At 43.2% G+C, this 236822-nt stretch overlaps 1 protein-coding gene across 1 annotated transcript; it reads left to right on the forward strand.

Moving 5' to 3' along the window:
• Positions 1-98749: 98749 nt before the first annotated feature.
• Positions 98750-215678, forward strand: COL13A1 (collagen type XIII alpha 1 chain). The gene is made up of 43 exons (XM_059729893.1): positions 98750-98766; positions 103001-103027; positions 107832-107867; positions 111157-111183; positions 117047-117097; positions 122524-122559; positions 124817-124843; positions 127190-127216; positions 129677-129703; positions 129809-129835; positions 131008-131034; positions 133587-133643; positions 141822-141938; positions 142430-142471; positions 144595-144621; positions 145427-145462; positions 148143-148205; positions 149014-149040; positions 159729-159773; positions 161591-161623; positions 164698-164724; positions 165594-165656; positions 169159-169212; positions 171744-171830; positions 172577-172621; positions 175544-175588; positions 176254-176322; positions 176930-176953; positions 178046-178099; positions 178679-178723; positions 183935-184087; positions 184716-184814; positions 185520-185573; positions 185829-185870; positions 186924-186950; positions 194180-194260; positions 196698-196733; positions 199572-199625; positions 199902-199955; positions 200663-200698; positions 204985-205071; positions 211908-211946; positions 215370-215678. Exons 3-43 carry the CDS (start codon positions 107847-107849, stop codon positions 215370-215372), a joined length of 1995 nt encoding a protein of 664 aa, XP_059585876.1. The 5' UTR covers positions 98750-98766; positions 103001-103027; positions 107832-107846; the 3' UTR covers positions 215373-215678.
• The last annotated feature ends 21144 nt before the right edge of the window (positions 215679-236822 follow it).

The following is a 236822-nucleotide window of genomic DNA, read 5'->3' on the forward strand; positions in this document are numbered from 1 at the left end:
CGTGGGCTAAACAAGGGTACAGGCATCCTCCTGTACCCTATTGAGAACTGAGTAGAAAGGGAAGAAAGAATCATTTAGCCAGTGAAGAGGGGTAATTAGCTGTGTCAGTCTGAAGTCAGGCAGAAGGCAGGGTTGAGCTGTACCGTATATACCCATAAATATGTGAATTAAATACCAATGGGTAAGCAAGCAAAAGGACCAATGATTCTGTAGTAGGGGAATCACTAGTCTGTAGGAGAAGAGTCCTGGATTCTGGTCTCTGTTGCCAAAATTATTTATGTTTTTTAAACCAGTCTGTCTAGTGTTAATAGCAACACACATTCTAGCTTCATGTATTTGGATTCAGGTAGCACTACATGAATAGGTCCTACTTCCCCAAGTGTTGGATAAGTGATTCACTTAAAACAAGTGTCACATGTACAACTTTCAAGCAGTGCAAATACAGAATTTTGCACTTTTAAAATTTCTGCAATCACAAAATAGAAACTTACTTTGGAATTGAAACAGGACAATGGGAAGCTTGGAGGAAAGAACTGATGAGCAACTGGGAAAATTAAATTATTGTAGCAGAAATTATGACAACAACCATAATTGAGCTCATTCACGAAATCCACAAGGAACTAAATGTTTTTCTTACCATATAGATACACAATCAGAAATAAGTGTAGTTAGGTTTTTCATTTGGAATGTAAATTCATCTGCATTCAGAATCTAGTTTTGAAATAATGTGTGATGGATTTTCAGAGGCTGTGTCTATAATGAACAAAATGTTGGGAGAGACATAGGTGATTATGCAACATAGGCTGTTCTCAGCAATTTAGTGGCCCTGAAGAAAAAAAACCTTAGTTAAGGAATTAGAAGACTCTCCATGAGATTCAGGCCTGTGGAATTTCACCCATATGATCTGACAGAGATGCATACTGCTATTCCTGTACATCTTGAAAGGAACCTGCTATCAGATCCTTTGCTATTTACTCTTCATATGGCCCCACTGATGGGCATGATATTTCAGTCTCCTCTAACCCATGTGCTCCAAATAGTTAAAGACACTTGTGCCTACATATAATCACAACTCCCCTTCTGTTTAGGACACATTAGGAAGAGGAATTCCTTTCTCTACAGACATGCCTGGACAAGGAGTCCCTCTGAGAAAGATAAACCACAGTGTCACAATTGGTGCTGATGGATTATGGTAAAAGACAGTTTTGCACCAATCAATCACAAACCCTAACAATGATGATAAACCATACTTAAGATTCTGCCAGGACTTGCCAGCTGCTCATTGCTGAGTCATTATGAAGTGGTCAAAAAGCCTGGGCTTTAGGATAGCTGTGGTCTCAGCATTTTACATGTTGAGTTTCAGAGCTTGCTCATTTTCTCAGGATCACAAACCATGGATCAGTTATTTTAACTACTTGTCTATAAAGGTTCCCCAGGGAGTTGATCATCTAATTGGAAACATAAATAGTTAATGCACAATCAGCAGTCATTCCATGAGGCAAACATTTATTGTTTTCCCCTCATTTTCACCATTGTCCTGAAGGGGACTAATTGCTATCTTATTGTGGATATCTGAATAACTCCAGCCAGTGGATAATGAGAACAAGAGCTGTCCCAGCTTATCTACACTAAATTTGGTACAAACTCCTGTTTCCAAGTATACTGATTATCAAATATAGGAATCTTAAATCCAACAAGCCTCAGTTTTTCTCCAGAAGGCTCTGATGTGTTGCTTGTGTTGCTGTTTGAATGCTGCAATATTTGCTTTTCCTGGAATCCTCCCAGATTTCAGCTCTACATTTTTCTGTAGCACCAATATTTTTCCATTCACCTTAGCCTGGACATTTTCTCTATGTTTTAATGGGCAAGCACCAGTATATTAGCTCTCCAAGATTGGGATTAAATTTGGCAAATCTATGGAATACACCATTGCATTTCTGGTGATGTGCAGTTTATTCTTCAACCATACAAACTTCCACTAGAAAACTGAACTGCAAAAACATGCTTGTCTTATAACCCATCTATGCCAACTGAAACTGCGAGTGCTTCAGTACTGTTAGTCAGGCCAAACATGTCTCAGATCAGGCAACCAAGAATTCAGGCACCCAACATTCAAAGCCACTTGGGAAACATTTTTTAAATTCTATTTCCAGTGGGGTTTCAAAGAACATGGTTCTTTTTCTGCATTTCCTTTTTATGAAATTGTAGCATTATTGATAACATTAGCAAGTATGGATTTGGCTCTGGGACTGTATTTGTTGCTCGTGGCCAATACCTGATTGAATGCATCTGATTTCAGAACCTAAGCAATCTGAGGTATGGCTAGTCTTTGGTGAGTGATCATCTAGGAATCTTGTCTGGTGTAGATAGCTCTTTTCAGTGAGGGCAAGGTTGCCAAGCAGTTTGGGTATGTTACTTTGATTCTAGAACATATCAAAGACTGTCACCAGTCAATCCAGCTATAAATGTGTACAGGGTAGGGAGTCAAAGGCAACTCAGATACTAAAGCAGTCATGTTACTATCTTCTGTGCTGTTGGCTAAACTGATGTGCTTTAATCATACTAGACCATTTGGCTTGAGTGACTTTTGACATTGACTGATTGGTGTTTGCTTGTTGGCAGCTGTGGCTGTCAAGCCTGTTAAGTGGATCACTCACATTGTTCTCCTATTGGTTTGTAAAACTCAGGAGCTATTGTTTTTCATTTAATTTCCCATAGCACCATATGTACAAAAAAATGATATGTCAAATCAGGAGGACATGATTCAACAGGGAGAGTTTAAAGGTGTTTACATTTTTTTAACATCCTTTTTCTTAGATGCTTGTGTTTTATAATCAGAATCAGGCCTCTTAGTATGAAACAGAGACCCACTTCCTTATTGCAGCTTTCCTTGCATTGTGCAAGTGTTTCTTATACATGCTTGTGAAGATTTTTATTCTCTCACTTACGAATATGAAACAGCTGACAGTGGTTTATATAGAGGAAAAAGAATGATTATTTTGGAAAGCCATGTGTATAAAAAAAATAATTGCCAGGATTTTGCAAACAGACGTGATAAAAAAGGTAGACTAAATTAGCACAGTTACACTGAGTTCTGATGGAAAAGTACACCAGCCTAGGATCTGGCTGTCTCCTCCATCATGAAATTTGTGGTTGAGTTTCCTTTTCCTTATGATCAGATAAATCTGGAGTTAACTACACTGACATCAATTTAATGTGAGACATAAGAGCCTGATCAAAGACCTACTGAAAGCAATGGGAAAGATTCTTGCTGACTTACACAATCATTTGATTGGGTCTCATGTGAGAGGTGAATTAGTCCCTTTATCTTTAAAGTATTAGCCCCAGCTCTTCTTCTGCCCTTTAAAGGAATGATCATGCGGTACAGAAACCTGAAGTTGTTAAGGATGACTGACAGTTAGGGCAGGAATCTGGCACTAGACTAGGGATGCCAGCATGGCAGTGTTATAAAACAATGGGAGAAATTCTTCAGGAAGTAGTTTAAGAGGATCAGTAATTCTAATTGCCCAAAACCAGAATAACCCCCCAAGTTGCAGAATGAGATATTGCACCTGTCTTGCAGTTCTGTTAAAAGGACACTTCATTCATATGGCAGCTAAAAGAAATGTCAAGTTGGAAGAGGTGTCACAGATGGCTGTGGTTTTTTTTGATAGAGCTGGCTTTAATAAGACAGGTTAACCTTTGTGACAGGAAGATTTACATTAGACATTTCAAAAGCAATGATAGAGGAAAGCATGTTACAATAAGAACTGTGTATAACATGAGCTGTATAAGCAGCAGCAGCTGTTGCCTCATCCATGTCTTGCAGCTGTAGCTGAAATGACTTTACTAAAAGCCCTAGTGCAAGGAGCAAAATACTTCTTTCAGGAGGGCTATGCTATTCTTCAGTTAGATCCTTCCACTAATCTGCCTTGACAAACAGGAGACATGTAGTAACTGAAGACAAGGATAGGAGCCTTGGAATTAAGGTGGATCTGTTTGAAATTCCATAATGAGAGGTACCCCCTCCCATGGAAAGGACAGCACAGCACAGGCTGGTAATCTGGGTTAAGAACAGACAGTCAAAAAGCCCAAAGGCTGAATCAATTAAATCTCCACAGGTTAATTTAAACTTCATAGATTGAACCAATAAGCAAGTGAACAGACGTTCCCTTTTTATTCTGGAAATGCAGACACATGCCTGCAGTGGCCCAGGCCAAAAGTTGGAAGGGGTGGTAAAGGGGGCTAGAGCATGCCTCCATGCTTGGTTGGAGCAGAAAAGCTTGGGCCAAGTCTTAGTCCACCCACTCTGTGGGGAGTGGAGAGGTGCAAAGCATCCTGGGATGCTGGAGGGGATCTGGGACACAATTCCAACAAACTGATCTAACCTAAATCAGTTAAGTCTGATACTACAGCCATCCCGTTTTATCTTAAACCAGTTTTGAGTTTTGGCCATTTTGAAGGCAGTTTATGTGCACTAAACTTCTGTTGTGTTACAAATTTGAACTGGTTTCTGATCACTTATACCGATTTATGTGTAATTTCTGTCCCTAGCCTTGGAGTCACTCACTGAGTGAGAGGAGAGTCTGAATGAGATAGGGAAGGAAACAAAAATGGGAAAGAGGCACCCACCTGGTATTTCATAGAAACTAAACTTGAAGAAGTATTGGAAGTTGGCTGCAGCCAAGGCTAGGATTTTCACTAGAGTGTGCCAATACTTCTGCTGGGACTTAAAGCTGGAGGTCCCTGGCTACAGGGTCTTGGCCCTCCACTCAGGGTCAGACCAATCACCATATCTGGGGGGGGCAGGAAGGAATTTTATCCTAGGTTCAGACTGGTATGGACTGTGGGGTTTTTGACTATTTTTGTAACAGGGGGTATGTGGCCCTTTACCTGGGATCTTTTGAGGGTATATTAACAACCTTTTAAAGAAGCAGGACATTGGGTACTGTAGTTGCCCTGCTTTACCTGTGGCAAGTTAGAGTGCTATGTCTTGTGTTGTGTCAGAATTGATGGTAGTTTTCTGAAGAGTTTAGATTATATATTTGTATAGGATGGTTTGGCTAGAGGTGATTCTGTCTCAGGTAGGGGGTTGGACCAGATCAGTGGTTCTCAACCTTTTTTGTAACATGACCCATTTGTAAACATTAATGGCCAGTCCCAGTCCACTGCCCCTTGCTTTGGACCTGTTGCCCCCTGTCTCCAGGCCCCAGCCCCCCAGTGTGTGGGGCAGGTAATAGGTGTATGGGTCAGGAGGGGTGCATGTAGGGCATAGGGGGCCCCAAGCAGCCCCTTGCAAGCTGGAACTTTGCCAGCCTGCAAGAGAAAAGATGCAGTTTCCTATGCTTTTCTTCTTTAAAGGAGAATCCATTTTTAAAGTTTGTTAGTGACCTTTTCACATGACCGACTTTTGGGTTGCAACCCACAGGTTAAGAAACACTGGGCTGGACCTTTGAAGATCCTTTCCAGCCTTACTTCTCTATGATTCTGTGTAGCACCATAGGGAAAAAGAAAACGAGGAGGATAAGAAAAAGCATAATTGAAAAGAATATTTATCTTTATTTATCTTTATATTTATCTTAAAGAATAAAATAATATCCTTTTAAATAGTTTCTGAGCCCTCTACTAGCGCTCTAGTGGTGTGCATTTACTGCGTAGTAACTGAAATTATTGTGCAGTATGGTTGTGCATCCACACGTGCGTGCCTGTACTGCACAGTAAATATGGTGACTTACTCCAATTGAGCATAAATTGGATACCTGCATTATGCAGGTATCCAGTTTACGCCCGATTAACTACTGCACAGTAATGCACATGTAGATGCCTTACTGAGCAGTAACACTGTGTGCGGACTGATTTGGGACCCAAGTCAACCCACACACAGTAGGGCTGTGCGAAACAGCACAGAGTCGTTTCAACTTCCATTTCGCCATTTTGATGGGACAGTGTTTAATTTCATCATTTCATTTCATTTCGAAGCACTATTCTGTTTTGTTTTGTTGAAACTGTTTCGCTGTTTCAACAAGTTTTGCTCGTAGGCTATAATGGGGAATCATGAAAATGCCTATAACTTTGTCGTTTCTTTGCTGAATCAGATGAAAAATGTGGGAATGGTAGCTCCTTCTGAGGGCATGAAGCCTGCCAAGGTTCAAGGAGATCGGTGCAGTGGTTTTTGTGAAACTGGACCTCAAACAGTTGAAAGCAAAACTATGAATTGCCAGCAACAGCAGCCTGTTGTCATCCCAAGCACAGATCTGGGGACCCACATGCCTGGGAGGGCTGTGGGGCTGTGCGTTGGGTGGGCTACAGCAAATTTTGGGATGGCAGCAGCCCCCCTTCCATTGCTGTAGCCTGCCCCAAGTGCTGGGGAGAGCCCGGTGCCACCCCTGCTGCAGCCCCAGGAGTGGTGGATGCCGTCTGCCTGCAGCCACTGGGCTGTGCCACACCAGGGGTTTCGGGGCATGATGCAGCCCAACAGCTGCAGGCAGGTGGTGTCTGCCATTCCTTGGGCTGCAGCAGGGGAGGCACGGGCTCTTCCCGGCACTTGGTGGCAGTGCTGAGAGGGCAGGTTGAGCTCTGTGGAGCTGGTAGAACTGCTTGGAGTGCAGCCCTGGCTCTCCCCGCCTCCTGTCACCAGGCTTCACTCTGAGTGGCTCTGCCAGCCCCATGGAGCTGAGCCTGGTGGTGGGAGGTAGGGGAGAGCCACTGGCCAGTGCTGCGCTTGGAGCCAGGGCTGCACTCTGAGCAGCTCTGCCACTGGCTCTCCTCCAACTCCTGTCACCAGGCTCAGCTCCATGGTGCTGCGGAGCCTCCAGCCACTGGGCTGTGCTCACCAGGGCTGCGCTCAGAGCCAGGGATGTGCTCTAAGTGCCTCTGCCAGCCCAATGGTGGGAGGTGGTGGGAGAGCCAGTGGTGGAGCTGCTTGGAGCACAGTCCTGGTGAGCACAGCCTGGTGATGGGAGGCTCCACAGCGCCATGGAGCTGAGCTTGGTGGCAGGAGGCAGCAGACAGCCACTGGCTAAGGCTGTGCTCAGAGCCAGGGCTGCACTTGGAGTGGCTCCTTCACTGGCTCCCCACTGCCTCCCGCCACCAGGTTCAGCTCCGTAGGGCTGCAGAGCTTCCTACCACTGGGCTGTTCTCACCAGGGCTGCACTCGGAGCCAGGGCTGTGCTCAGAGTGACTCTGTCACTGGCTCTCCCGCTGCTTCCTGCTGCTGGGCTGAGCTCCGTGGGCCTGGCAGATCTGCTCCTAGTGCAGCCCTGGCTCTCCCCCACCTCCGTCGGGCTGCTTTGAAACTCGAAACATTTTGAAACACCCGTCAAAATTTTGCACAGCCCTACCTAACACACAGTGTTAATGCACTTTAACTCCTGCACATGGTGATGCTGGCCTAGTCCCGCTTACTGTGCAGTAATTTACCACACAGTAAATTTAAGCCAGAAAAAATGCATGTGTAGACACGCCCACCGTGTTGTGTTTCAGGATCCACCAGTCAGAGCAGCATTGTTTATGTAGCATGGCTGCTTGTTTGTGTTGTAGACGCTTTATATTGTTATTGTTGTAAAAAAGCAAAATACATGTATTATCGTCTGAAGGCAAGACTCAGTAACTCTGCTTTCTTTTAAGATTCCAGGATTTGATTCTCTACTACCCAGCATTGTGTGTGGTCATTTGCTCAGTCATCAGTGAAGGCAGAGTGCTCTGATATAAATGTGACCAGATCAGAATGCTCACATTTTGAACCATGTCCAATTCTACTTATTTGGCAACTAAGTGTGACACTATTCCCTCCTGCTAGAGTCCCCAAAAATCCATTAATGCATCTACTTTTGTAATAGCTACCATCTTGCCCTTAAGACTGAGTCATAAAAAAGCAGCAAGAAGGAGGATGATCCACCTGCCTTTTGAATTAACTGGTTTTCAGGGTGGAATAGAATAATACTTGAGAGCCTAAGTCCATTGACAGGCCTAAGATGGGGAATAAACTCTAGCCCTTTATGTCTACTTCAAACCAATGCAAATGACCAGACAAGGTGGTGAATCAAGCCCTTGCTGTCAAAAGCAGCTCTAGGTTATGGCATTCCTTGACAGTGAACTCTAGATTAATGTGATATTTCCTTTCTCAAGGGAACCACAGGCCTGATTATTCTCTACTCATAAACACCGACTTATTCAAATAGTTCTGCTTCAGACCAGAACACACCAAATAAATAACATAGTTATTTCTTCTAAAGGAGAAGAATGTACCTTTTGCCTCTTGGTTCCCTGATCGTGATAGAGTAGGGACACTGCACAATTTCTGAGTCTGTCATTTTAAACTTGGTGGGAAATAATGAAGGCGACTTCAAGGTCCCAACCCTATGTCCTGGGGGAAACCAGAAACTGTCCTGATACTGGATCCTTTCTGACCCCTTCCTCATCCTCTAGTTCTTCCAATTAAATCTGCCCCTTTGTAAGAGGGCAATTTAGAGAAATATGCCAAATGGATCCCATGTGTAATTTCAACATCATCTGAATTACATGAGAGATGAATTTGGCCTGATAATTAGGGATGGTGATGAGACATGAATCATTCAGTCTTTGCAAAGCTTGTCCCTGAGGATAGGTAAATCATCTACCATGTTTGCAGAGGTATGCACTTCAACCAGCAAGTTCAGCTCCTGATAAAATAAAGCATTGCTCTACAGAAAGGAAGGCTTATTTTCAGTACTGCTTTGTAGTTCAGTGAAAAATTTGGGTAAACAAATGCTTGGGGCTTCTTTGACTGAAAAATACTTAAACTGAGGACTCTGTGTCTGCTTGGGATAAGGAATACCACAATATGGAATCAGTCTGAATCCTTACTGCTGGGTCTAACATTTGGCAATATTTATCTCATTCAGGGTTTATTAAAAGGACTGGCATGCGGGCAACACCCAGGTTATTATGGCAATTAGGAATGAATGGATGTATGAATTCTAGATTTCCTTTAAGGTGGTTAATTTGTGAATTCGGTACAAACACCAGATGATCTTTTCCTCACTACTCTTCATCTCCTGTTATGCACCCACAAACTAATGACAAGCTAGGTAATTAACACAATGGATGCACTCCTGCTCCCATTAAAATCAAAGTCAATGGCAAACCTTCTACTTTCCATGGGTGCAAGATTGGATCAGCTGGATTTCTGACAGGACAGAGACAGGCTTCCTGGGGCTGCCCCAAAAAAACAAAAAATACTGTGCTATGTAGTAGGTGATCCCTGGGGAATGAAGTTTCCCCTTCTTCCGTCTAAAAAGTCACCATCATGTATTTTCTTCAAGCTGAAGAAGACGTCTAGGACATGCCTATAGTGCTATTGTATATCACTAGGTAGCATCATACTGAGCTGCTCCTTAGGTCCTACCTCCAGAACCAGAAGTACTGGAGCTGCCTTAGTGCAGTGCTTCATGTATACAAGAATAAGCTCCTTGGTGTAGTGTCAGTGTAATATAGACGTATGTACTATGTACTTGAAGGGGATCCAAACAATACCTGAACTCTGTTAAAGCGATTTCCAAAGGTCACAATGACATAGCATTAGCTTTAGACCATCCAAGGTGTTAATGATAAAAGAGGAGTCACCATATCTCCATCAGGCACCAATATCTGTGCCCAAAACCTTGCCCTCCTATTATCTTTCCTTGCTCTCATGCTCTATCGCCTTGCTCCAGTGCTCCTAGGCATGACTTAATGCAGTTTCTCCTTCCTTGGGCTGTTCCCTCACATTTAAACCCTCCTCTGATCTTCCCTGGTGCTGAAAATTGAGATCACTTGTGGCAGTGATAGTGGGAGAAGAGGGAGCCCAGCGCAGTAAACCAACTTCCACCCAGATGCAATAAAGCTGATTTAACAACTGTAAAATCATGTCACTACTGAAAATGTAAATAAGGTGATGTGTGGTAAAACACCAGGTGGCTCTTTCCAGCTGTGTGACTGCCCCAGGGGCATGGTATTCAGAAGCCCCATGGAGACAGAGGAGAACAAGCATTTGTACTTCCCTTGTAACACCCAGGACGATCTTTGAAGATAGCTTGAATTGCTTTTAAGGCTTCTTCCAGCCTGGGTGGAAATAGCAAAGCTGCAAAATGACATTAGCAGTGTTTCTTGTTTCCAGGTTTTCTTTGTGAGGGAAGTCAGGAATGACTCTACTTAACCTTCTCAGCTTTATGGCTGTCTTTCACATTATCTTAGAGCACAGCTGGATTTTGTGCCAACATCTTGCACTTTGCCGTCAGAAATATCACTTTGATAAAGGACTAAGTGCTTGAGCTAACGGACTTTTTTAACTAAAAGGTGTTTTCAATTTCCTGGCCCAGCCTTATCCATTCCCACTTCACTGCAATTCTTGTAGGCAATGTCTTCAAAGGGAAACCTTGACTTACTGTCTTATCTTCGCCAAATGTAGTGAACACTTAGTTTCAGTTTCCCAGTTCACTTTGCTCTAGTTCATCTGCTTGGCTGCTGTACAAAGCTATCGTCCATTTTCCTTGGCTGTCCTTGCAAGTCCCACCGGTACACTCATACCCAGTATATGCAGGTGCACATGGAGATTTGAGAGGGCAGAATTATGTTGCTTGTGTGAGTGATGATCCATGGCAAAGAAGGAGTTAAGAGGAGGGATTGGGGCTGTCCTGGTGTTGGGTAAGAGTTAAAGGACAAAGGCTGACTTATGTGTGGGTGAGAGAAACTGATGAGCATCTGGAACATGTTTGTGGATAGGCAATAATGGTATCATGTTATTACAAATGGAAACAAATATCCATGCATTGAACACACGTGTCAGTTCTTAGACATAAGAACATTCATAAATGTGCACAATAGTTCTGTATCTTTTCAGCAAGATTCTCTGGTTGCATCTCCCTTCCATAGGGCAGAGCAAAGGGGAAGTAGGGGTCTAGTCAGGGCTCTTTCATTCCTCTGCCATCTAGCTCAGGGGCTACCAGATATAATAGGTTAGTACAATAATTGTGGAGAGACCTTATTTTAAATGATTTTCTGGAGTATACTGTGCTGTGGTCACAGCCCCTTTCCACTCTTCCTTTCACCCTACCCCCAACTCAAGGGCAGGAGCTGGCCTTATCACAAAACTCTATGTCCATGGAAAGCAGGGTTGAAAACTGCCCACTGCTTCCATATATGAAGAGCATAACTGCATTCCAAGTGTTAGAGGCTAGATGCTAAGGTCCAGTACAACTGCATTATGCTGTTTCAGAAACACAGAGAACTAAAGATGCTTCCACTGGCAGCTGTGGATTCTCCTAATATGAATCATTGTACATAGAACTGCAAGTGTTTTCAAAGCAGCGGTCCAAGGGAGGATATTCCTACTCCACTATGAACATTTCCCATCATCAACAAATGTACTGGCAGGTTTCCATACACTATGTAAATGTGTGTATCTTTTCCTGCAGGGATCTGCTGTTGTTCTTCATATTATCAATGAAGATATGTTCTTTTTAGTAGCTGATTCTTATTAGAAGTCTTACCACCCAGGCTGTGCAGGAAGTTATATTCTGTCCAGATGAAGCTGGAATAGATGGCCATCTCTGGAGACTCCCACTGCACTGGGCACCATCCACGTGAAATCAAATCCAGACATCAGAACAGGCACTACTACATGTGAAAACCTGAACTGTCCTCCATGCAGAGCTGTGAAGTGCTTATGTTGCAATCATCTCCCCAAGAAGGCCAGAAATATAGTATGTTTAGCATCATTCTCTTCTACTTGTCTACTTTAAAACAAAGGACAAGAAATTAAGTGAAAATTTGGATGAAGAATCAGGAAAGGAGGCTTAACTTTGAATATATGGGGTTCTGCCTGTGTCTCGGTTTTAATGTGAAGTAGGCCTAGCTCTTTCGGATTTGCTTTACTAGCGACAAGGGAGGGAGACTGACTGTAGTGACTTCAATTTCAGCTTTAGTGACTCAAGGCACCACACTATGAAACTCAGGGGCTGGCTCATGGTCTCCAAATTCTCTAAATTAAATTCAGCTGAAATGACAAAATTTGCCAGATTTGAGGCTGAAACAAGGTAAAACCACCAAGTTGAACAGTTTTCTCTTAAAACTGTTACTCAGCCTGGGTTCACTCAGTACTTGACCAAGGCTTGGGGCAACCTGAAATGAGTTTCGTTTGTGAGAAGAAAACAAAGAATTTGCTGGGTCTGGGTCAGATCTCAGGGTTCAAGAGAGCAGCTCTAACTTCAGTGAAAAAGAAAAAGAAATTTGTTTGGCTGTTTTAGGGCTATGAATATGCAGAGTCAAACCAGATGTCACCAGCTCCAGATCTTGTTTGGTGTCCTTGCCATTTGTCAAATCTAGGAGTTTATAATATGCACTTCTTTAAAAACCCTGGATGATTGAAAACAGCCATGATATTACAGTTCATAAAGTCTTACTGGGCATGATCAGCGCATTTTTTCCATGTATTTTCATAACCCATTTCCCTGTAGATTGCATGTGCCTTGATTCTGTAATTCCACAATGGGCTGGAGTGACTCCTAAGGGAAGCACTGTTCTTGTTCTGTTCCACAGGCTATTTGATGCTTACTATAAACAATTGCCAAATTAGGTAGTTAATACCCAATATTCCTGACTTGATCAGCGTGGTATGCATAGTTGTGTGTCTGGGGAGAAAGGGAGTGGGAGATGAGGGAGGTGAGCTCAGGGTTACTGTATAGAAAGTACATATCACAAGCCTGTAAATTTGAATGTAGAGGATACATCATGTTCCATTGTTTTAAAAGAAATGCAGTCAAGCACTGGTCACAGTCCTGCTAGTCCTAACTACATCTTGTCCAGTGGAGTACAGATGTTTTCCAAGGTCATTTTATAGACAGGGCTTGACTGTAGGGTTTTGGTGTTCTGTCATGCTTCCCCCAGGTCCAGGTGTGATCAGTAGTAGTGTTTTAGTCCAGGTCAGATATTACATTTTTACCAGTATACATGGTCAGAAACTGGTCTATACCTGTAACAGAACAGAAGTTTGGCAAACATAGACGGGTTAAAAAATGGCAGAACCTAGTCTAAGATTTGCCCCCAACACCAAAGTACGAATGGGTGTTGTGTTCACTACTGATCTAAACTATGCCACTTACAGAACACTGCAACCATGTATACATGAGACATTGACTGTCCAGTTGTTACTGTGTAGCAAAACCCCCCGTTTTTCTTTCTTTAATTTATTTTAAAATGCATTCCCTCCTCTTCCCCAACCATTTCAGACTTTTTCTCTCCCTCTCTATTCCGTATAGATAAGTATAAGTAAACTAAGATGTAGGATAAGTTTTAATATTTTATCTTAGGTAGTAAGTTTTATTTTTCTCTCCCCTCTTTGCAAATAAGTGCCCTGCTATTTTGATATAGATATCCACTGTTTTTTAAGTGATAATTATTATGTTTGTGTTGATTTTTTACTGCTTTTATATTATGTGATTACTGTTTTAGGCCTATATATGTAAGTTAGCATAAGTCATGACAAGTTTCCATCTTGTAATGTCAAGCCTCCATCTTATCCCCATGCCTGGTTGTGTAACCTATGACTCATAGGACCCCTCCTATGTAACTTGGCTCCTGAATGAATGGGGATGAATGAGGGTGCTTGAGAGACAATGGCAGTAGGCCTAAAAAATAGCTCCCTCTGAATGACCGAACCATCAACACCAATACCTGGACCAATGACCCAGCCCTTGGAACCACCCTTAGCATTCAAGAAACAAAAGATTAGGCAACCCACCATTGTGCCAAGGCTGCACATGCTCAGTAAGAATACCTGGAGCCCTCTGGAACAGAACTGACCTTGCCTGGACAGGCCCTCACCACAGGAGATCAGAGGTAGTCTGCCCCATAAAAAGGGGTAGTGAAGACTGACTCCTTGGGACACCTTCTCCATCTGGACCAGCACCATGCCACACCACCTATCCACCCAGAGGCCCTGCTGGTGAGCCCCCTCTGGACAACACCTACTGGACGAGGACCCCTTTCCAGCCTGGATAGGTAGCTATCACCCCCCACCCTCTCTTCAACCAAGGACTTGGACTCTGTTTCTCTTCCCTACCTGGACTCCAACCCTTCCACTGAGTCTCTTTCTCTTGCTGCCATTGTGAGTGCTTGTGTGTGTGTGTGTGTGTGTGTGCGCGCGCGCGTGCACAAACCAATAACTTCATGGGGCTGTGTAGCATGTTGTCTGTTTAATAAACCTGTTATTTGGACCCCTGAGTTGGGTTTTGCTTTACTATGGTTCAGCCCTGCTCCAATCTCTGCTCCTCACCCCTCTAACTTCTGTCTCATTTCTCCCTCTCCTGTTTTTGGCTCACTGCCACCTCCAACACCTGTCCTGAGTTCCTCTCTGCCTCCAAATCCCCTGTTCCTTTTCCACTGTCTTATCCCCACTGCCTTTTCCCCTGAGTAACCAGGTTTCTGCCTCAGTTTCTTTCCTGGCTGTCTCCTCCTTGCCACCACTTATCTGCTCCCCCCCCAAAATCTCAGCTGTCTGCCTCAGTTTCCAGCCCCAAGCTCCCAGGTTTCTGTCTCTCTCTCTTTCCGGGCTGTCTCCTCCTTGCCACCAGGCTTTTTTTTTCCCCCCTTGCACCAGTGACCTTGAATAGCCCTGGGGCCACTTGATCTTAAGTAAACCCAAGCCTCAGTTCCTCAGCTATCTTCTCTCTAGTCCACCACTTCTAATCCTGGTTCTGGAAACTTTCACTCCCTACACTTTAACTCTCTCTTTCTCACCTGAACCTTCCCCCAGGTACCCCAAGCACACACATACACACTGTACCATCCAAGTTAGGGACTTGCCTGTGTGTATGTATAGGTGGGGTGTATGTGTGTGAACTGGTGAGTGTGTGTGTGTGTATATATATATATATATATATATATATATATATATGTCATTGTGTGAATGATATATGAATTAGTGATCTCTGTATGTGTACTGAGTGTGCGGGTATGGACAATTGATTTTTGTCTAACTTTTGGGCTGTATAGTGCATGTGCTTGAGTTGGTGATGCATGTGCCTAGGCTGGTTTGGATGTGTATGTGCCTGAGTTGGTAGTGTGTGTGTGTGTGTATGCACCTAATTGATTTGTGTGTTTGTATATGTGCAATTGTGTCACACTCTCCTGTCTAACAGCGCAATATTGAGATCCTGAGAGTTGGCCTGAACCCACAAGGCAACAACTGCATAGTCATTTAGTACTTGCATACCTAAATACTAAATGATTGCACAGTAACTAGCATTACCACGTAGTAGACAACTTCATGGTCCGATAACTTGGGAACTGGCTCCATGGTCAGACCCAGAGAGTGTTGGTTGATGGAATCATGTCAACATGGCACATGGTTACCAGTGGCATCCTCCAGGGCTCCGTACTCGGACTAGTACTTTTTAACATATTTATAAATGATCTCAACTTGGGTATCAGAAGTGGACTGGCTAAATTCGCTGATGACACCAAACTATGGGGAAGTGTGGTCACACTAGAGGATAGGTTGGTGATTCAGGCCAGCCTAGGCAGGCTTGCAAGGTGGCTGGGCTAAAACCTGATGGCATTAAGACTGAGAAATGCAAGGTGGTCCAAGTCGGGGAAAAAAAATCCACATCACACCTGTAGTCTCAGCAGTGCTACACTTGGTAGCACCATGACTGAAAGGGACTTGGGAGTCATGATTGACCGCAAGATAAACATGAGCCACCAGTGCAATGCCGCAGCCAGCAAAGCAAACAAAACCCTAGCTTGCATCTATCGATCCATTTCAAGCAAGACCCAGGAAGTCATCCTTCCAATGTACTTGGCCTTGGTGAGGCTGCAGTTATAGTACTGCATCCAGTTCTGGGATCCACACTTTAGGAAGAATGTGGAGAAGCTTGAGACAGTCCAGAAGAGAGCCATGCACATAATTAGAGGACAAGAGAAGAAGTCTTATGAGGAAAGGCTGAGAGACATGGGACTCTTCAGCTTGGAAAAGTGAAGGCTCAGGGGAGACTTAATGGAGTCTTATAAATATATTAGGGGCGTGCACCAGGAACTGGGAGAACGCCTGTTCACCAGGGCGCCCCAAGGGAAAACGAGATCTAACAGTCACAAATTCCGGGAAGACCATTTTAGACTGGACATAAGGAAAAAGTTCTTTACTGGCTGAGTTCCCAAAGTCTGGAACAGACTCCCCCTAGAAGTGGTGCAAGCACCTACTCTGGACACCTTTAAGGCATGTTTGGAGGCTCATCTTTCTGGGATCATTTGACTCCAGCAGAATTCCTGTCCCCTGGGCAAGGTGCTGGACCCAATGATTCTGCGAGGTCCCTTCCAGCCCTATGGAAATCTATGAAATCTCCGCATGGCTTCCTGGTGATCCTGACTGCACTGTAGCTTGTTACTACTGTGCAGTAGCGTTGCATCATAGCTCATGCCCTGCAACACTAGTGCATAGTACTAACGAGTTACTGTGCAGTAGTAATAAGCTACTGGGCAGTAAGCATCTCATGTAAACGCAGGCTGTGTAACTTAGATTGATCCTGCTTTGGGCCTTTTGAATATCTGTACCTAGCCTTGTGAGGAACCTTCCATAAGCAAAATAAAGTCTGAATTTCATCTCACCACTGGTAAAACCATTGCTATCTTTACCTTAATGTGGGTGAGGAAGTGGAGAGAATTGATAGAGGTTGTGTTTTTTACAGCATTTATAAGAATGTCACACTCTTTCTCATGACTGGGAAGGGATGAAACAGCAGCAGCAGCTTCAGGCCTTTCCTTTATGATCTGGTTAATTTGCCCACAGCAGTTTCTGGCCTCTTCATAATGCTTTTGTCTCTTGTGAACAGCAGAGGTGATTTACCAACAGACCCTGTTCTGCATCTCCACGTTTCCACCACTCAGATTTGCTTTTTCTTAGTCTTTTTCCCCTCCTGTGCTCCTTTGCTCTGTCTCAGAAAACATCTGTTTCCAGATGTTGTTCTGTGGTTTAATACATGCAACAAAAGGATTGAGTTAATATATTTACAATAGCTCGAGATGTGGGCTGCTAGTTAATGTCAACAATGGATCACCCAAGCAAACCAAGACCCCTCATTTCCTGAGAGGAAAAAAAATAGAAAAGAAAAAGAAGTGGGGTGGATTTTTTCCACTTAAATGGCTTAAGAGGGGCAACAAGTCTTTAGACAATGTGCAAGGTTTACAGCAGCTGCATTGTGTGAAGTTATTGAGATAGTTGGCTTGAAATTCCAGATATTGGCAGAAAGGACCTGTTTTATAAGAAAAGCACCACTTAGGGCAATGGAAAATTGACAGGGCTTGATCCTGTCACCCAGCTTTTGCAGAGCAATGGAAATTTGCCATGGATTTGTTATATCAGCTTAATTCAAACAACTGCTCTTTATGATTAAGGCTGCCTTCCATTCCTAGCTCTGCCACAGATTTCTTATGTAGCTGCTGGATCCTGATCCCAAGATATTTTCAGGATTTGCAGTGTCAATTTGAAGTTGAAGAGAATTGCAGGGACCTGGATCTTCTCTTATAGCTAAGTTCCTAATGGATAATTTCTATGGTTCACTTTCATAACATGTAGAATAGAGAACATGGTATTTACCTGCTGGCATGAGAGAAATGTTATTTGGCTTTGTAAAGATCTACTGTTCTTTAGCCAGTCTTCTTTTGCCTCCTATCCCTGTTCTTAACCAATCACATTCTGCCACATATTCACTTTGGAGAGTATCTAAACCCTCAGCAGAAGTCAGTGGATACCTGCTCAGTGTCATCAGCTATCTGTGCTGCTCTGCTAAGTACCTCTGCTTGTCATCTCCAGTTCCATTCTCCTGACTCCAGTGTGCACCCTTTGCTTTGTTTCCCACATCCTGCTGTTTGTTGCTAGGCATGGCCTGTCTCCCCAACCATTTGGGGCCCTATCTGATAGGCTTAACTGTTTACAGTTTGTAGAATGTTTTCCATGCCCCCAATAAAATGCATCAGAGAAGGGCAAAATACAAGTACCAGTTATAAATTAATGCAAATATTTGTTGTTTGGTCTATATATATCCATTTATGTTTGTTAAGTGAAAGCATCAGGCAAATACAAGAAATAAAATTGTTTTCTTAGCCACAAAGATATATTCAAATCTCCTTTCTGTTTAGGGAAATATGCATTTTCATATATTTGCTACAGGCTTCATTGCATTTTTATACTGTAGTCTATAACCATCCCCAATAGAGCATTTAAAAACCACAGAAGTCTGTAACTACTTTCCTTTTATGAACTTGCATAAACCTTCCAAAGACAAGAGAGTACTATAAAGTGAAAATTGGAATACTGAGGAATGTCCAGCCAGGGAAAATCACCCAAGTGCCCTGTGTCAATGCAACCACACCATTTGGTAGAAATTGAGAACTTGGTTAAATTTTCCCATCCTTGATAGTCCCGTTAAATTTTCCCATGAGCTTTGGGCTCATCTTAATCATATAGACTCCAACTTGAAGGGCTACAAAGTATGAGAAAAGAGTTCTCTGCCCAAATCAAAGAAACATCAGGTAATTCCATTTGTTGGGGATAGTCTCTAGAGACACCATATTAACATAGAAGTAGCACTAGCTCCACCTACACAGTTGTATATGGGCTGTAGCTAAATTATTTAGTTTATATTGGCACAGGATTATAAAGCTCCTTAATGCCTCCTGCATAGAAACAAAACATCCCCCAGCCCAACAAAAAACATCGTTGCACACCTGCAGTCAAGGCTAAACTCTACTGACTTGCATTTCTGCAGTCCACAGCAGCTATGATATAGTCAGTAAATGAATTGATCAGCAGAGGAGGAGGGTGGCTTGGAAGCAGGAAAAGGCATTTATAAAGTCACTCAACCGATGCCTGTGTCTGGACTATAGGAAGTATATCACAAATCAGAACTAAAGAGTACAGAACACTCTCTGCTAGCTCTGGGTTTTGAACTATATACACAAGGCATATTTCTTTTGTAGTTTTTAAGAGTGGCTATGGTTAAGTTTAGAATTTGGGCTGGTACAAATGGAAGAGACTGATGTTGAACAAGTTTTCTACTCACAGCTCTGCCACTTCACCTCCATTATGACTCTCAAGACCCTTTGCTATTCCATGGTCTGGGCCCTCTGTAAGCCTGACAATACTCCTCAGGTCTAATTCCTTCATCCCTAGTATTTCACACCTTGGTCTCCATATTGCCCTGCCCCTGAACTTAAGTCCTGCATTTCTACATTGCTTATTCTCTTCCTTGGCTTCTCCTTAAGCATGTTTTTAAATTCACCTCATGCCTGTCTTACAACCTCTCTCTGTTATTCTGGTCTTTCAGACATCACCAAACCTCTGCTTCAACCCCAAACATTCATGAAGTTTCAATTCCGCACCACTAGACATAATTCACATCCAACCTATTCTATGACACCACATACTACAAACCGTAGAGACCAACTTAAAAGAGAGCCAGGTGTGGCATTCTGGTTGGTGGTCTTGTAAGAGGAAGGAGACCTGCCACTCAGGATTGCACATCAGCTTTTAGGATCTGTTAGCTCTGTCTGATCCTGTAGAACAGGGATGTTGAATATATGGCCTGTGGGCCAGATCTTCCCTGCAGAACTGTTCCATTATGCCTGCCAGTAGTCTAGCAGGCTACCAGAAATTAGGGCTGTAGCCAGCAGTGCTGCAGAATTCAGGATCCCTGGGGGGTGAGCCAGGTCTATGCAGATACAGCTCTTGCTTGCTCCACTGTGGTCTGATCCCTGACTTGTGCTGCTGCCCAATCTCTGACCCTCACTGCTAGACCTGGACCCACTATAGGTGCTGCTGGCTCCACAGGTCTGCCCCAGGAGGAGCCCCTGCTGTTCAGCCGGAGGCCTGAGGAAAGTCTAACATCACCACTATAGAGATATAAATTAGCTAAATCACCCTAATTCTGACCCAGAATGAAGCAAACTTAAAGTTGGAATCAATTTACTATTGTATTGCTACAGCATTGTGCATATGTAACAATTGTATTCTAATAGCTAGTAGGGGTATGCAAAATGGGCCCTATTCAATTTGGGTTGAGATTCAGCCCGAATCAGGGACAGTGATTCAATTTGTTGATTCAGATCACTGTCCCTGATTCAATTCGGCCAAATCCAAATCTGAAGATTCAATGCTGATTCAGAGAATCAGCAATCGGACATAGACGCAGCTTTAAATGTTTTTTCTACATACCTTGATACCAGGCACAACTTGTGAATGCTGCAATGGTGGGGCAGATAGAGCATCACACAGGAGTGCAGGGGGCCCCCCCGCATGCTTGGAACTGAACTCGGAAGTGGACTGGAAGTACTTCTGGTCCTCTTCCAGGTCCTCTGGAGAGCATGCTGCCCCCCCTGGGCGCACCCCTGGCTTGGTGATCGGCTACAGGAGGACCCTGGGTGCCCCCCCAGACCCAGGAGGCACTAGTCACTGAGCCAGGGGCCTGCAGGGAGCTCCCCCAGTGCGCTCCCAGCAGACCCAAAAGTGGACCGGACGTACTTCTGGTCCACTTCTGGGTCTGCTGCTGAGCGTGCTGAGGAGTCCCCCACTCTCCTGTGGGATGCTCCATCCTCCCTAGCATTGCAGCATACATGAGCCATCTGCTACCTTGAGGTATGTAGAAAAAATATTTAAAGCTGTGTCTGTCTGAATTGCCGAGTCTTTCCGAATCTCTCCGAATTGATTCGGAGGTTTCCAATTCAATTCAGAGAGATTAAAGGGTCTCCTGATGTGATTCGAATTTGAAGATTCGGCCGCCGGATCAGGCCGAATCTCCTCCAAATCGAATTAGGGACCAAAACTTCGCACAGCCCTAATAGCTAGTATCAGTATCCTTTGATATTGAAACAATTGTAACATCAGTCTATACCCAAAGATGTTGCTATCCTGGAAACCGTTGCTTATATAAACAGGAAAATAGGGCCTGAGCTACAAAGGTCAGATATGGATCCAAACTCTCCCCAGGTTCCTTGGTTGTTAGGTTTAGGGGCCTGATTTTGGCTTATCTCTGTTAGACAAACACAACTGTATTAACAGCTCTTAACAGATTTGTCTACAGCCTCGGTTTTGAGATGTAGAATATTCAAAACTTCCTCTGCTTCATGTATATCAAACATATAAGTGAATACAAAGCTACATAGCAATTGATGAGAGACAGAGGAAAAGAAACTATTTTGTAGCTTCAATTTGTTTTTTATTTTGAAACAGATTTAACAACTGGGGGTTTTGCTTAGATAAAAAACCCCTGCACTTTAAGCCTGTAGTGGCTGGCATTGTCAAAGATGATTGCCTTTTACACACCTGCAAAAAATCCAGGAAGCAAGCCTGCCTCTTCCCCAGGCCACTCTTCCTTGGTGCCGCACATCTGCTTCTCCAGCTCCAGCTTCCCTTTCTCAGGATGTCTCTTGTGTCCATCACTAGTAGCTGTGAATGAAAGGTGATAAAGGGAAATGGAAGCTCCTTCTCTGTTTGGCTGCTGAATCCAACGCTCACTCCAAATGATTCAGGTTTTATATGTGGAAATGTACACAGGAGATTTTACAGTGGCAAAGAATGATTCTTTCCATCGCACCTAACGAAAGAATAAGTTGTTGAAACAAACTACCTATAGAGAAGGTACTTGGAAAGTGCAATAGTCGATGGCTACAGCCTTGAGGAAGAAAACTTTAAATAGATTTCTGTGGCCAGCTATGATGGATACAACCAATGTTCCCTCTAAGGAGTAGCAATCCGTGAGCACACCGCCTCAGTCCGTGAGCGCGCTGCCTTGGTCTGTGAGCACGCCGCTTCAGTCCGGCTGGGGCCAGGGGCTGGAGCCAAGAGGCTGGGGGGCCAGGGGCTGCAGCTGAGAGGCTGGAGCCGGGGGGCCAGAGCCAGGAGCCAGGGGCTGGAGCTGGGGGCTGGCACGGGCTCCGCCAACTCTGGGGAAGTGCTCCGCTCCCCTGCATCAGGGCCAGGGAGTGGAGCACTTCCCCGGAGCTGGTGGAGCCAGCGCCAGCCCCCCCAGCCTCCATCCCTGCCTTGCCTCACCTTGGGAAGCAGCCACTGCCTGCCCCTAGTGAAGCTCCACTGGCTGTGGGACACTGCAGGACATGCCCCTCGAGGTGATGCGGGGGAGCAGATCAGTGTCCCGGAGTCGGCAGAGCCTCACTGGGGCAGGCAGTGGCTCTTTCCCAAGGTGAGGCAAGGCAGGGATGGAGGCTGGGGTGGGCAGCTGGCACAGGCTCCGCTGGCTCCGGGGAAGTGCTCCAATCCCCAGCCCTGATGTGGGGGAGCACAGCACTTCCCCAGAGCGGGTGGAGCCCACACCAGGCTCCCGTCCCAGCCTCTCCTGGTGCACGGCCTTGAAAAGGCTGTGCGCGGCCACACTATTAGTTGTGTGTGGCCACACACACGCGCACCTTAGAGGGAACCTTGGATACAACCACCAGAAAAAAACAGGCCAATCATTCCTGCAACCCATTTCAACTATCTCCTGATAAAGCCTCTTTAGCAATGCAGGTTTAAATGGAGTTGAAAATCTGAAATAAGATCTGGTAGGAAAGAACTGTTTTGTCACTCTAGATGGGGCAATATTGCTGTATAAGTTCCTAATCTAGGTACGTTTCAAATCATAAGATACTGATTTGCTTCAAGAGAATGGACTATAGCAATTTCACAAAGCCTCTGCTCAGGCCTAGCAGTCCATTGGGCTGGCATGGTTGAGGCATACTGGTTTCCATAGCTGACAGTACATGAGGGACTGATGTGACTAGCTTTGACTCTCCAGTCCAAATAACCATTTACCATTTACAGATGGTCTGACTGGGGGTAGACTTTGGCACAAACCTGGAGCAAGGCTTGGATTCATTCCTCTGAAGACAGCACTGTTGCCACACCTTACCTGCCTACATAAGGGTGGCTATTATGTTCACACAATGGTTATAACAGTATAGGATAATGCAGGCTCTGGTGACAAGCACTTTATACTACCCCTTGGGTTTCCTTATGGCTCAGGCCTACAACTCATATCAGTGTTACTGAATGTTGCTGGATCTGTGGTGAACTCCAGTAAAGGTACTCTCTGCATTCTAACCTGCAGTGAATGTTGTGCTTCGGTTTAATGTGAGTGGCTGGTACAGCAAGTCTTAACCTCCTTAAAAAAGGTTGAACATCACTGTGACAGCAAATGCCTTGGCCAGACTCCTTTGCCCTTACAAAGAAATATGTTGTACAACATTGTGTAAGCAAGAAAGAACCAGAGCAGAGGGGAAAAAATTAAAAGCTTCATGAAATTCAGTGGTAGGCTGCAGAAATGAATACACATTTTCTGTGTACCAAACCCACAAATTATACAGCACTAGTTCATTTAGATGAGAAACTGTTGAAAGATTACAGCCATCAGAGGAACGTGTTTTCTATGCACTCCAAAGAAACAACATTAATTTGAGCTGTCAGATGACAAGAAACCTGTTAAAAGAAATAAAGAAAAGATTTCCTGCCTAGCAGACACTAAAATCTCATTTCAGGGAGCTGGCCATTTGAAGAATAAATGCTGTGTGCTACTGGACCCTCAAAGGATTTGTTTGACTGAGGAGGAACAGCTCTCTCTTACTTTAACCTGGTCCCAGAAGGCATATTCCTTCAAACTATCCAAAACAGAGGGCAGGCTGGAGATGAATATGCGTTTTTTCTGCTAGTAATTTTCAGCACAGACTGCACGCAAAACATTCATTTAAAACGTGTAAATGACAAGGAACTAATCACATGGGAACTTGATTTAAGAGACCAATTCCAGCCTGTATTTTAACAAGCAGATGTTATTGTAGTCTCCTGCAGCTTTTCTGCAGAATTAGTGTGTGTGAGAGACAGATGGACCAAAGGGATGGGCACAGGGACAGAAATGAGTGTGGCACATTACCTGGTGAGTTCAAACAACGTATTTTTTCTCAAAGTGCAAAAGAGGTCTTTAGAAGCCAGGAGCTCCTTGTTTTGTAATCCTAAAAGGCAGAAAGAAGTAAATATTTTTCATCCCAAGGCATAGCATAGGTTCTTTTTAGCACATATGTGGGATTACAATCAGGTCTTAATGTACTACATGGCAAGACAGGTCTACCTTCTGTGGCAAGATCCTTGGTTCTGGGGTGTCCCTGGCTGTAGAACTGTGTTCAAGGCTAGCTTTTCCGTTTATCTAGAAGTTATGTTTCAAGTCCTTGCAGTTATAACAATAACTTTGAAAATATAAACCTCTGTAAACAGATGTAGGGCTGTGTGCTGAAACTGGCAGCCAAACTAAAACAATGGGCCTGACTGGAGTGAACTGTATACTGCAGTTGCTGTGGGATGCTCTGAAATTCCACTGCTGCCTGCAGGTCATTTCTTATGTTCTCCTGTAATGTTAACCAAGTTGTGCCCACCCTGAGAGCTCTAGCATGGCTTGAGGATGCTCCCAGCTGTGCAGAATGCCTGTTCATTTAGCTCCACAGAACTCATCAGAGTCCTTGTGGGAGACAGATGCAGCAAGTACAGTTAAAGGAACCAAAGAGTGCAGATGGTTTCTGTACAAGTTTCAGCCTTTCCCATGTTCTTCTACAGAATAGAGAAAAGGCTTTTTCTGATAGGCATGACATAAATGTAACTGACTTTGGGTAAGCCCATAATCCAGTCAAAGGTGTGACTGCAGCATGGATAGATATAGCTAACATAGCTTTAGATTAGCCAGCTTTGTTGCTGATAATAGTTTGCTCATAATAGCCAAGGCTTCAGTATGGGCTGCAAAATCCAGTGAAGAACCTGGGAAAATGCTCTGATGCCTAGCCTAAGATGAGCTTTCTGCTGCCAGGGCTACACTAATACCAGTGCTAGCACTACCAGCCTTAAAACAGTCTTCATACACTTTTGGCTGCAGTGTAGAAATACCCATAGTTCTAAAGGCACTATCTCACCAAAAATGCAGGTCTGTGCCACTCTGTGGGTGGAGCAGGTATCTGGCAATCTGCTCTGCCAAGTAACCATATAAGTTTACAATTGGCACTGATAATGGGGAGTCCTAGTGATCTTTTAATCTCTCTCACTCTGGTCCTCTGTCTAGAACAGGGGTTTTCAACTTTTTTTGGTCGGGGTACCCCTGGCGGCCAGTCAAGAAGCGTGGAGTCTCCTGGTGGCTGGTCAATGAGCTGGGGGTTCCCCCGGTGGCCGGTTGACAAGTGGGGGATGGGGATACCCTGTATGGTATGCAGCAGCAGAACCAGGAGTGCCACCGGCTTCTCCCCACAGCTGCTGCGTACCCCCTGGGGCCTTCCAAACTACCCCCAGGGGTACGTGTACCCCTGGTTGAAAACCTCTGGCCTAGAACACTGTATCTAGCACTTGTAATCTTACAAAGTTGGGTTAAATTACTTCAGAAGCTATCTTGAGAAACTACTGAACTAAGCATCAAGTTCTTCCTAGTTCCTGAGAACCAGTACACTTTCTCTTGTGTTCTATAGACATGGGGCATTTGTACACATCATGTTTTTTGCCTTTTCTTGTGCTACAACTGTGTTACTGTTTGCATGAGCAGGATTTCCAGATGCTTAAAAGTCTTTCTGGTACATTAAACTAAAACTCCTCAGACATCGTGTAGTTTGGCTCACTGGGAATTAAAGCATTGTGGCCATGGATTCATTGCGTGCAAACACAAAGGTACTGAAAGATGTGTAATTAGCTTCTTTTTCCACCAGATGGTGCTGCGACTTTTTTGTAGTTCACCTCTTTGTCCACCTGAGGAGAGAGGGACTGGTGTATTACTTACTGGTTTACTGGTGAACATGCACCCCCTGCTGTAATTCAGTAGGGAAGACTGCACTGGGGTAAATTGGTATTTGGCTCCCCCTGCTGGAATTGACAGGGAATTGCACACCGGGCTTAATTTGTTTGAAAGCCCAGTGTGTGCAAACACTGACATAATGCTCCAAAATACAAAAGTTTAAATTTTACAAACCTATTTAACTAGGATGAAACACTGTGACATGTACAGGTGCCCATGATGACCAGATGGTTTTCATTTCTGCTATCCAAGTCCACTGCATGGCTATCAACCCTTCTCTTTAGTAATTACTCTTGATCTTCTGAAAGGATAAGAAGTATGTGGGGAAGGGAAACTGAGAAGCTGGAATCATGTCTCATAAAATGTTTAGCGTAAGTCATAACTATAGCATCTTTCCCTTTAAGGACCGTGCAAACACTGGACAAGGTGGGCCAGAGCTAGAGAGGCCCTTTTCTGTTTCCTGGAGAATTTGTTCTAAGGGAGAGCTGATGGTGTCTCCACTACAGGGCCCGTCTGTGGATTCTAATTACCAAAGAAATCCTTCTTAGCTCCTGTGGGGGTTTCATCATAGCTCCCAGCACCAGGAGCCACTGCATGAAGGTGCAGAGTCACTGGACACATAATTTTCCACACCACTGCCATATATGCTAGAGCTGCACTGGCCCTCTACACCAATCTCAGTCTCCAACACAAAACCCCCTGCCTTAGCTAAATTGGTAACACCAAAGACCTCTGCTACAGTTTACACAAGCAAAACCTGATGCAGACCATGGGAGTTAGTTTAAACCAAGGAGATGCACTGAAATCAATTCTCCCATGAGTGAAATCTCTACAGCAGAACATAGCACCTCTGTATTCAGGCATGCAACCTGACACAACAATTTAGACTGTGAAGTGAGGAATACTTTATACAGCTGCAACTGCAAAGGGTGGTTAGGCAGACAGGATGTAATTACCTGAGCTGCAATTTGTCCAGGATTCTGTAGTTTTACTTTAACAGAAAGTGACACCAGATATGTAATATCCACAAGCGCTAAGAGGTTCATCATTTTCTTCTGATCAGATAGTTCCTTTAGTAGCACACTGCCCCCTATCCCTGTGCGTGGTTGTTCGCTTGGCACTGGCTGAGAGAGAAAAGCAATATATGTTGAATCATCAGTATCCCTTCCTGCAGCAGAACCTGAGGCTGGGGGTGGAAGGTCCCAGGGAGGCAACTGACTTGGACTAACCATGATCCAGCATAGGAGAACAAGGTGCTATGAAGGAAGGCTGAAGCAAAAGCATTTAAGAGTCAGTCTAAGCCCCAGACAGCAATCACTCTCCCTTCTAACACATTGCCAGCCCGTCCATGTTGAGTCATAATATAACTCAGCCAACTTTGATTGAAGGTATTTGGAGTGTATATTCACTTAATATTCTGGCAACAGTTGAAAGGACAGAGACTGCTAGGTTCACCTGCTGGCAGAATTTTAAATCCCATGCACACTGTGTAGACCCTGGGCTCCTGGTTATAAGTTTTCTTTATAACCCTCCTGTCCTCATGTCACTTGCCTCCTTTTGCTGAAATACCTATACCAAAAAAAGTCCACATGTCCTGCTTGCTGGGCCAGATTCATCTTTGCACTAAGAAAGGAGCCAGTGGAAGAGTCATTGCAGAACCATCTTAAAGTAGGGCCAAATACTGGTTCCAGGTACTCTAGTAGTCCTAGGAAGTCAAAACAGAAGAGCTGCCCATATATGAATCCTGGAGCCCAGGAATGGTGGCTGTGCCTTAAGGAAATGATCCTTCGGGCACAGAGGGAGACGATCCCGATGCGAGGAAAAAGAGGGAAAGGGGCCAGGAGGCTTCCTTGGCTGACCAGAGAAATCCAGGGCAGCCTGCGGACTAAAAGGGGAGCATATAAAAAGTGGAAACGGGGAGAGATTACCAAAGAGAAGTATACCTCCTCTGCTCGCACATGTAGGGAGGCAGTCAGACGGGCCAAAGCTACCATGGAGCTGAGGATGGCATCCCAAGTAAAGGATAACAAAAAATTGTTTTTTAGGTATATAGGGAGTAAAAGGAAGGCCCAGGGTGGAATAGGACCCCTACTAAATGGGCATAAGCAATTGGTGACGGACAGGGGGGATAAGGCTGAACTCCTCAATGAGTTCTTTGCCTCAGTGTTCCTAAGCGAGGGGCACGACAAGTCTCTCACTGGGGTTGTAGAGAGGCAGCAGCAAGGCGCCAGACTACCAAGCGTAGACCCTGAGATGGTGCAGAGTCACTTGGAGGAACTGGATGCCTTTAAGTCGGCAGGCCCGGATAAGCTCTATCGGAGGGTACTGAAGGCACTGGCTGACGTCATTGCAGAGCCACTGGCGGGAATATTTGAACACTCATGGCCCGCGGGCCAGGTCCCAGAGGACTGGAAAAGGGCCAATGTGGTCCCCATTTTCAAGAAGGGGAGGAAGGAGGACCCGGGCAACTATAGGCCAGTCAGTCTCACCTCCATCCTAGGCAAAGTCTTCGAAAAAATTATCAAGGCTCACATTTGCGAGAGCCCAGCAGGACAAATTATGCTGAGGGGAAACCAGCACGGGTTCGTAGCAGGTAGATCATGCCAGACTAATCTAGTCTCTTTTTATGACCAGGTTACGAAACGCCTGGACGCAGGAGTAGGGGTGGATGTCGTATACTTAGACTTCAGGAAGGCCTTCGATACAGTATCCCACCCCATACTGGTGAACAAGTTAAGAGGCTGTGACTTAGATGACTACACAGTCCAGTGGGTGGTGAATTGGCTAGAGGGTCGCACCCAGAGAGTCGTAGTGGATGGGTTGGTATCAACCTGGAAGGGTGTGGGCAGTGGGGTCCTGCAGGGCTCGGTCCTAGGACTGATACTCTTCAATGTCTTCATCAACGACTTGGACAAGGGAGTGAAGTGTACTCTGTCCTTGTTTGCGGATGACACAAAACTGTGGGGAGAAGAGGACACGCCAGGGGGCAGGGAACAACTACAAGCACAGCTGGACAGGTTGGACATATGGGCGGAAAACAACAGAATGCAATTCAACAAGGAGAAATGCAAAGTGTTGCACCTAGGGAGGAAAAATGTCCAGCATACCTACTGCCTAGGAAATGACCTGCTTGGTGGAACGGAAGCGGAAAGGGATCTTGGAGTCCTGGTGGACTCCAAGATGAACATGAGTCGGTAGTGTGACAAAGCCATCAGAAAAGCTAATGGCACTTGATCGTGCATCAGCAGATGCATGACGAACAGAACCAAGAAGGTGTTACTTCCCCTCTATCGGGCGCTGGTCAGACCGCAGTTGGACTACTGCATACAGTTTTAGGTGCCACACTTCAAGAGGGATATGGATAACCTGGAGAGGGTCCAGAGAAGGGCCACTCGTACGGTTAAGGGCTTGCAGGCCAAGCCCTACGAGGAGAGACTGGGGCACCTGGACCTCTTCAGCCTCTGCAAGAGAAGGTTGAGAGGCGACCTTGTGGCTGCCTATAAGTTCATCACGGGGGCACAGAAGGGAATTGGTGAGGTTTTATTCACCAAGGCGCCCCCGGGGGTTACAAGAAATAATGGCCGCAAGCTAGCAGAGGGCAGATTTAGACTAGACATTAGGAAGAACTTCTTCACAGTTCGAGTGGCCAAGGTCTGGAATGGGCTCCCAAGGGAGGTGGTGCTCTCCCCTACCCTGGGGGTCTTCAAGAGGAGGTTAGATAGGCATCTAGCTAGGGTCATCTGAACCCAGCACTCTTTCCTGCCTATGCAGGGAGTCAGACTTGATGATCTATTGAGGTCCCTTCCGACCCTAGCATCTATGAATCCATGAATCTATGATGGCCCATTTGTGGCAGTCTCATAAAGTCACCCACAAATGCAATTAAAAAAATCCCAATGTGGCATGAGACAGGGAAGAAGCGTGAGTCCTGCCTCTGCTTTAGAATCTCTTTCCTGCTGCTATAAATAACCACAGTGAGTGTCACTTCAAAGGAACGGGGTAGCTGATGAGAGGTGCTTTGGGGACTGACTGGGATGGGAGTGTCCCAGGGTCTGATCCCACCCAGACACTTAGTATAAATAAATAAATCATTCCAGAGAATACGAGGGAGAGAGAGACGTGGAGGGAGTAAGAGGGTGGAGGGGGAGAGGGAGAGCAGAGGAGGGTACTTTGGGAAGCAGTGCAGCCTGCTCATCTGATCCCTGTAGTTCAGAGTGTGTCATGTTACAGAGAAGCCAGGATCAGCCACAGTGCAACTCCACAGAAGTTGAGAATCACCTCTCTCTAATGGGGACTTTCATGTGCAATCTCTACACCGCTCTGCTAAGGAACTGAAGCTGATAAACCTAGAGGGAGAGGAAAAAGGACTACAGGCAGCTGAAAAGACTGAAAGACAAAAACTGAGCAGACTATTTTTCCCCAAAGCTTTTCTGGAGCTGGATTCTTTTTTAAAATAACTTTTTCCCCCATTTATTCATACAATTTTCTTCTTGTTGCTGTAATAACTATTGGCATTTTGTGGCATTGGGATTCCCTGGAACGCTGCTCTGCCATGCATTTTGGATTGTGTTTCTCGGAGTAGGATTGAGACTTTATTTATTCTATTTATTTATTTATTGTTTCTCAGGACAGGGCGGGAATGTTGGAGGAAAAGGGCTGGAAAGGTGCTAGCCAGAGTGCCTTTGACAGGGGATGTGTTGCTCTCCACAGGACAGGGGATGGGGAAAGATGCTGTAGACTTCCTCTACTGCTGGGCTTTGGGCTTCCTGGGGTGTCTTTGCTTTCTCTGGTGCTGAGCCTCCTGCTATACTTTAGGACATCAGACCTGCAATCCAGGGTTTCTCATTTGGAAGCAGACAGATCCTCTCAGCTCCCTGCCTGGCTCTCTGCAGACCAAATGGAGACAGCTATTTTGGGAAGAGTTGACCAACTGCTTGAGGAGGTCTGTGTTCTTTCATTTTCATAGATATAGATATTTTATAATTTTTATTTAACCTACAAATCATTTTAAGTAACTGATCCATCTTGGTCCTCCTGAATTCATTAAACTGTGACTCTCCCTATTAATCCCCTTCTGTTTAACTGGCTCAGGGTTTGTTCCTGTCTGACATGATCTATGATTTATCTCAGCTTTGACAGTTGTAAAATCAGAGGGTTTTGTGTCTGTTTCCTAAGAGAAGGGTCCTTTGTAGCATCAATTTATCCTTAATTTGATAATTAGTGGCTTTGTACCGACTGGTTGGAAGGGCTGCACCCTGTGTAGTTTTGACTTTAAATTTAACCCACACATTAAAATGGTTAAGAACAAATAGCTAAGTGGATGGTGAGCTGAACTCAATATGCCTGTGAAAGGCATGCTGCTAAATAGGATTTGTGCTTGTGACAGGTAAATGGCAAAGAGGGACAGGCAGAGACAGGTAAGTGCTATGACACATTGATTTCTAGGTCCCTGTTTGAAGGCAGTTTGGAAGAAGTACCCCTTTTTTCAATCCAAACTACTTTCACAGAAGTGGTTTGGGAAAAGAAAAGGCCAGCTATCTGGGTCCTTTTTAGTAGCCACAGCGCATTATTGTAAAGAAGATCACACTGCCGAGATCTTAGCTGAGACAGCTGACATCAGGCCTGATCCAAAGCCAGCTGAAGCCATCAGGAATCTGGCCACTGAGTTCAACAGGTTTTGGAGCAGGCCCTTGACTACTATATTGAGAGTTGCTATTAAAAATATTGTATACCAGTGGTGCTGAACCTCTGGCCCAGGGAACCATGTCATCTGGCCCATGGGACACCATGGGCCAGGTCTGGAAATTTGGCAGCAGGGGAGCTGTAGCAATGTTAATTGCACCCAGAGCTATGGAATTAATGCTGCCACCACTCTCCCGCTGCCACTTTTTCAGACGTGTGGGGAACTCCATGGTCCAAATGAGTTGGCCCTGCATGCTGGATCATGCCTGCAGTGCACAGGTGCACTATGGCTGGATTCAGCATGCGGGGTCATATTGGCACATTGGATCACACCCACAGACTAACCCCATGTGGGATCTGGCTCTTAGACCAACCCCTGTGTGCAGGATCTGGTCTATGAACCAGCACCATGCCACTCTTCTGGCCTGTGGGACCAGAGTTGAGCACCATTGCTACAGAATCATTTATAGACAGGTAACCCACACTCTGAGTCTTAAACCTTAGAGAGAAACTCCTCCAAACCTGATCAGTCTCCTACTTCATTATTCTAACATGCCCATGCCAGGCCTCTAAATGCCCTAGTTTATTTTAGTTGTTGCTGGTAGTCATTCACTCTTTAGAACTGTATATGAATTCTGGGTGTTGACAAGTGCTATAGGTTAGATTGATGTTTGTTTGTCTGATGCGCAGTCCAGTCCAAACTGTGCTGTGCACTAGCTCACATGAGAGGAAAAACATTCTTTGATACCCAGGAAGATGCTTTGTGCTGGGAGTCAGTGCTGGGTCTTTTTTTTTAGCTTCCTCTGTGCAAAATGACTCCAGCTTTTGTTCAAGTCATATATATTGTAGATTCATAGTAATATGAAGTATATAAAGGTCCCTGGGGCCAGGTCCTTAGCATATAACAATGAATCTAGGTTCTGCACCACAGGTTTCTTTGTTTCATTCACAGGTTGTATCTGAGGAAGCCAGACAAAAAAATGAAATTATAAATAGAGTGTTTAATTGGATATTGAACAGGTCATTATCCTAGAACACAAACAAATGAGTAAGGGCAGCCTTATCACTGACTATACCCTAGTTTCAATATAATTGGAGATAAGTGACCTTTGGGTCAATTTAAAGTAAGAGTTGATTCTCAGTAAAATATCTGTAAAATATGTGCACGGAATTTTCTGTATTTTAGTGTATGACATACATGAAAAGCTCTTTGACTGCCTGGCTGAATGAATTTGGTGATAGGTAACACTGACACAACACTGCCCGGACTGCTGAACTCCTAGCTGACACTGAGAAGGGATTGTCCTTCATGCCCTCTGGGTTGGGGTCCTAGCAATGCATTTCTGTGAAACAGAGCACATTGGTGAAGCCTCACTAATCTATGCAGCCAGGTAGAAACTCATATGATGCTAGAATCCTAACCTGATACTAGAAGAAAGCTCCACTGCGAAAAGTGCCTGTTGCTGGAGTCCTTACTGGTACTGACAGAGCACTGTTTTGAAGAAGCTCACTAAGTAAGAACAAATGGGGACACTGCAATAAGGAAGCTGGCACCTTGATAGAACCACAAAATTAGGGTTGAAGAAAGCTTCAGAATAACAATAAAACTCCATGAAAGATGTTAGAGAATCCAGCTGCTGAGTGATAATGGGTCTGATTTGCTCATTATCTCATACCACCTTGTTCACCACTCTACTGACAGGAGTTTCCAAGAAAAGGTGACAAAATAATGTGACTGTGAGAGTGAGGGATAAGAGAAGAGATTTCCATGATGGGCAAGCCGGGAAGGATGGTCATCCCCTTTTCTTTCAGCCTGTTAGTGTCTCTTGCCACCACATCCTCATGGTTGAGCTATGCTCTCTCTGTGTATTTTGACCTTAATGAGTTTTACAGCTGCCAGTTTCAAGCTACTGAGCACAAAATAAAATAAAAAAGAGAAATCCCAGACCTTAAAAACTATAGAATCAGTTCTAACTGGGAGGGAGCAGGAGGGGCATGAGTGCCTGGTGCATCCTGAATCTGGGGAGGCACCCGCAGAAGCCGCCAACCCTGTCAAGGGGGGGCACCAGCCCTACCAACAGCATCAGTGTCAGCCATCGGGAGGGGGGGGCACATGCACTCCCATGCACCCCCTACCAGTCGCCTGGGGGGTGGAGGGACTGGAAGGGAAAGGAAGTGTGAAAGTCAGCGTCTTCTTTTAAAATGCACTGAGTCTGAGGTATATGCTTGCATTTGAGGACTGGAAATTTTATGATTGTGTCTGTATGTATTTGACTTAAGAGGAGTACATTTGTGACTGATATTGCTGTTTGTGTGTTTACATACAGTGACTGTATGTATCAGAAATGCTATTTGGTGCGACTATGCAGAAGCATAATTGGCCAGTATTGTGTCCTGGGTGGTGGCAGTTCACATTATAGGAGCAGCAGCTGGAGGTTTGCTGCTGCTGGGCAAGATGTCACCTCCCTTTTTGTCACTGACATGAATGTTGAATGGCCAAGAAAGCATTGGTTTTGGATGGCAAAAAAAGGAGGTGACCCCTTCCCAGCAGCAGCAGTTTTGCTTAGCGCCACCGCCTGTCTGTTCTCCCTGCTGCAGGGAAGATGCAAGGTGCATGGGGCAAAAGAGTAATGGGGTGAGGCTTACCCCTAGCTTCATTCCAGCACCCTCTCCCTCTCCCCTTAGGCAGTGTTTGGGGCTCACGCCCCTCTCACCCATTCACTGTTACACTAGTGAGCTTGTGTCATGAGATTATTGTTATTTTGTTTTGTGTGGTACTTGTTTGCAAGTGTGTCACAGATTTGTGCTATGAAGGAGTGTGAGGGATAAGTGGATGGCTGAACATATGTTGCGGGTAATTTTTAGGGTCTAAGATGCCTGTGCTGAGTCACTACCCCATAAATGTTGGGGATGGGGAGAAGTACATTGGGAGGATTTAGGCCCCTGCTACATGTTACATATATTACAAAATTAACTGGTTAATCACACAATAAATTTAGACCAGCCACAAGTGCAAAGTAATTAATTATCACTCCATAAAAATGACCATCCAACTATAAAAAGAGCCAACCAGGTATAAAGTTAGTGCTTGAAAATATGTAATAACTCTATTACTGTCTTCTATCCAGCTTTAATGTGAATGTGTAGCAGGGCCCTACATGTCTACTTTTCTGCTTCTTCTGTGCACTGATGGCAAAAAGGGGATAAATTGCTTCCCAATAATACCCCATATGAGGGAATGTCTATGCTTGCTCAGATCAGCCAGAATGAATATGCTGCACTCCCGTCACAAGATGTAACAGATGTGCCAGGACAGGGAGGAGAAAAGGGAAGTTTAGAAGGGTGGTTGCAACAAGATAAAATCCAGATATTTTTGCCTGAGAAATGACACCTAGGTGCAGCCACCACACACAGTCTAACTTTCACAGGGAGTTGGGCTGTGTTCCAGCAGCCCTGAGAATATGAGGGGAGACAGGATGGTTTAAAGCCATTTGCCTGCCTCATCCTTCTCCCCAGTCTTGTGGCAAGTCCAGCAACTGAGCAATGGTGAATAGAACCTAAGTACAAGAGGTCTAAGCTGGCAACCTCAGCCACAGCTGTGGGAAGTCTGAAGGCTCAGCTGCTGCTGTGACTTATGTGAAGGGCCCATTTGGCCTCCACTAAGAGTGAGGAAAAACCCATCCAGAACAACAAGGCACTGTTCAGTTTTCTCATCACAAGAGTTATGCCAAGGTGCCCTATGGGTCTAAGAACCCAGTTATGGCTTGTTCCAGTATTGCCATGTCTCTCTCATGTTTATTGCATTAATTATTTGTTGTATGCATTATTGTCATTCATTAATTATTTTTTTTTTATAAAACCCCAGGTCCTGGAGTCATGGGATTACTTGAGAATGTTAGAACTTATTTAAAAAAAAATGAAGTTCTTGCATGCCCTCTGTTTGTGGAGAGAGCTTGAAAGCATTAAGAACTACAAAGATATCAAAATGTGGGATGTTCAACAGTGTCATTATTTTTAAGCCAATCTCATGATCATGGAGGACTTAGCTTTGGCGGTATGAAATTGCTACTTTAATTTTAACAGAATTAATAGCCTGGAGGGGAGTTTAGTGAATACTGACTTCATCCGTTACTGTCACAGCTTCTTCCTAGCAGCAAGGAGTACTAACTACTGGATTGGGTTTTTGTTTCTGCCAGACAGAAATAGACTTTTAGTATTTCCCTGAAAATGCCTGTGCTGACTAAGCCTGATATGGGTAGTTCTGAGAGAATTTTTGGCTGCAGGCTAGAATTCCTGTGTATTTATGGGGCATCACAAAAATCAAATAAAGTGTTTAAATAAACTGTACTGTTGGCATATAAAGCAGAGACAGAGCTTTCCAGAGGGGAAAATGAAGGTTTTTTCCCATGCTGGTTAACATTTGGTCTTATTTCTTCTTGCCAGATGCATAGTGGGGTGTAAAGTGGGGCATTTTCAGTGCTGCTTTCTCTGAATAAAAGCAGAATTTGTGATTTCCAAAGTTTGAAATTTTTCTTTTACCTAATTTTAAAAAATAATTATTATTCTAGGATCTTGTAAGGCAGCAGAAAGTAGATTTTACTGTCACTCTGCTGGTGTAAGTTGTTATGAATACAACCAAGAAGTATATCAAGTATCACAAAATCCTTTTGTCATCTCTCTAGAGGATGAATCAATCCTCTCTAGAGGAGGGATCAATACTCTTAGCTGTACAATGGGTACAGACTTCTGATTTTCTCTGGTCCCTTGTTGGTGCTCAGCAGGAAAAACCCCTGTATGTGTGTGTGTATGTAAATATAGCAGGGGCATCTGCAGGCTTCTTCTCCATCCCTATTGGAAGATTCCCTTCTCCCTTCATTTGAGATACTCAGAGTGCTGCGCTGAATGATTCTTTGTTTTCTGAGCATCAGCTAGTGCGAAACTGAGGTAGCTTTGAAGTACTGAGATTCATTTCCTCTTGTTCCTCATCTCAGTATTTCCAAACCAAAGCATTAAAAAAACACAAAACTGGATTTAATATAAAGAGAGTGAAAAGAGATAGTAAGGCTTTGGCTTTCTCCATTTGCCTTCTGGTTTCTGAACCTTGCAAATCATATTTTTAAGCCTTTCTCTGAAACCAGGAAAATTTGGGGTGGGGGTTGGGTTATTCTTTTAGAAACCTGGGGTGGTTTCTAACCTGGAGAGGTAAATGAAAGTGAAGATTTCCATATTATCACATGACTCCAAGACTTGGAGCTTCAAGAAAAACACACCAAACAACGTAAGACTTGAAAAATTAATAGCTCGTTAATAACTTGCAAGAGTTAATAGCACTAGCAGCCCCTGCAGTCTTCCTATTGGTTTTAATGGATTATCTATTTAAAATGTATTTCCTTAAGCAGTTGGAGATGGTGATGGGAAATCATTTTACCTCCCCTGGTGAAACAAAACAACCACACAGCTGCTAAAGAACTCTAATCTACCCCCTCCTGATTAGTGCCCCTTATTTCACCTAATCCCAGGGCCCCAGCCAAAGTAGACAATCCCTTGAAATGGAAGAAAGAATCACTTGAAATGTGAACTGAAGTTAGAGACAGGGTGGCATCTGCAAAGTCTCCAGGACAATCCCTGCCAATTTCATATATTTGAGAGAGGCTTTGTTCTCTTTGCCCACTCTCAGATGCATCACTTTCCCTTCCGCTCTCAGAAACCACTGCCCAGGATAATGTGTGATCACATAAACACAAGGGCAGCAGTTGCCAGATAACCACATACAAACAGCATTCAGAGTAGAATTTACATCACATGGTTGCAAACCCAGTAGTGTGTGTTAACCAGAGCAGAAAAGCTGAAACTTCAACCACTCAGGAGGTATCTTTAGACAAATTAATTCCATAAATGGGGAAAGTGCAGCCATTATGCTAATGTCAGTCATGACATCAGAACAAACAGACAAGGTCAGGACACCCAGCAGAAAATATTATAGATCCCCAGCTCTGCATAATTATTTTCACCATGTCTACTCTGAGCATGCCTGCTCAGGTAGTAAACTGGAAGGCTGTTTTCAGTCTGTGTAGAGGTACTTTCATGTGTATAAATAGCAAACTCTAGTCCCTCTTGACATTTTTTTTCCTAGTGGATCTGCAGTCATCTCAGGCTGGAACCTAAAGCTGTTTGAAATAAAAATTGATTAGGGCCATGTATAGACATTACAATTTTATCGGCATAAGTGATTGGAAACCGGTCTATACCAGGAATAGAAGTTCTGCCCACATAGACTGGCTTAAGAACGGTGGAATCTATGATTTCCCTTCTCTGCCCGCCAAAGGGCAAATGTATGTTCAGTTCTCTACCAATCTCTACACCACTTACAGAAAACCATGTAACTTAGTACAATTCCGCCTTGGACTTTTTGAAGGTTTGTACCTAGGTTTTTAACTATATATATATATATAGGGTCATAGTTTCATAGTAGCTGGACAGATCATCTAGCCTGACCCCCTGCCACAGGCAGGAATGAATGCTGGGTTCACAAGACCCCAGACAGGTGATCGTCCAACCTCCTCTTGAATTTGCCCAAGGTAGGGGCGAGGACCACTTCCCTGGGAAGTTGGTTCCAGATTTTGGCCACCCTGACTGTAAAATATTGCCTTCTGATCTCTAACCTAAACCTATTCTCCATCAGCTTATTACCATTTTTCCTTGTCACCCCAGGTGGTGCTGGGGAGAAAAGGGCTCTGCCTATTTGCTGTTGATCTCCCCTGATGAGTTTGTAGGCAGCCACCAGGTCCCCCCTCAGCCTCCTCTTGCTGAGGCTGAACAGGTTCAGGTCCCTCAGCCTCTCCTCGTAGGGTCTGTCCTGCTGCCCTCTCACCAAGTGGGTGGCCCTCCTCTGAACCCTCTCCAGGCTGGCTACATCCCTTTTGAAGTGCGGTACCCAGAACTGGACGCAGTACTCCAACTGCGGCCTGACCAAAGTCACATAGAGGGGGAGGATCACCTCTCTGGACCGGCTTGAGATGCACCTTTGGATGCATGACAAGGTATGGCTGGCCTTGCTGGCTGCAGTCTGGCATTGGTAGCTCATGTTCATCTTGGAGCCAGTAATGACTCCAAGATCCCTTTCTGCCTCTGTGCTTTCAAGAGGGGAACTCCCCAGCCTGTATGTATGCTGTGGATTCCTTCTCCCAAGGTGCAACACCCTGCATTTGTCTACGCTGAACCCTATCCTATTCTCGTCTGCCCACTTTTGTAGTCTGTCTAAATCTATTTGCAGCCTCTCTCTCCCTTCAAGCGTGTCCACCTCACCCCACATCTTAGTGTCATCAGCAAACTTGGACAGTGTGCTTTCCACCCCCTCGTCCAAGTCGCTGATGAAGATGTTAAACAGTGAGGGCCTGAGGACCAAGCCCTGGGGTACCCCACTGCTCACATCTCACCAGGTTGAGTACAACCCATCCACCACTACTCTCTGGATGCGCCCCATCAGCCAATTTTTTACCCATCCAACTGTGTAGGCATCAGTGCCCCAGTCGCTTAATTTATTGATTAGGATGGGGTGAGAGACAGTGTCAAAGGCCTTCTTAAAGTCTAGAAAGACTATGTCCACAGCCACACCATCGTCCAAGGATTTAATGACTTGGTCATAAAAGGCAATCAGGTTGGTCAGGCAGGACCTGCCTTTGATGAACCCATGCTGGTTGCCCCTGAGCATGATCTCCCCTGCAGGCCCCCCACAGATGTGCTCCTTGATGGTTCTCTCCAAGATCTTCCCAAGCACCAAAGCGAGGCTTACAGGCCTATAGTTACTTGGGTCCTCCTTCCTCCCTTTCTTAAAAATTGGGACCACATTAGCTAGTTTCCAATCCCCTGGAACCTGGCCAGATGACCACAAAATATATATATATAAACAAGTGAAAAAATCATCATTTCTATTTCACATTCTTCGCTAAGCTTTTCAGGCTTCTGAAAATATTTTTTTTAAAAGGAGAAAAAATCAGTGTTCTCTTGCCAAACACCCATAACTTTTTAACCAAAATTGGGAATTTTCTGACAGAGACATCTGTTTTCGGAAAAGGCCATGTTTGTAAACAACAACAACAACGATCATCATCATCATCATCATCATCATAATAGTGTTTTTTGACCAGTGGAAGAATTTGGAGGAAACCCAACACAGGGAACATTGCTGAGATTTCTTCTCCTAGGAGACCTACAATCCCTCCAACAAGACTCCCCCATCCATATAATTTCTTAGCTTCAAAACCACTTTTATTAGTGGCTAAAGCTCCAGGTTAGTTTACAGCATTATCACAGTGATTGTATTAGCCATTTAATAGGCCGATACATTTCTGCCTTTCATACTCAGTAGCTAAAGGTCTGAGGAGAACTGTACCTCCATTTTCAGGGTGTAGTGGTTCATCATTTCCTCTAACAAATCCCATTAGCTATGTTACTCTGTGTAGTGTTCCGTAGTAGCAAAGTAAGTAGGTAATTAAACAAATGCTTATGTCTACAAACTGTGCATCACCACCCATTCATTTCAACACTCTGGATGTTCTCTGCTTTTTGAACAACAGGTCTCTTTTGCATTTTTAATATTTCTGTTCTATAAACAGTACATCAAAGAGATAAATTCCAGGGAGGGCATTAAATCTTTAGTTGTTAGGGAATGACTTGTCACAAAACACTCCTGGCCATGCAAATTATATACTGTGACATCATCTCTTAACTCATAAATATAAGTGACATACTAGGACCAGTTTCCAAATGTGAGAATGCTACTGAAATGTTGAAATCCTGTGTTTAAATGGTTATGTTTGCATTAGAGTAGGTAGAAGGGGAACTTGTATGTCTAGACCCAAATAAAAGTCATAGGTATCATATTTGTGCCCATGTTTGACATTAAATTCAAAGTATTAGAAAACAAACTATAGCATTGTAAAGTTTAATTACCGATCGGCTTTAGCCACTTTGTTTGGATTAGGATCCAGATGTGAACATTTCATAACCACAGAGACACACAGTTCTAAGTGTAGTCCAGAAGGGTGTACATATGTGTAGTGCTGCATATGGGAACTAGAAATATCCATTGAAGGGAAAATGTCATGATTTCCCAACTTGAGGGAAAACAAAACAAACCAAAAATTCAAAACTTCCTCGGAAATAATGACAACAAATTCTTTTTAGTCAATCAAAAGCTTTCATTTTGAAGAATTGAAACATTCTATCTTGATAAAGTAAAAGCATTCATTATTTTTATTCCTAGGTGAAATTTCATCGAAGTGAACACATTATTGTGGAAAATATGATTTAAATAAAATTGTATTTTCTACTGAAAATTATCCTTTGAAAAATTTTCAACGAGCTCTACAGAATTATATATGAACTCTATTTTTGGACAGTTACAAACATAGAAGTGAAAAGGCTGAAATAACATATTCTAGTTTTCTAAGCCAAGGTTTCAAAAGTAGGAGCCTGTAGTTAGGCTTCTGAGTTCATATTTAGGCTCTTCATTTATTTTCGTAAGTACTGATCACCCACTAATGACCACTGACTCCACAAAAACTTCACCTAGAGCTTTTGGATGTGCTGCCCTTTTGGAAATCAGATCACTTATTTTGGAGTCTAAATACTGGCTGACAAGTCTAAACATAGACATTTATTTTAGCCCATTATTAACCATGAATAACATGAGACTAGGATGTGACACAGTTAGCTGTCCTTCTTTGGTAGGGAGTGTCTCCCCCAAACTCCATAGATACAGTTCATTATTTGACATTTAGTCTTCTCTAAAACTAGCATATCAGCATCTCAAATAATTAACAGGATGCAGCCAACAAAATGGTAAAGGGACATCTATTCAGTAATGGAAAACCAACTTAGATTCATTTTTCCCCTAAATCATGATAGACGTGTTGATGACATGTCAGAGACTAGATTCTAGTCCACCTATTAGTGGACTTTGGCATCTAAGTATGGCCCTATTCCACATTGCCTGAGTACCTGAAAAACTGTTAATCCAAAAGTTGAGTGGGTCCTACTCCTCTTCACTGCTTTCTATACTCATTCTGAAGGGTAAAATGGCAGTTTATAAAAGTAGATGGCATTAATGAATTTTCAGGGAGCCAAGCAAGGTGAAATAGAATTGGACTTGGTGCCTAAGTCCACTTACACACCTAATAGGTAGAATACAGTTTGCCCACATTTTTCTACAACTAGAGGAATTCAGAACAATTTTTAAAAATGTGTTTCAGTCCAAAAATGATATTTCATTGAAATAAAAACATAGATGCGGGAGTTGCATCAATTTCAATGAAGTTTTCAATGGAGAGGTTTTCTTAGGTTCAGAGTTGACCCTATGGTCAATTCCAGGGAGAAAAAAGACGTTAACAGAACCAGAAAACTGATCTGTTTGATCTGAAATGGAAATTTCAACAGAATTCCACCTTGCAGAAACTTTCAAACTTTTTTTATGTTCCACACTGCAACAACAACAAAAATTTCAAAACTTCTAAAAGGGTTCTGTTTTTTGGGGGTTTCTTTAAAGGAGATACCACCGACTTTAGGATCTTTTACTTGGACAGATATTATAATTAGCCTCAGGATCTAGCTCACTCAGAGGGTAGGACCTTTTTCATCTCTATATTTTTCATCTACCACAACAGGCTTTCTGATTTTTTTTCTTTGAGTATTGCAATCCTCTCGTGGCAGCATAGTCACCTCTTTAAATAAGCATGGCAAGCTCTTGTCTGTTTAGTTCCAGCCATAAGGATAACACTTAGAGAGAATTTCATAATAACCTTTGCCTGCTTACAATCAAGCAGATGATGGGTTTGAAGTTGAAGTCTGTGAACCAATTGCCTGGTTTTAGTCCAGAACTAAGCATCTCTTTCTCCCTGTACCTCAGGTGATTGGCTTCTTTCCACTCCTCTTTTCTGAAATGCTTGATGTTTGGTTTTCATCCTTATTAATGATGCTTTCCCCCCACTTCTTTTCTTTACAGAAGTTAAAGTTCAGCTTGCCAAGACATCGAGAAGTTCGAGAAACCCACCAGAGATGTAACTGCCCAGCAGGTAGGGATCTCAGGACACTGGTGAACTTTTCTTTATCACCTTTTGTTTCAAGGAGTTTTAATGTACTGCAGCATATAATTATAATGAAACATATACTTTATGCAACATGCCTGAGGCATATGGAATGAATAAGTACTCAGATACAAATGCATTTAGATACCTATCTATTATAAAATAAGAACTCTAATTATGACAAACTCATGGAGGTACATACCCCTTGTCCACACACTGACTGTGACAATCAAATGTTTCATAGTTTCATAGTAGTTAGGGGTCAGAAAGGACCTGAATAGATCATCTAGTCTAACCCCCTACCACTGGTTGGAGCACATGGTGGGATCACACGACCCCAGACAGGTGTTCATCCAACCTCTTTTTGAATTTACCCAAGGTAGGAGCGAGGACCACTTCCCTAGGAAGTTGGTTCCAGATCCTAGCTACCCTGACAGTGAAATAGTGCCTCCTAATCTCTAACCTGAACCTATTCTCCAGCAGCTTCTGGCCATTGCTCCTTGTCACCCCAGGTGCTGCTGGGGGGAATAGTACTCTTCCTATTTGCTGCTCATCTCCCCTAACAAGTTTGTAGGCAGCTACCAAATCTCCCCTCAGCCTCTTCTTGCTGAGGATGAACAGGTTCAGGTCCCTTAGCCTCTCCTCATAGGGCCTGCCCTGTTGCCCTCCAACCAAGCGGTTGGAGGGCAATGTATTCTACTGCTGTCTAGTTACATGCCTCTATGAGCATTAAGACCTATGGAGTTATAAAACTACCTGAGGCATCTTGTAAAACTGCAGCTTTTGACACACAGAAACATAATGAGACTACATAATCATACTGCATTTCCAAAAATGCCAATATAGAGATGCTTCCTTTGATCTAGTTACAGTACAGTAGGTGGCAAATTGTTATGGCAAACCCATTTATTAATGGTATTTTATTCCATCACCATGACCCATCCAACCTTCCTTATCATTTTATAATACAATAGACTATGTACAGAGGAAATAGAAAAAGGGACAACAACCAAACACCAGATTCAAGGATATTCAAACCTTGGGAAAAATTGAATGTGACTAACTTTGTGACTCAGACTTGTTGCTAAGAGAAATGGATGAGGAGAGCTGCAAAGAGTGACAATTCTATTTCCAGTAGATTCTGTGTTGCCAGTGGCTCTTGTTGACACACTCAGAGTTAAAGTGATTGCTGGATTTGGGGTCAGAAGGAACTTTCCCCAAGTCAGATTGGCAAGAACCACTAGGCATTTTTACCTTCTATGTAATTTGGGATGTGATCCACTTCCTAGGACCATCTGAGCATGTTTTACCTCGTTATTGTTTACTTCAGGGCTGCAATGTGTGAGAAAGGATGGAGTGATTTTTTTTTTTTACTCTTGCAGACAAATATTTGTTCTGAGATTGCCTGTGATTTCAGGGAATTGGATTCAGTGACCCAGAAGGTCCTTTCTAGTCCAATGTTCTTATGTTCTGCATTTTTCTGGTTTTCAAAACAAGGTGTTTAATCATTTCTGATGCTGTGGGTAAGGAAGTATAGTTAAGTGTGGGTGTCAATAACACTTATAGAATGACAAGGAGTCCATTTTCTCTGCACTACATATATGTAGCTCCTGTTAACTCTAATGACATCATACCAATGGATGGAGAAGAAAACAGATCTCTTCCAAGTAAAATGCCTTTGTAAGCTAATTGTGTTTGCAAACAAGAAAGACAGTTGCACTGAACTCTGACAGAAACGAACTAAAGTAAAGAATGCAAACACTCCCAAACTTTGGGAAAATTTTGACTGGAATAGTGCAAACCTACTCTTTTGCAATAGATTCCATTTATGTGTTAAAGAAATGAAACATCAATTCAAAAGGACTTGTCATTATCTATGTTTAGCTGTTGCGTGTTGTGGGGATGGGTGAATAAGAGTTCAAATAAAATATAACATCTGCTAACTGGAATCTCTTTCCAAAACTTATAGTTGAAAGTCCAGTTTCAAAAAAGTTGAGCAAACCCTTTTTTCCCTCTTATAAGGCTGCAACTTTGTGCACTTCGTCACTTCCAGGCTCCTCCTAGAATTTGACATGTTAATGACAAAGCATCACAAGAAAGAAATGTTCTTATGATGTTTCTGATCCAGCCCAAAGTGGTAATTCTTGAAATTTGAATACAAATCAGGAAAAGTGTGTGTGTGTGTGTGTGTGTATTCATTGATTTTAAGGCCAGAGAGAGAGAGAGAGTGTGTGTGTGTGTGTTCATTGATTTTAAGGCCAGAGAGAGAGAGAGAGAGAGAGAGAGAGAGAGAGAGAGAGAGAGAGTGTGTGTGTGTGTGTGTGTGTTCATTGATTTTAAGGCCAGAATGAGCCATTATGACCCTCTGGTCTGACCTCCTGCATGACAGAAATCATAGAACATCGCCCAAGAATTTCTGGTTAAGGCAGCTGAGACCTTATGAAGTGGTGGTGATACGGAACATAGCAGATATTTCACAGCACTTGGGTGCCCCTTCATGCCTTGCAGTTCTCAGTGTTTCTGGAAAGACACCCATGATTCAAAGCAGAGATGAATGTGTCTCAAGATTTTACTTGAAGGTGGGAGGTCAATATGTTGTCATTGTATATTTGCTGGTAGAAAACATTCCATGGGCACAGCTGCTTTTTGCATAATTTCCTCATCCTAACAATCTCCTGATAAAATTTAGCCATGTTCCAAAACTGGTGTCATAGCAGGTGGAGTCATGTTTGATTCCACACAATACATTTGGGCTGTGTTTCAGAGTGGTCCATAACCAAGCAGAGATGCTGGAAACCATTTCACCCTTGTCATTTTTTTTTATGCTTGAGATGTCTGAGGGCTAGACAGAATCTAGAGGCCTAGACAGTGTGACTCTTATGGGAAGCCCGAGGCTTTCACAAGCAATGAACACAGTCACAGTACTCACCCCTTACTTCCCAGCCAGTCTACTCCAATGTTGTTTAATAATCAGACATAAAGTTTCTCACCAAAAATAAATGTTTATCACAAGTGACATTTGAGTGTATGGTTAGGTCCAGATCCAGCTTGTTACATGGTACAGAAGGGAAAAGGAAGACAAACTCATATGTTGAACTTCTCAGTGAGGATGTAAAGGTCTGGGACTGTCAACAGAGGGTCATCTTTAAAAGTAGGAGGAATCCACAGCTCCAGGGCATAACGGGCTTGTTTTTGAAGGAGTTGGAAGGCTGGGAGTAAGCAAGCAGTGAGGATGTATAAATGTGGAACTGTATCTCAGTTATCTGAGTACTTGTGGTAAGAATTAGAAGAATAACATGGTCAGGAAAACAGCAAGGCTTTATTTATAGAAAATGATAAGGAAAGATATGTTTCCTTAAGCTGGGAAGCTGGTACTTCAAATAATTCATACTCGGCTTGGGTGTGACTACTTGTAAGCAGAGTGTTACTTCTGGGTCATTGTGTTTTTAAAGATATAAGCTGCAACAAAATACTAAGGCAAGCTTTTCTGTACAGGAAGGACGTGCCTCCACTAAGATTAACAGAACCAATTTGGGTTATTAACGGCTACATTCCCTCAGTTTGACAACCATTCTGTGAGCCCCTTTGTTTTCCTGTAGCCTGCCAGATTGGTACCAGATTGCCTGTACAGGCTTATTATACATTACGAGATGGATTGGAGTACCGAGAAAAATGCATGGTATTTATTAGGCTCTCCCCAGCCCAAACTAAGAACCAGAGAAATAAGGATTTCATGAGGTCTGTCAAGCCTTCACAGCTTTGTGTGGATTTGCATGGGTTTACCCACCCAGCTGAGGTTTTTAAATATTTCTGGTAATTTAAATCCACATTTTTTTTCAATGGGAATTCGTTTTTTTAAATGGGTAAATGTGGGGAGCAGAATACTGCATGAGATTTTACAGACCCCTGTGTATTGCTCTAACCAGAAGAGTAACAATAACCACACAGGTGTGGGGCAAGGTCTCCTCCCCTCAGCTCCTTTGGTAGTATTCCTGCTACCTATCTGTCTGTCTGCAGTTGAGGAATCAGTTGCCTCTTGTATAAAAAAGAGCAGGAGAGTTTATTAAATGTAATCTGTTGTTGAACGCCCCGTATCCAGTACTGAGAGCTGCTATCTCTGACACACCAATCATGTCAGTAAATTCCTTCATTTTGGAGTAACTTTATGGCAGGATCTTTATCTTACTCTGTGCTTAGAAAGTCCCAAGTATGTTGCAGGCTCTACTATAATTCACATTTCAATATCATCATCATTGCTCCTCTTCTTGAAGATGGGCATAACATTGGCCCTGTTCCAGTCTTCAGGGACCTCCCGCAAGTGCCACATGTTTTGGAGGAGTTTTGCCAAAGGTCCCACAATGACCTTGGCCAGCTCCTTCAGCACTCTTGGGTGAAGTTCATCCAGTCCTGCTGACTTATAAATGTCTAACTTTTCTAACTGATCACGCACTAGCTCAGTGTCAATAGTAGGAAGGTGGTCAATCCCACCATGCCTACTCTGAACCTTATCTCACATGATATTCCCCTTGGTCCAGTGAAATGCCAAAGCAAAATAGTCATTCAGGAGTTCAGCTTTTTCCTGAGTGTCGGTAACCAGCTGTCCTGAGGTGTTAAGCAGTGAAAGCACTATGACTTCAATCCCAAGTCTTAGTGCTTTCATTTTCAGAGATCCCAATGCCTGAGACATAGCCAAGAACATTCTCAAAAGATGGTTTGCGTAAGTGTATTGCCTGTATTTTTTAAATACCATATCTATTTTTCTTATTTAAAATGTTATGCCTTCCTCATCTGCTGCTATTTTCACAATCCCTTTGCAGTGGTTTTTCACTCTGCTGGCTCTCTGTTTAAGTTTTCAACATAATTTTTAATAGGATATTTTCTTTCTGCCCCCGCTCTGCTTATTTTTCTCCAAGATTCCTCCTCAGGCAGAAAAAGTGCTGGTAATAGTTTAGTTTGTCAAACTTTTGAACTCAGGAGTGGATCCAAAATAAGGCAAAATGAGTTTTCCGTCCCCCTAAGCAGCAGGCTATCATTATTTCTATTGAAGTAGCATTTTGAGAAACAACTGAAGATCAGAGAAAGCTATGATGCTAGGCACTGTACCCATTTGTACTGAAAAGACAGTCTTTGATCCAGAGACATAATCTAGACTTGAGGGCAGCAGGTAAACATAAGATACAAGTGAGAAGGGTGGGTCTGGGGACACTGGTAGGTGTGATAGGATTCTAATTCAAAGTATGAGCAACAAATCACAGATAATAAGCAGGTGGCTTAGTTGTCTGTTAGTGGGAAGCTGCTTTTATAAGTAGGCAGGTAACCATAGTGACTTGAATTTAGGAAGAACTCTAATAATGGAGAGCACTCTCATTTCTCCTGACTCGAGGGGGCTGTTGCATAATCTGCGTCCAAACTGTAGCAATCTGATGCCACCCTGCTGCCTGTTACATGAATCAGGTGTTGGCATGGCCTGTGATAAAAATGATTTCACCATCTGGTGAGTTGAAAGGCTCGTGTGAGGAATATCTCTGGGCCCCTTTTAGAGGTGTCTTGGGAACGTTCTAATGTAATTTCTTCCTAATTTCTCATATAAGTCATTTTCCAGCAATAGCCTCCTTATGATGAGTATAAGAAAAATAGATAATATGCCTCCTCTGATCAGATTTTATACTACAAAAACATTGGCAGGGGCTGTCAGAGCTCAGAATGTTCTTAATACTCCCCATTTCATATTGTAAAGACAAGGCTTTGGGCTCTGTCTCTCTCTCCAAACGCACAGCACACAGGTCCAGTGGGGGAAAAAAGGTTTTAGGTGAGGGGCTTCAGCTTCCAGGAGGGAACTGAGAGCCCAGGAGCAGCTTCAGGAGAAAAATATGGCAAGTGGTCTAGCTTTTCATTCACCTTCTTCTACCTATACAGAACTCTCCCACATCTCTTGGCATAGCTGCAACTGAGATCCTCCAACCTAAGAAGGGTAGGAAGGAATCTTGGACTTAGCTAGAACATAGGCTCTAGTCCAAAATATGTCACCCAGGCCTAACACAGGCCAACTGACAGAGTGCAACAGGATTTCCTATTTCCTCATCTCCTTATTCCTGCTCTCTTTCTTTGCCTGACAAATACCTGCAACAAGGAGACAATATCAGACTACTTATTTTTAACTTATGGAACTTTGCTCATACAACATGATTGCCCAGGGAAGCACAAGGGAGCAAGACTGCTCCATGATCAGCTCTGTTAGCTCTCTACTTCTCAGATCAGGGGCTGGAAACTCAGTACCCTCCTCCCATAAGCAGGTAGGCAAATTGATAGTAGAGCCTTGGCTCTACCCCAGAAGTTGCTGGCTTGCAGTACAGAACTAGAATGAGGGGGAAAACCAGCTGCAGCCAGTCATGCGGTAAGCATCAAAGGAAGGTCAGTAGCTTTCTGGAACTTTCCAGTTGCTCTGGAACAGCACTTTACATCCATGTCTACACTGTCTCTAGACAGTGCTCCTCAATAAACCATGCCATACTTACTTGGGACATGCTACGTCCCCAGACTAATGCAACAGGTGACTTTGGTGCTGGGAACATGCAAATAACCTCTCCTGAGAGACCGAGTTCATTGGTGCATACCCAGCATCACACCTTAAATCAGTTCTGGGATGAAGTATATGCAGTGTGGTCATGGCTTGCCACACTGCCTTAATCCCTGGTGTAGTGAAGCATCCATTTCCTTGCAAGGCCAGCAAGTAGTTGAAAGTGAGAAAGAAAGGCTAGGGCTCCATATAACACCTGCTCTTCTCCACCTGTTCTTTGGCAAGTTGTTCCTGTTGTTTCTGGTGGGACAGAGCAACTCAGCTTTTCCAAGCAGGGAGCAGCAATTCTGACAAAGGGACAAGGCTCTCCACTCCTTCCCTTCATATTCACTGGGTGTCTGAGCAAAAACTACTGTTTTCCTCTCTGTTTTTAAGTCAAAGTCCTGTTAATGGAACTCTGGCCCCTCATTTATTCTGTATATTACCTCTACCAGGTGCTGCACCAGCTGGGGCGATGGACTACTGTGACAGAAGGCTTAAAACAAGGCTTAGATACTGTGCCTAGATACTGCAGCCTGGGCCTACATAAAGACTTTAGCACTTGGAATATCGAAGCAGGAACAGCAGAAGAGTAAAGTCTTTTTCTGGCCTTGCCCTTTGTAATGTTTATAACACAGAGACCTAACCTACAGCCAAAATAAGATCCATTTTTTTTAAGTCAGGGCATTTCTTCACAGTGTGCCATATACATCCCATGACACTTTTGGGGAATGCAGGGATATAAGAAGAGTTGCTTCTTACTCCTTCTCCACACCCTGTTCCCACAGCATAATGCTATGCCATATGGAGACCCTCTGTTAGCCTGCATTGCATAATTAAGGTCTGATGCAAACTACCCTGCCTGTCCCGCTAGGCATGCTGGGAGACAAGCCAGTGCAAGGAGTTTCTAAAGCTTTGCTCCTTAGATTTATGTTGGAATCAGTCTCCAGTGCTCCCCTCACCTGCCAGGACCCTTTGAAATATTCTAGGGCTTTTTAAAAAAAATTGTTGTTGCTTTTAACTTTGTCCTTTTTTTGTCTTGTTGTGGGGAGCTCAGTAGGATCTGGCAGTGGCTCAGCATGGTAAATACTAGTGCTCCTGAGCTGCCTGGAAGATTAAAGGCCTAGATACCAGCTCAGCTCTTGGCTTTCACTTGCACTCATGGGGATGTAGAGAAGGATTCAGATTCTTGGAGGTGGGGGAGATGAAAAGGAGTGGTCTGACTATTTAAATGCAGGGGCCCTGTTGAGAGGAAGTGTGATTTGTCAGTTTGTCTGGCTCAGGGCCATTTGAGAAGTGCTAGGCAGGGTATGTAACCAGACACCCATCCCCTGCAGTCTCTGTAACCATCCTATTTCATGTAAAGCTTTGATTCATGTAGGCAGCACAAGAGTAGAGCCCCTGTACCAATGATGGGGGCTGGGTGGGTTTATGGGACTGCAGGCCTTGCTCATATATGTGAGTAATATATATTGGTATAGATAAGCATTCAGCTGGATTTCGGATACCCAACATTCCACCCCTGTCTGAGATCAAAGAGGAAGCGGTTTGGCCTGAACATTTACAGGGGACAGAGCTTGCAGCCTTGCTGCCCCCATTCTGTGCCGTGCGCTGCTTTAGGATGCTATGATTTAGTTTCCATGCAGGTGTGAGGAATATTTAAGAATGTTTTCTACACTTTTCAGTAACAAAATTCTAATTTTTTAGTTCATTCATAGCATGTGACAAAGTAGGCTGTAACCCAGGGGCAGGCAACGTTTTTTGGCCGGAGTGCCGAAAAAAACCACAATGTCTACTTTGTAAGGTGCTGGAGTGCTGGCATGGCACAAAAACAAAACTGGGGCAGAGAGGGTACATGGCAGGATGCACTGCATATTTAATACTATTAATAATCATTAATGTTGCTTTTTATTTTTTAATTTTTTTTATAGTAAATAGCTGGTGTCAGGGGGGGAGCAGGGGCTGCCACAGGGCTCCGCTACTCGGGCCACAGCGGGGGGGGGCCCAACAGCACCGGAGGTGGGGCCCAGCTGGCCTGCGCAGCTCCGCGGGGTTGGGGCGCAGCCACCCTGTCCACAAAGGGATACTGCCTGGCTGGGGCAGGACGCTGGCCTCAGGGGGCTCCTGCTTGGTGTCTGTGTGTGCTGGGTACAGTGGGAGTGGGAGCTGCAGCCACAGGCTGTTCCCCGGGCTCTGGGAACAGCTGCCAGAGCCAGTGCTCAGGGCCAAGCCAGCTGGGAGCCTGCAGCACAGTGGGTCTGTGCAGTGCCTGCCCCAGCCCTGGCCCCTTGGCGGGAGCTGCAGGTGGGCAAGGCCGGGAGCCAGGCAGGCTGAGGCACCCACGGTAGCTGTTCCCAGGCTCCAGGGGGCTCCTGTGGCCAGGCCCCTGCACTGGGGTCAGCTCTGCCCTGCTTGTGCTGTGCCCAGCATGAAGGGAGGCCAATCCCAGAGAGGGAAGCCCCCCAAGCCCGGCATCCTGCCCCAGCCAGGCAGCATCCCCACGTGCGCAGGGTGTCTGCAGCCCATCCCTGAGGAGCTGCGTGGGCTGCCCAGGCCCCGCCATGGGTGCTGCTGGGCACCCCTGCCTGCCCACCCACCACAGCTTGAGCCTGCAGAGCCCCAGGGCAGCCCCCACTTCCCACCCAGCCCCTACCTTCCTAAGAGCCTGACTGGGGTAGCTTGCCCACGGCGCCTCCCCCCACACAATCCAGACCCTGTCCCGACCGTCTGGCCTCAGCACTTGGCACCTCAGTGCTGCCCTGGGTGGGACAGGGCATCTGCCTGCCTGGGCAGCTCCCTCCAGGGGCCAACCGGGCTGGAGGGTGCAGCCTAGGAGGAAGGGGCGGGGGCAGTAGAGCACAGACACCTCCCTGCCTGCGGGCTTCTGGCTCCGCCTCGGTGCCTGCCTTGGCGCTAGGACTTGTGGCTGCACAGGAGAGCCCAGAGCAGCAACTTTAAAAAAACAAACCAATTTCTTTGCGTGCCTCCCAGCATGCCAGGAAAAATGTCTCCACGTGCCACTAATGGCACACATGGCAGGGGTTGCCGACCCCTGCTCTAACCTGTACAAGATTATAACTTTCTGAATGAGTTAATCTTTTAGGTACCACAGTGCCCTGCCTTCTGCCAAAATTTTACTTAATGGTGTAATTATACTTTGCCACCTTGCATCAAGTTATGTTACTATTTCTTGGTTTTAATGTTGCAGTTTAGGAGGCCATTAGGCTAGTAAGGGTGTTTATATTCAAATGGCATATTACAAACATTAATTCATCAACAATACAACCCCTCCAGGTTATAGGTAAGTAGAGCAGAACAGGAAACTGCTTTTGAATCTTTTAAGTATTTTTAATACTTCTATTTTTTTTCGTAACAAATTGGGATGAACGCTAACTATCTCAAGGATTCCCAAACAGAATGTTAGTTTTTAAACAAAAAATCGACTTATTTTGAAAAATGTCAAACCATGACTTTTAATAATTTGAAAATGTGTTTCAATTTATTTTCAAAATAGTAAATTTATTAAAATCAACATTTTTTCCACAAAAAGGTTTCAGTTTCACTGAATCATCATTTTCAAGGGAAAAGAATTCCATTAAAAAATTCCTGACCAGCTCTATGGTCAAGTCCTGTTATCCCTCTCTCACAGATGGGAAACCTGAATTTCCAAGTGAAAAACAGAGAAGCAGTGATCAGAAACCACAGAGTGGGCTTTAGAGCTCAGGATGCTAGCCCTGACGGTCTCTACTGCTAATGGCATTCCTTGAATAAGGTCCCCTTACAAATTACATTGCAGCATCAGAAAATATGATTAGCTAGAATCTTATTTTTTTTGTACAGCATATCTGGGAAGAAAGCTACAACTTAGTACTTGTTTAAATATTTTTCTCCTTTTTCCTTAAAATAACTCTCCTTGCAGAATAGATTATTCACTGAAATTTAAATAGTTTCCCTTATCAACATTTTTTGCTCTCTGCAGTGTGTGCATGCTCCAGTTTACAGAACTGCTCTTGTGTACCAGACTGTTGGAGATATTCTGTTTTGGGGTTTGTTTAGTTTAGGCATGCTGGCAAATCATTTGTTTTAAAAGTATAAACCACACAAGTTCCATGGATTCTGCAAACAGTTTTGAATAGATGTGAGCAGACAATTTGAGAAGAACAATATATTTAGGAATTTAACCCTTTTTTCTGTTAGTGACTTCACAGGGCAGCTCAGGCAGACCTTTGACTTTTTTAACTTTGAATTGACAGGGCGAAATTGGCAGTCTTAGAGAGGTGAACAATATGCACAATTGTTTGATGAATGACTGCACAAATGCCAACCTATGGGTTGGTGAACTGTGGGCATGTCTACACATTAATGCTCCTTTAATTATGGTTCATTAAGTTTAGTACCTGTAATTACAGGTACTACCTTAATGCGGCGTAAAAGGTGCTATTGTGCATTAGCACTGCTGCATGCTTTTTTGGTGACACTAACGTGCAGGAGACTAATTCTACTGAGCAATAGCACAGTAGCACAGGTTCTGCCCACTATGCTAATGCACAGTAGAATTAGTCTACTGCTCTTGAAGTGTCTCATGTAGACGCACCCTGTTCTTTGAGACGATTCCTGTAGGGATTCAACTGTCACAGTTCTATATCCAAATGAGTAGATTGGTGAGCCAAATCTCACTTTATGAATTTTGTTTTTGCTTGAATGACCAAAACTTTGTAACCAACCTCTTTTCACCACAAATTCTACTGAAGTCAGTACAACTCTTTCTCTTGACCTTAGTGAGCTTTTGGATCAGGCCAATAATGAATTTCGTTTCACCAACAAATAAATGACCTCCCATAGCTGAATAAGCTTCAATATAAAATTTGTTTTCCACTCAACCTTTTAAACTTTGCCCATCTGATGAGTATTTGTGACAAGTGACTGGCCAGGCTTCAGATCAGCTAAATGAAATTCTACTTTAAATTGGCCAAAATGTTGGGAAAAGAAATTTCCCCAACTAGTTACACAGGTTAGTTATAAAGAAAAGAAGGAAAGTCAAATTCTGGATCTCCTCAGAATAAAATGAAATTGCATATTATAAGTAGAGATGGGGATAGTACTAAATGCCGGCTCCAAACCTCCCAGACATGAAAGTTATTTGTGTCTCAGGCACTTGCATCACTCTAGTATATGAGATCTAGGTTATGCATGGAATTGCAAAAGCACAAGTTATCCCAGCTTTATTTTTACTGAGTTCAGTGGGAGCTTTAACATTAAATTTAATTAAAGCAAAGTTAAGCCAATACTGAGCAGTTTTGAAGATCTCACACAATATCCTTTCAAATGTCCCTTCCCTTCATTCATCTCTTTAATAATTTCTGCTGACCTCCTCCGGATCTTTTCTACTTGAAACAGGCACATCCCTTAAGAACTTTGGTTATGGCAGTACTGTAGCCTAAGTGGAGTTCTTCTTCCACCACAGGCTCCCTAGATGTTTCTGGGCCTATTCCTCAGGCTTTCAGTGCTTCACTTCCCATTTGTATTAGTGGGATACAAACACTCCCTTACATCATGGGGTGTTTAAAGAATGTATACGTTAAGTGTGAAGGTACCTTATAACCTGAAGGAACTGGGGGCCAAGTAAATAGACAGACTTTCTGAAAAAGGAAGTAGGTAGAGCTGTGGGAGACAGCACTCAAGCAATGTCTTGTCTTTTTGCAGTTATGTCAGTGAAGAGAAGCTAAGTGACTTGCTCAAAATCATAAAGTCTGTGGCATAGAAGGGAATGAAACTTAGGGCTAGCACCCTCATCACAGGAACATCAGGACAACACATTCAGAGCTCAGCTCCAGAGCTTGGACATATTTCTAAATAGAGTCTTCAGCCCTTAACAGTTGAGTGGATCTCACTTGGATGAACATTTGAAGATTATTTTTCCCTTTTTTAAAGATGACTTCTGTCCTTTCTTCATCTGAACTCTTTTAATTTCCTTTAATTTAAATATTTGGGCCAATTTTAAGATTCAATAAGGAGGAATCAAGATGGAGATTGTGGCTTATTTTAAGTAAAATCATTCCAATGGGTCTGCCTAGCAAAAGATGGATGAAATCTAGATTACCGTGTAGCATGGTTATCACACACTAGGCTGGCCAGGTGTCTCTGTGTACATCAGTTTTGTGCCATGTGTGGAATTCTCCATGATCTGTAGCAACTACAACAGATCTCTGTGTCTGGACTTCTTTAGCAGGTGCAAATCAGGGCAAAATTACACTTTATACTTAGACCATGCCAAGGGCATATAAAACACAAGTGTCTGCATGTTAAAGTTTATTAACTTGTGATAAGTGCTTTCTGAGTGTCTCAAAGTTATGCCACTTTAGGCAAGGATTAACTCTGGGCCATACTACCTTGCTCATGTTAGGATAACTTCAGTCTACTCAATGGAGATAGGAACAAGCAATTTGCAGTCCTTCAGCACCTCAGGATGCATCACTCCCAATCTCTTAGAGCAGGAATAGCGCCCAGGTGTCCTGGCTCCTAGCTATGTCCCTGCTTGCCAACCCTGTAGTGGCAAGTCAGAGCTTCGCAGGCAAGAAATGTTATTAACTCTTAATGTGTGACAGCTCTTTGCACATTCTAACTTCAACACCACTTAACATTCCCCAGATTTAGTATGGGCTAAGTACAATGGGTAACTTCAACCTCAGTATGGGTCCACTGAAGTCAGCAGACCTAAGCAACAAATTACAAGAGCTAATGATCTGACTCATTTCCATCAAGCTGGAATCCAAATGTCAGGTCAAAGTACACAACGACACCAAAGAGATGCTTGCATACCCAAAAGGTCTAATGGAATGTCTGAGATGTACAGTGATGGCTACAGCAGAAGTATTTGATGAGTTTGTGCGCAGATTTTTTGTAAAAGTTTTTATAATATATAAGGCAAATCAAAGTCTTAACAAAACAAAGTAAAAACATCTCAGCTGTACAGTGCTGGAGAAAACCCCAAAAGAGTATTACATGGTTACTGAACACAACCTGGTTTGTTTTACTGATAGCACTCTTTTGGACAGAGGATTTTGCCAGGCCTGGGAAGAAGCAAACATTTTCATACACACATGCACAAGTTCACAGACTCATAGAAAATTAGGATTGGAAGGGACCTCAGGAGGTCATCTAGTCCAGCCCCCTGCTCAAAGCAGGACCTATGAAAAACAAGGCTGGTCCATCTGATTCCTTGTCCTGGCCCTGTTTCCCGCCCCATCTTCTGCTTGTGCTGAAGTGGGCAAGATTCTTCCCAAGGACTGATAATAGGGTTTTTTTAAATGAAGTTAGATTCAATTTCAACTGCTTTCATTTGGCTCTACCCTACCCTACTGTTTAACCTAGCCCTTTGGGACCAAGGAACCTGATGACCTGCTGGGGCTGGTATCTAAAGGGTGTCTTTAATACACTGATCAACAGGAAGAACAGTGACGTTGCCCTCTTCCTCCAGGATCACTTTTCAGCCCAGCTGCCAGGTGATATCCTTAACTGAGGTCTGTACGTTTGTTGGTGGGGGACAGAGATAGAGAAAATGCTGCACCACATGCTGGGTAGGATAGCTTAGAAGGCAGAGCTAGTACAGGGCGAAACATCATCTGGTAAACACATAAGCCTCCCTCCCAACCTCCTCCTCTCCTCCCCCTGCTTAGGAACATTCAATCCTCTCTTTGATGGATGTCCAAGAAAATTCTTCTTCCACATCCTAAACTTGTTAGCACCAGTTAATCATCTTAACCTTCTTCCCCTCCAAATACACACTCCAATGAGTTTCCCATCACTGACAGTCATTAAAGACACAACAACACTTGTCAGGTTTGGTTTTGAATTAAAGCTTAAAACAATTAATTATTAAGCTCTTAGGTTAACCCTCAGGTAGACAGAATAGGATCCATTTATACATTTGGAATCCACTTTCCAAATGTCAGAGTGGAAAGGAACTGGCTGGAATCAGAGCTACTACTAAATAGCTGAAATTGTACATTTGTTTGTTTATCTTGTTAAATATCCAAATTGTCCTGGGCTATGGATTTCTGACAGGAGCAAACATTCTGGTTTGAGATTTACCTGTGCTTATGCCTCTGGGGAGAAAATTGAACCAACACAGGTTGAAGCAGTATCAGACAGGCAGAGGAGTTTCTCAGACTGCGCACTAACTTGTAACATGGATGAAAAGAACCAGAACTGGATTTGTCTGTCTGTTTAAAGCTGACCTGACCCTCGGCATTGGCCCTGTATCTATTCCAGATAAATAACTGCTCTGTATACAAGTTTCCTAGCTCTGCAGCTTCTCAGCTTATGGTGGGCTGGGGAACTTTAAAATGCCAAAGTATTAACTAGTGGATCAAGAACCATTTAATAATATAAGATTGTTCTAGTTAAGGACTCAATTTCTATTAGGATTTCTCCTTATCAGTTTTTAGGTAGGTTGCTGGTGCTCAACTCAACTCTGTACTGCTTACCCCTATGTCCTAGACTACCTCCTTTTGTTTCGTTTATCTGGGTTAATTACCTATTACTCTAAGGCCTTGAATGTCCTTGATCTCTGTTTGGAGCTCCCACAGCTGCCCAGATGAGCTGAAAGCATGAATCCAGGCCAGTATGTGACTTTGGTCTTTAAGATTCTGATGTTCAGGAAACATTGTGGTTCCAAAACCAGATGATGGCCCCGTAGAGACTAAACATTCTCTAGACATTGTGCTCCCTCCCAGTGCAATTTCTTCTTTATAAAATCCACTTTATTACATATCATATTTACTTGAATACAAGACAAGATTTCCACCCCCCCACAGTTGGCATGGGGGGAAAAAAAGCCCTGTGTATTATAATATCACTAAATACATTGTCTCATTAAACTTCTGCCAAAAGCAGCATGGGCTCAGCAATGGAAACTACATATTAAGTTGATTGAATGCAGCTAACATGGAGCATGACTATAAAACACGTGGCCCATATTGGGCAAACATGAACCTGCCACAAGAAGAGATTAGTGTAGCCCATCTGAATAAGACATATGGTAGTGCCCATTAAGCAGTCCCCCTCACTGCTGACCAGAGGCAGAGGGAGAAAAAAATTTAAGGGACTGAGAGTGCAGGCATGTGCCTCCCCCAGCAGGTAAGTCTGTGGGGGAAGGGGTGGGGGGAGGGGAAAGGGCCTTGGGGAGGGGCAGATCAAGGCCAAAGCAGGGAGGAAGGGAGAGAGGCACAGACAGGAGCAGGAGTTGGGGTGATGGCCAGGCCGGGTGGTGGGACAAGAGGAGGCCCTGGGGGCATGTGTGTGGGGCGGAGGTGGCTGCTGCTGTGCACTGTGCTTTGAGCCCCACTGCCCCAAGAGCTGCGCAAGGTCATGTGTGTCCCGCTGCTGGGTGGGCAGGGGGTGTGGCGCATCTCAGTGGCAGCTGCCTCCATCCCACATACAGATTGGGGGGACATGTGCCCCCCAGACCTCTGCTTGTCCCACCACCCAGCCCAGCTGGGGCCCCACTCGCCCCTGCTCCTGTTTGTGCCCTGCTCCCTTCCTCACCACTGGAGCCTTGATCTACACCCCCCAGCAGTGAGGGAGGGAGTGAGGGTGGGGCTGGGGCTGGAGCAGGCCATGCAAATCCAGGGTCAAGTGTGGGACAGAGCCCAGCCCAGCATCAATCAGGAAAAGCCTGGTGCTGCCCTGGCCCCAGCCCACAGCTACAACCCACCTCCCCCCATGCACAGATCTGGGGCACATGCCCACATGCCCTCCCAGGCCATGCGTACCAGCAGGAGCCATGTCCCCTGGATGAGACACTTGCAGCTTTGTCCCGTGCCCTGCCCCAGCTGTGCAGTGCCTGCCCAGCCCCAGCCCGACCTCCTCCCTCACCGCTACATGCGTACCCCTCCTCACCCTTGCTGCAGCCGCCTGGAGCCCATGACTGGGCTGCCTTGTGGCTCTCCCCATTGCCCTGTGTTTGGAGGGGCTAATCCCTGGCCTTCCGCTGTCTATGCTGCTGAGTCTTTTTTAAGTCATGGTGAGCCATGACTCTGCATACAGTTCACCCAGAATCCCTCTGTTACCCACTCTCTCAGCCTGGTGTATATTAGCGTGGCCTTTCCTTCCATGAAGTGAAGCCAGACCGGGGTGCCTCATTTACATATATATTCTTAGAGCATCCCAGGACTCCTAACAAGAACTCCCATTTCCAGCCACAAGTGGGCTAATTAGAACATAGATCCTTTGTGGGAGGTATCTGGAGTATTCATACATACTGAATAGTGCTGAGCTGGGGTGAGTGTGGCTTGAAATGCTATTGACTGGTGGGGCCCAGCCCAGTGAAACTATATGGTAAATCATGAGCTTTTGGCTTTGTATTAATATGCATAGTTTGTACAACATATAAGTAACTGCCAAAGTGCTACTCAAAACTGCTTATGGAGTACCAATGGTAAAACTTGCTGCTTCAAAAAAAGGTAACATGCATCAATTTTGAATAAACTAAGTGCATGGGTATTATATAAAAACAGTGATAGTCATTTTAATTTCAAGGCTATTGTTTTCAAATTTTCTCCTCACTTCTATGTACTTAGGGAAAGCAGCATCTGATAGTAAGGAGAGGAGGAACAGGCTGCCAAGGGAGAAAGCTGGGGGGAGGGGAGAAGCAGAGAGCAAAGGGCTGCCTGAGCCCCCAGATTTTCCCTGCTGTAGCAGTGCAAGGGGGGACAAATTCAAGGCAAAACTTCCAGTAAGTAGATTCTATACCTGGAAAAACATAACAAATTTAGGCAGGCAAGGTTCTTTGAGTAGATGTTATATTTTTTATTAGACCAACTGAGTAGTTGGAAAAAAAGTTCTTAGCAAGCCTTCAGGCGCAGTCACCCTTCTTCAGGCATAGGGAGTCTCTGCTGGTCTGAGGCTTCAAGGAATGAGAGAAGCTAAAAGTGTGGCAGGATGTCAGTGAGAATGTAAATAGGTAGAAATGTTTAAAAAAAATGGTAAAGCAGGGAAGGTAGGAGGAAGAAATCGGGGGGGGGGGGGGAGGCCAAAGGGAAACACTACAGAGGTAATAATACAAGGTAAAAAAGAGACTCTGAATGAAAAAGGAAATAGTTGGAAATCAGGAAGACAAAGGGCAGAAAAGTAGCGGAGGGGAGAGGAAAAAAGGTGAGGGAAAAGAAGAATGTAAGAGGTCAGGTCAGGCAGGAACCTGGTGAATCAGATGCCAGGCAGGTTGTAATGTCATAAATCCAATGTCTATATTGAGTCCATGATTTTTTGTATCCAGTAGATTTATGAAGTGAAGTTCATAGGCTCATCTGCAAAAGGTGTTTTGTATGTTCCCTTTCAGGATTAGACCTGAGAGATCGGAGAGGGAGTGATTGTCTTGTGAGAAGTGTGCCTCAGGCAATTGGGTATTCTTGGCTTTGATAGATTTTTGGTGTGAGTTCATTCTGGTGCGCAGTTGTTGTTTGGTTTCTCCTATATATTTTCCATCAGGGCATTTGGGGCACTGGATGAGACATATAACATTTCTGGAAGTACATGGTGATGGCTCTGTTGTGGGGTGTAATTATTGTGGGGGTGGTGGAGATGTGTTGACAGGTTTTGCATTTCTTGTCCTGGCATGGTCTGGATTCATTGGATGTGGTCTGGGCCATAGGGAGTTTGACTGCACTCAAAAACTTGCTAAGAACTTTTTTCCAACTACTCAGTTGGTCTAATAAAAGATATCACATCTACTCACAAAACCTTGCCTGCCTATGTCCTTAGACTAACACAGCTACAACCAGAAATCCACCATAAAAAAAAAAAAAAAAGATAAATTTTCCATATATAGAATCTAATTACTAGGAGGTTGTCTTATAATCAGGGTCATCTTTCATTTGAGTAAATACAATATTATGTCAGGCTTTTGTATCATAAAAACCCATATAAATCCATGAAAGCCTATTACATTTTCCAGTGCTTGTGGTCCTTACTATTTGAGGCCAGTTTTAACAATTGGTGTAATTGCAAAAGCAGTAACAGTCATTTTATATTGTTGCAAAAATCTATAGAAACTTCTACTCATAAACAGTAGCTTTGATTAATGCAGAGTTTGAACAACCCAATATAGGCACATATTTTGGCAATTACCAATGAATGCAAGTGTGACTATCTTGTCTTGATTAGAGAGCTCTGCAATATAGCTACTAGTGTGTTTTATTTTCCTACATGCTTCTTTCGATTTTACTTTAAAGCACCTTGGGAATAGTTATTGTATTGGAGTAGGAGCCAACCTCTTTGGCAGGCATACCACAACTTAAGTTCGATACCCTCCCTCAGAGCTACTCTGTTCCCTGCTCTCTGCCATATGCTCCCTGCCCAATCTACTGCTCTGCTACAAGTTCTCTGCCCTGTGCTCCCTGTGTCCTCTCTGATCTGCCACATGCCAAACACGGAGGCTGCCCATGCCACTTGTGGCACACCTGTAATGTGTTTGACTACCCCTGTATTATAGCATATTAAATCTTTCATACTTCAGTCTACTCAGTTGGGACAAAAGGACATTCACAGTAGGATTTTCCAACGTGCAGGTAACAGTAGCTTTTATATAGATCACCAGCTTATCCGTACTAAACTAAACATCAGGATTCACACTCCTAGACAGAAGGTTGCTCCAAAACCTTACCAATGTGTCAATGTTTCGAAATGTCACATGGAAGAGGAGAGAACCCAATTAGCAATTTCCACTCATGGTGCACTATCAAACTGTGCCAATGCAAGAACAAGTCAAGTTGTTGACGAAAAGTGGTGTTCCTTTCAAACTGCAGCGCAATCAACCACCAAAGACGTTCTCAGTGTCCCAACTCAATGAAATGTGGACTGGATTGCTGCAAATAACAACAATATTCAAGGACTCCTTGTGGCTCACTAAGCCATGCACCAAGTTAAACTGAAAAACCCCCCTTTCGTGGCTGTAGATGCCTTCAAGAAATCAAAATCTGAAGTGCAGAAAAAGCTGTGGGAGATGGAAGACACTTGGTGGAAAAACAAAGTACCAGAACTACAAGCTGTTGCTGATACTAATAACACCTGAGGCTTTTTTCAGGAGTTAAAGTCCATGTATGGACCACAAAGAGCCAATGCCTTTCCAATTTTGTCCACTGATGGCACCATCCTGCTGACTGAGCACAGTATGATATTAGAAAGATGGAAAGAACATTTTCTGACCCTCCTCAATAGTAAGTCAAGTGCAAATGATCAAAGAGTAGACTCAATCGAGCAAATACCAGTTCGATATGAACCCAAAGATCCACCAACTCTGGAAGAGACTAAGAAAGCACTTATGGAAATGGCAAATGGAAAGGCAGCTGGAGCTGACAAAATTCCAGCTGAAGTGCTTATATACAGTGGTCCTACACTTCACAAAGCTTTGCTAAACCTATTTTACTTTCTGCTGGGAAAACAAGGCTTTACCCCAGGATTTCAAAGATGACAAAATTGTAACAATCTACAAGCGCAAAGGAGACAGACATGACTGTGGCAATTATCCTGGCATTTTGCTCCTCTCCACAGCTGGTAAGACCCTTGGTTAGTGTTGCTGAAAAGGCTCCAGGTTATTGCAGATGATGTACTCCCTGAATCCCAGCGTGATTTTCATTCATCATGCAGCACTGATGACATGATATTTACCCTACATCAATTTCAAGTGTCTCTGTATGTTGCATTTGTCAACTTTAGTAAGGCATTGGGACTCTGTTGGACAATCTGCTCTCTGGTGCCTTCTTGCAAAGTTCAGCCCAGAGAAACTAATTAACCTCATATGCTGATTCCATGACAACATGCAGGCCCATGTATCAGTGGGTGCCAACTCATCTGATGTTTTTCCTGTAGCTCATGGGGTTAAACATGGTTGTGAGCTTGCCCCTACATTATTTACTCTGTTTTTTGACTGGCATGCTAGAAGTCACTGCACATACTACCACTACTGATGTCACCCTAACAGCATGATTTGATGGCAGACTTCTAAAGCAATGTCAATTCAAGGCCAAAAGCAAATCCCAAAGAAGTGAAGTGAAGGATCTACTGCATGATGATGACTCAGCATTTGTTGCCCTTTCTGAGAATGACCTGCAACATTTACTGAATTCTTTTGCTCATGCTGCATCCTTTTTTTGGCCACTGTATTAATGTAAACAAAACTGAAGCCCTGTACCAACCATCTCCTAGCAGAAACCTATTATCTCCATCACCACCAGAAATAAAATTGAATGGCAGCCAATTAAACAACATCAAGTCCTTTTGCTACCTAGGTAGCACAGTTACAAATGACACCAGCATTGACAAAGAACTTTCAGCATGCTTAAAGTCAACTGCCTCAGTTTTCAGTCACCTACAAAAAAGACTATGGACAAGATTGGGGGAGGGTGGTCATTAAAGTGTCTACAAAATGCCAAGTTTACAGAGCTGTTGTGTTCCCTTGTCTCCTATACTCATTAGAGACCTGTCCCCTTTATCATCCCTGTAACAGGGGGCCTCCTTGGGCCCATCTACCAATGGCCCCACCAACCTGTTTCTGGGCCAACCGCCTGCCTTCTCACCTGCCATGTCTTGTTAATTAATTAATGATCTTAATTAGGCAGGAGGCTGCCCATTTCTTGCCCTGATGCCCTACACCACAGCCCATGCCTTGCAGATGGCATCCATAGTTCTTACAGTCATCGACCCCATGCTAGGCCTCAGACTTCTCCAATCAGGACCCCTCTAAGATCCCTCCATTCCGGCAGCCTATCCCACCTTCATCTGGGCTACGTATCTCCCTGAAACTATTTTCCCCTCTTGGGTGTGGTCCCCCCAGGACCTTTGGCCATTCAGGCCCTGGCCTCACCTCCAAGGCCAGTTGGAAACCCCAGGTCCTCCTAGCTCTGGGTGCCCCTCATGGTGGGCCCCTGGCCCTTTTGACCAGTCTAGTCCTGGCCCCAGCATTGACCAGTCGAGGGTACTCTCTCTATCAGGTCTCTGAGTCTCTAGCCCCACTCCATCTCCTAGGGTCTGCCCTCTGGGCCCTACTAGTGGGTGACCCACCCGGTTGTGGGAGCTGAGGTTAAGGCACTCAGACCCACTTTTCACGGGGGTTGTAACTGGCCTGGCATTTCCTGGGGGCTCCCACGCCACTGAGAGCCCCACCAGGCCACCCACTCGTGGCAGGGTACAGTTTTAAGCCATGCCCAAGACCAGGAGCCTCCTAGCCATCCCTTACAGCTCCTCCCTTACCTCCAGGGTGTTCTATGAAGCCTTGCAGCCATGCAATGTTGCTGCCTGGCCTGCCAGCAGCAAAATGCCCTACTTGTATAGGCAGCCCTGAATCTAAAATGGCTGCCACAATCAGGCACCTGCTGGCTGCTTGGCTTAGGTCTTAAAGTGGCAGGCACAAACAGTGCCCTGCCAAAGTCCCCATATCAAAAAATGTAACTGTCTGCAACAATGCCACCTACACAACATAATGGGAATCAAAATCTGATAAAATCATCACCAGCAAAGTACTATGACTGGCAGCCATGCTAGCATGGAGGCAAATGACCTGGGTCAGCCACATCATATATATGGACAAAAATCGACTGCCTAAGGAAGTTCTGTACACTGAATTTGAAAAAGGTAGTAGAAAGGTTGGCTATCCCAAACTCTGCTACAAGGTCTGCTTTAAGCAGCACATACAGTCTGCTAGGCTGGACTTAATGTCCTGTAAGGATATGGCCCATGATAAGTGAGCTTGGCACTCTACTATGAAAGAAGCAGAATGAGCAACAAAACATCATTGCGCCACCTTGGCTGACAGTAGGAGGAAACAGGGCATTTGTAGACGACACTTTAAAGTGGGGTTAAAGTGGGTTAAATGCCTTTTGCAACCACTTTAAGGGCATGGCTATTTGCACATTTGGCTGTGTATTGCACATTAATTCCAGCCACTGTAGCATATTCAGCAGCATAACGCGCCTTAAATGACTTTGCAACACAGTAAATGACTTTGGGGCGCTGCAAACTAAAACACTTCTGAGGAGTTTTATTTTCTTACCCTACAGCCATGGAGGGAAGCACTGGGCTCCATGCAGCTCAGGCTCCACAGGAGGGGAAAAAAAAGAAACATTGAGCCTGATCTTTTTTTTTTTTCCCCTGGAGCCTGCCTGCCTGCCTGAGCTGCGTGAGGACCTGATGTTTCCCACTGCGGCTGTGGTGCCCTCCCAAGACTACCCCCCTGAGCCAAATGCCCCCCCGAGGTTCCCTCTGCGGTGCCCCTGAGCCGGGTGCCTGTGGGCGGGTGCTGCCTGGGGAGGGCCACCGCTGTTGCAGAGGGAAGCACCAGCTCCTCCCCCAACCAGCAGCTCCGGGACCACTCTGCCCATCAGCAGCTTGCTCTCTCCTCCCTGCTGCTGGAGTGGCAGGTAAGGATCAGGTGGACACGGGTGTATATGACACAGGGGTTTACTTCGCCCTAAACTGAAGGAGTGTTTTTAAAAAAACACTGCTTAAATTTAGAGAGAATTAAACCCCCATATCGTGTATAAATGCCCATAGACACCAACTTGCCCTGGCACATTTCCTGAACCCTACGCGGAGAAACTGATTTAAAGTATCAGTAGTAGTCATATTCAAGTATGAGTGACAGTCATACATACAACACCCCCTTTCTTGACCACTTCCTGCTACCTGGCATCTCTGTAAAAAGGTGAAGACAAAAAAGAAGCTGGTACATCATATCTAGAGTATTGGTGTATTTTCCCATATCCTGGAGACCAGGGATGAAATGGACTAACAAAGTGAGCAACTGTCTCAATAGTATGGTTGTATCTGGTGAGCCAGATTTTCCAAGGAATCTCATTATATCCATATATATTTTTATTTATTCACACACATTGAAGATGTATTCAAAGCTGGCCTAAGCTGATATGAAATACCAGTGGTATAAAAGCAATACATTTAAAAGAAACATTTTAATTCAACTTATATCTGCTTAAGCATTTATTGAAAATAATAGTGTTATCTGACATGCTTTCTTTGGAGTCCCCTTCCAAATGATTGCTTGACACTCATCAAAGAAATATTGTGCTACTGAAAGTACATTATTTTTCCCAAGATATATAACAGATCCATGACTGCCTGTGAACATTAAAGACCGCACAACACATATCAGAAGAGTGAGCCATGGTAAATTGGTGAAGTGATACTATCTTATTAAATTCTGCCTCCTTCGCTTATCCTTGTTGTTTCAATTAATTTTCATTTCCCTTCCTGAAGACAGCATAGTTTAATGTTGCAGATGTGGTGCATCATATTTCATGCAGAGCTGGTGGCATTTCAGAGGTGAGGGAAGTAACTTCCCTGCCATGTTGGGATCTTTAAAGTACTTGTGGGTCTTTTGAAGATAACGATGCCGTAGAACTTGGCCGTATTGTGCTGTAAAGCTCTCTCACATATGTCATCTAACTCGCACATACATTATGGGCAGATGCAAGCTCCTGTCTGCATCCCTTCTTCTCCCTGAATTTAGTAAGGCCTTTGGTTCTCTGCAATATCCCACAGTAATTCCTGCAGTAGTCCAATCTGGTTTTAATTATTCTTCTAATAGGTCACAAAGCCTGTGGGTTGACCTCTTCTTTGCATGATATCATTGGTGAGCAGCCTCATCATCAGTCAGCTCACTTGGGATGATGTAATTAAATCAGCGTATTCCCATGGGGAGTATAGGGGGAAGGGAATGGAAGATGATTAACACCACATTTTACACACATATGGGATGGGACACATATTGGCAGAAGGGTGATATCAATAAATCGCTTGCCTCTTCTCCTTTCTTTAGGATGTCTGTTTTTTTTCTTTTCAAAGAGAAAATGAAGATTATATCAGCCTAACTGGAATCTGGAGTGATGGGGCATTGTAAGGGACTTGTTTATTATGATTTGATATTGCTTCAGACAGTGTGTGTATTCCAGAAGAGACCACCCAGTAATCTCCTTGAAAGGCGACACACACTTCCCCTTCCCTGAAGCATGACAGCTGTGTTGGTAAGAAGGAAGCAGGTAGGGAAATGCAGGGGCCAGGTTCAGGAATCAATCTGTGTTTGAAAGGTTAGGTAACACATGGGGTGCCTGCTGTAGTTGTTCACTTAGGGATCTAACACTGGGCAGACTGGGTTGTCTTCCATATGCTCCCTGTTTTCCCTCTTTTATTGAACTCAATTGCTGCCTTCCAAGGAAGCTGATATTTTGTCAGGAGCAGTAGCAGCTGCCGGGAGTTGTAGGCCAGTCATGTTTCTAATCAGGCTGAAGCTCACGATAGGGTTTTTTTTTCAGTATTAACCCTTTACTGAGAGATTTTAACAAGAAAGAGAATGCCATTCCCTCCCTTAAGTATAGGCATAGCATAATTATTAACTTACCTGATCTTTCAAATCTCTCTAAGGTCAGAAGAACCTAAGCGTACCACACAAAGCACAAAAAGAGCAAAGATTAAGTAGACCAAAAGAAAAAAGTGATGCATAGGTGAAATGAATAAACAAAGCTGGAACTGCTACTTTAGGGCAGGAAGTACCCTAATACTTTTACTCGCCTTAGTTAGTATCTTACCTGCAAATGAAAGAGACTTTTTGTGAAGTAAGGAGCTACTAAAGATTAAGGAACACTCCAAGTATAAGAGTTAAAGCAAGATATCTCATTGCCTCAGAGGTAAATGGATTTGGGATCTTTGTGATGAATTCTACTCTTAAGTTACCCTGTGTAAACTCACTGATACCAAGAAGGAAAGGAGCAGAATCCTCCTGTAGGATTAATTCATCATGTTGTGGGTGGTTGTGACAAGGACAGACTCTGTGCCCCTCAATCATGTAGCCTTTTGCAATCCCCATTCTGTCAGGTGTCAGTGCTGGGTAACACTGGAAACATTCAATTTTTTTTTATCCTCAAGCTCTCTTATGGTAGATTTTCAGAGAACATCCCAATGTAGGAGACCTGCTGATTCCAGCAGATTCAGCCTATCTAATTGTTCCCTGATGACACACTATTCATTTAGTTTCTTGGTCTCAGAGTTTTAAACTATTCTTGGTCCTGCCCCTTTAGATTTAGGAGTAACAATCTAGGGAACATAAACAATCAGTATGCTTTGGCTGAGTATCTGATGGTTAAAACAGGACTATTGTAAAAACAAATTTGTATGGGCAAGAGACAAGGTGAAATCAAGAGGGAATTTTAAAATACAGCAAATGAGAAAAAAGGTAAAAATAGAAGGAAAGAGAGAAAGAAAGAAAATATGTGCTTGGAAATGTATTTGAAACTACATTCAGTAACCTGCTGCCTAATGTAAGGAGACTAATATTTCTCAGTTTAGTACTGGTTAATATGTAGTTTCCTGTTCATTTTAACCTGTGTGTGTTGACTTCTTTTTTAGGCAAAATCTATCCTGTTGTGTCAAACATTTTGAAGAAAAAAGTGGAGGAGTTAAGGGTAGTGTCCGTGACTTCCAAGCCTCGTATTTTCAGAGCAAATTCTGGATTGCTTCTCTCTTTCCTTTGTCCATGCACTGAACTTACTGTTGATCTGCAGGGGTGTCTCTGGCTATCTTGAAGAGCAGCAATCTTTTTCAAATAAAAGTGTAGACCAGTTTTCAGGTCTTTTAAGAAGAGAAGCCATTAATGTGAGATTTTTTGCCATTAAGTGTTACAGTTACTAGGTAATGTCACTTCTTTCTTGATATGTTGTGGGCGTGTCTACATGTGCATTAACACGCTTCAGTAAATGTGCATTAAGTCTAGTACCTTCATTGTGAGGTACTAAGAAAATGTGCATTAGCCTATCTTAATATGCCTTAACTAAAGAGCACAATTTTAAAGTGATGCTTAATGCACTTTAGCCTATTTTAATGAATATTAACTAAATAGCATATTAACTAAATAGAGGATATTAAAATAGGCTGATGTGTGTATGTGTTGATGTGCCTGTGTGTATTTAACAGTGATCTCATTCCCCACAGGAGTTTCCTCAAGTATTTTCTGCAGTTACACTATCTCAGACCTTTTTATCCAATTTTCTCCTTCTTGCCTTTTTCCTAAGGCTGATCAGGAAATGAATTTTATTTCCTATGCAAAAAGTCAATGAAGTTTTTTCTTCACAATTGCCTACCAACATTTTGAAGTTCCACCAAAACAAAACAAAGCAAGCAAACAAAAAAAATAAACAAATCTTCCATTCTGGTCTGTTAAAATAAGACCAACTGTTAGATTTTTTTTTTTAATTAAAAACATTTATATATCAGACAAAAGAGGATATTTGAAAGTATTTCTGTCTCTCTTGAAAAGCATTTTATATAAAAAAACCTTTGTCAAATTTCTCCTCCCCGTCCTTAGTTTTTTACCCTTTTTTTCATTCCTAGCCCCCATGTGCCTGCTTCTCCCACAACTGGTTCTCAGTTTTGATAGAGAGAGGTAGTTAGCCATGTCAGCCTCAAGTCAGGAAGAAGACAGTGTAGATATGTACCTTGGGTACCACAGCATCATCTGCAAACAGTTCCTCTCCAGAGTAGCTTCCCTGAAGGAAATGAGAGCGTGCAGGACTGTTGCTGCCTCTCGTAGGCAATGATAAAAACACCACTGATGCATGTGGGTGTTGTGTTAGTGATGTGAGAATGTGAGGTGAGAGGACTGGGAATAACATAGGGAGTGGATGGGAAATGAGAGGAGAGCCATTGTTGGAGACAAAAAAAGAAACATCTCTTTTACATCTTTGCTGATCTGCTTTCCTCTTAGATTGACAAAGGATTTCTTGGGTCCTTAAGAAACCACTGTTTGTTTCCCTAACTGAGAAAAACTCTTTGGCATAACACAAAGCCAGAATTGTCCATCTTCTTGGCTATTCAGAATATAAGTAACATCATGGAACCCTTAATGAAGCTTTCCCTTGATGGATTTGCTTAAAGTTGTTACAGTATGAATAATGTAAGGAGGAAAATTAATGTTTCCCAGGCCAGATTAGACATAGAACTGGCTTTTATGTATGTTTATTTTTTCACCTTTTAAAAACCTTTGGCTTGCTTTGCAAAATGCAATACTACATGGGTCTGATAAAGGAGCTGCAATTTCAAGGAGGATATTTACCTCCTCAGTTTGTTATAGGTAAAACAAACTCGAATCCTCCTTTTCCAATTAGTCACTTCCAGAGCTTGTTGTTGTCTGTGTAGGCAAGCCCAGCTCAGCTGCTACTGGATAATTAACTTGGTGGGAACCCAGAAAAAAGTCCAGCATCAGATAAATAAGAGCATTACAGTCACATTATTAGTTAATTGATTTAAAACCTAATTGATAATTCATTAATATAGTTTGAATGTCAGGGTTTAGGTTCTCATGACTTGCTTTGGCTGTCTATTGCTGTACCTGTGCAAACCATATTAATGAATTATCAATTATCAATTTTCTGGGTTCCCACCAAGTTAGGCCTCCCCTCAACTAGCCTCCCATGACTTTGATGGTAACAAATTAGATAGGAGGGATTCAGTGGTTGTAAATACAGCGATCCCACTTGGGGTTACTCATGGATCTGAGAGCAGTTGATGAAGGGGGCTGCACTTCCCCTACACCCCCAGCCACATGCCAGCCATTGGTGTTGAGGTGATGAATTATGTTGCTGGAGTCCAGTCTGATCCAGGTTCTCTCAGGGGCAATCCTGACAGCACTACCTGGACTTCTCCAGTTTGGCTAAATAGCCTCTGGTCTACTAGGGGTTAGCTTTTGTGTTAAGCCCTGATGGAAGGACTCTGGTTGTCCAGATTCTAATGCTTTCTTCCCATAAAATAAGACAAAAAAAAAAAAAAGAAAAAAAGGAAAGAAACAAAGAGGAGCCTACTCCCAGAAGAGTTGCTCCTATTCAGGTTAATGTCCTTGTTAGCCAGTATGCCACTCTACCAGCTCCTTAAGAACTTTGGGTTAGTTGCTGGGTTGAGGCTTGGTTCCCTTGCCTCAGATTACCCAAAGCCTACGCAGCTCTGCATGAATTGAGCACTTGTGGCTCCGACACCTCTCTGCCTGAGTGTCTCAAGCCTGCCTCTGCCTCTGCCTCGGGTGCAGTTCGCCCAGAGGCAAGCTCTCCTTCCCACTCCCTGGCACTCCAAGTGTCTGTTAAATCTCCTGCAGTGGTGCCAGGGCTGATGTTATGAGCCCAGTGCTGCCCAGCTTGATTGATAGCTGGCCGTTAAACTGCAATGGTGGTTCCGCACGTTGTCACAGCCCTGCTTCTTCCTGTTCTGGGGGTAAGTTTTTCATTGTTTTGCGAGCTTGTTCAGCCCATTCAGGGTTCTGGAGAGCTCATGGGGTTTCTCAGGCCCCTTTCATTACAGTGACTTTAATCTTGCTCTTGGAACTTGTAATATAGACTCCCTCAATGCGTCATGCAAGAGCCTGAAGAATGAATCTATGGTTACGCTGACTTACGGTTATGCTGACTTACGCCGTCTAACAGAGCCCTCCTCAGCCAATCTGTTCCATTCTTTAGGTAATGGATGACAGGCAGCCAGGATAGGTTACTAGTGTTCAGGTTAGACTGAAGTCCAGCTTCATATAGCTAGCCTTATTACTTGTAAGAGTAGTTAGTTATCTTGGGTAGACAGACAGTTAGTTAAAAGAAAGACCCTCCCATAAGGGGGGATATGAGATCATCTTCAGGAGACAATAAAGATAGTCAGTGATGAGTCTATTAATGGACAAGGAGTGCATAACTGCCTTTTGTTAGCTTTGAAAAAGAATTATGCATGCTTTTGAGAAAGAAAAAGGAGATAGTAAGTAGACAGAGAGATAAGAAAGTAATAAGCATTAGAAAAAGAATGTGGCTAAAATAATTTGTCCATGAAAATAAGTATTAAAAGACGTTTGCATTGGTAATGAAAAACATGACAGACAGGACAGCAGAAATGAATTGCTGTAATCTGGCAAATGCACAAAATAGCATTAGAGAGTTGTAAATTTAGAAGTCAGAGTTACAGCAGTTTTATTTACAGCAAATGCCATGTTATCCATCACTTTACCAACCAGAAAGCTCCACGAACCAGCATCTGTCAAAACAAATCTTCCTTCTCAGGGACGTGGCAAAAGCGAAACGGGGAGTCCCACTTCTGGTTTCACCACTGTGAGCTGAGTCCCACTTACCGTGATTCTTCCTTGTGGACTGCGGCCTGCGGCAAAGCAGCCTGCACGAGGCCCCCCTCCTTCTCCCCTGGCACACTGACGTGGACGCATAGTGCACCAGATGTGGCATATTTGATTAACTGGCATTTTTGATTAACTAGCATCCCCCATTCCCAGAGGATGCCAGATAACAGAGCTTTTGCTGTACCTATTTGCTAGGCCTGTGTGAATAGGGATGTATTTGATTTGGATTCATTTGATTCAGAGGCCAGTGATTCAATTCAGATCGGTGTTCTGAATTGATTCGGCTGAATCGGCTTCAGAAGATTTGGCTCCAATTCGGAGAGATTCGGAGATTCAGCCATAGAGTATAATGGGGAATCACTGAAATACCTATAACTTTGTCATTTTTTGGCTGATTCAGATGAAACATGCCAGGATGATAGCCCCTTCTGAGGGCATGAAGCCTGCCAAGGTGCAAGGAGATAGGTGCAGCGGTTTCTGGGAAACTGTACCTCAAAATATTGAAAGCAAAACTCATGTCGTCTATGTGTACGTTAAGCCACAGAGGGGTGAAAACTGGAGGTCTGCTAGCTCCTGCTGAGGTCAGGAAGCCTGCCAAGTTTCAAGGAGATAGGTGCAGGGGGTTCTGGGAAACTGCACCTCAAGCTGCTAACAACAAAACTTGTGACATGGGGGATTGTGTGACTGTGTCTGTGTCTGTGCACAGGGCTGCAGGGCTGCTAGGACCTGATGTCTGAGGCCACAAAGCCTACCAGCTTTCAAGGAGATAGGTGTAGGGGGTTCTGGGACCCTAGGCTGCTGACAGGCAAAACTCGTGACATGGGTGGGTTACACAGTGTATGTGTTAAGGTGCACCCTCACTGTGTGACTCTGTGTGCGTGTGCGTGCGTGCGTGCGTGTGTGTTAAGGTGTGTCCTCACTGGTGCTGGGGACTCTACACGACCCAGTAGCATGCCCCAATGAGGTCTCCTCCTCCCCTACAGCCTCAGTCCGGTCCACCATGTTAAATAACAACAAGTAAGCATTGTAGCACCAACAACATCGCAGGCAGCCAAACTGTCACAGACTAGAGTCGTTTTTTCCTCTCCTGCAGGAGCTTCTCCAGCAACACCCAGAGAACTCTCCCTGCCAGCTCCACCCCTGGGGTTTAGATGTGCCCAGGGCCCTGCGTGCTTCCGGTCAGCTGACCAGGGACAGGTGTCAGGGCTGTTGGTCTAAGGACATGACACTGGCGGACAAGGTCCTTTGGGTCAATCTGGTGTCTTTTAGTAGACCAACTGAATAGTTAGAGAAAGCTGGGACAGTAAGCAGTTGTGTTTTGATTTTATGGAGAGGGTTTTTCCTTGATTGTATCATGGGGTTAAGTGGCTTACAGTTACTGAAATGAGAATTTTTATAAAAGAATTGAATGGAACAAATTGAGATGTTGTGTTGGATATATAAATGATGTGTTACTTGTGGTGTGTGTGATGGGTTATGTTGTGTTTTTATGCTTAGATGTTTATTATTAACCCCCCACCCCCCGAATAGTTAGATAAATATGTCTTAACAAGCTTTTAGGTTAAAAAACCTTCGTCAGGCTGAGGAAGCACCTGCACTTGGTGTATCTGTGTATTGTTCCTGGATGGGAAGAATAGTAAAGAAGCCAGAGGCTGGCCTGGCATGCCAGATATCTGACACCCCAGGTACCTCTGCACTTTTACCTATGCTGCTACATCTCCCTTCCCCCCCACCCCAGCCTGTCCCTCACCTCCTGATGCCTCCATTTCCATTTTCACTGACTGGCTTTCTTGCCTGCATTGCATGCCAGTCTCTGGTTTCTTTTCAACCCGAAAACTGGCATCCCAGACAGCTAAGCTAAGCTCGCCTAGAGCTGCACAACTCCACTGCAACCAGCAAGCCTCAGGTCTGTCAACGATATGACAGGTCTGGGCTTTCCCCAGACATGACTCTGTGCATGCATGTACTAGCTGGAGGTTATGGTGCCTCGTACCCGCCTTTCACCAGGGGAATCCTCGGTCCTGGCATTTATGGGGCTGCTGGGCCCCCAGCAGTCCCACCAGGCCTCCCCGATGCTGGCAGAGTGCAGTTTTAGTGGTCATGTCCAGGACCTGGGGCCTCCTGCATCCCCATAGCCCCAGTCCATACCTCCAAGTTCATCCTGGCACAGAAGCTCAGCAGGGACATATTCTTTCCCTGCTGGTTAGTGATGCAGTGAGTGCCCCCTCCAGCTCTGAGAGCAAGGCAGTAACTGGTGTAAAAAAATAAAATGGAAATAGGTGCAGACTGAGTGAGGAGGGTGGCACTCAGTCCATCTGCAGGTGGAGCTTGGGGAACCCCAGCAGTGGGAGGTTCCCCTTCAAGAACACCAATTGCTCCACCAAACCAGGATCCAAGCAGGTGCAGTGGGGTGTTACAACACCCCCAGCAATGCTGAACACTTTCTTGCTCAGAAAACTGGTTTGTGGGCAGGACAGGTGTTCTCAGGAAACTGTGGCCAGTTCCTGCCACATCTGGCTGCAGCTTGCCCAGTAGGTCAATAGGTCACAGTCCAGTGGCTCCACATCCTCAACAAGATACCTAGTCCCCGAAGCCTTGGCACTACCTGCCCAAGGCTGGGGTCTGGTGTGCTATGCCCTTGGCCCACATGGGCCTACATTGGCGGCGGCTGGTGTGGAGGAAACTGGCTGGTGCTGGTGCTGGGAGTTCTGGCAAGGGAAAGTGGATCTCCCTCTTCCACATCCCCTCGCCTCTGCCCTTCACCTGACTCTGTTAATCAGCACCTGTGTCCAGTGATCAAGGGTTTTGGAGCTGCCAGTTCACATGTTCCCCTTCACCCTCGGGTCACACATGCCCATCAGCATGCACCCATCACTAGACTACAAGGGATCCAGACATCTCCTATTGCCCTCCTTCAGCCATCTCAACAGTGCCTGCATGTCTGGTGACAGCGGCCTGTCCCCACCACGAACATTGATCCCATGGAACTTCTCCATTTGGTTCTCAAGTTCCTTCACTATGGAGATCACCTGGCTAAGGAGGGCATCAGCAGTGCTGAGGGTCTTGGTGGCCTCAAGGAAGGGCTTGAGGACCACCAAAATCTGGGAGAAGGTATCCCACTCAACTCTGTTAAGGGGAACCACTGATCCCAATCTCCCCAAGCAAGGCCATGTCATGGATGGCCTTCTGTTGCTCCACCAGCCTTTCCAGCATCAGATATGTGGAGTTCCACCAAGTTTCCACATCCCGCATGATTTTGTGCTTCAGGATGCTCGGCTCTGCCTGTTTCTCCTGCAGCATCTTGCCTTCCTTGATGCTCTGTTGGAAGTAGCCCTCCACATTCCTGAATTTGGAAATGAGCTGGGTGGTAGTGATGGCGCTATCACCAGCAGCCCTGTCCCCCTCCAAGGCATCCCTGACTATGAGGTGCAGCCTGGGTGGTGTGTGTGGGCACTTGGTAAGATGGGGCCATGAGCACCATTAGCCACCTGAACCCTGGCCGCTCAACTAAGGAGAAGGGCTGGCCATCCAGAGCAAGCATCTCCCCAGTGCTCTGGGTGATCTCACTCACCCTTGCAAAATGCCCCCCTCTGTCTGCAGCTTTCCCCCACCAGTCTGCTTCAGGGGACAGGGGCTTTGAAGCAAGCTGAGGACTTCCCTTTGGGCATGCTCGCACTGGTGCCAGCCTGAGGAGAAAGAAGGGGGTGCTGCCTCCTGAGATGCAGCAACATCGCCGTGGTGGTGAAGTGTCTCACCTTCTTGCCCCAGCTGATCTGCCTTTGGTAGTGCTGGCAGATAGCAAACTTGGGATCATCTGCCACCTCAAAATGATCCCACACTACACTACTCCCCCACTTCTGGGTTGAGGGTGGAGATCCTGCCTTATCGCCTTCCTCAGCAGGCAGAGGCACAACAGCAGGAAAAGCTGACTCAAGTGAGCCACTTGCCTCCACAACCTCCTCTGAGTTGCCTTCCTGACAAGGAAACCTGGGTCTAAGAGAACTTTGAGTGATGTGGAACACAAAGTCAGATTCCTCCTTGGGCCCCAGAATTTATTTTGCTAGGGAGCTCAGGTCCCCTGGTTCCAGATCCAGCTCCTCCTCTGGCAGTGGAAGGCTCACGTTGAAAAATGAAATTTGGGTGGAGGAGACTGTTATTCTGTTGCTGGTGCCTATTTCTGGAGTTAGAGGAGGTGGTGCAGATGCAGGTACAGGTACTGCTCTCACCCCCTTGCTTCCACTGGCAGCAGAAGACTCATGGCTGCCAGGAAAAAGAGGATGTCTATGTTGGGGGAGGGGAAGGGAACTTGCAGCTCTAGCTCTCCCCCTACTCCCTCTGTCTACCCCTGTCCCTCCCCTGCCAGAAGACCTGGCACCAGTCATTTCCAGCACACTTCATATTAATCTTTCCTGTGCTGGAAAATGTGTCTCTGCGTGTAACTAATGATAGAATATATGTCTTATTCTTTTCTGATGTATGACTGACTGTCTGACTTCTTCTGTGTTGTGTTTTGTTAACTGTTCTGTGTTGTTGTGTAGTGTACCAAAAATATCTATTCTCTTCTTCTTCTTCTATGACTCGCTGACTTGTTGTGTTGTGTTAATCTATATCTAAGTTCTGTGTTGCCCGTAGTGTGATTGTAGGTATGATTAATAATACTTATATAAATTTGACCTCTTCTTCTGTCACTATGACTTGTTATGTTACTCTGAATCTGTGATTTCTTCTTCTTCTGTGTTGTTTGGTTTACTGTTCTGTGTTGTTGTATACTGTACCTAAACTATCTATTCTCTTCTTCTTTGACTCTCTGATTTGTGTTACTCTGTATCTGATTCCTGTGTTGTCTGTAATGTACATAATATATCATTTGATCTCTTCTTCTGTGACTCTCTGACTTCTGTTATGTTAATTTGAATCTGTGACTTCTTCTGTGTTGTGTTTACTGTTCTGTGTATTGTATAACTAAAATAATCTCTTCTTTTTCTTCTTCTATGACTGAATGTCTGACTTCTCTGTTGTTTTTAGTCAGTATGTAACTAATAACTATAACTAATAATATTAATAACTATATATAATATCTTCTTCTTCTATGAATGTCTGACTTCTTCTGTGTTGTAATAATATCTGACTTCTTCTTCTTCTGTGATGTATGTGTGTGAGTGCGTGTAAAGTGCACTTCCCTGAACAGTGATGGATCACACTGCCAGGGAAAACACAGCTTTCTTTTTAAAAAGTTTTGGGGAAAAAACCCAAGAAGAAATATAAATTAACAGAAATTGATAAGTAGAGGGATTCTAGTTGGTAACCTAAGCTATATCTAATCCTTTCCAAGACCAAAAAGTAGCAGGAGACTGACTAGGAAGCCAAGCCAGTCCAGGACCTTTCAGATGTTGTTGCTCAGGCAGAGACAGCTCCCAAAAGGCACAGAAAGCCTGCAAACAGAGGCTTATATGCTGTTTCTATGTCCCTCCCCCAGAGTACTGTGATTGGAAGGAGACTCAGGGAGAGATCACAGTCACTGGCAAGCTAGATATATCAATCCTTCCCCGCATGCTCTCCCTCCCTATTCTCAGTTTCTGTTCCCCTGAAAGACTATCTCCAAATCTCTGAATTTTTATTGAATCAATTTGGAGGCTCTGAATTGATTCAGAAATTTTAAAGGTTATCTCGATTCAATTCGGATTTGGAGATTCAGCCTCCGAATTGGGCAGAATCTTCTCCGAATCAAATTGCGAACTGAAGCTTTGCACAGCACTACTATTTGCTAACTGGGGTAAACTCCAAACATCTACCAAACATGGACAACTGCTCTATATGAGAAAGATCTCAATCTTAAGCAGATAAATGCTAGGGGTGTGCGAAACGGACCCTATTTGATTCGAATTCGGATTTGGCCCAAATCAGGGACAATGATCCAATTAGTTGATTCAGATCACTGTCCCTAATTCAATTTGACTGAATCTGAATCTGAAGATTTGACGCTGATTCAGAGAGTCAGCGAATCGCACACAGACACAGCTTTAAAAGTTTTTTCTACATACCTCGAAGTACAAGCATGGCTCGTAAATGCTGTGATTCTGGGGCAGATGAAGCATCCCACAGGAGTGTGGGGGGGCCCTCCAAGTGCTTGGTAGTGAACCTGGAAGTGGAACAGAAGTACATCTGGACCATTTCCAGGTATGCCAGGGAGTGTGCTGGGGGGCACCCCCATGCCTCCCTGGCTCAGTGATTGGCCACAGGAGGACCCCAGAACCACCCCCCAACCCATGAGGCACCAGTCACCAAGGCAGGGGGCATTGGGGTCCTCCAGCACACTCCCTGGTGGACCTGGAAGTGGACCAGAAGTGCTTATGGTCCACTTCCCGGTCTGCTGCCAAACATGCTATATATATTTAGTTATATAATGTCTTCATCAGCGACTTGGATGAGGGAGTGAAATGTATTCTGTCCAAGTTTGCAGATGACACAAAGCTATGGGGAAAAGTGGACATGCTGGAGGGCAGGGAACAGCTGCAAGCAGACCTGGACAGGTTAGACAAGTGGGCAGAAATCAACAGAATGCAGTTCAACAAGGAGAAATGCAAGGTGCCGCACCTAGGGAGGAAAAATGTCCAGCACACCTACAGCCTAGGGAATGACCTGCTGGGTGGCACGGAAGTGGAAAGGGATCTTGGAGTCCTAGTGGACTCCAAGATGAACATGAGTCGGCAGTGTGACGAAGCCATCAGAAAAGCCAATGGCACTTTATCGTGCATCAGCAGATGCATGACGAATAGGTCCAAGGAGGTGATACTTCCCCTCTATCGGGCCCTGGTCAGACTGCAGTTGGAGTACTGTGTGCAATTCTGGGCGCCGCAATTCAAGAGGGATGCGGATAACCTGGAGAGGGTCCAGAGAAGGGCCACTCGTATGATTAAGGGCCTGCAGACCAAGCCCTACGAGGAGAGACTAGAGAAACTGGACCTTTTCAGCCTCCGCAAGAGAAGGTTGAGAGGCGACCTTGTGGCTGCCTATAAGTTCATCACGGGGGCACAGAAGGGAATTGGTGAGGTTTTATTCACCAAGGTGCCCCCGGGGGTTACAAGAAATAATGGCCACAAGCTAGCAGAGAGCAGATTTAGACTAGACATTAGGAAGAACTTCTTCACAGTTAGAGTGGCCAAGGTCTGGAACGGGCTCCCAAGGGAGGTGGTGCTCTCCCCTACCCTGGGGGTCTTCAAGAGGAGGTTAGATAAGCATCTAGCTGGGGTTATCTAGACCCAGCACTCTTTCCTGCATATGCAGGGGGTCAGACTTGATGATCTATTGAGGTCCCTTCCGACCCTAACATCTATGAATCTATGAATCTATGCTGGGGAGCCCCCTGTGCTTCTGTGGGACACCCCATGCACCCCAACATTGCAGCACTCATGAGCCCCTGCTACCCAGAGATATGTAGAAAAAACATTTAAAGCTGTCTCTATGTCCGAATCTCCATATCTGTCTGAATCTCTCCGAATCAATTTAGAGGTTTCTGATTCAATCTGGAGAGATTAAAGGGTGCTCTGATTTGATTCAGATTCAGAGATTCAGCCACCAAATCGGGCCAAATCTTTGCCAAATTTAATCAGGGATTTGCACAGCCCTAATAAATACAGTCTTTTTCCTTAGTTTTCTTGGCCAACACATGCCTTTGTGCATTTGCCAACTCTCTTCAGTAGCTTGTTATGAACCTTGTAACTGTTTGGCAAATATGAGTTGAGTAATTTGAGGCTGGTGGGGAGAAAAATCCAGTTACTCAGATGGAGAGCTTCATAAGTCTTTTATGTAATTAGCTATGTGCAGCTCCTGAATTGTCAATGATCATCAACAAAATTCTTGGTGCAGAATACGTTATTGAAACTACAGTGAAACTTAATAGATACTATCTAACTGCACTTCTAGATCTGCTCCTAAGTCTTGTACCTTGTTTGAACAGTGAGTCAGTTGTCATGTCAGGGTCCAACCCTCATAAGTGCAGAACACCCTCAAAAGGAATTTAGTAGCTTCAGGGGGACTTGAGGCTGCTTAGTATGTCATACGCAGGAGTAGCGACTTTAGAATGTTTTTTAAAGGTTCCTTGCTCCCTTTGAAATTTGATTTGGATTCATACCTCTGATCAACTCCTTTGAAGTTCTCAGTCTTGCCGAGTACAACTTTTATGTGACTGATTCCACATATTAGCATTTCCAGTTCTTTTGCTGTGTATCTTCTTACCATCCCTTCATAAATTTCCAGCAAGGAGAGCCTAGTACTCATCTCTTCCCTGCCTCCTGCACTTGCTCCCGGTAAGAACTTGGAAGAGCTGTTATCTCATAAGTATAATTTTATTCTTGTATGAAAACAAACCATTTATTTCTTCACATTCAGCTTTTTCATGGTAAATTCTCCACTGGGTTAGGAGGCCTGACCCTGGCACCAGCACTATTAGCCCTGGTCTGCCCCAAGCTTAAAGCTCTGCCCTTTTCAGCCACTAGAGTCTAGTTTTAGTTTTCTGTTCCAGAAGCCAAGAAACTAAAGACAGATTAATAAAGTAAGGACAGGGAAGGGTTTAGGCAGAGATGGTAGCAAAGCAGAGGAGTGCTTTCTGTGCCTGAAAACAGTCGAGGTAGATGTAAGCCAAGTGTGTATAGGCTGAGTACAAGACAGTGACTAGACTTAGCACCGTCAAACATGCACAGTGGAAATGTTTGTGCCTTCTTCAAACATATGGAATTGTTCTGGTGGGAAAGCCAGTGGTGTGTCTATCACAAGCACCCTTACTGCCTGAGTCAGAGAGGATCTGAGTTGGCACAGTCTCTGGCTAACAGCACTGCAGTTTTCCCATATAAAAAGAACCCAAACAGTTTAGAATTAAATTTCTTTCATTCAATAATATAAAAAAGATCACCTATCTTAGAGAGTAAACTGTTGCATACATGAGATTTATGTAGGGAAGAAGCTGCACTTTGCACGATTAAAAATAATGAATACCCCATAGGAACGAGCATAAGTCCTGTGACTCAGTTGAATTCAGTCCCTTGTTATCACAGGCAAACATGTCATTACAATCCCTTTCATAAATGGATTAAACTTTATTTTAGAACTAGTTAGGTTCCAATGCCCACCATGCTTCTATTAGAAAGCTGTTCCAGAACCTCATATCTCTGACAGTTTGGAAATTATAAGGTTTCTTACAAAAAATTATTTATGGCCAGCTTGTAGCTATTTTTTCAAGTTTCTCCTTTAATGATATCCTTCCCACTCAACCACATGCACACACTTTCCTACAGTAGCTGGAGCCTTGGGGTTTCTGGTTTGGGCAAAAAGTATCTTGCCTCAGCTGATTAAATGAAACTTGCATTCAGATTCTTGACACACAAAACAGAGCAAATGGAAAGGCAGGTTAGATGCAGAGTCATTTGAATAGCAATCAAATGTTTTCAACAAAGATTATAACTATGTATAGGGTAGGTATAATTTGAGGCTGAAATTATGTGGTGGCATCCCTTTCAAATGTATTATAATCTAAGTAAAATTTGTCAACTGGTTGAGTTTGCTATGGTGTGAAATCTACTCCCTAAGCCAGGAGTGGGCATTTATTTTGGCTGGATGAAGTTTTGGTGAGCTATCAAGGGTTGCAAAGCTATACCCCCTGTCAAACTGCTAAACCCCACCTTTTGACAGGTTGCCCACCCCCCAGATGCCATCCTAGAACCATAAGCCCCATCCCCTAACTACTGACCTTTGCCACCAGAAGTCCCTCCCCTTGCCCTGGAAGTGCTCTTTTTCGGAAGAGGGTTTGCAAGATAACATGTCATGTTTTCCAAGATGACCTGTCACATGGTCCATGACATAAGGCAGCCCACCCAGCTGACACCAAACCTTGCCCTGCTCATTGCCATGTTGGTCGCAGAATCCTCTGCCCCCATCACATGGTCCATGATATCAGAAGGTCCAACCGTTGACTAAAAAACACTACCCCATTCACAGGGCCTGCTGTCGTGATCTATGGCCTGCCCCTGGGGCCACAGAAGTTCTGCCCTCTAGGCCATGAGACACAGGCATGATTTGTCAGGTAGCAAGGGGTTGTGAGCCCTCTAACATCCTTCCCCATCGCCCACAACAAATCATTGGGGGTTTCATGGGTTTCAGACCTCCCTGAGAACAGCACCAAACCAATCAAGTCAAGGGCCACACACATAAAATCTTTCAGAATAAATCATTTTAACAAAGTATAAATAAAAAAACAAACCATATACTAAAAATCAAATATAATATAACATTTTAATTTTATTTAAAAAAATATTTGTGTCCTGATTTATGTGTTTAGTGTATAGAGAGTTGATTGCATATAATGGCTCAAAATAAAGTCCTACTCTTGCATATTGCGTGTGTCGGGGGGGTGGTAAGAAGGTGAATGTGATGAGTATGGATGTGTGTGTGTGGTAGGGTGTGGGTGTAGTGGGGTGGGGAAGTTCCCCCCCACCCTTGGGTCCCCCATGCTGCACCCTTGGATGAGCCACTGGGCTCTGATTGTCTCACAACCCAGCCCAGCTGGGACCCCATTCACGGTGAATGGGGCCTTGGCTGGGCCGGGCTGTGGAACAAATGGAACGCGGTGGCTCGTCCAGAGCCGGCATGGGACTGGGGTGCCAAAGTGGGGGTGGGGATGTGGCCCCTCCAATCTTTACATGGGGCAAGGGTGGGCTGCAGCTGCAATCTGGGCTCAGTCTCTGCTCCCTGCCTCTGCATCTCACTGCCACTGCTGCTTTGAAAGCAGTGCGGTGCCATGTGCCTCACTGCCCGGCCCACCCAGGCAGGACGCACATGGCACTGCACCACACTGCATTCAAAGCAGCAGCAGCAGCGAGACTCACAGACAGAGAGCAGAGGCTGAGCCCAGCTTGCAGCTGCAGTCCACTCTTGCCCCATGCAAAGATTGGGGGGGGCCACATGCCTCCCCCTTGGCTCCCCAACTCCGCACTGGCTCTGGACAAGCCACCAGGTTCAGATTGTCCCACAACCCGGCCTGGCTGGGGCCCCATTCACCATGAATGAGGCCCCGGCCAAACCAGCTTATGGGACAATCCCCACAGTGCAAGAGGGAGCAGGGCAGGGGTGAATGATTTTCCCTGCCCCTACCCCACTCTCTCTTTGCCCCCCCCTCCCGCCCCCCCAATCCCAGTGATAAAAAAAGATTGAAAGAAACTTACCTGCCTGTGGCTGGGCCAGCTGTAATCCTGGTTGTGAGTGTGCAGGGTATCTGATAGGGCTGTGCAAAGCTTTGGTCCTTGATTCAGTTCAGCAGAGATTTGGCCCAATTTGGTGGCCAAATCTCTGAATTCAAATTGAATCAGAGGACCCTTTAATCTCTCCGAATCGAATCAGAACCCTCCGAATCAATTCGGAGAGATTCAGAAAGATTCGGCAATTCAGACATAGACACATCTTCAAATGTTTTTTCTGCATACCTTTAGGTAGCAGGCAGCTCATGAATGCCACAATGCTGGGGTGCATGGAGTGTCCCACAGGAGCACAGAGGGCTCCCCAGCATGCTTGGCAGCAGACCCAGAAGTGGACCAGAACCACTTCCGGTCCACTTCTGGGTCTGCTAGGGAGCACGCTGGGGGGCCCCCCCCGAACTCCCCCTGACTTGGTGACTGGTGCTTCCTGGGTCTGGGGGGGGAACCTGGAGTCCCCCCATGGCTGATCATTAATAAGGGGGTGCAGGGGGGCCCCCCGTGTGCTCCCCAGTGGATCCAGAAATGGACCAGAAGTGCTTCTGGTCCACTTCTGGGTCTGCTGCTGAGCACGTGGAGGGCCCCCCTGCACTCCTGTGGGACACTCCATATACCCCAGCATCACAGCATTCATGAGCTGTGCTGGTACCTCGAGGTATGTAGAGAAAACATTTAAAGCTGTGTCTGTGTCCAAATCACTGATTCTCCAAATCAGCATCAAATCTTCAGATTTGGATTTGGCTGAATTAAATGAGGCACAGTGATCCAAATCAACAAATCGAATCACTGTCCCTGATTCAGGCTGAATCCAAATCCGATTTGAATGCAGCCCGTTTTGCACACCCCTAGTATCTGAGTGTGCCTGCCCCTCCCCTCCCTGCTGCAGCAGTCTGCAGCCAGACTGCCCTATAGCCCTACCTGCTTCCCTGTGTGGTGGAGGGACTGAACCTGGTTATGCCCCTCCACTTCTGCCACCAGTGCATGTGTGGGGTATGTGGGGGGTATGTGGGTGTGGGTGTGTGTAGGGGTGGGGTAGGGGAGGACTACCTGAGTGTCAGGTTCTGAAACCTGGATGGCAGTCAGTGGGGGGAAGGAGGGACAGAGGGCACATGCAGCAGAGCTCACCCAGGTGTTGCAGGTTCTCTCTGGTGCTCCACATGGGGCCAAGTCCCACCCAATCCCACCTGGGACATCCCATGCCATGCTTCCACCATCCCTGCACTTCCACCACTCCTGGCCCCATGCTCTGCTGGCCCTGGCCCCAGTCCTGCACTCCCACCAGCCCCAGCATCAGCCCCACACTCCTGCCAGTTTCATCCCCAGCTGCCAGCCCCGGCCCCCAGCCACCTCTTCCGCTCCCTACCTGCTGCCTGGAGCACTGCAGCAGGGACAGGAGGAGGAGCCACTAGAGGTGGGGGGACCAAACTGTTCTTTGTGTGGCTGCAGTAATGACAGCCTCTCCTGTAAGCTGTGTGCACTGGCCAGGGTTGGGGCCAGGGCCCTTTGGTGAGCAAGGGTGGGAGAACAGCATGTGATACCCCAGATGGGAGCGGGTGAGGCTTGGCCCCACGTAGAGTGCAGCAGGTTGGGCCAGATACAATTAATTGGTGGGCACCTGCCCACGGGCTGGATCCAATCAGGGCTGTATTTTGCCTACCCCTACCCTAACCAGTAGCATAAGCTCTTTGCAGCAGGGACCATCTTTGTTTTGTGTTTGTACAGCTGGGGCCCTGGTCAATGACTGGATTTCTGAGTGCTATGACAATACATCATTGTTGCTGTTATCATCAAAGTACATCACAATATCACATGCTGGTGTGACTGTATGAGTTGGCAATCTTTCATCATAAGTTCAGGCTCAGCCAGATGTTTAGAATCTGAGATGCAGTTGCAATATGGAGGTTGTCTTGGCAGACTGGAAGCTGATAGAGATGTTGGAGTTATTGAGGCAGTTGATCAGGGACTTCTGTAGTGCCCTCAGGGCACCCATGACACTTGGTACTACTTTAGGATTACTTCCTCATGTTCTTCCTAATTCCTTACTTAGGGGTTCATATCTGGAGATATTTTCTTCTTCCTTCTCAGCCAGATGTTCATTCCATGGACAAATAATGTCCATAATAGTGTTTTTTGTGGGCATGTGGTTTTCTGGCTTCTCTTGGTCTATCCAGTCAAAAAGTGAAGTCCCAGAGGATCATTACTCAGTCATTTTCTGTTATTAGGTCAGGTCTGTGTTCTCACTTCTCACCTCTAGAGAGATGTGTTGGCTCACAGGTTCCAAAGGACGGCACTGGCTACCTGGTTATGACTTTTCTGCTATGAACTTCATACCAGCATCAAGCTTCTGACAAGCTGCATTATAATTTCAGCACATATATTTAATTTATCTCTAGTTTCACCAGTTTTTAAAATATGGCATTCTCACCAGTTTGTGTGAAGGTCTTAGTCTTGTGCAGCTTTAATGAGAATTTCAGTTGACAGTTGTCTTTAGCCACTTGGACGAAGCTTCTGGCATTTTTACATATGCTCCCGGGGTCAGGGACGAGGATACTTAATTACAGCAGCTCCAAGAGCCATTCTAATGAAAGTGCCTGAGAGTCTCATGTATCAGCATCCCTGTGCTTCAAAAAGGCAGCAGGGCCACTTTATCTAAAGCTCGTTGAACGAGCTTTAATTAAAGGACCTCTGCCACCATTTGGAAGCACTGGGATGCTGATACATGTGGAGTCTGGCTGGAGCACAGTAATTACCACGCCCCAGCAGACTTAATTAATTGGGTCTCAATTAATTAAGTCTGCTCAACAAATTACAGTGTTTTGGAGCAGCCTCCCCACCCATGTACAAACACCCTTCATGAGCATTCTTAAGAATTTTAACCTGTTTTCCATGCAGAAATTTTTCTTTTTAGCTTCAGTAATAGTCTTTATATTCTGCTTCAGTGTCTTTCCTGCCTTCTTCCACACTTCTCTCATTCCCCATTCATTTTAAAGCCAGTGTACTACTTTCTTTTATATATTTGGAAAATAGACAATACTTCCAAACACACAAGTTCTTTAGGATTTTCAACCCCCTTCCTTTGTGGCTGGGCACAAATAATCTCCTTTTGGGTGTGAAGCTTCATATATGGTAAGTTGTTTTATGGTCACCCTTTTTAACTGTCTTAGTTCTCCCAGAGTCCAATTTACTAGACCAGCAATGTAAGATATGACTGGGATGACAGCAGTGCTGATGTTCTGAAAAAAGAGGTTGTTTCTACTGAGCATGGAGTTCAGGAGCCTAGGGAACCTCTTCTTGTGGTACTTCAGTTTTCTTTCAAACATCAATGTTGCGGCCTTGTCCTAAAATGGCAACATATGTATATATTTTTTCAAGACATAATAGATCAACTATTTCCTCAGATGCTAAACTCAGACCATCCAACTCTTCTAACTTGTCTCTCACTGCTGGTCACAGTGATTGATTTATATAGACCAGACTGCATGCAGGTATGATTTGCAAAGGTCTTAACAATCTATATCAGAACTAGGATATCTTTATTTGACTATGAAAAGAGTTTAAAATTATCCACATAATAATGTTTTGCATGATGAAGCCCAGTCAGTTTTTTCTTAGAAAGGTAGGCAATGACAAGAGGCAAAGGATGACAAGCAGGGCCAACGGTGAGTCCCTGGAAGATTCCTAACTGGATATTAACATGACTAAGCTACAACCTTGGACAGTGTAATCAGTCTTCCATGGGGTCTCAGCTAAACATAGCCAATTAGCAATATTATTTACATTGCCATTTAACCTTAGTATATTCTGTATCCACGAATGTGGGTCTAGAACAAAAGACCTTCTTGTACTCTGTCAATCAGAAAGTGATCCTTGATGCATCTTGTATACTTGCATCCTTTTGCTCCCATGTGAAATATCTGTGCCTTATCAGGTGGTCAATATTTGATGCTTCTAGATGTTAACTGCTACCACATGACTACAAGATGTGTGAATGCTTAGTAGTTGGAAATACGTCCTTTTATTTTTTATAAGTTACACAGTACTGTCATCCATGTGTCATCCATTCAATGATTTCTCCTAATATAGCTGTGTGAAGGTGGTGTGCTAATCTTGCATGCAATAATGTACATAAGCCAAAACCCATAAATGTCATGAGGTCCTGGCACTTAGTAGTTTTTTTTTTTCTTTTTTAAGGGCTCTCTTGACTTTTTCTGCCATTTTGTGTAGATTTTCCTGTTGCTGAACTTTTTCTTTTTTTGCTTTAACAATTTAAATATCCTGCTCGAGTGGACACTGGGGTAAGCAGCTAGAAGCCCAGAGGCTGAGATTTTGAGGCCATATTAGAAGTGCTCATAGTGTAGCTATGTCAGATTCCAACAAATCTGTGAATTCTGCTAAATACCTTGTCACAAGGACATAAGAAAGAAAACGAATATTTTAAATCCATGCAGCTCTGTTCTTGTGGACTTTCCCAAGTTTCTGTCTGGAACCTAATGATCTCTTCTGGGACTAAAAATTGTAGTTCAGCTTCTACTGAATTTCCAGATTTCTTAAAATAATCTCCTCTGATTAGTTTGTTTTGTTTGTATATCTCAGTTCAGCTATCCTATCTTTTAATTTTTTAGGAAGCCGGGAAGTTGTGACATTTATCTCCAGCCATCCACAGACTTGAGCAGCTACTGGCATTAATTGCTGTGTCTCAGTAATGTCATTATGGGTTTGAATTTAAAGCAGAGCTTTCTTGATTTTTATTACTGTTTATGTTGTTATTAACAGTTTTTAAAGGTGGAACCTTGGAGTCCTTTTTGCTGTTTAACCTTTCTTCAATGTTTTGAAAAATCATTTCTAATGCCAAGGAACCCTTCTCTTGTCTAAAGATATGAGTGAAATAATTCTTATACGGTTTTAGAGTATTCTGCATCTGGTTCTGAACTATTCTGGGAGTGAGTTTGAGATTCAGATTATTTCTGAACATAGTTGTCATCTGAGGCATTCATAGTTAGTACCAACTATGAATGCCTCAGATGACAACTATGTTCAGAAATAATCTGAATTTTGTCCTGATGATGTCGATGATGATGTCAATAATGATGGTAATGATGACTGATGATGTCGATGTTTGCATTCATTAGCTCCTGCATTTTTTTTATCAAGAATGCTGAATTATAGAATGAGAAGGTGGAATGGTAGCTTCCATTAACCACTTACAGACACTTCTATTTCCCCTTCATTTACAAGAGACTGAGTTTGTCCTGTCCTTTATTGTATCCCTTTTGTTGCAGTGGTTTGTCCCCTTCTGAAGCTTAAGGGAGTGGATGCAGACATGCAACTAGTTTGTATAGTGAGTCAGTTGCACAAAAACTGCAATGTGCAGTTAATTTGCAGATCCCATACAACCCCACCAGAATTCTTACTTTTTTGCAGAGGTCGTCGTTCTGAGAGGTGCTTTAGAGGTCTCCTCTTTGTTGGGAATTGTGGCATCCTCCTACCACCAACTCTTGAAATGTTTATTCTAATTACCCGTCCATCCACCTACTCCACAAGTGCTACAGCTGGATAAATAGTACTAACAATAACTTACATTTCTACAGTGCCTTTCAGCAAAGTGCTGATGAGAAGGGCTTTTTGAGCAACGTTGTTGGAACACCATGGAGGACAGCCAACAATAGGGACATGGCCTATACACCAGGCCTGTCACGGCTCATGCAACATTTTAAAGCCACATTTGCACACAAACAAAATGTCCTTTTAAAATGAAAATCAACAAATAAGCAAGGATTCAACTCACAGGAATGAGACTGGGGAAAGGTTATAAAGATAGCTTCCTTTTATGAAGAAAAGGAAGCAAAGGAAAATATAAGAACATAAAAGAAACCATACTAGGTCAGCCCACAGGCCTGTCTAGCCCAGTATTGTGCGTTTCACAGTGGCACAGAGCCAATACTAAGGGAAAGAGTATTTATGAAAGGTCTTTGCAAACTGATCTGTCTACTGCTTCTCTTTCCCTATAGCTTCAAGCAGTTAGAGGCCTAGGACGTCCTAATTTAGAGGTTGCAGCCCTAACTGTTATGTTTAATACCAACTGATAGACTTATCCTGCATGGCTTTGCCTATTTCTTTTTTGAAGGTTAAATTGTCAGCTGCTATAACATCCTGTGGCAATGATTTCCATACATTAATTGCTCGCTCTGTGAAAAAGAACTTTTTTTTTAAACCTGCTCCCTACTTAATTTAATGTATGTTGTTGTTCCCGCCCTTCCACCCCCACCACTTTAGTATTGTAAGTGATAGTAAATGTTGAATCCTATTTTACTTTCTCTACAGTGATCATGATCTTAAAAACCCTCTGTCATCCCCTCTCATGCATCTTTTCTTTAAGCTGAACTGTCCTATCTTATTTAGTCTCTCCCTGATCATCCTTGTTGCCATAAATGTATACAGGGGTATAATGATGCTTTTTGGGTTGTTTTCAATTTCCTTCCTAATATTTCATAGCATTCTATTTGCCTGAATGCAGAACCTTTATCTAAGCTGGTTCCTCAATTTCAGCAGGCCTGCAGAAATCTAAAATACCTAGGAGGACACACTGCAGGTTACTCCTCAGTGAAAAGTTTACAGACTTGTATTGCTTTCCCTTAGTTAAATTTCCAAAACCATTCCTGGAACTCACAACTTCATCCTGTTACAGCAATGTTCCATTGCATCAGCCTTGTGCTCATGTGGTGTTACTGCAAAGTATTTTACAATTTTGTCCTGTGGGCATTTATGAAGAGAAGGAAGCAAAGGAAAATATAAGAACATAAAAGACACCATACTAGGTCAGCCCACAGGCCTGTCTAGCCCAGTATTGTGCATTTCACAGTGGCACTGAGCCAATGCTAAGGGATATTGCCTGCTTTGAACCTTTAGGTAATGTCCTTGTCATGATATGTAGTGAGGAGGGGCACAGTCTTTTTTGCCTTCAACTGTAGATAGAAGGATGGCAGGGTAGAAATTCTCTCTATACTGATGGCATCTTCTACCAAAAACAGGAGACATTTTGCCAGAGTACCTAGCATGCCCAATCTCTTTCTATTTTCCTCATATCTCTCCCTATTTACTTCTTTATTTACTATCTGCAGAGCGTCTCATCCACTGACATCCTTGCAGATAGGGGATAGTCTGAAAACAACATGGAGACATGAGGGGATAGAGGGATGAGACTGGGGAAGGAGTCATGGTCAAGGGATGCACCCCCACATGCAACCCAACCACCATAACAGGCAATAGCAACTATATCAGCAAATTCCTCTGCTTGCTATCTCTTTCTGTCCCTCAGCACATTCATAGATCCCTTAAATACAATGCCAGAAGGTGTGGTGTTTATCTAGTCTGATACTTTCCATGACCTTGCTAGGTCAGGCCTCACATGTCTATCCTAAATAAATTTCAGTACCCTAAATGGGGCTCATGCAGATTGCAGAGAGAAGCTACATAGTTTGTTATTCATCTAAGCTTTTTCCAAGCTTATTGACAATTTTCTTATAAGTATGAATTTCAACATGTAGTGTGACGCCAATAAGAAATATGGAGCTGAAAATCAAAATGAAGAGAGGTAAAAAAATTATCTCAGAAAAGGCCAAAAGATATTGTATATAAAACAGCAATCCCAAACCTTCACATCTATCATAGCCTTATCAGCTTGCATCATCTCACCTTGATTTAGGGATGTGTCATGGGACTACACTGTGGAACAGTATGAGGCGTGTAGCCTAGAAAATGACTTGGCCAGCATTGTGCACCTGTTGCTACTCCTCAGATGGGAATTTGTGACAAGAAAACGGGAGAACTGGGAAATGAAAGAGAAAGGAGAAGCAGGGCTGTATTCCTGTCCAGAAAAGAGGGACCACAGATGATTAGTGATGTGATATGACCTGCCATGAGGGGGCCCTTCTACTTTTACACTTCAAGAGCTGTAATGAAAGGACTGGGAAATGTAGTTCAGGTTTTGTGTATCTTGAGTTAGCGTCTCAGTATCCATCTGGTAAAATGCTTTCTTGCCTTAGTAAAATCCTTCAGTGTCTCGCAATAGTTAAACCTCCACCAGACTATTCAGTTTCTGAGGGGCATTTTTTACTCTTTCTCCAGTGGTGGAAGGACATAGCAGTACAAAAGGCTGCTGCATCTGAGACTTTAGTTTTATCTTTCCTGACACTAAGTGTCCTGTGTTTAAAGACCAATCCCAAAAGGTCTGTACTGGTATAGTTATACAGGCATTATCATGTCCCACAAGAATGCTCAGCTCACTAAGTTGAGTTTGTTTATATATGACTATGCTGCTCCCCTCCACATGACCGTTAATTTTATAGGAGGAGTATAAAGAGGATGGACCTTAGATATGCCTCCTGCCTTTGATCTGCTTGTGGCGCACATCCTAATGAGCCCAGAGCCACAGGCAGTACTGGATTTACTGTGTCATTCCGGATATAACAGCATTACTGAGTTTAGCTTTTGGAGCAGACAAAGGCTTACATTTTCTTTTAGGGGTACTGCAAAATCAGTTGTGATCTCCAGCGTCAGGCCTCAGTTGCTGTGAAAGTGCATGGGTATCTAATTATTTTTTTCTTTTAAAATGTTTATTATTGCAAGTTCAACATTACATCATTTATAAGGTCTTACAACGTAGAAGTGTCCAATGGTTTGCTGCTCTGCAGTGTATTATGTGATATGCCGCTCTCTGATGGGGAAAAATACGACATATATCTATACTGTTAGCTGGGCTGGTAACTTAGTAAATTGCAAGATTGGGGGTCTTTCTCTTTACTATTATTGACAAAGAAGGGGCTCAAATATTTCATTGGAAGGTGTAGTTCTTTTAACTGAAGTTCTTTTTAAAATTACTAAATTTGTCCATAGCTAAGACATGGCATAATTCAGAAATTCCATGGTTAATTCTAGATGTAAGTTACCATCTATCTTTGCTGCTTCATTGAAAATGGCCATGTCTACACATGCATTTGATACAGCCTAAGTTTACTTTGGTGTAAGCTACTCTGGAATAAGTACTTTCAGGCAGGCATCTACACAATCGAGCCCCCTGCCCCAATCTGCTGGTGGTACAGCTAGCAGCTAGCTCGATGCTAGGTGCCCAACCCATGGATTGGGGCAGGAGCTGAGACCTACCCCACCCCTGCATCTCTTTCAAAGCTCCATGACTCAGTCACCCAATCAGGGCACAGGGCTGGGACCTGTCCCTGACCAAGACAGTTCCCAACCCTCACCCTGCATGATGAGCAGAGACTGGGCAAATTGTTCCCTGCCTAGCTCCAAGAGTGCAGAGCTTGGGGAGAAACAGGCTGGGGGGCTTTTTCCCTGCCCAGCTCCATGAGTGCAGAGCTGAGTGGGGAACAAGCTCCCCAGCCTGTTTCCCCCACAGCTCCATGCTTGCAGATCTGGACACAGAACAGAGTCTCCTGCCATGACAAGCAGGGAGCTCCCTGCACCAGCTCTGCGACCATGAGTGGGTGCTGGGGGACCCCTATCTCCCAGCCCCCACTCCCTGATTGCAATCTCAGAGCAGAGGTCTTGGAGCTCCCTGCTGCCAGGGTAGGGGGACATAGTCCCTGCCCAGGCTCCTGTGACAAAGCCTATCCCAGCAGCCGGCAGCTCCTAGGATTTTGCTCCTGGTCAGGCATCTACACGAGTGCTACTGAGCTGTTACCAAACTCTAATAAATTTGCTACTTGCATTTGCAGGTAGCAAATTTACTCAGGATTAGGAAGGTTTACTGCATAGTAAGCACGTGCACCCATAGACACACATGCTTACTTCAGTAAACTACACTAATGTGCAGTTAAGCATCTTGTGTACATGTGCCCATTCTAAGTTTATTCTGTGACACCCTAATCCATGACTTGGTTTCTCTAGGGCTGAAACTGTACTGTGTAGAGATGATCAGATAAACTGGTATGTGCATCTGGAGTCAGATTAGAGTTAGGCGAGACTATGATTTAAAATAGAAGATGCCAAAATCATGCAAAATGATTTAATGAGATTTCAGCTCTAGTGTCAAGCCTTGAGTAGGCGCTGCAAGTATAACTCTGCCCACAAGGTCGGGGTCCCCCAACTCATCTGCCACGACTTGTTGGTATATGTAAAGAAGGAGGGGGTTCAGTGGTGTTCTCTTCCCCATAGACCTGAAGACAGGGTACTCACAGGTGCGCCATAGTGTTCCTCGGGGCTTCGCCTCCCCTACACCCCATCCACTTGCCAACCACTCAGGTATTCAGATCTTTGTCCCGATGATATGTCGGCCCCTTGACTGTGGGGTCCAGTGTGGGCTTCAAGAGGTCTCTTTATTCAGCAGTATCTGTAGGATTTTAAGGAAAAATTGGGAACCTGATGAAAGAAAGCTCTCCATTTAAACTCCACATATTTATTGGTATTCAATAAAATATTCTTGTACGTAGACTCTTCAGCTCTGCATGCTGGCAGCTTCCAAAGGCTTTCAAAGTAAAAGCAACCAAAGGATTTAAAATAAACATCTTCCAGAAGAATAGACTGACTCCCCTGAGGGCAGATAGAGAAATAAAATATGCGAATTAGCTTATTGTAGAAGGAAAAGCTATCCACTGTATTTGATAATTGTAATTTGCTCATTAGCTTTTCTGTGCAATTGTATTGCCTCAGACAAGAAGGTTTCTTATGCTTGTAACAAATCCATTATTATTTTACAAGTTAGGAACACTTATCTTCATTAATTCTGCTGGACCCTTTTTAAATTCTGAAGGTTTTATAGGATGTGAGGGAGGTTCCAAAATGAGTTATGCTAGTCAAAAAGTTTTTTGCACTCACTAATTTTACTCACATACATGGTCCCACTGAATTTGAGGAGGCTGTTCATGGAAGTATCTACTGTATCTGGGGGAACATTTGTTCACCAGAGCGCCCCAAGGGATGACGAGGTCGAATGGTCACAAACTACTTCAAGATCGTTTCAGGCTGGACATAAGGAAGAATTTCTTTACTGTCCGAGCCCCCAAGGTCTGGAACAGCCTGCCACCGGAGGTGGTTCAAGCGCCTTCATTGAACACCTTCAAGATGAAACTGGATGCTTATCTTGCTGGGATCCTATGACCCCAGCTGACTTCCTGCCCTTTGGGCAGGGGGCTGGACTTGATGATCTTCCAAGGTCCCTTCCAGCCCTAATGTCTATGAAATCTATGAAATCTATGAATCTATGAAAATAGAGAATGGATGTTTTTCACATCTTCCCCAGATACTGCCAAAGTTATGGTTATACCTCTGAAGGTCATCCACCTCATTAGGTAGAACATTTCTCATTTCCATCTCCCACAATACCCCTCTTTTACTGACTGGGGGAGTGCAGCATCTGTCTCTGATTAGGTGTGTGGTTTTCACCCACAGTCTTCTCTCTGTCCAAAACCAAATAGAGTCAGTCTCCACTCACTGTAGTGTTCTTCCCCTTACCTCTTTCTCCAGCTGCCTGTTGTTAGACAGCATCTTGGGGTCCCCATTTGCAATACATTTTGAGTTGGTTACTTCTTTAAATTTACTTTCTAGTGCCCCTTTGTCCCACATTGGAAAGGGGCACTCATTTTTCTTCCCAGCCACATAAATCCCACTGTGCTAAATTGGTGATGGGTGCACTGCTGACCTGACCTTCACAGCATCCAGAGTCATGCAGATATTATTCTTTCTTCCATGCCCCCCATTCCCAGAGGCTTTCCTTCCCTTCATAATTTCTGTTATCCCTCTCTCATCTGTGGTGTATAGCCTGCCCTTTTCCCTCCAATGCATAGATTCATACAACCAGAGGCATACATGTTAATTGGGTTTGTGAACAGCATGTATACTATGCCATTTGTTTCAGCAACATACCCTGGATCTTATCTAGTAAGTGATAAGATATGAAAAAAGAGTGGAAAGGGGTACTTGGGTAACTCCCAAGCACAGGGGCTGTCTACAGAACCTATTTAAGGAAGGTGAATAATTTCTTTCTTCTTTTAAAGCTATAAATAAAAGACTGGCTCCTTCCTAACTAACTCACTTTCAGCAATTCACCACCAGCATCAGAACATACAGTTTAGCTGGTCCAGCTGGGAAATGCAACCACAGCAAGCCATGTGTTCTGATTTTTTTTCTACACAAAATTAAAAGGGATCATCCTGTGGTTCTGATCTTGTTAGTCTGGACACATGGAAATCTAAATTCAGTTGTGGCCACTCAAAAAGGACAGCACCTGCTTTAGACCCAAACAGAACTGAGATCCCTATAGTCAAGGCCTTCTACTCTGTTGCAAACTGGTGTTACATTCCATATTTAGGCCTTTTGGTTTCAACAGCAGCTTTGCTTCAATTCCAGTGTGGAGGGGTTTCATTAGGCTAAGTAGGAAATCAATAGTATTTTTATTATGACAGCCTCTTATGCTGCCTATCTTTATGTCCAATTCACTATATTTTACGGGTGCTACACATTTTTGTACTGGCTTCACATAATAACCATTACAATGTGGTTATAAGAGAAACTGGAGATTTGGAAACTGATGAGTGAGCGCCATTTAGGGCTTTTGGTAACAAATAAGGCTGTTTAAGCTTATTGACCAAATACTCTGGGACCAGTCCTCAGCCTGGTTATGATTACTTGCTATGGTGCTTGTAGGCACAAAGCAGCTGTAATGCTACCTTATGTGGGTAATGGAAATATCCTAGAACAGCTGAATCCCTGAGTAGAGTAGCATGGAGCTGACTTTTCTACCCCATTCTGTTTCCAATATAGGGGACATGGCCCAGGCATATCTGTGCTCAAGCAATCCTGGACTACCAGAATGCCACTTGGGGCCTCTGGCAGCTTTATGTAAGGTAGAACAATCCTAACAATCCTTTAATTTATACCAAGAACTAGCTTGGGTTCTCAGATGCCCTTTGTACCAGTTTGTGTCACCTGGCAGCACAATGAGCTTCACTGACAGAAGTGTATATGAGTAACTGAAAGTACAGTTGCAACATCTTTATACCCCAGCCATTCTTAGCTGTTGGCAGAACATGTTGGATCTATGGGCAGGAAGGCATAAGTTGGAAGAATTCAATACTGCTCTGACTTGTATAATGGTCTCCAGCCAGATGATATCAGGGGATGAATACTGATTTCCTACTCCCATCCTGTGCTGAACAGAATGTTGTTGGACGGGAGCAAAGGATAAACCTACGTAAGATGATTGTCAATAGTGTTATGGATTCTTAGACATACATACATGCATATTTGGGCCCTATGCATATCCCTATTTTGAAATATAAGGAGTAAAAGGATAGGTCCCCATGGCTCACAGAGCCATAATAAAAGGAAGGTGGGATAAAGCTGTAAGTGGGAGGAGAGGGGGAAGAGCAGAGTGTAAGTTGTGAAGTGTAGGGCACAGTCAGGCCAGGCTGTTGCTGCTACTGCTGACAGAGGTCTGGCATGCTTCACTGCAATCTGATCACATCAGCTTCCAATGTGTCAAGCAACCCAGGGCTACAGTAAGAAGAGATGATGAGGTTGTTGAATGGCAGCCCAAAATACTCTGTGGTGTCATACAAATGGTCACAGTAACAGGTTATGACATCACAGTAGACATCTGTCTCCATTTAACCCACAAAAATGGAAGGAAAACATTTCCATTGAACCACAAACATCCAAAATATAGCAGGGGCTGGCTTGAGAAGGAAGCTTGAGAGAAAGAGGGAGAAAATCTGTGTGTCAGTTTTAATTTTCTGTTTACTTTTTATGTTGAGGGTACAAATTACTTTTTAAAATGTTTAGCAGAAAGGGGAGTGTAGATGAGGTACAATTTCTAGACTTTGAGGACAGATGTTGTGTGATTGTGTTTGTTAGTCTGCTTTACTTATAACTGCTTTCTGAAAATGTGCCAGGTCCCATAAGGTCAGGCTATTCTCAGGAAGACACAAAACTCATTACATTTTTAAGTTAACATAGCTAGACTGCTTTTGGTACACGAGCTGTCTCATTCAGAGTTAATTCGAGGACCTTGGCATGCCAGTACATTGTGCCCAGGCAGACACACTCATAGCAGGAATATGTAGATCAACAGAGACTCTCTATGCCTGAAGAAGGGTTGACTGCACCCAAAAGCTTGCTAAGAACTTTTTTCCAACTACTCAGTTGGTCTACTAAAAGATATCACATCTACTCAAATAACCTTGCCTGAGGCTAGACTGAGGAAGTTTGAGAGATTCCTCTTACAGCACATTTTTAGAGTCAGAGGCCCAACAGAACCTGAAAAGAACGAGCTCTTTCCTCTTTACCTTTTGTTATTAAAATCTAATTTTAAAAGGGAACGGGACAGGGGAGAGGGTATTGAATCAGGAACTCTTCTGATAAAAGAAATAAGAAAAGAGACAAGATATGGTGATATATAAAATGGTGTGTACTGCACCCCTCACTTTCCATTTGACTCTCCTAAAACTTTTACCCTCTACTGATGTGCAAGTGGTTCTAAAAAAATGTCACTACCCCAATCAGGAGACAAAAAAGCACAGATTAAAGCAGCTAGCTTAGCTTAAACTTTGTTATAGCTTTTTACAGTTCCTTGGTGAGTACGTTCCCCCAAGTTACATTCCTTCACATGTTATTAGAATGGGCACAGGTAGCTATGAAAGTTCTTACATAAGTATAAATTCATGTGAAGTATCTTTTACTTATATCACCTTCCATCCCACATCTGAATTAGGTTCCTAGCCTTGATGAAGGCAAACAGTGAAAGTAAATGGAAAGATTCCTTTCTTAAATAGCATAGGATATGGTAAAAGGAGCTACATTGCATTTTAAGTGGATTTAAACCCTCCTGTTTGTAAGTGATGATGCAGTATCTTGATTTGTTGTCAACATATTTAACCTTAGTGCTTTTCCAATCAAATTGCACAAATTTGTTATTTGTCCTTGGTGGTAAAGTGATTTTGACTAACCTAACCTGAAAATGAGCAAGAAGCAGAAAGGCAGAGAAAAAGAGAGGGAAATTCTGGTTTGAGTCTGATCTCATTTTCAATGAGGTAAATCAGGATGAAGCCACAAAGCACAATGGAGTAATCTGAAGGTGAAACAAATACATGTGATCAAAGTTTATCCCATCTCATGAATGGATAAAGATGGTACAGTATGGAGCAAGCATCTACACTTTGTCCTTAGAGTTCAGTATAATAAACACTAATTATTTTTCATTTTCTTTCTTTCAGGTCCACCTGTAAGTACAAAAGCTCCTGTGTGTTTGTGAAGTATGCATCTGATGGTAATGGGGTAAAGGGGGTTGATGGGAAGTTAGAGGTAATAGTAGTCTCTTATCTGCAATGACCAATATTATATTCAACTTTCCTATGAAAGTCTTTCACTACCTCTCAATCCACAAGTTTTCCTTGTGTTTAGTGCTTGATAGAAATGGCACAGATGCACCCATCTATCTCTGTGCAGTTCTGCAGGTGGGGAAGCTCAGTGGATAAGTTTACATGGGTGCATCTACACATGCAATTAATGTGAAGCAATAAATTCTGGAGCAGTTTGAACTGGAAACTGCTGCTGGGTGCTGGCATTCCAAGGAGAATTCACTTCTACAGCATTTTTTTATTTCCCTCTTGAAATGCTGATAAATATTTAATATTCTATAAGTATTAAAAGCTCTACATTGAGCCCCAAAAGACATTTCACCCCACCTAGTTTTAGCAAAAAATATCTCCCATTCTGTGGGCTGTCTCTGTGCAAGGATCCAAAAGTTTTTCACAATTTGAAGGCTTAATCCCAATAAGTCTTCCACAAGCAAAGCTTCTAGTACCTGCAGTGAGAGTTCTGCCCAGCAGCTTGTGGGACTGGCCCCAGGACCAGGTGTAGAATTATATTTATGGATCAATTCTGGATTCTAGCTTTGAACTATGCTAAATCTGAGCAGATTTCAGATTTGCATTTTTGTGTCAAACTAAGCTCATCAATCCAAGCCCAATCTGGGGGATGGATTGAGGTGGGAAGCTCTGCCCACAAACCTAGAGTAGCTGTTAGCATCATCATCAAGATTCAGAGTGAAATTAATAGATCAATTCAAAGTCTTCCAGGCAATTTTTGCAAGCAGTTTGTGCCGACAGCAATGCGTCAGGGTTTTCTTTGCAATAATAAGGGCTAGAAACTTAATATTTAAATGAAAATTTCAAATCTGTCAGAAACAAATGGGACCACCAGGAAAGTGATGACGACAAAGTGCACTACTGCATAGCAGTTTATTCTGACCTTTGAACCTGTGGTTTAAAAATCATGATATAACAAAGTTCTTAACACAACTTCTTTATTCAAGGCTTAAACAAACTACTTGATGTAACATTGTGCAGGTTGTCCTACATATACTAGGGCTGTACAAAGCTTCGATAGCTGATTCATTTTGGAGGAGATTTGGCCTGATTTGGGGACCGAATCTCTGAATCTGAATTGAATCAGGAGACCAAATAAAAGCTCCAAATTGATTCAAAGCATCCAAATCGATTTGGAAAAGCTTCAGAAAAAGATTTGGCTGATTCGGATATTCTGCCATAGACTAAATAGGCAGCTGACAGCTGCCTCCAGCTGGTAAGTCTGTTGGGGTTGGGGGAAGAGGAAGGGAAGGGGCGTGGGGGAGGGAGGGATTGGGGCTGGGGCTGGGACAAACTGCTCAGGTGGGGTGGGGGGGTGCATTAGTTGGGAAGGGGTGCAGCAGGATGCAGGTGCGGCAGCGCTGGGAGTGGGGGCTCTGCCCTGCTGCTGCTTGCCCAGCCAGGGCAGTGAGGGGAATGGGATGTGGGTGCGGCTTGCTCCAGGCAGAAGGGGGCAAGTGGTGGCAGGGCAGAGCCTCTGCTCCCAGTGCTGATGCAGGTGCAGTAGTGCTGGGAGTGGGGCCTATGCACTGCTGCTGCCTGGAGCAAGCTGTGCCTGCATCATGCCTCACCCCAGCTGGGCAAGTGGCAGTAGGGCAGAGCCCCTGTGGCTCCCTCCGCTGGGACAGAGGCAGGCACAGCCAGGGGAGCCACAGGAGAAGCCTCCATGGCTGCCCTGCCTGGCCCCATTCTAACCTGGCCCAGGTTACTGGCACTTAAAAAAAAAAGCAAAAAAAAAGCCCTGCACTCACTACCTACAGGAGCAGCGATTGGGGCCTCTGCATGCTTATTGCAGAGCACCCCCATGCAGCACAGGGCAGCAGAAGGCAGCGGGGATTGCCTCCCCTGCCTGGCACCTATATAACAGCTGCCCCATGGCATAGGTGCAGTGTGGCTTGCCAGGGTGCTGTGCCTGTCTGGGAGCTGGGGCAGCTCCACCTGTCAGCTGGAGCTTCTGGTTTGATTCCCCAGCTCTCTAATAATTCCCCCCAGCTCTTCCCAGGGGACACAGCCCCTGGACCTGCTGCTGCTGCTTGGGGAAATAGCTCAGAGCTGCTGTCATCTTGCACCATCCCTGGGCCTGCACCCTCTGGGAAAAGCTGACAGAAGTGATCAGGGAGCTGGGGAATTGAACCAGGAACTGGGGAATGTTCAGGGATCTGGTGAGTGTGGGGCTTTTTTAATTTTTTTATTTGCCGGGACTAGGCTGGGGCTAGGCAGGGAAGCCATGGGGGATTCTCCTGCAGCTCCCCCCACCTGAGGAAAGGCAGGCACAGCTGGAGGAGCCCCAGGAGAACTTGAAGCTGTGCCTGCCTCTCCCCGGCTGATCCAAATCTCTCTGAATCAGTGCCAAATCTTCTGAAGCTGATTTGGCTGAATCAATTCAGGACAGTGAGCCAAATCTCCAAATCAAATCACTGTCCTCCAAATCAGCCAAATCTGAATCCAAATCAAATACTTCCTGATTTGCACAGGCCTAACATATAACTTCTGATTAAAACTGAATGGAAATGAATAGGGCTGTGTGAAGCTTCAGGTGCTGATTCGATTCGGAGAAAATTCAGCCCGATTCGGTGGCTGAATTTCCAAATCTGAATCGAATCAGGGAATCAATTAAAAGGTCCAAATTGATTCAAAGCTCTCTGCTTTGAATCCACTCACCAGCTGTTGCCAGGCAGGGGGGTGATCCCTGCTGCCCCCCACTTCCCTGCGCTGTGTGGGGGGCTCTGCCACGAGCTCCCCGACCCCTGCCCACTCTCCCAACCCCCACCCCATGGCTGCCCTGCCTGCCCCAGCTCCCGGCTCTTTAATGAAAGGAACACCCCCCCCCCCCCCCCCGCCGGACTCACTGGCTCCTGCAGTGGCCTTGGGGCTTCTGGGGACTCATGGCAGAGCCCCCCACATGGCATGGGGCAACAGGAGGCAGCAGGGATCATCCCCCCCTCCCTGTGTGGCAACAGCTGGTGAGTGGGGGCTTTGTTTTTCAAAGAGCTGGGGAGGGCAGGGCAGCCATTGCCAGGACTGGGAGAGTGGGTGGGGGATGGGGCCTGTGTGATTTGGAGATTTGGCTGATTCAGCAGCAGCTGAATCTCTGAATCAGATTCAGCCAAATCGATTCGGGTCAGTGATTTGAATCACCAAATCAAATCACTGTCCCCCAAATTGTCTGAATCCAAATCCAAAGCTAATACTAGCTGCTTCTCACAGGCCTAGAAACTAGTTCATGTCTATGGCAGTGGTTCCTGAACTGCTGGTGTCATATATGTCACCCCAGGTAGTGGTTTAAAATGCTGATAAACTATAATTTTATATCCTGTATTCAGTGGGAGCAGCTCTTACCCTATACCCATTTAGAGTCAATTGAGGAGCTAGTTTGCACAGAATTATGCCTCCTATATGAGAGTAACGGATGTGCATGGTTGCATTCCAAATGTGAGAAACAGTTAAGTGAAGACATTTTTTAGCTTTCCACCGTCTTGAGCACATAATATCTGAAAAATGGAAGTATCTTAAATCATACATAAATGGAGTCATCCTAGTATATAACAGATTTGGAAGATTCTGTTTTGATGTAAGCAGGGAAATTTGGAACCCAGCAACCCTGTGAGCCCAAGATCTCAGGATTGAGAAGAAAGTTTCAGCATTACAAAATGAAGTGATGCTTCAGAACTTCTCAAACTTCTTTGTAGTGTGGACCACATCTTAATAAAGAGAGTCTCAGGGACATCTTCCCTTTCTAAACATACAGTATTTTTGTGGCAGCTAAAGCACTTGTATACCTGAATAATTAATATTTAGCAGAATAAAACAGAGCATAATGTTATGTGGCTAGGTTTTCATGGACTATCAAGTGTCTCCAGAGTCCAGTTTGGGGGTCACCATGATGGACACAAACCAAATAGATATGAAGCTTTAAAAAAGTGGTTGAGATAAATGAAAAAAGCAATCCTATCTGCCTACTTAGAAAGCTGTTTGCGTGTTGCATGTGAAGTGCTCTATTTTCTAATCATGTAATTAGACATACAGTTTCTTCTCTGGTTTATCCTTTTCCCTGCTTCTTGTATTACATGCTCTTTTTTGTGCTTTCAGGGCCCTACAGGAAGACCAGGGCTTCCGGTAAATATTTTTCCTTTACCTCTTCGTTTCCTTATTTGTTCTTACTTTCTCTCTCTCTCTCTCCTTCCCTTTTCACCTGACAGTATTTTGAAGAGAAGCCTCAAAGCTGTATAAACTGGGTGAAGGTAGAAGTCTTCATTGGTAGACTAGGAGAGCAGGTTGTGAAAGGGATATGGCTCCCAATACTATTTCCAGTAAGAATAAAAAGGTCTTTGCAGAACAAAGTTCTACGAAATACATTCCTTACAGGTTCCTTTTGGGTTTAGAAAACATATACCTTCTTTAAGATTATCTTTTAAATAAGAATCCCTGTCTGTCTAAGAAACCTATTTATATTATCTGCTCACTAAAAGGAGGTCATATGGCTCTGTTCAGGAAGGACTGGAGGTTCTATTTAGAGCCAATACCATGAGGAATTTTTCAGTATATGGATTGTTCATTTTAACCATGGAGGGATGAGAGGAGCACATACATGATTTAAAAAGATGAGATAGGAAGTAGGTGTGATATGGGAGCACAAAGCTAGGCAAGGACCTGTTAATATGTGGACCTTAAATAGAGCAAGCCATCCCATTACAAGGCTGCAATAGGGTCATCTCATAGCAGGTCATTTAGCTGCTTCTATTTCTTCATGCAAAATCTTCTTAAAAAGAGGAATTTTCTTTCATTCTCTACTTGGCTTCTGTGTTAGGCTGAGAGTATATCTTCCTGACAAGAGACAGTACTGTACAGATACTTGAGGTAGCCCCACACAGCTAGCTCAGGTTTCAGAAGCAATGTAGTCATGTAAGGGCAAATTTACTCAGCATTGTGCTATGTAGATATATCCTGAGAGCTACCCTAATCACCTTCGGCATGTGTGCTGGACACAGAAATAACCATGGGGGTTTCTTCTCCCCTCCTCCATCTCTCTGCATAGGTGCATGGAAACCAAAGAGAATGGTGACCCAGCACACTATTGAGTATAAAAAGCAGGCAGACTAGATAATGTGCCTAAGTGGTGCTCTTCCTTCCCAAGGGAGGATGGCCATGAGTTTAGGGTATTGTCCAGTCCCCAACTCCCCTTTGTTCACCTGTAGCAGCAGAATGGAGCCTCTCATTAAATGCCATGGCTTCACCTCACTCCCTCTGGAGCAAAAGCCAGGATGTAAACTTGGAAATCCGGGTTTTTGTAATCTGCCAATTTCTAAGGGATATGTAAATCCATATCTAGCTAAATCAAAATCAGGTACTAATGATGGTCAGTGGCTGAGATAAATCATGAATAAACCATAAGAAATGTAGACTCTAGGGTCAACATGTATTCTGAAATGAGAGCTCAGATACTTGGGAGGGATCAACAGGTGCTGAAGTGTAGCTGTCTAAAACACAACCAATGAGAAGCAAAAAAGATATCAGCTGGAAGAGAAAAATGGTCTGACAGACTGGCCCATACTCTAGTTTCATCATCATCTGAGGGCAGCAACACACAAACCATCAAAGAAGTGCAAAGCCATCATAATCGACTCCCCAGTATTCTCAGACATACTGAGTGCCACAGTGGCATGGAATTCTCTTTTTTCCATGTTTGACAGGGGCACTGTGCCCCTTCCTCTTAGACGGAATTTTAGCTACTTGATCCAGGTGTTCATTCTTCTCAGGTTAGACCACTGCTAACTCACTCTACTTGGAGATGAATTAGCTGTCACATAAAGCATAAGGTGTCCCACTTAATGAGTAGTAAGAGATGAAGCGGGTTCTAGGACGGTTTTGGTTTCCTCCTTCATCTCTGGACCAAATCCATATCTTCACTGTAGTTTCTCCAAGCTATTATGGACTGGGTTTAGATAGTTCAGGGTGTCCTCACTCCCTACGCCTCTCCGAGACAACAGGGCTCATGTAGCTTGGAGGGACCAAATCTTTCAGGCTGGAGGGGTTGGCGGGGGTGCACCTGAAGCAAGGCCTGGACATGGGATTCCTTGTCAGAGAAAGCCAGATAAGCCACATTCTGTCTGTGATCAGATCTAAATGAACTTGCCTTTATACAAAATGTCTCCTCAGCCATGATTTCCACAAAAAGAAAACAATAATCCACATGCTCTCCAGCCACTGAGGGAAGGGAAGAATACACCAACTTTCAAGAAAACCCAGGGCTTCATCATAATTCTTATTTGGTGCTTTGCCACTAAGGTTATAGGCATCTTGGAAATACAGCAGTCACTCAGATAGCAGCAGTATAACTACAGTGTTACCATACAGTGCAGGACGCAAGTATTATTCATAGCTGAGTGTTATTTCCCAGCATCACATAATAGACTACTTTTTCCTCAAACATCTGGCATTTATGTGCTATACTACTAGGACCATTTCCCCCCTACTAATATTGTTTAGAGGGTCAAAATACTGTGTAGTAACATACCAAGCATGGTGCTCTCATACACCACTTTGGCATCAAGTACTAATGTCGCAGGCAACAATATTAGACACAGATCAATCCTGTGCAGTATCAATCATTGTGTGGTCAAATACCACTTATCATACTTACAGGAAGCTTTTCCTAACAATGGAACCAAAGACTGAAACATCACATCACTAGAGTTCTGTGCTTGGCATCTTTATAATTTGCTGTTAAGATCAGCTCTAGAGGAAAATAAGAAACTAAAAAAGAAAGAAAGAAAAAATAAAAGTGTAAGAAAACTCATCAATGCATTCCCAACCAGAAGCCAATAAAATCAAAGAGCAAGGCAATGGAATGGTTTGTTCTTTCAGAAGGAATTCCATTGTTCTCTATAACACATATACAGAACTTAGATGCAGGTATAGACTGGCATCTGATAAATCAGATGCCATGCTGGTGGGTACAGAACAAAAACTCGAATATAGAACAGATATTGCGTGTCTCGTCTCAATTTGTAGTCAGATACTGCTTGTGTAAATTATACCAAATTACTGTATAATGTGTTGTTATTCAACACTTCAGCTATCTCAGTAGAGACATTAATGTGATCTAATTTATCACAGTGTGCCTTGCACATGAAATAAAAGTCCACTGATTAGGGAACAATACTTTCCTATAAGTAGAGAGTGTAAATACAGCTTTTACCCCAGTTAAATCCAGCATATGGTGAGGTGCATTTAGAACATTAGTCTCAAGTGTTACTTGCATACACCGGGTATGGAGAGATGTCACTGAGAACCAGTGTCTGCAAAGCACTGAATGACAAAAAATAATTTATCCCTTCTCCCAACTTCAAGACAGACTTTTCCATTTTGCCCTCTCTGTACACTGTTTTTTGCAGTTCCATCACTGGCAGATAGAATGGGTAGGCCACAATACAAGAATGACCAACAGTATAGTTCTGTATTTCCAGTTGATTACAGATGCTGCTGAGTGGAAAACAAATGGAATTTCTGTACATAGTTATGCATGTTGAAATTTACTTTCCTTGGCAAAGAGTTACCTATGTAATCAGCATAGGTCTATCCCTCACACGGCACACTAACAGACAAGAGAGCACTGACATTCAGGCTCCCTGCCATGATCAAACAAGTGACAAAGGACATGCAGAGTCCCAGGCAAGTGGCAGAGATAGTCTTGTTTGTCCCCTTAGGCTTGAAGTATTTTCCAGTATTGCCTGTGAAGTGCTGCAGACATCAGTTGTTGGCAGAAAACAGGTTTTAGGGATAAATAAGTAAAAGAGAAGCTGTAGGCAGCAACAGTAAGTTTTATATAGTGAAGTGTTTCCAACAAATCTAAACTGATGATTGGACACAGTACTGAGGGACTGTTACAATGTAATTTTGCAAAACACCATGAAATCTGCACAGCCACCAAACACATCATCATTCAGGATTTTCCAAGTATGCCTAGTACATGCTTTTTGGGGCCAAGAACATAGAGGTTTTTTAATGACATGGTTCAAATTTAAATATACTTTAAGCCGCAGAACTGCAATCTATGTATAAAAGACTCTGATGGTGTGGTGTCCATATCTTTTGCAATTCAGTTCAAGTGTTATCTTGTACCTCTTTAGGCAGACTTACATGCAACATCATGTAAGGATTTTTTACACCTTCCAGATTCGCTGAGAAATATTCTTTAGGGGTTAAGGGACACAGAACATAGGCATTATATGTAGTGTCAGCTGAGTCTTGTCCCATTTTCCACATTATTATAACTTTTAATATAATTTTCCTTTTTCTGGATTACTGGATAATATTGATCTGTTCATCAGCTTTGAGAGTTATGATTTAAATTGATAATAGCTTTAGAAAGAAATAACCTGTGATCACCTTTAATTAGAAAGAAAAAAAATCATTTGCTATTGAAGGGATCAACTTCCCCCAATCTGGATTTCAGGAAGGGTTGAAAATTGTGATTAGGTTCTTCCATTAGATCACAAACTCTTATCTTTCCTTTCCTGTCTATGTTGTCCTGAGTTTTATTGGTTCCTTATTCAGTGAGAATAACAAGCAAACTGATGGCTTACATACATAGTCATATACCCATGTTTTCAGATGTACCCAAATAAGCAGGCATATATACAAACACACAAGCATGTTTTACACACACACACACGCATGCACACATGCACGCACAAGCACCTACATATGTACATATACATAAAGCTAAACAAATGTGTATGCCCTAAAATCTAATAAAAGATACCGCCTCTAACCCAAGGGTTTTGTTTGTCTATATGCCGTAAAACACACACACAATTCTTAAACAAAGGTGCACACACAAATCAGTTAATTTGTATCATTTTCTAGCTTCACTTATGGCCATTTTCCAATTGCCATCTGATTTTGCATTAATTGTTAGGGAGACAAAGGCACCATGGGAATCCCTGGACGACGGGTGAGTTGAAACCTCTTGCATCTGCCTGACTGACACATTTGTTTCCAAATATGGGCTGCCTGCAGGCCATTTGGGCTGACACTTTCATTCATTCAGGAAAATAACCCTCCCAGTCTTCTGCTCTATTTCAAGGGCCTGGTTTGGGTGTGACTAGGGGAAAAAAATCAGCAGCTTCTACCATGAGCACCATCTCAGTCATTTACCTCTCAAATTAGCTTCTGTTTAACGAGAGATGTAGAAATGATAGGCTGCTGGTCCTCCCATTTGTAATTTAATGAGGCTCCGCCCTCAAAATGAAGACAAATCATTGGTGAGTCTCCAGGGTCTCTTACTGGACACATTTCCATATAGAAACCCAAGCACCCAAATCCAAATAAGACTATCATGAAGGGGCTTCAGACTACTATCAGAGAATGCTGGCTGCTGTCCCCTGTCTTTGCCTGGCAAAGGGCTAGGTGGTTTCATGCTGCCTACAATGTACTTGCCTCTTCATGGCTGAGAGTAGAGGAGGCACAGATTCATAATACAGATCTGTCAAAAAAAGAAATTACCATGATTGAATAATACTTTTAGCCTTTTCTTGCCCCCTCACTTTATGATGCTAACTTAGCCTCCATTCTAGTCCCAGTAGAGGCATCTGTAGCACACCTTGAAGAAGAGCTGGGCAATGCGTGTTGTGCAGCACTGCATCAATACCTCAGACATCCCTCCATTCTGCTGCTCTGCCTTCTCTTCCCTAAACTTTGTCTTCATGGAGCTACTCTCTTTATTCCTCCCTATACATATTCCTATCTTTCTGAGGGAATAACCTGGCATCTCCTGGGTGGAGGAGTATATGTTTATCCTGAAACATGGACAGGACCTGAAGCCTGATGCTTTTCTCCATATGTGACTATGCTTCACTTCAGAGATGGAGAGAAAGCACTATAACTAGCTGCTTTAAACTCTTTGCTAATCCCCATTTTTAGCTGGTAATTATCTGGATTGCTCAAGCACAGTTAGCCTGGGGGGCTGTGCTATCGCCTGGAAATCTTCCACCAAAATCCTTTCCATCTTCAACTCTGTTTGGATAATGTGAGTGCGATTGAAGATGAGTCTCTGCATGATGCCTGCACAATTTGACATACAGCTGTAACATAATTAGCTAGGCTCAAGAGTGATACTACTCTAGGAGCATGTGGGGCCAGATCTTCAAATTGTGGTGCAATTTCCTGAAGTCAACGGAGCTGCACCAGTTTAGAACATCTTAGGGACTCCCTCACAGTGTTTTTTACACAGGCTGGTTAGCAAGTACAAGCTTTTTAAATTTTAGTTTAGTTTTTACATAAAGATACCAACAAATAATGTTAATACATACTAATGGTAATTATCCTTGAATTAATGAGTCTTCAGCTCTGCCAAGGATTTACAAAAAGTAATGTCATAATCAGCTACTAACTCCCATCAGTGGTGATGGGGGAAATGTGGAAAAAGGTTTGGAGATTTATTCAGTCAGAAAGGGCATAACTATGGGTGGCTTGAGCTTTTGGAAACTACTTATGGACTATGGTAGTTCCAGTTTGGTCCAAGCCCCCAAAGTTTGGGAAAGCAGGGGAGTCAGATACATAGGTCTGTTCATATTGTCTTTATTATGCTTGGGACAGACTCTCTCAGCAATACCTTTGTGTAGCTTTCTCTCTGCACCACCACAAAGGCCACCTCCCAATATCAGAATGGGAATGCAGCCTGCCATACATAAGAGAGTTGGTTACTTCAGTATTCATGTGATGCCATACTTAGGAAGACTGAAGCAATGATGGTACATGGTCGTGCTGTCCATCTTGTTTGGTGTTGTATTACCATAATGGTGTCACTTTGAAAGAAACTGCTTGCAGTAATGCAGCACAGCAGAACACAGTGAAGGAAGCATGGTTTAGGAGGAGCACTTATCTAGAGGGAGGTGGCAGAGACATAGAAACACATTGCCTTCCTCATATTCCTGTTGTTTGTAGCTGGTAGAAGAAGAGGACTGGTAAAAGCTGCCTGTAGAATCTGTTAACCTCTGGTAGGAGTCCAGAGCGACTGCTGGAAATCAGTGAGGCCATCCCCTCTGAGAGACAGAGGAAGCTGGGTTTTCAACCATGGAAGTGAAGGAACAGAGCTGGCAATCCAGCATAAGCCTTTTGACACCGTAGAGCACAGATTTCAGAACTATCAGCTCAGTCCTTATTTAAAACCAATGCACTTTCTGCACACTTAAGCCCTAGCTTTACCGCTTTTACACTGAATACCTTACTCAGTAAGCAGGCCCACTAAAATCAGTAACTTACACAAGTGTAATAAATTACTACTTGGTACAAAGGTGGGTGATGGAATAAGACCCTGTATCTCAAATGGGCCTGTTAGCTTGTAGTTAACTGGCCAGGTGGGACTGAATATATTAAACACATTCAATCTGTAAGATTTGAGTGTATTTTGCATATTTTTACCATATATCACATATAGCCATGCCACATATCTTTTATACATAAACTATATTTAATACCCCATCATTGGGGCTTTATGAGACATGTAGAGGAGAAAGAAGAGAAAGAGAAGAGATCTGTGGCATCAGTATCCATAGGCCTTGCTTAAGCATATGTCTCCTTCCCATTCTTCTCATGTATTCAGGTACTTTTTTTCTCAGTGCATTCTTCCATTCATCCTCTTACCCCTTTTCAGAGATCCTCCTACCTCACTCACATAGGGGCTGGCCAGGAACTCCTCACTCTTGGTCAGTGTGGACCAACTGTTACCAGATTGCTTCTCACTGTTAAGCCTACTTAGGGACTCTCATCCCAGATATCACCTGCTTCAAGGTTCCTTGGCCAGGTCTGTTGCTGCTGCCTTGCTGACTTATGAGTTGATGTCTCTGAACTGTGGGTCAGCCTTGCTAACTGTGGTGAGCTTATTGCTAACACACACTCTCTGCCCACCTCCATACTGAATGCCAAGCACCATGGCTAAAACCAAGAATTGGTTTCCTCAAACTGGCTGAAAACTCAATTGCCTTCTCTTTCAGCTGCCCTTTCCTTCAGATGCTGTAGGGGTATCCAAGCAGGAGGGGATGGTGGTGGGAAGTGGGGAAGTGAAAGTCTCTGTGCTTGTGTGCAAACCTTAAACAGAGCATGTTTCAGCGTCTGTGACCTGTTTCTTGTTGCATTGTTAAGATTTTGGGTTTAATGTGCCATTAACGCTAATTCCTGTGTTTGTCTCTCTCTCTCTCTCCTTCACCCTCTTGCATGTGCTGCGGCTGGTGTAACTGACCCAGGGACTAAAAGGGCAGCCTGGAGAAAAGGTGAGTCAGCTTTTTCCAGCTCATAATGTCATACCCTGACCCCTCACAGCTTCTCTTCTTAGCTATCTGAGACCCTTTCACTTCAAATCATGACAAAGTTAGACCTGTGCTTTTAAAGCCCTTTTTGTGTTTGAACCATACATTGCTCTGAATTGCCCTTTCCCATCTTCCCTGACAATGTGAGTTTATGTCCTGAATTCTTTCCACCCCACACAGTCTCCAATTCGTTGTTTACTATAATTTACTAACATTGTAAGTTCTGATTCAAGTGGTGGATGGGGACTCTCAGTATTTCCATTAAGGCTATCCTGATTTTTCCACCATTAACTTCTTCACTGCTGACCATTGTGCTTGGTTCGTTCTGGAAATGTGGTAAAAAATCCAGCTCTGTCTTAGTAGCTCCTAATTATTTGGTTTCCCCTAGCCACCTCTGGTCAGAGACCATGGCTTAACTGTTCCTTTCTAGAATTTGAAGCACATAGAAGAAAAACTTAGGGGAAAGACTGAGGGAGACTATCATCACACCAAGGTTTTATATCAATCATATCTCTTCTATTTAAAGAAAAATTATCAAGAGGTTCTTCCTTTATACACGGTCAAAGGTAAAAGCTATGTAAACCATTTGAAAAATAATGAATGAGGTTTTTGTCACTTGTAGAGCTGGTAATTTGCCTCACCACCAATACGCCATGTTGTGGCCATCCAAGTCATGAAACATTCAACAAATCAGTATTGGCAATTTAAGTCTTCAGATGTACCTCTTCAAAAACTTGAGGATACAGGTTGTAGTTATGTTGGTCTACAGGCAAAGCAATCAGAACTCTTGATAGAGGTGTTTTCTTTTATTAGACCAAGTAGATAGCTGCAAAAAAAAAATCTTTATTTGCAAGCTTTCAGGCACACATGTCATTCCTCAGGCATAAGAGAGTGCAAAGACTGTAAAATTTCTCCCAGGTGGAAATGAAAATTCGTATTTTTCAGGACAGCTGAAAGGTGGCGTAAAATCTCCTGGTTGGAAAAGTTCATTTTATGCAAATTAGGCTCAAATAAAAGTTGGAGCAGTCTATTTACCTCATAGTTGGCTGATGGGTGATGGAAGACTCTCGTGGGCAAGGAGCCAAATTTGCATGCTCACAGAGCAGCCTCAACACAAGAAAAAATCCTTGCCCAGGAGAGCCTTCCCTCATTCGTCCTTTTGTGAAATATGAAACATCATAACAAGAAAGAAGCATAATTCAATGTCCTGCTTACCATCAGACAACTGAGAGGTAAAAAGACTGCTCCAACTTTTATCTGAGACTAATTGGCATATAATGAACTACCAAGAGTTCTGATTACTCACATACTCAAGTGCAAATAGAGGCAGGATGGATTCATTCTGGTTGTATCTAACTAACTGAAAAACAGTGACCTGTAGAGGAATGTGCTACATCTGAAAGTTTGTCTAGGTCTATTTCAACCATGTTGGTCTAATAAAAGATCACTCACAAAAATTGTTGCCTTGTATAGTTCCTGGACCATCATGGCTACATCACTCTAACACTATCACAAAAAGTAGAGAGTAAGGAATATATACATTTTACCTGATTGTTTAGATCAATACTTCTAAAGAATATGAGAGTGGAATACCTATTTGGTTTTCTTTGGTTGCATCTAACTGCCCAGAGTGCACCGTGTGCATGGCTCATGGTTAGATTTCCCTACTACATCACCATATGGCATGCTATGCCAATGTAGCAATCACATGTAGCAAACACATGATCAGCAGCTATGTCACTGTAGTGGCACACTAAACAGGGAAGCATACCACTATGGCGACATAGCTGTCGATCGTGTGTAGACCAATGTGATCACTATGTTGCCATAGCACACAATACGGCGATGTAGCGTGTCACCATAGGGCCATGTGTAGATGTACCCTTTGAGAGAGTAATACAGAAAAAAACACAGTGGAACAACATAGGTTGGAAAGATAAGACAGGGCAAAGGACCTGGTACTTAATCTCCTTCAGGTCACTTCCTCTTTTATCATGTTTGGTAGGGCTGTGAAAAGCTTTGGTCCCTGATTCAATTCAGCAGAGATTTGGCCCAATTTGGTGGCCGAATCTCTGAATCCAAATCAAATCAGGGGACCCTTTAATCTCTCTGAATTGAATCGGAACCCTCTGACTCAATTTGGAGAGATTAGGAAAGATTTGGAGATTCGGATATGGAGACAGCTTTAAATGTTTTTTCTACATACCTCTAGGTAGCAGGTGGCTCATGAATGCTGCAGTGCTGGGGCACATGGAGTGTCCCACAGAAGTGCAGGGGACTTCCCAGTGCGCTTAGCAGCAGACCCAGAAGTGGACCAGAAGCACTTCCGGTCCACTTCTGGGACCGTTGGGGAGCGTGCCAGGGCACCCCCCCCTCCCCCCAGATCAGTGACTGGTGTCTCCTGGGTCTGGGGTGGGGGGCACCCAGGGTCCCCCTGTAGCTAATTGCCGAGCTGGGGGGAGGGGAGCGAGGGGGTGCTCCCCCGCACTCCCCAGCAGACCCAGAAGTGGACTGGAAGTACTTACCGCCAAGTACGTGGAGGGCCCCCCACACTCCTGTGGGACACTCCATGCACCCCAGCATTGCAGCGATCATGAGCCGCACCTGCTACCTCGAGGTATGTAGAAAAAACTTTTAAAGCTATGTCTATGTCTGAATTGTTGATTCTCCGAATCAACATCGAATCTTCAGATTCAGCTGAATTGAATCAGTGACAGTGATCCGAATCAACAAATCGAATCACTGTCCCTGATTCAGGCCGAATCTGAATCTGAATTGAATAGGGCCTGCTTCGCACACCCCTAATGTTTGGCATCTCCTGATAGCCAGTCAGCAGCTCCTTATGCCAGCATGTGTTCATCTTGGGTTGATTTCAGATGCTAAAAATGACTGATTAGCTAACATATTAAAAATACTTTAAATGAGCTGCCCTGAAAAAGGTTCCATGCAAACAATGGATGATCTGTAGACAAACTTCGTTTTGTACATGAATTTTAAAAAATCATAGCCTGTTGAGTCTTTGGGTGTTTCAGAAACTATGTATCAATCTTATATTTTATATTATAAAGCACAGTGGCATGTCATCAGTCATGCACTTTGAAGTGCAACAAATCTTCAGTGGCTTCTATTTTCTGAAGAAAAGCTTTACTCTTTTCATCATAATCCAAAAAGAATTCTTCTATGGATGGCTTTGAACAAGGCTTCTTTACCTTCCTGTGATATGTCATTATGCAGCTGTTCCACCCTTGCCCAGTTCCCCATTTTTACTCTTGATTTCCAAACTGTTTCTTCTTTTCTTTTTAGGTGAGGTAGCTAAAATATTTTCCCCAAATTCCCAGTTACTCTTCTGTTAGTTTTAGCAGAGAAAAACAGAACACAAAGTCCTTCTTCCTCTAGCCATGTGGTCCTTCTCTCTGTATTCATGTCTGATTTGAATGTTTCCAAGCTAACAGTGTTCATTCTTTTAAACAGAAAGTAACTTCCCTGGGGTCAAAACTCTTAAACATTATTAATCTGTCAAAGACTGTAGAGTAATACTCATGTGTTAACCTCACTTTTCTCTGGGAAAGTTGCTATCCAGGTCTGGATTAGGCCTTTGCAGCTTAGGCCTATGAAAAAATATAACCAGAGAAAATATAACTATGACATTTCATGGGAGTGGGACAAGGGCTTAGGAAGGGGATATGGCCAGAGTGTACCACATTCTAGTCACCCTGAGGTGACATAAATGACCCTTAGTGACTCTTTCAGATGGGGTAAACTGAAGAAGCCCTGTAAAGTCCTAACTTGTGTTGGGACTTTACAGGGCTGAATGCATAGTATTTACTAAATGCATAGTATTCACTGTATTTGTATGTGTGTAATATGTTGGTTCAAAGAGTCATGACCAGTGATAGCTTGTCCAAATAAAGGAGAAGAGCTTCTTGCTGCTACCTGCTGGTGGCATTACTCTTTGGCTTCACAAGATAGAGTCCTGTACTTCTGATGCTGAAGGTTTCTGGTTGTAGCTGTCATTTGTGTGCACAGCTTGATCACTTAAATGATCTAATTGTATAAAGCTGCATGTATACAAATTGAACCTGGATTCAGGCTCCTTGATAATATGACCCTAAATATCTAAAATTTGTATACAATCCACAATTAAATCCCTTTATTTTGACTCCATGCCAGACCTAACTGATTGTAGAAATCATTTGTGACTAAGGGAGACCACTATTTATGCTTCAAATTAAGGGAAGCACCCCAAGTTCTTGCAGTGGATCAAGTATCCTCAAGGATTACAAGGCCTGTGTACCCCAGGGGGCACAGGGCCCAGAAACAGTTCAGACCACGGGTGGTGGCAATGTTACCCACAGGCTTGCGGGTGTGCTCTAGGAAGGGGGTCAGCCGGATGTGAGGCACCCCCAGGGAAGCACTCAGAGCCTGGAAGGTGGTTGGCTTAGCACAGGAGTACCCCCTACCGGCCCTCCACATGTTTATTTCATTTATTAGGTATTTATTTCAGGGGTTGTTTTCCTATACTGTACATCAAACTGCTTCCATCTGGAGTCATTTAGTTTAAATTAGACCTAAACTTCTGCATTTCAACCTGGTCACTAAATCTCATTTGACCCATTCAGAAAATCATAACCACTGGAGCTGAAAAAGAACAGGGGGTTATAATGTGTTCCCTCACCTTTTCCCTATTCTGTACTATAGAATATAGTCTCTAGGGTATGTTCAAAGCTGTGTTATCCAGTCAGTATTTTAATCTCTCCCATGGAGATGCTTAACTGACCTTTGAAAAATACTCATATACTTAGTGATCTTGTTTCTTACTTTTACATAGTACCATTCATTCTAAAGACACCCAGAGCACTTTACTGGCTTCATAAAGTCTGTATATATTAGGAATATAGGGGCCACTAAAGTAGACGCATATGGAGAGAGGGGGATGTGACAGCTGTTTGAAGAGCACAGAGCCATAGACTGGAACAGGAACTGAAGATCACTATCATCAATAGAAATTGGCAAGGAAAATTTAGGGAAGCAGAATGCAAGTGTGGAAGTTCAAGTTTAGCCAGAACTCTCAGGCAAACACCTTTCCGCTCTGACAAAGTTTCACAAAGCATTTCATGTTCAAAAGAGATCAGGATCTCTGTTATGTACTTTATTTCAAAGAAAGTGTTTTATATTTCATGTATCTATAATTTTTTGCAGTCTAAGCTCCGTTTTCCTGTATAAAACCGCATGCATTTAGCACACTATATTAATCATTTTCCAGACTAAAAGAAGGTGAAGCTTCATGCTGAACCAGAAGAAGTGATTATAGAGGGAGAGAAATGTGAGTTCCCTGGGCAGAAGGAAAGCATGAGTGCTTGCAGGCATTAAATGAGGTCTTCACTTTCTCTCTCAAGGCACTGAAGATGACACCAGTACCTCTTCAGGAGGGAGGGAGTGTTCAAAATAGCCACATTTCATGCACAGGTCAGGCCAAGTAGGTCTCCTATCCCAGTTGGGAAGGGGGAGCTGAACAATCAACATTTAAATACTAGTTTTTATAGAAAATAGTATGAATCATTTTTGTATTAATCTCCTTTTTTAATTCTTTCTTCCTTCTCCTTATTATCTCATTCAACCACCTCTCTATCCTGCTCTCTATGGATTCACTCTCTGCCATTATTTGACCTTGATCTAATTTTTTTCCTCTTTTGCCTTCTTACGAGTTCTCTTACATCTTTCTCCCTACTTCTTTCATTTTCTTCCATCCTCACCTTCCAATTCTTGCCCTTGTTAACCTCCCTTTTCTCAATCTCTTCTGCCTCTCTTTCTCTTTGTCTCCTTACAGGGAGCTCCAGGAGAAGCAGGCATGTCCATCATTGGGCCCCGAGGGCCTCCTGTAAGTTATTTACTCTCTATTTTTGAAAGGTACAGGATGTGGGTGAATTACAGAAAAAGACTTAGGAGGGGCAGCAAGTCACCAGCCTCATTCTGAGAGACTTAATAACATGACATTGTGGTTTCCACATCTTGGCAGGTTTGCTTGTATAAAAATATTATATACTAAATATAATAAAATTACAGCTTGTAGTGCTAGAACAAGTGAGCACAGAATACTTTAAGAGGAAAACATATTGGCATCCCCAGCAGTTTTCTCTCCTGTATTTAAAAGGAAGATTCTTCTATTTTGGCAGCAGAAATGACCCAGCCTTGGTGGCAGACGTCTTTTGCTTTGGGAGAAGCATGTCTTTTTTGGCAACATGTTCTTTGCCTTCAGTCTTGTTGACAGGTGGCATTTCTTCAGCTTTACAGAATGTGCCTGAGGTTGGGGCTAGGCAAGTGGCTGCTGGAGCTGACAAAAAAATGGATCACTTTGAATTTTTTAACCTGATGGTACAGGCCCAAATTTTTGTTTCTCAAGTGGGTTAAGAAATGACAAATGCTATTTTTTTATTAATGCAGATCTGGAGTTTCTCTTGAAAAGTTCAGTAAACACCTCACCTAGTTTTATCTTGAGGCTTCTTTGGCCAGGTGGAGGCTGTGACAAAGCTATGCCCCAGGGATAGGCCTCAGTGCTGCAAACAGTTTGACACAGATCCAGAGGTACATCTACCTAAAACAGCTTTCAGGATTAAGGTCTTCATGTCCCAGAAAGCACCAAGGATTAACAAGAAGTGTTATGCATCCTGCCAGTCCTTCTTGAACTGAAATTCACATATCAAGTACTCCCTAGCACAACAAATGCATGGTGTTGTCCAGAAATCTGCTAATTTTTTTTCTTTACATCCATGCAAAACTGGTTTTCCATTTTATTTCTAGCAATGTTTGGCTACTGTTTAGATTTGTAACATGAGCACGCATTCATTTGTTAGGGGTCCCTGCTTTAACTTCACGCTGTGGAAAAATTAAGGCACGTGTGGGTCCCATCTTTCAGGCCCAGAGCATGGTTGCCCCTCCAGCAGCAATTTCAAAAAGCACTTTTCACCTATAAGGAAATTAAATTTGAAATCAATCTTCATAAAGACATTACTGAGCCTTACACCATGAGTATTAGCCAGGATAGCCAGTATGTGCCAAATATTCACTCTACAGATTTGCTATATTTTTGCTGCTTTACAGAATACTGCCCCTACAGATTTTATTACTGCTTTATTCCAGTCAAGATTCCCAGGTCAATCCATTCTGATGCACTGAGATTTCCATAGCAGCATGAGAAAAAGAGGTTTAATTCTCCTTCCTCAAGGGTAACTTCCTCTTTTGATTAACCTGTGAAGAGTAGAGTCCTTGACCTGGAGAGAGGATGGGGACATAGTGAACTTTCATTTCACAGCTAGCAGGTTGGGGTCAGGTGAAAGAGATACAGGCAGCTTGAACTGTCAGCTGCATCTGGCTTCCCAATTACTTTCTAAAAGTCCCAAGGTAAGTGTTCCTAATCAGAAACAGCTTAGTTTGTTCCCTGGGCCACCTAGCCTCCAGACTGCAGTTTGATAAATGACAAAACCAAACAAAGAAATGCAAAAATCTTGGGCTCTTTGCAAGACAGTGATTTTTATATTAATGGCTGAAGTTTTCCAAAAAGCAGATAGTCTTTTATTGTTTGTGCTAAATTGCAAAAGTGCTTTAGCCAAAAGGTTTCTGATAGGTAGCTCTTAGCAACAGTAAAGAAGGACAACAGGATGTCAGGTAGGGAAAGAGGCCCTGTGATATAAAGTGGAACACGTTGTTCATTAGCCTGTGAACTGGAGCTGCTCTCTGACACTGGCAGAGATATTTTACTGTCACAATCCTTCTAGCCAAGAACAGGCAGTTGTCCCAATTCTAGTCAAATGTTAGCCACATCTGTCTCTTGAACTCAAGTGCACACACAATTTTCAATAGGAAGAGCTCAGCCTAAGCACTTTTGGAGACTATAAAAGGGTCTTCCAGATGGGGAATAGTGGACACAGGGGAAAGGAGGTTGCTGTTCAGAACTGATGTACTTTGGCGGAGCTGTGCTGTGATCCAGCAGTGGAATTTCAAATGGTGTTGCAGAGCAGGGTCTGTGCATTGTCACAATGCCAGGATCCACATAGGGAACTCAGTTCCTTAGTTTTGAATGAGTAACCAGCCTGAAGGTGGTGCAGGTGTCATGAGAGTTGTAATTGGACATCACTTTTGACAGCCCCTTTATTGTTATAGTTTCTTCAGAGATAGGCACTGCCCTTTGCCTGTAAGGCACATTGTTTCTATCCAGCACAATCTCAGTATGAGAACCATCAATTTCAGCACTCCTGCTTTATTTCATTAGCTGTCCTGCTATAGGAGGGAGTGATGGTTAGAGAAGGTGCAAGGCATAAAATGAAGGAGATTTTGTATGGCAAATTATATTTAAAATGGATATTTGTTTGCCATTGTTAAAATTCACCTCCTCCAACTCCAATGTCTATTGCAAAGATTATATGATTTCATAGGAAGCTGGATAAAAGGCAGAGCAGAGTGGCACCTTAGAAACCTTTCATAGAAGCTGATAAAGTAGTTTGCTGCCTATTAAATTTCATGCCTCTCTAAACAAGATAGTTTCTAAGGACATGCCTACACATGCACTTTAATGTATACTAGCCTATTTTAATATGCATTAAAACATGCTCTTTCACTGATGTGCACTAAAATAGGCTAATGCACCTTTTTCTAGTACCTTAGAATGGAGGTACTAGATTTAATGTGCATTACGTAAAGCACATTAATGAACGTGTAGACTTGCCCTAAGGTCCCACCCAGTCCTGCCTTCTGCCTGACTTTGTATTAACACAGCTAACTATCTCACTGCTCATAGGGAGCTGGTGATAAGTATGAAGGATCAACTAATGCCAAAGGGAAATGAAGAAACAGTGGAGAAATAGGCCACTTTGGGAAGATCTGTAATGACAAACAGTTTCCAGATTTTTCTTTTGCAGGAAAGAGGAGGTCAAAATTTTCACATCCAGACTTTTCAGCTGCTTAATTTCACTTCAAGCCGCCTGGCCAAAGAGAACCATTATGTTGAGAGTGGCAGAAACAGACACTGTCCATGATTTGGCAACTCTCAGGGCCACATACTTGATATGAACAATTGTTGAAGAAGACATGAAAAAATATCATTTCTTGGAATCTTTAGTTGCTGATCTTTGTTTTGCCCTTTTATTGTTCAGTGTCTAGCCAAGGGGTAAAAAGGAGCAGTTTATAGTTTATAAGAAAGGTAGCAAAGGCCAAATTGCACCATTTCCTTATTTCCTCCTCAATTCTTTTCTTAGCACCCTTTGTCCATGGGAGTGGTCCAAATAGGATCAAAATGCAGTGATTTATGAATGGGATCCCTCGATTCTCACCCTTTCAGAATTCAGCAGTGGACGGATCTTTGAATTTATAACACATCTTCTCCCCTGGTCATCAGCCAACAGAGCCAGGTGGTTTTATACATATCCTGCAAAGGAACTATGACCAAGTTCAACTTAGCAAAGTTTTAAAAAACAGTGCAAATGATTCAGTCACGCTAGCACTGTGAATAAAAACACCATTGTTTGCTGCAATTTGAGACATTTTATAGTAGCTGGAGTTCTCTAGAGGTCTGCAAAAAAGATTTGGGGGCCCAATTCTAAGTTATGCTAAAGCTCCATTATGTCACTCCAGAGGTGTAAAGGGGCTGTAAAGGGGTGGAAGCGGCCCTTGTGGAATATCCCAAGGTAGGGGGCTCCTTCTACTGCCAGAATGGCCCCCATCTGGTTTTCCTTCCAGTCTCCAGCACCTGTCAGGGTGAACCAAGGATAAGAAGAGGTGAGGCCAGGCATTGCTTTGCTCAGGCTATTACCCATTTCTCATAGCCTTTTGGAACTAGTCTTACAAAGCTGCATGTTTCCTAACCAACTAATTGCTTGCTGCTGCACTGATCTGTGTTGTTAATAGTGATGGAGGAATTTAGAGTGCTGAGATTCATTTGATTTCAGAAGTGCAGCACCAAAAGCATGGTCTCTCCCTTATATTTTACTCCAACTTTTTCCCAACCCAACCAGATATTTTGTCTGATTTTCCAGGCCCCTCTCTCCTACTCTAAATACATCCCCAGCACCCAAAACCCTCCCCTTCAGTGAATCTTTGCTGCTTCTTCACTGAGAGAGTCAAAGGACAGTGACCTGTGCACAGTCCTATTCAAATGTTACACGCTCAGGGACTCCCCCCCACCCCCCATCAGCAGTGTCCAAAACATATTTCCCTCCCCAGATTAGAACCCAGAGAAGTCTCAAAACATGCAATATTTGACAAGAAGACTTAGCTCAGCAGAGAGGGTGATGCCTACTGTTATTTGCAAAAGATGGCTTTCAGGAAAGCTGCAACAACACAGAGGTTACAGTAGAGGAGTAAGAAATGGAATTTATTTCATCCAGCTATTTCGGCCTCAAAGGGTTAATTTCAAGACCTGGCTGAAATTCAGTTCTTGATTTTTTTCCCCAAACTTGACACACATTTAGCTAAATGAGGATTAAGCTGTCCTGTTAATAAAGAAAATGTATAGGAAGTCTATGGCCTAGAATTTGGTGTACTGAAAACTAGTAGTCAGGATGCTGTCATTATCTAATTGGTCCTAGGTTGTTGAACCTAAGATAAGTAATAGCAGATATGTCATAGTCCACTGGGCCAGTGCCTGCTGCCATCTGTTAGGATTACATCCTGGATTAGACAGTCAGAAATTAACTACTGGAACAGATGCAGGAGGGAGGGGTTTATATTTAGAATACCCTGTCCACATTATACAAAATATCTTTTTTCTTTAGGTCCTGCAGAAAATCTATGCTCCAAAATATTCTTTGTGGTCAAAATTAATGCACTAGGGCCTCAGCCTGGAATGTGACTGTAGGATACAGACTATAATGATAAGCAGGATTTTGCGTAGCACCCAGTACTAACACTTTGTACAACATGGCAAGAGGTTACCATCATGCAATTCTAGGACATGAACTCAAGCTCTTAAAAGCGCTCCTGAGGGCCAGTTCTTGAGCTAAGGGCACCCCTTTAATTAACTCAGAAACTTCAGACAAATAGCTGAGAGTCCAAACTAGATTGTTTCCATCACTGCCCTGGCCCTGCACAAAATGAAGGGGTGATTAGAGACTGCTCTGTTTTCCCAGTTGCCTTGTTCTTTTAAAACACTCTTGAATCTTGGGTGACTAGCCCCAAGCACTGCAGTGATATTGCAGAGAGAGCAGGTTGGGGGGAATTAAACCAGGAAGCCTAAAATGAAGCGTTGTTAGGCAGAAACACTGCGCTACTCATACATTTATTTAAACTTCCCTGTCTCTGTTTTATTCTTCTCAGGGACAGCCTGGAACGAGAGGTTTTCCTGGATTTCCGGTAAGTGCAACTGCTAATTTATGATGTATATATGCACAGTATTGCCAGCTAGCATCAGTACTGCTGCTTTCTCTCTCAGCATTTCTGTCCTAAACCAAGGACCCAACATGTCATTTAAAATTTTTTTCCGGTTTCATTATTGTTTTCTTTTCTCCTGAATGCTACCTAGAAAACACACACACACATACTCAAAACTCTAAAGGAATTTTTTTTTTAAACCCGATGTTAAAATAACATAGCTTAAGCCAGATCTGTACTGTAAAATACCCCAAAACAAAGAAAATCAACCCAAAGTAAGTGAAATTTTAGCCTTAATGGACTTCAGTGTGATACTGCAATAACAGAGAGCCTCTCAGATTCATCCAGACCTCTGTGCAGTGTAGCACAGCTACTGACCTCACTTAGGCAAAGAGTCCCAGAAGGGGGAGGGGGAAAGGATAAAGGCATGGATGGAATTTCTTCTGCAGCACTGTAAAGTTACAGATATAGCTGTAACTTTACAGCTTTGCAAAGGGCAAGGTAACAAACAATAAATCCTAGGAAGTATGAAAAAATCCCCATGTCCGTTCCATGCTTCCTGTTAAGTCAGTCCGGCCACACTACCCTCACTATCTACTCTGTTCCAAAACACTGCATTCACTATGTATTTCTATTGATTTATTCTGAAGATGTGAGAAGCTAAGATTACTTTTGCCACTGATACCCCTCTTCAAGTCAGCCCAGGCTCCAGTGGGGAGACTGGAAGTTGTCACTCAAGGGTAGGTTATGAAGCAGTACAGCTCTTCAGGGGGTTACCTTAGACATGGAACCCCCCCCAGGAGTCTACCGTCTTTGAGCCCCCTAAGCTTTGTGCTGCTTTCTCTGGAAGTTAGTCAATACCAGAGAGACACCCTCACTTTGGTAAGAGCAAGACACTGAAGAGAAGGGAGTCTCTTCTGTACTTGGTGGTTTCTGAGGTTTGAGCATCCTGACAGCAAACTCAGTGATATGACAAAGCTGACCCCATACCAAGCACTAGGACATTCTGGGTTCTCTTCTAAAGCTTTGTGGCACCTATAGCTTCAAGGTTATTTTTTAATGTTTCCTGAAAGGTGTGTTCATTGTTTAAAATTAATGAGATTTTTTTTTTCATTTTTGTCTAGCTGACATTGTGGTTTAAATTTTTTCAAAAATGTAAAATGCTCTGTTTTCCTCTATATTTTTCCAACCACTTATATTCTTTGAACATTTCATGTCAACCAGTCTCCCAGTAAAATGCTACTTCCTGCCACAGCCAGGAGTCCTACCATCTCAGGATGACCCAAGGAAGCAGAGATAGCATTCAGCAGATTAGGGAGTTTACTCTCCACATTTAGGTGATGGTGGGGAGAGAGATGTTACGGAAAAGAGAAAGTGGAGTTACTCCTTTCATTGCAGTAGATGTAGTCAATTTTTAAATTTAAAAAAGAGTCAAATGGTAAGAGACCTGGTTGAAGCCAGATCTGTGCTCTCTTTCTGATGACTGAAGTATGAGGTTTAGTGTGGAGGAGGGCAATGTGGAAGAAGAGCCTGAAGAGATGCTAATGCTTTCAGGAAGCTGTAGAGAAGTACAGCGTGGATATTTTGGTGTCCAAAAACATTGATCAAAGCATTATTATTTTCCCTCTTTGCCCATTTTTGTACCCTCCCCCCATTGCCCTACTCCTGTCCCAGTCACTGGCTTCTCAGCAACCCTGTTAGTCCCATGGATTTCACACATTTGAACACAGCATTATACTCACCAACCTTTCCATTAAGGAGAACTATGAGGGCCATTCAAAGCATGTCAAGGCCATGACCTGAGGAAGGATGCTTTGTGCTCAAAAACTTGTCTAATATCTCCCTCAACTATACAGCTGGTCCAAGAAAAGATTTTGACAACCCCCTTCCTGCTCTCCTGCCTCTTACATATTCCCTAAGTAGTAAGGCAAGCAACTCCTCCCAGGGGCAGGAGAGGACATACATTAGCTATCCAGTATACCCAGGAAGACAGAGAGAAAGAGGTCAAGAGAAGGAGTCTCCTACAGGAACCCCCTCCATTTGGCAGGCAATTTTATTTCCTTTGTCTTCCGTTTCTTTCCTGTCCTTGTCTCCTCTGCCTTGAATCTAAAGGGGTCAATTGTATAGAACTGCATCACATCCTTCCTTCACTGTTCTTTACATCCTGTATGATCGCCTCACAACTAAGTCTCTGTGGGCTCCCCAGTGAATTGATTTCCCATCACCTTTTTTTTTCCAGGGCCCTATTGGTTTGGATGGCAAGCCAGTAAGTAAAACACTTCCTTCTCTCTACCTATGTCCCTTGAGTTGACTACCTGGACAGGAGAAGTGCTACACAGTGAAAATGTTCTTTTGAAAGATTTTTGTGAAGTCTGTGCACATACTCATGCACCTAAAGAAGGGTTTGCAACATGAGTGTTGGCACTGGATTTATGACCTAGCTCTTACACCTTTGTTCCAGGCAAGCACAACCCTCAGATCAACCACTACCTTTCCATTCAATAATAGGCAAATTTATTGATACAGAGTGATAACAAAAAAGCAACAATACAAACAATTCTATATCTACCAATTCTAGGGCTGTCATCAGAGTCAAAGTGCATCTGGTCAGGATGCAGGCTCCACTCTGAGGCTCTGTCTCTTAGGTGTCGGCAGTCTGGAGGTGGGATGCCGAGGCCCACAGCCCCCCTCCAGTGGGGTGCATAAGACAGGCTGCTGGTATGTCCTTGGTGACCTTAGGGACCCCTCTCAGGGAAGAGTAGGAGGAGGAACCAGGAGGGATGAGACAAAAGAAGAGAAAGAGAGACATCAAGAAGGGGCAGGGAGGGACCCTTTGTTACTCTCAAGTCTCTGCTTTTGTACTCTCCTTCCCCCTTGATGGCTCCTGATGACTCTTCATCCGTGGCGCTCTCTGGTTGGTTGTCTCTGTGTGGTCACACGTCCACACAGCCTTCTCTTAATTTGGTCTGTTCTCCCAAACCTGGAACTCAGCCCCCACACTGCTCTGGGGCCTTGTAGCTGGTGTCACTTATCTCGTGTTATGGGACAGTATGATATATACTTCCTTGGTTCCCAGGCTGTGTGTCCTTGATGTATTAGACAAACTGTCTGCCTTGAAGACTGTGACCTTGTGTTATAGCATGCCCCCCTCAATTCTCAGGCTGTGACCATCCATTGGCTTTGTCATGCTAGACAGCCTGTCTGCATCCAGGGCTATATGTGACTGTGTGTGTGAAACCCAGGCTCTTCCAAAGCAATTAAATCCTGCCCATCTTGAACCCTTATAATGCATATATCTATACCTATAAGACAATTCCCTCCCAAAAGCCCCCAGACCTTTAAATGCTATTTCCTAACCAACAATGAGAAAAACAGCAAATCCTTCTGGGGAGTTGGCTTCAATAATGAAAGGGGCAGTACTGAGGCAAGGGCGGTGAGAGAGAGCAGCAACAATGTTTTGCTAGAGCTCTAGGAGGTACAAATTCGACGGCTTTGCTCCAGAACAGAGCAAGAGGCTTGCTCATAGTCAGATGCATTACAGACTGCTACCTGGACCTTTGGTCTGGGCATCAGAAGTGATTGAGTATAAAGCTATCTACTCCACTGCCTTGTGCACTGTTGTCTAAAGAAACTGGTATGACTTGGCCCATCAACCTAACATGGTTATCTGAGTTGAAGTGAATCCCTTATTCATATACAAGCATTGATATTTTTTATCCAGTCATTTTGTCAGGTCATCTGCAAACTAGCACATATCCCTCGTGTTGCATTTTAAACCTAACTGAGCAGATGAACTCTCAAAGGCAAAGAGAAGTAGAATGAATTCCCTAACCTTCTTGTATCATCTTGGTGCAGCCTTGATCACTTAATTTACTCAGACACAAGGGGTTCCCCCCCCAATTTTCTAGGAGACTTTACATGAGGTCAGCAAAGGGTTCTAAAGGCCTATGAGGTGCTCAGATCTCTTTTGTGATGGGCTGAATTATAAGATAGGGAAACTAATATAAATAGTCTCCAAACACAGGTGTTATACAGCTAAACCCAGAGAGTCATACAATACAGTAGGCTGTTTCAAAAAAACCCCAAACAAAGGTCTAAACTGCAAAACTTCCTCATTCAACTTACAGAAAGAGAAATCAGAGCCCCTAGCCAGCTCTTCCCTTATCTTGCTGTTAAAAACCCCAACCCCTATTGCTGGAAACATCTACAACTAAGCTGCAGAAACACCCTTTTTATACTCTGCTGGAGGTAATTAATGAATCTCCTACTACTCTGAAGATCACTGCACTCAGGCCAAACAGCTGTGATCTTTTCTCTAGTAAAGGGATTAACCTCTTCTCTGCCATCCGCTTGAGAGGGCATAATCATGTCACCATTCAAATCCAAACTACAGATCATAAACGTTTTATCTAAGTGCTTGGCACCGAAATAGGCAAGAGCAATATTCCATTAACTGTGACTGAAGCTGTAAGAATATACCTTGGCACCAGAAACAAGCCAAATGAAATGAATAATGAGCCAAATTAAGGTGATGTGTTCATGGAGTTATTAGGCCTGAATCATCAGGATACTGAAATGATTGCACCTGACATGCATTCTTTTTTCCTTTCAGGGCCATCCTGGACAGAAAGGGGAGATGGTAAAAAAAATATGTATATTGGCAGGGGTAGTATGTTGATTCTGGGTTTAATAGTTTTGCATTAGGGGAAGTTTATGGGATTTGATTTAAATGGCATGTCCTTAATATAGACACACTTGTAACTGCCCTAATTGCTACTAACACACTAAGTACCTACCTAATTCTAGGTACCAGTTAATTTAGTCCCTTTATAAGTGCATGGGAGGTATAGCTATTATTTTAACATTAGAAATTCCTGGATTATCCTTTCATAATCGCAATTCAGTAGTTATGCTGAGATGTCATTTTAATTCTTAAACTTCATTTTTAGTCAGTAATTATGCCCTTACAATATATTGTGGGAACTGAAATGTTTCATACTTGGCCTCATCTCAGAGGTAAAAGTTTATGGCAAGTTTCATTAAAAACCCATCCAGAAGATTTTGGACTGTCTGAAATGACTCTCTCTTTCCCCACCCAACCCCCACCACAAAACTACAGTGACAAAACAAGAAGCACATTTTTTGCCTAGTAAGATTTTTTTTAGATGCTTTATTTTATTCTTGGGTAACTCCAAAAGGGCTTAGTTTTATGTAATAACTCTGGCCTATTCTGTATGAAGTTCTGAGTTAAGTGTTGGGCCTTTGACATGTTTGGAGAATTTGGGCTGTGAAATCACAAAAATATGCTGTTTGAAACTAATGTAGCAAGCCTGCATGCCTGTTAGTAGTCTTCATTTCATCAGCTTTTCAAATTTTACTAGAGTTTTGACTAGCTCTATATTTTTGAGAGCTCACAAGGTTCAGAGTTCACTTTTCACATGATTATTCAAGTCAGAAATTAGTAATATCTCTATAGACCAATTGCCCCTCCAGCTATATTTGGGTAACTGGACACATTTTGATGTCTCAGTTCTCATTGTTTTTGTTTCTCTATTTTGTTAACTCTACTGTTATTTTACCTATCTGCTTATTCCAGCAATAATGTTGCTCACTTCAGTGAGCTGCAATCTAGATGCTGATATGCAAGGCAAAGCACTAAAGGAAGTAAAGTGTTTTTGTTTCCTCTCTACTTAAAATAAAATCTGATGGTCTTAAACTCCTTTTCCTCCCTAGAATCTGTCAAAATAGTACAGGTCAGAGGCCCAACAGGCTTTTACTTGACCTAGCATGAAGGCCAGAGATTAATTCAACACTACTTTGCAAAGTGTTTTGCTCTCAATGCATTGCATGCCCAAACAGGCTAGTTGCATCACCCAGAAGCTGCATGGCCAAAGTGCCAGATATTTTTCTTGGCAGTACTGATTATGTTTTCTTAAAAAAAAAATTAGTCACAGAGAATTCAAATGGGCCTGATCCCTGAACCCCCTCTTTCACCAGACTAAATGCTGCCCTTTGAGGCATCACATGCCACTGTCATTGATTTAGATGAGCATTCCAGAACAGACTTTGGCTGTTAGTCAGTGTGTTCAGGTCTAAAATTGCAGTGCTCTAAGTATCCCCAGTTCCTGTGGAAATGAATGGATGATGTCCATGTCCAATGCACTCCTGAATTAGGTTTTAAAAGAGAGAATGAACCATGAGCATAACTGGAATCCATTAGAAATTGTGTTAAAGATGCCCTTCTGGGCTACATCCACATGAGTGCTGAAGTTTGTTTCCCCAGGGACAAGTAGCAGCGCCACACCTTGTGTCGCCTTTACTTGTCCCCAGGGAACACTCATGCCATGCATGATCTGGCACATGGCAGGTTACTCCAGCTGGGGTAGGGGAGCCTGGGGCCAGCAACTGTGCTGGCCCCAGCAGCCTTACCTGGAATGCTGGGGCCTCCCAGGGCTGCAGCCATGGCAGAAAGCCTGGCCAACAGCTAGAGTGTGGCTCCAGCTGACCAGGCTCCAGTTTTGGGTGGTGCACACTGCCGTAACGTGCACCACCCTGCTTCTTTTTGGCATGGGTTTTTTTGACCCCGGGACCTCCCGGGGTCAAAAAACCACCCTGTGCTGCCAGGTAGCAGCGTGGGGAATGCTTGCATGTGCAGTGTGTGGCACCGCAGATGGGTCTGCAGCACTACATACTGCACATCCATGCACGTCTGGGCATGGCCCTGGACTGCAGAAGAGATAAACTCCTGTATGCCTTCTGTTATACAGTCTTAACTTGAGCTATAGTAGCAAATGGTACTTTTAGTTCTGATGCTCCCTTGTTAAAACCCAGCCTACCAGCCAAGTGGATGGCTGCCCTAAAACATTTGGGAACAATGAAAGTGGGTCTCTCCAGTGATTTCTCACTCTCCTGTGAAACATAACTTCAGTGATGCATCTTCACATCTCTTGTATGACAAGTATCGCAAAGATTCATTCTACCATGAGGGCTTTTAGCTAAGAACTTTCTTAAAGTTACAGTTTCCATCTTAGATTTGTATTAGTCTTGTCTCTGTACATAACAATTTATCCATTGATCAAAACAATATATTTTTTTAAAGGGTGCAGCTGGTCCTAAGGGGCAGCTGGTAAGTACTGTCCTTAATGACTTAGGTAAATAGACTTTTTCTGATATTTTCCTTTAACATGCACACTACTCTTTAATTTATTTCTTAATCATTGCTTTTTCCTAGGGACCTCCAGGACAAAAAGGAGAGAAGGTAAATTTTAAAAGAGCTGGATTTCAAATGAAATTTGAAAGGTGCTCCTTAGAGGCAGGGAAGTGGCTGTGTCTCATCTTGATGCTCTTTCATCTTCAACTTTGACTTTCAAAGCACACTAGGGCAGTTCCCAAAGCAGGTCAAGATTTTTTTTTAGCTTGATGCTCCTCTTAACTTTAGAAAAACAATCTGTGTTCTCTCTGCTTCATAAATCATGCCCAGCTATGACCAGTGCTAACAGTTGTGGACTAAGAGCTCATCTAGAAATGTTGCTGATAATGCCTGACAGCAGAGTATAGCTTTGCAGTTTCTACAGTTAAAATGGCATGAATGAAGTGCTCGAATTAAAAACTTTTCCTTTAAATTAGATGTCCTCTAGTTATATAATTCAAAAGACAGATATGGGGCAAACCTGAGCTACAGCAAAGTGCCTTTTATGACCATGCCCATAATTTTAACTGAGGATAAAATGTTTTCCATATGGTCACATTAGAAGCAGCACAAGTAAATGTTAAAAGCTGAAAGGAAGTTAAAAGCAGCAGTGGAATAGGAGCAACGTGAGACTTCAGGAAGCTTTTGTTTATTTTCTCTCTGTTGTGTCAGGACAGAGATCCTGACACCAGAAACAAAGAACAGTATTTTCAAAAATAGAAGACCAAACTTCGGCTCCTGAATTCACACATAAGCACTTTAATAAATCATTTGATTTTAAACAGTGCTGAGTGAAGGGTACTCAAGATTAATTTTTAAAAGGGGCCTAAATATGAATTTAGGATCCTGGTTTTTTATGTTTTAATCTTGTCCAAACTGTAAAAAATCCAACAGTTGCTAAGAAAATGTAATGATTACATGTTGGAAAATCCTACAGAACGATAGTTTATGCATATGTCAAAGGGGGATCCTGTCTGCTAGTTTCTCTAATTTGAAGTGGTTGGTTGTCAGCTAACTTTTCCTGAACTAAATTGCCTCTTCTTCTGTGGCTGTCTAATTAAAGTAAACGTGGGAAGGAAAGGGAGCAAAGTTAGCAGGTAACAGGCTGGATGCTTAGGTGATATAAACCTCCATTGTAGCCATGCCCATTTACATCTCATGGATCTACCCTCCTTTGTCCATGTTAGTTCACTGCATTCAATATCTAAACTGCTTTTTTTTAATTGTCTTCCTTTTTGCAGGGTCAATGTGCTGAGTACCCACACAGGGTAAGCAGTATCTATTATTATCTATCCCATGGCTTCTTGCATATCAATTCTGTTCTGCTTGAATGGCTTTTCTATTGGTGATACATAACTTTTCATTAATGAAGCTCAGCACAAGTACCACGTTACTGACTTGGTTGCTACATTGTATTTGAAGACATTGCATAGAATCTTCCAGGAGGGATTTTCATTCCTTTAGATCTAGATATGTACTCATTCCTGAAAATCCCATTGGTACCATCTTAGCAGGGGGCTGAGTTTGCCTCCTGAGGGTTGTGGGTCTCATCCCCCAACCTGGTGGGGCACTTGAGGATTTGAAGGAGACCAGGGCCATTTGCTCAGAGGCCTTGTACCTTCACACCAGCTCTGCCCCTATCATCACAGAGGGATAGGATATTTGGAGACCCATGGGAAAAAGGCTGGATGACCTGGGGCTCTGGACTCTTGTTCACCTAGTTTGTATCAGGTAAATATCCCAAGGACAGTATGCCCCTGACTCAGTATTTCTCTAGCTATTTGTTCCTTCCTGGCCCATCTCCTCTGTATAGCTCCCCATTCATTCTAGTCCCTGGAACATACAGGAAGCCTTTTGTAGATCTTGGAAGGGAGGGTGGTTCTGCAGAGCTAACTGAACAAAACTGGGGAGAACCCCATACTGGTGGCCCCTTCAGTACTGAGATCCTGAGGGCAAAAACTGGCTCACAAAGGGCTGTTAGGAGTGTAGCCAACAAAGGTCAAGTCAATGAAATACAGCAGTGCACCTGAAAAAACCTGTGTCCATAGGGTTAGAAATTTACTGTGGGCAGGGTAGAGGCTTTTTTAAGGGTGGGCAAGTAGAAATAGTCCTCCCACGACATAATGCCACAGTGTCTACATTTAAAAACCTAGCACTGGCACTGTTCATAATGTAATGAATGTAATGTAAGTATCACCTGGCTGTTTGTGCACCACTGTTTGAAAAAAAAAGAAGTGTTTTTATTTCAGTAATAATTTTATTAAAGCCAGGAAATAGCCCCTCTTACTTCCCTCTCCTGCCCTGTCCGGCATGTACCACCATCAAAAGAGGAGGGAGCATATCATGGGGTTTAGGGGATTATAAGAAAGAATTTAACTGGCATAAACAAACCTAAAAACAACTGTAGCTCTGAAAATCCATTGGAAATGCACTGGAAGGACATCATATGAGGAGACTGAAACTTGTAACCATGGTGCACAGGGAGACAGGCTTAAAAGCTTTCTGTTTATTTTTTGAAAAGTCTCTGGACAGTTGAACAGAGTTTTGGCCCTTGGCCCAGAGGGCAATGGGGCCATGAGTGGTCCAGGACTCTGGTACAAAGACTGCATGTAGATAGCAAACCTGTCTGTGGCATCTAGGGTGGTGGGGGGAGAAGGGAGGTTGTGTCTTCCGGCCCCGATACAATAATAGAAGGTCAGCTGTGTTTATTTAGACAGGCAGTCTCATTACATTGTTATGTTAAAAAAAAGCTAGCAACAATGTTCACTTAAGCAGTGTCCCGAGTTCTATTACAGCCCTTGGCTCCAGACTGTCCTCATTGCTCAAGGTGAAAAACAGGGCCAGGGACCATAAAAACATTAGGAAATGGAGAAACTGATGACAAATTACAGGGAGTTTATACCTCAGTTTATATCTTAGGTCACAAGTGACAACAGTTTGATAGTCTCTGTTTATAGACACTGCTGGATTTTGGTCCACAATTAACACCATCACCATGTGACCAAGAGCTGGCTGCCTTCACATAGGCTCTAATAGCAGTAGAAGGTACTGCAGGTCAGTACAATAATGCCCCAGCTAAGCTAAGTGATGGAAACCTACTTTGACTTGCCTGACAATAAAAGCAGCCAGCAATTTTGGTCTCTAAAGGAGCACCAATTCAACCTTCTGACCTGAATGAGAGCTTTTGACTTAATAATGATAAATGTCCCCAGACTAGCTCCTGGGTTGAATGTCCTTGGGTAGACTGAAGGTTCTCAAGGTAAATGGAGTTGTCAACCAGTTTTTGTAGCCCCCTTCTCCTCAATATCAGAAAACAAGGGAAGTGAAAATTAAGAAAAATACACTTTTTCAAAAGTTTTATGTAACTTTAGCTATGCTGAAATTTCTATTAATTTTATTGGACATTGTCATCAGTGTGAGGAGTTGTTAGCTTCACTGGATGCCATGGACAAGGCAAGAAATAGCAAACTATCTTAAAAAATTAGAACATTTGGGTTTTTTTTTTTAAATAAATTAAAAATCAGGACTGCATCTCCACTCAACTTAGCTCTTTTAAGTTAGTCTACTGCACAAGTCATGAGCAAACAGAACCTGTATTCCTATGAGTAAGGGACCACAGAAGATTATATCTTATACTACATCAATCCTGAGGACAGATGGGTAGTTGGAGATGATTACAAAATTACAGTGGCTAGGGCAGGGCTGGAGATGGAACCTGACCTCAGAGAATAGTTTGGCCAGTAAAGTTCGTTTTGTTCTTGATGATATGATGTATCTAACTGACCCCATTCTGTGTCACTATGTCTTCACTGTCCCTTAGGAATACCTAAGTACTACACTTGCAGCTCTACGCTCTAATCAGATCCTTACACTGAAGGTTTGTGGTTAATGGTCTAACAGGACCCAGTTCTGTTGCAAAAGAAACAAGAATGTAGATCCAATATTGCATGTTGGGTTATTGGGGGTGAGGTTTTGAAGACAGGAGGAAGAAGTTGGAAATAACCCAAAGCCTGAAAGCTGACCCTATATTTGACTTTGTACGCAGATCCTTTTAAACTCACGCTTCTTTTGTAAGAAGGCTAAGCAGACTCCTGAGATTACACTCCATTTTTCTCCTCATGCCTTTTTAATAAACTTTCCCTCAGCTCCCTGCATTTTACCACATTATAACCATACTTCTTCCAGACAGAGATATTACTAAGGATTCAACAGGGCTCTTCCACAGAGTCTGTCTTGGTTCCTTCCAAATTATTATCTGAATGAATACAATGGGATGTTAAATTTTCCCTTTGCCTAGGGTTAATAGTATTCTCAGAACCCACTAAAATGGCAACTAGGCCTAGAGCGCTCCACTGCATCCCAAGGGCAGCCCTGTTGTATCACCATGCTCTCTATCTGCTGCTAACACCCAAAATAGAAATGCCAGTTCAGTAAACAGGACTGAAGGAAATTAAAATGACAGAATCTCTGCATTTTCCAGCCATTGGGATGCTGCATCATGTTAAGTGATGTCACCATATCCCACACAAGGCATATGCATTTTCATTGTCCTTACGGAGATAACAATGGTTGCCAACAAAGTCTGACCTTCCATCCACCCCCTTTCTTGCTGTGTCCTCCACCTCCTTCTTTATACAAACCTGCTTTTTGGAAGGGAGGGACTCACCATGGTCAAAACTGTCCTGGTTGATTGTGTTCTCAATCACTTATGATTCCCTATGTTAGCTTGCGGGAGAAGATAATGATAAAAATGCTGTGGACCTTGAAGGCCATCAGTGCAGGCTGCTGCTGTGAAGCTGACTGGTCTCATGTGAAAGGCATGGCACTGAAATCATGGCTGTTCAGTCCCAGGAGCCATGTAGACTGATCTTTACTACATTAATGAGAATCTAGGTACAACAGGTCTTGCTTATTTTGAGATTCACTGCATCATAATACGATCCGTGAACTTCATTTTAATTGTGACTGAGTAGAAATTTGCTCTGCTGGTTTCCTGCAAAGAGTTATTTTTTTTTAAATTGCCCAGAGGGCAGCGCTATAATGGTGTAATATTGTGATGACATTTCATTTTGCAACAAGACTGGATCTTAGCTTGCACTAAAACCCAAACAGCCATCTTTCAGGGGAGTAAAATGCACTCTTGGATATACACAGTTACTGTCATGGGAGACCAGCAGGCATACCTCTCAGCCTTGCGTTCACAGCTCATGCAGGGAAAACTGAAGACACAAACACACTTGTGTGTTCATGTGAAGGACCTGGTTCCCCTTATTTACACCAGTGTAAAGGAAGAATAGCGTCAGTGGAGTTACACCAATATAAAACAAGACAGACAATCAGACTGGGTCCTACCATTCCTGAGCTTTGTGTCTGTGCTGTGAATGCCAACTTTTTGGGATGTAAAGCAGCCTACCAAGCACTCAGAAAGGGAGGAGCATGTTAGGAAGTGGAAATTAGATATAGCATGAGTATGAATTGAAGTCCTGATTTGGATTTGTATGGGTCAGCTGTATGACAAAGAGAGGATTCCTGCCCCAAATGGATTGCACACTATTGTTATTATTAGACAAAGAGACAAGGAATGCATAGGCTCAGTATATTGGCAATAAATTAATATCTGTTTGAGGAGAAAACAATTCATTTCACTCTTGAGGCAATGCCACTGCCCAAAGCTCAGAGACAGCAAAAAGAGCAAATTTTAGTCTTCTACAGTTGGGTCATGATAATACTGAAGGTCTTCCTGAGGACAAATAAAGTGAAACAATGAAGGATTCTGAACAAGTGAGATATCTCCTAATATCATTTTGTTTTAATATGCAAAAAGTATCAGTTCAAAAATTGGTCTTATTCTACCACTGCTGGCCCTGGCAGGAAATTGAAGTTTTATTTGGATGATGAATTCTTCCATTTCTTGGAAGGGAATCCCTTGTTATTGTGCAGTGACTCCTCCAGCTTGGAAAATGGTGTAATTCTCATTCAGACTTCATTAGAAAACTGGTAGCATACTAGCTGCAACCTGAAGTCTTACATGTGCTTATTTAATGGTGAGGGAAATTTGTTAGGGCTTTCAAAAGAGAACAATCTTGAGATAAGGCAAGAAGCTGGGAAGGAAGGTGAGGAAAATTGCATATATTCATCGGCGGTTGTAATTTGTAGAAAATTCATTATTGATTTGTTTAACTGTTCAACTCTAATAATAAGACACTGAGAGAACCAGAGAACTGAGGGAAACTTGGGGAAAAATCTTTATGTTATGTTGCAGTAAAGACTTTCTGAGGCAAGCAGCAGAACTGACACAAGAAATTACTTAGTGGGCGCATCTACATGTGACAGTGTATCACTGTAGCAATGTACTACTTCCAAAAGGAAGTACTAAATGACAATGCCGTAACAAAGGCACTATAGGTACATGTGTAGATGTGTTCGGTGAATTTTATTTCTGAAGATAAATCAAAAGCAGAAAAGTTATGTGATGTAATTGAAGGGCTGGGTCTGAAAGACAGATAAGTGACAGAAAAAAAGCAAGTAAAATCTAGCCCTTTCAAGAAGAACCTGTGCTTTCAACGCCATACCTTATGATATTCCATCATATGTTTAAAGTAAAATGCAGAAGAGCTCAGAGGTTTGCCGAATGGTACCCAATGACAGTCTTTCCATGTGCCCTTCACAAGTGTGTCTTAACTGTGGTTTATTCTCATTACATTCTTTTACCCCCTTCCCCCTTTCTTTCCATTTCCTTTCTTGGCTGCTGTCTGGCTCTTGATGTCCTACTGATCTCCTTTGCCTTGTGAACTTTGCCCTGTGGTCTTCTGGTTCGATCTTCTTCCTCAGCTGTTGCCTCTCCTCAATTCAGTGCGACTGGCTCCACCCCCGGTTATAAAGAGACGCACTTTTCAGGTAGACACTTTCTCCTCCTTTCCTGTTTTAAGCCTACTCAGAATATTAAGATTAATCAGCTTCATTCCTTCCTTCCATCCTTAGAGAGGGGTTTCAAAAAGACTCTGGCAGAGCCAAAGGCTCTCTTTGGAGTAGAAGAATATTTGGTGCCATCAGGTGGCAAACAAGAATTGTAGCAATTCCTGATTTTTAAAGCAAATGAATTAAGATGTGGAACATCTGATTCTTTAAAGTGTGATAAAAAAGAGGTGGCATAAGGGGTAGGCACTGACTTTTACCCTAAGGAGTCAGGTCCTACACATACAACAGTATGAGTAGTTGGTTAGAAACTTCCTGTTGAATTGTGTAAATACCATGAAACTTTGTGCAAGAGGTCTTGCTTATTAGGCAACAGTTCTGCTAGGGCTTGTATAAATGGTGGCACACAGAAATATTAATTCAAATGAACTTTTACAGTGGATGAATTCAATTGAACCAAATCCTTCTTTTTTCACTCTTTTTAAGCATTACGTTGACCTTAAGTCAGTAGCCCTAATGAGTTTGGTAATTAAACTAAATTGAACTAAGGCCATGTGAATTCCACAAGAGTGCACCTATGCAGAGGCTTAATGTAGTTTAACTAATCCATTTTAAATGCATGCTTTTAGTTATTTGGATTCACTTGCCTGATTTTCTCCATGTAGACAAGAACAATTGTCCCTACTGAGCCATTTGTATCAAGACTTAAAATGGGTTCACTGTGATGAAATGCAAAAAGCAGGATGGCAAAAGACATTGATATTCTCCCGTAGCTGCTGTATTCCTTTACTGGAAGGCTGTTGGTTTGTGCCTAAGAACTTTTAGCATACTTACTGGGTTTTTTTTCTGAGAAATGACCCAGTGGCTTCTGCCCAGTGTCTACTAGGTAGGTGTTTACATCATACAAAGCCCCAGAGGTAGCATTGCTTGCTCCACCTTGTCACTCCGACTAGTATCCTCAAGAGAGAGGCTAAAGATTGGCTTGAAAAGACAACTTTGAAAATTGAAGTTCATTGCTAGGATAGAATGGCCAAGCTGGCAAAGCTCTACTGCCTTCTATGCCTGTTCTGGGGGCTACATGTGTCAGGACTGTGAATTCAATACCACCCACAAATGCTAAATTCACACAAAGACTTCTTTAAAAACCTGTATGATTCATTTAGCTACTATCAGATTCACTCCATGAGAGAGTAGCCCAATAGAATACCATGGTGTAGGTGTTCTGGTTTCTGGAGCTAATGGCTTATAAGGAAATGCTCTGGTTAGCAGTATATCCAACTGCTTTGAATCCCCAGCCCAATTGACAGGGTACCCACTTACAGCTGGGTTTCTGGAGGCGGCCTTCAGAATGAGTCTGGAACTCATGCCTTTAGGATCATAGCAAGACACTGTAAGCATCCCCCGCCCCCTCAAAAATAGCCCACAGTATATAAAACAAAATTACTATTGGAACTAAAGGAAAGACAACTGCTGCTTAAATTTTGCCGCCGTATGAGGACGTTGCAAAGTGGCAGCTCTCACCAACACAGAGACTGGTGCTAGGGGAGGTGATATTTAGCAGTGAACACTATCATGAGAGAGAAGAGAATATTGAGACAGGAGGAATATCTAGGCAACTAATTGGTGTTTAACAAAACTGACAAATTGCTCCAATTAATGGCTAAAAATACTAAATGAGATCTGCTAAGTATGAGATCCTATTGCCAACTTTATCCAGTTACATTCCAGTTAAATCCTAGCAGGTCTTTCTAGGATAAAACTATTAATAAGAATATAATGATGTGGTAATAAAGCTCTGAGTGTTTAGGAGTCTGTCTATATGAGGCATCTGCTTAAACAAAAGGCAATGGCACTGCAGGGATGGCACACTGTGTGCAGGAATCTTAAGACTCAAGACTACCTGTGGCCTACTCAGTGCTTGCTAACTATCAACTTTTGTGTAAACCCAGGCAACTGGATTGCCACACACAAAATAACCCCTTCAGTGTCACCACATCACCAGAAAAGAAGATGTCCTACAAAAAAGGAGGCTGTTCCTGACAGACTCTATAGGCTGTATAATGGCTGCCGATATACATGCTGGTTCGCATTCTGATTAGAACGCTCCAGCGTGACCTCACTGTCACGTGTATAAGGCACTGTCTGTGCATTTTAAAATTGCTGCAGGGGTGCTTTATCTAAACCTCATCGAATGAGGTTTAGATAAGGCTCTCCATGGCCATTTTAAACAGATTGAGCATCTGGGATGCCCCCTACCTACCGGAAGACAGAGTTTTAGCAAACAAAAGCACTGAGCGGGGTTAAAACATTTTCTAACTTTGCTATGCCACCAACATTTTGTTTTCATATTCATAAAGTATTTAAAATATAATGCTACAATGCTATAAGTCCGGAAGGAGATGCAGTGGCAGAGAAGTATGAGGTAATTTGCTTTGTGCTTGATGCTTGCCTGACTTCTTCCAAGTTCATATGCCTCTTCTATTTATTGGTACCACATTCACCACAAAATTTAAGAGCAAAACCAGAAGGCTTCTGCGTCCTTCTCAGCAAACCACAGGATGTGCTAGGATTAGTTTCAAAAACAGGAAAAAGAAAAAGCTCTTTTTTGGCACAGTCCATTACATTTCCTACACCATTCTGTTGGTGTGGTGAATTATGGGATATTCTTAACAGAACAAGCAGGGGAGACTAGGTCTCCTGTGGGGATGGCCCACATGTTGAGAATTTGTTTTTATATTTGGCTCATGACAAAAGAAATTAAGTTTGCGGTTAATTCAGTCTATTTATCATTGTAAATAGTACAAATATCCCTATGTTTTATTCAGATCATCTGAGCTTGGTCTCTTCTTAAACATACACCTGGGGCCAGTCTGTGGCTGTTCTGGTTCTCATTTAGGCATCTATACACTGAATCATAGCATGGAGTCTCTGCCTGTCTAGATCCATATGCTGTCTCATATCCTCCTTCATTGTATCTGCATTCAGAATCTTGGAGCAATCCAGATTACAAAAGATCAGGATCTGGAGCTCTTCCAATATCAGAGCAGACTCTGTGGGGATATGCCTCAATGGCATGGCATGGTGCACCTCATTTTTTAAATGAGGGAAAGCATAATATATAGGAGAAAACAGGCAACAGTAGGTGAAGTCAGCAGGTCTGAAGGCAAATCCTAAAACTGCTTGGAAAAGCATCAGTGGCACCATTTTCTATCACAATATGCCATTCTGTTGAAATGGAAACATTTTATAAAATCATGTCAATTTCACTAAAATTTTGTTTTGGGAGAAATATTCAGATGACGTCAAGACAACTTCAGAAAACATTTTTTCTTTTTAAATTGTTAAAATACTGTATACTGTATCCTCATATAAAATAAAAGTTTAAATTAAAAAAATGATTCGGTGCTATTGGACATTGAATCATTCCAAAACAAATTTTTCTCTCACATTGCCATGAAAAAACAATTTTTGAAATTTGAGATCTTTGTTCCAAAACAGAAAGAAAAACAAATTCTGAAATCTCAAAATCATTCACAAAACTAACTTTCTATCAGAACTGCAACCATCAGCACTAGGCAGTCCCAACCCCCATTCTCCCTTTTCCTCTAAATATCCAAATTATCCTATAGTGATGAACCCATTGCTCTTTGGCAACACACACATAAGACATATATTACACCTAGTTTACCCACTTGTATATACATGACCTCATGTGAATGGGATAACATTTTATCCAAGTCAGCTGTATCAATTCAATCAAGACAATTTTTTTTCTCCTGCCATGTAGCCTTAAACTCATGTCTGTGTTTTAAATAAATCCCTAATTCTATTTTTACCCTTCCAGTATGTTCACAAAGAGTTTGCACTGAAATCTTGTCATGGGCATTAGGACTTTGTGATCCTCTATCTAAGTAGAAGGAATTGTAAAAAAGAAATGAGTGAGATGGGTAGTTACCATGAGTGCCACAGTGCTCTAGGAATGTACTGTATTCATCATTTATAGTCCAGTATTTAACTCACTATCTGCTTGCCACGAGCCAGGTCTAAGCCTCTGTTCCCTGGGACAACAGAAGCACAAGCCTTTTCTGAGTGCTCCAGAGTATCTGTGAGGTGACCAGGGAAAGGCCACCTGTGAAGATCAGTAACCAAATATTTGGAGGTTTTTGTGTACCTTCAAGACTATTTGCAAGCCTATTCACCAGAATACCTTATGAAATTCATAAGAATCTCATTCCTGATTGAGATTCTAGTTGACTCCCAAAATACCATGAAAACAGAGCAAAACTTTGTCAAAAGAGTGGACTGTTGTCTAATAGTTAAGCAATAGGAAAATTAATCAAGCCTGCTCTGAAGCATTATAATTAAAACAGGAATACAATGGCTGCCTATTAGAAGGCTCCAGCATGGCCTCACCATGAAATGTGTAAGCCTCTACTCATTTTAAAATAGCTGCAGGGGTGCTTTATCTAAACCTTGTTGAATGAGGTTTAGATAAGACATCCTGTGGCCATTTTTAAATGCACGGGAGCTTAATACATGTGACAGTGAGAAGTTTTAATTAGAGTGGCTCTCTGGAAACCACTCTAATTAACCACCCCCATCCCCACCCCTAAGCACAAGTAAATTAGGTTCCATGGATCTATCAGTAAGTTACTGTGTGGCCCTGGCTCAGTTCATCCCTCTTTAAAACGATAACATTCACCTGTCTCATTATATAGTGTTGTTCAGAACTAGGTGTAAATTGCTTTGATGAAAGGTTTAAAAAGGTTCAAGGGATTTTAAAATATATTATATATACTTACTTACAGTTTGTGAAGCTTAAAAAAAAAAGATCCCAGTTCATATTTGGGTTGCACCTGGCAGTATGGTAGAATTTAACCCAGTTTTCATGCCCCTTTTATGAGAACGACTAATTAGAAGCTATGTGATGTAATAGCAAACCATAGGGGGATGGCTGCCATCATCCATCCAGAAATATCATCATGAGGAGACCTTTGCCTCAGTTTTGGAAACCTCTCCGGGTACTAACTACCACTCGCTTCTCTTTCCCCTTCTTGGGCTGACTTGCTATATGTCACACACCTCTAACGCTGTGCTATAGGTTAACTCTGATGGTAACTCGTGTTTTAATGAACCTCAGGGTGAACAAGGACAGGCAGGGATCCAGGGCCCGCCAGGGCCACCTGGTCCACCAGGGCCAACTGGACCAGCTGGACCAGCAGGACATTCAGGACAACCTGGGCCAAGTGGGCCACCTGTAAGTTTTTGTTGTTTTTTTTTACAAAAAAGCAATTAACATTTACTTCTCCCCTTCTCTGAATTATGTGCAACTTCCTTTGGCATTTATTTCCACCACTGAGCCCAGCCAGGGCAGTGATCACCAGCAGATTCCCAGGGTGAACTAGAGTATAGCTGGAAGAGCGTTCCCAAGCAGGATGGGAGGAAGGGAGCAGTTGTACATCCTCTGCTATCACTATCTGCACACACATGTGTGAGAGGGTGACACGAGTGCCATTTCCTCCTTTCCAGACTGAAGAATGCCATGGGGAGGAAGTAACACCCCAAGTGTAATTATCCCGCTCCCAGCAGAAACCTGACTAAAAAAAGCCCTTGAAATCTCTTTGATGTTCTGTTAGCTCTATTCCAAGCCTGACAGCCTGAAACCTAGGAGGCTGAGATCTATCAGTCAAACAATTAAATAAGGGGCCCTCAGGAGTCTCATTAATGTGCCTTTCCTTCTTGCAACAGGGCAGAGCAGGGGAGCCTGGGAAGCCTGGCAAGGATGGGAAGGTAGGTACAGTAGAGTTGCTCTGCTTGTCTCCTTTGTGCATGCAGCATTTATTGCATGATGAATGCCAACTCTGTGGTGCTTGAGGACCTGGAGCATGGCTGCAAGCCAAATGAAATATTGGGCTTCATTTTTAAGGGATATGGATAAATAGTGAAAAATGTTAAGCCATTTATGTCTATGTTTCTGTTTGTTCCATTTACCTATGGTCTCCTTAGCCTAGGTCTCTCAGGGTGGGCCCAACCTTTTATATTCAGCTGGTGAAGAGGTATTTTTCAGAATATTTCTTCATGGTAAAAGTGACTGATGGCACTGTAGCGTGAAGTTTTCTATACAGAGAAGGATAGATACAGCATAGAGAGTGCCAACAGTAGGGCTATGCAAAACGGCTATGTTTTGATTTGGTTTCAGATTTGGCCATTTTGGAAGGACAGTGATTTGTTTCAGTGTTTTGGATTGCTGTTCCATTTCGATTTGGCCAAATCTGTTTCAGAGTTTCAACGCTGCTTCAGTGATTTGGCCATATTCTACAATGGAGAATCACTAAAATGCCTATAACGTTGTCATTTCTTGCCTGATTTGGATGAAAATTGCAGGGATGGCAGCCCCATCTGAGGGCATGAAGCCTGCCAGCTTTCAAGGAGATAGGTGCAGCAGTTTCTGTAAAACTGCACCTCAAATTGTTGAAAGCAAAACTCACATCATTTGCTGGCAGCAGCAGCATGCTGTCATTCTGCATGTAGATCCAGGGGCCTGCACCCCCTGTGGGGGCTGCGGGGCTGTGCCAGACTCCTCCCAGGGGGCACAGGACCCCAGATATGCATGCAGGATGACAGCAGCCTGCCACTGCCAGCTGAGGCCAGTGCCAGCACTGGGTTCTTTCCAGCGCTCTTTGAGGGTTGCGCTGAGCAGACTTGGGTGCTGGCACTGGCCCCAGCCAGCAGCGGCAGCATGCTGTCATCCCGCATACAGATCTGGGGGCCTGTGCCCCCTGAGAGGGCTGTGGGGCTGTGCCAGACTCCTCCTAGGGGGCGTGAGCCCCCAGATCTGTGTGTGGGATCTGCACATGGGCTGTGCCAGACTCCTTCCGGGGGGTGCTGGCCCCCAGATGTGCACACAGGATGACAGCAGGCTGCCATCCCTCCCCCAGAGCACTGGGATTGGAGGAGACCTCAGGGACAGATTGCAGATACTGGCCAGCTACAGATGTGAATATCAGAGCAGTCCTTCCTGACTGTGCCTGTGGTTACTGCATGGTAGCATTACATGGCAGAAAGCATGACGCAATGCTACTGCCGTTCAGTGGCGCTACTGTGCAGTAATTCTGATTACTGCGCAGTCATTTAGTACTTGTATAAACAAGTACTAAATGACTGCTCAGTAATGACACTGCAGTCAGTGTCTCAGATAGACATGGCCTATAAGGTGCAAATGTACCCTATCTTTTGTCAAAGAAAGCCAGGTTCAATAAAAGTCTAGCTTACTGCCCCTGAAGAGCACTTTTACAGATGTAGCATGCCACCCAGGTATCTTCCTTTTTAATGAAGAAAAGGGAAGCTCCATTTGAAATCTGATAGTGACATATTCTGCTATGAGAAAAGGGTCTTTCTGTTCCTCCACAGTGTGCTCTGAAAAGACAGATAGTTCATATAATATTCTCCTTTCCTCTCTCAATTCCCTTGAGGTCACCTTTGTGGGTAAAGAATGAACTACCACTCTTCTACTAATTCCTGACTTAAATATCTTTGCAGTGAGGTAGGCAGTGAGTTGAGAACAAGGCTCCCTGCTAATAACATATTAAAAAAATAAATCAGATCATCAGATTCTGGAACTGTGACAAACAGGACAAATTTAGTGAGACCAAGCCTAGTGGTTTGAACAATATGTGGGAGGTGGTTTGGGTGGGAGGATCAGCTGGTATTTATTAAAACTTGTAACTTTTAAAGTGCATCTACTCAACAAAAGTAATTTTTGCAAAGTGACATTCTCAGAGGATGAAGTTCTTAAAACTAAATTAGGAAGTAATATTCCAATAGAAAAAAAATGCCCCCAAATTCTCTGAAAATTTGTATTTTATTTCATTTTGTTTTCTGTATCTCTCAGTATGCTTTTAATTTACCTACAGGGCATACCTGGACCCCCTGGACCAAAGGTAAGAACATTTTTATCATCAGTAGAAAGCAAAGCAAAGAACTGGAATGAGCAAAAAAGATGGGCTCTCTAAACTTTGCTGGGCACGAGCAGTTTGTGGAGGGTGGGGATCTGCTCTCTAATAGTTCAGAAAAATAGTTTATAATCAAACTGCAGCATCTCACTATGTGCCAGATCCCAGTCTCCTGAAACATGAATTTTAATGGAGGTTTGTCTCCACATGGAGTTAATTGTCAGGCAATTCAACAAAATGTCATACAATGTTTGGCTTTGCTGGTATTTATCACACCTAGCACATTTACCATTGTTCTAGGCATTATTTAAGTAACAATGTTGTTTATTTTGCCAAATTTCTCCCGCTACCTGCCAGATGCATGAAAGCTCACTGGCAAGATGTGAGGTGTTTGTAATTTTTGGATTTTACTTTTTTTACCTACAAAAATTTCCTGCTTGCTTTTACATGCAACACTACACAAAGGTCTAAGATTAAGAAAAGTGATGCTAGATTAACATAACTTGAAAGCAAAACCAAATATTCTGCTTACAGGTACATCTTCCTTGTTACGTTTTAATTCAGTCAGGGTAAAACTCATCCCTGTGAAGAAGACTTAAGAGCCCTGTTCCCAAAGCTCCCAAGGATTTAAATGCTTTGGGATGGAACAGAAATGAATTCCCTTTCCTTTCCTCCACTGCTCTTTTATTCTTCTTACAGCACCACAGGGGAAATGGCAGTTTTATCTTCCTTCTCTCCTTCCTTTCTTCCTCTTTTGCAATTTAGATTCACTAACTTATTTTAACTTTTGCAGGGAGACCCAGGAATTCAAGGCTACTCTGGAAGGAAGGTAAGAGGTGAAGCCAAAATATTGAGAAGGATAGAGCAAATATGCATTAAGGTGAACCAGAGCCCTGTGGGTATATAACAGCAGAGAAATGTCAGTCAGGGGTAAAGGGTGTAGCTGTGTTGGTCCAAAAGTACAAGTAGTCAAAGTGCAAGAGGCAATATCTTTTATTAGATTCACCAGTTGGTCTAATAAAAGATATCGTCGCCTCTAGCACACAGTCAATCAGTCTCACCACACAGTAAGGCAGAGCTGTTCCAGCATTTCTGTGAGGAGTGACTTCTGCTGGGAAAGGCAGGGACTGGAGGAACTATAACACTTCCCCCCCGCCAACTCCCCGTGCCACAGTTCCTCTACCTATGGTGATTCCTCCTATGTGAGTCTGATGTGAAGATGCTTTTCATTTCGAAATAGCCATTACGCCTACAGACTTCCCGGCAACAGTCTCTGCTGGAGGAGGCTGAGCTGGAAAAACTGTAAAGTCCCCTAAAGACCCATATCTTCCTGGCTGAAATTTATCTTGCATAGGCGCACACATGCGCACACATACACACATTCTCTGAAAGAGATTGGAAGAGCTCTGGTATTCACATTCCTAATTGAGAATCCTTCTCCAAATTAGAAGCAGGTTGAATTTAGCCATAGGCTACAAAGCAGGAGCCAGAACAGTGGGTCTGTAGCAATGCAAAGTCTGGCCAGAGCAGAGTGCACCACTGCAAAGCACACATCCCCTTGGGGCCCAGCTGGTAAGATCAGCCCTCAAGCGCAGTGATATTGGAATGCTTAGGTGGAGACTGGAGGGAGGTCCTTTCTCAGCATTTACCTTTGCTAGCAGAGCTGAATCAAGCCTGAAGAGCTTAAAGGGAAAAACAGAGAGAGATGGGAAAAGAAAGACAGAAGGGGAAGAAAGACTGAAAAGAAGGGTGAGGGACTGAGAAGAGGAAGGAGAAGCATGAGTATTCCCAGAAGCCAGGTGTACGTACTGGGTTATCTATACATTGCTTTATAGTTGCTCTGTGGGTGAAATGGCAAGACCTGAGAGCTTTTTAATTAGTTCTGCATAAACTGAGACGTTTTTCTTATGTCAGGAAGTAAAAATGATAGCCCCTGTGGACCACAGTCTGCTCCTGCAGACGCACACAATTTATTGCCTCCTCAGTCAGCAAACTGTCGGTTTTCACATTGACTGCCCATCTTGCCATGTATAACATCCAGGAGGAGTCTTGGCACTCAGGAGTGCTGAGGAAGTTGCTGAGATGGCACACCAGCCTGTACCAGGATCTTTACTTGTGGATGGCAATTCATCTGACTGATTTATTTATCAAGCCATGAGTCTGAATTCCTTTCATGCTATGAAAGAGGTACTACCAGGGGGGGCTCTAACAATGGGGAACTGTGCAGGAAACCCAGGATTGAATGAGCACAGAGGATAAAACCCTCCCCACTGAGAGGGCAATGAAAGAACAGAGAAAATTCTGTGTTCCCATTACCTAAAGGGTACATACTAGTTTCAGAAACCCTCCCTCCATTTTGACCTTTTCCATTACAACAGCCTGAGAGTGACCACATACACAAAAATGGAGTCCACAGTACTTTCATGGCAATATTTTTTAAGTTTATGAAATAACCAGACAAAAGTAAACTGATGTTTGTGTCACTATTACAAGATTTTTACTCAGCAGTGACTGAGCCTTATTTCCCAAAATGATGGATTTTTTCCAGTAATTTGGCATTCTGAATGAATTTGTCATTAAGCACCAAATTAGCATTGTTAACTCACTTAGAGCAAAATGAAGAGCTTTGATGCTGTCTACTATATGACCATTCTCTTCACTCCAAATCCTCCATTACAGTAAACACTTTGCTCCACAAGACTGGTTGCTCCTAGTAAAAGCAGGGTAAATACTATATGGTGGGGTAATACATCCTGGGGAAAAAAATTGCTAATTAAAAAAACAGTAACCCAACATTTTGACTAATGAAATGAAAAACTGGGACATTTCAGGCAAAACAAAGAGAATTTTTTGACACTCTAAAGGTGTTTATACACGTGCTCTGGGGAGGGCTTTAATTAGAGCAACTCCCAGAGCCACTCTAATTAAAGCACCCAGAGTATGTCATGTATCAGCATCCCTGTGCTTCAAAATGGCACATTATCAAAATCTCATCAAAGGAGCTTTAGTTAAAGCACCCCGCCACCATTTTGAAGTGCAGGGATGCTGATACACAAGACACTGGAGGCTGCTGGATCATGGTCATTACCATGCTCCAGCAGACTGATTAATTGAGTCTGCTCTGATGTGCTGTAATTACAGTGTGTCGGAGCAGCCTCCCTGCTCTTGTATAGGCACCCAACAATCTCATGTGGAAAACTGGGACATATGATCACTCTAACTGTGGATAAAACATATTGTACAAAGGAGTGGGAAACATATGCAGAGCAGCTAACCTCAGGTATGTGGGGTCACCTCTCTCTTTTTTGCACTCTCTCCCCAGAGTATTGCAGTGCTCTGTCTCTCTTTTCCTGTTGCTGAACAGCACTATGGGACTATAGCGTTCTAGGACTTAGTCGTGTGCTACTTTCCAATACATGTTTGTTAACGTTTCTGGGTATTCAGAAGGCCCTTTTCTGCTTGCTAACTGTGTTTGCTTCTTCCTCCATTTCTTTGCTCCTCTTCCTTAGGGTGAGGTAGGCGAGGCAGGCCTACCAGGTGCACCTGGCCTTCCCGGACCTGTTGGCCCCAAGGTAACCATGAAGTAAACCATTTGAGCTAGTCAGTACCTCCATCTTCTAATGCAGCTAGATCACGTGCCCCTTTTATACTATTCGTGGCATGTGGTACATTCTGATACTTTGATAAGGAACGTTGTAGGAATGCCTTGATACCCTCAACAGATCCTTTTGAAACTCTGTGTACATAATGTACAGGTTGAAGACTTATTTTTATAGAAGGACCTGGACAACTGTCAGCTAATTAATGCACAGCAAGAATTATTATTCTTTTCTCTCTGAAACCAGAGCCAAGCTCTAATCTGCTCAGTCACTTGTAGCCATCACAATGCATGTTTAGATCTTGCTCTTTTCCTGAAACAAGGCAGATATAGAAGGCTTAATGGAACTGTTCCTTTGCATAACTTCTGGCTTTGGAATATAGAGCGGTTTGGAGTTCAAGTGACAATAACTAGGATTTTCAAAAAGGCCTCAGCTTCTTTTGAAAATTAGCTGGGTTCAGGTACTTATTTGAAAATGCCAGTTGATGTTTCCTGTGAATACTGATAATTGTAGATAGATCAACCTAGTCTGTATAAAATGTTCTCCTATACCCATTTCTGCCAAACACATTGTTCAGCATTAGTTCACAGAAGTTTCTGCAGATTTCTTTTTATCCTGGAGCCAATTTTGTGCAGTTACTGTTATCATTTGTCAAGAGCTGACCTTTTTCAATTCCTTCCAGTTTGTTTTTACTATTGAAATTGTACTCTTTTCCTGGATTTCTCTTTTTGTTCAATATCTATGTCTTTGTTTCTTCTCTGTCTCTGTTCTCCTTGTACAGGGTGAAAAGGGGGACACTGGCATGAAGGTAGGCAAGAGAAATGTATTTTTACCACAGGGTTAGGCAGAAGTTGCCATTTAGAACACTGTATTGTAACAGAAAGTTAGGCTGGACCTGGACTGTGAGATTTTTAATAGAATACAAACATGTGGTGTGATTAACCATAGGCAGATACTCTACGTACACACACAAAAAGTGTCCTTTATCCATTTTGTGGAATTTGATTCTTACCAAAGGCAATTTTCTGACTCTGAAGTTTGATAATGATTTGTTATTTCTTTCTGTTTGATGAGAAGGGTTGGGGATTCTTTGCAAAGTCTGGTTAGCTGACACATCAAATCCATTCAAACTCTGCAACTCTTAGCCTGAGGTTTGGCATCATTCTTTCCATCTCCCTCTGTTTCTGTGCTGGACAGTCCTTTTTACAGGCTAATAAAGTTTTATGCCTGTATGTTATCTATTTGATTAAAATTTACTGCTCCCATATATTTAAAATATATTACTTAATATAGATTGTGTTTAAAACATTACAAGACAGGCCTTTTCTCATGACAGAGCATATTGTGTCATTCTGTACATTATAAAAATGGGAAAAGTCCTACATTTCTAATATTTTAAGTGCATTAACTATGACATGCACATAATATAAAATATGGAGTATGTGAATGTATTTTAATAATCATGCAACAAAACACCCATATATATTTTTTTCCATCTGGGTGGATTATCATTATAATGCACTAAAGTTCCTTTAAACTATACATTGACGTGTGAGAATGAATTAAAAAAGATGTTCTTGGGGGATTTAGGCTCTATATTTCAGAGTTGCCTACTATGGCAGCAAACATTTTCCTGAAATATTTCTTTATAAGGTGAACTATAGCAACACTGAATGAACACTATAAGCAGGAATCCTGGTTTTCTGTTCACTGAGGAATCTGCATTTTTCCATGACTTACTGAAAGCACAGCAGTGTCTCGCCGTGGCTTTTGTGTCTTGGACAATCAGTAGCTGGGGGTTGTGCATGCCACTGATAGGCCCAGAGGCAAAAACTGAGGGAAAAATAAGAGGGAGCAGAAATGGCAATGCTTGGTGCAGGACATTGCTGCACTTTTGGTAGGTCATGAAAAATGTGGATTTTTATGTTTTTAAATGGAGATTTTCCAATTTTAACCACAGAAAACTAGGATCCCTGATTATAAGTAAGTGCTTTGTGTACTAATAAACACGGTGCATGCTTAACCCCAGGGTATTTTAGAATTACCCAGGTGTACTTCTGTTTCCTGCAATAGATGCACTCTTGATTTGCACTGAGATGAATGAGAGCAGAATCAGGCCATGACAAAGGTGTTTTAGGAGCTATGAAATTACAATGGTCTGAACAACTGGACACTTTCTTATTAATCTTTTTGGTATAATGAGCTGTAGGTGATTAAAGACAGCATATACTCGCAAGTGAATACTTAGTAGACTCTAAGTCTCAACCCACTGCCTCATTGCTTAAATGGACATCACTTGAGCTTGCACCATAAGTACAAGCATTAATAAACCTTTGATTCATCTTCTGGAACCCAAACTAAAAACACAAGGTCACCGCTCCTGAGTAAAATAAACCCCTCACTAAGAAAGGTCAAATTGGAGAAGGCCCCAAGACTTCCCAACCCTTCCCCCTTGTCAACTCTAATTGAATTGATCACTTCCTTGTCTTATACTGAAATTCTAGGGGCTTACCACAGACTTCTCGTTCCATTTCCTTGATGTCGCTGGGACAGGAAAAGAGATGAGAAGAGGCAGAAGGAATGGCAATTGCTATTTTATGGCAGACTGCACTGAACGGAGAAAGGCACATGGTACCTTCCCACTAGTCCAGTAAACCAGTCTGTTCTTTTCATTTGTGCCAAAAAAAGGAAGCTTCTTTAAGTCTACTCATTGATCTCTTTTGGTCATTCACCCAAACACACATTCACAAGCACGAACAACCACATTTTACATCAGTGACTGACAGATCAATGTGACCCTGGAGAAATATCCTTGCTTCTTTATTCATGCCAGTTGACTAAAGTGCAAGTTAAATCCTGCCTTCCCAGCAAGACATCTTGTGATAATACATTTTCATTATAAAGGGAAACCTTTCCATCTAAAATGTCATTTATTCCTTTGTTAAGAAGACTCTATCATTTGTTGCTACTAGTCTCTCTTTGCTCCGAGTTTTAGATTGTTCTCCAGAGAAATAAGAATGGAATCACAGAGAAATGTCCCAAAATAGCAAGAAATCAACAAGTAACAGTTAGGGTATACTGATTTAAAGCATAAGTTTTTCCTCCAGGGATTATGCTTCCTCTTTCTTCTTGATGAAAGGATTACTGGGACTCAACAAGGCTATTTCTTCCCTCAAACCAAAATGTGCTGTGGGCTGATTTCCAGCCCATATTAACATATGCAACCCTATTAGAAGTGATTAAAAGCTGGGGTCATAGTTTGATAATGATTATTAGAATTTTCCCAGGTTGTTGTTAATCTGTTGACACTTTAAAAATGAACATTTAGGCTTCCTTCTGGTTGCTGGTGTCACTAGTCACACAGTGCCTATGTTGTTCCTTGTCAAATGTTACTGCTTTCCTTGCATACATTCTCACAACTCAGGATGTGTACAGAAGTTGCTTTTTTGCCATTTGAAGTGCTTTATTGCTGGGACTTAACAGAAGTGCATGAATTTACAGCACTTTAATACCTCATTTTTAAAGTCTACCCATTTTTAAATTTGAAGTACTGTATTTTGTGGCACTTTAGCAACCTACAGCGCTTTAAATAACTTCCATATGGGCATGTATAGACAAAATGGGGGCCCTAAATTGAAGTGGTGTGGGTTTTTAAAAACCCCGCTTCAATTTAGGGCCCTTTAAAACCCTGTGTCGTGCACACACCCACTTACCTGCTTCTCTGGTGGCAGGAAAGGGAGGGCGAGCTGCCTGTGAGCAGAGTGGTCCCTGGGCTGCGAGGGGGGGCTGATGCTTCCGTCCATGGCAGTGGCACATGCCTCCCCCCCCTCCACACAGCACCCACCTGCAGGCACCTGGATCAGGAGGTCCCGGGGGGGCACCACAGCAGTGGAGGGAAGCACCAGGCCCCTGCATAGCTCAGGCAGGCAGGCAGGCTCTGGGAGGGGGAGATCAGGCTTTCCGGGTTTGGTTTTTTTTATCTTTCTTGGGTGGAGCTTGCTTTCCCAGACTGCTGCCAGGCAGCCTGCAAGGCTTCTTGCAGAGCTGCGGAGCTGCACAGAGCTTTGCTCTGTGCCTGGTAGGGCAGCAAACTAAAACTCCTTGGAGGAGTTTTAGTTTGCTGCACCCCAAGTCATTTAAGGCACATTACACTGCTGAATTTGCTGGAGCAGCTGGAATTAATGTACAATATGCCACTGAGGCATGCAAACACCGACACCATTAAACTGGTGCAAAAGCATTTAGCCCACTTCAAAGTGTTGTGCACTCATGTCCTTTGTTTGGTCTACACACAGCCTAAGTAGTCAAATTTCTGACCAGTGGAGTAGCCCCAGGAGGCTGCAGATTGCCCCATGCCTCCTGGAAAGTGCAGGGAGGCTCAGAGGCCTCCCCCACCAAACACTGCACTTCTGTCATGTTTAGGAGCGCTGTAACTTTATCATGCCATAAAAAGTGTTCTAAATTACAGTGCTGTAAAACACTTCTGTACACAGCCTCAGTGTTTGTTGTAACATTTGGTAATCCTTTCCATCCAGCCTCCATTTGTACTGTAAAGACACACAGTTCCCCTGAATTCACTAGAAAGTTTTATCAGTGATGTTGAGGAGATCAGATTTTGGTCCTTTGCCTGCATTGTTGTCCTGTGTCAAATTCTGTTTACCTGACAGTTCCTATTTTAGTTCTTAAGCTTTTTTAATGATCATTCCTTATTCCCAGAGGGAGAACGTGATGGGTAAGACAAAAACTGGCTACAGGTCAGGAAGTCAGTAGCTACACAACTGTCAGTCTCTGAGATCAAGAATCAAAAAGTGAGGTTTTTCTCGTCTTTTAATTAATGGCCCATTATTACTATTCAGCAGTGCCTATGAGTTAAGTTTGAGTTTGGCCTGTATTAAGACTGCTGAAATGAATTTCAAGAATAGGAATGGCAGGTCTGTCAAAAGAGGCACATTTGCAAGTACCCTCTGTGCTCAAGGGAAACACTGCAATGAATTTCTCTACACTCTGGCCTTAACAGACAGGCCTGTCTTTTCTGACACATTTGTATGAATCAAATGGTAACCAAGAGCTGTAAATTGGCATTGTGAAGTTCCACATCTATTATTCCTCACAAGCTTCTAGATGATACATGCTTAATTGATATATTAGAAGACACCTTCTCTCTGGAACTACTAGTTCTGCAACCGTGGGCTTAAACTGAGTTCCTTCTAATTTGTGCTGTTCCCCCATAAAGGAGATTGTGTAAGCAGGGGTTTGCTCTTAGTTACTCCTGTGCTAATCCATTACATCTGACTTAGACTCTAATTAGACTCCTGTATACACCTGCCCAAAGTGCTCTTGCCTTCAAGGAGGCTGTAGCAGGTATAATTAAAGAAATAGTTCAGTGGTTCTCAACTGAGAAGTAGTGTAATTAGGGTACGGTGAATAGGGCACCAGCCCCAGTCACTGACTAGGAAGAGTGCCAAAATGGACACACACCCCCCCCCCCCAAGTCTTTGCCAAGGCTGGGGTAGCCTTATGCTGCCCCTGCCTGACCATAGGAGCTGTGCATGGCAATGCCACACCCAGCAACATACTGAGGGGTGGAGGGTGAATGGAGTGAGAAGAATGGGGCTTCCCCTGCCCACCATCCAAGGAGCCTTTCCCAGAGCAGCCACAGCCCTGCACCTAATATGTATGTATCAGGAAAAGCTGGTGGAGGAAGGAAGCAACTGGACACTAGGGTCAGCTTCCAGGAAGTCCAGCCATGAGGTTGTGGCCACTTGAGCGGAGCTGACACAACAGCATTGGCAGAAGCAGCAGTAGCCCTGGAAGATACACTTTCTCTTCCACTCACCCATATTCCCACTGAAACAGTGCAGCATATGCCTGTGCTCCCCTGTGTCCCAGGTACACAGTGAGCTCACTATACCACTGAACTGCTGTATCATGAGATCCTTTTAAGAGTGCTGTGCATGTTATCAGTAAAATAACACATGATAAACACAGAGATTTCAAACAGGAATCCATAGTGTCAAAACCATTCTTACCTGCTGTAGTCTTTCAGAGTTCTTTGCAACAGAAGAATTACTCTCATTTTTTTCTGTAGTAAAAAAAAAAGAGTGAAAGCTAAAACCTGGCATTTTCCAAGGGGAGCCTGAGTTCAGCAAGGGGTGCCTTGAGTCTAAAAAGAATCTAAGAACTACTGACATAGTTTAAAGATAGTGGGTTTGTACATGTAGCGTGTACGTGTACTTGTATTCTAGTTAACAATTCCAAGGGTGAAGGACAAGCCAGAAAGAATCCAATTTACTCTCCCAGAGCTGGACTGGTTTTGCACGGCTGAGAGCAGCATAAAAAGATCTTATTTTTCCTCATTCACTGAGCAGATCTGCTTTCTTTGTATATCCTGACAAGTCTGCTGAATAAAAGAGGTCATTTACACAGAGATAATTCTCAAAGTGGAGTTGTACTGTGTGTGGGCCAGATCCTGTGAGGCTTATCAACACTAGCAACTGAAGCAAAAGTAGTACCCTTTCTCTTTTTTTTTTTTTTTTAAATAACTAGAAGGAAATTATATAGGGAAAAGTCCAGTACATTATAAGGCAACTGGAAACCATTAACATTTTTAAAAACCAGGGAATGCAGATGTTACTGTTCCTGCAGCAGTGTTCTGTCTACTACATTTCCAAGCCCAGATATTTTATGGGACATGTTGTATGGCAGTGGGAGCCAACTTTTTTGGCCAGCATGCTACAAATTATCCCTGCACCTTTGTGAAGTGCCACTCCAATCCCCTTCCCCTGTTCAATCTGCTGCTTTGCTTTTTGCTTCCTGCCATGTTCCCTGCCTCCTCTGCTGCTCTGCTTTCTGCTTCCTGCCCTGTCTGCCACTATGCTACTTGTCCCTCCCTTGATCTGCCATGTACCACACACAGAGGTTGTACATGTCACTTGTGGCACGTGTGCTGCAGGTTGGAAACCCCTGCTGTATGACATAAAGGATAATAAGAGGGAAGGTAGTGTAGCCCAATAGTTATAGCCCTGAATTTGGAGTTAAGAGGCCTTCTTTTTATTGCACTATCCCTCATCTGCCTGGAGACTTTTAGTATGTCTCCTCACCTCTCTGCACCTCAGTTTCCCCATCTGCAATATGGGAGTAAGGAAACTTAACTTCCTGGTAAAGTCCTTCATGCTAAGTGGATACAAAGAACTCCATATAGGTTCAATGATACAGATCACTAGAAAAACTGGAATATATGGACACAGTGCATTTCTTATTTGTATGCTTCCTGGATGCATCCCCTCATGCAGGGGCATGAACTTGCAGTGGCAAAAAAAGCCATAGTGGAACAAATTTGTGCTGTTATTTTTTGCTGCTGTGCACACCCCTGCATGTGCAGTTTGCTGTGGGGAAAATTGTCCCACTTTGGGGACACTGCTATTTCCTTACTCTTCCCAGCTCCCATTGTGCTAGAGGAGTCAGGGGACTAGAGGAGGGAAAATGCTGTGGCCAGCAGTCAAAGCATCTCCCTGGAGGACTGAGCCTCTGTGTCTGCCGGCTCATGGTCCTGTGGCATGCACCACACCCCTTTTTTTTGAGCATTTTTTTTTTTATTAGAATTTCCTAGTAACAAATTTTGCCCTGTACTGCAAATTTGCAGTGTGGGGCATGTTTTAACATACCAGACATGTGGTTTGTGGTACCACAAAGAAGTTTGAGGTGGCACAAACTGCACATACCTCCACATCTGGATCTGGCCCCTGAGTGTTTTTATTTAACTGTGCATCCTCCTTGATGCATTAATACTTTTTTCTATAGACATATAATGTCATAAGTGTGCCTTTGGCATCAGAGGGATTGTAGTCCAGAAGCATCTAATCCACAGCAGAGAGTATTCTAATCTCCCTGAACACTTACTTCCCTGTTTGTCACTGCTCGGTACCCTCTTGGAAGTTGGCCCCAGGGCACACCAGTTACTTTCAGTGACTTAAGCATCACATGTTAAATTTGGAAATGAAAACTGTAGATGAAGAGTAAGGAAATGTAAACAGAATGATAAGAATATCATATTCCTGTCTCTAGATATATTTCCTGTTTCCCTACTTTTACAGCAGTCTTCAATTCATCATTCAGTTCACACTTGATAAGGGCAAGAGTTCCTCTTTGAGCTAATATTCAGAATATTGAGGCTAATACGCTTCAGAATGAACTGCCACGTGGACAATGGCTTCTTATAACTTAGCGCTGAGACATGGTTATAGCAATATTAATGATGATCAGCGTGTAATATATGTGTACTTGAGCCCACCTGAAAATCCCAGTTTGGATTTCTAAATGAGCCTGTCCAACACTGAATACATCATGGAATAGTCTGTTGAGGGAAATACTGGGAGAGTTAAATAGAAACTTTATGCACAGCTGGTGTACATGGTGGGTTTATAATCTCCAGATATATCTGCAGCTTCTAAATCAAGTTTTCTGATCTGCTGGTAATCATGGGGAGGTTTGAGATTTCACTGATAGAAATATCACAGCTTCAAAAGCCTTATGTCTTCATATGGGTGAAGAGGGCAGGAGGAGACTTTGCTAGTGGCTAGGACTTATTGCATTATTGGGAATCCTGAGCCTTAAGTTGAGGTCTTGGACTGCCATCTGCTGGGGTGCTAAGACATGTCTGGCATCACTGCTGCTCTTAAAAATCTAAATAGCTATGCATCAGAAGAAGGGCTAATTCTGTAGTTTATCTTTGAAAGCAATCTGCCTTTCCTCCATGCTGTTCTAAAAGCTGATGTGATTAGAGATGTTTTCTTTCCTGCATTAACTATCAGTTGCATATGGAAATAACAGTTAATGAATGGTACTATTTCATGAAAGGTAGTTAGCTGTGTTAATATGAGGTCAGGCAGAAGGCAGGATCAATCTGAACAAACCTTATAGACCAACTAAATCAGAGATACATGGCATAAGCTTTCATAATCAGAGGGCTTACTTGCAACATCTGATGAAGTAAACCCGCTGCTTATGAAAGTTTATGCAATACATCTCTGATTTAGTTGGTCTATAATGTGCAAATCTACCTTGCAGTATTCCATAAGTTATCTATTGTCTTTAAACAACTTGTTACATGAGTTGTAGCCAAAGACCATACAGAACCCCAGTGTCAGAGCTTGCAGGCGCATTTCCCTCATGTTTCTTCAGGAACATTAACTGTTTTTTAGTCTTGCGTAGTGAGTTTCTGTATCCACCGTGTTTACCATGTACCACAAATAATATCAGCTATGTAGTCACCATTAAATATAAATAACCTGGCCTGCCTTCTAAGATTAGGAAGTATGGGCTAAATTTTACAATGCCATCCTAGTTTCCACCAAAGCAATGAAGAAGCAGTATGGTTGATACAGGTGTAACTAACAAGTTTTACACCCTTGCAAAAACCCTACCACAGCATAAGTGGGAAAGAGGGGGTGAGTGGTCAGCTTTACCTGCTCTGGGGACTACTTAAGGTCCCACTGTCTGCCCATCTCTGGCTGCTGCTGCAATAGCAGCTGCTACAATGGTGTGGTGGTGCTGCTGCTGCTGCTGGGGCACAGACTCCCTATTTCAGTGTCCCCAGTAAATCAGTGTCTAGGGCTTATGAAACACTCACCCACCCTATTGGCGGTCAAGGAGAGAGGGTGTCAGGTTGAGTTAAAGAAACTGAAGTTCTAAAACTGGTTCTCCCACCAACTACCTGTTTGACTTTAGGCCAGTCACTTCATCTCCTGGTACCTCTGTGTTCCCATACTTTGTCTTCAAGGCAGGGACTGTTTCTCACTATATGTTGGTACAGAGGCTGACATCATGCAACCATGTTCTCCTTTGGGGTCTTTTGGTGCTATTGTAACAGAAACGATAAATCACAATGCCAGTAAAATCAGAGCAGCCTCAGAAAGATTAAAGTCAGTGGTTCTCAAATTAGGGGTTGAAGCAGTTAAGAATGGGGATGCAAGCCCACAATTATCCCTGGTACCCACAGTTAACAGTATATGGGCTTTACCGTGCAATAATTGCCCCTGTGCCTTGATTTCTCTACGGTTAGCACAAGTTATACTGGAGCAACTTAACCCTGTTTCCTTCCGGAGAGGCTATCTTAGTTTAGTTCTCACTGGCCATGTCTACATATGAACTTAAGTACAGAGTAGACTAATTAGCTGCAGAGTAAAGTGTCACTGCCTACACAGGCAACACTACTAGGCTTCAGTAAATTAATCAACACTGTAATTAATTAACAGTGAGATTAACAATAGAATGAATCAATTTTGCCCAGTCAGCGTAGGCAGCAGGGGGCCAGACTCCTACCTGCCACCTACCCACACGGCTCTGCCCTTTCAGCAGTCTCGTGCCCCAGGCAACCTCTCCATCGCCCGACACTTGACCCCAGGGCTTACCCCATGTGCTCCCTGACAGCCTGGGCCTGCTTCATCCTGGCTCAAATTGCTGCTGTCCCAGGTGCATATGTAAATGCTGTGCCCGGGTATAGTTTACTCCAGCTCAAACTATACCAGAGTTTATTGCTTCACATTAATTGCACGTGTAGACACACCCACTGAGATGTAAGAGAAGAGTAAGTTCAGGGTTTGTTACCATGGAACAGGTAAGGCATGCTAAGTCCCTACATCCTCTTGATTGCAGGCGCATGAAGTTATCTCTGTTATGATAAGTCCCTGCTCTCTGTTAATTAAGAGCCCAGAATAAACAAAGTAGTTAGAAAAATACTTCCAGTAATAGGATATTATCTTCCTTAATTGGAGGTTTTTTCCTTGGGCTGTCAACAACAAGGGCAAAAAATCACATTTGTAAGAGCAGAAAGAAGTAGATTGTAAACACCTGAAAAGCTGACACTCAGATCTGATGAAAGTCAGATCTGTTGACATTTATGGCATGGACAAAGCCTACCAATTTGTTCCAGCTTTTGCTGGAGACAGTGATTATAAACTTTGTGTTCTTTCTCCCAGGCAAACCTACATAATTATATGGATACTGGTTAGTGTATATTTTTTTCCTATTTGCCCTCAGATACAGTGATAAGTATGTAATAACAAGCTTGCCGTAGAAATAAAGAAAACATTTTCATACTCACATGCTGCACAGGAGCTGACACTGGCATTAGAAAACTTTCCAAGATACCAGGCTTGAGATTAGAATTTAGGGCCTAATTCTGCTTTCATTTATATCAGCAAGGTCATCAAAAAGAATTGGGTCCACATTATCCTACTGCAACAAATACACAGCGACATTAAGATGGGTATGGCAATGCAATCGTTCTGATCCATACAGGTGCAAAGGAGGAAAAGTAAGAGAAACTGTCTTCTTAAAAATAAAAGCTGGAGTTAGGGCACAGCTGTTTTCCAGTCTTACTAACAAGCACATCTTGACATACTGTGCCATGTAAGGTCTACTCTTCTCCTGATCACCAACATGGACACATCTCATGTCTGTCCCTTTCTTCTTCTTTGTTTCCATTTCTGCCTCCAGGGGGAGAGGGGCATGCCAGGGCTGCCAGGAAGACACGGAGCTAAGGTACCTTAAAAGAAATGGAAAGGAGTGGCATTAGTTCATCTGACCCTACCCATACCTCTCAACTGTCCCTGACATTCAGGGATGGCCCTTATTTGGTTTCTACAATGATTCTTCTCACTTTCTCTACTATTTTCTTTCTGCTTCTAAAATTAAAAATAAAGGGCCTAATTTATCAAAGGGATAATAGGAGAGCCATTTTACTGAACAAATAACCTGCCTATTCCTGGTGCCAGGAGGTTCAATTCTGCAAGGAACTGCATGTCCTCTAGTCGCATTGAAAACATCATCAGATCCTTAATGCTTTATTCTGATGAGACCTCCTGATAGTCAGTATTTCTAGGAAATCAGCACATTGTAAAATGGAGATGAGTATGCTATGGGCCAACTTCAACACCACAAACTTAAGTTTCTTGCTTGTGTTATTCCACTGAAATAAATGGAATCACACCAGTGTCAAACTGGAATAGGGCAGTGATGAATTAGGGCCCCTGTCTCTGTGTGCTCACTACAATTTAAAAATAAACATTGGAAAATATCACTGGAATTATTCATTGCAGTTTTAAAGCGGAAACACAAGGAATAGGGACGCTATCTGTCCAGTAAAATCCAACCCCCAGGTCACATGATCCCTTTCATGACTCTGGCCCATACTTACTAAAAACTACTCACCTCTGATACATTTCTGAATGCTTTTTTCCCCTTTTATTACATAGAATCCCTGATTTCCATCTTCTGTCCTTGTGTTTTTTAGCTTTGTCCCTGATTTCTGTTTCAGAAAGTTGAGAGGTATGATCCTGTCCCACTCTTGCTTCAGATTCTTCCCGTTTGAACTTTTCCCAGCTCTTTCTGGCTATGAACTCTCCTGTTCCATCTCTTTTCCTCTTATCCGCTATATCCCCAATCCCTCTTGTATCCCATTTCTAACCCTGCTTCATTTCCTCCTGCTCTACATCCCTTCCTAGATCTTCATTACCCTTCACATTTGCTTTTGTAACTGGAAATGTGTAAAGGACCTAACCTGTACTAACATTTAGTATACAAAGATGTGGTCTGAGCAAGGGAGTGATGTTTAAGTTTTGCTTTCGCACCATGCCTTTAAGGGAAATATAATCCTACCCACAGGAGCACCTGTCTCGAGGGGGCAGTCAACAGCCTTCTCAGTCTCCAGGGGAAGATTACATTCCATAAGCTGTTGGTGGTGTTTTGCTTTGCTATGCAGAATGATGCAAGAATTTGAGTGCTTGAAAGACTTTTTTCCCATGGTAGCTGGCTTCATAGATCCCTCACAAAGCTCATACTAAATGTTTTGAATTCTGTGGTACTACAGAGCAATGCTGGTGAGAAAGACCAAGAACATTTTTCCCTCTGTTGTGATTTGAGCTTTTTCAGAGACATTAAAAAAAAAAAAGGACCTGAATTCAAACATTTTAGTTGATAGGGGATCTTCAGATTTTCTATCTCATTTTCAGTGAGCCAGCACTGCTCCCTCCTTGATGGGTCACAGACCCAATGTGACTGAGAGTAACAACTACATTTGGAGGAAGGAAATAGTAGTTTCATCTGAATGGGTTGAACCTGTGGGGACTTCCATGGCATGGTCTCTTTGTTTTACTAGACAGAAGAGCCACTACCATAAGGAAACTCCCCATTTTGGGGAATAAGGATGGATGTGTGTAGTTGTAGCTGCTATTATGTCTCTTCTGAGATTTGGATAAGGAGACAAGCATTCTTTTAAACTTTTCACCCAGTGATGCTGTTTATGTAAGAATATATATATTTACTTAATTTCAAAGTGTTCTTTCCTCTCTTTCTATCAGGGGGTTCCTGGAATGGCTGCTTCAGGGATGAAGGTCAGTTTTGCATTAAAGTGCAGCCTGTTAGGCCACAGTGAAGAGTGTGGAGAAGAGGGAAGGTTAGGACAAAGACAGGAGAGATATAGCTTGTAGTCCTAGATGGATAGCCATTGATCATGCTGGGAAAGGCAAGGATTAAAAGAAAACACAAAAAATAATTGACTTTCCTGCCATGTCAGGGTAAAGATTCATCCACAGAAAATTAGAAACTCAGGATAGATTATAAAGGGAGAATGTCTATTCCTTTCAATGGGGAGGACTAAGGATCTGTCTACTTAGTTGCTGACACCAGTGAAAGAAGGCCTGAGCCCTTCCCCAGATTGGTCAGCTAAATTTTACCTGTATCCTCTCTAAACCTAATGAAAAAAATTCAGGCTTTGCTTGATTTCAGCTCAACTCCAAATCTGAACTGTATTTGAACCTCCATATTTCTTGGTTCCATGTTATTTTCTAATAAATATAAATATATAGACATCAGACAGACAGACATTTTATATCTAGCCAAATAAGTGTCTGCTTAAGTAAACCATACACCAAGGTTCAGCTACCATGGTGACAGGAAAACCTTTCAAATCTGTAAAGGTAAGAATTGCCAGATTAGCTGGCCAAGTGCCACACAGATGAACTCCAAATCCCACTGAATAATACTAGGAGGTGTGTCTACATGAGACATTTACTGCGGAGCTAAGTAATTAGCTCTGCACACCATCAGCATCTACACATGCAGTGCTATTAGGCCAGAGTAAAATAATTAACTCCACTGTAGGATAGTACTGCCCAACACAAATAGTGTCCTATGATGGATTTATTTACTCCACTGCAACACACGTGTAGATGCTGACCAAGACTGGCTGGAGTACCCTCATGCCCCAGTGCCTCTGCAGTAGGGGTGTGTGAAGCTTGGGTCACTGATTCAGAGAAGATTTGGCCCAATTCGGAGGCTGAATCACTGAATCCGAATCGGATCGGGAGACCAAAAAACCCCTCTGAATCAATTTGGAGCCTCCAAATCGATTCAGAAAAGATTCAGAGATTTGGAGATTCAGAAGGCAATCTTTAAGAGGAACAGAAACTGAGAAGAGGGAGGGAGAGCAGGTGGGGGAAAGACTAACATCTGTAGCTGGCCAGTGACTGTGATCTTTCCCTGAGTCCCCTTCCAATCACAGTGCTCTGGGAAGGGGATGTAGAAACAGCACATAAGCCTCTGTCTGCTGCCTTTCTATCCCATTTGTGAGCTGTTTCTGCCTGAGCACCCAGAATGCCCCCTGTTACAGGCTACCATCTCTGCTGGTTTCATCCCGCTGTGCCTTAACACACACACAAAGTTACACGTAACCAGTTTTGTTTGTCAGCACCTTGAGGTGCAGTTTTCTAGAAACCCTTGCACCTGTCTCCTTGAAACTTGGCAGGCCTCATGCCCTCAAAAGGGGCTACCATCCCTGCTGTTTTAATCAAAATCTGCCTTAACACACATGCAACATGAGTTTTGCTTTCAGCAGTTTGAGGTGCAGTTTCCCAGAAACCTCTGCACCTATCTCCTTGAAACATGGCAGGCTTCATGTCCTCAGAATGAACTGCCATCCCTGCTGTTTTCATCCAAATCTCACAAAGAATGGCAAAGTTATAGGTATTTCAGTGATTCCCCATTATAGTATATGGCTGAATCTCTCTGAATCAGCGCCGAATCTTCTGAAGCCATTTAGGCCGAATTGATTCAGGACAGTGATCTGAATCTCCTAATTGAATCACTGTCCTCCAAATTGGCCGAATCCGAATCAAATACTTCCCTATTTGCACAGACCTACTCTGCAGCACATTAAGCTGAGTAGGAGCAGCCCTGAACTGGCAAGCTGACCCCCAGGGCCCCCTGCCAGCCAGGGCTGCTCCACCCCAGTTCAACATCCTGCAGTTCTAGGCACACATGTAAACGCTGTCCTGGGGAGCAATAAACTTTGGTGTGAATTTTGCGCCAAAGTTTATTGTGTCAAATGAATATCACATACCAAGGAAAAGATGGACTGCTGCATCTTTATGACTGACTTCAGCAACCAATGAAAATGCTTGGAGGAAAGAAGCACTCTTTTTGAGTGGTGGTGAAGACTCTCTCTCCCATTCTTATTGGCTGAGATAGCTTTGCCACCACCAAGATCCCACACTTGTAAAGCATTCTACACAAGAAGGAGCCACTTGTAATTGGGTGTTACTGTATACAAATGGTTAGCAATAATAGTAGCAGCAGAAATGCTAAGGCCAGCATAGCTGTGAAGGAAGCAGCTCAGGAAAAAAATGTCAGCATTAGCATCTTCCTGAAATTGTGAGAGATCTAACCAGGCAATCCCAGACTTCTTGCTAGGATCCCTTGTTACATGGCTTTTAAACAGGCAGGTCTTGGAAGTTGTCTCTTGAAAAACGACTCAAATTGGTTGTACACCTGCACAGTGGCGACATGTAGGGGGTGCATGGGGGTGCATGTGCACCCCCTGAGAGCACTGGTGCACCCCCTGACAGCCAGCACTCCCCGCTTAGGCAATAGGCAGGGGGGGCAGGTGGGAGCGCCAGTGCCTCCCCGTGCAAGTGCCAGATGGAGAGTGGGGGCACCAGGAGAAGTGCTGCTGGCACTTCTGGGAGCGCTGCTTGCGCTTCTGGGTCAGCACGATTGGCTGTGGGGGGAAACTCCCCCTCCCCCAGTTTCTGACTGGCCACTGTGGGGGCACATGCCCCCCCTGACTCAGGAGGCACTAGTTGTCCATACACCTGCATTTTATCAGTGGTGCTTTCAGCCTAGGGCTATACACCATGCCTTCAAAATAAGGACAAAAACAAGAGCCTCATGCAAAAACAAATAAAATTAAATATGTCTCCATTAACAAGCCTTTAACATTTCCCAAATTGTCTGTATGTCCTGGTTTACAAAAATCTAAATTCAAATTGAAATCATACTGCACCAAGGCATTGGCATGAGGGCTTCTCTGCAAATACTCACTTTTTCTTTTTAGTAACTCTAGATGGGGGTCCACCCCCTGTTTTTTCTTGTTTCTCACTATTTATTTTTCCATCTTTTCCTTATGCAGGGAGAGCCAGGGACTCCAGGAGAAAAGGTATCTCTTGAAAGCCATAGCTGTTCCAAATCTGTATTTACTACATCGTTTGTAGACTTGGCCCAAAATCAATATGGTACCTGAGCTTGAGACAAACTGGGGATATCTACACATTCATTAACGCTCCACAGTTACTGTGCATTAAGTTTAGTACTTGGTTAACCAAGTACTAAATCTGTGCACAGTAACATGTGCTACTGCGCTCTAGCACGGGCGCACAGGTTTAGAGATGCTTACTGTGCAGTAACCTAAAACTACTGCACAGTTGTGTATTAGCACAGTTTTTGCCCAGCACACTACTGCACAGTGTTATTAAGCTACTGCACAGTTAGCATCTCATGTAGATACACCTGCTGAATAACTTTTCTTCCTAACAGAGGGAGATGCACATTTTATAGAGACTTCCATATTGCAAATAGTCTCTCTTTGGTTCTTTCCCTTTCCTATTCCTTCATGCTTTGCCTATAGGTATATTATTTGGCTACTCTATTTCTTTTCCTGTCTGTCCTACAGGACGTATAGCAACACAGTTTTACTGAAGAGTAGGTTATCTCTCAGTCTCCCAGACCACTCCTCCCCACTTGTACTTGTACCTCCACTAGGCACATGCCCATTTTGCAGAATGGGCTAATAAGGATGCAGTCTTTTTCACAGTCGTTGGGTAAATTGGTCCTAGGTTTTATGTCCAGTTATATCAGTATCATGTAAAACGATGCAGCAAAAAATATTGCAAAAATACCCATGTATGTTCACAGGAACAAAGGGCAGCAAAGTCTTGTTTGATCTTAAACCAGGTGTGTTGTATTTGTTGTGCTTTGCAGAGATAACCAGCCATATAACAGATGATTTTTTTTTTTTTAATCAACAAGGGAGAACCTGGAGTTCCAGGGAGGATGGGCCCCCCAGGTTTGCCAGGGAAAAGGGGGCAGAGGGTAGGACATTGTGTGTTTGGGCTTGGTTTCTTAGCACTGCTATACTGGGCCGTTCCTCCTCTTTCGCACTGACTGAAGAGAAACTGTTTTGCATTGCATTTCTGTGCTTGAAATGGAATACTCTTATCCCATTGTTGATGCTCTCAGCACATGGGTGGAGTGTGCTTTGTATGTTACTGCTTGCAAGAGACAGAACAAGAAGTGGGAGCAAATTAATTTTTTTAAGGAATTAAGTACTTGGTTTTAGCTTTCTCCTGAGAAATTTTAATTCCAGAAGTAATAACTGACCTGAGGTGCCAGTAATCTGAACACCACTGGAATCAACACGTCTTAAATAATATTTATGCTGAGTAGTTGAAATGTGGCCTTTACATGTACCTTTCTGCCAGGGCCCCCCCTATGACAGCTGCCCATTGGCACTAATCTTGATCTTTAAAGTATATTGGAAAGAAAATATGCTGAATACAGCCCATGCAAAGGCCTGGACTCAGAATGGAGTAAGACATTTCTAATCACTACTTACTTCTTTTCAATTATTGACTTCTACTACCAGCTCTTCAGCATCGCAGCAAACTCCGCTCCACGTGCGCTAATGTATATACATCCATTCAACTAGTGGATCAATCTGAACAGATTCAGACATTCTAGAAATGACCAATATTCTAAACTTGGGAAATGCAAGCCAGCCTATTGTCTTCCCCAGGAAGAAAATCATTAGTTCATGATAACAATGAGTACATTATGAGGGGAAGAATGGCTATTGGGCATTTTGACGGTTAAAATGTCTTATAAAAAGGTTGTCGGGGGTGGGGGATTCAGAAATGTCTAGAACAAATATCTTTTCATTAATTGTCATAAGCAATAGCATGCATGCCTTTTCTCAGAGTATTCATGCAAGTACCATGCATGTTAGATATCTGTCCTTGACCTCTGTTGAAATGAACGTACATCAAAATGCACAGGTACAGAATATGGCATGCAAGGAAAAAGGCATTCTTTATCTAGAATTCTTGTTTTCTGGATGCTGTTGTTGTTGCAGTGGAGTCACAGACTCTTGATTCTGATTACTTAAGAGCAGGAGTTGGCAACATTTTCCAGCAGTGGGTCAGAATGACCCAGCTTCTAGGACTTGGCTGTCTCCACTGTTTCTCCCTGCTGTTCAGCTGTAGCGTAGCATGGGTTGAGTCCTCTAACCGCCTGACTGAGGCACATTGTAGGCAGTCAGCCCATGTCTTCCACAGAAACCCCCACTGCTCAACTGTCACAGAGCAGGCAGAGACCCTCACTGCTGAAGCCACAGTTTTGTGGGCTAGGCCATAGGTGTCAACTCCTGATTTATAAAGTTATATAGAGCACATTTCTAAGTTAACCTGCTTTAAAAAGTAAATTAACCTGCTTTCAAAATGGTGCTGCATATCTATGCACTGTTAAGAAATACAGGCAAGTAACTGCCTTATGCATCTCACTCTTTGCTTATATTAACTTATAAAAGTTACTAACTTTGAAGAACTAAGAATTACAGGTAAGAAAATATCTCTAACAACAAATGTTACCGTATTAAACCTGTTCTCTGTAAGGATAAAATATTTGTAAGTGTACTTGCAACAGCAAAGACTGAAGAGTAAGAAAAAACATGCTAACTATCTTTGCTAACATGCTAACTAAACATGCTAGCTCTCTTTGCAACAGAACCTCTGGGGAAGCCGTTCAAAATACCTTGAATTTGGGCTTAACTTTACAGCGTGTACACTATGAACAGATTAGAACAAGAATTTATCTAGAATTTGTCAGGCACTGAGTTTGTTGTGGAACAAACCTCTAAGGCACACAACAAATATTACAGTGAATAAAATAAGGTTGCTTTGCCAAAGTGAGCACTGGGTGGCATGCATGTGCCTATTATGCATCCAAACTGATATTTCTCCAGCAGCTCCAGTTGCTATTCCTACTGAATTTTTTGCTTGCTAGTTGTCCTGTCATGAATGACCTATCTGGTCCTCTTCTGTCCTTTTAGCTTTCCGTACTCCTGTTTCCACCTCATTTCATTAGCACTGAGCAGTATAGAATTTGATTGCTTTGGAGATGATGTGCTGATTTTTAGATAGGGAAAGATTTGGTGTTATCAGTTTACTACAGCCCGAACAAATAGAATGCAGCATCTCCAAGATGTCTTTACTGCCAAGTGAGTTTAAGTGTGCTTAAAGATGTCATTCAGGTTGGGTCCTGTACTGTAGTTGTATTGTGAACAGTTGTGGTGGCAGCAGGAGCAGGAACATCTTTAAGAACTGATGTGGAAAGTTATTTCAGGCTGCACCCCTCAGGCAATCTCTGGTGGTATCACATTATCAAGCTGTGCTGCACAATGCTATCCAGTCACAAGCGTATGAAGTTTTACATGGAACCTGATGCTGAAAAAGTCTTTGTATTTGGGTAACCTGTAGAACTTTGTTTTACAGTTCTTGCACAGTCAGAGCACTGAGATTCCTGATGAGGTGCAAGATCACCTCAAAGATGACTTCAAGAATTGACACCTCCCAGGGCCAATCTGCAATGCTGGAAATTATCATAGCTCATTTAAAGCAATGGAAAAGGGGATGTGAAGTGTCACTTTTGCTTGATCCATTAGGATTTTTTGTCTGCTGCTAATTTTCAAATATTAATGTGCTGAATGAGAGTGCACTGTAGAATGAGCATAACTACAAGTGACAAACAATTAGCAACACCTAGAGCAATCCATGTAAGTGAGTTTGTAAATGTTGGTCTTTAGGACTTTGCAAAAACTATACTGTTATTAAAATAATTAATGCCTGCATAATGATGAGGCTTAAACTAGGGACAAGTCATATGTAAATAGTTGCCGTTTATAATTATCCTATACCAGCACCTCCCCACCTCCCCCAACAGTTTCATGTTCTGATGCATATAAATCCAACAGGCTTCTTTGGATTCACACCATACAAAACGATTGTAGCTGGAGGAAAACTAAGGTTTTATCAAACAAACAATATAAGTCAGGAGGAAAATACTCCATTAAAGTGTAATCGTAAGGTTTGGAATGGCTCTTTACATGGTTGGGTGCAGCAGCCTTTTATTGCTAAGAATCTATAGGAAGGAACTGACAATGCCACTAAGATCATAATGGATGTATTTGGTAGCCGTGTTGGTCTGAGGCAAAAAGACATGCAAAAATAGGGGGGAAAAAACAAAGAAAGAAATGCAAAAATCTAGAACTCTAAGATCATAAGGCATAAGGGGAAAGGATAGCACTGACAGGAGAAAATGTTAACATAATAAGCAGATTCTGAAGTCTTGGCAAAGTGGCATGTTCCAACTTTGAAAAGTTTGATTGCCTCTTAGAAGAAAATCCCACAGAGAAAAAAGGGAGTTTTAGCAATATTCCAGCATTGTAACAGATAACATCTGCCCACCACTTTGGGCTGGTGCTGCAAGGGAGAAAACTCTTAAGAGCCAGCCCCTAACTGGATCTGCTTTTCATCAACAGGGAGAGAAAGGAAAAGCTGGTGATCCTGGCCTGCCTGGGCTCCTCGGACTAAAGGTTTGTCACAATCTCTGACCTTTTCTGTCACTTTTCATCCCAGTTTGTTTTCCCCCAGTATAGCATCAGGCAGCTTGCACCCATGTACAGACCAGCTGTAGGGTTTGCCTATGCTACTGGGTTGTTGCTACTTACTAGTGCAGTACTTTGGTATCTGTGCCTCCTGATGTGTACACAGGTCTATCAACAAAAGCAGATTGTCTGCTGCAAGAGCTACATCAGCTCCCCTGAAAAAACAAGCTTTGCAGGCAGAAGCCCTTCTTCTGGTGGGAGAGCAACACTGGCTATGAGGGCAGAGCTTTATAATATAAATAAGACTGTAGACTGCATTCACGCACACCCACACTTGCATACATGCATGTAAATGCACATACACAAAAACACTAGCATATAGTTACCATGTTTTCTCTACACTAGCTACATGAGAGAAGCAGGCTCTTCAGACAATAAAAACGTGATTCAATGGATGGTTCCCCTGAGGAAAGAAGGATAAATTCTTTGGGGACAAGATGCATGTTCCTCACCCTACCTTAAAATACCTCCTTTTTCAGTAGATGCAAGCTAGCATTTTTCAAGGCCAGTTCAAGCAACAGCAAAATACTGTACAACTTATATTAACAGCATTATTTAAATGATTATTCATGTTTTAAAAATAACTCAGTACCTAGCATGATAACTCTATTGATTTTTAAAAAAAAGAAAGAAACAAGACAAAACAATGTAATGTACCCAGAAATAAAACATTGAGGATCAAATATATGCGAACTTAATGGGGTCAACTCTATCAAAGGCACCAGAGACATACCTGTTTTTATAACAATGATGAATCTGGTCTATACAGTAGGTAGGAAGAGCGATTTAGGGGACTTACAGGAAAATACATTCTTTCATCTTTAGGGCTTTGTTTTCAAAATCCAGCTCAGACTACTGGTAACTGAATATTTTTTATTGAATGCTGTATGTAAAATCAACTGGCGAATACAGATCTTAGTATGTCACACACCTTCCCCAAAAATTCATCCACAACTGGCAGTGATTTTTCTTCTTTATGGAAGTTCAGCAAAGAGGCTATAGATTGAATATACTACTGTAAAATAGAGGTGTGCGAAGCGGGTTCTATTTGATTTGGATTCGGCCTGAATTGGGGACAGTGATTTGATTTGTTGATTTGGATTACCGTCCCCTATTCATTTTGGCCGAATCCGAATCTGGAGATTCAATGCTGATTTGGAAAATCAGCAAGTCAGACATAGATACAGCTTTAAATGTTTTTCTACATACCTCAAGGTACCAGCGCAGCTCGTGAACACTGCAATGCTGGGGAGGATGGAGTGTCCCACAGGAGCATGGGGGTCCCCCCTGTGTGCTCGGTGGCGAACCTGGAAGTGGACCAGAAGTATTTCCAGGCCACTTCCAGGTCTGCCAGGGAGCGGGCCAGGGGGCCTCTCCATGACCCCCCAGCTTGGCGATCAGCCACAGGAGGACCTCAGGTGCCCTCCCCAGTCCCAGGAGGTACCAGTCGCCAAGCCAGGGGGCATGAGGGGCGCCCCCAGTGCGCTCCCCAGTGGACCCAGAAGTGGACCAGAAGTGCTTCTGGTCCACTTCTGGGTCTGCTGCCGAGCACGCTGGGGAGTCCCCTGTGCTTCTGTGGGACACTCCATGTGCCCCAGCATCGCAGCATTCATGAGCCACCTGCTACCTAGAGGTATGTAGAAAAAACATTTAAAGCTGTGTCTATGACCTAATCGCCAATCTTTCTGAATTTCTCCAAATCAATTTGGAGGGTTCTGATTCAATTCAGAGAGATTAAAGAGTCCTTTGATTTGATTTGGATTCAGAGACTCAGCCACTGAATTGGGCTGAATCGCCGCTGAATTGAATCAGGGACCAAAGCTTCGCACAGCCCTACTGTAAAGGTCATTGTAGAAAAGGATTCAGGCACAATGAGGAAACACCGTGAGCAAATGTACATTGGTACACCCCGTGGGCTGCAAAAGCAGAAAGGAATTCAGACTGCAAAGTCATCAAATGTGTTGCTGGAGAGGTAGGAAGTCAAAAGCAATAGGAGATGAAAGAAGCTAGATTGGGCCAGGCAGGGAGTTTATCCAGTGTGACTGGCTAAACAGAATAGCTGGATTTTGTGTGATGCTAGAAAGATTCCCCCCACTCCCCCAAGGGTCACATATATCACTTCCTGAAGTGGAGAATTTTTGAAAAAGTACTGTCTGCAGTGCTTTGGCTGAACTTTGTACTCAGATCTAATAATGGAGTGCTGCAGCCCTAGGTGGAGATGCGTTCGCAACTGCATCTTTGGCTGCTTTGTTAGTTTTCACTCTAAACATTCATGTTCATTAATAAATAACAAAATGAAATACACCTGCATTCCAGGATATCATCAGGCAGCCAGCTACTGGGGTTACTGCTCACACCTCACCCCCCCCACCCCTTCTGAAAACAACCGGCAAGGCAGGTGAGGTTATAAAGAGGTGAACAAATTTAATTGACAGTGGGCTATTTTTCCTTGCCAACAGGGAGAGAAGGGAGATGCTGGTAATGTGCTCGGGGGAGGTAAAGGAGAACCTGGACTCCCAGGATTACCTGGGGCCCCAGGACTAAAGGTGTGTATATTGCCCCCCAAAACACTCTATATTTCTCTGTTGTATGGGATATGTACCTTGCATGGAACGCTGAGGAGGGTGTGAAGTTTGTGTTCATCTGTACCCAACTGGATTTAGGCCAAGATTTCATAAACTGGCCAGGCTCTACAGGGTTCTTTAGTTTGTTATTTTAAACATTGAAGGCCAGAAAATTTATTAACTGATTTTTTAGGGAAAAAACCCTACTTGTGTTTAAATTATTTCCCTACGGGGGCTATAAGTAAACAATCCCCCACAATCACCACCAGTTTATGATGCCATATGTGCCAGATGAGACAGGGTAAACATTGTGTACCAGGACTCTGAGATCTTCAGAGAACCAAATCTTATCCATACTTTCCTTCCAAGAGAATTAGCAGCCCAGAAATCCTGCTTAATGGCAAAAGACAGTTAAAACATTTAGTTTCCTAAGACTGGTTCCATTCAGGATGTGTTAAGAGGTGTGTTAATGGGCTGAATTCTGATACTTTCACTCATGCTGAGTCACACCTTTATCTAGAAGTAGTGGAGAAATGGGAACTTACCCCAAATATTGAGACTGCCAAAAAAAATCTGAATGTTAAGATAGTAGAATTCTACCTACCTTAGTGGAATTCCACCAATTTTAATTGTTATCAGGCTTAATCATTTCACCATTGTTGAAATTGATCTTTTCTGCACATTTATGTTGATCTGTTCCTCCCCCCCACACAACTTTTTTTTTTAAGGGAGAAGCTGGTGACATTGGCCAGCCTGGACTGCAGGGAGAAAAGGTATGAAGGGAATGGGAACAAATGGGACTTTTGAGAAGGATTCCAAGACAGGGAGCTCAGTTAAAATGCAGCAATTGGGAAAAATATTGTTTTGCAGTTGTTTCCCCTAATCAAATAACTGATGGCTATAGCCAATCATGGAAAGAAACAGATACATTGTCCTATACACACTGCATTTTCTGAAAGCTCTCATGTGCAAAGCAAACAGAATATTATTAACCAACTGGCCTGTGAGCCCAAGTCTTGGATGCAACACTATTTCTAGGAAGCAGAAAGACATGCGGCACTGGGGGGCAGGTAGTGGGATTGGCTGGTGCACCAGCCCACTTTTAGCAGTTGCCACTGCATAAGCTAACCAAATGGGGAGCATCCCAACATTTTGGTCACCCACACCAGGACAGAGAAGCCAAGGGACTGTGGAAAGGGACAGATAGAAAAAGCTCTGTGGAAAAAAAGGCTTGCAGCACAGAGGAAATGCTGATCTCAAAGGCTAGGGACAGATATTACACATAAACCCATTTAAGTGATCAGAAACTGGTTTAAACCTATAACATAACAAATGTTCAGTGCACATAAGCCAGTTTGAAAATTGCTGAAACTGGTTTGAGATAAATCTGATTGAATGTAGTATCTGACTCAACTGATTTGGGTCAAACTGGTTTATGTAATGTCTGTCCTGGTTTATGTAAATGTCTGGTTTAATTTAAATCGAAGTCCCCCAGCACACTCCCGGCACACTCTCTTAGCTGGGCAAGGCTTTCTGCTCCAGAGAGCTGGGCTGGCCCCTCCTCTCTGCTCCCTGGCTGCAGCTCCAGCAGAGAATGCTGGTACTGCAGGGTCTGGCTGGCTTCCTCCTGCTCCCCCACTCCCCTTCACCACTCCCTGCTGAAGCAGGGATCCCCCCTTCCGTCTGCCTTACACAGACACCTCTCAGCATTAGCTAGCATACCACATGTTGGCTATGGTTCGTGCTGTGGGAGACAGGACAAAGGCAGGCAGGACTGTGTCGACTTAGGGCTTTGTGGAGCTAATCAACAGGTAGCTGGTAATGTCCCTCCATTCCTTTCTTGGAAAAGCTGTTTAAGAAGAGCTTGAACTAATGGAGAGAGGCTGTTGTTTTCTTAAAGATCTGATATACACTGAGTTAGGGGTGATAAACACTGTGTAGGGAACTCCCTGCTGGGCTGTGGGGTAGGGGGAGAAGGGGGCTCCCTAATCAGAGCGTCCTGCTGGGGACTGGCTATGCCCTGCCTCAGCTCAGCACTGTGTAAGGGAAGGGAGGACTGTTCTAGCACTCCTCGGCTTCTAGCCTGAGCCACCACAGGCATATGCTTGCATTTTTTCAGTCCAGAGGGGATGTCTGTGTAGTTACAAACTGGTTTAGCCTAGCCAGGTTAAACTAACCAGCAAGGATTGAATCAACTCAGGCTTAGGCTTTTTGAATGTCTGTCCCTAGCCAAAAAAAAATGCATCAGGAACTGGGATTAAAGGGTCAAGAGGACATGGAAGATCAAAATCATTTTAAGTCTTCTGGGTTCTCACTGGGCTAACCAACTCCTCAGAACAGTCTGTGAACATCATTCTAAGGTATAAAGAATGTTAAAAATATCTTGCTCTGTGGAAAGAGTTGCTTTGTCTATGCCAAAGTTATAATATTAGCTATATTTCCTACTGCATTGAGTCTTATCCAAAATGACAAGAAGCTTAATTTACTGCCTAATATGTTAATATAGCATGTGTGATTGTGGATAATGGTTCCCTCATGGAACATGAGTTTTCTATTCTCATTTGAAAACCATACAAGATTATCAGTTTACCAGATTATCAACTGCAAGATACTTGCATATAGCATTTCATATCCATATAGTGTGAGTGTACATGTAATTGTATTGAGGAATGTATATTGAAAAGAAATAATATAAAGGGCCGAATATGCAATAGAGTATAAGGGGAATTATTCTGGTTTGGTGTCCTCCCTACATTTTCATGGACATTATTTTGATATAAATCAAGGTGCTAATTATTTTCCATCTTTGAATGTAATGTCTAAGAGTAGGAAATGGAGCATGTAGGAGGATCAGTCATTTAGTGTTATTCGTCATTGGAAAAACACCATATGGCTTCTTTACATCCAGCTCTCTGACCTGAAAGTATCAGTTTTGTCTAGCAAAATGTTTTGCTGTAAAAAAGAATCTCAGGCACTGCAAATGGGGTTGATATGTAGTGATGTGTTGGACAGGAAAACCATGCTATTATTTTCACCAATATCATTGAAAAATGAGACATGAGAAAGGGAATCATGATATCTGAAAACTTGTTGTTGTCTATCCCAACTATGCAGTTGATCTAATAAAGATATAACCCATGAAAATTCATGCCATTGAAAAATGAGAGCATTTCTTCCTGTTAAAATCACTTCACTCAATGTGCATTTAGCATTCTATGTCAAGTGTCCCAACATCTAAATCTGACCAATGCCATGGGAATAATTAATTTTTCAGTTTTGGCAGCTGAACCAGAAAAATCATTAAAACATGTCATTTGGGGTCACTTTTGAAACAAAATTTTGTTCTTATTCTTCAGCAAACTAAAAAGAGATCATGTCAGGATGTTGCATTTAACCTGAAACTAGTTATATGTTTTGCTCATTCCAAAAATGAGCCATTTTGTTTATGGGCTAATTGTTAATAGATGCAAAGGGGTAGTTTCCCAAGGAGAGAGTAAGGAATTATAATTCCATCTGTGGGATGTGAACCTGAGGAGACACAATATGCTCAACCCCTTTTACAGGTTCAGTTTTAGAACACAGACTAGCCCTATGGCACCTCACAAAGACAGCAGAAAACTCCAGACACCAAGAGCCTCAGAAGTTTAGGTTTCTAAAATAAAGTGCATTGACATGCAGTGCCCTTTTTGTTACAGGGAGAACCCGGTGCACCTGGAGATCATGGACCTGTTGGTCCAAGGGTAGGTGCCACTTACCCAGCTAATCTGGGTCTTCCCTTATGAAAAAAATGAGAAATGTTAGAAAGAGCAAATGACAATATGTCTCATCCTAATGGGTACTTAAGCAGTTGGTATATCTATGCTACACCACAGTGCACTTTGTGTTTCTTTTGTCTCCCAAAATCCCTTTACCATAATTAAATTTGTTTATAGTTAGTTTGTATTGCCATAATGGGGGAAAGCAACTGGAGCCTACTTGTAAGTCTCACGTATACTACCTAGTTTTGGGCATCAACAGCTGAATGTATATGCTCTGTACAGGTGCTTGGCCAGCATCTGTCCAAATGTGAAAACTGCCACAGGTCAAATTCCTGGATTCTGTTCCACAGCTTAGTTATTCAGCAGAGCAACTGAGGTAGCAGCAACGCTGATCCTCTTTGTACTACATACTGATGTTAGATAGCCACAAAAATATCCCCATAGGTATATCTATTGATCATTATTTAAACTTAAAATTTTAAAAATAATGGCAGTGAAATTGCTTCCCTAAGCACCCCCCTGCCTTCACATCATGGTGAACATCTGTATTTCAGCTCAGAGAAGATTATGGGGGAACTACATCCTTGGGCAACTCCGCTCTGTATTGGCTAGTTGAGCCCTGACTGGAGTTCTGATTCATTTTATAGGGTCCCAAAGGAGAACCAGGAAAGGATGAAATGGTGGATTATGATGGTAACATCAATGATGCTCTACAGGTGAGGAACTGCTACATGTATCTTGGGAGCCATGTTCAGTGACTTCTGGAGTAAGCTGTTCATTATTTTTTGAGGGACCTTTTCTTAGACACCCGAGCTCTTTCTAGCTCATTTTGCTCTCGGGCAACTGAGAGCTCTTCAGCAAAGTTGCAGGCTAGTACCCTAAGTGATGGAGTTCTGGGAGATGGTTGGACCAAGGAAGAAATGCACCCTTGTGCCCCAGCCAGCCACTCCAGCATCTACATATGCACTGCTATGGAGTTTTTTACTCCACAGCAAGATAGTATTTGTATTTACTAGTACTATCCTGCTGCAGACTACATTAGTTTACTCCAGTCTAACAGGGATGCACGTGTAGACACCAAGATGTTTACTGCAATGCTAATTAGTCAACTGTGCAGTAAATGTCTAAAGTAGATGCATCAAGTATGGACAAAATTAAACATGTCAGTTTGGTCCTTCCTAGTTCTTCTTCCATAATAAGAGTAATGAATATTATTCAGTATACATGATTCTTTTATGCCATTATTGATAAAAGAAAACAAATAAAAATAACTTTCAAGTTGTAATTTTATTTCTGTTTTACCCCTTCCTTCATAATTTTTAGGAAATACGAACTTTGGCCCTGATGGTGAGTCTGTATTCTTGACTGTGTATTTTGATTTTGGACAAGCAACTGGAATTTAGTCTTAAGCAAAGTGGACAAAGTCAGACAAACTGACACAAACTTTTTCAGTCATGGCCTGAGACATAGCAATGCTGACAGCCAAAAGGACATGTTTTGTGTTATATTCTTGTACTAATATTTCCCCTGCTTTGTAAATGCAGCACTGGGCTCATAAGGCACTCAGCAAGGTTGGCCCTAAATGAGGAGAACCCAGTGGAAGTCAAGAGGGGCCCAAGCTGTGCTATTTTCAAGGCCCATTGAAAACTTCATCTCTTTAAGCAGGTTTTTCCCCAATAACAGGAATATATAATTGTTTGGCGCTTACTTTTGGAAGATAACTAACATATTCCTCTGGAGAGGTGAGGAATTAGGGCCGTCATAAGCCATTTGTAACTGTGATATCTAATTTTGCATGCAACACCCAGATACTGTGTAAATGTGCACATTAGGAGCCATATGCCAGCTACATTTTTTTTAAGTAACCTCTTATTTTGGGTGCTCCAGGTGTCAAGTGCCCTGCTTTGTAGTAACAAATGTGTTAAATTAGGCACACAAAAACTGAGGCATCCAGAATCTTTGTCCACTTCTGAAAATTTGAGTTTTTGAAGAGTTTTTGAAGCCATTTGAACACATGCTGAATTTGGTATAAAAGTTACTGTTAGTTAATTAAACTCAACCTCCACTAAGGAACTTAGCAAGCTAACATTTTCCTATTATTCACATTTTCTATCTGGGTACCATTTTTCTGTTAATAGAAAAAACTCTTGTTATAAGCTGTAAATAGAGATTTAAATTCACTATGTTTTCTGAAGCAGCTAAAAAGAACCGTTGTTTTCATGGCAAAGTTTTTCTTTGTTAAAGAAATACTATATAGCTACAATTTACTTTGAATTATCATTGCTGGTTATTCAGTAGCCTCTGGCTTACTCATTAGTCCCACTGGATATGTTTAAAGGAAACACAGCTCTTCTTTTCCACTATTTGAAGAGCTGTTTGGGTTTAAAAGAAAAAAAAAAAAACTTTGACTTATTCTGAAATGAGCTTTCTCTTGCTTAGGGACCTCCTGGACTTCCAGGAGCAGCTGGACCCCCGGGGCCACCAGGACAAAAGGTACTATCTGTCCCCTTGTGACGTGTGAATAGAGATCTAGAAAAGCATGAGAATCAAAAGATTAGAATAGTGTTGCAGCTGCTGTATTCTATGTCTGCCTCTAACACACATTCTACACCCTACATTCCCTCAAGTCATTTCATTCTCCTCCCTATATCTCATGTCCTGAAATCCTGTGCTCCAACTATACGAAGGCACAGATGTGATTGAAGAAAGACTATAATTCTTTCTACTCCCATTTTCCTTCAACTGACTGCATACTGTAGCTAACCTTAGTACCTGGATTATGTTGTGTTTATAATGTAGTTCAGACCTTAATCTGCCGGTCACCATGAAAAACTATGCAATGATGAAGTTTTTATTAACCCCTATAATGCTTATGTGGTTGAGTCCTATTATCTTAAGCTTCTGACCCCTCTGTTTTTGTAACTATTGGCAATGAGAGCCTGGCTGCTCCCTGAGGTATCAGTGTTGATTATTTCTGACACCCAGCCCTGTTCTCTGATTTCTAAGCCCAAAGTAAAAATAGGCAAAACAGTACTTTTAAAAAAGTGTTTTGTGGTGTTTTTTTTAATTTAGGGTGAAATTGGCTTGCCAGGGCCTCCTGGGCATGATGGGGAAAAGGTAAGATGAGTATTTCCTTATGTATGTATTTATTAAAACTTTATTCTGTTGCAGGCTTTGGCATTGTGAGGGATAACTGGTAATAGTTTGAGTTGTTTGAAACATGGAAAAATGGAAAAATGGTCCACTTTTCCATTAAAATTCTGAATTTAAACAAAAATGCTCAATAACATTTTGAAAGGTTTTAACCAACATGGTAGATATGCTGGAACAAGATTAATTCTAGTGGAAAGTGTTGCAAAAATCTCTTTCAAGTTTTATCTTGGAGATAAGGGGACATGCACAATTGAACTGTGGAATTTCTTTACCAGCTCTCATAACAATAATTTATTAAAAATCAGAAATGCATGGCTAAGAATTATTTAGCCACACACTGATCCACATGTATATCTTTTTGCGGGTGAAAAATATAGGGCCTGATTCACCTCAAACATGCCTGATGAAAGAGCCCCCTAATGCGGTGATTAATAGAGCCGTGTGAAGCTTTGGGTGCTGATTCAATTCGGAGGAGATTTGGCCCAATCCGGTGGCCAAATCTCCAAATCCATATTGAATCAGGGGACCAATTAAAAGGTCCGAATCAATTCAAAGCTCTCCAAATTGATTCGGAAAACATTCAGAGAGCTTCTGAATGTCCCCGACCACTGCAGCAGGGAGCTGGACCCAGACTCTGAGTTGGTAAGTAGGGGGCAGGGGAGGGGGGCTAGAGGGGGAGGAGGGGACCATGGGAGGACCCCCACCAGGCCCCATCCCCTGCCTGGTCCCTGAGCCCCCCTGAGCCCCCAACCCCCACCCACTCTCCCAGCCCCTCCACCGCTATGGCTGCCTGGCCCACCCCAGCTCCTGGCCCTTTAACAAAAGAAAACTAAAAAAAAACCCGAACTCACCAGCTCCTGCAGCGGCCTTGGGGCTTGTGACAAAGCTCCCACACAGTGCGGGGCAGTGGTGGGCAGCAGGAATCACTCCACCACTGGGCTGGAACTGGTGACTCTGGGGCTTGGGGGGAGGGTGTTTCTTAAAGGGCCAGAAGCTGGGGTGGGCGAGGCAGCCATGGGGGGGAGGGGTTGGAAGAGTGCATGGGGGTCAGGGGACCCATGGCAGAGCTCCCCCATGCAGCATGGGGCAGTGGGGGGTAGCAGAGATCGCGCCCCTCTGGGCAGCATCTGGTGAGTGGGTTTTGTTTTTTTTTCAAAGAGCCGGGAGCTGGGGCAGGCAAGGCAGGCATTGCCGGGGCTGGAGAGTGGGCAGGGGATGGGACCTGTCCAATTCAGCTGATTCGGCAGCAGCCAAATCTCTGAATCAGATTCGGCCAAATCAATTCAGGACAGTGATTTGAATCGCCAAATCGAATCACGGTCCACCAAATCAGGCCAATCCGAATCTGAAGTGAATGCTAGCCACTTCATACAGGCCTAGTGGTCTGACTCTTGACTCATATTTAGTTTATGTGAATGCAGAGCACACCATTGGGGTTGCTAGCTGCTGAACATTCTGGCTCTGGAAAGATTTAAGCAGCAACATAGATAACCTTAATTCAGCACAGTGCTTAAACATATGAAGCTGTTCACATCCTTAGAGGGGGATACATACTAAACGCTTTACTGAACTATAGTGTCAGGACTTAATCCCAAATCCTTTGGTGTTAATAGTAAGCTTTATATTGATTTTCATGGGCGATGGGCTAGAGTAATGGTTCTCAACCTTTTTTGTACCAGGACTCATTTGTAAACACCAATGGCCAGTCCCAACTCAGTGCCCCTCACTCCTGACCCACTGCCCCCCACCCCCAGGCCTCAGCCCCCTAGTGTGTGGGGCTGGGGGGAATGCATGGGGCATGGGGGTCCCCAAGCAGCCCCTTGCAGGTCATGACCCATGAGTTGAGAAATGCTGGGCTAGAGCTTTACAGGATTGAGTCCAGAGTGCTCAGCAGTTAGCAGGATTGAGCCTGAAATTAATAGTTATAAAAATAGCTCTCATTTCTTAGCTTCCCTTATACACAGACTCTGCCTCTGCCCTTTTACTTGATGTTCAAACCTTCTTCTACATGGCTGTGGAGACAAACTACATGGAGTAAGGCTCTGTGATGCGGTTTCTTCATACTGTTCTTGTGGCCTGCATATGTCAGCCTTATGTAGCAAAACTGCAGCAGTTTCAGTGTTTTCAAGCCACTTTCCAAAGATGTTTAGGTAGAAAAGATGAATTTTCCATGACAGGACCTAACCTTCGAGGCCAGCCATGGTACTGCCTAGCAGCCCCACTTGTCCTGCTTTGCTCTCTGCCCCCTCCCCCACCTCTCAACTTCCTGCCTCTCTCCTGCCACACCTTGTATTAAGGTAATGGGGGAGGCTTTCTCCCAAGGCCTAATGAGTTTCTTCATGGCTTTTTCTCTTAGCTCAGTCCTTGTACCTTCCTCGTTGCTAAACTCCATTCCTAGGTCTTCTCTGCCCCACACCCAGTCCTTGGGGCATGTCCCTAGTCCTGCTTCCCTATGCATCCCCTTTCAGACAGTCCTCAGAGCTTTTTTACTTTCTCAAGCAGGCAGGGTCATATAGACCCTAAACATTGATCCCTGGCCTTAGTTTTGCCTCAGGCACTATAATAATAGCCTTCAGCCACACTTATTACTCTGATTTCATTTATGGGGCCTCTTGGCCCTTTCTTTAAAGCAGCTTACCCCAGCTTTAGGCCCCTGGTCTTTGTAGGTCTGCTCTTTTTATCTCTCTGTCCCTTGCAGGGCTCAAAGTAGCTACCTCCCAGAGGTCCCTGTGGGCTCCAAACTATCCCCATAGCCACAACCCAAGCCTCCAGTCAACCAAAACCCAAATGCATACCACAAAACTGCTTATTCTTCTGAAGCTCTCCACAGAGTTTCCTCCTCTTCTGAGGATTTGGGCTGATCTGGGCAAATCTGAACCTCAGGCTCATGTTTATATGGCCCCTTGCTCCTTCCTTTTTTGCTCATCTGACCCAGCTCTCTGTTAACAGGGCCCAGTTTAATCAGCAGCCTAGCCTTCTGCTGTCTGCATTCTGGATCCTGCAGCCCATTCAGCTATGCTATTTGTACCTGTGCAACCTGGGTACACCCAAGTGTGTGCCCTATTCTCAATAGGATGGGATAGGTAAGCAGAAGGGGGTGCTGTGAGAGGGATGCCAGAATTTTGAGCGAATCCCTTTTTCCTCTATAGAGGTAGCCCAAGCCCAAAGTTCTTAACTATATACAATTTATTGAGTTATAATATACATAAACATAAAACTAAATATCGTATACATATATTTACACAGTGAACATTAACCAATAACCAAGGTCAAACCCTAAATAACACTATTTACAACATCACAACATTTCAATTACAAAATATAAGGTGCAAACATGAACAATCTTAATAACATCTATTCCTTAATATAGTCCCTGACCCATGGCAAGAGATAGTCCTCCTTCCAATGGGGTCCCTTGGGGGAGTGTCCAGGAAGCACCAGGGGCCCCCTCCCCTTAGGGCCTTGATTAGGCAGGGGGGCAGGCAGGGCTGCTCACCCAGCCCCTTCTCTGGGTTTGCCCGCCTCAAACATCTTTCCCCTGTGGGACCCAAGGGCCCAATGACTCACACTCCCTCAGGTGGTGGTGGTCAGGGTGCAGCTTGATGGGGTCTCCTCTGCTGGAGCGCCTCTCCAGGTTTCTTCCACACCACTGGGTTCCTCCCCACCCTGTACCCTGCTCTATGCACCGAGGGCTCAGCTCCTCTCAACTGCTGCACCACTGCTGCTGGCTTCTGGGTGCTGGGCCTCACGCTGCGGCACTACTATTTGCCTGTGCCCTGGCTCAGCACTGAGGGCTTTTTTAGCACAGGCTGGGCCCTTCAGGCTCTGGCCAGATGTCCTCACACAGTAGCTAACCCAAGCAGCATCCACTGCTCCCTGGCTCCCAAGGCTTGGGCCCATGCACCACCCTGCACACCAGGGGACCTGGCCGCTTGCTGGGAGATGGAGCCTGAGCCGTCTCACTGCAGCCCCAACACCCTTACCCTGTGCGCTTCCCTGTGCACCATGTGGCCCCCTGGCCCTGCCAGGGTTGCAGGCTCGAGCCACTGCTTGCGGCTCCCAAAGCCTGGGCTCCATACACTGAACCGCGCACCATGATGGGCCTGCTCCCAGGGCCAGGTCTCCCTGCACCATCCCCATGCGCCATCAACAGCCCGAGCAGTCTCGCGCTGCTCCCAAGGCTGCTCCTCCAGTGGCGGCTTCAGGAGCCTTGGGCCTATAGCCCGCTGAAGGAGAGCTCCCCAACTCTTCTTGGCTCCATTCTGCTTGAGTCCCTCACAGGCATCTGCCCAGCCTGCTGAGCACACTGGGCTTTTATTTACACGGGAGGCCCTGCCCCTGAAGTCTGCCGGACCTGCAAAGCACAGTCTTCAATCAGGTCTAGGGGCTCCTCTCATCCCCACTTCCCCTGAGTAGGGGCGGAGTAAGCCTCTCCCAGCTGTTACCTGACTGGTGGAAATGTTCCACCAATCCGAAGCGTCCTTCTCCAAGCTGGGCTTGCCAGGCAAAAGCAGTGAGCCCGCCACACCTGCCAGGCTTTTTGCAGGCTACACTGACACTGTTTTCCCTATCCAGCCCTGTGCTCTACTTTCCAGTAACAGAGGTAGGGGGTTCCCTGTCACACCTGCCTTTTCATGAAACAGTCATACATATCTTTTACATAAAGCAATTGCACTGTTTTTCCCATTATTCAAAGGTTACTTGCAGTTGTAAAAATCATTTTTACTCTGCAAAAAAGAAAGTTGATATGAAAGTATCAGTAAACTCCATCACTTGTTTCAAGCAGCCTACAACACATGTTACAATTGAGAAATAGGGATTGATTCTTGTTTTCAGTAAGTCCTCACTTGACTTTTTATCTCTCTGTACAATACATTTACTGCACATTCCCCTTCACATTGCTGGAATAATGACAGTTAGGCCCATTGACTCCTGCCCTAATCTTTTTTATTTCTTTCCCAAGTTGTAAACGACTTCAGAGATATCTTGATTAAGGTTTTGTCTTATGGCTCCGGTTCAAGTGCCACCCTGGGCTTGTTTCAAAAGGGCTTTCCCAGTCAACCCAAATGTAAATGGGGGGCCTTAATCATGCTAACACATTGGACTGATAGGGTTGGGAGGCCCTTTGACCTAACTGTATACAGTACTATTTTTAATGGTGTGGGTACTTTTTAGGGCCCACGAGGTAAACCAGGAGAAATGGGGCCTCTTGGTCCCCAAGGGCCCTCAGGAAAGGATGGACCTCCAGGAGTAAAGGGAGAACCTGGACTTATGGGGACTTCAGGACTGAAAGGAGACAAAGGGGAGGCAGGACAAGCTGGCTCACCGGTGAGTAAGTACTAAACACCTTAGAGCAGTGAATTGTCTTTGCTGAGGTTCACAGCAGAAATGGGCACAATGTCTAGATATGAACCCCCTTGAACACTGAAAATCTCAGATGCAAAATTTAGGGACAGGGTCAACTGTAGCATACAGTGTAAAAGTGTTGAGACTCCCAGCCGTTAGCAGAGTGTCACATCTTAATAGGTTCTCCAAATTAAATGATAATCAATTAATTATGCTTTATAGAACATATTTTCCATGAGATTCCACATATATCCACCATCTTATGGTTAGTTATTAGAATGGGATTATGGCACCAATCCAGCAAAACACTTCAGAGTAAGCATCATATTAAGCATGGGAATAATACCCAGAGTTGCAGAAATAAAACATTTCAAAATGGCTAGTAAGGTCTTCAGGAAGTAAAACATTTAAGCACGTGTATATCCTTATCTGCACTAGTAACCAAGGGGTTTCCATTGGGGTGAAACAACAAGTTTCATGGGTCACCTGGGTAAAGATTACCCCCAAAGTTCATGGAACAAAGAGCTTTTCACCTTTTGGTTCAATGTTGTCACTCTCTCATTTGCATGATTAAATACTGCAAGAAACAAAAGTATTTCCTGCTCTGTAGGGTCTCGATGGCCCAACCGGGGAGAAAGGAGAACAAGGTGACCAAGGGATACCAGGATCTTCTGGATTACCGGGTCCAATTGGACTTCCAGGACTTACAGTAAGAGTACAAAGAAACATGGACTTTTTAAGATGGGTTAAACAGAGGATACAGAAAGTGCAAAATACTGAGGCTAACGTTTTCAAAAGCACCTCAGTGACTGAGAAACCTGAGACTCCCATGTCCTTATGTCACTTTTGAAAATTGGTTTAAATTTCATTGAAATCTAATGGGATTTGGATTCCTATATCCTGTTTGTCTACATTGATGACTCCAGTGTGGTACAGGATAGCTAATGATCTAGCTCAGACACTAGTTGTAATCCAGCCACAGCAGCATGCAGTTCGCTGCAGGTCAGTTTACTCTGCTTCTCACACTGAGCTCCATGCCTGGCTCTCTCTACACAATACTGCTCACTGCAGAGGAGACATACCCCAGACACCTTGGAAAATTGTACCCTGCAATCCACTGTGAGAACAACAGATAGTAGCCTAACTGTCCACACCCCACACTAGTTTTTAAGGTAATCACCACCAAAAAAAAATCCATTGTGTGGCAATACTTTCAGGCACCTGAAACTTCCCACTACTTTATACTGGAACAGAAGGGATGTATGTGAACTATATGAATAAATGCTAAGTCTTCTTTCCACTTTTGAGTGATTTCTTCTTCTAACCTTGTGATTATATCACACATTACTAGTGATGAAGCTAGACCTCTCACTGGTGCTACTGTATGCATTGGTTCTATTGTTGTGTTTTTCAGGGAGAGAAGGGAGAACCTGGAGAACGTGGAGAAAAAGGAAAACCAGGGGAGTCAGTAAGTATTGTTTTTTTCCTGGAGGATCAGAAGGGGCAAAATTGAATCTTGGCACCAGTGCTTCTTGGAACTCTGTTCATCCCACACAAACCACATTTTCACCAACACAATAGCATCTCCATGGCCTTCATGAGCCACCCAACTTCCTGCTTTTCTGCTGATCATAGCTTGTGCTTTTGCTGCAGCATTTATCATGGCAATGACTATTTTACTTTACTTTGTTATGGCAATGACTATTTTACTTTTTATTTTTAGGTATCTGGGCCACCTGGGCCCCAAGGTCCACCTGGTGCTTCAGTAAGTTTTGATTTTTTTATTTTGGGGGGATGCCGCATGAGGAAGGAGTTGAACAATGATGGGGAAGTGGCTGTACAGATTTTACCAAGGACTATGTCTCTTGCATAAAATGTGGCATGGAAAAATGTGTGTAAGGGTTTGAGGAGGAAAGGCACAGGATGTGCTGAAGCTTGGAAACACTGAGGCTGTGCCCAGGTGGGCATGGCTGTGCGGAACATACTGAGCAGGCTGAACATACTGCACATTCAGCTATTCTTCATACTGCAAGGGAGCAGTGCAGGGATTTTTTTGATGCCTGGATATCCAGGGGTTAAAAAAACCCATGCAAAAAAAAACTGGAGTGGCGCACACAGGGGCATCACATGCCGTTCAAATCTGGAGCCTGGCTGGCCAGAGCTAAGCTCTGGCTTCCAGTCAGGCTCTGAGTGGCAGGATCGTCACTGCTGCAGCCCCAGGAGGACCCCAGCACCCCAGGTAAGACTGCTGCAGCCTCCCCTACCCAACCTGGGGTAACCTGCCACACTCTAAAGGGCACATGGCACAGGCATTCCCTGGGTACGACTAGTGGTGGCACAAGGTGTGCCCATGCAAGTTGTCCCTGAGGAACCAAACGTTCATACTCGTGGGCACAGCCTGAGAGAATGAAGCAGGCAACTGATACAACTGATACTAAATCCCGCAAACAGAGTAAATCTATTGTGCAATGAGTGTTAAGGGTAAAGAAAGGAAACATGCCTAAGGCACAGGCAAAGAGAAAGGGGTTAGAGGAAAGGGAATGATGCGATCAGAGGATGAACCAGGGAGATGGTCTAGGTAGCAGACAGCTGCTGTCAGGCTGTGCCTAGATAGACTCTCAGCATTACCAAACTGGAGCAGTATGCGAAGTGCATCTTAATACAGACAGAGAGATATTCTGAGGCAATGTTTATTTAATGTATGTGAGTTCAGCATGTCAGAAACAGAAGTTAACACACTGCATGTGAAACCAGGATACTGGGATTTAAAAATAGCTTAGTAAAATACCATTTTTCTTATTTCTTATCTCAAATGTAGGGTCCTCAAGGCCTTCCAGGACCGAAGGTAAGGCTGTAAAACATTCAGTATTGACATTTTGACTCAAGGTAGCCAGAGAAGATAAATTCTGTTTAGTAACAACTTTATAGTTTTCATAATTTGTTTTTGAACTGGAGGTAAAACGTATTCAGTGAGTTTGCAAAATAGAGCTATGTCAGTTTGGGATAAAAAAATCGGGTCTCTGATTTCTATCTCTCTGCCTCCCTTTCTCTGTCTGTCAGAAAACTTGAGGGCCCACTCTGGACCTCAGAAGTATTATCAAAATTGGTAATTCTCTGTGAAATATAAACACATAGGGCACAAAACTGGAAAGGACTTCCTGAGTCAAACCAGTCTTCTGCTATTTCAAAAAACATGTTACATAATCCTTTTCACAAACTTCTTAAGGTCCATCTTAAAACTAATCAGGATTTTTGCTTCCACAACCCCTACTAGAAGTCTGTTCCAGAGTGTTTCGTCTGATGATTAGAAACCTTTTTCTAATTTCCAGCCTAAAGTTATTCATGCCAGTGAATTCCCAATTATTCAGCTTCAACAAAACATCGTATTTTGACAATAAAACATTACCACCAGATCAACATGTTGCTTTTCATCCAATTATGTGATTTCAAAACCTCTCTTTTAAGGTTGGAAAATTTACAGGCTTGATACATAGCTATGCAAATCTACACATGCAATATATTTATAGTACTAATTTGAATGATGCCATTAAAGGAACCAACACTTTGAGGACAGATGTTAACACACTGCACTCCAGATGGCTTTCAAGATGTTAAAAAGATGTTAAAAATAGAATAAATATATCCATCTTATATCCCCAGGTTTTGGGTATAATATAAATATATAACTATCAGTTTTCAATAACTTGCTAAACACCACTATCACTTGTATGAAAAATCTATGCATCCTGCAGTCATGATCTGCACTGCCATGTATCAGAAAGACCCAGAGGGCGCATTCACACATGAAAGCATGTGCACTTGCAGCAGCTCAAATAGAAGTGGTACAAATTTGAGCCGGGGCTTTTTGCCTCAGCACACATGCCCGGACATGCTGTGCACTTTGTTGTGGAGCAAATTGTGCCACTTGGGGCAAAATAACCCTGCCTGGCTCCTCATGGATCTGCAGCCATGTCCTCCAGCCCACAGGAGTTTGTCATGGGGCTGGCACCTCACCCGGCCTCATGGCGCTCCGTGCTCCACCACCTAAGCTGGCTGGAGGACACCAGACCAGTCTGCTTTTCCACCATCCATCGCCACCACCTCTACATGCTCGTGTGGCTCATGATCCATCCTGCCACCCTTGTGTTCTGCCCAGATACCAAGTGGCAGGACCTGCTCAGCGAGGGCATGGCCTGGGCACCCCAGTGGCTGAGTCTATACTCCACCCTCATCCCACGAGCCACTGAGGACCTCAGCTGGTGGCCCCTCCATGGAGCCATGGCCATGGGTGTGTATGTGGCATGCTTCACGGACACCCTGGTCTCCTGCCCCTTCTGCAGGGAGAGGGAGACCCTGCCACACATGACCCTCAAGTGTGCCAGGCTGGAGCCCCTCCACCTCCACCTCCAAAACCTCCTCCTAAGGTTCTGGTTGAATTTCACTCCCCACCTTTTTGTTTTTGGTCACCTCATCTGCAGTCCCACCAAGTCCTGGGACCTCCTGGTCAACCTCCTCCTGGCCCTGGCCAAGTGGGCCCTGTACTTGACTAGGAAGGAGGCTGTGGCCAGGAGGTGCCCAGAGACTGCGGGGCCGCTTTCCTCTCATTTGTTCATGCACATTTCTGGGCAGAGCACCAGTGGGCAGCGTCCACCGGCTCCTTGGATAGGTATTGAGGACTGGTGGGTGCAGCCCGGGGGGGGGGTTCTGCTCGGTGTCTCCCTCAGGCATACTCATTTTCATGTTTTGACCCTTTGACCCTCACATCAATTCTGTCCTGTTTTTTGCCTTTGTACCAGGAATTCTGTTGTATCTTTCACACACTGGCCCCACACAGTAGTTAGCCAGGTGGGCCTTAGGGTCCACGGTATTTGAAGGATACAAATAGACAGGAGCTTCTGGGGGAGGAGCCTCTGGGAGGAAGTTGGCCACACCCTTTCCTACCCCAGGCTGCTGCTGTTGCTCTTGCTGTTCCTGTTGCTGCTACTGCAACCTCGGTTTCAGGAGCTTCTGGGGAGAAGATGGCCAGGCCCCTTCCTGTTTCTGGCTACTGCTAGCTTGTTCTCAGAGCTTTTGGGGGTAAGCAGGCTGCACCCCTTCCTGCTTTGGGCTGCTGCTGCTGTTGCTGCCCCCGCATGGGGGGTCCTCTGCTGCGTGCCACTGCCCCACCTCAGAGAGGTGCCCACCACACTGCACCATATCCCAGCACCACACACCAGCTTCTGCACCCCTGTTCCAGCCTGCTGCCCAGCCCACCACCAAGCTGCGGTTGGGGGACAGCCTGGAGACGGAGCCTGCACTGCCTGTGGGCCCCTCCCCCACCCGCACTGCTGGAGCCTAAAGGTGCCTTGCCTGCCCCATCTGCCTTGGCAGGCCACCCCCAACCTTCACCTCCACTTTCACCTAAAGCACACCCTGAGTGGCTGAACTGGATAGCTACTACCACTGTTGCTGCTGTTGCTGTTACTGCTTCTGTCTGTTCTACTCCTGTCCTCTCTCAGAAGAGAGGGAGATTCTACTCCCTCACCACACCTGCACCACCCAACACCACACCTGCCATGAATTACTCTCTAATTGACTGATTGCTTCTGCAATCCCTTACAGCTAGGTCACTGCATCTGATCCTGCTTTGTTTTCCTACCTATTGCTTTGCTGCTGAGTGCCTGGCTTGAGGGGCTCCTGGACTGATGGTCAACAAACAAAACCCCTCCCCTGCTCCAGCCATCTCTTACATCTGCCTCAGCAGCCTTCCCTTTGTGTTTTTGCCCTTGTGTGGTAAGTCCTCTGGTCCACTTCCCCTGGGCTGGTGTTCATTGTGTGGCTGAGTAAGCCAGCTTGAGTGTCCTCCGCCCTTGTGTGTGTGTTTCCCCCTCCCTCACATTCCCCAAGCATAGCCCTCCTGATTTTTTTCCTGTGGGGCTGTAGCTCATCGAGCTTCAGCCACCCCCACCCCATTTCCCCCACAACCCCAGCCTATTAGATTCACCAGCCCCACTGTATATTTTAGTTTTCTTTATTGTTTTCTCCTCCCTCATGTGAAGCAATGGCAGGGCAGGAACCTGCTGGGGGGGCAAGTGCCCACACAGAGCTTTCTGCAGCCCCCACTATGGGGGCAGATCCCAGCCAAGCCCCTAAGGGGACGCATGCCCCTGCAGCCTGCACCCTGGAGGCAGAGTCTAACCACACTTCTCCAGGAGTAGAGAAGCCTGCAACCTCTGCTGCAGGGGCAGGCAGAACTCTGGCAGAGAGCCAAAAGGGCCAGGGGGTCTCCCCTGTCCAGGCCCCTCCTCCAGACAGGTTCCCAACCCCCCTCCCCCACCATCAGGAACCAAGGGAAAGGGCAGTGGGAAGGGCTTCTCTTCAGCCAACTCCATAGCTGGGGGTGGGAAGGGTAACAGCCCCACCCCCAAACCTAGACCACTGGTGCCTGAGGGTACCAGGTGCGCTACACCAGCCAGTACACCCACTTAAACTGTCCCTGGCCCTACCCTGGCCCCACCAATGTGACCCCCCAGCAGAGGAACTGCATCTATGCACAGGTGGCAAGGGGGTCTTTTTCCTTGCCTTGGAGGCTGCTGAACAAAAGGCGGTGGAGAGGGGACTTGTGGTGGAGAACAAGTATATACCCTTCGAGCCCCTAGAAGAGCTGGGCACCAGGGTGGTCCTCAACTCTGTCCCTCCTTGTATCCCTAATTGGCCCATGCTCCCCCAGCTCCAAACCCTGGGAGAGTTATCCCCAGCTGGTACCAGGAACATGACTGGAGGCTGAGGGGTGCCTTGTGATTCCTTTTCAGGGGGCCCTGGTGAGGGTTTTCTATACGCTGGGAGACCTGTGATGTTTCCGGTGCCGCGTCCCAGGGCACTTGCGTCACGAGTGCCCCATGGGCCAGGAGGAGAGGGCATCCTCAGATCCCACTGGCAAGAGGGATGCCCCTGCCATTAGTACCATTTCCCCTTCAGGCCCCCCTGGCACATCATCCAGCCCCTCTGTGAGCTCAGGGGACCTCACTCACAAACCAAGTTTGGCGGAGTACCGGGGAAGGCAGCAGTAGCCAAGGGGAAAAAGGAAGTAGGGCCCCCCTGCCCCTAGTCATGTTCTTGCTGTAGCTGCCCCACCCATCCAACCCTCACCTTGTCCTACTGGAGCCTGTCCACCTGAGGACCACCCCATGGCTGAGTGGGTGCAGGTCCCCTCATGGTGCAAAGCCAAAAGGAAGGTCCAGGCATAGTTGGAGCCCTCTGACGTGGAAGATTCCTCCCCAAGACCACCACATGGGGCGAAGGAACAGCCCAGCTCCCATGGGCCTCCCTGGCTGTGCCTGACACCCCACCCCCTGGAAAGATCAAATGGGTGATCCCCGTGGAAAAGGCTTTGGGGCTGCTGGACAGTCCCGAACAGGAGCCCATGGAGGAAGCCCCTCACTGCTGGGCAGGACTTACCCCCTGAGACCACAGGTGCTGAGGCTTTGTCCAACCCAAAGGAAGGTCCAGCAACAGAGCACCCCTCCCCCACAACAATCTGGGGAAAACAGACCCTAGGGCTCACCCCGGTGAGTCCTGGGGACACTAGCCCCTTGTGTCAGCTAGACTGCTGAAGCAGCATCCCAAATTCACTTTTTAAAATAACCCAGAATCTACATTCTTTCACAATTAGAACAAAAGAGAGAGAGGGATTGATCAGATGGGCAATGTTTTATTGCTATATTTACAATGTTAAATCAGTTTGGAAGCCTACCAGTGTCTCTAGCATTATAATAAAATAAATCCTAAATATCTAAATTTTTTAATGTTTGCACTTGGTTTCCTTATCACTTGGTGGGGATGTGATGGGGGGATGTGGGGTTTGCAGGACGGGGGTGGGAAGGGGGTGGGGGGAATGTAGGTGGGTGTGGAGGGATGTTGGGAGATGCAGGTCAGTGTGTGGGTAGGTGTGGGGGGGCTGTTCGCTCCCCAACCCAGCTCCAGCCTCCCGCACTGCCCGCAGCTTACCAATAGCAACGGCAGTCAGGGCTGCTCAGGGACTTATGTCACAGCCCCCTGGTGTGGCGCAGAGCATTGGGGGGCAGCGGGGCTCAGCCCTGGCCACCTGGCACCTGCACTGCAGCTGCCGCATCATGTAGGTGCAGCCCAGCTTGGCAGGGCACCGCACACTGTCTGGAAGCTTGGGGGTGCTGTGGCTGTCACTGGGGGCTCAGAGCTGCTCAGCCCAAGTCACCTGGAGTTCTGAGACAGTGTGCAACACCCTGCCAAGCCGGGCCGCACCTGCGTGATGCAGCAGCAGTGGTGCCAGGCAGTTGGGGCTGAGCCTCGCTGCCTCCCACACAGGGGGGCTGTGCCATGAAGTCCTGAGCAGCCCTGACCTCTGCTGCTACTGCCAGTGATTGTGGGGGGGCTGGGGCCAGTTGTGGGAGTGAGCAGGGGAAACGAACAGGGAGTTGGCAGAATGAATGGGGGTGAGGGGAATGAATGGGGGCTGGGGCCAGGTGGGCCCCCCTCCTTTGGTCCCCCCCCCCCTCCTCCAGCCCCCCAACCCCCTAGGTACCTGGCACGAAGCAAGGTCCAGGTCATTGCAGCTTGCACCACTGCCTGCCCTGCATGGGCAGGCAGCGTGCTTCAGCACCAGGCCAAGAGCCAGCCATAGAGACCCCCTGGCTGGCTGTGTCACTGTGGAGGACCAGGCCTGTGGTTGCCTCAGAGCACAGTCCTGGACCATGCCTTGCCTTGCTTTTTTCCCCTGGGGTACTTTTTGACCCCTGGGTATGCACGCCTAGAGAGGACTTCTAGGGACCATGCCTATGCACCCACTCTACTCTGCATAGGCATAGTCCCATAAGAAACAAGTCCAAATGTTTCTTTGGATATGGAAGGCTATATTCCATCTCATTATCATCCCATGTTCTTTATGAAGTCCTATGGTATCTTTGTAATGACCTAAAAGATAGCTGACTGTTCTTTGGAAGCACATGTTTATGGTAGGGAAGTCTGTTCCAGGTACATACACTGGAGCTAAGTAGAATGTTTTGAAGTACAGTAAGCAATGATACATGTTTTTAAAAAATAAATAAATAGGATTATCCTTCATAATAAAGGGAGAAGTGGCAAATATAGTTGTGCAGGGAGCATACTTTTATACAGTGCTGACATTTCTTCTAAACCAGGATAACATAAAAACAAACATTTCCACATGTCCTATTAACTGAATTTTTGAAAAACAAAAAACATCAAACACAAAAACACCCTTTGGATTGAAAAGTTTTGTTTTGTCAAAATGAAATGTTTTATTATATTATACTCTACTATCCTCTGCTATACTATACTCACCTATACTGTATCAAGAACATACAAACATAAGTAATGCAATACTAAGTTAGACCAACTGTCCATCTCACCCAGGTTCTAACAGTAGCAAGAGTAGATGCTGTAGAGGCAGAGCACTGAACACTATATGCCTAGTGTGATCTATCCCCTATTCATTTTTCTCCCTGGCAGCCATCACCATTGGATTACTGTTCTTTAATAGCCATTAATAGATCTATCAACTATTCATTTGTCTAGTCTCTTTTTGAACCTGGCTCTACAACCATCAGCCTCTACAACTTCCTGTGTTAATGAGTTACACAAGTTAACTTTGCACTGAGTAAAAAAGTAGTTTTTTTACTTATTAGTCATTAATCTGTCTCCTGCTCATTTCATTGTGTGTCCCCTAGTTCTGATATTTTGGGATTTGGTAACTTTTTCCATCAGAAAATTTCCAGTGAGCTCTATTACCTATACTTAACTCCTACCTGCTTTGGTTATCGCTACTCCTTCACTAATATCTTAATACTTGTTATGCTCTGTTCTTCACAAATGGTGTTGGTGTTCAGTCACTGAGGCTAATTCTTCCCTTATTTGTAAATCAGAAGGGATCTCACTGGGTCAGTTGAGCTACGCTGCTTTTCTTCAGTAGAAGGAGACAATCAAGCTATCTTTGGCTTCTGTTATCATCTCTGCCACTACCATGCCTTTGAAATGGAGGAATGTTTGTTTTAGAAGTGGTACTATGGTGGGTTTATTTTCTGATCCATCCTTCTTCAGGGGGAAGCAGGGATTGATGGAATGAAAGGAGAGAAGGGTGTCCAGGGTGAAAAAGGAGACCGAGGTCCACTGGGATTACCCGTAAGTATCTAGGAAGTAGAGAGAACTTGGCAAGCTATACTTAGTCCAGTCATAAAAAAATCGATAAATAAGATTCAAATAAGAATTTGACTTTGTAAAGTGAGATTTAGGGAGCAAAAGATAGCCTATAAATTGCTATGGTTCTTGCATTTTAGTGGTAAGCAAGTCTCCAGGGTTTTAGAGAATTAGGATAGGCACCTGAAGCTACAGAATCTTCTCTTTTGGGCCTGTTAAACTAGAAGACTCTTTAGAAAAGGGTCCCCTGTATTGTTGTTTCTTCTAATTGGGTTGGAAATTAAACAAAATCAGCTTTTGGCACTTCTCTTTCAGTCCTGGCTGTAACCTTAAACGAGAGATGTTAATCATATAGCCTGTAGGCTGGATTTGGTCCACCGAGCCTCCGTATGCAGCCCACTGGAGGGCAGCATATGTTGGACCCTTTGGCGCTGTTGGGCATGGAGATCGGCAGTGAGCTTGGCTCACCACTACTGAACCCTGTGCTCCTGCCGACCTCACCCATACTGGGATCTGTGCTCCAGACCCTGTGACTGGCCCTGCTGCTGCTAGATCCTCCACTGCCCCCACCAGACCCCACACTGCTGTTGCAATGGCCACTGAGGCAGCCCATGTGCCCTAGGTTAGATCCAGCCAAGCGGGAGCCCCATGGTCTGGGTCCAGCTTGGGGCCCCAAGTGAGTTTGACATCCCTGCCTTAAAGTTTGGAGATGTGCTAATGTGAAAGAAAAACAGCCTGCTGAGCAATTTGTAACCTGAAAAATGTTTTGGTTCATGTGTTAGTGTGGTTCTTATTTTGTCCATTGAAGTTCACCTATCCCTGTCATTTCTACAATAAAACCTGAAGGCCTCTCAGAAGCAGGAAATGCCTAACTAAAATGTCACTCTTCACTTTTATACGTAGCAAGTGTAAACTTTTAAGTATAGTTATGATTAAACCAGTGTTACTGTGCAACTCACATATATGCTATCAAAGAAGCTGTAATGAAAATCCTTGGAGTTTAGAATCAGAGTAGCTTTATATCAAATACAGTCAGATTTGAAAGGAAAGGCCCTGAGATTTTTGCTTATTAACAAAAAACACTCAAGTGAAAGCACCAAGTTCACTTTTATTGAACCTTTCTGCCTGGAAACAATACTGCAAAGAGGGTATTTTCCATATGTGTGTGATGTTGCTATTTTTGTTGGCCTTTATCACCCAGACCCCTTGTCCAGTTTTGCCTGGAAATGTGCATGTCTTTGTTTATTACTGTGTTGAAAAAATCATGTTTAAAGCAGTGATTTCAAAACTGACTTAAAAAATGGACACAACACATGAGAGTGGGAAGGGAAGCCCTTCACACAAATAGGTGATTCATACATTTCCTTTTTGTCCCAGCCACCCACAGTTCTCAGTGGCAATAAAAGTAAAAACAAGCTGCTTCTCAGGGGAGTTTTAACAAAGGTGGAAAGAAAGCAAGAACCCTTTGAATATCTAATTTGCCTTCACAAACAACTTAATCATAAATGCTAAATAATTTTTTTCACTCTTGTTTGTGACTAAACTAAACTAAAGCTGAGGAAGTTGCTGTGAATATGTGAACCAATGACACAAGAATATGTTCACACAGTGCACAGAGAATTAATCTGACAACTCCTAGTAGTGGGAGTGCTGTGAAGGATTCTCCAGAGGCAGTTGTCCCTCTCTGAGGAGGTAGTCCCAAGTATCCTTGTTACTGTGGCATTTGTTTTGACTCTGTGTTTCAACCTGTTTGAAATTATTTGGCTTTTAAAGATACAGCTCCTCTTTTTTCTAGGTATCAAGCCCATTTCTCTCACAAATGTTTAATGCTTGGCAGTTCCACTAAAGCCAGTTAATTAATAAGGAACTATGTTCTTTATTAATGAATCCCCATATTTCCACCTGGAAGCTCACAGAATTGGGGATGGCTCTCCAGCACCTGTGGCAGATACTCTGTAAATTCTAGGCATCTAGATTGCATTCTAGTACCAAATGGTGGAACTCATTTCAGAATTAATCCATGACAATGCACTGTCTGTCCCAACAGTGCCAGCTTGGTACTGTTGTTAGAAGGGTCTGTAGCACCTGCATTACATTGCCTTCTCTGTTGCCTAGAAAAGCACAGAACAAGTTCACTTTTGTTAACCATCAGGCCATACTTTGGTACAACATGAGAGGGAATAATGCATTTTCAAGGGGATTTTAAAGTCACCAATCAACAGTACTTACATTCAATGTCTCTATGTTTTTGTTGGTTTCCTTGTAAGTACCATCACCTGTCCTTGAGGTCTGAGTTTTTGTTTATTGCAAGCATATGTTTGTCTCAAGTCACTTCACTCACCTCTTCCCTCCCCCTTTCCTTTTCCTTCCCTGACCCCCTTTCCTTCCTGCCTTTTTTGTTAACCCTTCCCCATCTGTTCAGGGTGCCTCAGGTTTAGACGGCAGGCCTGGACCACTGGTGAGTTCCATTTCTCCATTACCCTCCATTCCTCTTCTCTGATGCTATGATTCATCTCGTCTGTCCTCCCCATAGCCTTGTTTACGATATGACTAACTTTCTTTTCTCTGAACCAGGAAAGAATAAGTCAAACTGATAAATTAAGACACACCTACTGACAAATGAAAAATCACTTTCTTGTCAGTCTCAATATTGTCTGTCCATCTGGGACCAGGAGATTTAGCTTTAATCTCATCCTTTCAAATATTTTGTAAATATGGGTACATTATTGCCATAATTATATTAAATGAAGCCTATGCAGGAATCTGTTGTACTATGTACTTCTGTCCTCATTTTGTGAAATGTCTCCGTTTTGTCTTTCCCCATGGTAGCTTTGCTTACAGCCCTCTGCAACAATGACTCCCCAGATTTGTCTTGGGCCTAATAACACCTTGTGTTTCATTCTGTGAGCAGAAGGTTTTGTTGTTCATTGTTTTCACATCTACCATTTAGGATTGCATTGCAGTGGGTTGCAGGAACCCTCTCCCAATTATCTGAGATGCACCCCGCCAACAGGAAGAGATACATCCTTTCAGCAAGCATAAATGCCTTCACCAAGTCCTAGAAACCTGGGGTGGAATTTTTTTTAGTACTGATTCCATTCATTTGGGATATAATGGTGTCTACTGGTTGAGCAGGAGTCTGAGAATCAAGAGTTGTAGGTTCTGCCCCCAGCCCTATCACTAACTTACTGTTATGTCTGGGTAAATCACTTAACCTCTTTGTCCCTAAGTTTCCCAGCCTGCAAAACTGGAATATAAATAATAAATCATAACACTCTTCCAGTTTTACAAATCATTTGTTACTCCTGGACAAAAAATGCTATGTAAGGGTGTCAAGGTTCCTTGGGTGAATTTGATATCTTTTATTAGACCAACCCAAATAGTTGGAGAGTAGTTATTAAGCAAGCTTTCGGGTTCAAAAACCCTTCATCAGGGTAAGGAAGTTTCAGCAGTTGGTGTGTGCTCTTCCTGGATGGAACGAAAAGGGTGTAGCATTTTTATTGCTTCATAGAATGACACATGTCCTCCAATTATAATCAGATTTGGTGTTATTCAAAAACACTTTGCTTTTCCTTTTTCAGTGGAACAGGAAGTAATTCCATTGCTCTTTAACTCCTGCCAAACAGAAAATAAACAGCAACCTCCTTATTTCAGGAAGTTATATATTTACTTTTATGAATATGCATATTAGATATTCTAAATAGTTCCGATGGATATTTAGGGAAACAAGGCCTTGAATGATCTTAAAATGACACCCTGAGAAATCCTTACCTCTCACGCAATTCCTGGGCCATCAGGCTACAACATCACTCTGACATTTTCCTAAAACAACAGAAAGATATAGGAAGTTAAAATCCATATGATATATTTCTAAAGGATTATGGGGATGATTTTTTTTTACCTGCTTACACTGATGCAGTGAAATTTGTGTGTTTCATAATAAACTAATTCTCTAGCCAGATTCAGCAAATTCTTACTTAGACACATAATCTTCCTTAATGACATGAGTCATCTTTTGGGGGTAAGGATTGTAGGATCATGATTAAAGCTCCATGCCCTTTTCCTTCAGACAAAGGGATTAACTAGTGTAAAATGTGTACAGGTTCCAAAAGGACTCCCAACTGTCAGATAATGAGCTTTTCTAGAATTCTAGGAAAGAATTGCTGGAACCGGAACTTGGATGACTGGCTGGTTTTTCACCAAGCCAGAATAATAGGATTTGATTTATCGTGGAGTTAAGAAGATAAATGACCATTAGAAAGGTTTAGGAAGGTGTTCTGAGATCTCGGTCTTTGCAAATTTGAGATACCTGCTTTACTTAGCTGGTAAAATGGTGTCAAGGAGAATGCTAGATGTTATAAAGCAGAACACTCAAATGCCCTGTTTCATAGGAGTGAATCTGGGGTCATACTAATGTAAACCACAAGAATCTCCGCAAAAGATAGGAATAAGTTTTCTTGGCTTTAAGAAGGATAACACTTTTCTTGAGTAGAAGAGCTGTTACCCACCCACTGTAGTGTTAATGCAAAAAAAAAAAAAGACCTAAATGGGCAGATTAATTAGCTAACTTGGCAAACTCCAATAAACCTCAGCACAGCTGAAAAATTTTGTATGAAATTGGGAGCTTGCTCTTGGGCCAAAGGCTGAGCACGGAGACTGGGTTTTTCTTATAGCATAACCTAGGGCCTGGTAGAACAGTGTAAACGGTGAAAGGGCGGACAGAGGACTTAGAAATGTATGAGTACTCTCTCTCCTGTTTGCATCCGTGTATGTGTGCATCTGCACTAGTCTCTGCGGCATGGTGACCTTTCAGTCTGCATGGTGAGCTGCCTACCAAAAAGTACTGCAAATCCTTATTTAGTTTACGCTCAACTGAACTGACTCAAACAAACAGACAAAACTGCTTAAAAACATGTCTACCTGGCCTTCATTCTGCTACAGTTTTCAGCTTTGTTGGGGGTACAAAGAGAACAGTAAAATTTCACTCATTTGATTTATAAAGGGGTGTATGTCAATATTATTTTTAATACCTACACCCCTAAAATAATGCAAGGCTCTGTAATATTGTACCAGTCCAATCCATTGTAGCTATTCCCGTGTTTTTAATGGTATTTCACAGTTACTGAAAACCCATCCTCATCAGCCCTGAAAGCTGTAGTAATACAAGTGATGTCTCAAATTAACTGGAATCTCCTTCTCAGCTGTGCTTTTTCCTCAAGGAACCATGCTGTTTCCCAGATTTTAAGAAGTTTGTTGAAAGACATGGGTTTATGGGTTTTCTTTTCTCAAATTACAGGGTACTCCAGGACCAATTGGAGTTCCAGGACCAGCAGGACCAAAAGGGGAAAGGGTAAGTTTACTTTAAAACCAAACCTTTCCCAGCCCCTCCACTACCCAATGTCTTCAAAGCTGCTACAACTTCTCTGAGGAGGGGCTTTTTGTACTTGTGAATGTGAGCCCTTGAGTTGGCCCTTCTTTTATTTTTAATAATTTGTATTTTAGATGCCTGGACACAATATATCTTTTACATTGTTTCTCGCACTGTTGGTTCACCCATCTGTTAATAACATCAACCTGTCAATATTGTCTACAAATAGAAGATTCTCTTCTTTTGTCTCTTTTTAAGGGAAGTAAAGGAGACTCTGGAATTGCAGGACCAATGGGACCAGCTGGGCTTCCTGTAAGTAGAGGATCTTTGGTTGTTTTGCCATTTACAAAGCCTTACGGCATCACTTCCAGCAGAAGAATACTCTGTGGCAACAAAAGGGAATGTTCTTTTACTGCCATAGTAGCATCTATATCAAGCTGAGGCAATAGTCAAAGGGAAACCCCAATTCAAATTTTCAATTCAGTAGACTTGTCTCTAGGTCCCAGTACCCTCTTAATGATGTTATAACTTCCCAAAGAATTTAAAACAATTGGAATAATAGGTAAAGACAAAATATATAACATTACATATATCTTGAAACTACTGACCTGAAGCCAAAACTATGCCTACATTATTTATCTATTATACTATGGTGGTGGTATTGAACACCTCCCATTCTAAGTATTTGGTGTTCCATTTGAACGCAGTTCAGAGGACTTAAGGATTCATCTTGGAACCACAGTCACACAAATAGCCTCTCAGTCACATTACTTACATAAGATTTTTACTCTTAAAAATATGGGATTGCTGGACTAGAACTTTCCCTTTAATGAGTCATGAGACTGCTTCATTTTTGAAGTATAAATTGAATAAAGTTTGTTGGTTGGCTCATTTTTAAATTGTGCCCTTTTGAATCATATGGTTCCTGTGCTAAGAATAATTTTGACTCAGTAAACAAAGGGATCTGTTTGGCTGACACTGATTTAAAACAGTGTAATTTTTCTCTTTATACTTTTTAGGGTTTACCAGGCCCACCTGGTGACAAAGGAAACCGGGTAAGTCCTGAACCACAAGTCCTTGCATTTGGTTACTAATGTCTTCACACAGTGGTGGAATGGTTAACTTTTGAACTACCTAGGGAAAACTAGGATAAAATCTGACCTGATAAACCTGTTGCTTAGATTGGTCTTTTACAGTGTGATCTCTCCAATTTATGCAATATATTATAGCCAAAGATATGATTTGAACTTTAAAGTATACAGTTGGGATTTTCTAAAGTACTCATTGTTGGCTTATCCCTTTTCTCACTGAAGTGGGAATTCTATCATTGACTTCAACAGGAACAGATTTAGGCCAGCATTGAGGGATTTTGAAAATCATACCTTATATAGTTAGTGAGATGGGCAGGGATGCAAACTAAGAATTCCTCCTCAGATTAATGAAGATGGTACAACTCTTAGCACATTGCTCTTAAATTACTCTGGATGGTGAAAAAGAATATCAGCTACTATGCTGCAGCACAATGTCTTTCAAGGGTTTCTTAGAGTCAGAATTTTTTAAGTGAACATGGAAATATGGAGATCAAATAAATATGAATATATTAGAGAACCCAATTGTAAAGTCTTGTGCTCCTTATTCAGGCTTTTAGATGGATTAGTGTAATAACAGTGAGATAAGGCACCTAGTTATGTAAATTTATGTAAATGATAAAGAAATAAACTATACCACGCTGTATTTTTAATGTATAAAAACATATCTAAACCCTACTTTAATCTATTATTTTTATTAGCGTCATGGGAATTCACGCAAATGCTTTCTATTTTATATATTATTTGAATCCTTTGATAACAGTAGTAAAGAGATTTACAGCTGAGTATAGTTTATGCACACCCATATTTTTTTATAAGGTGCTGATACCATATGGACATTAATCTGAAATAGATTAAAGTTGTGATGGAATATGTGCGAAAGTAATAGCTTTATGGATGTATTTTCAGATAACACCTAGTGAGTGCTCATTCTCCCTCTTTTTCATCTGGAGTGCTCTTCTGATCTGGAATTGGATAAATTAAAAGTTCTGAAAAGTACTAGCCAGTCAGCATGTTAAACAAGGAGAGTCCAAATTTCTTTCACGTCATGGCAACTCCAAGGTGCTGCCACAGTTTTAATCATTCCACTTCTGATTTTGCTTTTTAACTCACTATTTATTTTATTAAGATTGTATTATGTTTCTCAATAAGAAATAACTTTAACAGAATCCTTGGACTTTTTCAGTTGGTTTTAAATCTGGATAATATATTTTAAAGGAGGGTTTTTGTTGGTTACAGTAGGAACCAATATAGGCACATGTGACTTGATTGTTCCCATCACATAAAAGTAAATAAAGAGTAGGAAGAAGTGCTCCTTATCACTGCAAACATGGAGTTTCATTGGCCCCTGAAAAGAATCATTGGCCTGAAATGCAACAAATGCTTTGAAAGAAAAACACTTAGGAAACTTGTTTGGGAATGTGCAATGCCACAGCTTTTCAGGTCTGACCTTTAAATGTATCTTTTACCACTAGCATTTTAGATAAAGGCGTCCCCTTATCCCAGAATCCTGTTTACAGATGAATAAAAGGCTCTCCATAGAGAAACTCTTGGAAATTAAAGTAAATGTTACAATTTTAAAAGCATCCATTACAAAACTGTGTTGTTCAACTGGAAACACTGCAGAGATCTTAAACGTTCTGAAATATGGGGGCTTCTATGATATCTAATTTGGAATCAAGCCAACACATGGTAATCTCTCTTCAATGACACTGCTTGGTCTCTATAATTATGATCTAGTGTATGATCTTGGAGCAGGGATGAGCATCATCTACAGCACTGGTTCTCAGCCTTATTATACTTATGCACCCCTACATAACTTTTGTGAACTGACAGACACCATTTCATAACTGATTTATTACAGAGCTTACTTCTGTGCAGAATGGCCAGGCAGTGAGGGTCAAGGAACAGCCAGCCAGGGATGAGCCTGAGCCTGTGCTTATCTCCTCACACCTGGTTATCTTCTTACACTTTTTCACCCTTCAAAGGATTTGGGGGCACCTGGTTGAGAATCACTGACCTCCAGCATGCCTTTTCCCATCATACTTGCGTATCAGAGAGATACTGTAAAAATGACATGATGTGGGCTTTTCTGAGTCATTTGAATCTTGGCAAAAGTGGTGAAGGATATCTGGAAGGATAACTGATAACCAAACTATTAGGGATCTGCTGGAAGATGTAAAGAATGATAGCAAGAAAAAAGTTTTTAAAATATAAAATCCGTTTGATCCACGGAGATAGACTTGCTACAACAGGACACTGGGAAGACAGCAGTGTAATTAAGTAACTACAAGCACCTGCCTCATGTGCAATAGCCTCTTTTCCAGCTAGATTATGTGTTAATTTTAAATGCTCCTTTAAAAAAATCTAGTACCAGTAACATAAATGCCAGTAAGATAAGGGTATATCCACTGTACCTAATGCATTGAGAGTAGGTTCTGAAAAATCCACTCCACATTCCAATCATTGTAATTTGGCAAAATTAGTTCTCAGACTCTCTTCAAAATCTTCCCAATTGCAGAAGGCAGAACAATGTCTTTTTTATGCCCTGGAATTTTTCTCCTGAGCAGAGCCATTTCTTCACTATAGGAAATGTAATAACAGCCTCAAGAGACAGTGCAGGCCTGAAAATGCTGTGCTATGGAAGAGCTGCAAAGCAGATCCTGGAACAGGACTGCCTTTCAGGCAAACCAACTAAAAAAGTGTAAAGCTTTAAAGCCTCATGTGTTTTTTTTAATATCTGTATTTTTTTCTTCTCCTGTGTATGTGTGTCCATGTGTGTTCCTTGCTTCGACAGGTCCTCCTTTGTCCCCTTTATCCCTTCCTCTTTTTTTGCCTTTTCTCCTGGGTCCTTCCTCTTCCCACCATTGCAACCTGTACCACGTTTTCTCCTGGATTATCCTCTCTGTTGCAGTGCTTGATCCCGGGTGATTTCTCCTCATTACCTCTCCTCTCCCATCCATTTCTCTTGCCAGTTTTGACTTTATTTTACTCATCATCCCACTTTTTTTTTAAATATATATATACATCTGCTGCCTGGTGTTATTTGTACCTTTTAACCCTGACCATTGAAATCCTAAATAAAATTCACTCTTCAGCAATTCTACCTCTGTTTTATGTGCAACACTTTTGAGAAGTTCTTTTTTATTGAGCCACTCATTTTTAAACATATTACAAAAGTATTTTGCATATGTATTTTCTAACAATTAGATAACCCTAGCCTGTCTTTGATTTGCACTCAATGTTTGCAGTGACTTCAGTGAGAATGAGGGTGAACTTTTCCCCTGAGAGGGCTAGCATGAGAATATTTAAGTCCCCTTTAGGATCCATTTATACACAGGCCTGGGTTGGCCATCTGCATAGGACTGAATTCATCGTCTGGGCTCAAGCCTCCTCTTGCTTAAGCCAGTATAAACCAAGGGAAATGACAGTCAAGTCAGCAGTGGTATAAAGTCAGTGTAAATCCAAAAAGAAGACCCCACCCCAGCCTCATGAACAAATTAAAGCTGTAGTAAATTCAGACACAATTTTGCTGGTTTAAAGAAAGAAAAGTTATTTTACATTTAAAAATACAGCATTTTAACACGGCTGTGCAACACCCAGTGGAATGCTTACCTGAAGCTAATGACACTTAAAAATAATGTCAGGGAATGCACTTGAAGTTAATAGTTTAAAATTATATTGTTATGAACCAGAACTACTCTGAGGTGAGGGGGGCAAAGGGAGGTAGACAAAAAACAAAGTCCATGATTAGCATATGAGATCCAAATTTGAAAATGGCTGAAAGTCAGTTGTTTGCTGTGTGACTAGAGCCCAAGAAGGTCATAGACATGATGTGCTTGGGCTCCAGAGGAAGGGTAAGGGCTGTTCAGTGTGTGAGCAGCCAGGCTGTGGAGTTGTGTGAGAGCTCACCCTCACCCCTGCCCACCTGCAGCAGGCTTCTCAATATAAAACTAACTATAAATTCACTGGGGTTATAATTCTTTTAATGAAAAAAATGGGGTCACAGTCCTAGTAGCCTGTTAGGTTTGGAAATCAATAACTATTAAAGTGCTTATACCTCTAAAAAAATGGCAACAATCCCATAGAATGGTTTCCTGTAAGAGCATCCTATCTGAAGGTATCTCATCTTTTACAGTATTTTTCTAGATGTTTATCTTTTTTTTTTCTTTTACTGTCACTGACACTTATTTGAGATGGATGATCCTAAAGCTTTTGTGTATTTTTTTCTTGGACTAAACTATTATTTACAGGGGGAGAGGGGCAAGAAAGGCTCTAGAGGGTCTAAAGGGGATAAGGGAGACCAAGGAGCGCCTGGATTAGATGCACCCTGTCCATTGGTATGTTCTGTTTTATCAAATGTATTGTTTTAAGATTTGTCAATGGGAAAGAAAGAAGGAAAACTTAAATTAAACAATGACTACTCTGGTATCACAGAAGTCACATTGCTCAGATAAGGTCCTGTCCTATTCCTGTCCCACTGTAGTCTACGGCAAAGCTGTTTTCTTCAGTGATATATAGGGACAACTCCGTAAGCAAGTGGACTGTTGAGTAACTTCGCCTGTTCCTTTCTTTTCAGAAGCTTAGAAAGGAGAGCAAAGGGCTTTCATTGTGAAAGTAGAGCCCTGGAACTCCTGTTGTGATCCCAGCTACAGATTCTGTTTTGGAAATATTTAACGTCATCACCCTTAAGTAGCAATGAAATCTAAAATGCCTTCTTTTTTCCCCTCTGAGTAGTGACCAGCTGATGTGGTCAAAAACTAGGTCTCCACTTGATAACAACACAGGACACCCAGGTTAAGATACCCAGTGGGAACACAAATTGATATGAAATACAAAATGATCAGGATGAGTATTTCATTCAACATGACATCCTCTCACTTCATCAGGAGCCTCCTGTTACATTTAAAAAGAGCAAGAATGCCTCAACTTCTTCTTGATGAAAAAACTCTTCTAAAATCTTGTTGAATAGCCACAATGTTATATGATAACAAGTTCACAAAGATATAACCTGGCTGTTTCAGGAAGCTCAAGGAGTGTAAAGTGTAATTATTGGTCCTTTCAATTCTTTCCTCAGTTAAACTATTTGCTATAGTTGAAACCACTTTTGTACCACAGTGCTAAATACAGATTACATACTGAGAAAGATCCGTCACAGAAATTAATCTGTATCAAAGTGAGGATGGGAAGTGAAAATGATTTCTGAACAGAGAGATCTTCTTCCCAGTCCTCCCTTATTTAACAAAATCAGAGGCAGCTTCTGACGTTTAAAATATATTGATCCAAAGAGACAACTGTTACTTCTGATTGCCTAGATATTGTGTGTTTTATGTCTCTGACTGTCTCTGCACTGGGTATACAGCTTGAGTGCCCTCCCAGTGTAGGACTGGGCCTCTCCTCCCACAGCAGGGAGGTAACTAGCATTGACTGAAATAATTATAGTGGTTGATTTCATGAACAGGGACACCGATGTTTTAAAGGCGAGAAGGGTGAGCCGGGGTTACCTGGGCTGGACGGGCTGGATGCCCCTTGCCCATTGGTATGGTGTTACCTTCCCTTTCCTGCATGGTTTCTGTTTGCTGCTTTTTTAAATGCTGTTTGCTGATTCCTTCAATACTGGCATGGACTGTCAATAAATCCCTTTTTACCAATTTCCCTCCTATCTCCACTCATTCTGCTTGCTTCAGAATGTGATCCCTAACCCTTTTGCAGTGAGTCAGGGTTGCTACAACCATCTCTTTGTGGTATGGGTGGAAACAAAGCAGCAGTGTGGCTGTCTTTCCCCATAACACAGCTTGAAAGTTCATTCATAATTGCTTCATCTCAACCTTTCAATTTTCCTTCAGAGTTTCTCGTGGACTGATACTTCAAAGTCTGACCCTCAAATACTTCAGCTTTCAATCTGATAAGTTGATATGCTTAAATCCTGCACTAACTCAACTTTCAAGTATTCATATTTTGCCAGCAAAGTCTGACATCCTCCTACATTACTTAGGTGCCGCCTTCCATATTTTAAAGCAAATCATAAGGATACATATATAACCCAAATCAATCCATGAGAAATATCTCAATACAATATTTCAATCCATCAAATTGTCAAAAATGATTTTCTAATTGTACTGTCCTAGAAACAATAAAGCATTCTACCCTTTTGGCACAACTTAATGTAAGTCCTTTTCTAATTGCCAGTCCCCTTCACTCATTAACCCTATTAATGTCTGAAAAAAAAAGGATTTTGCAGCGTGCCAAGAGTTAAACAAATTCAGACTCAAATGGAAAAGTCTTTTAACTGAAGGACCTTCATGCAGAACCGTCACTCAACAGTTTCCTCTGTTCTGTGTTAAGGGAACGCAAGTTCAAACTCTGCTGTTGACCTCTGTTGTGGCTGTATACTCAACATATCTGTTTTCTGGTTTACCTTAATCTCAGAAAAGGTTACCCTTGTCTTAACCTGCCCAACAAAATGCTAAAATAACTATTTTAGTAGTTTTATTCACCTTCCTCAATACTCTGTTAACCAAAATATGACAAAGTTATTCAGGAGTTTATTACCACAGCTAATCTATGTCATAAATCCAAGTTTACCTAAGAATGGTAGCACCAAGTCTTGCCAGACATATGCAGCCCTTTGCACAAAAGGTGTAACCACAAGTAGTTCATTTGAACCTCCCTGTTTCAGAAACAAACCAATTAGAAAACTTTAGGTGCAGGAAGAAGTGACAATTTTCACTCAATCTGCCCTCTGACAGCACTCTACAGCCATAACCAAACAGAAGTGCTTGGCTGAAGAGCACCTTAAAAGGGCCTGATCCCACAAAAATCTGAATTCTCATTGCATGAAGGTCCAGCAAAATGGAGTGGCTTCAGTAACTTGTGTCTGTGCTGACCTCCCAGCCCTGGTGCTATCTTCAGAATGGGATGGGGGAAAAGGAGTGGGGGGAGTTCAGTATGGGGTTTTTCTTCAGCTGGTACTGGAGGCTGAGGCAGGTGGATTGGAGCTCTGCCGACATGGGGGGCTCCAATCCATCCACCCCACCCACCAGTGCCGACTGGGGAACTCCCAGAACAAGTTCCCTCTGCTCCCTTTCCCCACACTCATTCTGAAAACAGCACTGGGGTTTGGAGTGGGGACAGGCATTGCTAGGGGAGAGTGGATGCAGGCTCACAGCCTCTCTAAACAGCAGCTCGATTCCCCAACCCCTGGGACCCAACAGTGAACTTCCTGCAAAGCACCATGAGTTCCAATGGGGAGCTACTCTTCTGTCTGTGCCTCATGTAAAAAAGAGAAAAAGCCCCAAACTCAGATCCTGCATCTGGGTAAATATATGCAGTAAAATGTTTGTAAAATATTTACAATTTTAACTTTGAAACCAGCTAACACTACTGATACTCTTGGTTTTCCTTGTATCTTGAACTTCCATTTGCTCTTCAGAATAAATAATTGAATGCTGATAACTATTTACAAAGCTCAAATTGTGAACATTTTAATGGCAACAACTGTTCTGAATACTGATTCAACAAACAGATGCTGACCACATTCTTATATGTGCCATCCTAGCTGGCCAGAGAGGTTAGAGATGGAACTGTTGAATACATTTCACCTCCTGCTAGCATAAGTCAGCTTTCTACAGCACATTCCTAAGTGGTATGAAATGTCCAGGAATAAAGAATATCCTCCATGTTTTGAGGATGTTGTAGCCATGTTGGTCTAAAGACATAAGCAGACAAAGTTCTTTGGATAAATGTGATATCTTTTATTAGACCAGCTAAATAGTTGGACAAATTGTTCTTTGCAAGCTTTTGGGTATAAACACCCTTCTTCAGGCAGAGGCAGAGTTTGCAGTTGTTTTGTGCTTTCTTTGGAGAGCAGACTGGCATTCTTGTACACTGGCTTCTGTCCCATCCAGGAGAGCACAAAACAACTGTAAACTCTCCCTCTGCCTGAAGAAGGGTGTTTATACCCGAAAGCTTGCAAAGAACAATTTGTCCAACTATTTAGTTGGTCTAATAAAAGATATCACATTTATCCAAAGAACTTTGTCTGCCAGGAATAAAGACTCTACCACTGCCTTTGGAAAATTATCTGACTACTTTCTTTGGCATTACTCCTCTCAAGTCAAAATTACACTCAGAGGCAGCATCATAATGCATGTCTTTTCATGATTGTTTTGTTTTGGGAAACTCACTAGAATATTTGGTGAATTAAAGCTCACATTATATATAATAATCTGGCACCTGCGTAAGTTTGGGACACTGAGCATGGTTTGTGACCTAAACTTGTTAATACCTTACTTCAGCCTGGCATTGTACTGACACATCTCACTATTCTTCAGAATCTGCACGACTATTTATGGAGGCCAAAACTAAAGCTTTTTAAGTCTGAAAATTTTTAATCTAAAAATTCACTAACAACCATGTTCCACAAGTTCCTTCCTTTGCAAACTAGCCTGCAACAAACACTTCCATTCTTCCTTTGATCCCTAAACTGTAACTTCCCAGCTTCCTGTTCCCTCATACACCTAACTTTCCTTTTCCTTCTTCAGTGGACTACAAAATTAATTCCCACCACCACCAGTGTACCAATGGCAGCATCACTACTTTCCCATTAGTGGATTCATAATGACTTATTTCCACAGACCCATATTGTGTGGGAAAGAGTGTTGTTGAGAAACCACATTAAGAAAAATGGATTTAGAATGTAATATGGTTCTACCATCCGTGGTGATATTTGGTCCATCAAAGTCCCTTGAAACTGTATTTCATTTAACTAGTTTATCTTTCAATATAACATTGCATTTTCTTATTTGGGGGGGCCTGGGGGGTGGGAGTCCTTTATTTTCTTTGTTTTAAAATGAGATATTAAGCTTTGCAGATAACTCAGGCAGTAATTCAGGAGCTGAAAACATATTAATTTGATTAAAGAAAATGCATTCAATTCATCCTTTGTCTAATTTCCCTGACTAAACAGAGTTACATCAGGGCATTTTGCCTAATAGCTTGATCTGTGAGAGAAACATTAGGCTACCTCTATAAGGATTTGATTGAGTTTTCTAACTACCAATGTCTTCGCTCATTAGGTTAGGCTTTTCACATGTTCATTATTTCATTCCCAGTAGCTTCTCCTCATTAACCTTAATTTCCTATTTCTCAAGGTTAGATAATGCTAATGTGAGTAGAATTAATGTTTCACAAAAATTCATCTTCCAGTTATCCAGGCAAGAAGCATTCTGTCTGTTTCTTTTTAATATTCAAACATCCAAAGTTTTAAAAAAATTAAAATATAAAATATAAAAATAAACTCATCTAGAGATGCCTGACCCTGCAACCTTTTAGTACAGGATCTTCTTAATTTCAAAAGGAAATTGGCATATAAAGATCTGCCTAATCCTGCCAGTCCTATTAAGACAAAATGCCTATTGTGTCAAGTATTCAGATTGCCACAAAGGGCCAAAAAGGTGAATTAAAGTTGGAGATTCCTTGAGCATAGGGGACATTGTCAGATGGTTGAGAATTGCTCCTGTGCTTTCTGGCCTTTCTTGATATAAGGATATTTCAGAGGCAGGAACGAAAGCAGCTGGCACACACTGCATTGCAGTAACCAATCCCAAAATAATGGTCTCTTGGATGCAGCAAGTCAACAGAGCATAGAGCAGCTCTAAGGCACCTCTGTGTTATGTCAGGGACTCATTTGGCCCTGGGCTGTACTAAGGATTGGAGCAGAAAGGGAATGGAAAGGTAACATACCATTTTGCTCAAGGGAGTGCTGTAAGCATCACGTGGTAATAAGCATTTAAAATAACTCAGCTTTTAGTTAAACTGGGCAATGCAGCAGCCAGTTTATAAAAAGTAACAGTAGATGAATGGGAGCCTTATGTTAGAAACCAAAAAATATCAGCCACATATTAAAATTAACACAAAAAACAACCTTTGCCATTTACATATTAAATCTGTTGCAAAAATATTAAACAGTGAAGTCCATATGGTGATAGTAATGTAATTCTTTAAAGCAGAATGAAACCTGTTCTGTTTCCTGTGTTCCCATTTCAATGCCACTTGTCAAAAATGGAGTAACTGAACAAACTGAGCACATAGTAATTTCTATACTATGTTCTCAGCATAGCCATCTGGATTCTGGGCTTCACCCACACAGCTAAGGGACTAGCCAACAGTATCAAGCTAAACTCATTATATTCCTCTTTACTGAAAGCACTGCAGTATTGAAAAGGCCTCATTCCCACTGCTTTCCTTCACACAGACCACAGAGAGCACAACTACAAAATAGAACTAGAGGGCAAGGAATACCTGCATCAATCCTGTGACTCTTATTAAGAGGATAAGTCTAATAATTTTACTTGATAATGTATGCCCACAGATAAATTGGCAAATCTCGTTAGGAATGGTTAATGGCTGGCTGCTGCCATTCTAATGACTGTCTCTGATTGCTTCATCTGTGTGCTGTGGCTTTGCCACATTTCCCCTATTAGCACCCCTGCTCAGAGTAAAAGTGATAAGCAATGTGACAAAGTGCCTGCTGACATTTCAGCAGATTTGACATAAGGGACTTCTTACCAAAACCCAAGTTTGCAGCTAAAAAAGTGCAGCACTCACTGAAATTTGGTTCATGAGTACATGTGATCATTCCCTTCAATACTAAAACAAGTCCCTTAACACTAAGAGAGAGCGTACTGAAAGAAAAATATTTTCTAGCCATTCCTCAATCCAGAAGTTGGTGCAGTGTTTGGGATCTGCTTCACTATATTTTATCATCTCCATGTTATGATATGGAATTATGTAATACCATAAACCAGTCATGCTATGTCTTCCACTGCCAACATCTGGGAGCTTTCATGAATCCTCCTTTGTGGCTGTGCCAAACACATTTTCAAAGTGCATGACACGCATCAGCCCTCACCCCATTGCCCATTGAATATCTGATTTCTGGTTCAGACTTGGCCATATCTTTCAGACGGACATATGGGTTACACAAGATAGAAGGGAAATTATATATATATATTTGCCACATTCCCCCTACACACACACATACACACTCTAGACACTCATCCTAGCCCAATTCTGATTTAAAATGTTTGTTGCAGCTGTACTAGTTAGCTCTTTCTGTCCTTCCCTCTTGATTCTATCTCCTGTGTCCTAAACTGTATTTTTTTCTTTATTGTAGGGGGAAGATGGCTTGCCAGTTCAGGGATGTTGGAATAAGGTAAAATAGACTTTGGGGGCTGTGCTGAATTAGAGGTGTTGCTGCATTTTGCAGGTGCTTTTTTGTTAGTCTTATAAAATAGATATGTAAAGTGTACAGAGGATTCCCACTACAACACAACACTCCTGACAAACAATAAACAAACCCGTCTATTTAATCTATAAAATACTACATAAAAATATGGTCTGAACGTGAAGGGATTTTATGAGGACCTTTGATACTTCAGATTTTCAAAAAGAGCTAATAATTCCACGAAAAAGAATTTGATATATTAATTGTAAGCAATACTTCTATTCATAGATCTCCAAACACTTTCTAAATGTGGGTAAGCACTGATATCCTCATTTTGGAGAAACAGAGACAGATTAAAGACCAAAATTGTCAAAATTGAGTATCTAATATTAAGCACTTGAACCTAATTTTAGGTATGCAAAAATAATAATTGACTTGATTTTCAACAGAGACAAACACAGATAGAATTCAACTGCATTAGCTTGGAGTTATCATATAAATGAGGAAATTAATATCTTTGAGACTGGATGTCTAGCTTAGATGTAATTGCCTTTTATAAATCTCTCAAATTCTCCTCCCCTCACCAAGTTAAATATTGAAAACTCTCACATTAGGCCTCGATCTAGCTAACATTCTGTGATCTCATGGAACTCTAACTTAGAATGTCCAACTTCAGATGCCCAGACCCGTATTTTCAGATGACCTGAGCACCTGCAGTTCCCACTACTTCACTTGGATTCGTGGGTGCTCAATACCTCTGAAAATCAGATCCTAGGTTTCTAAATTAAGACATTCAAAACTAAAGCACTTGAAATTATATAAGCCTCTTGGTGCTTCTGTATGTCATCTACAAGAAGGATCTAATGTAGGAATTAGCTAACTAAAGGTACACCTGTACTGTGCTAGGTAGTGTTATACAAAGACATGCCAAATCAGTTGTTGTTCACACTAGCTCCTAACACAGAAATACAGTACCCGTGATGTAAGTACAGTGCTGTGCCCAAACTGATCATCTGTACTGTGAGGGGATGAGCCTGAAGGCAGAGCTCATGGGTACACACATTTTGCTGCACCAATGGTCAGCTTACTTCCAGTTTGAGAATTACCATATGTGGAGTGGGCACAGTGTCTTAGTTCAACTCTGTCCTGTGCCACATAGATACACCCTAAATATTGGTAAAGTGCTTTGAGTTCTTTAGATAAAATGTGCTCTAATAATAGGTACTAACTTAATGCACCATAATCAGCGCTACTGAGCAGTAGCACAGATGAACACTTCCTATGTGACGCTAATACACAATAGATTAATTCTACTGCGCATTAGCACATTAGCATGTTTTTTGCTAGCTGTGCTAATACGCAGTATAATTACTCGATTGTGACGTTAGCATCTCATGTAGATGCGCCCACTGTGTCAGAAACTTAACTCTCAGGAACTCCAAGGTCTGTCTGAGGTTTGCAGCCATGACTGTTTATACTAATCCTGGCAGGGCAACTTCTGGATGTGCCCACTGGGCTGAAGATTCCTTGTCCATGACTTATATACACAGACACAGTCACACAAACCTTCCCAAACCTTTAAAGAAAGGCAGCACAGAACCCTGCTCAAGTCCCTTTTCCCTTCCTTTTTGACAGGTCAGCTGCAGAAGCATAACTGGGAATTCTAGCACACTAGGCGGGATAGGGGAGGTGCTGAGCAAGGGAGAATCTTACCATAGACCAAGGATAGGCAACCCTTAGCATGAGTGCCAGAGCATGGCACTTGAAGGCATTTTGCTTGGTACACGCACCTTGGGTCAGACAGTGTGGGGAAGGACCAGGGCTGCGCTGCCACAAGGATCAGGCCCCTTACAGCTCTCCTCCCATCTGCCCCTGGCACGCCAAAATCAAGTCAAGGTTGCGGGTGTTTTTGGCACTCTGCCTAAAAATGTTGCCAATCCCTGCCACAGACTCTAAAGACCTTGACTGCTGTTGCCACTGTGGCCCAGTCTTCCCTCGCACTGGGGGTTGCCACTATATGGGTTGTCTGCACACTAGTGACCGTTCCTGTGGCCGCTGTCATGCAGGCTCCTGGGGACCACCATACTTGCCTGCCCTTAGTTACGCTACTCTTCAGTTGCATAGGAATTATTAAATCCGTAAGACTTTTGAGGCTTACATTGTGGCCCCTTTTCAGGACCAGCCCCTTAGTCTTATAACCAGCTATTTGTGTTAGTGCAGAATGTAACTCCACCAGCAGCAAGGAGCCGCACCACAGCTTAGCATGGTGTGGGCTCCGGGTGGCCACAGCAAAAACCACCTGGTGGCAGTGAGGAGGAGGAGTTGCTTTCTCCCTCACCAAGCAGCAGTTTCTGCCCAGCTGCTGTTGCTGCCGCTGCCACTGCTCAGCCCCAATGGGCAATCCCGGAGCCGGTGCAGGGCATGTAGTGTCATGGCTGCACACACTGGTCCCCGCCGCTACTGCTGCATGCGGTGAGGTGGTGGAAAGTGGGCGCGGGGCGCGCTGGGGCTGTGCACTGTTGGTGGGGGCGGGGAGGCGCCGCAGGGGGCTCAGGCTCTTGGCTGTTGCAGGGCGGGGGCAGGTATTGACCAGCTCAAGGGGGTGCATGCAGGGGTGAGCTCCCATGCACACCCCACATACCCTCAAACCCTTCCTGCAGACCCCACAGCCACACCCTTCCCCACACACAATCACACACCCTACAAATACCATACCCACACACACACACACACATAGTCACAACCCCCCATACCCACCCACAGCTCCCCACAAACTCCACACCCACCCACCCATACCTCCCAACAGTCCTGCATATCCCACACACTATACAAGACTAAGACTGCATTTTGACCTATTATGCAATCACTTCTACATATATAGCACAAACACACACAAATTAGGACAAATATCTTTTTAAAAATTAAATTAATATATATTATTATGAGTCTTTTATTTGTAGTTTATAATTTGTTTTTTCCCCTGTTCTAAGATGACAAACCCTTTTCCTCAAAGGCGTACTTCCAGGGGAAAGGGGAGGGACTTCCAGTGGCAAAGGTCAGAGGTTAGGGATGAGACTTCTGGTCCCAAGATGGAGACCAGGGAGTGGTGCACCTGTTCAGGGGTGGGACTACCCATGTGGCCCCGGCCCTTGACAGCTTGCCAAAACTCAGTAAGTGGCCCTCCACCAGAAATAATTGCCTGCCCCTGGATTAGGGAGTCATCCACCATTGTCTCCCCTCCTCACTTATAAGATAAATGAAAGAAACATACCTAACTGCTTCCTCTCCTAGCGTACATCTTGGAGCATGCTCAAATGACAATATGTGCCCTGAAATGCATTTCCCTCTAATAAAACAATCTTTCCAGTTGTTTGAATTGTGCAACTAACCTGGGTTTATTTTCTTTTGCAGTGATGGTTCTAACCATGGACTGACCTGTGTGTGTTTTTGTACATAGAATATTTATTTTTATACAGTGTTCTTCTCTGAAATGCCAAAAGTTATGCATTTTACAAATTATCAAAAAACTGCATATTTTTTGTACAGAAAATACTAATTTTCCCTTTTTCTGTTTGTCAATTCTTTGTGTATTTCTATAGCTATCTTATGCTTATTTTGTTGTGGAGTACAGCTGTAATATTTGCATGATATTTGTGCACACTTGATAACTATTGGAACTTAATAAATTATTGCATTAAAGTACCAAAAGGAACTATTTCATATAGATTTAAAGCTCATTTTCATTTCCCATCCCCAAGAAAATAATTGAAGAATATTTTAAAGTATTATGAGTGTTCTATATTAAAATGAAATATAACAGCTTGTCTTTTGTGAATAAATTCTGTGGGAACCTGAGACAACCAGCAATAATAATGAACCTAGGGATTTCTGTTTATTAATCATTGTCAGGCAGCATGGATGTCTTGTTCAGTTTGCCCTATTCTAGTGCTATCTAATCACCCCTAGAGACCTGGTGCTGTATCAGAAAAGGCACCTGTTCATCACTGAAACATGTAGGCAGAAAAACAGGCATATACATAAAGAATTGTGTTAAATGTATTGGGCTGCATTAAGATGGTGAGTCCCACATTACCAGTTAACGAGTTGGGAGGAAGAACACTTGTGATTATGGTCCCCAGCTCAGCACAGAGCCCAAACACCTGCCTAATATTACACAGGTGAGTAGTTTCATTAAAGCAATGGAACTGCTCACATGCTTAAAGTTCATGCTTGATTTACCTTGATGCATGCATATGGCATCACCAGATGCATATTGTTCATTTAGGATTAATCAAGAGGTTGCATGCAAATTTGGAGAAGATAATTGTTATTTGCATATGTACCTTTTAGTTACTCTTTTTGGCTTACCTATATGAATGTCTGAAACTCACTTACCCATTCAGAAAAGATTATGTCAGTATGTTGAAGTGAATATTACAGTATGCAGAGCAGAAGCAGTAAAAGAACAGGTTTATAATACAGTATAACCTCATAAATCCGGATCTAAAAAATCCGGAATTCTCAAAAATCAGGCACTTTAAAAAAATACAGTACCCTACACTGGGGAGCCCAGAGCAGAGGCCGCACATGGAGCAGCAGTGCGGGGTGGTGGATGGCAGCGGCAGCTGCCACTTGCAAGCTTCCTCCTGTGTAGGGGAAGCTTCCCTGGCTCCGGGACTGGCTGCCGCTTGCTCCCCACCACCACACAGAGGGGAAAGCTTGCAAGCAGCGGCTACCGCCACAATCCACCAACCAGCACTGTGGCTCCAGGACCAGCCACCACTCCCCCAGCCCCAGTCCACAACCAGTTTTAAAAATCCAGTATTTTTAATTTCCGGCAGGTGCTCAGTCCTGAGCATGCTGGATTCATGAGGTTATACTGTAGTTTGAAAGGTAGCACTAACCTACAAAAGCTTCAGTGTGAGATAATCCGCAAACAAACCAAACTGAGATCCTGATAACACAAGTTACATTTGTGCGCATCAGATTCACCCTGTCCATAAGAGGTCAAATTCAGTCATGAAAGAGGTCAGTGCAATGCCAAATGAAGCAAATGGGAGTTGTAGACACTTTTTCCTGACTGAATTTGGCTTAATGTGTACATTGTACATAGGAAACAAATGGATGATGTGCAATTCTAATACAGGAGACCCTTGCCATTCGCAGAGGATACGTTCTCGTATCCCCCGCAAATGGCGAAATCTGCAAATAAGGCACTGCATTCATAAACACCATCTGCGTTCATGAACGCAGTTCCCCCAGCGGCTGCGGGAGGCACAGCGGGTCTGGCGATGTCAGGAGCGTGGCAGCAGCAGCAGGAGTGTGGCGGCAGCGGCGGGAGCCCGACGGCAGCAAGTGCAGAGCTCCTGAGGAGCTCCTTTAAGTGTGTTTAAGATGTGGGTTTGGCATTTGCAAATATTTGAAACCGCGAATGCCGAACCAGCGAATAGTGAGGGTTTCCTGTATTCATCTACCTTTCATGCTGCTTTTCTGAAGAGTGCAACATGACCAATACAATATACATCCCAGAACTCTCAGGGGAAGTTAACAGTGTCAGAAATTACAATGAAGATGCACAAAGTCCACCAGTTACATTAAACACATATATAGAAATTATGCTTTTGAAGGATTGTTATATCTCTACCAGCAGTTCAGCAGCCTCCTTCACAACATCTAGGCTGCATAAAGAAGATGAACACCTAGTTGGACAAAGTGCTGTTACAAACCCTTGTATGCAACTATGTATTATCTCATCTCATCTCATATCACATCACAAATTTGTTAGTGAACTAATTCTTCATCTTATATTACTTTATAGCAAGAATCTATGCCATCCACCTACGTTTGGGGACATTTGGCTGAATTGGTGTAAATAAAACCTAATAAGTCTAGCACTGTTTTGGGTCCCCTCCCCTATTTTAATTAACATAAAATACAGTTCCCCCTTACAAGCTTGTGGAGCCATTTAGTTTTGTTGCCATGAACAGCAGTTATTTGAACACTAATGCCACACAATTCTAGCATTACAATTGGATCACACATTTAACAAAACACAAGTCAAAACAAAATAAAGCAAAAGCACCTGGATGAATCACAACCATGTAACTCAGTTCTCACAGGAATATTATAGTGTAAGAAGGGAATTGGACATCTTGTAGCAATTAGCAAATAAGATAGAAGAGTCCACATATTTTGACCCTTTCTAAAAATAGTGGGTGCATTTAAATATCAGAAACCGATACACTCATAGAAGAATCTACAAATGTCTTTTTTTGGCTTTTCATCCCCTTGTCCTTTATAACATAATTCCAAGTGTGCTATTTTGTATTGCACTTGCATGGATGTTTTATTGCACGGTTTTTTAAATCTGAAACAAAACTTACATCTGTAACACTGTTTTGTTTTACTTTACTGAAATTTATAGAACCAGTTTATTACTTCTCATGCTGTTTTTCAATTGAGACGTTTGAGAGGAAGGAAGTCACTGTCTGAAGCATCAGGGATCTTGACATGCACTTGCCAATGCTCTTGAAAGCATTTGATTTGTAACTTCTAAGGCACAGCAGCAAAATGGACTTGATTCTCTATCACTCCTGCTTTGCTTCAGCATAACTCCATTGGCTTCAATAAAGTTGCTTCTGATTTACATCTCTGCAAATAAAAGAAGAATCATGGCCATGACCAATATCTTCAGATAGGATCTTTTAGTCAGCAATGTGCAAATACAAACACCTGGCAAAATCAGCACAGACTTCTCTCCTCACTTCTTTGTTCAACTATGCTTCAGATAATGTGCCTTACTCTCTAAACAATTTCAAAGATGCCAGTGGACTGTGAAGTAAAGGTTCTGGGCATCATATGACTTCTAGGGCTTGCTTAACACTCTTCCTGATCTTAAAAAAATGAGCTTCAATTTGTGCAAAAGGATTTAAAATTTAATAGTATATGTACTTGAAGAGGGATTTTCTCAGAATATTGTTTACTGACTTAAAAATTAGTTTTTTCTCCTACTTGAAAAATAGCAAATATTTTAAAATTTGGTCAGACAGTATTCCTTAACTTCAATAATAAAGAAAACTCAGTTCTTGGGGAGTTAGGCTTGGGATGGTCTTGGCTGTAGATTAAACGTTTATTTCAACAGACTGGTGCTTAACCTGGCAAGGAACATACTGGTGCTGATCTGCATCTTTAAAAGCCTTGATACCTTTGAAAATCTTGCCTTCAGAGTCTCTCAGAGACTCAACAAAAAGAAGCTACAGGGAAAAAAGTATTAAATTGTTACATAGAGAGCATGTCTGCGTGAGATGCTACTGTGCACTCGTTACTGTGCATTTATTTAGTATTTGTATTTGCAAGTACTAAATAAACGCACAGTAACTGAGTTACTGTGCAGTAGCGCTGGCAAACGTCTCTTAGGTGACACTACTGTGCAGTAGCCTAAGAAAACTGTGCAGTAGCATATTAGCACTATCTGTGCTGTGACGCGCTACTGCATAATATTTTTCAGCTACAGAGCATATAGCATTTCAGCTTCAGAGTCTCATGTAATTCACAGCAATAAACTCCAGTTTATTGCCCCTGGGCATGTTGTTTGAATGTGCAGCCAGGACCACAGCACACTGAGCCAGGGCGGAGTAGCCCCAGCTGGCAGGGCACCTGGGGAGTCAGGCACCTGCCAGCACAGGGCAGCTCTGACCCAGCTCAATGTGCTGTGGAGGGGATAGCTGGGGTGTGAGGGTGCTCCAGTGTGGGGCTAGCTGGCAGGCAGCACCCTTGTGCTCTGACCAGCCAGGTCAGCATCTACACATGCAATGCTGCACATGATAAAACTCTGCATCAGGAGAGTACTTGAATTTACAAGTACTAACCTACTGCAGAGTTATTTAGTTTCCTGCAGCCTAATAGGGCCGCATGTCTAGATGCTGAGACATTTACGTTGGAGCTAATTAGGCAACTCCACAGTAAACATCTTGTGTAGATGCACCCAGAATACACAAAAAACTGCTGCTAACAACAACAACAACAAATATTTGCTCCTTTAGGTACATTAGAAATTGTTTAGCCAGGGAAAGAGAACCTGAAAAGTTCTATTGTAATTTCACAAGTTAAGGTTATGCAGATGAAGAAGGCTACTGCTCTACTGGAACTCACTTTTCAGTCACTATACCTACTTTTGGAAATCTGTCAGCTAGTGGGAAAGCAGGGGACCTAGTCTAAATCCTTCTGGATTGCTTTGGAATCCTGATAACATTAATACTCCCCCTCCACCCTTGGACTCAAGAATCACAAAGACTGATGTTGTGCCTTCTCTTCCTCTGTGTCAACATGGGACCAGCCATAGTTACATCCTAGTTTATTAATATTGTGTAGTATTTCAGGTACATCTGGAAACTATAGTCCTTAAGGCCATGGCTGGTACATGGTGAAATTCAATGGAACAGAGCTTTAATGGAAAACTGCTCCTATGCCCTTGCTAGTACCAAGGAAGAGACTGAATGGGGGTAGAAAGATCACAAAGGAGGAACTGAAAGCAAACCCATAATCCTGTACTAACACCTAGAGGAGGGCTGAGGAGGCAGTGTCTGCATGGGTTTGGATTTGACAGGACCAAAATTTTATTAATTAAAATGAGATTTTGGTACAAAATGTCAGAAATTTCTAGCCATCAGCTGGTCTCCTGAGCTTCCCACTAGCTTAGACTACAATTTTGGATGAACAGCTACTCTGACAAGATTTAAACCCCATATAATATTTGAGTTTAACAAAAAACAAATTCTAAAAGCAGGTTTTGATCAGTTAGTTGTGAACGACCCTAAAATTTGAAGTTTCTGATTCAAGGTTTAGATTTTTGGTCCATCTCTACTGAAACTTACAGCACTATAAAGCAGTATTACTGTTGAGTACTACACTAATGGGTATTTTGATAGGCCATTTTCACATTAAATCATTTCTCTGCCCCTTCAAGGGTCAAACTCCTTGGCTGATAGCCAAAAAGTGAGACAAGTAACAGGCTGGAGAAGCTTGGGGAATAACTACGACAATGAAAGGAGAGCACCCTGCCTAAAGATTTGCTGAAGATATTTTGCAAGTTGCCTCGCTGGAGCATGGGAGAATTCTTCAGTTGCACACACCAGTTTTATGCCAAGATGACGTGCTTGGTGTGGCTGCAGGAGATGGGTATGCCAATCATTTTGGCTTTGTGTTTTGCCCTCTCTTTCCAGAGGTCAGCAGTAAAGCTCAAAAATAACACCTTTTTGTCAGTTTCACTAATTGTATTTTTGTCATTGGACTCTTCACATGAAGATTTGGGCTGGTTTTCCAGCCAATATGTAAAGTAAGTGTAAGATGTAGCCAAAATTTTTTATTGGAGTCTCTCAATACAAGAAGGAAACTTTTTGTCTGGAACAATCATCTTTAAAAAAATCGCCTATATCCATTTTGGAGAGAGGCTTCAAGAGGACATGCTAAAAGCTTTGCTACCTTTTCTGGTTACCAGATGACAAACTTCCATCTGTTACCTTTGATGATTCCATCTTTAACCCTTTCACAACCTTTGATCTCCTGTCTAAACTATAAATCAATGAATCTTAAAAAAAAGTGATATCAAACTTAAAGGTCACATAATATCTTTCTCATCTAAAACCTCTAATATGTGAAGGAATCCTGGTTTCACTGAGAAGGTTTGGCATTCTGTGGTTCTATTGTAATTTCAGCCTTTCATTCTATAAATTGGCAGAATTCGTCATCATTAGGAAAAACAAGTTGATTCAGGTGATAGGCCAGTAATCCACGTTAGGGTTTAGTTGAGAGAGGCCTATTTTCATAGTCAAAGTGATTTATTTTGAAATTGAAGCAAATACCAAAAAGCAGATACCTCATCTCTGCCACTTCACCTGGAACAACCATGACTACATTACTGGCACTTTTTTACCAGTATCTGAGGGCTTCTCGATACAGAAATATCCACTTAGACTAAGATAAAGTTTATGTTTAAAGTGAAAAAGGCTATTCTTGATTAAGATCCTGCATGGGCATATTTTTCCTAGAATATGAGTGCCTTTTTCCAAGTCATCTTAATCAACTGCAAAGTGGATTGAACTAATAAAGTACTATTATTTCAAAATAAAAGCATTCATACAGGGACTTAATGAGGAATAGCTAATCAGGAAAGGTTAATCAGGAATGGCTATTCTGAAATAACTCTCATTGTGGACAAACCAAAAGGGTCTTAGAGTTAAGATGGCACTCTCGACACTCTTTTCATTAAAAAAGTTGCAATGGATTGCTAAGATCTTAAGAGATGTGGTGGACTTAAATTTAACAGCAGAATCAATGATCTTACAGACACAGCCTTGCATACAGTTCTATTCATAACTAATGTTTCAAAGCCCATTCCTGACTTATAACTGATGATCCAGTGGTATTTTAAAAAACCTAGCAGTATAACATTTTAAAGATGGAAAAAGTTACTAATTCAGGATATTTTATAAAGAAAGTATCTTAATGGTCTTTTAACAAGCGGATTAATAAACTTTCACCTGTATTTAGAATGGCAGAGAAAAAACACCTTTCCTCTTTGGGTCCTACTTTTAACTGCTAAATAAGCATATACCAAGTATGGCAGTACCAGTAAGAACAGAAAGCAGGGCCAGAAAAAACAAATGAGGATACAGACTTGGAAAAGGCTGACACTGTCCTGGAAACAGGTCATGGGAAACCAAGATGCCCAGAGGAAAAACACACCTCTGTTTGTTCTAGTTCATCTTTGGATGCTCCCAATCCACTGAAACCATAATAATGAAGATCCTGTATCTGGCAGCAAAAAACTTCAAATAGAAAACAGACCATAGTGATAATGATATTTATAGGAAAGCATCCATAATTTTTCATCTTTATGCATAACCCTTTCAGAGAAAGTCCACTTTCAAAATAATTCAAGGATGAAGAGGACTGGAAAAAACCTCCATTTTATTCCCTCCAAAGAACACTGGGTGCTATTTTTTAAATTATTTTAATTGCCACACAATTTATTCAAGAAATGTACTCACAAAGGGAGAATTTTTTTCAATTATGAATCAGGTTGATGATGGGTTTATTTATTTTGTTTGTAATTTGGGGGTGGGGGGTGGGGAGTGGGGAGGGACTGGGGAATAAGAACCTCACCAGAACTGCAGGCAGTGTGCCTTTTTTTAAAAATGAAAATCATTATATATATATATAATTTGATGGTGTCAATACCACTTTTTTGTTATTGATATTCTTAGGATGATATATTTGCTTTTTTAATTTTGTTGTGATTTCTTTTAGGAGTATTTTAATGGACTTTTGAAATGCAGAAATGATAAGTGCACCCACCCCAAATTTCCTAAGAATGATCTTGTCCTGGTTTTTCTTCCTACCAGTTCAATAACGAATTGGTGCTGTTCACTGACATACTACTTTTCAGTGTAAAAAGAATGTAACTACACAGACCACCTACAGGGACCAGGTAACAGTGACCTCTCTCAGACAATGGTCTCTCTAAACACACTGCATTGACATTTTCAAAAATCAAAAAAGGTAGTATTAAGGACCAGATGACAAACAGTGGTCTCCTCTCCTATTAGGTGGTCTCTCTTAAAGAAGGTGGTCCTGAAAGTTTCACTATGTTACTTGCATTGGTGTTTTATAGCATGGAATCCATTAGAAAACTTTGAAATGATGATTAAGAAAGAAACAAACCGTTATGACTTGAAAATAGTAGAGTATTTTCATCTTCTACTAATGCTATACTACCTTATATTTGTTCTCTGTGATCCTGACCAGCAACACAACTAAATTCACGTTTAACTTTAAGCATGTGAGTAGTCTCATTGGGTAAAAGAAAAAGCACATGCTTAAATCCTTTGCTGGATCTGGGCTTCCATTTCTTTCATATTTCTTTGTTCTCTTTTTCCTGCATTGTTCCCTTCTGTTTCCAGTTGTTAATCCCTTGTGTTAATACCCTTCTTTGGTGCTTTTTTCCCACTTTTCATACACTCTTTTCTTGCTAGGCTTTATTCTTTGTTTTATCCAGTCCCTTTTTTGCCCTTCTTTTTTATGTATTCCTTTTGTTCCATTATTTTTTTCCTTTTACCTCACTATAATCAGATCTGATGAAAGCATCATGTTTCAATGAAGGTATCAAGCCAAAACATCAATAAAGACAGTAGGGGGTTTTATATTTGATGTAAATCTTCCAGTGCTTTTACGAGTAGGTAACAAAGCCCAGTTTAGCTTTGTAGCTTAATATATTTGTTTGCTAATGCTGATTTTCAGCTGTGGTTCTTTGTGGAACCCACTCACATACATTCAGTTAATAAGTTTGCAAAATACTTTCTCCACACATCATTACATCATTTAATTTATGCCACTTTCAGATTTTAGTAAGTAAAAATATGTTAATTGAATGTATGAGAGATTATTGGGTAAACTTCTAGAGATTATTTGGATTTTTTCTTTCTTTTGCATGGTTATGTGTGTCGTTAAATTGTCCCTGGCTCGAGACATGCCAGGGACTAAATTCCATTTTGCAATAATTCCATTATTTTCTCACAGTAATATTTCAACACACTGCTTCAACAAATTCTTCCCTCTACTCTCCTGCAGAGGCTCATGTTTTCCCTGCTGTTGCATAGACAATAACTGATCAGTAAATGCTTTTTTTGTGTGAGAAGACTTTAAAAACCAGCATCTTTTAAATTAAAACACTAACCCTTGCTGCAGTTGGTGGATTATCTATGTTCTGCCTATCTTTAGTAAGGACAAGAATTAGTTTGTGTAACTATAATCCCAAAATACAGCTGGCCATCTCAATTTCTGATAGTCTTGTGTCATATTCGGTGCTGTGCATCTAAGAGGAGCAACAAAGACCTAACAGCCTGGCGGTTTTTGTTGGGGAAGTATCCATGTATCTTTAAGTCATGACCAATGTATTTTTTGATCCCAGGCTGTTCCCTGTGGGCTTTCCTTGAGTTATAGCTGTCTGTTCCCACCTGTCCACAGGTAGCCCCATGCCCAGAAGCTACCTGTTACATAGCTCTGCAGCTCGTCACAAAGTCCTCCTCCCCTCCTCCTCCTATTGACACACACACTTGTGCAAAACTTGTGAGTTTTCAAGCACAAGGAACCTTTCAGTTAAAATAGTCATTGCCTTTTAAATATCAAGCAACTATTAATTATGGAATTTGTCCTCCAGGGGAATTATTTGCTGAAGCAATTTGTTGTTATATATTCAATTTTCTTGAATCTTACAAGAGATATTTTACTTTTCTCTCTATTTTTGGTGGAATAGAATGCATAATATTTAAATATACCTTTTTTAAATGAAGAGATATGGATAAAAATTGATGGGGCATTGTTTCTATACATCTCTTGTAGGCTGATTTCTACAAGAGTTGGCTGATTTTTGAAACATTTAAATGTTTATTTACTTTTCCATTTGTTATGCTGAATTATTCAGCTTGTGTGTTAGATATCCAAACTAATCACTTGGGATACACTGATGTTGTAAGTGCTGTAATATACTTTTGTATTAGTAGTAGCCAATATTATTATTGTGGTGATTTGGGGAGTTTATTTCAGCTCCTTTTAACTTAGTTCAGCTAGCCAGAACTGTTTTGCCTTTAAATCTGATTCATTACATAAGTAATTGCTAGTAGAAGAACAACAAAAGTTCCCCCCCCCCCCCCCCCCGCAGTAATTCCTATCTTATTAGGAGCTTCCTCAGTCAAATTGAGTTTTTACCTTTTTTTCTTGATAATAAGATCACTGAGATACGTCTGCTTCTAATCTCAATAATTCTGAATGCCAGTCTGAACATTTTTTTGGTACTCTCACCAAGTTGTAATGCCATTTTTGAGGAACAGGCAGTGAACTGCAACACCAGGAGTTGAGAGTGGCAGTGGAATTTGACATATTTTTATTTAAGAAGTCTCCTAGTATAAGTAAGTTTTCATAGGTTAGACAGGTTTCTTTAATGAGTAGATACTTTTCTCATCTATTCAGGTTTAAGGAATTCTTTACAGTGTGATTAAAAATTAAAGAGAGACTGAAGGATTAAATATTCAGCATTTAGCAGGGAATAGCAATTTATGTTAATTGACTTCCACAAATACTAATGAAAAGTAGCTTGGGCGCTTGGTCTTCAGCAGAGCTAAGACTAATTCTACAAAATTTAAAGCATATCATTTAAACATATAAGAACCTTAGTTGTGTCATTGATTTGAATGGAACTGTGTGTACTTAAAACTAGGCACATCCTTGAGCCATTTGCTCACTCAGGATCTAAGGGTTTAATCACAGCTTCCTCAGTGTTTCAACTTTTGCAAAATACAAAACATGACAAATTCCTGCCATCCCATACCTAACTATAAAGTGGAGATATCAGTTTTCATATCTATTTGTAAGATCGTACGAGACATGGATAAAAACATGCTATATAAGAGCTAGGTATTAATATTATAAATGGCTTGGTCAAAGGTTATACCTTTTTTTGACAAATTTAGGTACCGATACATTGAAATATGGGATGATTATTGGTTACAGCCATAAATATGGAACCATGACCATGATCCTGTAATAGAACTCTAACTAATTCCCATGCATCATGCTGAAACTTTACTCCTCAATGTCAAGAGTTTTAGTAGGATTTCCATTTCAGTTAGTGTACTGTATCTATTCCTGTACTATTTGTGTCTGTTATATATGATGTACATACATTTCTTGACCTTTTTTAAGTGAATGTTTATTTAGATATATTTCCTGTCATTTGTAAATGGCAGCTGATCTAACTAATAAATTATAAAACCACTTGCATCTCCTTTCAGTTTTGGGATGACTTTTCTTTTTACAGATTTCAAAATTATAGAACTGTATATATATTTACCTGCAGACAAGGTTCTTTGGGTGAATCTGATATCTTTTATTAGACCAACTTAAATAGTTGGAAAACAATTATTAAGCAAGCTTTGGGGTCCAAAAACCCTTCATCAGGCTAAGGAAGTTTCTGCAGTTGGTGTGTGCTCTTCCTGGATGGAATGAAAAGTAAAGAAGCCAGAGGCTTCTTAAAAAGATCTTCCCAGAGCCATTCATCCTAGCCTTCAAACAAGCACTGAACCTCGCTAACCTCATCACCAGAAGCAAACTTCCTCAAGCCCAGAACACACCGAATGGATCCAGACCATGCCATGACAAGAAATGCAAAACCTGCCAACACATATCCACCACCCCCACTATTACTACACCCCACAACAGAGCCATCAGCATTCCTGGATCTTACAGCTGCACCTCCAGAAATGTAATACATCTCATCTAATGCACCAAATGCCCTGATGGAAAATACGTAGAAGAGACCAAACAACAACTGCGCACCAGAATGAACGCACACTGGAAATCTATCAAAGACAGGAATACCCAATTACCTGTGGGGGCACATTTCTCACAAGAAAACCACTCTTTCTCCAATCTCTCAGTCCTGATCCTTAAAGGAAACTTACACAACACTTCCCAGAGACAAGCCTACGAACTCCACTTCATCAACCTCCTGGATACTAAATATCATGGATTAAATATAGACATTGGATTTATGACACATTATAACCTGCCTGACATCTGATTCCCCAGGTATCTCTCCACTATTCATCCCCCTTCTCTCTCTCTCTCTCTCTCTCTCTCTCTCTCTCTCTCTCTCTCTCTCTCTCTCTCTCTCCCCCCCCCCCCAGCCTGTCTCTCACCCATTGACTCCTCAATCTACATTTTCACTGACTACCTGCCTTGTATGCGTACCAGACCAGCCTCTGGCTACTTTACTTCTCATTCTATCCAGGAAGAGAACACACCAACTGCAGAAATTTCCTTAGCCTGACGAAGGGTTTTTGAACCTGAAAGCTTGCTTAATAATTGTTTTCCAACTATTTAAGTTGGTCTAATAAAAGATATCAGATTCACCCAAAGAACCTTGTCTGCCTATGTCCTTAGACCAACACGGCTACAACCTACACCCCTATATTTACCTGCAGACAAGGTTATTTACCTGCTACATTCATCTCCCTTCTCTCCCCAGCCCGTCTCTCACCCATTGACTCCTCAATCTACATTTTCACTGACTGCCAGTCTTGCGTGCATACCAGCCCAGCCTCTGGCTTCTTTACTATTCATTTCATCCAGGAAGACCACACACCAACTGCAGAGGCTTCCTCAGCCTGACGAAGGGTTTTTAAACCCAAAAGCTTGCTAAGAACATTTTTTCAACTATTTAAGTTGGTCTGATAAAAGATATCAGATTCACCTTGTCTGCCTAGAACTGTATATTGCACAGTGAGATTTTGAAGTAGCTTAGGATAGTGGGGGCTGACTGTTGAGAGACTCATTATATAAATGTCAGACTTGCTTACTTTAGCCTGTGCTAAAGTTGTCATGATCATCAGTCCTGAATCTTTGCCTCTCTTTCCTCAGCATTAAGGGAAATCAATAAAAAGGCATGTTTCATTCACTCTGTCCTGGGGATGAAGACATCTGGTCAGGGAAATCATCTGAAGCAAAATGTCTTACTTGCTCTGGTCTGTGGCAAACATCTCTTTCTAGGAATCCCTACTTTTGAAGATATGAATCTTTGACAGAACACTCTTGGGTACTTGAGAACTGCCTGCTTAATTCACCTGTTGAGGTTTTGAAGACTGGAAAAGTACAGGGCCAGCAATGTGATTTAGTTTGGAATGCACAGAGAAAAAAGAACTAAAGCCATGTTTACTTCCTCATACTTATTATAGCAACCATAGCACATACCACAGTGTGAGAAACATTCAGCGTAGCCTGTAATAAAGTCCTGGAAGACATGAGAGAATACATTATGTCGCTTGTGCAGAAATGAAGAAAGCATAACACAGATGAGTCGTTCTTCCCTTTATAGCTGATGCTTTTTCTCACTCTTCCTTGCCTTGCCTCTTCTATGTCTGAAGCTACATCACTGGTTTGTTTGAAGTGATTTGCTTCTTTGAGAAAGATGAACTAGCTCTAGAGCAGTGATTCTCAACCAGGGTGCCACAGTACCCTGGGGGTGCCTTGAGATTATTTCAAGGGTGCCATGAGGTGCTACACAATATTATCACATAGGTGTGCAAGCATGTTTCACAAGATTAACCCAGAGATTTCAAATAGGAATTCATAGTGGCCTTGTAGAAGGATGCTGGCCAAGCAACCCCACCAAGGTAAGGCTCGGGTGCTGCTTGCTTCACAGGTATCTACTTCCCCCCTGTCTCTATCACTCACCTGCCATGAGTTGGAGTTACTAGAAGTTGTCAGGGGGAGGTACCTAAAATCCTGGGGTTTGCTGAGCTGATGTAAGTCCCAATGGTTGCAGGTCTTCTGTGGGGCTCTACCTCCTCTACACTTCACCCCTTTCCACTCAGGTTCTTGTTGGTGATTGGCATGGGCGCCTGGTCTGGCCTCATGTTAGATGCACATGTCCATAACAGAGACAAATAAATACATAACTATAACTCAAGTGATACTGTCTGTGCCTGCTTCTGGCCTCTTGTCAGCCCACTGGTGCACCTCAGTTGCCTTTCCTGAAGCAAGTGGGCTCTTCAGGGCTTACCCTCCCCCTTTTATGAGTTAAGCCTGAGTGGATTGGCCCATCTTGGGCTGAACCCTTTGGACGCTCAGGGGCTATTAGTACCACAAATCCTTGTGTCGCCTCTATGTGTGTCTGACCTTTGTCAGCTGAAGGACGGTCAGGGTTCCTCTTGTAGAGTTGGTGACTTACTGTCCTCAATCTGAGTCCTGCCTTCTGGTGGGGAAACGTGGTGTAGGCCAATGCCAGTGCTGGCATTCCCCTCTCCTCTGAGGCTGGTACTCTCTTACATCAGAAATTCCGGGCGGGCCTGGGCCAACCCGGATGCCTGCTGCTCCCATGTGTCCTGCACTCACTGCCAAGTGCTGAGAGCCCCAGATGGGCTCATCGGCTTTTGTACCTGAGGCTTCAGGGCCAGTGCTGTCCACCTGCACCACCTGCCTCCTTGGCTGGTCAGGCTCCCTGGTTGCACAGGACCCAGACTCCAGCTCTCACTCTGCCCCAGAGAAGGGGCCAGTAGCAAACCTGCTTCCCACTACAACTCGTCCTGCCTGCCCCAGGGGCAGGGGAGCAGCAGGATGCTTTCGTGTCCCTTGGGATTGCCACTTTCCCACTGGGCTGGCTGTGAGCCCTCTGTCCATGGAGCATGCTGGCAGTCATCATCCTGGTAAGTATGGGGCTCAGCTGGGTCACTGCTACAGGCCTGTTGTGGTCTTTCTGAGTTCTTTGCAACAGAAGAATTGCTCTATTAATTTTCTGTAGTCAAAAAATGAATGAATAGTAAAAGTTGGCATTTTCTGACAGGTGCATCCAGCTGAATAAGGGGTGCCTAGAGTTTGAAAAGGCTGAGAACCATTGCTCTGTAGAGTGGATGATGTAGGTTTTGTGGAATATAGCTATACAATCAAGAGCCCCCAGTAGAGCCATTGGTGGTAAGGGGAGCATTGAGGTAGGAGGACATAAAAGGGAATAGCAGGATAATCATTCCTACCAGCCCTTTTAGCCCAGGGGTGGGCAAAGTACAGCCTGTGGGATGTATACATCCTGCCAATTGATTCTACCTGCCGCCCACCTGGCTACATGCAGCAGGTCCTAGGTGAGCCGTGCTTGGGCCTGGGCACCCCCACTTGGGCTGGGCCAGCAGTGTCCCACTTGCCTACAGCTCAGAGCTGGCAGGAGCCATCCTGGGTACTAGGACCATGCAGTGGTCGTTCTGCACCTGTGCCCAACAGTGGCAGAGCTTTCCTGGTGCCTCCTGGCAAGTGAAGCCCTGGTCCTCCCACCTTGCCCCCATGCAGAACTGCAAGCTGGCCCAGCCACCTGCTGCCTCCTGGCTGCAGCCATTGTGACTCCTGTCCTGTCCACCCAGGTGAGGCTGCCCCAGTGCCCTGGGGCTGGGGCTCCTCCTGTTGGAAGGGGGACCCCAGGGCTGTGGGTGGGCACAGTCTGCATGGCCCTGACAGGGAGCTGAGTCAGGCTGGAGGGGGCTATTGGGCTTCCCCAGGTTTTGTGGGGGCAAGTGTGGATGGGAAGGGGCAGTGGGCAGGCAGGTTTGGAGTGCAGATGGTGCTTGAGGGATGTGGCAGGGTGCAGGTGGTGGCAGGAGCTCCCTTGTGATTTGTGGGGTGGCTAGGCAGTGGCAGGGCTCTGCTGTGGATGCGGGTGTCCTCCCTTGTCTGAGTGTCCTGCTGGCTGATTTTGTTTCCCTTGGGAGAAAGACTTCATTTTGAGCTATCATGCAATCACCTCTATATGCACTATGCAAAAAACATAAATCTGGGGAAAAATTATTTTTTGAAATGAAATTAAAATATTTTATAGTAGATGTTTGATTTTTAGCATATGATTCATTTTTATGTAAAATTTGTTAAAATGATATGCTCATTATTAATTTTATGTGTGCAGCCCTCAACGGCTCACCAAAACTCATTAAGTGGCCCTCCAGGCAAAATAATTGCCCACTCCTACTTTAGCCCTTCTGCTCCCCTTCATGCACTCCTGTCTAGAATCCCTCCTTGATTACCATCTTGTTAAGCAGGGAAGATGGACACAGAGAACTGTGTTCAGATGAGATGAGTGAAGGAGAACATATTTTCTTCAGTGGAGATGTTCTATGGGGTTTGGCCTGCATCTGTATAGGAGTGGTCAACAGTAGGGATATACTAGTGACTTCAGTGGTCTAGATTTCACTGCCTTCAAGGGGAGGTGACTCCAGTACCACTTGAATACCAGTTCATGACTCTAGATATAATATAGGTTCTCAGATAGCCAGTGCTGAAGTACCAGGTACAGCAGCACTAGCTATTGTAGAGATGAAAGGAAATGAGACTCTTTATACTTCATCATCTCTTAGTCACAAGGCTCTGGATATTGAAGCACTGTGTTAGTATTGAAAGTGAAGGCTCGGTACCAATGGTAGCACAGTTCACTGATTTAGAGTGAAGACAGTACATCAGGATAGTACACCAAAAGCGCGCCAGGGCCATAAAAGGCAGAATTAAGCAGGTATGGGAACCTGACTATAATCTTCATTTCTGAAGCAATATTTGCGCTGATCTCTCTAGGACGTGTTTCAGGTGTGTTTCTCTTATTCTCTGAGTATGCTTAAAGAAAGAACACCAAACAGAACATTGCTCCAAGACATGTCCTTCTCCATGGTAGATAAGGTCTATGAATGCCAATCCCCAACAGGTATCAAAGCACGAAGAATAGGTCTTAAATCCCAATGACTTTGTTTCTGCCACATTGCTAGTACCACTGTGCTAGAGGGGACGTGCCTAGCCTAACTGTAACAAACCATATATGCTATGGTAGTGTGATATCGGGGTGCCTTTCAGTTCAAACCTCTCCCCACTGTTAGGCTGTGTGTTTGGAAGGGACAGACTAAATTTTGCTCCTGCAATAACTCCTTTTCCCAGCAAACCTTAGTCCAGGGGCAGGCAATTATTTTGGGCAGAGAGCCACTTACTGAGTTTCGGAAAGCCAACAAGGGCTGCATAACAGGCAGCCCAGGGCATATAAATATTAATTTTCTAAATTTTTTAGGGGCCCCGCAGGCCAGATAGAATGGCCTGGCAGGCCACATCCAGCCCCCGGGCTGCATTTTGCCCACCCCTGCCTTAGTCCCACCTGTACCAGGCCAGGCCTTGAAACTTCAGCAAAGAAAGTCTGTCAGTTTATGAGGTGTTCCCCTTCAGTTATATTATAGGTCCTTGCTTTTGCAGAAGAGGAATGTTTGCAATTATTCATTGTTCTAAAAATCACTTTTACCACAGACAATCAGGAAGGTAAATAACACAGACAAAATCAAGCAAAATAAAATGTAAGTTGGAGAAAGACTGCATAAAACTCCCAAATAAGAGTTTTTTTAATACAAGAGAATCTCACCCTGCTTTTATCTCTTCTCTGACCAATTAACTGTTTATCTGATATTCTTCTCAGCATTTCTAGTCTGCTGCTTCTCAGCTTGCTATACCAACCCTAACAGCTGGAGACTAGGAATCACCCCCAAGACATCAGGACTTCCCTAGTCAACTGTTTGCCTCACCTAGCATTTTTTTAGTATTTTCACTTTATCTACCCATCTCTATATTCAGTTCTTCAGAAGCATGTATATTATGCAGATATTTCTGCCCCCCAGATATGCATCTGGCTGTCATGCCAGGGATTATCCCTGATTTACAATTACATTTACAAAATACAGAAATACTTACATCCTTTCAGACAGATATATTGCTAATCATATTTTCACACCTGTCACTTATTCAAGAGAGAGTGGGAAACTTACTTTCAAAATGTACTCCAATCCTTATCTACAAAGACGGAGATGTTTCCCTTTCAAATGTAAATAGTTATTGTTTGGGATTCGTGCTTCTGTTTAAATAAACATTGAGAGTTATGCCAAAAAACCTCAGGTTTGGAAATTCAAACATTTTACAATATCCAAAGTCATGTGCTGATCCAATTCCCATCCTCCAGAAAAGCAAGTATTATACAAGTTTTCATGTCCCCATGACCACAACTGCTGGTACAAACAATTTTGTCATGTCACATTTTAATTTGCTCTTTTAATAAGGGCCTGTGACAGGACTGGCACCCGAGAGCTGCTGTGATGTCCTAGTGGCTGCCCCAATCCTGTCGGGCCCTTGCTCCTGACTCCCAGGGTCTCACCCTGCTTCCCTACCTTCCATGCTTTGTCACTGGAAGTAATGAGAGGAGGTTGCCCTTGAAGGCTGGTGAGCCTTAGGTGCTTTCCCTCTCCCTTTCTCAGTATTTGTTCCCTCAGGCCCCACATGCCTTAAGAGCTAAATTTATGGCCTCTTTCCACCCTACAGCTACACCCATGCCTTGTAGTTGTTACTCTGTTGCCATTTGATCCCTTGTTAGGCCTCAACTTCACTAGCTTTAGCCTATGGCAGTGGTTCCCAAACTGTGGTTTGCGACCCCAAATGGGGTCACAACATCAGCGGATGGGGTTGCAATAAATGTGCCCCCTGAGATTTCTGCACCCACAGCAGGGTACGGGGCTGCAGCTGGGTCAGATCAGCTCCAAACAAGGGTCGCCTCTGCAGCCCAGCAGGTGGGATCCATTGTGGAAAGGAGTGGTGTACCACCACAGCCACCAAGGTGAGGCATGGCAGCAGAAGCAGTACTGGCACACAGTTGTGCCCATGCTGCTGCTGAGTGAGTAGGGGACACCTCAACTTGGCAGCCATGGCGCTGCGGTGCGGCACAGTACTCCCTCCTATGCCGGGTCCTGCCCACTGGGCCACGGAGCCCTCAGGGGGAAGGCAGTAGGGCCAGAAGCCCCAAGCCTGCAGTGGACAGCTCGCATACTCCCCCCACATAAGCTCCACTCCAGCAGCGCTGCTTGCAAGGGAGGGGACAGGGTAGGAAGCCAGGTTGTGTACTCTGCACCAGCCGCAGCAGCCACCACCACCCATGGGTGGCAGCCAGGTCTCAGGTGGTGCTGGGGTGGGACAGGGAGCTGTGGATCCTGGCCCTGGCCTGAGGGCACCGGGGGGGGGGGGCATGAGGGGCACCTGGGGTTGTAGAGGGCTGCAGCTTGAGAGTGAGGGGCCAGGCTGAGGAAATGGGGTCATAAATGGGGTCACACTGAGGATAAGTTTGGGAAACACTGGCCTATGGGTTACTCTGGCTTTTGTTGACTGATGGCCTAGGCACACTGTCTTGGGTCTGGCCTTTCCAGTCTCCACAGCCTCTGATTAACCCCTGGTTGCCCTGATCATCTCATCTTTGCTCAGGCTCTTGCCCTCAGCCTCAGCCATGCAGCATCTCTGGCCCCTGGCCTATTTGGCCCTAACTTGTTCCTGGTCACAGACTCCCTGGCACCCTTGACCCAGGGCATGGCTTTATGCTAGGTGCCCCCGCAGCACCCCCGTGTCTTCCTTTTCTCCCCTTTCAGCCACATCCACTCCACCAGTTATACAAACATAAGTAAACATAAATAGCACAACTAAAATGCATGCAAACTGCCTTTACAAAGCCACAAACTATAACCTCAAGGCTAAACTTGTCTCACTTCAAGGGGTAGCTTCGTTTCCCTAGGAAGCGCTTCCCTGCAGTCAGCTTCCCTGGGGGAGCTCCACTCCCCGCAGTCTGCTAGGACTCACAGATGGTGCTTATGCACCTGGGAGCTCCACCTCCTCTTAATTTTTTTAAAATTAAAATATATCTATATATCTAGTTATACACACACACACACACACACACACACACGCACACACACACCCTCTATCATAAACTTTCATCCTCCTGGCCATGCACCCGGGGTTTTTCTAAAATTGAGCCTCACTTGACACCTGGTAGCCTATATTCATGAAAGAAATGGATAAGGGAAAGCAGAGGTGTTGCATTTCAGTACTGAGATACATTAATATCCTCTCTGTTTTTTAAGGAAAATAATAACATAGCACTTGCCTACATTCTGACCGGAAGTACCTGGACCACTCGTGCTATGATAAATACGTGTTTACAGTGAAATAGCCAAGAACACAGTATACGTGAGATACCTCACTCCCACTTTCCCTATAATTATTATTGAAGTAAATTTGAATTAAGAAGGTGAGATCCCTAATATACATTAATTTTAGCCCAATCACATGTAACCACTTTATGAGTAATATTTCATTTTGCTTCATTTCCTCCCTTGTATGGTCAAGCATGATGTCCATTTATCCTTCTAGTTTAGAAGAGCTACAGCATGCCCTCCCCCTCCCCCCAGCAGTGTTAACAGCACTCCTCAAGGAGCTGAGGAGTGTCACTGAAGTAAGATAGGGCTACCTCTCCCATACAAAAAAAAAAAAGCAAATACATTCAGATCCTAATTTACATCTCTACCATAGCAGTGCATTATTACCATAAATTCACTGCAATGGTCAAAACTGTAGTTTAATTAAAATGGCAGCTAAAGACTATTAAAAGTCACCAAATAATTATACTGGGTTTTTAAAAGAAATGAAAAACACACCTCTACATAATGAAGTTATTAAAATAATGGTTATAAGGCTGAGCTTCTTGGCTTTTTGAAGTCATGGAATATTCATTACAATGTAAGAATAATAGCTTTCATTCACAAGTGTGCCATAAACAGACACTTACTCCAATAGCTTGAGAGTTACACAGCTGGTAATTCATATATCTTCCTTCAACAGATATGCTTATTTTGATAAGAAACAGATCTGTTTTACACTTGGAAATCAACTGGCAGATGGTCTGCAAAAACAAATCGGAGTAGACTCCATTTGCTTTAATAAGGAATATTACTCCTATAATCTTAGCACTTGTACATTTTAATGTTAAAGAATGATAAAACATAATACCAGTCTTGTGATGGATAGATTCAAATGACAAGAAACACATTTGTTTGGATCAAAGCCAAATGGTGATACTTTGTCTGTTTCTCTGAGGTATAGCTGCTGCAGCATGAAAACCCTGGGGGCTTGCTGATCACTTGCATTCTAGCAGATGTGAAGATGTCTGCCAGGAATAATATAGGATTATTGCTTAGAACAATCCATCACCAAACTATATAAATAAGCTACTGATTGTCACTTCTTCTACTGCTGCCTTATGGTGTTATGCATTAATTGCTTTACCACAATAAAAGGAGGTTGCTTCATATTGTTTAATAATAAACTCTCTCTTCTCAGTCCCATTCCAGTTCATATGCCAAGCTCATCATAGGTGTCTGAACGCCTTCCAGAAATGCATTAAGTGACTTACAACTTTTCTAACGTGCATTTAAAAAGAAA

The sequence above is a fragment of the Alligator mississippiensis genome, chromosome 6 (genome assembly GCF_030867095.1).
Source record: "Alligator mississippiensis isolate rAllMis1 chromosome 6, rAllMis1, whole genome shotgun sequence".
In the NCBI taxonomy this organism is placed as follows: domain Eukaryota; kingdom Metazoa; phylum Chordata; order Crocodylia; family Alligatoridae; genus Alligator; species Alligator mississippiensis.

Coding starts and splice junctions, on each gene's coding strand:
- COL13A1 (XM_059729893.1), top strand. CDS start 107,847: ATGGGAATCCCTGGACGACGG. Junction 124,844..127,189: donor TTGGTTTGGATGGCAAGCCA/GTAAGTAAAACA, acceptor TTTTCCTTTCAG/GGCCATCCTGGACAGAAAGG. Junction 133,644..141,821: donor ATCAGATCCTTACACTGAAG/GTTTGTGGTTAA, acceptor AATGAACCTCAG/GGTGAACAAGGACAGGCAGG.